Source organism: Barbatula barbatula (assembly GCF_947034865.1).
Source record: "Barbatula barbatula genome assembly, chromosome: 19".
Lineage (NCBI taxonomy): Eukaryota > Metazoa > Chordata > Actinopteri > Cypriniformes > Nemacheilidae > Barbatula > Barbatula barbatula.
Window position 1 is genome coordinate 10,970,100 of NC_136782.1, and position 288,358 is coordinate 11,258,457.

General features: G+C 39.5%; 12 protein-coding genes and 2 pseudogenes across 28 annotated transcripts in view; 5 read left to right on the forward strand and 9 right to left on the reverse strand.

Moving 5' to 3' along the window:
* Positions 1-5,707: 5,707 nt before the first annotated feature.
* On the forward strand, positions 5,708-17,923 carry LOC306908699 (alpha-2-macroglobulin-like protein 1). 2 transcript variants are annotated; one of them, XM_079481824.1, is made up of 36 exons: positions 5,708-5,994; positions 6,912-7,095; positions 7,321-7,477; positions 7,618-7,670; positions 7,883-7,903; positions 8,807-8,975; positions 9,056-9,140; positions 9,217-9,334; positions 9,509-9,614; positions 9,697-9,806; positions 9,964-10,131; positions 10,229-10,459; positions 10,570-10,633; positions 10,720-10,865; positions 10,943-11,092; positions 11,190-11,372; positions 11,453-11,537; positions 11,608-11,731; positions 11,832-12,057; positions 12,329-12,455; positions 12,778-12,899; positions 13,135-13,186; positions 13,529-13,612; positions 13,738-13,914; positions 14,176-14,257; positions 14,366-14,522; positions 14,752-14,826; positions 15,269-15,431; positions 15,544-15,737; positions 15,894-16,109; positions 16,301-16,419; positions 16,747-16,837; positions 16,930-16,998; positions 17,079-17,184; positions 17,511-17,561; positions 17,680-17,923. In XM_079481824.1, the coding sequence occupies exons 1-35, from the start codon at positions 5,924-5,926 to the stop codon at positions 17,552-17,554; spliced, it is 4,329 nt and encodes a 1,442-aa protein (XP_079337950.1). In that variant the 5' UTR covers positions 5,708-5,923; the 3' UTR covers positions 17,555-17,561; positions 17,680-17,923. The 2 variants fall into 2 exon arrangements, with proteins under 2 accessions (XP_079337950.1, XP_079337951.1); XM_079481825.1 differs by having other exon boundaries at positions 5,721-5,994; positions 6,912-7,079.
* A 4,910-nt stretch (positions 17,924-22,833) lies between these two features.
* Positions 22,834-36,649, forward strand: LOC306908832 (alpha-2-macroglobulin-like protein 1; the record flags this gene model as incomplete). Its single annotated transcript, XM_079482047.1, is given in 23 exon segments — positions 22,834-22,857; positions 23,358-23,507; positions 23,605-23,787; positions 23,874-23,955; positions 24,026-24,149; positions 24,249-24,330; positions 24,332-24,475; positions 30,221-30,347; positions 30,931-31,052; positions 31,307-31,358; positions 31,926-32,009; positions 32,136-32,312; positions 32,757-32,838; positions 32,951-33,107; positions 33,411-33,485; positions 34,035-34,169; positions 34,173-34,179; positions 34,276-34,499; positions 34,663-34,878; positions 35,626-35,766; positions 35,861-35,929; positions 36,031-36,136; positions 36,603-36,649. Coding segments are annotated over 23 exon segments (2,610 nt in total).
* A 2,103-nt stretch (positions 36,650-38,752) lies between these two features.
* LOC306908833 lies at positions 38,753-39,747 on the reverse strand (annotated as a pseudogene). The gene is made up of 2 exons: positions 39,631-39,747; positions 38,753-39,549 (listed from the first exon to the last, which is right to left on the reverse strand). The product of its transcript is annotated as an uncharacterized misc_RNA (transcript).
* A 1,030-nt stretch (positions 39,748-40,777) lies between these two features.
* LOC306908834 (alpha-2-macroglobulin-like protein 1) lies at positions 40,778-64,737 on the forward strand (the record flags this gene model as incomplete). Its single annotated transcript, XM_079482048.1, is given in 42 exon segments — positions 40,778-41,073; positions 44,214-44,397; positions 44,630-44,786; positions 44,925-44,977; positions 45,132-45,152; positions 46,023-46,191; positions 46,272-46,356; positions 46,436-46,553; positions 46,729-46,834; positions 46,917-47,026; positions 47,202-47,369; positions 47,474-47,704; positions 47,795-47,858; positions 47,933-48,078; positions 48,161-48,310; positions 48,408-48,596; positions 48,687-48,771; positions 48,843-48,963; positions 49,065-49,236; positions 49,240-49,290; positions 49,556-49,682; positions 50,263-50,384; positions 50,610-50,661; positions 50,981-51,064; positions 51,192-51,368; positions 51,741-51,822; positions 51,929-52,085; positions 52,301-52,375; positions 52,843-53,005; positions 53,127-53,320; positions 53,513-53,728; positions 54,111-54,229; positions 54,455-54,545; positions 54,633-54,701; positions 54,785-54,890; positions 63,475-63,584; positions 63,651-63,671; positions 63,754-63,922; positions 64,001-64,085; positions 64,174-64,291; positions 64,458-64,563; positions 64,619-64,737. Coding segments are annotated over 42 exon segments (5,013 nt in total). The 5' UTR covers positions 40,778-41,002.
* A 4,312-nt stretch (positions 64,738-69,049) lies between these two features.
* On the forward strand, positions 69,050-77,319 carry LOC306908835 (alpha-2-macroglobulin-like protein 1; the record flags this gene model as incomplete). The annotated part of the gene is made up of 13 exons (XM_079482049.1): positions 69,050-69,134; positions 69,331-69,413; positions 69,724-69,775; positions 71,119-71,295; positions 71,568-71,649; positions 71,743-71,869; positions 72,093-72,167; positions 72,892-73,054; positions 73,876-74,069; positions 74,233-74,448; positions 74,891-74,979; positions 76,297-76,387; positions 76,481-77,319. The coding sequence occupies 13 exons, from the start codon at positions 69,050-69,052 to the stop codon at positions 76,535-76,537; spliced, it is 1,491 nt and encodes a 496-aa protein (XP_079338175.1). The 3' UTR covers positions 76,538-77,319.
* Positions 77,320-78,685: 1,366 nt separating this feature from the next.
* phldb1b (pleckstrin homology-like domain, family B, member 1b) lies at positions 78,686-137,857 on the reverse strand. Of its 10 annotated transcripts, XM_079482062.1 has the most exons (23): positions 137,741-137,857; positions 121,507-121,605; positions 120,170-120,293; positions 118,920-119,090; positions 112,283-112,408; positions 107,645-109,110; positions 100,142-100,405; positions 99,920-100,063; positions 99,057-99,194; positions 98,555-98,614; positions 95,250-95,378; positions 93,453-93,608; positions 93,182-93,292; positions 92,964-93,053; positions 92,186-92,308; positions 87,443-87,559; positions 87,184-87,286; positions 86,720-87,005; positions 84,019-84,109; positions 83,758-83,904; positions 82,796-83,015; positions 82,221-82,306; positions 78,715-80,795 (listed from the first exon to the last, which is right to left on the reverse strand). In XM_079482062.1, the coding sequence occupies exons 2-23, from the start codon at positions 121,561-121,563 to the stop codon at positions 80,655-80,657; spliced, it is 4,350 nt and encodes a 1,449-aa protein (XP_079338188.1). In that variant the 5' UTR covers positions 121,564-121,605; positions 137,741-137,857; the 3' UTR covers positions 78,715-80,654. The 10 variants fall into 10 exon arrangements, with proteins under 10 accessions (XP_079338193.1, XP_079338189.1, XP_079338188.1 ...); XM_079482064.1 differs by lacking the exon at positions 98,555-98,614; XM_079482066.1 differs by lacking the exon at positions 95,250-95,378.
* Positions 137,858-141,659: 3,802 nt separating this feature from the next.
* Positions 141,660-148,888, reverse strand: arcn1b (archain 1b). 2 transcript variants are annotated; one of them, XM_079480702.1, is made up of 11 exons: positions 148,600-148,888; positions 148,406-148,528; positions 145,347-145,610; positions 145,090-145,269; positions 144,776-144,978; positions 144,537-144,701; positions 143,692-143,857; positions 143,381-143,528; positions 143,180-143,288; positions 142,897-143,101; positions 141,660-142,776 (listed from the first exon to the last, which is right to left on the reverse strand). In XM_079480702.1, exons 1-11 carry the CDS (start codon positions 148,789-148,791, stop codon positions 142,687-142,689), a joined length of 1,845 nt encoding a protein of 614 aa, XP_079336828.1. In that variant the 5' UTR covers positions 148,792-148,888; the 3' UTR covers positions 141,660-142,686. The 2 variants fall into 2 exon arrangements, with proteins under 2 accessions (XP_079336828.1, XP_079336829.1); XM_079480703.1 differs by lacking the exons at positions 148,406-148,528; positions 148,600-148,888 and adding an exon at positions 146,223-146,696.
* A 1,834-nt stretch (positions 148,889-150,722) lies between these two features.
* On the forward strand, positions 150,723-158,440 carry dixdc1a (DIX domain containing 1a). Of its 2 annotated transcripts, none has more exons than XR_013787970.1 (15): positions 150,723-151,385; positions 152,914-153,032; positions 153,106-153,260; positions 154,100-154,189; positions 154,286-154,339; positions 154,437-154,487; positions 154,688-154,792; positions 154,899-154,952; positions 155,077-155,169; positions 156,716-156,787; positions 156,878-157,026; positions 157,134-157,200; positions 157,291-157,399; positions 157,498-157,606; positions 157,733-158,434. XR_013787970.1 is itself a non-coding variant. In XM_079480704.1 (15 exons), exons 1-15 carry the CDS (start codon positions 151,363-151,365, stop codon positions 157,814-157,816), a joined length of 1,347 nt encoding a protein of 448 aa, XP_079336830.1. In that variant the 5' UTR covers positions 150,738-151,362; the 3' UTR covers positions 157,817-158,440. The 2 variants fall into 2 exon arrangements, 1 of the variants encoding a protein (XP_079336830.1); XM_079480704.1 differs by having other exon boundaries at positions 150,738-151,385; positions 156,878-157,039; positions 157,733-158,440.
* A 3-nt stretch (positions 158,441-158,443) lies between these two features.
* Positions 158,444-161,035, reverse strand: pih1d2 (PIH1 domain containing 2). The gene is made up of 5 exons (XM_079480708.1): positions 160,547-161,035; positions 160,144-160,267; positions 159,707-159,952; positions 159,159-159,430; positions 158,444-158,698 (listed from the first exon to the last, which is right to left on the reverse strand). Exons 1-5 carry the CDS (start codon positions 160,727-160,729, stop codon positions 158,564-158,566), a joined length of 960 nt encoding a protein of 319 aa, XP_079336834.1. The 5' UTR covers positions 160,730-161,035; the 3' UTR covers positions 158,444-158,563.
* Positions 161,036-164,643: 3,608 nt separating this feature from the next.
* tmprss5 (transmembrane serine protease 5) lies at positions 164,644-169,475 on the reverse strand (the record flags this gene model as incomplete). Its single annotated transcript, XM_079482050.1, has 13 exons — positions 169,372-169,475; positions 168,527-168,671; positions 168,211-168,294; positions 167,977-168,093; positions 167,382-167,517; positions 166,436-166,549; positions 166,311-166,354; positions 166,044-166,206; positions 165,450-165,634; positions 165,274-165,372; positions 165,008-165,150; positions 164,762-164,914; positions 164,644-164,652 (listed from the first exon to the last, which is right to left on the reverse strand). The coding sequence occupies exons 1-13, from the start codon at positions 169,372-169,374 to the stop codon at positions 164,644-164,646; spliced, it is 1,395 nt and encodes a 464-aa protein (XP_079338176.1). The 5' UTR covers positions 169,375-169,475.
* Positions 169,476-170,609: 1,134 nt separating this feature from the next.
* LOC306908837 (tripartite motif-containing protein 29-like) lies at positions 170,610-172,658 on the reverse strand (annotated as a pseudogene). The gene is made up of 7 exons: positions 172,589-172,658; positions 171,919-172,472; positions 171,743-171,838; positions 171,412-171,645; positions 171,186-171,327; positions 171,017-171,043; positions 170,610-170,758 (listed from the first exon to the last, which is right to left on the reverse strand). The product of its transcript is annotated as a tripartite motif-containing protein 29-like (transcript).
* Positions 172,659-174,278: 1,620 nt separating this feature from the next.
* On the reverse strand, positions 174,279-175,235 carry LOC306908838 (odorant receptor 131-2-like; the record flags this gene model as incomplete). Its single annotated transcript, XM_079482051.1, has 1 exon — positions 174,279-175,235. One exon carries the CDS (start codon positions 175,233-175,235, stop codon positions 174,279-174,281), a length of 957 nt encoding a protein of 318 aa, XP_079338177.1.
* Positions 175,236-179,165: 3,930 nt separating this feature from the next.
* zbtb16b (zinc finger and BTB domain containing 16b) lies at positions 179,166-222,118 on the reverse strand. Its single transcript, XM_079481699.1, has 7 exons — positions 221,487-222,118; positions 219,031-220,315; positions 208,954-209,051; positions 202,152-202,238; positions 188,158-188,328; positions 183,458-183,625; positions 179,166-182,691 (listed from the first exon to the last, which is right to left on the reverse strand). Exons 2-7 carry the CDS (start codon positions 220,251-220,253, stop codon positions 182,462-182,464), a joined length of 1,977 nt encoding a protein of 658 aa, XP_079337825.1. The 5' UTR covers positions 220,254-220,315; positions 221,487-222,118; the 3' UTR covers positions 179,166-182,461.
* A 1,400-nt stretch (positions 222,119-223,518) lies between these two features.
* The window catches only part of ncam1b (neural cell adhesion molecule 1b), an 80,381-nt gene continuing 15,541 nt past the window's right edge, over positions 223,519-288,358 (reverse strand). The window contains exons 2-21 of one of the 3 annotated variants that reach the window (XM_079482089.1): positions 270,257-270,331; positions 268,601-268,810; positions 268,008-268,151; positions 267,209-267,346; positions 267,015-267,132; positions 266,313-266,473; positions 265,357-265,499; positions 265,146-265,169; positions 257,663-257,692; positions 247,649-247,799; positions 245,797-245,984; positions 243,883-243,979; positions 243,459-243,629; positions 242,609-242,734; positions 235,637-235,761; positions 234,844-235,024; positions 228,461-228,656; positions 228,134-228,250; positions 225,432-226,025; positions 223,519-224,774 (exon numbers count right to left, since the gene is read on the reverse strand). In XM_079482089.1, the coding sequence (XP_079338215.1) occupies positions 224,666-224,774; positions 225,432-226,025; positions 228,134-228,250; positions 228,461-228,656; positions 234,844-235,024; positions 235,637-235,761; positions 242,609-242,734; positions 243,459-243,629; positions 243,883-243,979; positions 245,797-245,984; positions 247,649-247,799; positions 257,663-257,692; positions 265,146-265,169; positions 265,357-265,499; positions 266,313-266,473; positions 267,015-267,132; positions 267,209-267,346; positions 268,008-268,151; positions 268,601-268,810; positions 270,257-270,331 (3,098 nt within the window). In that variant the 3' untranslated portion in view covers positions 223,519-224,665. The remainder of the gene's footprint in view (positions 224,775-225,431; positions 226,026-228,133; positions 228,251-228,460; positions 228,657-234,843; positions 235,025-235,636; positions 235,762-242,608; positions 242,735-243,458; positions 243,630-243,882; positions 243,980-245,796; positions 245,985-247,648; positions 247,800-257,662; positions 257,693-265,145; positions 265,170-265,356; positions 265,500-266,312; positions 266,474-267,014; positions 267,133-267,208; positions 267,347-268,007; positions 268,152-268,600; positions 268,811-270,256; positions 270,332-288,358) is intronic. The other 2 variants (XM_079482090.1, XM_079482091.1) reach the window with 2 other exon arrangements.

Genomic DNA, 288,358 nt, shown 5'->3' on the forward strand with positions numbered 1-288,358 from the left:
GCGTCTAAATACACATGATTGGGTAGTGATGAGAAGCACTTTTTTAAAATGGTTGCTGATAAAACTGAAAGATTGTATAGGTGAAAATCTAGATTTGTCAATTTCATGGAAAGTGAGTTCATATTGAAATCTAATGTTGGCATTTAATTTGCCAAATCTGGAGTTTCAGAGGAGACAAACAATCTCACCAACAATGTAGAAGATTATGAAAGTGAGATTTGTTATAATAAAAATCTTGTGAATCACTTGTTATATAACGTAGAAGGATTTACATTTATCCAACACCTCGCTACTCCACTTTTTAGCCCTGGAGGGTTGGAGAGGGAGTAGGCAGAGGTGTATAAACTGCACAAAATCCGTGCAAGACTGCAAAACCAACAGCTCAAGATGCGGGTGCTGAGAACGTTCCTGAATCTACTGCTGCTGAAATATGATTCAACAAACTGACCGGTAAGAACATTTATCACTATACTTTTCATTTTCGCAGATATGGAGAATACTGCACTGTCAAAAAACAGCTGTCACGATACTTTTTCAAAAAGTACATCTTTGGATCTAAAGGATACATGTATTTGAGACCAATATGTGTCTTCGATGTACTATTGTACCCAAATGGTAACCTTCTTTTTTGAAGGGTACCATCTCAGTGACACCTTTTGTACCTTTTTCTGACATTGTAAAGGCCCAGGATTATATGTCTGCTTTCATCAGGTGTGGATACACCACATGTTGACACCATGAAGCACTACAAGAATGTCTGCTCCAAGCTAACGGTCTCACCTACTGATTATCTTATACTCAGAGGTTCCAGAATAGTCATTCCTAGAGCTCTAGAAATAAGAGTGTTGCAGCTTGCTCATGAAAGCCACCAGGGTATTGCCAAGAAACAAAAGCCTGCTACGGGAGAAAGTATGGTTCCCCCATTTTATCCTCCACCTTTTGCATCTTCGGATCAGCAAAAGGTGAATACTCTGTGCCCAGTGCGTGCCTTGTGGATTTACACAAATAGGACGGCAGGGTTCCGATTAAGTGATCAGCTGTTTGTATCTTTGGCTGAACCACGTATGGCGAAGCCAATCACAAACAGCGATTATCACACTGGATAGTGGAATCAGTTTTCTTGGCTTATTCCAGTAGAGGTCTTGCCACCCCATTAGGTTTACGTGCACACTCGAGGATGTCAACTTTGGGGGCTCTCTGTAAAGTGGACACTATTCAGGACATTTGTGAAGTGGCGAGCTGGTCGTCACCGCACACTTTTACCAGGTTTTAAAAACTGGATGTTACAGCTCAGACATTTGCGCATGTTGTGCTGAGTGTAGGATCTTATGTACACACTCATTCAGCCCCGACTGTATCTTGGTTAGCCGGCAATTCAAAACGGGTTATTTGGCAATTCAGGAGTTAGGATATCCCATAGTGAGACACCGACATGGATGCTTGAAAGACAACTATAGGTTACTTGTGTAACCCCGGTTCTCTGATAGCATTAAGTGAGGTGTCTCACCCGACCACCCTCGCGAAGCAAGGCAGTGATGTGCTTGTTTTGAATGACGAAATGATGCCGTATTACACTATTTATACTATGTGGCTAGCCACTCCTCAGAAACGCGCATCATGTCTGCCAGCCAATAGGGGCGTTGTACACATCACTTAATGCTATCAGAGAACCGGGGTTATGCAAGTACATTTACGTTTATATTTACATTTAGGTATTTGGCAGATGCTCTTATCCAAAGCGACTTACATTGCATTATCCTATACATTTTACAGAGGTATCTGCAATCCCCTGGGATCGAACCCACAACCTTGGGATCGAACCGCCACAAGTAACCTATAGGTTTGTTTTGTTTCGAAAAGTCACAGAGTTTTACTAAACTACTGTTGGGTGAGTATATTTTGTATTGTTTTATTAATGTGGCTGAGTTTTACTTGTCTGACACGAAGGAACTGAAAATAAAATTATGACACACTGTCAACTGCCACGTAGTTTGAGTTTGGCTAAAATAAGCTAGCAGGCTAAAAGGTAACATTAGGCTTTACTCTAAAAGGTTTGTTACCTAAGTTTCTACCCCCGAGTTGTGCTGTGTTATGCTTCTTGCTGGTAAATTGATAGCAAAATCATCAAGTCCCCAAACTGTTAATGTTGGCTGAGTTTTGTGTCACCGTCTAAAAACAGTAACAATTAACATAAAGTTGAGCAATTACATGCAACTACAGGAACAATGTGTAAATAGATCAGGGGTTCCCAACCTATCCCAACTTATGAACATCCGGCCTAATTGTTTGTTATCACAAAATTTGACAGCAAGTGTAACATTCAGTTTAGACGTAGTCCTGGGGCCTGTTTCAATAAGGAAACTTTGAGTTATTGGTTTCAGAACAGCTGATTTGAGTTATTTCTATCAACTCTGGGTGGGTTGCCTAGAGTTAACCGCTTCCGCGACAACTATGACAAGCCATGATCAATGGAGTTCTGATATGATAATGCACCAAGCCTCCGTTCTTGCACCAAGCCTCCGTTCTTGCCCCATACGTTAGCATCCCGGAACGCCAGATGGCCAGTCCGAAAATATATAGCCTATCAGAAAAGGTCAGGTTTGCCTAAGTGTGTTTAATTTAGTCTATTTATTTATTTATTTTTGTCCCTGTGTGCGCCGATCGGAGTTCACTGCTGATATTCTGAGGTAAGATCTTACTAGTCTCTAAAGTCTACATCTTCTATTAAGAGTGTGGATTGTGATAAAGAATCTGTGCGTGTTTGTGTGCATGTTAGTTTGTGTATATTTGTTTCGCTCTCGCTCTCGCTCTCTCTGTCTGTCTGTCTGTGTAATTTTACTGAGGTGAAGTAATCCTGAGTAGTTTATTTTACAGAATCAAATTAAATGACTTAATGGTGAAATTCAGTATGAGGGCTTGTGGTCAACTTGATAAGAAAACAATCTCTTGTTACTTGTCAATTATTTGTGTAATTTTTATTTTTTCTAGTTAGTGGACTCCAGAAATGCCACTTTCACAAAGTTTACAGGTCTTTCTCAAAGGCACAACAGTGGTATTGAAGTCAGAGGGGGCAATGCTGTCTTTTTTTCACTAATCTTACATACAGGTTACATCTCACATTTTTGTCAATCATTTCAGAAAGTGAAACCCATATATTATATAGATTCATTACACATATAGTGAAATATTTCAAGCCTTTATTTTTTTAGATGTACCTGTATATTCTTTGTCACAATCTAGACTCTTAATAGAATATGTAGATTTGCCATAATCCAGAAAACCAGTTTATTGTTGAAGTTCATCTTTCAAAACGAACAGCATTATTTCGACTTTTTTAATATTCATATTCTCTTCTTTCACTCAGATGCTGTGAACAGGTTTTGCCTGCCCAAATGCAACAGATTCAGACTTTGATGCAGCAATGGCGGAACACCTGAAGCACGCTGGGGTAGTGGATATAAAAGATGAACGGTAAACAACTTTCATCGACTCCAAAACATTTAAACATGTGTTAACCATAATCCATGATTTTGTTGTTTACTTGTTTTTATGGCTGTTAGGAAATAATTGGTAGTGCCATAGCTCTGACTTCCATGCTTCAATGGTGGAACACATGAATCATACTCTTGGAAGAGCTGGTGGTCGGGGACCAAGAAGAGAGTAGACATATTCAAGCATAATAATACTGTATTTTTGTTATTTTCATGTTTGATTAATAGCTGCATAACATTAATGTTAAATTAAGTAATGTTTATTTTCTTGTTTGAATTGTAGCTGTTTAACAAATGGAAGACATTCCAAAAAATGGGATGTTCACTATAAAATATCCTGCGCTAAATTAAAACACTTTTTGCCTAAATCCACGAAAAATGTGTTTTTTTGTGATGTAGCCGTGATTAAAACGTTTAACAGACGTTCAGAGGTCAGACCGATTTAGGGATTTGTCAATAATTGCTTGCCTTACATGATATTACACAATGGGTGTGTGATTATATTCAATGTATAGCTTGCTGCTTAATGTAAGCGTAGCCTATATATAAGCCTAACTTATAATAAACGTCCAGATGATGACAAATTTGGACGTCCAGGGACGAGCAGAAAAGACGTGGAAATCACGGCCAGGTGACGTCAAATGTGTCCGTTCAACTTTCATTTTGGAACGAAATTTCAACCGTAACGTGACGTGTAGTTTGAAAAATGCATTAAAAAACATCAACGTCATCAACTTAAGATGAATTGTGTAACACAAAAAATTAAAAAACGATTCAGTATGTTAACAATATTTATACCTTTTAAAGGCGATGTCTATTTCTTTACAGCAAACCGGCATATTAGAGCAATATGACAGATGCAAACAAAAGTCTCTTACCGGGAAATGTGTTATTGATATCTGGTCAGTTTCATACAAACTTGTTGTTTAAAGGGACATTTATTTAAGGGCACCCTTTGTAGTCGCTTTGGATAAAAGTGTCTGCTAAATGACTAAATGGAAACGTAAAATGGAAATCGTTGATAAACTCGGTGTCCAAGTTCAACGCTCCCTCCCACCCAACCACATCACGTGATTGTTACGTAACTGAAACGTAATCCTTTTTGTTTATTGAACAAATATAATATCAAGTACAATGTGACAATTAAGAGCAAAAATAAACAACAGTAATTCAGAAGACAAAAAGCCAGTAAAAGGAAGTAAAATTAAAAACAAATAGATAAAAATAAAAATAAATACAAATAAAATTGAGCCAGGGGTAACAAAAACTTAAAATAAATTCAAGAGATAGAGAAAAGCCTCAAGACCCTTTTGGTTTTCATTACAACAAAGCTGAAATATTATACTTTGTGCACATTGTAACAGACTTTAATGCTTTGGCATTGTTAGAAGAAGAGATGGTACCCAAATAACATTTAAGGTCTTTGCAAAAGATTATAAAAAGAGGTTTGACAGACAAAAACTTACACTTGTGTACAAAAAACTTGGCTAGAAAAATAAATAGATTTATAAGAAAATACTTGTCTTTTAGATTTTTGTCAGAATTATAAAATTCAAGTAAGATATCCTTAAACATCAAAGAAAAGTTGACTAATAAAGAAGCACGTACAAACAGACACAATTTTTCCCCAAAATTAGCTACATGAATACAGTCCCAAAAAAGATGAGGAACAGACTCGTCTTCCACTCCACAGAAGGAGCAAAGGGGATCCAACTCTGGAAACATTTTTTTTGATAAAGACTTTGACTGGGTAAAATCGGTGCAAGAACTTGAATGATACCTCTTTAACCTTTTTAGTGATTAAGTCTTTATTGGATAGAGACCACACTTTCTTCCAAGGAATATCATTAAAACTATTACTCCATTATGAAATTATAGAAGGGACAGTTATAATATCACTCTGAAAAAGTTGTCTAATCTTTCTAATCCTAGAAGAGGGACAGGATAAAAAGCAGATCCTCCCTATTGCAGTTTCGCATGGATGTATCCAAGAGGTAGAAGATAGTTAAGAATCAGCTGAGTTTCTTAAAAGTGCAATAGCTCCACTGGGGATGGCATCCATCACTATGGCAAAGTCTCGTGGGGTGACAGGAATAGAATATAACTGAACTGTAATCTACAAACCCATTAACAAGACTAACGAGTCACCTAATGGACACAGGTGAACCTAATGACTAATCAACAGACCGTGAAAATCTAGATAAAACAAGAGTCAAGACTGTTGTAGTTGATCTTGGGTAACGGTTCAGGTTTACTCCTGAGTCACTCATTTGGGAAACCTTGGAGCAATACTGCAGGTTGAATCGGTTTCAGCCAACTCATCCACCCAGTTGCTCAACTTTCTTTGCTTTGTTGAGGTAGGACAGAGAGTAGGCAGAGGTGTATAAACTGTGCACCAAATCTGTGTGCGACTCCAAAACCAACAGCTCAAGATGCGGGCGCTGGTAACGCTTCTGGCAGTTCTGCTGCTACAATATGATTCAACATGTGGAGCGACTGACCCGTAAGTACATTTATCATTCTTTTCATTTTAGCAGACATGCAGAATACTACGCTGTCGAGAGAAGTCACAAAAGCATCACTGGGGTGGTACCCTTTTTGAAAAAGTACTACTTCGCACCTTAAGGGTTTTTATTCCAACAACAAATTATAGCAGTAAAGTTTACTTCACCTCACAATCACGTACCAAGCCTACTAAAGATAAAAATTTGAAGGAACTAATAGCTAACTTGTCGGCAGTAAATGTTTTTATATAAATGCAGTTGTCCACTTTTTATCTTTTATTTCAGTCTTTGGGAATGTTATCTTCATATCTAGATACTGTATATCAGGACATGTATATTGGTTATCTGCTTCCAATGTTAAAGAATCATCCGTTATCTGCCAAAATGTTCATATCTGTGCATCCCTATACATAATGTATAAATATTTGTTTCTAAATGGTGCAAAGGGCACCATCCCAGTGACCGGTACAGGTTTTCTACCTTTTCTGGACCCTGTAAAGGTCCAGGATTATCTGTTAGCTTTCATCCGTTGCTGTGGAAAAGTTATGAACGTATAACAGCAGTCCGTTAACACATGTACCTAAACATCTTTTGAAATGGTCTAGAGACTGTTATTGATGAAATACAATTATAGCCACTTCATATTATAAACTTGTATGGATTTCACAAGCCTTTAAAAACATCTCTTGTCTTGTTTAGCCTTTTAATTCACTTATTCATTTACTTGAAATGCACCAACAAGTTAACATATGCAACATTTTCCTGAAGTCTTCAACATTACCCAGTGAGTTAGAGATCGCTGCTTCATTCTGCTACAAGCACAACTATAAGCATTGTAATCGATAATAATGCAGTTCCTCAAAGCACTCAAAACCGTTACTGTGAATAAAAGCAGTGTTTCCGTTTTGTCTTCTAGCACATACCTGGTTGCAGTCACTTCTCAGGTGGTGAGCGGCACAAGTGAGACTCTGTGTGCCCATATTCATGAGCCCAATACAACCCTTTCTTTAGTGGTAACCTTAAGCTCGGATAATGGAAATAGGACAATTCTTAAAGAGAACTCAATCGGAAGGAATTTCTACAAGTGCGTGCCTTTCCAGGTCAGTATACTTAACAATTACAGTATATTGTGGTCATTCCCTTTTGTATGTCATTTATTTTTTTGAATATTCTTTATTAATCATTTATTTGTCTTTGACCAACAAATCCATTGATTATATTTGCGTCTTTGATCGACTGGTTGGATCGTTTAGCGAAGTGGTTTTCTAGCAAGAGTTAGTAACACTTTGCTTTAAAGCTCTTGTTCCTTGCTTTGGATCCTGTAGGTCCCTGTAGTGCTTATAGACACTGTGGCAACCGTCTATGTTAAAATTGAAGGAGACAAGACATCACTAAACAAAACTACTCAGATTCTCATAAAGCCTCCAATGAAGCTCATTTTCATCCAAACAGACAAGCCAATCTACAAGCCAGGAGAAACCGGTATTTTTGTATTCGTTAAATTGCCTGTGCTTCTACATATCAATGAATGTGATTTAACGGCATATTTTTTGTTCATACAGCCAAGTTTACTCGCTTTATTTCTTATGTGCTACTGTGCTGTTTACAATTCTCTTCCCTAGTAAAATTTCGCATCGTCTCTTTGGATTCCAATTTCTTGACTCTTAATCAGAAGGTAATACTATCCATTTGTTTACATTTTTTGTCTATGGCATAGTCAGTAATTTTCGGTAATGGCCATCAGTAAGAAATGGCTTTAACATGACATAATCCTTGCTTCATTTATCAAAGTGCAGTCAGGGTTTGAATAGCTATTATGCCAGCTCTTCAAGCATTGTCACTTTAATACCAATGATCAAACTCAATCTTTTTCTGTTTTCTTTTCAGTTTCAAACCATAGAACTCCAGGTACAGTATAAAATCCTTTAAGCATATGTTTGTTACCTTTCTGTCAGTCTCTCGATGTTATGTCGAGACCACCATATGGGTTTAGAACTTGAGAACCAGTGTTCCCTGATCGTAATTTCAAAAGGCCAATGAACTGTTCTGGCCAGTTGCCCTGATTAAGGACCTTTCTAAAGGGAAGGGCATGGCATGGCACCACAGGACAGACCTGTGGAACCTCTCAGTCTTCATGCACTGTCCAACTTGTCCCGAGACCCCTGCCTCCAAACCTAGACTGGTGCACTGGATTGTGGATGCCATCACTACAGCATACTGGTCCCAAGATCTCCCATGCCCTCTTGCAGTGAGAGCTCACTCCACCTGGGGTATAGCCGCCCCTAGGGCACTAGCACAGGGCGTCTCAATGGCAGACATCGCAGAGCTGCGGGTTGGGCTATGCCCAACACTATAGCAAGGTTCTACAGTCTTCGCTATGGTGCTGCTGTACACCTTTATCTTGCATGGTAGCAACAGCTAAGATTGATGGCCGGTTCTGCACACACCTGCTTTCTGCCTTCATTAGGTCATTGTGGAGATTTGGCCATCCTCTGCAGTGACCGGGCGGCACCAGCCAGGTTCCTCAGCACAGAGACCGAATGAATGGGCTGGCCGTCTTTTATACCTGTATGTACAGGGTAGAGACTGGCATGGATTCTTTTCAAAAGTAATTTTTTTTTTTTTTTTTTGAAACTGAGATCGGTTCTCTAGTTCAAAGCCCCATACTGTCATCTCAACATAACGTCTCATTCCCTCCATCCGGGGAACTGTGGTAACAGTTGTAAAAGAAATTCATGAATTATTAGGTTATTTTTTTCTAGCTAGCGGTTTTCAGTTTCATCACACTGGCTTTCTTTGTGCCACTTGTAGGATCCTAACTCGAATCGCATTGGTCAATGGTTGAATCAGACCACCAGTAATGGCATTTTAGATCTCTTCCATCGCATTACACCACAGGCTGCTGAGGGCAACTACGTCATCACTGCTTGGGATGAGAAGAACCAACAAACGACACACAATTTCGAAATTGAAGGATATGGTTGGAACTAGAAATCAGCTCTGACAGTTTCTTGCATAATTTGTCCTGTTTTTTAAAACGTCTCATCTTGTTTGTTGTAGTTCTGCCTAAATTTGAAGTCAACGTGAATCTTCCACCCGTTATAACGCCCACGAATAAAGAGTTCATACTAAACATTTGTGCTCGGTAAACACTTTTGTTAAATTTAGCAGATAAAAGCAACGTAAATGTTATATGTCTCATACTTTTTTCATTTTTGTAGATACACCTATGGGAAGGGTGTGCAGGGGTCTGTTACCGCTGAAGTGTGTGGATCAAACTATATTTTTTACCAGTATCGCCAAAGTGCACCTAAAACATGCAGAACTTACATCATAAAGGTTTGCTACAGCCTATTAAATACTTTGTTTGAAACTGACTACTGTGTCAGGAAAATGATATTTGATGTCACAGTTCGAAGATGCAATAGATATAATAGTTCAATAAACCGCATAGGAAAGCTTCTTACACCATGTGACATTTCGAATTTAAATTCATGTAAATTTTTCATGTAGACTGACAAGACTGGCTGTGCCTCTCAAGTTATAAATGTATCTGAATATGGCATGCGTCCAGGAGGACAATTTCAAATCAACTACAAGGTAGAAGAGGATGGAACCGGTAAGCTTGTCAAGTAAAATTGCTCTTCTCCCAGTTAATTGTCCTAGAAGTACCGATTAACATTTTTATTCGTGTTTTTCAGGGATTACTGTGGAGGGTTCAGCTGGAGTTTCTTATAGCAGTGATGTTATCACAGTTTCCTTTGTGGACTCCGCAGATATATACAAGCCTGGGATTGCCTATGAGGGAAAGGTTGGATGATGTTTTTTTTCCCAGTGTATATAATAAAGATTTAGTCAAGATCTTTCTCTAAAGACCAAGACATTTATGAGACATACCAAAATTACAACATCAATACTCTTAATTGGTAACAAAACTGTCACAAATTCTTGTTTCATGTTTTTAACAGGTTCTAGTCACTGATGTATACAACAAACCACTGAAAGGTCAAACCGTGTATCTCATTGTAAACTACAATTTCAAAAGTGTTACTATGACACTTACGACTGACAACAACGGCACAGCTCGCTTCTCTTTAGACACGACAGTTTGGTCAAGTCAACCTGCTTATTTACAGGTTTGAATGTTTTCAACCATTATATACTTTTATAACTTTGCTGAGCAATTGAATGAATACATATACACAAATGAATGACATCCTCCTTTTACATTAGGCTCGACATATTGAGGATAAATGCCAGAATGGTTTCTGGCCTGCAGAAAGAGATTATAATGGAGGCAGTCTCTCCTTAAGGCCGTTCTACTCCAAAAGCAAAAGTTTTCTAATGTTCATTTCTACTTCAAACCCATTGAGCTGTGCGATTGGTGCAAATGTAGAGGCCAGTTACATCATTCAGGGCAGTGCACTGCTCAAGGGACAGAAAACACTGGATGTCTTCTACATGGTATGTTTAACTATAGATTTAGTCATACTGTACATTGCTTGCAACCATAAATCCATGTTTGTTTGCTTTTCATAAACGCTCACATTGTTTTTCCACTTTGTGGGATCCAGGTCTTTTCCAAAGGCAGTATGGCTCAAAATGGCCTTGTGTCTGTCAACGTGCAGTTTGGAACGGGTAGGAAATGGATATTACGAATAATTATTGTTTTCTGTATGTTCTAAGAGCCTCATTTACTTTGACCGGTTTTCCCTTTGTTACAGAAAACAAAGGCAAATTGTCGTTCACCTTAAAAAAGACCACAGCCCTCTCTCCATTCGCCCAGGTGGTGGTGTACACAGTTCTTCCCAACGGAGAAACCGTTGCGGACAGTTGGAACTTCCCGATTGAGCAATGCTTGCCAAACAAGGTCAACAAATATCACATGAAACATGTATAATGCACATCTTTTATTTTGATTAAATAATCCCTGTATCTGTGCTCCAGGTGTCCTTAAGTTTCTCATCTTCCGTGGCTCTGCCTAAAGACACATCGTCTCTAAACCTGAATGCCCAGCCTGGTTCCCTTTGCTCTGTCAGGTCCATTGATCAGAGCGTACTGCTTTTTAGACCAGAAGCTCAACTCAACGCTGCCTTTGTACGAACTGTTTAACAGAAGAATCTTTAAAAATGTTTTTATTGATCTGTTTGATTAAGTGGCGTAAATTCATCCTGTAAATGAACTTGATCTGTAGGTTTTTGGAATGTTGCCAGTCCAAATGTTGGTGGATTACCCATATCAAGTCTGGGAATATAATGAAGATCCCTGCATACCTGTAGACATGGATCCAATTGACCCCCCAATGCTGGCGAGGGAAAGACGTTCACGATTTGGTTATCCTTATTACAGTAGCAACGATGCATACGGTGCCTTTAAAGTAAGATCTCATGTTGTCCTGTTTCAGTGGTTGTTAGTTATTCATTATCCATTTAATGAGACATGATGCTTGCTTTCTAGGCAATTGGAGTCAAAATGGCTACCAACTCTGATGTGAGAGAACCGGTTTACTGTTATGACTATAAGGTTATGATGACAGCCATGGGTAAGTGACATAATCTTTCTTTCTGATATTCTATACTTTCTGTACATACTGTCTGCTCAAACCGTTGCAGGAGGTGCATTTCAACCGAATGCAAGAGAAAATTTGGCTTTTGGTCCACCTGGGGAAGACACTGTTCAAAACACAATTCGCAAGTTCTTTCCGGAAACTTGGATATGGGATCTTGTGCCTGTGGGGTGTGTATAGCTCCCGCTTATGTTACTATACCTCCATTCCCTTTCTAGCATACAAATAATTAATCCTTATGCAATTGTACTTGGATTGATTATTCATTAGGAGCTCTGGATCCGTGACTCTTACAAAGACTGTTCCTGACACCATCACTAAATGGGCCACAGATGCTTTCTGTACATCTTCTGTTGGTTTTGGAGTTGCACCCAGCACCGCTCTCACTGCCTTCCAGCCGTTCTTCGTCAGCCTCACGCTCCCCTACTCTGTAATCCGTGGAGAAGAGCTCGCACTCAAAGCTACTGTATTTAACTACCTCTCCAAATGTATTATGGTGCGTCACCCTGATAATTCTGAAAATATGCACATGACTAACATTGTATCTGTTTTATACACAAAGCATTTTTTATAGAATATTTTAGTCTGCTTAAGCGACAAAAAAACTAAAATTGTTTCCCCATTTTTCTAAATTTGCAGTTTATTTCTAGTCTCTTCTGTAGCCAAGTTGACTACCTTTCAAAAATGCATAATCTGTGAAAAATTTTAAAATCTCCACATTTCACGTGGATAATCTGTAAATAACATCTGTGTGTTATAATGTACAGGTGAAGGTCACACTGGAAAAGTCAGATCAGTTCTCAGCTCTGCCTTGTAATGGCTGCAATTACACTCAATGTCTTTGTGCAGAAGAGAGCAAAACCTTTGAGTGGACGGTTACAGCATCTGTTCTGGGTAAATCCAATACATTCATATGGTTTGTTGTGCTCAAGATTGCAAGTACACTTTCTATAAATGCAGCTATGCCCCACTTATCATGGCTACACTGGTAATTCTATGTAATATTTTAAATGTATACATATGATTGAATCACATTATTTTAAAATACTTCACTTCGCCCCCATATCAACAATTATTTTCAATGGTAATTTATTCCTATTGAATAAAATGGTAAGTAACTGGGGGCAAATTGATGTGATTAACATTTACAGTTAATAAAATCACATTCAATCACAAGTACACTGTCCTTACATTTTATTTTTACTGTATATTACAGGAGAGGTAACGGTTACGGTGAGAGCTGAGACTGTGAAGACGCTGGAACGTTGTGGGAATGAGATTGTGACCGTGCCAGAAGGAAGGCGTATTGATACTGTGGTGCAGTCGTTTCTAGTCGAGGTGAGCCTTTCTAAAACCATAGAAATTATAACCTTTAGACATCGCCATCCTGGTTCAATAATGCTGAATTTTTTTGTTTTTTAAATGAGAAACTTCTTGCAAAGCCTTTAAATCTGTGTCGTACACTGAAAAGGAAATCTTGCTGAGACCATAAGAAGTCTATTTTATCGATTACTAAAATTATAACAGAGTTTCAAGTTTGTTACAATAACTAATGTAAAGTTGTGTTTGTCAGGCAGAGGGAGTTAAACAGATTATCACTCAGAATGAACTCCTCTGTTTAACAGGTCAGTAATTTGTTCTGTCACTTTAAATTAATAATGTTCTGGCTTCAATACAATTTAGGCTCGGTTTTAACCAACAGTTAACACCAATTCTAACTCGCCTCCAGATGGATACTTTGATTAATATTTGCACTTATGTAATAAAATGCAGCATGATAACCGACAGTTTAGACTATGTAGCTTGTTTTTTAGTTCAGTTATATTGTGACCGTGATACTTAAGTTGTCTACTTAAACTAAATAACATAAAAATATGAAGTTACGTCTGAATGCAATGCTGTGATAATAATTGGTTTTATTTCAAAGCAAGGGAGACGTATCATTGACTTAATTATATTTCTATTAGGCAACACTGTGAACACAACGGTCTCTCTTAAACTCCCTGAAGTTGTTGTGAAGGATTCTGAAAAAAGCTTTGTCACTGTTCTGGGTAAATTCAATTTAAGTGTCTAAACATGCATAATGTATTCATAAAAAAACACTAAACTTATTGCTACTCGTGCTATTAACTGTGTGCTTTTTAGCTGAAATGATCTGCTCCTGTTTGCTCCACAGGTGATCTGATCAGTCATGCGTTAAGAAACATCGCTGATCTGTTACGGATGCCTTACGGCTGTGGAGAGCAGAACATGGTGAACTTTGCCCCCAACATTTACATCCTTCAGTACTTGGAGAGCAGTGGACAGCTCACTCCTGAGATTTTGGCACGAGCTAAAACCTATCTGCAGACTGGTGAGAATTATATTATAATGAATATAAAATTATTACAGTATATTCACACTTCCAATTTTGCAAAACTGACAAGTTTGTTTTGTTTCCTCAGACAAATTTATATACAATATAATGTAAAATAAGCAATATGAAACGTTTTAGAAATTATAAAGTTACACAGTGCAGTAGTCATAGTAATATTCAAAATAAGGCAAAAACGTGATTTAAATGAAGAGCCTTATACTGAAGCTTCAGATATTCATGTTCATTTTCTTTTCACAGGCTACCAAACACAGCTGACATACAAACATTATGATGGGTCTTACAGCGCTTTTGGAAACAGTGATCCTTCTGGGCACACCTGGTCAGTTTAAAAATGGACAATGAAGCATTTGGTTCTATAATATTTTCTGTGTGACTGGGTTGCAAAGTATAAATATTCTAGTTTTTGAAAACGCATTACGCTTCTCAGGTTAACTGCATATGTGATGAAGATTTTCGGAGGGGCAAAGAAGTATGTGTTTGTAGATGACACTAACATCGATCAGGCTAAGATTTGGTTGGGTCAGCAACAGCAGGGGAATGGCTGCTATAAAACAGTGGGTGTCCTCTACCACAATGATATGAAGGTAAGACTAGAAACAGGATTGGTGTTGACAGCTCGGCTGAACTAAACTTTCACATCTGCAGGGTTGTTTATCCCACAATAGGCCCTACAGCAAACAGACAATCACATTATTGAGCATAAAAACAGACACTATGTACTATAGCTATCTATTCTTTACATAATCTACTTATAATTGTAAATTTGTATCAATGTTGCTGTTATAAAGTCTCTCTGCCTTGTTTCTTTCAAAGGGTGGTGTCAGTGACGATGTCACCCTCACCGCATACATCGTAGCAGCTCTGCTGGAACTGGGTGTGAATACCACTGTGAGTGTTAAGACTCCATAACAGTCTCTATAAATCCCAAGTAGAAGGCCTTTGGACACCAAACATTTGCGTTATTGGACAGCTTCTCTATTCATATTGCTAGCATTGATTGCAGCGGGGCAGCTGCAAGTATAGATTCAACCGTACTGTCTAATATCTGTAAATGTTTTTACACAACACCACAGTCTATAAATCATCTGGATTGTCGAATTTACAATACTGTGAAGTTTAGCTATAGCCTACTTTAGGGTTTGGGTTCTGCGTAACGTACACTTCAGAAAACTAACTTTTTTGTTTGATATGAAAATGGCTTTTGAATATGTACATGTTGACAGGTTTCAACATTGTGCTTGGCTATACACATTGTGTGTGGTGTGACAGAAGCCTGATTTTATAAAGTTATTGCAACTAACAGAGATTTGACTTTTGCGTGCTCTTTAAGGATCCCATGGTGAAGCAAGGCCTTGTTTGTCTCAAGGAAGCTTCCAGCAACCTTGACAACACATACTTCACTGCCCTGGCCGCCTACACATTCACTCTTGCTGGAAACCAAGACATGAGACAGAAACTCATCTCCAACTTGGACAGTCGAGTCAAGAGAGAAGGTGCCATTCAGCTCTGAATAAAACATTTTTAAATAGGATAAAATTGTTTTCCTAATCAGAATATTTACCAAGACCCCATGAGACTGAGGACTTGATTTATTGCTGTCTTCAGGGGTTGGGCGATATTGGACCCAGGCAAAGACTGGGCAAATGACAGGCTCTTTAGAGGTAGAGATGAGTTCATACGTGTTGTTGGCGCTTCTTTCTGGACCAACACTGCCATCATTTAAGCTGGAATATTCTGCTACCATTGTACGCTGGCTGGCCAAGAGGCAAAATGCCTTTGGAGGTTTCTCTTCTTCTCAGGTACAGTAATGTTATTTCAAGGCCATTCATGATTTACCTACAGTGGTTCTCCATCCAAGAGTGTAAACTAGTGACCACTTTAAAACCTAGTGTAGTTTCAATATACGGAGGCTGTTTTGACAGCCTGTAATTGGCTTCCTCCCTCTCTGTGAACAGGACACTGTTGTGGCCCTCCAGGCACTCGCTAAATACAGTGCTGCCACCTACAGTCCAACAGGAACCGTTCTTGTCAATGTGACCTCTCCCTCAAACCTGAAATACAACTTCACTGTCGACCAGAGAAACCGACTGCTTTACCAAGAGAGACAGCTGCAGCCAGCTGCAGGAAACTTCACACTCGCTGCACAAGGCCAGGGCTGTGTGTTTGTTCAGGTTAGTAAGATGCCTTCACGTGTTGCTCTTGAGCTTCACATAAAGTGTTTACCCAAAATATGGACTTTCCATCATGCCATATGTTTTCAGCTGAATTCACATTTGCCATTAAAACATAATTTTATTGACATGACAATTCAAAACTCTCTCAAACATCCATTTGGCCTTTACGTCTTCTGTTTTTTCCTCAGTTTGCCTTGCACTACAATGTCCTGCCCTCTAACTCCTTGGCCTTCAGTATTACTACAAATGCAACATCAACGTGTAAAAGGATACAGTACTATACTGTCACATTAGCTTTCACTGTCAGGTGAGCAGCTTTCTTCATGTAGTAGCCCTCGTGAGTTTAGACTATCTTTGGTTTCATAATTTCTTAAACAATTACAGTTGCCGCGTATACTATGTCTTTGTTACTGCACTAAACATTTTATACACAAGTCTTTAAAAACATTCAGTTAATCTCTACAAGGATATGGCCATGCCTTATATTTATATAACCTGGAAAATATATTAGACCATAAAGAACATTTGAAGCCAAACAACAGTTCCTTCAAAGCATTTAACCTTTCACGTGCCAAGACTTGTGTATGTGGCTTGATAAACAGCAAACACTGAACCATATTTGTTATTGTTGCAGGTATAATGGTCCACGAGAAGAGACAAACATGGTCATCATTAATGTGAAGCTGCTGTCTGGATTTGTGCTGGATTCCTTGTCTCTACAAACTGTGAGTAAAAAAACAAGACTGAAGGCCTGAAAGTGTCAATCTCAAACGCAGCAGCATTTGAAGTGTTCTCATTGGTGTCTCTGTGTCCATAGCTTCAGCAGGATTCCAGAATCAAACTTCTGGAGCAGAATGAAGGACATGTCATCTTGTATTTAGATGGGGTAGGTCTAAGTGTAAATTTTGGCATTTTAGATGGATTTTTGGCATGTGTACATGAATGACATCTGTTTTTTTTTCTAAGATGAAAAGGGAGGGGGAGAATTCCTTTACCTTAATGCTGTTACAGAACGTAGTAGTGAAGAACCTGAAACCAGCTGTGGTGACGGTCTACGATTACTACAAGACTAGTATGTGTTTATTACATCACAAGTGTTAAATATTTGTTTAATCCACATTTAAAATGGAAATACTAAACGGAAAACAATGCTTAAAGGAGTATAAATTTAGCCTAGAAAATATTTGGAGCAGGACAATAAATGCATTGAATTTAATCTGCAAAAACAATGTTAAACGCTTTACGCATGTTTTAAATGGGTTTTGTGCCTCAAGACGTGGCCATACTTTGATGCAAAGTTGATTGTGACAGCGTTTACAAAAATATGATTTTTGCTGCAAAATCAAAATTGCACAAAGATGGAATATGCTGTTGGGTTTTAATGCACGTCTGTTTTAGGTGAAGGCGCTGTGAAGCAGTACACCTCCCCATGTGTCAAGTAATGTATCCGTAAGTTATTCCATTTGTCATTTTGAGATGTGCTCTTAAATTTAAATGCTGTAGACAAATGTGTACTTGAGGCTTTTACTAAAAATGTGTAGCAATCACAATACTTTTTCACTTTTAGATGAAAGTGCTGTCACAGTCTGGATTATCGAGGTGTTCACTCCTAAACCATTCATTTCATCACATGCAAGAGATGGAATTAATTCTGACGCTTGATTTGTTGAAATATTCCTCCTGATGGACATCGGCTTACTGATGGCAAGCTACTGTGTATATAAACTCCATGATAATCAAACGCCAGATTTATGACCTCCAATGATTCATATGATGCTATTGAATAAAGAGTTTCCACTTCTAAAACCTGTATCCTGTAGTTTACTTCATTATAGCATGGATTGGCTGGACTTAATCTACAATAAATTCTAAAGGTTGAGTTATTAAAGTACAAACTATAAGACCTCTGACCTTTAGGACTGAATTTAACTAAATGTATTGACATTAATATATAAAAAAAGCCATAATGCATTCATCTAGTTTTCTTTTGGAAAAAAATAAATTGAAAATAGGAAATTATAAATTAAATTTCTCTGTATGATAAGAATTGTCCAAAACCGCAGACTGGGGAATCTTGTGAAGTCTGCTGAACTCACGTTGGAGCATTTACACATTTAACATGGTTTTCCTGACTTTGTAAAGCTATGCCATCTCTCTAGGTTTTAAGCACCAGCTCAAATAATAAAGCCTCTCGGGCTTATCCACATTTTATACTGTACACTAACATTTTTACAAAATTACACGCAAGCACAGACAGTTCTATGCAGCATCTAAATACACATGATTGGGTAGTGATGAGAAGCACTAGAATCTGTTGTTCATGCTTTTATTTCTACGAGGTTGGACTATTGTAATGCCCTATACCTGGGTTTGAATGCATCTCTCATAGCTCGCCTTCAGTATGTTCAAAATGCTGCTGCTAGGCTTCTAACTGGCACTAAGAAGAGGGATCACATAACACGGTTACTTGCTTTACACTGGCTTCCAGTGTTCTATAGGCTGGAATATAAGGTCCTGATCATTGTGTATAAGGCCTTACATCAACAGGGTCCTGATTACATCAAAGCTATGTTGAGCCCATACAAAGCTTCTCGCTCTTTGAAAGCAAATGATCATATGTTGTTGTCTGTTCCACGAACACCGTTGAGGAGGAGTGGAGATCGTGCCTTCTCTGTGGCAGCTCCTTTGCTATGGAACGGGCTACTGTTGTCTGAAATCGGCTCCCTCCTTGGGTAGTTTTAAAGGACAATTAAAGACTTACCTTTTTTCTAAGGCATTTGTTGTATGATTGGTATGTTCTGTACTTCTATTTTTAGCTTGATGTGTTTTATGATTCTACTTTTTATGACTTATACAATGAATTTTATCATGTGAAGCACTTTGGTCCATTGTTATGGTGTTGAAAGTGCTATACAAATACATTTTGATTGATTGATTGACACTATTCAGGACATTTGCTGGAAATTACCGGGAAATGTGTTATTGATATCTGGTCAGATTCATACAAACTAGTTGTTTAAAGGGACATTTATTTAAGGGCACCCTTTGTAGTCGCTTTGGATAAAAGCGTCTGCTAAATGACAATGGAAATGGAAAATGGAAATCGTTGATAAACTCGGTGTCCAAGTTCAACGCTCCCTCCCACCCAACCACATCACGTGATTGTTACGTAACTGAAACGTAATCCTTTTTTTTTTATTGAACAAATATAATATCAAGTACAATGTCACAATTAAGAGCAAAAATAAACAACAGTAATTCAGAAGAAAATAAAATAAAAATAAAAATAATATAAAAAATAAATAGATACAAATAAAAATAAATACAAATAAAATTGAGCCAGGGGTAACAAAAACTTAAAATAAATTCAAGAGATAGAGAAAAGCCTCGAGACCCTTTTGGTTTTCATTACAACAAAGCTGAAATATTATACTTTGTGCACATTGTAACAGACTTTAATGCTTTGGCATTGTTAGAAGAAGAGATGGTACCCAAATAACATTTAAGGTCTTTGCAAAAGATTATAAAAAGAGGTTTGACAGACAAAAACTTACACTTGTGTACAAAAAACTTGGCTAGAAAAATAAATAGATTTATAAGAAAATACTTGTCTTTTAGATTTTTGTCAGAATTATAAGATATCCTTAAACATCAAAGAAAAGTAAGACTAATAAGTAAAGACTAATAAAGAAGCACGTACAAACAGACACAATTTTCCCCAAAAAGTAGCAACATGAATACAGTCCCAAAAAAGATGAGGAACAGACTCGTCTTCCACTCCACAGAAGGAGCAAAGGGGATCCAACTCTGGAATTTTTTTTTTGATAAAGACTTTGACTGGGTAAAATCGATGCAAGAACTTGAATGATACCTCTTTAACCTTTTTAGTGATTAAGTATTTATTGGATAGAGACCACACTTTCTTCCAAGGAATATCATTAAAACTATGACTCCAATATGAAATTATAGAAGGGACAGTTATAATATCACTCTGAAAAAGTTGTCTAATCTTTCTAATCCTAGAAGAGGGACAGGATAAAAAGCAGATCCTCCCTATTGCAGTTTCGCATGGATGTATCCAAGAGGTAGAAGATAGTTAAGAATCAGCTGAGTTTCTTAAAAGTGCAATAGCTCCACTGGGGATGGCATCCATCACTATGGCAAAGTCTCGTGGGGTGACAGGAATAGAATATAACTGAACCGTAATCTACAAACCCATTAACAAGACTAACGAGTCACCTAATGGACACAGGTGAACCTAATGACTAATCAACAGACCGTGAAAATCTAGATAAAACAAGAGTCAAGACTGTTGTAGTTGATCTTGTGTAACGGTTCAGGTTTACTCCTGAGTCACTCATTTGGGAAACCTTGGAGCAATACTGCAGGTTGAATCGGTTTCAGCCAACTCATCCACCCAGTTGCTCAACTTTCTTTGCTTTGTTGAGGTAGGACAGAGAGTAGGCAGAGGTGTATAAACTGTGCACCAAATCTGTGTGCGACTCCAAAACCAACAGCTCAAGATGCGGGCGCTGGTAACGCTTCTGGCAGTTCTGCTGCTACAATATGATTCAACATGTGGAGCGACTGACCCGTAAGTACATTTATCATTCTTTTCATTTTAGCAGACATGCAGAATACTACGCTGTCGAGAGAAGTCACAAAAGCATCACTGGGGTGGTACCCTTTTTGAAAAAGTACAACTTCGCAACTAAAGGGTGCATTTTTTTTTTATTCCAACAACAAATTGTAGCAGTAACGTTTACTTCACCTCACAATCATGTACCAAGCCTACTAAAGATTAAAAATTTGAAGGAACTAATAGCTAACTTGTCGGCAGTAAGTGTTTTCATATAAATGCAGTTGTCCACTTTTTATCTTTTATTTCAGTCTTTGGAAATGTTATCTTCATATCTAGATACTGTATATCAGGACATGTATATTGGTTATCTGCTTCCAATGTTAAAGAATCATCCGTTATCTGCCAAAATGTTCATATCTGTGCATCCCTATACAAAATGTATAAATATTTGTTTCTAAATGGTGCAAAGGGCACCATCCCAGTGACCGGTACAGGTTTTCTACCTTTTCTGGACCCTGTAAAGGTCCAGGATATCTGTTAGCTTTCATCCGTTGCTGTGGAAAAGTTATGAACGTATGACAGCAGTCCGTTAACACATGTACCTAAACATCTTTTGAAATGGTCTAGAGACTGTTATTGATGAAATACAATTATAGCCACTTCATATTATAAACTTATATGGATTTCACAAGCCTTTAAAAACATCTCTTGTCTTGTTTAGCCTTTTAATTCACTTATTCATTTACTTGAAATGCACCAACAAGTTAACATATGCAACATTTTCCTGAAATGCACCAACAAGTTAACATATGCAACATTTTCCTGAAGTCTTCAACATTACCCAGTGAGTTAGAGATCGCTGCTTCATTCTGCTACAAGCACAACTATAAGCATTGTAATCGATAATAATGCAGTTCCTCAAAGCACTCAAAACCGTTACTGTGAATAAAAGCAGTGTTTCCGTTTTGTCTTCTAGCACATACCTGGTTGCAGTCACTTCTCAGGTGGTGAGCGGCACAAGTGAGACTCTGTGTGCCCATATTCATGAGCCCAATACAACCCTTTCTTTAGTGGTAACCTTAAGCTCGGATAATGGAAATAGGACAATTCTTAAAGAGAACTCAATCGGAAGGAATTTCTACAAGTGCGTGCCTTTCCAGGTCAGTATACTTAACAATTACAGTATATTGTGTTGTGGTCATTCCCTTTTGTATGTCATTTATTTTTTTGAATGTTCTTTATTAATCATTTATTTGTCTTTGACCAACAAATCCATTGATTATATTTGCGTCTTTGATCGACTGGTTGGATCATTTAGCGAAGTGGTTTTCTAGCAAGAGTTAGTAACACTTTGCTTTAAAGCTCTTGTTCCTTGCTTTGGATCCTGTAGGTCCCTGTAGTGCTTAGACGGTTGCCACAGTGTCTATATGTTAAAATTGAAGGAGACAAGACATCACTAAACAAAACTACTCAGATTCTCATAAAGCCTCCAATGAAGCTCATTTTCATCCCAATCTACAAGCCAGGAGAAACCGGTATTTTCGTATTCGTTAAATTGCCTGTGCTTCTACATATCAATGAATGTGATTTAACGGCATATTTTTTGTTCATACAGCCAAGTTTACTCGCTTTATTTCTTAGGTGCTACTGTGCTGTTTACAATTCTCTTCCCTAGTAAAATTTCGCATCGTCTCTTTGGATTTCCAATTTCTTGACTCTTAATCAGAAGGTAATACTATCGATTTGTTTGCCATAGACAAAAAAATGTATAGTCAGTAATTTTCGGTAATGGCCATCAGTAAGAAATGGCTTTAACATGACATAATCCTTGCTTCATTTATCAAAGTGCAGTCAGGGTTTGAATAGCTATTATGCCAGCTCTTCAAGCATTGTCACTATAATACCAATGATCAAACTCAATCTTTTTCTGTTTTCTTTTCAGTTTCAAACCATAGAACTCCAGGTACAGTATAAAATTATTTAAGCATATGTTTGTTACCTTTCTGTCAGTCTCTCGACGTTATGTAGAGTCCACCACATGGGTTTAGAACTTGAGAACCAGTGTTCCCTGATCGTAATTTCAAAAGGCCAATGAACTGTTCTGGCCAGTTGCCCTGATTAAGGACCTTTCTGAAGGGCATGGCACTGAATGTCTTCTACATGGTATGTTTAACTATAGATTTAGTCATACTGTACATTGCTTGCAACCTTGAATCCATGTTTGTTTGCTTTTCATAAACTCTCACAATATTTTTCCACTTTGGAAAAGACCTGGATCCCACAAAGGCAGTATGGCTCAAAATGGCCTTGTGTCTGTCAACGTGCAGTTTGGAACGGGTAGGAAATGGATATTACGACAGTACAATAATTATTGTTTTCTGTATGTTCTAAGAGCCTCATTTACTTTGACCGGTTTTCCCTTTGTTACAGAAAACAAAGGCAAATTGTAGTTCACATTAAAAAAGACCACAGCCCTCTCTCCATTCGCCCAGGTGGTGGTGTACACAGTTCTTCCCAACGGAGAAACCGTTGCGGACAGGTGGAACTTCCCGATTGAGCAATGCTTGCCAAACAAGGTCAACAAATATCACATGAAATCCAGAAACTCATTTATAATGCACATCTTTTATTTTGATTAAATAATCCCTGTATCTGTGCTCCAGGTGTCCTTAAGTTTCTCATCTTCCGTGGCTCTGCCTAAAGACACATCGTCTCTAAACCTGAATGCCCAGCCTGGTTCTCTATGCTCCGTCAGGTCCATTGATCAGAGCGTACTGCTTTTTAGACCAGAAGCTCAACTCAATGCTGCCTTTGTACGAACTGTTTAACAGAAGAATCTTTAAAAATGTTTTTATTGGTCTGTTTGATTTAGTGGTGTAAATTCATCCTGTAAATGAACTTGATCTGTAGGTTTTTGGAATGTTGCCAGTCCAAATGCTGGTGGATTACCCATATCAAGTCTGTGAATATAATGAAGATCCCTGCATACCTGTAGACATGGATCCAATTGACCCCCCAATGCTGGCGAGGGAAAGACGTTCACGATTTGGTTATCCTTATTACAGTAGCAACGATGCATACGGTGCCTTTAAAGTAAGATCTCATGTTGTCCTGTTTCCGTGAATAATGATAAACTAACATTCACTATCCATTTAATGAGACATGATGCTTTCTTTTAGGCAATTGGAGTGAAAATCGCTACCAACTCTGATGTGAAAGAACCTGTTTACTGTTATGAATATAAAGTTATGACAGCCATGGGTAAGTTACATAATCTTTCTTGCTGATATTCTATACTTTCTGTACATACTGTCTGCTCAAACCGTTGCAGGAGGTGCATTTCAACCGAATGCAAGAGAAAATTTGGTTTTTGGTCCACCTGGGGAAGACACTGTTCAAAACACAATTCGCAAGTTCTTTCCGGAAACTTGGATATGGGATCTTGTGCCTGTGGGGTTTGTATAGCTCCCGCTTATGTTACTATACCTCCATTCCCTTTCTAGAATCCAGGTATAATTGCATAAGGAGTAATTTGTATTAGTGTTTTTATTTAGGAGCTCTGGATCCGTGACTCTTACAAAGACTGTTCCTGACACCATCACTAAATGGGCCACAGATGCTTTCTGTACATCTTCATGTCGGTTTTGGAGTTGCACCCAGCACTGCTCTCACTGCCTTCCAGCCGTTCTTTGTCAGCCTCGCTCTTCCCTACTCTGTAATCCGTGGAGAAGAGCTCGCACTCAAAGCTACTGTATTTAACTACCTCTCCAAATGTATTATGGTGCGTCACCCTTATAAATCTGAAAATATGCACAGGACTATCATTTTATCTGTTTTATACACAAAGCATTTTTTATAGAATATTTTAGTCTGCTTGAGCGACAAATTTACCATAAAACCGCTAAACTGAACTTTTCTACACTAGAAATAAACTGTAAAATTGTTTCCCCATTTTTCTAAATTTGCGGTCTCTTCTGTAGCCAAGTTGACTACCTTTCAAAAATGCATAATCTGTAAATGACATCTGTGTGTTATAATGTACAGGTGAAGGTCACACTGGAAAAGTCAGATCAGTTCTCAGCTCTGCCTTGTAATGGCTGTAATTGCACTCAATGTCTTCGTCCAGGTTTTGCTCTCTTCTGCACAGTTACAGCATCTGTTCTGGGTAAATCCAATACATTGATATGGTTTGTTGTGCTCAAGATTGCAAGTACACTTTCTATAAATGCAGCTATGCCCCACTTATTATGGCTAATTCTATATTTTATAGGTATATGTTTAGAATATTACAATAAGTGGGGTGAAGTAAAGTACTTTGATTGAATCATAAGTTTTACATAGTCATTTTTAATCCTACTATTGGAAAAAAGGTAAGTCAATTGGGGCAAATTGATGTGAACTACTACTTAAAATATACAAAGTAATGTGATTGTACTTGGAGATTTTATTAACTGTAAATGTTACACCATTCACTGTCCTTACATTTTATTTGCTGTATATTACAGGAGAGGTAAACGTTACGGTGAGAGCTGAGACTGTGAAGACGCTGGAACGTTGTGGGAATGAGATGGTGACTGTGCCAGAAGGACGCTGTATTGACACTGTGGAGCAGTCGTTTCTAGTCGAGTTGAGTATTTCTTAAACCATAGAAGTTATAACCTTTAGAATTCAGCATCCTGGCAAAGGTGTTTTTTAAATGAGAAACTTATTGCAGAGCAAAGCCTTTGAAACTGTGTAGGACAAAGACTTTTCTTAATGGTCTCAACCAGCAAGATTTCTATTTTATCAATTGAAAACTATGTATACAATTATAATTTTAGCGTTTCAAGTTTGTCACAATAACTGAAGTTGTTTTATTTCAGGCAGAGGGAGTTGAACAGATTATCACTCAGAACAATTTACTGACCTGTTAAACAGAGGAGTTCATTCTGTCACTTTAAATTAGTTAACAGGTACGCCAACAGTTAACACAAATATTTGTACTTGTCCAAAGTATCCATCTAGAGCAGAGTTAGAATTTATCAACGTGATATAAATGAACTAAAATACAAGCTGCATCGTCTAAACCGTCTGTAATCATGCTGCATTTTGTGACAGTGATAGTTGTCTACTTAAACTAAATAACATTAAAATATTAATTTATGCTCCGTCCGAAAGACAACCAATCATCATATTGCATTCAAAGCAAGAGACGTACCATTGACTTAATTATATTTCTATTAGGCAACACTGTGAACACAACTGTCTCTCTTAAACTCCCTGAAGTTGTTGTGAAGGATTCTGAAAAAAAGCTTTGTCACTGTTCTGGGTAAGTTCAATTTAAGTGTCTAAACATGCATAATGTATTAGTAAAAAAACACTAAACTTATTGCTACTCGTGCTATTAACTGTGTGCTTTTTAGCTGAAATGATCTGCTCCTGTTTGCTCCACAGGTGATCTGATCAGTCATGCGTTAAGAAACATCGCTGATCTGTTACGGATGCCTTACGGCTGTGGAGAGCAGAACATGGTGACCTTTGCCCCCAACATTTACATCCTTCAGTACTTGGAGAGCAGTGGATAGCTCACTCCTGAGATTTTGGCACGAGCTAAAACCTATCTGCAGACTGGTGAGAATTATATTATAATTAATATAAAATGATTACAGTATATTCACACATCAAACTTCCAATTTTGCAAAACTGAACTTCCTGAAAGACTTAAGAGGGTTTGTTTCTAAAACCTTTTATTTTTGTCATCTTATACATTTTATCATATTCATTGTTACTATACATGACTAACTGCACTATGTAACTTATAAAATACACTGTAAAAAAACCTGTCAAATTTACGGTAAAATACCGGCAGCTGTGGTTGCCAGGAATATACCGTGAAAAAAATGTGGAATCTGTAAAAGACAATACGGTATACTGGTTTTGTAACCCTAAATTTTACAGTAGACAACGTATTGTTTTTACCAAAATCATGGTAGAAAAAACAAATATATTTGTCAATTATACGGTAATTTTATGTAAATGCAACTTTCCATAGCTTTTTACGGATTATTTGCAGTAAAAAAAAGTTCTAATATAATAATATTTACAGTAATTTGTTCTTGAGAATACAGCATGTGTCCATATATATGGCTGGTAATCCATGGAGGAATTAATAAACATGAAACAAAAAATGACCTGCCCCTGACCGATCAACAGTAATTAGTCACTGGGTCCTGCGTTGGTGAAGGAAAGCACTCAGTGGAGTTTCTAATGCGCATGGTGTCGAAGAAACAAGCTCTGCAGGAGTACTTCAATGTCCATCAGGAGTTCACTTTGGACTGGCAGGATCCCCTCTGCAGCAAAAAATGGACAAAGTTTGATCAGTGCTTGAGCAAAATGCACAGAAATGAAACGTGCTGTCAAAAACAGATCTAATGATAAAAAACATTGTTGGAAAACATTGTATTTAAATTTCCTATTGATTTATCATAGAACTTGAAGTTAATGACTGAATGCATGGTGATGAGACTTATCATTCAATCTACATTTTATAGCGTCAGTTTCCTTCATCGTGTGAAACTGCTCACCTGGACATGAACCTGAGCTCGGCTAATTAAGATTAGTGTCTCCTGTCCATCTTTCTTTTGCAAAACTTGAATAATACCACTGCTTACCTCTTATTGAATCTTTGGGTGCAGACTTAATTGAAGAGCCTCGTATAAACAGGGTGTGATGTTTAGGGAAACCAAAGAATACAGGCACCATAATTTCTTCCAGAAGACTCACAGGGGGGCAACGAAGCTTTCATTGTTGACTGGCTAGACCCCTTCTGCATTTAGAAAGAAAACAAAAAGGGCATACACCATAAATAATAATAACTGACAAAAATAATGAGACAAGAAATTTAATTAACAAGAAAATAAGTGCAAAACAAGTTTCCCTGTGTTGCAGTGTAGCTGAATGTTTTTCAACAATTTGATTTACGGTAAAACACATACCAAATATTTCCAGCCAAGGTTTGATTCAATCTTCAGCATGCTTTTCCTGCCATTGTCTTGAAACTGTTTCACCTGTCACTCTCATTTGATGCCGTTTACAAAAACAAAACAAAGGAAAATGAATTTAATGAAGAAGAAAAAAAATATATATATATTATTCTTATATATATATATTATTCTCATTATTCTTGTCTCATTACCTTTTTAATCATAATAAAGACAAAATATGATTTAGAGACAACAGAGAAATGTGCATCCTCTTACTGGACAAGTGACCACGTGTCCTTCCACAATATGGCTCTTCAGATATTAGAGTTTTGACACTGACGTTCACACATCGCCATTGCACATGTAAACCGCCACACCAGTGACATGGGTAACTTTAGGGGCCGAGTGTCTTCGGTAAAAATGAGCCTTAAACGCGCCATACCTGGTGTATGTCTGCTTCAATACACCGAAATAAACAACGTGGCTCATTCCGATGCAGTTTACAATGAAGCACGTAGCCCCTTGATGACTGGACTACCTTACCACAGAAATTACAGGTTAACATATCTACATTTACTTGGGTAATTCCTCCCTAGCAAATTAAGCACGCCAAACAAAGAAGCTAATCAACAGTAATGCTAACTCAACTCACAACCTCACTCATAAAAAAACTAACTCCTAAAATGATCTATAAAAGCTGGGCTGGTGGGTTTTTATAACGGAGATAAATTGAAGTCGCATGTAACGTTACTCACCTCACCTTGAATTAATTGTAAGCTGCCAGGATGTCTACAAATTCCGAAGATGCTGTTGCTGTGAAAGCAGCTAAAAATGGCGCGAATAGCTACGAGTTCAAACTGCGTCCGTTAGCGAAGCCAACAAGTCTCCTGCAAGAAAAAAGAGCGGTCTGCACACAGCTCAGCAGCGCACCGCGCTATTGGTCATTTTCAGGTGATGTCATCCCGCAATTTAATGTCGTTCTTTGTTTCTTTAGGAGAAAAAAAATTAGCTCCAAAAAATGTTTTTTTAGGAGGAGGTTTGATCAGAAGTCACGTCTGCTGCAGCCACGTCTTGCCTTGCTTCCCCTGTTTTTTTGGTGAAATGGTTCGCTCATACTGCACAATGTTACTACCAGAAAAATAAATTCTCTGCAATTCGGTAAAACGTCTGTACACAATTTACCAGCAGTTTAGCTGCCAATCAACAGCGATCACACAAACTCCACCTTAAGTGGTTCCGCCTTAAATTTGGTCTGATAATATGGCGTGAAAATAACAAAGTTGTGTTAAAATAATAATTAAAAAAGATTATTGAAATACATTTTATTCACAACCATGAACTTTATTTTAAACATCTTCGTTTGCTGTTGATTTTTTTTATCAGAAGGTTAACAATGATATAGCCTACTGCAGGCCTAACTTTTAACCCCTTGCCCGTCATAGGATCACTGGTGATGCTGGATTATTGTTGTTCAAAATGCATTGCTCGTCAAAACATCACACTCTTACTTGATCTGGACAGAATCAGCATCACAAGAAAGTTTTAAGACTCCAGCTTCGATATTTGACCACTGTTTATGATTAATAAATCAATGTCACTGCAAACCAGTTTAATGTATGCCAAGAGTGCAAAATATTTAATCTGTAACGTTCGTTATTTTGAATAGAAATCAAAACTCACACAACATTCATTCTCGTCTTCTCCGGTTTATTTGTGCTCAAATACATTTATTAAACAGAATCTGCCAGGGCTCTTAGTTTAATAGAGCGTGTATTTGGAGAAATGATCATTAATTATCTAAAATATATGTTGGTTATGTGTCTATTCAGAATGACTTATGAGCAGCAACCTTTTTATTTTGGGTCATGTATGCAGCACTTGCCAAAATTGGGGGTGAATGGTAAATTAATCTGTATGTCAGTATCTGAATTTTAAAATAAAAAATACTATCAATTTTATTGTCTTTTACTGCTGATATTTGCTTTTTTAATGGTATTTACTGGTTGTATTATTACGGTGGAACCTATTTTTTAACATATTGCTTCTGTAAAAATTAATGTTTTTGTTTGCTTAAAAATCTACAGATTTATACTGTGAATTCCAATGTGCACAACCCCAAAAGACGTAGTTTTACTCTAATACCGTAAAATGTAAGGTTTTCAGACATTTTCAACATTACAATATTTAATTGTAAAATGTATGCATATTTATGTTTTCACAGAAAATATTTATAATTTCAACATTTTATTACAGTAAAAAAGTTTTATCCAGTCTCACAATTAACGGTTATTCAATCTATTTAATACAGTAAAAATAAGTTTTTGGTTTTACGCTCCATTACCGTTGGAATTTGACGGTGTTTTGCTGTATATTTTACTGACTTTTTTTTACAGTTTACCCGAAATAAGGTTTTCCCTGTAAAATGAAATTTGACCCATTTTTCTTCTATGTTTGCAGTCTTAAAAAATACATACAAATATGTAAAAAACAAACAGTAAAATTCCGTTTTTTTAATCATTTTACATGCAAAAAAATAACAGATCCCTGTGTGTTATAATGTACAGGTGAAGGTCACACTGGAAAAGTCAGATCAGTTCTCCGCTCTGCCTTGTAATGGCTGTAATTACACTCAATGTATTTGTGCAGAAGAGACCAAAACCTTTGAGTGGACGTTTACAGCATCTGTTCTGGGTAAGTCCAATACATTCATATGGGCACAACCAACAGATAATGTCATTTTATTTTTGTTATTGGTAAGATTGCCAGTACAAATTTTAGTAACACTAAACTTAAACCACATATGTATAATGAATTATAAAAGTATAGTTTTAATGTATATATTATGCCTTGTAATGCACCTTACAATGCATTTTAATCTCTCATGATAATTGTAACTGCAGTTAATATATTAAAACCAATTAATTGTTACACATTCATTTGGTAACATTTCATGTATTAAAACACACGTTATGAACAATTATAATGCTTCATACCCTTTAATAACCTTTTATAATGCATTATACATAAAGGATTAAAGTAAAGTGAAATATTTAAGTAGAAAAAATATTCTCTATAAATGTCCCTACCAGGCATTTATGATGGGCAAACTGGACATTTCATGTAATGTTCAAACTGTATCACTATGATTGAATCTTATTTTAAAGGCGTAGTTCACTTAAAAATTTGCCCCCATTTACAGTTAATAAAATATTCAGTAAATTCAATATAGGTAAGGACAGTGTGTACTTGTGATTGAATGGTGTGTATACTACAGGAGAGGTAAACGTTACGGTGAGAGCTGAGACCGTGAGGACTCGGGACCGTTGTGGGAATAAGGTGGTGACGGTACCGGAAGGACGCCGCATTGACACTGTGGTGCAGTCGTTTCTGGTCGAGGTGAGCCTTTCTAAAACCATCGAAGTTATAACCTTTAGAATTCAGCATCCTGGTTTATTTAATACAGCTGTTCTTTGTTGGTTGTTTTTTAAAGTTTTAAAGAAACTTAACAAGGAAATCTTGCAGGCTTAGACCGTTAAGAAAGAAGTCTTTATCCTGAAAAATAAATTCATACTATTGATTACTAAAATGACAATTGTATAAAGTAACATGTCTTGTGTTCGTCAATAATAACTGAAGTTTTTATTTGTCAGGCGGAGGGAGTTAAACAGATAAAAACTCAGAACGAACTCATCTGTTTAACAGGTTAGTAAAATGATTATATTACTTTAAATTAAGAATGTTCCAGGGTCAATACAATTTACAATCAGTTAACACATTTCAATCCATGATCCCTAAGCTTGTTTACTTAGAATCAAACTCCCACCTCCAAATGGATAATTTAATTAAAGTACAAATATTAATCAACATAATAACAATAAATGAACAAGAATACAAGCCGTATAGTTTAAACCCTCTGTAATTGTCTTGGTTTTAGTCAACAGTGACAGTGACACTTAAAGTCACAGTGAAATAAAAATGAAAATACAACAAACTCCAGGCCTGGTCCTCTCTCACCCTTCCCTGTTGTCGCTCCTCTCTTATGCTTCTGGAGCTCCTCCGTGAGAGATGTGAGACCTTGCGCCTTTCCCTCACGGGTCTCGCAGAATACGGAAGTAAAAACGATCGCAACTTCCGGTTCACGGGGACTTTATGCTGTTTTGAACATTTAAATATTCCTTTATGCTCAGTCCGAAAGTCCACCGATTCTTATCACTGCATTGAATACAAAGCAAGAGAGACGTATCATTGATTTTATTATATTTCCATTAGGCAACCGAGTGAACACAACTGTCTCTCTTAAACTTCCTGAAGTTGTTGTGAAGGATTCTGAAAAAAGCTTTGTCACAGTTCTGGGTAAGTTTAAAAAGTGAAAATGTCTAAACATGCATAATGTATAAAAGTATTAGTAAATATCCACACTCTATAAACTGTGTGGACCTCAGGATGAGCCGAAATGATCTGCTCTTGTTTGCTCCACAGGTGATCTGATCAGTCATGCGTTAAGAAACATCGCTGATCTGTTACGGATGCCTTACGGCTGTGGAGAGCAGAACATGCTGAACTTTGCACCCAACATTTACATCCTTCAGTACTTGGAGAGCAGTGGACAGCTCACTCCTGAGATTTTGGCACGAGCTAAAACCTACCTGCAGACTGGTGAGAAAAACTATAATACTGTATAAGCCACTTACAGTCACCACAACATTTCGGCAGATGGATTCTTTTTAGTGACGTTGAGTCAATAATGACTTTTCCAGCCTTTGCCTTCTCAGCATAGTTACGCATAAAAAAACTATTACAGTAAATTCAAACATCCAATTTAGCAAAACTGCACTTCCTGGAAGACTAAAGAAGGCTTGTTTCCTCATCATATTTTATATTATTGATACAAATCTGTTATTTTAATTAAAAATTCTAAATCATTTTAGATTCTTAAAATTACCATGGCTTATACTTTTTTATTGGGGTTTGTTTAACCCCATTAACCTTCAGCACTGTGTGTAACTTGTAAAATGCGTTTTAAAAAAGGCTAAAACTTGCTGAATATCTGAGTCTTAGTAGGGGCTCTTTAAGTATGTTATGCTCATTTTCTTTTCACAGGCTACCAAACACAGCTGAAATACAAACATTATGATGGGTCTTACAGCGCCTTTGGGAACAGTGATTCTTCTGGGCACACCTGGTCTGTTTAAAAATAGACTATGAAACATTTATTAATATTTTCTGTGTGATTAGGTTGCAAAGTGTAAATATTATCGTTTTTGAAATAGTTTTTTTATTACTCCGATTCTCAGGTTAACTGCATATGTGATGAAGATTTTCGGAGGGGCAAAGAAGTTTGTGTTTGTAGATGACACTAGCATCGATCAGGCTAAGATTTGGTTAGGTCAGCAACAGCAGGGGAATGGCTGCTATAAAACAGTGGGCGTCCTCTACCACAATGACATGAAGGTAAGAATAGAAACAGGAAAAACCTGAAGCATAATTAAAATTTAATAGAATGGGTGTTGACGGCTCAGATGAACTACACTTTCTTATCTGCAGGGTTGTTGGTCTGTTTGTTGGAGGGCCTATTGTGGGATAATCATTATGGAACACAAAAATACGTGTCTGTTTTTATGTAAAGAATAGCTATATTATATTAAGGACATTTTTAAGAAAAACACATGTCTTATATTCCATTGTACTATACAAACAGCAACATTGAGTGATGTACAATATTAAAGTCTCTCTGCCTTGTTTCTTCTTTCACAGGGTGGTGTTAGTGATGATGTCACTCTCACCGCATACATTGTAGCAGCTCTGCTGGAACTGGGCGTGAATACCACTGTGAGTGTTAAGACTCTATAAGTCTCTATAAATCCAAGTAGAAGTAATTGCATAATTGCCACCGATGTTGACAAGCTTCTCATATTGCTTGCGTTGATAGCGGAGTGCAGAGCCGGTGCAAATATCGATACAACCCTTCTCTGTGTCTATTTTTATTGAGAGTGAACAAAAATGTCATGTCAGTAAACATGTTTGTCAGCAGAATATTATGCAATATAGTCCAATTTAGAGAAAATGAAAATAAACTACACATCCATTACAAGACAATAAACTCTGTTGCATCAAGCAAAACAGATAACACAATAGCAGTTTCTATACTTTAATACCTTAAATTTGAGTGAATCCAGATGATTTAAACAGTTTAGCCATACTTGAAGCTTTGGGTTCTGCGTAACATACACTTCAGAAAACATAACTTTTTAGCTTTTGAATATGTACGTGTTGACAGGTTTCAACATTGGGCTTGGCAATAAACATTGTTTGTGTGTGGCGTCACATAAGCCTGATTTTATAAAGGCAATGCAACTAACAAAGAGATTTTTCTTTAAGGATCCCATGGTGAAGCAAGGCCTTGTTTGTCTCAAGGAAGCTTCCAGCAACCTTAACAACACATACTTCACTGCCCTGGCCTCCTACACATTCACTCTTGCTGGAGACCAAGACATGAGACAGAAACTCCTCTCTTGACTCGACTGTCCAAGTTGGAGATAAGGTGCCATTCAGCTCTGAATAAAACATTTTTAAATTGTTTCAAAAATTCTGATTAGGAAAACAAACCAAAAGACCTCAGTCTCATGGGCTCTTATCACTGTCTTTTCAGGGGTTGGGCGATATTGGACCCAGGCAAATAATGGGCAAATGACAGGCTCTTTAGAGGTAGAGATGAGTTCATATGTGTTGTTGGCGCTTCTTTCTGGACCAACACTGCCATCATTTAAACTGGACTATTCTGCTACCATTGTACGCTGGCTGGCCAATAGGCAAAATGCCTTTGGAGGTTTCTCGTCTTCTCAGGTACAGTAATGTTATTTCAAGGCACTTCATTCATGGTTCAACTACAATGGTTCTCCGTCTAAGAGTGTAATCTTTGTTTTAAAGTTGTCACAAGATTGGTTTCAATATACGGAGGCTATTTTGACAACAGCCTGTAATTGGCTTCCTCCCTCTCTATGAACAGGACACTGTTGTGGCCCTCCAGGCACTCGCTAAATACAGTGCTGCCACCTACAGTCCAACAGGAACCGTTGTTGTCAATGTGACCTCCCCCTCAAACCTGAAATACAACTTCACTGTCGACCAGGGAAACCGACTGCTTTACCAAGAGAGACAGCTGCAGCCAGCTGCAGGAAACTTCACACTCGCTGCACGAGGCCAGGGCTGTGTGTTTGTTCAGGTTAGTAAGATGCCTTCACGTGTTGCTCTTTTGATGAGCTTTACATGAACTTGGAGATATAGTTCACCCCTTTATTGAAATGACAATTCAAATCTCACAAACATCCATGTGGCTCCATTGGGTTAATAAGTGTTCTGAAGCGAAAGAAATGCATATCGCCAAATATAGCAGGAAGGCAATAACTTCAGATGTCCTGTTCCTGCTTGTCCTGCATGTGACTGACTAGATGTTATCAAATTATCTTGTGATGAAATTTTAAATTTTTAGGTGAACAATTCTTTACCAGCTACTGAAGTGAAGTTAAATGTGGCCTTGCGCATTACAGTATTCTTTTTTCCTCAGTTTGCCTTGCACTACAATGTCCTGCCGTCGAACTCCTTGGCCTTCAGCATCATTACAAATGCAACATCAACTTGTAAAAGGATACAGTACTATACTGTCACATTAGCTTTCACGGTCAGGTGAGCAGCTTCATCTTCATTCATTGAGTAGCCCTCGTGAGTTTAGAATGAGTATTCTTTTGTACAGTGTATATATATATACAATTGAACGTTTTTAGGGACCTATTCAGAGCCTTAACCAAGACAATCACTATGCTATTTACATGGATATGGCCATAGCTATTTACATGGATATGGCCATAGCTTATATTTTCCAGGATAAATAAGTATACAATTGGGCCCCCAAAAGTTCCTTCAGCATTTAACATTTCATGAGCCAATAAGACTTTCGTTTGCTGTTTATCAGGCCACATACACAACACTAACACAATACCAACAACAGGTCATTGTTCATAGATACAATGGTCCACGAGAAGAGTCAAACATGGTCATCATTAATGTGAAGCTGCTGTCTGGATTTGTGCTGGATTCCTTGTCTCTACAAACTGTGAGTGACACTTTCAGGCCTTCAGTCTTATTTCCATCTCAAGCTCTGCCCCCAAGCTTTCGATATGTTCTCATTGGTCTCTCTGTGTCCATAGCTTCAGCAGGATTCCAGAATCAAACTTGTGGAGCAGAATGAAGGACATGTCATCTTGTATTTAGATGGGGTAGGTCTAAAGTGTAAAGTGAGGAATTATAAGCATTTTTAGATGGATTTTTGTCATGTGAATATAATTGATATGACATCAGGTGTCATTTTTACTTTAAGATGAAAAAGGAGGAGGAGAAATCCTTCACCTTGATGCTTTGGCAGAATGTAGTAGTGAAGAACCTGAAACCAGCTGTGTTGACGGTCTACGATTACTACAAGACCAGTATGTGTTTATTACATCACGTGTTATTCATATTTTAAATATCGATTACACTTTTATCATACTACGAACTACATAAAATAATGCTTGAAAGGTTGTAAATTTAACCTGAAAATATTTGGAGCTGGGGTTTAATACATTTATGATGTTTTAAACTAACTGTTCTTGACAGATTAATATTATGATGTTTTAAACTAACTGTTCTTGACAGATTAATAAAATTTTACTCAATAGTTTGAAATGGGTTTTACGCCTCATGAAAAAGTAAAATGCTAACTTTGACTGTACTTATGGAATCAGCATCAACTGAAATGACATCAGCGTCAAAATTATGCAAATTAAATTTTTGACTGTAAAGAAATCCTGTTTTTGTAAATATGCCTTCTACAATCTGTAAGGAGAATGTTTTATTAAAACCGTAGAGCTTCCCATAAGCATGTAATGCACACATGCTTTTTTCCTTTTTTAGGTGAAGGTGCTGTGAAGCAGTACACCTCCCCATGTGTCAGTAAGTAATTGTTGACATATTTACATAGAATTCAAGAGAACATTTTCAATGTAACATTTTTATTTCTATAATGCCATAGACAAATGTGGACTTTAGGCTCAATGCTTAGTAGCTGTAGACTGTTAATACGAATCACAAATCTTTTCACTTTTAGATGAAAGTCCCGTCGCTGGAGCATTGAGAGTTGTTATTCAGCGTTGTGACTGTTCATTTCATCAGACATGCAAGATCAAAGATGGAATTAATACTGATTAATACTAAAGCTTGATTTTTTCTTATATCTTCTGACTTTCTATACACTAAAATCTGTATTATATGAATATAAGTAATGAGAGGCGCTACTGTGGAGATGATCTGTAAATGACAATCAAAAGCCAAATTTGTGACCTCAAATGATTCAGATGATTTTAATAATGAAGATACTAAAGATGCTATTAAATAATTAAAGAGTTTCCACATCTGTGTCCTTCAATTTTTTATTTATTATAACAACACATACACTGGCTGGACTTTAACTGTAGTACAAGCCTTGAATGCAATACATGATTCATTACAGGATTACAGGAAACTAGAAAATTCAGTCCTCAAAGTTTTTAAAGTCAGAGGGTTAACTATATGTTTTATTTAAATATATATCAAAGCTCTAATGCACCCTTTGTCTGTATTGTTTTCATGACGCAAATAAATAATGTACCAGTGAGGAAATTGAAAAACAAAAGTAAATTATCTTTCTCTAGCTTGTTTCAGGTGACCTAGCTCTCATTAATGAGGTGTGTGTTTAAGTGAGACATTTCACAACATCAATTGTGCTTCTGTGGCTAAGAGGTTAACCCTTTGAATACCAGATTTTTATGGTGACCCTCTTGTTTTCATGAAAAAAGGAATAGCGCTAAATATTTTCCATATGCTAAATGTGAATCCCTGTTTTTAGTATTATTATTACAGTCTTGGATATGACAACAACACGATTTTTATTGAATTATAATGTCCATGTTAAAAAAAAACTAATAAAATTATATTTTTTTCTTAGCTTTACTAACTTTAATGTTTTAACCAGATCCTTTGCAGATCATACCAAAAAAGCATTCATTTAAAGTTTTTGAGTTTTATCCTTGTTTGTTTACATAATGACATCTATCATGCCTTTATGGTGAAAACTGTACTGAGGGGCTTCTGAACTTCTACATCAAAATCAAGCGCACCTTGTATCTCCGTTAAAAAAATTATTACACATTAATGATGATGCAGACAAAGGAAAATTATTTTTGAATGAAAAATATTTTCAAATCTCAGTAAACTACAGTGACTTGAGTATAATAGTTGGATATTTCAAACTGTATACATACACACACAAAACAATTTCAGTACACACATACAAACTACACTTTGACATCTATACTAACACATTAACACAGTTATAGCTGTATCTTTTGTTCAGTTTGCCCGCTGTGCTGTATAATACAGCAGTGACAGGAAAACTGTTACGAAAATGGAGAAAATAGGATAAGCAAAAAGTACACATTGAAAATGTTGAATGTTCTTGAAATATATACATTTTTCGTAACTTTGAACCCTTCGCCAACATATCCAAAGGATTTGATATGGAGTGTATGATTTATACTTGCATGGCAAACCATCTACCAGGCAATTTTAGAGCACTTCATGCTTCCTTCTGCTGACTTTATTATTTCAGCTTAATGGAGATGCCGATTTCATTTTCCAGCAGGACTTGGCACCTGCCCACACTGCCACACTGTGTTCTCACAAAAAAGGTTAGTCAATAGAGCAGTGAAATAAATGTAAAAGTTTTCGTCCAGATGTTAGTCTAGATCAGGGGTGTCCAAAGTCGGTCCTGGAGGGCCTGCAGAGTTTAGCTCTAACTTGGCTCAACAACCTGTCTTGAAGTTTCTAGTCTGCCTACCGAGACCTTGATTAGCTGGTTCAGGTGTGTTTGATTAGGGTTGAAGCTGAACTTTGCAGGACACCGGCCCTCCAGGACCGACTTTGGACAGCAGTGGTCTAGATGTTTAGTCTTGATGTTGTTGGAAATTAGGTCTCTATGATGGCATGCATCAAGAGGTTGTTGGAGGTCGGGCTCATCATCAAAATGATCATACCTCAACATCTTGCTCACAAGGCTCTAAACAAACATTATGCAGAATGCAGCATGCTGAGACTGCAGAACTGATCTTTGAAATGCATTGCATGTGTAGGCATTGGAGACTCCTAAACGTGGACTTCAGAATGCCAAATGCATGTTCAATGACTACACGGGCAGCATTTGACTTTATGTTAAAGCGTCTTTGCTTAGCATTCAAGTGTCCATTGTCTCTGTAAGGCCTCATAAATTGAGGCAAGAGAGGATAAGCAGAATCTCCAAATATATGCATTCACCGTGGAACAAGGGAATGAGGATCTTGTTCAAGAACTCATCCAACCTCTGTTAGACGAAATGCTCCGGCATCATGCCAACTTCCAGGGTGACCCACACTGATGTGACATAAGCGCCACTGACTGTCACAAAACCCAGTAAAAATTAGAATTGAACTTTGTCCTATTCAGGTAGGCAAGGGGATTCTCACAGTGGGGTCTCCTTATAGGAATGTGACACCCATCCACCGCACATACAGTGTTGGGGAAGCCTTCTGCGTCAAAATTCTAATTTGACATCTGCAGCCATTGGCCTCTGGGCTAGGAGCCATGTGGTGGACCATGTATGTATAAACATAACAACAAAACTCATGGAGATGTTTAGCAAGGGTAGATTTTGAGATGTTGAATCTCTCTGCTACCCCACGGTATGACTCCTGAAGGCCAATGTCCAAAGGCAGGCAAGAACGCTCTGTCTGACTGGCAGTTTGCTTTGCTGGAAATTCATATAAACATGACCAAGGGTAGTAATGACATCATGTACATGTTGAACAAGTTATCAGGACAAAATGCCAACACTTTTAATACTTAAATTAATTTTACATGATGTAGATCGCACCTCCACTTGTTGTTTGTAAAGCCTGAAATGACTGTAAAATTCTGAGGGACCGTATAGAGGGACAACCTCCTCCACAAAGTTCAGTATTTTTGGAACCAATCTATATACCAGAAACATTAATCCTACTTACTATATTATAATTTAATAAATTTGTCATTCCCAGTTTTTTGTTGAACTGGATTTCAAATAAGGTTTATGGGACTGTTGAACTTGGAATACAACTCTATCGTTATTTATTTACGAGTAACTCTCTCTTCAACAGCAATCATAGCTATTTATTTTTTACAGAAGCCAACATTACACCACTTAACACTGTAAAAAATGAAAATTTTGATTAATTAAATTAGGTTTGTAATACAGTATTTGTTCAGATAAGGTAGTATATTTTAGATTATATTTTTTATACAAGCACGTAGGCTATTGTTTTTAAACACAATACTTATTACTTTGAACCTTTACTCACCGTCTATGTTCATCGTGCTGTATTTCATGCAACTATAAAGGCATAGTGTTCAGTTCGTCTGCAATGAAGCCAGCAAACGCCGCGTGATCTGCTATCTTTGAGGAAGCAACGAGAGCCCCGAAGTGTCCGATTTGACGGCTCCAGCTAATCTCGCCGATCGGTCTGCGCAGCGCTGCAGGACAAGTGTCTTTTGCTGTTTTCACTCCCTTTACTGCAGGCGCCTGGCTCTTACTGGCTCAAACAAGCCTATTGTAAGAACAATATGTTCGACTATACACAACGCTGCTCAGATTGATCAGCGCATGACATCACCATACTGCGAGAGCAACAGAGCAGTGTGCTGTGGAATCGCTCTCGCGGTATTTTGATGTCATACACCGATCGAATGCCCAGCGACGCATTAAATTCAAAGCGCCCTGTCATTGCCATAGAAACATAATCAGATATAGCAAAAATTAGAGAGCACAACGGGACATTCAAATCGAAAATGAACAGTTGCTATACACAATGTGGGCAATTAATCATTTAAAGTTGATTTCAATGGTATACAAAAATCCGATTTAAGGTGACAGTCTGAACAAACCCATTAAGACTAATGAGTAACCTAATGGACACAGGTGAACCTAATGACTAATCAACAGACCGTGAAAATCTAAATAAAACAAGACAGGGCAAACAGAACCAATATTGAGTCAATACCGTTGTAATTGATCTTGGGTAACGCAGTTTTACTCCTGAGTATCTCATTTGGGAAACCTAGGAGCAATACTGCAGATTGAATCTGTTTCATCCAATTCATCTTCCCAGTTGCTCAACTTTCTTTGCTTTGGTGAGGTAGGACAGAGAGTAGGCAGAGGTGTATAAACTGTGCACCAAATCTCTGTGCGACTGCAAAACCAACAGCTCAAGATGCGGGCGCTGGTAACGCTTCTGACAGTTCTGCTGCTACAATATGATTCAACATGTGGAGCGACTGACCCGTAAGTACATTTATCATTATCCTTTTCATTTTAGCAGACATGCGGAATACTACGCTGTCAAAAGTCGCAAAAACTATCACTCGGGTAGTACCCTTTTTGAAAAAGTACAAGATGTACCCTAGGTGCGAAGTTGTATCAATATCTGAAAGATTCAAAATTAGAGATGCACGATAAATTATCGGTGTCTGCCAATAAATGGTCACATTTAATGTTATCAGCCAATATATATATATTCTAGCCGATAGTTCATAAGATTTTTCCGGTCAAACTTCTGCTGCTCAGTTAAAATACTGGTCCTGTTTTTCTGTGGTTATTCGATTACTGCTATTAGGAAACCATTCTTGTGGGGACGGTATGTAGAGTAAATTGTGTGAATTCTAGGAACAAAAGCATATTGTTTGAATCGGACTACTGTCTTGAGACCTGGTAGACTTGTAGCTATAAGAACATGTTTCTGGGTTGATCTGGAAGAACGTCTATAATTTGTTTGTTGACTAATAAAAAGATACCAGAGAAGTTATGTAAATTGTTAAATAATCTTTAGTGTATAGGCTTTAAACATAATTTTTAGGGGAAAAAATAACTAATGGCTACCTTTTCTGCAGTGACTGTTTTAATTTAAAGCAGTTACTTTTGCCTTTGTTTCTGTCTTCGGAAATGTTATTTTCATATCTAGATACTGTATAAAGGGCTGTTGTGTTTCTGCCGCTGTATTATCTCTTCCAATGTTAAAGAATAATCTATTGTTGTCATTGGCATATTGGTATATATTAGTGTATCCCTATACAAAATGTATAAATATTTATACCCAAGTGGTACATGGGACCTTTTCAAAGGGCACCATCCCAGTGACCGGTACAGGATTTCTACCTTTGTTGGACACTGTAAGGGTCCAGTATTATCTGTAAGCTTTCATCAGATGCTGAGGAAGCGTTATGAACGTATAACGGCAATTCATTAACACGTGTAACTAAACATCTTTTGAAATGGTCTAGAGACTGTTATTGATGATAAATACAAGTTTATAAATATAGCTGCAAGCAGCGATTCCCGGGTTCGAGCAGTCTAAAGCGTCAAGATTGTTCAGAACGAAGAGAACTAGCGGCCAAAAGGCGCTGCCTTTAGTAGGTGACCTCGGAGCTAGTTCTTGAGTTATGGCCATTTTAATGTAAAAGGCTCCGCATATTAAGAACTTTTGGCGTGCGTCCCTTATCGACCTTGAAAGGAAATTTCAACTTTTTTTCGATAGTTATTGACATTCACACTCTACAGAGGTCGTCTGCATTGGTTTGGTTCCGATCGGTCAAAAAACCAAGGACGAGTTCACGAAAGTAGGTTTTTGACATCATCTGCGATAACTCACAAACCGTTTGTTTGACAGAAGTGGTTCCAGAGGCAAAGTTGTTCAGAATGAGGAGAGCTATCATATTATGTAAATAGTTTGAGTATATGTCAAATGTCACGTGATACACAATTGTTTTTGCAACCAAAACTCGTAAATTTAGCCATTTTTACTGTTATAGCGCCACCTAGTGTCCAAACGCCGCGGCCTTAGGTTTGTGACGTCGGAGTTATGGTCTTCACATATGTTTCAAGCCCCATGATGAGATCTCATAGTTATTGAGTTATGGCCATTTAAATGTAATAGGCCCCGCCCATTTATTTATTTTGGTGCCCCTAAGCGACCTTGAAAGGAAATTTCAACTTTTTCGATAGTTATTGACATTCACACTCCACAGAAGTCATCTGAATCGGTTTGGTTCCGATTAATCGAAAAACCTAGGACGAGTTCGCGAAAGTAGGTTTTTGACATCATCAGCGATAACTCACGAACCGTTTGATCGACAGAAGTGGTTCAAGAGGCAAAGTTGTTCAGAATGAGAAGAGCTATCATTTGTTGTAAATAGTTTGAGTATTTTTCAAATATCACGTGACACACAATTGTTAAAGGACTCCAAAAACGTTATTTCGCCCCCAGTGGCCGAATGAGTTCATATTTCTTACAGACCTTCTTGACCATGAGTCGAACAAGCCCAGCGAGTGTCGTTTTGATCGGCCTCCGTTAAGTCGGTCTAAGGAGTGCTCAAACTTCATTGGCCGATGGCGGCCATGTTTTTTTAGATACGCCAATGTCCTTTTCTAGAATCATGGTACATGACACAAAGACACACCATACCAAGAAATTAGTTGATAGGGCAAACTCTTGGGTAGTTATTGCCCTTTTCGAGAAAATGTATATTATAGCGCCACCTAGAGGCCAAACGCCGACTTTTTTATCCTGTGACCTCAGACTGAGAGTATAAACATATGGTCCAAGCCTCATGAAGATAGCTCAAACGGTTCACGAGTTATAACCATTTTAACCAAATATGCCCCTTCCGGTTCAGACGTTTTGTCGCCCCCCAGCCACCACGGATCGAAATTTCAACTTTTTTTCGATAATTATTTACAATCACACTCCACAGAATTCATCATCGTTGGTTTGGTTCCGATCCGGCAAAAATCCAGAGACTAGTTCACTTTTTTTTTTTGCATAAAATGCAAATTACCGAAAACATTTGCATACCGGAAATGAAATCGGACCTATACGTTTTTTAAGTTTTGAGCCAATGATTACAATGATATGAGACACTTGGGTGTGCGACAAACGGTTTAGGAGTAATGAGCGTAAAGGCGCTTTTTATCACTGTAGCGCCACCTATGGGCCGATTTGGCTGGGTCCATGTGTCTGAGTAGCCATCAAGACTACTACCATCTGACCGAGTCTCAGCTCTGTCGGCCTTACGGTTTGGGCTGCACGATCAGTTTTACGGCAAATACGGCGGAAAAATAATAATAAAACCTACAAATACAATAGGTTTCTAGCCCTACGGGCTCGAACCCTAATAAGACATGACTAATTGTATGCATTTCACAAGACTTGAGAAGGCTAAACAAATAAGGCCAAACATGTTTTATTCATTTAGTTGAAATGCACCAACCCGTTAACATATGCAACGTTTTCCTTAGTCTTTTCTACATTCACCCAGTGAGCCAAAGAGAGCTGCTGTGTACTGCAAGCACAATAATACAGTTCCTCGAAGCACATGCATGTTCAAAACAGTTACTGCAAATAAAAGCAATCTCTTTTTGTCTTCTAGCACATACCTGGTGGCAGTCACTTCTCAGGCAGTGAGCGGCACAAAAGAGACTCTGTGTGCCCATATCAATGAGCCCAGTACAACCCTTTCTTTAGTGGTAACTTTGAGCTCAGATAATGTATATAGGACCATTCTTAAAGAGAACTTAATTGGAAGGAATTTCTACAAGTGCGTGCCTTTCCAGGTCAGTATACTTAACATTTTAAAAGCATAAAAGGCATACAAAAGTGAATGACCACAATACAACAATGTAATGTAATTGTTTATTTAACATTTATTTTTATTGAGACAAACCAATCCATTTATTATATATTTGCATCTTTGATGGACTGGTTGGATCATTTAGCGAAGTGGCTTAGCAAGCGTTAGTAACACTTTGCTTTAAAGCTCTTTGTTCCTTGCTTTGGGTCCTGTAGGTCCCTGTAGTGCTTATAGACACTGTGGCAAACGTCTCTGTTAAAATTGAAGGAGACAAGACATCACTAAACAAAACTACTCAGATTCTCATAAAGCCTCCAATGAAGCTCATTTTCATCCAAACAGACAAGCCAATCTACAAGCCAGGAGAAACCGGTATTTTTGTATTCGTTAAATTGCCTGTGCTTCTACATATCAATGAATGTGATTTAACGGCATACTTTGTTCATACAGCCAAATTTACTCACTTTATTGCTTATGTGCTACTGTGCTGTTTACAATTCTCTTCCCCAGTAAAATTTCGCATCGTCTCTTTGGATTCCAATTTCTTTATTCTTGATCAGAAGGTAATATTACCGTTAGTTACTATGACCACACTTAGATAAATGAAGCAAGGATTATGTTATAACATTTGTTTGAATGGCATTTATGCCAGCTCTTCAAGCATTCACTAGAATACCATTGCTCAAACTAAATCTTGTTCCTTGTTTTTCTTTTCAGTTTCAAACAATAGAACTCCTGGTACAGTATAAAATTCTTTAAGCATATGTTAGTTCCATTTATGTCCGTTTCTCGACGTTATTTCGAGACCACCATATGGGGTTACAACTTGAGAACCAATGATCTCTTCTGGCTAGTTGCCCTGATGAAGGGCACAGCGTGGCACCCCAGGACAGACTTGTGGATCCTCCCAGCCTACATGCACTACGTCCGACTTGTCTCAAGTCCAGGCCATGAGACTCACATGGTCCTGAGACCCCTGCCTCCAAACCGAGACTGGTGCACTGGATCGTGGATGCCATCACTACAGCATACTGGTCCCAAGATCTCCCATGCCCTCTTTCAGTGTGAGCTCACTCTACCTGGGGTATAGTCTCTCCTTGGGTACTGGCATAGGGCCCCTCAATGGCAGACATCGCAGAGCTGCGGGATGGGCTATGCCCAACACTTTAGCAAGGTTCTATGACCTTTCGCATGGAGCTGATGTCCGCCTGTATCTTGCATGTTACCAACCGGTAAGATCGATGGCCGGCTCTGGGCACAACTGCTTTCTGCCTTCATTAGGTGATTGTGTAGATTTGGCCATCCTCTGCAGTGACCTGGCGGCGCCTCCCAGGTTCCTCCGCACAAACACTGAATGAATGCGCTGGCCGTCTTCTATACCTGTATGCACAGAGACTGACATGGATTTTTTTCAAGTTCATTTTTCCTTTTAAAACAGAGATCATGGGTTCTCTAGTTCAAAGCCCCATACTGTCATCTCAACATAACGTCTCATTCCCTCCATCTGGGGAACCGTGGTTACATTTGTCGTCATTGTTTTGCATTAATTATTTGGATTTTTTTTTTTGTTCGCAGTTTCATTACACTGTTTCTTTGTGCCACTTCTAGGATCCTAACTCAAATCGCATTGGTCAGTGGTTGAATCGGACCACCAGTAATGGCATTTTAGATCTCTTCCACCGCATGACACCTCAGGCTGCTGAGGGCAACTACATCATCACTGCTTGGGATGAGAAGAACCAACAAACATCACACAACTTCGAAATTGAAGGATATGGTTGGAACTAGAAATCAGCTTTGACAGTTTCTTGCATAATTTGTCCTGTTTTTTTTAAACTCGTCTCTTGTTTGTTGTAGTTCTGCCTAAATTTGAAGTCAACGCGAATCTTCCTCCTGTTATAACTCCCACGAATAAAGAGTTCATATTAAACATTTGTGCTCGGTAAACACTTTTGCTAAATTTAGCTGATAAATGCAACGTAAACATGATCTGTCTCATAAAAATATATATATTTTTTTAGATACACCTATGGGAAGGGTGTGCAGGGGTCTGTTACCGCTGAAGTGTGTGGAACAAACTATATATTTTACCAGTATCGCCGAAGTGCACCTAAAACTTGCAGAACCTACATCATAAAGGTTTGCTACAGCCTATTAAATACTTCGTATTAACCCACATCAATTATCATTTTCCTGATTCCGTAGTCAGTTCGAAGACGCAATAACAGTCGTTGACTAAACTGCATACGACCGCTTGCACAATGTGACATGTCGAATTAAAATTCTTTTTAATTCATGTACATTTTTCATTTAGACCGACAAGACTGGCTGTGCTTCTCAAGTAATAAATGTCTCTGAATATGGCATGCGTCCAGGAGGACAATTTCAAATCAATTACAAGGTAGAAGAGGATGGAACCGGTAAGCGTGTCAAGGAAAACTGCTCTTCTCCCATTTAATTGTCCTAGATGGACCAATCAAAAATGTTATTCTTGTTTTTCAGGGATTACTGTGGAGGGTTCAGCTGGAGTTTCTTATAGTAGTGATGTTATCACAGTTTCCTTTGTGGACTCAGCAGATATATACAAGCCTGGGATTGCCTATGAGGGAAAGGTTGGATGATAATTTTTTTACCCAGTGTATATAATAAAGATGTAGTCAAGATTAAGATCAAGATCTTACTCATAAATGTCTTTGTTTTTAGAGATGTCTCCTGTACCAAAATCACAACATCACTACTCTTAATTTGTACCAAAATGTTCTTGTTTCTTCATGTGTGTTTTAACAGGTTCTAGTCACTGATGTATACAACAAACCACTGAAAGGTCAAACGGTGTATCTCATTGTAAACTACAATTTCAAAAGTGTTACTATGACACTTACGACTGACAACAACGGCACAGCTCGCTTCTCTTTAGACACGACAGTTTGGTCAAGTCAACCTGCTTATTTACAGGTTGGTGCGTTTTTTTTTTCAACCATTATATACTTCTATAACTTTGCTGTGCAATAGAAGGATGTCATTCATTGTGTATATGTATATTCATTCATTTACATTAGGCTCGCCATATTGAGGATAAATGCCAGACTGGTTTCTGGCCTGCAGAAAGAGATTATAATGGAGGCAGTCTATCGTTAAGGCCGTTCTACTCCAAAAGCAAAAGTTTTCTAAAGTTAATTTCTACTTCAAACCCGTTGAGTTGTGCGGTTGGTGCAAATGTAGAGGCCAGTTACATCATTCAGGGCAGTGCACTGCTCAAGGGACAGAAAACACTGGATGTCTTCTACATGGTATGTTTAACTATAGCTTTTGTCATACTGTACATTGCTTCTTTGCTTTTCATAAACTCGCACAATATTTTTCCACTTTGTGGGTTCCAGGTCTTTTCCAAAGGCAGTATGGCTCAAAATGGCCTTGTGTCTGTCAACGTGCAGTTTGGAATTGGTAGGCAATTGATAAAAAAATAGTTTTCTGTATGTTCTAAGAGCCTTATTTGACCAGTTTTCCCTGTGTTACAGAAAACAAAGGCAAGTTGTCATTCACATTAAAAAAGACCACAGCCCTGTCTCCATTCGCCCAGGTGGTGGTGTACACAGTTCTTCCCAACGGAGAAACGGTTGCGGACAGTTGGAACTTCCCCATTGAACAATGCTTGCCAAACAAGGTCAACAAATATCACATGAAACTCATTTAAAATGCACATCTTTTATATTCTTTTTTAAATGATCCATGTATCTGTGCTCCAGGTGTCCTTAAGTTTCTCATCTTCCATGGCTCTGCCTAAAGACACATCAGCTCTAAACCTGAATGCACAGCCTGGTTCCCTTTGCTCCGTCAGGTCCATTGATCAGAGCGTACTACTCTTTAGACCAGAGGCTCAACTCAATGCTGCGTTTGTAAGAACTGTTTAAGAGAAGAAACTTTTAAAATGTTTTGCTTGTTCTGTTTGATTTGGCAGTGTCAATCCATCCTGTAAATGAACTTGATCTGTAGGTTTTTGGAATGTTGCCAGTCCAAATGTTGGGGGATTACCCATATCAAGTCTGGGAATATAATGAAGATCCCTGCATACCTGTAGATATGGATCCAATTGACCTCCCAATGCTGGCGAGGGAAAGACGTTCACGCTTCGCTTACCCTTACCCTTATTACAGTAGCAACGATGCATATGGTGCCTTTAAAGTAAGATCTCATAGTCTCCTGTTTCAGTGGTTGTTAGTTTATCATTATTCACTATCCACTTAATGAGACATGATGCTTGCTTTCTTCTAGGCAATTGGAGTCAAAATCGCTACCAACTCTGATGTGAAAGAACCAGTTTACTGTTATGAATATAATGTTATGAATACAGCCATGGGTAAGTAACTTCATCTTTCTTTTCTAAATTTCTGTACTTTCTGTACCTACTATCTGCTCAAACCGTTGCAGGAGGTGTTCAACCCGGTGCAAGAGAAAATTTGGCTTTTGCTCCACCTGTGGAAAACACTGTTCAAAATACAATCCGCAAGTTCTTTCCGGAAACTTGGATATGGGATCTTGTGCCTGTGGGGTTTGTATAGCTCCCGCTAATGTTACTGTACCTCCAGTCCTTTCTATAATACAAATAATTCATCTAAGTCATTGCATAAGGAGTAATGTTTTATTCTTTAGGAGCTCTGGATCTGTGACTCTTACAAATACTGTTCCTGACACCATCACTAAATGGGCCACAGATGCTTTCTGTACATCTTCTGTTGGTTTTGGAGTTGCACCCAGCACCGCTCTCACTGCCTTCCAGCCGTTCTTCGTCAGCCTCACTCTCCCCTACTCTGTAATCCGTGGATAAGACCTCACACTCAAAGCTACTGTATTCAACTACCTCTCCAAATGTATTATGGTGAGTCACCCTGATAATTCTGAAAATATGCATAGGACTAACATTACACTGTTTTATACACTGTAGAAAATAAAATCTTGTTTAACAAATAACATTTTCTACCCGAAATAAGGTTTTCCCTGTAAAATGAAATTTGCCCCATTTTCTTCTGTTTGCAGTCTTAAAAAATACATACAAATATGTAAAAAACAAACAGTAAAATTCCGTTTTTTTAAACATTTTACATGCAAAAAAATAACAGATCCCTCTGTGTTATAATGTACAGGTGAAGGTCACACTGGAAAAGTCAGATCAGTTCTCCGCTCTGCCTTGTAATGGCTGTAATTACACTCAATGTATTTGTGCAGAAGAGACCAAAACCTTTGAGTGGACGGTTACAGCATCAGTTCTGGGTAAATCCAATACATTGACATGCAATCTTGTGCACAACAAACCAAGTACACATTTTCTATAAATGCAGCTATGCTACACTGGTTATTCTGTGTAATATTCTAAACGTGTACATATGATTGAATCATGTTTTACATTATTTTAAAGTACTTCACTTCGCCCCTATATCAAAATTCGCGCCACTTATTTTCCATGGTAATTTTTATTCCTACTCATGATTGAATGTGATTTGTATTAACTGTAAACGTTATAGTTCACATCAAACTTTGCCCCATAGACTTGGTAATTCTATTCAATAGGAATAAAAATGACTATGGAAAAGTGGGGTGAATTTTGATGTGAACTATAACGTTTACAGTTAATAAAACCACATTCACAGTAGTTCACATCAATTCGCTTGATGCCCACTTATTTTCCATGGCTATTCAATAGTAGGACTAAAAATTACCATGTAAAATAAGTGGGCGTCAAGCAAATTTTGATGTGCACTAACGTTTACAGTTAATAAAATCATTCAGTCACAAGTACACTGTCCTTACATTTAATTGACTGTCCTTATATTTAATTGACTGGATATTACAGGAGAGGTAAAGGTTACGGTGAGAGCTGAGACCGTGAAGACTCTGGAACGTTGTGGGAATGAGATGGTGACTGTACCAGAAGGACTCCGTATTGACACTGTGGTGCAGTCGTTTCTAGTCGAGGTGAGCCTTTCTAAAACCATAGAAGTTATAAACTTTAGAATTCTGCATGTTGGTTTTAAATGAGAAACTTATTGCAAAGCCTTTAAAGCTGTGTAGTACACTAGGACAAGGACATCTTGTTGAAACCATTAAGCAAAGTCTGAAAATGCATACGATTATAATTTTAGCAATCGATAAAACAGAGTTTCAAGTTTGTTACAATAACTAAAGTTGTTTATTTGTCAGGCAGAGGGAGTTCAACAGATAATCACTCAGAATGAACTCCTCTGTTTAACAGGTCAGTCAATTGTTCTGTCACTAAATTGTATTGAAGCTGGAACATTATTAATTGAAAGCTCTGTTGGTACACCTCCAGATGGATTCTTTGGAGAAAGTGTAAATATTTATCAACGTAATATAAGTGGACTAAAATACAAGCTGTAGTCTAAACCGTCTAATCATGCTGCGTTTTGTGACGTGATACTTAAGCTGTCTACTTAAACTAAATGACATTAAAATAGGAATTTATGCTCAACCAATCATCCTCGCCGTATTGCATTCAGACTGTCTTTTGACGCAAGAGACGTGCCATTGACTTTTAATTATATTTCTATTAGGCAACTATGTGAACACAACTGTCTCTCTTAAACTCCCTGAAGTTATTGTGAAGGATTCTGAAAAAAGCTTTGTCACAGTACTGGGTAAGTTTATGCATGTTTAGACACATTTATACTTTTTAATGTATTGATAAATATCCACACTCTTATTGCTATTAACTGTGTGGACATCAGGATGAGCCGACATGATCTGCTCTTGTTCGCTCCACAGGTGATCTGATCAGTCATGCGTTAAGAAACATCGCTGATCTGTTACGGATGCCTTACGGCTGTGGAGAGCAGAACATGCTGAACTTTGCCCCCAACATTTACATCCTTCAGTACTTGGAGAGCAGTGGACAGCTCACTCCTGAGATTTTGGCACGAGCTAAAACCTACCTGCAGACTGGTGAGAACTAGAAGACTGTTGTGTTTCAAGAATAAGCCTCTTACAGTCGTCACACTTCAGCAGACAGAAAAGGGGTCATGTTGCCAGCCATGGCAGGGTCAGCATATTTATGGATTAAAAAAATGATTACAGCATATTCACACATCAAACTTCCAATTTTGCAAAACTGACAAGTTTGTTTCTTTTCCTCTGAAATAACAAATTTATATACAATATAATTGAAATTTCTAAAACTTTTCATATTGCTCATTTTACAAGTTGCACACAATGCAGTAGTTAGTAATATTCTGAATAAGGCGAAAACATGATTTAAACTATTACTAAGCGCTCTTACTGAAGACTCAGATATTCATGTTAATTTTCTTTTCGCAGGCTACCAAACACAGCTGAAATACAAACATTATGATGGGTCTTACAGCGCCTTTGGAAACAGTGATCCGTCTGGGCACACCTGGTCAGTTTAAAAACAGACAAAGCATTTGATTCTATAATATTTTCTGTGTGACTGGGTTGCAAAGTATAAATATTTCTAGATTTTGAAAACTCATTACTCTTCTCAGGTTAACTGCATATGTGATGAAGATTTTCGGAGGGGCAAAGAAGTTTGTGTTTGTAGATGACACTAGCATCGATCAGGCTAAGATTTGGTTGGGTCAGCAACAGCAGGGGAATGGCTGCTATAAAACAGTGGGCGTCCTCTACCACAATGATATGAAGGTAAGAATAGAACCGGATTAGTGTTGACGGCTAAGATGAACTAAACTTTCACATCTGCAGAGTTGTTGGCCTGTTTGCTGGAAGGCCTGTTGTGGGATAATCACATTATAAAAACGCACATACTTGATGTACTATAAATAATCTACTTAATTTACAAAGAAAAGCTAATCAATGGAATATTCTGTTGCTTCTCTTCCTTGTTTCTTCTTTCACAGGGTGGTGTTAGTGATGATGTCACCCTCACCGCATACATCGTAGCAGCTCTGCTGGAACTGGGCGTGAATACCACTGTGAGTGTTAAGACTCTATAACAGTCTTGATAAATCCAAGTAGAAGGCGTTTGGCACACCAAACGTTTGCGTTATTACTTAACTTTCCACCCATTTGGACAAGCTTCTCTATTCATATTTCTTTATTAATATTGATAGCGCAGTGCGGAGCAGCTGCAAATAGATTCAACCGTTCTTTGTCTAATATCTGTAACTGTTTTTACACAACACCACCGTGTATATGGTATTGTAACTTTTACAATCCAGACGATTTAAAGTTTAGCTATAGCCTACTTTAGGGTTTGGGTTTTGTGTCATGTACACTTCGGCTTTTGAATATGTACATTCATAAGTATAAAGTATAAATGTTGACAGGTTTCAACATTGTGCTTGGCTATACACATTGTGTGTGCTGTGACATAAGCCTGACTTTATAAAGGCAATGCAACTAACAAACAGATTTGACTGTATTTTGCGTGCTCTTTAAGGATCCCATGGTGAAGCAAGGCCTTGTTTGTCTCAAGGAAGCTTCCAGCAACCTTAACAACACATACTTCACTGCCCTGGCCTCCTACACATTCACTCTTGCTGGAAACCAAGACATGAGACAGAAACTCATCTCCAACTTGGACAGTCGAGTCAAGAGAGAAGGTGCCATTCAGCTCTGAATAAAACATTTTTAAATGGGGAAAAAAATGGTCAATAAAATTCTGATTAGGAAAACAAAACAAGAGCCCACGAGACTGAGGACTTTTGTTTTATAACTTTTCAGGGGTTGGGCGATATTGGACCCAGGCAAATAATGGGCAAATGACAGGCTCTTTAGAGGTAGAGATGAGTTCATATGTGTTGTTGGCGCTTCTTTCTGGACCAACACTGCCATCATTTAAACTGGACTATTCTGCTACCATTGTACGCTGGCTGGCCAAGAGGCAAAATGCCTTTGGAGGTTTCTCCTCTTCTCAGGTACAGTTGGAGGTTTCTCCTCTTCTCAGGTACAGTAATGTTATTTCAAGGCACTTCATTCATGGTTCAACTACAATGGTTCTCCGTCCAAGAGTGTAATCTTTGTTTTAAAGTTGTCACAAGATTGGTTTCAATATACGGAGGCTATTTTGACAACAGCCTGTAATTGGCTTCCTCCCTCTCTATGAACAGGACACTGTGGTGGCCCTCCAGGCACTCGCTAAATACAGTGCTGCCACCTACAGTCCAACAGGAACCGTTGTTGTCAATGTGACCTCCCCCTCAAACCTGAAATACAACTTCACTGTCAACCAGGGAAACCGACTGCTTTACCAAGAGAGACGGCTGCAGCCAGCTGCAGGAAACTTCACACTCGCTGCACAAGGCCAGGGCTGTGTGTTTGTTCAGGTTAGTAAGATGCCTTCACGTGTTGCTCTTTTGATGAGCTTTACATTAAGTGTTTACCCAAGATATTGACTTGCCCTCATGCCATATAATGTTTTCAGCTGAATTCAGCCATTTAAACAAATCGTTTTATTGAAATGACAATTTAAAACTCCCAAACATCCATGTGGCTCTGTTGGGTTAATACGTTTTCAGAAGAAACATTCCTATTGCCAAATGTAACCTATACCAGTCAACAACTTCAGATCTCATTAGTTTCTGTGTGTCCTCTGACTTAAATGTAATTTAATCACAAGGATTTATTTTAGGTGATCAATTCTTTATCAGCTACTGAAGTGAAGTTAAATGTGGCCTTGCACATTACGTCATTCTGTTTTTTCCTCAGTTTGCTTTGCACTACAATGTCCTGCCGTCGAACTCCTTGGCCTTCAGCATCATTACAAATGCAACATCAACTTGTAAAAGGATACAGTACTATACTGTCACATTAGCTTTCACTGTCAGGTGAGCAGCTTTACATCATTCATGGAATAGCCCTCGTGAGTTTAGACCGTGTATCTTTGGTTTCATCATTTATTAAATAATTGCCACGTGTGTGTGTGTCTATATTTATATGTATACCATGTCTTAATGCACTAAACGAGTCTAAAAACAGCTGTTGTTTGCTGTTTATCAGGCCACATACACAACACTGAACCATATTTGTGATTGTTGCTGATATTGTTGCAGGTATAATGGTCCACGAGAAGAGACAAACATGGTCATCATTAATGTGAAGCTGCTGTCTGGATTTGTGCTGGATTCCTTGTCTCTACAAACTGTGAGTGACTCTTTCAGGCCTTCAGTATTGTTTTCCTCAAACTCTGCGGCATTTGATATGTTCTCATTGGTTCCTCTGTGTCCATAGCTTCAGCAGGATTCCAGAATCAAACTTCTGGAGCAGAATGAAGGACATGTCATCTTGTATTTAGATGGGGTAGGTCTAAATGTACATTTTGAATGGTTTTGGCATGTGACTATAATTGCTATGAATGACATCAGATCTTTTTTTTCTTTAAGATGAAAAGGGAGGGGGAGAATTCCTTTACCTTAATGCTGTTACAGAACGTAGTAGTGAAGAATCTGAAACCAGCTGTGGTGACTGTCTACGATTACTACAAGACCAGTATGTGTCTATTAAATCCCAAGTGTTAAATATTTTAGTTGTAATCCACATTTAAAATGGAAATACTGGGGGAAAACAATGCTTGAAGGGTTATAATTTTAGCCTGACAATATTTGGGGCAGGAGAATAAATGCATTGTTTTAAACAAATTGTTCTTGCAGATTAAATTCACTTTACGTAACTTTTAAATGGGTTTTACGCCTCAAGAAAAAAATTCAAGTTTACTGTAATTGTGGAATATGCATCAAAGTATGGCCGCGTCTAATGTTAAAGCCGAAAATGCAAAGTTGATTATGTAATTTTACTTTTGCAGTAAAGGAATCCTATTTTTGTAAACCCTGTCACAAAGATGGAGACGTCATAAATATGCCTTTTGTAAGGTCTTTAATGCATGTCTTTTTCTTAGGTGAAGGCGCTGTGATGCAGTACACCTCCCCATGTGTCAAGTAATGTGTCCGTAAGTTATTTAAGGTTTTAAACATAACATGAATTCCAATTGTCATTTGAGATGTGCTCTTAAATGTAAATGCCGTGGACTTGATGCATTTAATAACAATGTGTAGAAATCACAACTTTCACTTTTAGATGAAAGTGCTGTCACTGGATTATCGAGGTGTTCTTCACTCCTAAACTGGCTGTTCATTTCATCACATGCAAGAGATGGAATTAATACTGACACTTGATTTGTTGAAATATTCCTCTTGATTGAAACATCGGCTACTGATGGCACGCTGCTGTGTATATAAACTTCATGATCGTCAAAAGCCAGATTTATGACCTCCAATGATTCATATGATTGCAATGATGCTATTGAATAAAGAGTTTCCACTACTAAAACCTGTTTCCTGTAGTTTAATTTATTATAACATGCATTGGCTGGACTTAATCTGTACTTTAAAAATCTGTTATTTAGAATTTATTGCGTTCAAGGCTGATTCAGGCCTATATGTTAGAGGGATAACGAATATAAATTTATATTAAAGTGCGACTACATAATTTGTCGGTTTTGTTTTCATGTGACAAATTAAATAGAAAATGTCTAACTAGTGAGGAAATCCTACATTTAATGCCTGCAGTATGATGTCACGAATTACCTGCAGACTGTGTAATCGCAATGCAAATGAGAGGTTAGTTTGGAAGATATGTAACTAATAAAAAGTATCTGAAAGCGTTTGAGTGTTAACTTCACTGGATCCTTAAACTGTCAGTAAAACCTTCAATGGGCCTATTTTGAACAACTCTTATATTTAACCCTACGCAAAAAAAATCTTTAAAATCCATCCCACACTTTGTTTTACTTTTCTTCCACTGCCTACAGTATAATTACAAAATGTCCAATAACCTATACACAGCTAGTAGTTTTTCAGAATCTCTCAAATTATATAAACTCACCTAAAGGAATTTTAGGAACACCTGTTCAATTTCTCATTGATGCAATTATCTAATCAACTAATCACATGGTAGTTCAATGCATTTAGGGGTGTGGTCCTGGTCAAGACAATCTCCTGAACTCCAAACTGAATGTCAGAAAGGTGATTTAAGCAATTGAGCGTGGCATGGTTGTTGGTGCCAGACGGGCCGGTCTGAGTATTTCACAATGTGCTCAGTTACTGGGATTTTCACGCACAACCATTTCTAGGGTATACAAAGAATTGTGTGAAAAGAGAAAAACATCCAGTATGCAACAGTCCTGTGGGAGAAAAATGCCTTGTTGATGCTAGAGGTCAGAGGAGAATGGGCAGACTGATTCAAGCTGATAGAAGAGCAACTTTGACTGAAATATCCGCTCGTTACAACAGAGATAAGCAGCAAAGCATTTGTGAAGCCACAACACGCTCAACCTTGAGGTGGATGGGCTACAACAGCAGAAGACCCCACCGGGTACCACTCATCTCCACTACATATAGGAAAAGAGGCTACAATTTGCACAAGCTCACCAAAATTGGACAGTTGAAGACTGGAAAAATGTTGCCTGGTCTGATGAGTCTCGATTTCTGTTGAGACATTCAGATAGTAGAGTCAGAATTTGGCACAAACAGGATGAGAACATGGATCCATCATGCCTTGTTACCACTGTGCAGGCTGGTGGTGGTGGTGTAATGGTGTGGGGGATGTTTTCTTGGCACACTTTAGGCCCCTTAGTGCCAATTGGGCATCGTTTAAATGCCACGGCCTACCTGAGCATTGTTTCTGACCATGTCCATCCCTTTATGACCACCATGTACCCATCCATGCCACGGCCTACCTGAGCATTGTTTCTGACCATGTCCATCCCTATATGACCACCATTTACCCATCCTCTTATGGATACTTCCTGTAGGATAATGAACCATGTCACAAAGCTCGAATCATTTCAAATTGGTTTCTTGAACATGACAATGAGTTCACTGTACTAAAATGGCCCCCACAGTCATCAGATCTCAACCCAATAGAGCATCTTTGGGATGTGGTGGAACGGGAGCTTCCTGCCCTGGATGTGCATCCCACATATCTCCATCAACTGCAAGATGCTATCCTATCAATATGGGCCAACATTTCTAAAGAATGCTTTCAGCACCTTGTTGTGCCACGTAGAATTAAGGCAGTTCTGAAGGCGAAAGGGGGTCAAACACAGTATTAGTATGGTGTTCCTAATAATCCTTTAGTTAAGTGTATATTTATACATTTGGCAGACGCTTTTTTCCCAAAGCGACTTAAGATGTGAAATGCTCTTCTACTTGTGTCAACACACTATAGTTTACTAAACCATGTTGCTAGAAGGATTAAAGCTGAAGAAAGCAAGAAAGAGTATGAATGAATGACGTGAAGGACACAATTGTTTATTAAGGACAAAACGGATAAATGCAGAACAGATGTTCAAGTTTTTTTATGAAATTTGTGATGGATGCAGCAGTTTGGGGGAGGCTGGCAGTTCATTCCACCACAGAGGAACCGAATGAGTAAAGGTTTTTTCAAGCAACTTGGTGCCTCGTTGCAATGGAACCAGACGTTGCTCATTTTTAGCACGAAGATGGCAGAAGGGGATCTACAGCAGTGAGTTAAAATAAAGGGGTGATTTTTTTTTCTGTTAGCGTTCTGAAGTCCAGTGTCAGATTAAACACCAGCCATTTGCAGGGGCTTGAATGTATTGATATGGATGGCTGGCCATTAAAGAATAGCAGTAGTCTAGTCTTGATATGACCAGAGCTTGGACTAGCAGCTGAGAGGCATGCTCTGACAGGAGCGGTCTGATTTTCCTGATATTGTAGAGCACATACCTGCATGTTCAAGTGGTTTCTTCGATATGAGAGATCAATTTGAACTAGTCATTAAACATTAACCCCGGGAGTCCTCGTAGACTTGTTAAAGTTGAGGATCTGAGCAAAGTGATGAAGTGGTGTTGAGTTGATGGGTGGGCTGGCATAACAAGGAGTTCTATCATGGAAATGTTGAGTTAGAGGTGATGTAATCCTCACAGACATGGGCAGTGGCGGTTTTAGGCACTGCAGTCGCCCGGGGCGGCATTTTTTCATGTCACGTGGGGGGCGGCACCGGCACGAGCAGTAAAAGAAACTCTGGGCCGCCGCAAATCGGTTATCTATTATCTATTCATTCATTGTGTGGGGAATTGGCAAATTGGCGCCCCTGTATGCTGAAAAGATAAAGGTAGGCAACTATAATGTTCTCTCTGTGTTATGATTACTGTATCCATGTTGCCATGTTGTGTGAAAAGACACTGCGGTGTTTAGCCTAGTCGTTAGAGCGCCTGACTCTCATTCAGACAGACGCCGGTTCGAGGCCCGCGCAGGGCAGGTAGACCTCATACAACAAATTTGGTTTTAAGTCAACAAACACGAGATCCAATTTCACCATAATATTGTGCTTTGCAACAAAACTGTTACAAGTTCAGTTATTATTATTTATTTCCATCAGTTGGGTTAACGTAAGGTCCCGCAATGAGCAAACAGAATTTTCCAATCTGTAGCTAGTTTCTAAGACGAACATAACCTTTGCTATTTATTTGCTACATCACACATGTCATGAATATGAAGGTTTTATGCATGTTTATGACAACTGTCATTAAGTGTCATTCGCTCAATTATGACATTTTTAATGCAAATATTGTTTGTTTGAGGTCTTTGTTGACAACTTTAAATTAACCAATACATCTTAACCTGTCATAATTGTCATAAAAACATGACATAGCAGATTAATAATTGAATGTAAGACACTACTTAGCTGGTGTTGACATAATTTAGTTTTTTCGAGGGGGGGGGGGGGGGGGGGCGCTCAAAGATGTTGTCGCCCGGGGTGCAATTCAATGTAGAACTGCCACTGGACATGGGGACGGTGTAACCAGTGTAGCGGTTTTAGCTGAGGTGATGAGCTTAGCTCACCAAATATGATTCTGCACCAGATCCATCAATATCACATCCACGAAATTAGTTATTTAAAACATCAGTTTCAGTCAAGGAATTAGTTTAGCTCAAAGTAAAATATGTATTATAATTGTTATTAAATATACATATTTTACATTCTCTGACTAGTAGTATAAAGTATAACAATATTTATATGCATTCGTCCAGCGATGATTAATTGATTAATACACTTTTCGTAATCTCATGGCCATAATTAACGTGACTTTACCAAACAGAATTTAGAGCAAAGGTAGCATAAATCAAACACTGTTTAAGTGACCTCGTATATGAGGATTGAGCACAGAAAACCCATCACAAGTGAATATATGGTTGTTTATTAAACTACTCTACATGGTAAACATAATGACGATCACAGAAACAAACACTACATGAAACACAAACGCACATCCGCTAGGGAGCGCAGAGAGAGAAAGAGAGGGCGAGAGAAAGAGGTAATGAGAAAGCATGGCAGCGATTTCTTAACACCAATAAGAATCATCTTTAACAAAGAGGCACAAACTTAACACAGCAATTCTATAAATAGAAACGGATACTTGCGAGTTCTCTGCTAGATGTGTATCTGCATGCGCTTGGAGAGATGGAAAGGTTCAATTGGTTTCAGAATACGGTCCTGCTGAAAAGTTCCGGGCCTCATGACCGTGTGACTCCTTAAGGTGTGCAGAAGTCCATTGTTCCTTTTCCCCCGGTGGGGGAAGAGACGCCACAAACTGGTTTCTGATGAAGGTTGGTTTATAGGAAAAAGGGCAAAAGAACATCGGAAGAGACGGTGGTCTCTTAAGCTGTGTGGATGTCACATCCTACAGATGTGATAGACCCAATCAGAAGATTGCACCTTTGGAGGGAGAGTTAATTGTCTTTGTCTTCCAGCACTTGTTTTGCATGTGGAAGCTGGTTGGATTTTCAGTAAGTAAACTTCTAAGAGTTGAATTTACATTTACATTTAGTCATTTAGCAGACGCTTTTATCCAAAGCGATTTACAAAGAGTTCGGGGAGCAATAAGCGATATGTCATACAAAGAGCAATAGCACAATAGATGTTAATCTAATATAATAAATGTAATATAAAAAGAATTACCAAAACACAACAAACATTAACATTAAGGTAATCACAAATGCAGCTCATAGACCCCAAACATGATCTACATCATCTTGGTTAAATGAGTTACTGCAAATCTAGTAATTCCAGAAGTTATACACCTTCATTCAAACTACTTAGAGTCAATGTTTAAGACAGACATATTAACAAGAACATCAATACATGGTAAGGTTATAAATGGATATATGTACTGTACATTTCTATATAAATGTATATAGGACTGTACGTCTGTCCCCCAGTGAATAAAGAGAGCACATCTCCCTACATTCCATGACTGAAGAGAACCCAGAATTCCGGTAAGTAATCCACCACTCGGTAAGCAATACAGATCAGGCGCCGAAATCTGGAACAGCATGAATCACTGGAGACACGACAGGCATGAAGCAAACAATTATCTGACAATAACCCACTACGATCGTGAGTCAGATATAGGCCTCTTTAAATGAGGCACAGGTGCCGCTACTAATCAGCACCCAGGTTGCTGGGGCAACGCTAATGAGACAGACATGCAGGAATGAACACACAGACCCGACAACCGTGACAGTACCCCTCTCCCTAGGAGTGCCTCCTAGCACTTCCAGAAGAACTTACCTGTCGATTGTAATCATCCATTAGATGTCCTGAGCAGAAAACCAACTCCTCTTCTCAGGACCGTAACCCTCCCTGTCCACCAGGTAAATTTTAAGTGAGTTCCCCATCTACGAGTCGTGGTTGTGGGGGGAACTGGGGCAGGGGGGTTAATGGTAACAAAAAAGGAATATGGGATGAATTCTCCCTTTCGCTGGAGGAAGTTTGAGGTGGACTGCTACCAGACTAATCTTTTTGATGAAAGTAAGCGGGCCAATGAATTAAGGAACAAGCTTATTACAAAGGGGATTTGTTCTTGGATGAAAGCCACACTTTTTGACCAATGACATTTACGGGAGGCTTAGACCGGTGGCATGACCTCACCAGGAGGATAGATTCTCTAGCCTTGCTCCAGATAAAGTTGCACCTCTGGACAAAGGCGTGGGCTGAGAGGACCGCGACTTCTGATTCCATACTCTGAAAAACAGGTGGCTGGTAAACTAAATTAGCCTCAAATGGAGATAGGCCGGTAGACGAAACTGGTAAGGAATTGTGCGCGTACTCCACAACCGACAGTTGCTGACTCCACAAGGATGCGTTCTGAGACACCAAACACTACAACATGAATTCTAAATCTCTGTCTGCCGTTACTCTGAGGATGAAACCCAGAAGAAAGACTAACCGCAGCCTCCAACAAATTACAAAATTCCTTCTAGAATTTGGAAAATAAACTGAGGCCCCCTGTCAGAAACCACATCCAACGGGAGGCCATGAATACGGAAGAAGTGATCAATGACAGTGACGGCTGTCTCTCTATTTTGGAGGGCAGGAGTCCCATTACAAAATCTAGCAAAATATGGCACCAGGGTCTCGAAGGAACTGACAACAGTTGAAGGAGTCTAGCAGGGGGTCTATTGGAAGTCTTAGAAATGGCACAGATCGAGCAGGCTAAAACAAAATGTTGTATGTCACATGACATAGATTGCCACCAGAACCGTTGTTTAATGAGAAAGATGGTTCAGCTAACCCCTTGGAACAATGACCCCAACGGATGACATCAGACCTTAATTCCTCTGGCAAACAACCAACTGGGTGGGCACCCAGGCAGAGAGGTAACCCCTTTTGAGGCTGCAAGAACCTCCAATTTGATCTCCCAAGTCTTCATAGAGACCATGTTTGTCTGTGGCACGATGGACTCGGGAGACAATGAAGGATTTTTATTGTGATTTTTATTATGGTTTAAACGTGCTTTTACATTTAATATGCTTTATGATTTCATTATTGATCATTAACTGTGCATAATATGTTAAAAATATAACAAGTGTGTGAGTTAACCAAAGGACTTATTTGGAGTGAACTTTCTGTACCAAAATAATATGTGTGTGTGTGTAAAGATCAGATTACGCAGAGCTCGTCGGAATTTGGTGAGGTATGGGGTCTCCACAAATGGTCAGGAAAAGCAGTGTGAGCTGGTTGGCTGAGGCACCACAAAGGAGAGAAAGCGTATTGGACGTGTTCCAAGGCCCCGGCTAAGAAAAGACAACAGGAGAATTATAAATACCATGCAAAAATTGTTCTTCGGGGTGGGTCCTTTGTAAGACGTCGCTTCTTTGTGTGAGAGGTTAAAGTTCACATTATAATGTCTAGAGTTGTGTCAGAACCTGACGACTGAGGAGTCAGTGCAGAGTCTGCTGAACACTAATGCACAGATTGTCTTAAGGTGCAGTCACACTATACTTTTTGCACCATTGACTTGAATGATCCAGTTTAACAGGATCTTAGAAGAGAAACACCTAACACTTATTATACCCTATTATACCGCTGTTGATACACCAAAATTAAGTAATTTCTAGGTGCAGTTATTCTGAAACAAAAGCATTCCCAAGCACCAGCCCTAAATGAGAAAAACACCTATTAGGGGAAGTCACACTTTGTAAGCTAAATTAGATGATTTTGACACAATTACACGTAAAGAGACCATACAAGTGGTAAGCAACATATGATGTGATTGTGAAAGGCTATCAACCATTGATGTACAAAAATAATTAAATAGTAATCTTATTTATCACTTGTTATGTAATGCAGAATACTTTTTATTGCTCTATATTTCACTGCATACTTTACTACTACATTATGTTAATTCTCATGAAGCTCATGCTTTACTATAGCTGCAGTTGCAGTGTTGATGTTCAAAATTGTCAAATTCAACAATTCTCACCCATAATATAATATATTTTCATTTTATTTTATTTACTATTATTATTATTAATAGAGAAGAGTATGATTAAATGTCAAAGCTAGGCTAATTATTTGCATTTATTTATGACTTTATCTCATGAATCACTTGTTGTGTAACATCGAAGGCAGGAATATGTTAAATCTAATTCATGGGACTTCTCTTACCAGTTTCCCCCCTTTTTTGCCTGGATGGGGTTGGACAGGGAGTATTTTAAGTTTGTCTTATCAGTTTATCGTGTTCAATATTGTTATCACGTGTTCTTAGTTGGTAGCCCCCTCGTGGGCTTTGTTTTGGTCCTGATTAAAGTCTTGTTTGTTCACCCCTCACCGCTGCCTGCATCTGGGTTCTTCCCTACCAATCCTATTATTCATAGGGTAATGCTTCAAGCATTATGTGACCCTTACACCTTTAATAAAACTGATTTTTTTTCTTTCTTGCAGTTTCAAGCAATAGAAATCCAGGTACAGTATAGAATCAAAAAATTATTTCTAGTTGTGTTTGCTGATTCATTACACTGGTTTATTATTTGTGTGGCACTTTTAGGATCCCAAGTCAAACCTCATTGGTCAGTGGTTGAATCGGACCACCAGTAATGGCATTTTAGATCTGTTCCACCGCATGACACCTCAGGCTGCTGAAGGCAACTACGTCATCACTGCTTGGGATGAGAACAACCAACAAACAACACACAACTTTGAAATTAACCGATATGGTAAGATCTGGATATCAGCTTTGAATTTTTTTCATAATTTGTCCTGTTGTTAAACTCGTCTCATCTTGTTTGTTGTAGTTCTGCCTAAATTTGAAATCACTGCAAATCTTCCACCCGTTATAACTCCCATGATCGCAGAATTCATACTGAACATTTGTGCTCCGTAAGCATTTTTTAAACAGTAGAACTTTGCAGATAAATAAGGTGCAATATTTTCGGCCTAAAACATCAATCTTTTTTTACATCTGTAGATACCCCTATGGCAAGGGAGTGCAGGGGTCTGGGACTGCTGAAGTGTGTGGAATAAACTATAATTATTACTGGTATCGCCAAACTACACCTAAAACTTGCAGAAACTACGTTATAAAGGTTCGTAGTTTTTTTACATTACCCTAACATTTGAACAGAATACAACCAACAGAACATTTATAATATTTAGGATTGTATTATATAAGTTTTAATAAAACATAAAAGCTTCTTACACCAGTCTAAATAATTGTATGCACTTCATGTCAATGATTTCTGTTTCATTTAGACTGACGCGACTGGTTGTGCCTGTGCAGTGATAGATGTGACTGAATGTGGCATGAGTCCAGGAGGACATTTTCAAGTAAATTATAAAGTAGAAGAGGACAAAACAGGTAAACTGCTCTTATGAATCTTAATTGTCCTAAACATGTTCTTCTGGTTTTCCAGGGATTACTGTGGAGTGTTCAGCTGGAGTTTCTTATGGCAGTGATGTTATCACAGTTTCCTTTGTTGATTCAGCAGAAATATACAAGCCTGGGATTGCCTATGTGGGAAAGGTTGAATGATCATGTTTATTTCCTGCCAGTTTAATAAAAGATCAAGACCTAACTCTGAGACCAGGGGCCTCATTTATAAAGCGTGCATACGCAAAAATCCATGGCAACGTTCATATTTATAAATAATATGAATTAGACATCGTTAAAAGACGGAGATTTGAAACTCTTCAGCTGCGCGCAATTTCAAGAATATTATTGATGTAAAGATTTTACATCTGAAGGAAAGACCTACACACGTCTTCTGTGTGTACGTTCATTCTATTAATCTCATGTACGCACTTTGAGATATTAGCGTACAATCTAATTTAGGATGGTTTCCATGCAACATTTCATAAATTAGGCACTAGGACATGAGCACCTCTCAATACCAAAAATACAACATCAAAAGTCTATGGGACCAAAACTGTCACTTTTTGTTTTTATTTCTTTTTTGACAGTTTCTGGTCAATGATGTTTTCAACAATCTGTTGAAAGATCAAACATTGTGTCTCACTGCAAGTTATGATTCCAAAAGTATGAAAGTGATACTCACAACAGACAGCAACGGCACAGCTCGCTTCTCTTTAGACACGACAGATTGGTCAAGTCAACCTGCTTATTTACAGGTTTGTGCTGTTTATATAGTTGAAAAACTTGATGTGCAGTTGAAGGATGTGTGTCATTCATTTATTGATTCATTCATTAACATTAGGCTCGCCACATTGAGGATCATCTCCAGACTGGTTTCTGGCCTGCAGCAAGATATTATAATGGAGGCAGTCTCTGGTTAAGGCCGTTCTACTCCAAAGCAAACGTTTTCTAAAGTTCATTTTGACTCCAAACTCGTTGAGCTGTGCAGGCGATGCAAATGTGGAGACCAGTTACATCATTCAAGGCAGTGCACTGCTAAAGGGACAGAAAACACTGGATGTCTTCGACATGGTATGTTAAGAAAACTACATTTATGTTTAACACCGTCCTTTGGATGAGATGTTAAACCAAGGTCCTGATTTTCTGTTGTCATTAAAATCTCATGGCACTTCTCGTAAAGAATATCCCCGGTGTCATGGCCACATTCCTTCATCTATCAAGGCCTCCTAATAATCTCCATCCAGTTAATTGGCTCTATCACTCTCTCTCTCCTCTCCACCTATAGCTGGTGTGTGGTGAGCGCACTGGCGCCATTGTACTGTGGCTGCCATCACTACACACAAGTAGATGCTACACACTGTTTAATGCCACTAACAAAGGTTCTGCGGTATTTCATAAATTTCACACAATACTCTTTCACCTTGTGTGTTCCAGGTCTTTTCCAAAGGCAGTATGGTTCAAAATGGCCGTGTCTCTGTCAACGTGCAGTATTTAAAAGGTAGAAAATAGAAATCACAGAAAACACCCGATAATTATAGAACTGTTGTATGATCATCTTAAAAATACAGTATCTCTTGATTGATGTGCCGTTCCAGTTGTTATTGCAGTGTCAATTCATCCTGTGCATTACATTGAAATCTGTAGGTTTTTGGAATGTTACCAGTCCAAATGTTGGTGGATTACTCGCATGAAGTCTGGGAATATAACGATGATCCCTGCATACCCGGAGACATGAATCCAATTGAACCCCCAGTGGTGACGAGGGAAAGACGCTTGTTATGTCATTACCCTTATTACAGTGAAAATGATGCATACAGTGCCTTTAAAGTAAGATATTTTATTTCCATTTTAAACTCCTCCTGTTTCAGTAGTGGTTCGTTTATCATTATTCACTATCGGTTAAAGATAATGCTTGCTTTCTTCTACGCAATCGGAGTCAAAATTGCTACCAACTCTGATGTGAAAGAACATGTTTACTGTAATGATATGATGGTGAGGCCAGGTATAGGTAAGTGGCTTGATCTTTGTTTTTTCAAATTTGATACTTTCTTTCTTACTATATATCTTCTCACTATATAAGTGCTGGAGTGGCAATTAAGGGTCCATCTGTGGAAAAAACTGTTCAGAATACAATCCGCAAGTTCTTTCCAGATACTTGGATATGGGAACTTGGGCCGTTGGGGTGTGTACAGCTATTCCCTTTTATAATACAAATAAATAATGACTTCTTATCCAATTATACTTAAATGAATATGTTTCATTCAAATAGGAAGTCTGGATCTGCTACAATTAAAAAGAGCGTCCCTGACACCATCACCAAATGTGCAACAGATGAAACCCATAAATTGATTCCTACTGGAGCGGTGCGGCAGCCGCTCGTCGTCAGCGTCCCTTACTCTGTAATCCGTGGAGAAGAGCTCAACCTCAAAGCTACTGTATTCAACTTTCTCTCCAAATGCATTATCGTGAGGCACTCTAATATTTCTAAATTTATTTGTCACACAGTTATTTTGCAAGCATAGTTGTTATCTTCGGTCTGCCACTGGACATTTCCCTGTGTCTTGTCATATAGGTGAAGGTCACACTGGGAAGTTCCAATCAGTTCTCAGTTCTGCCTTGTAATGGCTGCAATTATACTCAATGTATTTCTGTGGAAGAGAACAAAACCTTTGAGTGGATTATTAAAGCATCTGTTCTGGGTAAGTCAAATATACTGTGACTTTATGAGCACAACAGAAATGTGATTTTAGGTTCTTTTCTTTAAATTGGTTGCACCATGCATGTTTGTTATTGACAAGATTGCCACTATACATTTTCTACCAGGCTTCTCTCAAAATTGAAAATTATGTCATCAGCCTTTGTTTTTATCAACATTCCTCAAAATATCTTCTTTTGTCATTTCAAACCTATATGACTTTCGTTATAATGCAAAACACAAGGGGATGAGTAAATAATGACAGAATTATAATTTTGGGTGAACTTTAACTAGCTTATTTAACTAGTTAACTTTTTGTTTCATTACAAAGTACATTCTGGTTGAGAAGCAATTGTTGCGACTCAACCAGCTAAACCAACACTAGTTGTGTCGAGGCAGAATAAATTGAGACCCTATCAGCTCTGTTCGTAAATTTCAAAAGGCATGACACAGGTTAGTTTTACCCTACTGATGCCGTGTTGTTGCGACAGTAATCCTGCTCAAGAGGATCCGCAGGTTCAGACATTTGTTTCGTATGCTTTGCTGAGGAGCCACAGGGGCGATCTTCTGCGCTATAATGGAAACTTGAACGGGACTGGGAAGAGGCTCAACACACACCCTCGCTCCTCCAACATGCACTGCAAATTTGTGAGAGACCCTATGCCAAAATGACTCCTAGACGATCTGATTACTCGTCGTTTAGATGAATCCCTACACCTAGCTAGTTACCTATACTTAGTGATTTACCCCTATCGAGGGATCCGTATAAAGTATTTCTCACTCTACGGTTCCCCTGTTGGTGAACATGGGACCTCCGCCCGGTGGACATTTCCACCTCTTGTCTGTGCTTGTACATAAGTTCTCCCCCACTGGTGAGACCATGCAGGTATATCCATATGGATATAAACCCAAATGGCATGCTCCCCCATCAAAGGGAGTGGCACTTCCCAGTGTCCCTAATGGGCGAAACAACTGAATGAATGGACACGCCATCTTCCTGTTCACCCGTATGTACTGGAAGGAGATTGGCATGCTGATGCCATTCGCCAAGTTCATTGGGCTTTTGAAATTTACGATCAGAGCTGATATGTTCTCAAGTTCAAACCTCATTCTGTCTAGATACGTCTCGTTCCCTCCATCAGGGAACAAAGGTTACAGTCGTAACCGAAACCATTTAGACCAACATGGAAATTTATGCTGGTCGACACTGGTCATTTAAAGAGTAATATTCAAATTAGGATTTAAACATCGCTATGATTAAATCATGTGTTTTACCTTTGAATTTAACATTTACAGTTCTGAAAATCAAATATACTGTACACAGGCAAGGATTGTGAAGGCCTTTTGGTTGAATTGTGTATATTAAAGGAAAGGTGAGTGTTGCTGTGAGAGCTGATGGCGTGGAGACTAATTCTTGTAGAAAGGAGGGTGTAAGGGACCAGAACAGTGAGGCAAGGGAACACAGGTTGTCCTTTAAAACAAAGGGTATTTTATTGCCCAAGATGTTGAGGAATTACAGAAAGGACCCGCATCCATAGCTAGGCCCTGAAACCAGCAACACAACAGTGATGGCAAATAGGATTATGTACATTGCCTTGTAACCCAAGACCAACTGAACCAAAAAACTGCCTTTTCACAAAGACACAGAAGGGCGGTTATATAACGGCAAAGCAAAACCAACTAACATAGAAGGGGTAAATAATTAACATTTAACGCCACAAAAATTAACTAAAGGCAAAATCCCCCCTGGCACATGGTGAGACATGGTATGGCCTAATGAGCTGGCTTCCGGATATAGGTCTCCTCAGCCCTTTGCCACTCCTTTCGCCCAACCAGGAAGTGACCGCCCCCAACGATCCAGGTAACTCAAAGAAACATATGATTAATGCACTCCCTGTAAATCAATATAAGGGTAAAGCAAAATATACCAAATCAAAGAAACTGTCTTGGGTTTGTTATTTAAATATCAGTTTTAGATGACTAAATCAGTGCAACAAACTAATAAAACTGTAATCAAATATTTAGAATTGAGGTGATGTTACCCTGTGTGGCCGTAGCCATCACAGAGGGGTTCATAGGGACAGCAATTTTAAAGGAGGTGACAGGGCCAGAAAGACTCCAAATAGAGACTGTGGTGGAGGTAAGCCATACCACAGCCATTAACCCACGATATTATTCACAAGTAAATTAACTTATTTGTTAGTTAGTGATGCAGTTTATTATCACTTAAATTCAAATGACTTGTAAAACCAATTTGATTTAACTTTAATAACTACGTTTTTTAAACGAAACAGGTAGAGCTTTTTACAGAGCAAAACCATTTTGTTGTCCAGAATCTTAGTAAAAAAGTTATCACATTTTTTGCAATCAATCTTTTTCAGAAAAAAAGTATCACATGTCCTTTTTTTGTTTGTCAGAGTAATAACTTTATTTGTTATTTTATTTGTCAGGCGGACGGAGTTCAACAGATTATCACTCAGAATGAGCTATTCTCTTTAACAGGTCAGTGACATTGTTCTGTCACTTTAAAGAATGTTCCATGTCCAATACAACTTAAACACTATTGGCATCATGTGGCATACCATCCATTACCACAGAAATAGTTAAATCCATCCCTCAGTTTGTAAAAATAAACCGAAATTGCACAAGCAGAAGTTTGTCTACTTTGAATCAAACTCCCACCTCCAAATGGATGATCTGAACCCCAAATATTTAAACCTTTAACTCCTTATAACAATATAAATGTACTAAAATACATGCTGCTTATTTCAAACCTTCTGAAAGTGTCTTGAATTGTGTGTAACAGTGATGCTTAAGCTGTTTTGAGCAAGGAAATATTTATTTATATGATTTTGGAAGTCAGCCTGTCATTGTATTGAATACAAAGCAAGAGAGACGTACCGTTGACATATAGTTATATTTCTTTTAGGGAACCAAGTGAACACAACTTTCTCTCTTAAACACCCTGAAGTTGTTGTGAAGGATTCTACCAATATATTTGTCAATGTTCAGGGTGAGTTTGAAGAAATATAATGGTATATAAATATGATCTATGTATTAATTCATATCCAACCTCTTAATGAAAGCATGGCTACTACTCCTATTTACTGTATGTCAGGACGTTGTCGAAATGACCTGGGGCCGGTTGCACCAGCTGTGCGTAAGTTTTGTCTTAAACTGGCACGAAGTTACAACTTGCGCACTACTAAAAATGTAGTTGCACCGTTCAACTTAGTTGAAGCGTAACGTTATGTATAAACTAAATATTTACATATGTCTCCCGTCAGTATTAACTGTAATAAAATGGCAGACTCACTGAACTAACTGAATAACCTCTAATTTCACTTGACATTCTTCAATGATTTACACAAGAGAATGCTGACATTTACAGTCTCTTACCTTTTAAAATCGACAACATTATGATGACATACAATTTTTGACGGCTCTACAAGAACCGTCCTAGCGCGCCTCCGTGTGTGTATACTGTATATTCATGTTGTCCACGTCAAAATTAAATCAACTTTTTATTTCATTGACGGTTGGCAGTCAAAATAATACAAATTTTTACCTTTAATGAGGTTAAATAAGTTTAAATGAAGAAATTCACAACATTTCAACAGACCCTTTTCTCACAAATTTAAAGGCCTCTATTGGTCTATTAAATTGAAACGTCCTATGCGACTACGCATTACTTTACAGAGAGTTTCAAACTACTACTTATGTTCTGCCTTAAGATATGGTGCAACCGAATAAAACCTCTAGTGTGGACTTTGCGTTCACATTTAAGAAAGAACTTACGAATAGCTGGGGCAGCACTACCCTGCTCTTTAATGTTTGCTCCACAGGTGATCTGATCAGTCATGTGTTAAGAAACATCGCTGATCTGTTACGGATGCCTTACGGCTGTGGAGAGCAGAACATGCTGAACTTTGCACCCAACATTTACATCCTTCAGTACTTGGAGAGCAGAGGACAGCTCACTCCTGAGATTTTGGCACGAGCTAAAACCTATCTGCAGACTGGTGAGAACTAGAAGACTGTTGTTCTCTGTTTAAAGTATAATAATGCATCTTTCCATCGCCACACCATTTTGGTGGACAGAAAAGAAAACCATTTCAGGGATGATAAGTTACTGTATATTGTGCTCGGCATTTTCTTATTTAAATGAAATATTACTATTGCTTCTACTATGCTTTGACATTCAAATCCCAAACCGGTACTAAATAAAGTCAATCAGAACACTGAAGGAACTTTAAATTGACTAAACTGACAATGTCATGCTGTTTTGTTGCAGCCTACCAAACACAGCTGAAATACAAACATTATGATGGGTCTTACAGCGCTTTTGGAAACAGTGATCCGTCTGGGCACACCTGGTCCGTTTAAAAACAAACATCTGCTATACACTTATAGTGACATTTCCATATGACTAACTTGCAAATGACGATTTTTTTATTGCACGTTTTCAGGTTAACTGCATATGTGATGAAGATTTTCGGAGAGGCAAAGAAGTATGTGTTTGTAGATGAATCAAACATTGACCAGGCGAAGGATTGGTTAGCTCAGCACCAACAGAAGAATGGGTGCATTAAAACAGTGGGCGTCATCTACCGCAATGATATGAAGGAAAGAACAGGATGAACCTGAAGTATACTGTATGAACTAAACATACCTGCAGGGTGGTTGGTCTGTTTGTTAATTGAATAGCTACTGTATAGTAGCTATTTTAGTTACAACAGGAAGTACAACATTCCATTGTACATCACTCATTGTTGCTGTTTGTAATATACTGTATCTCTGCTTGTCTCTTCTTTTACAGGGTGGTGTCAGAGATGATGTCACTCTCACCGCATACATCGTTGCAGCTCTGCTCGAATTGGGCGTGAAAACATCGGTGAGTATAAAGACATTGCCTGTGTTCCATTCGGAAGGACTCATCTCTATGATCTAAGCCCTTTGAGAAGGGTGTAGGGGACCAAAGAAGAGCCCTGCTGTGTCATCCTCCCTTGTCAGTAATGAGTTGCTGTCGCCATGTAAAGAATCATGGGGACGCAAAGTGTCTATCTGTTGTAGCCTTCGAAATCCTTAATTCCAAAGGGCCCTTTGAAGTAGAGTTTTGATTGTTTTCACTATGAAGTGTCTGAGGGCAAATATCCCATTTGGAACAGGCCTTAAGAGTCTAAGTATGCCTGTGTCATACCAAATGTATGTGTCCATTTTAACAAGTAACCCTATTCATTTTGGTTGCATTTATAGTGGGATGGGGCTTGGCTGCAAATATAGATTCATCCCTCCTTTTTGTGTCTATTTTGTTGGGTGTGAACAAAAAAATGTAAAGAAAGTTTTAACCACAGGAACACAATTTTTTCTATACATTAAATCTGACTGAATCCAGATTATTTAAATAATTTAGGGTTTGGGTTCTGTGTAAGGTGGACTTCGTAAAACATGAAAACTGTTGGTTTTTGAATGTGCATGGTGACATGCTTCAGTCGTGGGCTTGGCAGTACACATTGTTTACATGTCTTTATAAAGTCAGGCCTATGTCACACCACACAACTCGACCAACAAAGGGATCGGATTGCATTCATTCATAAATAGTTTGTTTGCTTTATAAGGATACCATGGTGCAGAATGGACTTGTTTGTCTGAAGGAAGCTTCCAGCAATGTTAACAACATGTACTTCACTGCCCTGGCCTCTTACACGTTCACTCTTGCTGGAGATCAAGACATGAGACAGAAACTCATCTCTATCTTGGACAGTCGAGCCAAAAGAGAAGGTGCCATTCAACTCTGAATTTAAAACAGAGAAGTAAAACATTTCTCGGGTGAAACACTGGTGATAGAATTTTGAGGTTAAATATATGAAGAGTTTGGTTCCAAAATGACAACTCGATTTTTTAACAAATTTAAAAACAATGTGTTTTTTATTGTGCATTCACATGAATATCCATCAAACTGCAGTTGTTTTGTTTTTATTTAAGCCATAAAAACAAAAAAACAGCTAACACAATAAAAACATGATAAGATAATTTATCTCATTTTTGGAACCAAACTGACATTTGCAAATGTTCAAAGTAATTTCTCATCTTAGGAGCAAACAATATTAGAAATACATACTGAAGCAGAAGTGTAAGTGCAAAAAAAACAAAGAGATTTGTTTATAAAGATTTAAAAATTTCCTGACAAAGTATGCATTTATAACATATTTATACACAAATAGATGCTGTGCTTGCTTAGAATGTCCAAAATCATAATGATCTTTTGAAAATATTTTCTCATTGGTTCATAGAAATACTAATATCAAGGACCCATGCAATCTCAAAGCTCTTCACTTTACTGAGTCTTTTACTGTAAGCTTTGACGTTATTTCGTGTTTGTAGGAGCTCCTTGAAAGTAATTGATTCAACCGTGTGGTGTATCATGAAATTTAGTTTTTCTTCCAACATATATATTTTCCACCTAAACTATTTATTCATACTTTGTTAATAATGCATTTACATAGTTTAAGCTGAAAAAAAAACAAAAAGGAATAAGAATAATATTTAGTTTCTTAATAAATACTCCTCAGTCTATTGAACTCTTGTCATTGTCTTTTCAGGGGTTGGGCGATATTGGACCCAGGCAAATAATGGGCAAATGACAGGCTCTTTAGAGGTAGAGATGAGTTCATATGTGTTGTTGGCGCTTCTTTCTGGACCAACACTGCCATCATTTAAACTGGACTATTCTGCTACCATTGTACGCTGGCTGGCCAAGAGGCAAAATGCCTTTGGAGGTTTCTCCTCTTCTCAGGTACAGTAATGTTATTTCAAGGCACTTCATTCATGGTTCAACTACAATGGTTCTCCGTCCAAGAGTGTAAACTTTGTTTTAAAGTTGTCACAAGTTTAGTTTCAATATACGTAGGCTATTTTGACAACAGCCTGTAATTGGCTTCCTCCCTCTCTATGAACAGGACACTGTGGTGGCCCTCCAGGCACTCGCTAAATACAGTGCTGCCACCTACAGTCCAACAGGAACCGTTGTTGTCAATGTGACCTCCCCCTCAAACCTGAAATACAACTTCACTGTCAACCAGGGAAACCGACTGCTTTACCAAGAGAGACGGCTGCAGCCAGCTGCAGGAAACTTCACACTCGCTGCACAAGGCCAGGGCTGTGTGTTTGTTCAGGTTAGTAAGATTTAGCTCTTTTGATGAGGATCATTAGAACTTAGATACAGTTCACTTAAAAATGTGCTCACAATTGACGCATCCTCTGAATTTCTTCAGATGAACTAAAACCAAAAATTTGATTAAAATGGCGATATTTTAATGTGGGATCCAAAATGTCGACGATCCAAAACTCACAAACACCCATGTGCCTCAATTGGCTTAATAAATGTCTTCAGAAGAGAAAAAATGTAGATAAAATCAAATGCATATTATCACTTAATGTAGCAGGAAGTCAACTTCAGATCTCATTGGTTGTTGTTTGTATCATAACTAGTCATCACAAGAACATTTTTTTTTGTTTGAACTATTCCTTTAACAGATGATTGTGGCTAAGCGCATGACATTATCACTGTTTTCTTCCTCAGTTTGCCTTGCTCTACAATGTTCTGGCCTCTGCCAGCTATCCAAAGCCTTCAGCATCATAACAGATGCAACTTCAAATTGTAACAGGAGACAGTACTATAATGTTACATTAGCTTTCACTGTCAGGTGAGCAGCTTTATCTTTTTGTTTAATAAATAATTTTGTTTAATAATTAATAAAACAAATTAATAACAATATTGTCCCAAATAGTACAGACCCAGAAATTTTTTAAAGACTATTGCAAAGAACATTTTCAGTTTTTCTGAATTTACTATATAGATTTGAGTTTAATTTTGCTTTATTCTAAATTAAATTTTGTTTCATTAGATGTTCACTAACAAAATTTTACAATATTTCTCCCAAATTTCATATAAAAATGTTGTTTCTATTTGCAATAAAATTAAATTTGTCAGGCCTCAGATACTGCAAAGAAAACATGTTCATATGCACTTTTAAGCAACACAACAGTATGTTTTGTACTTGTATTATTAAGTTTTATGTGATAACCATATTTAGTACAGTTTTCATGTGTCCTGTCATACTGTCAGTCTTTCACATTGCTGTTGGATGACCGTATTTCACTCCTGAGGTTTGATTTGTTGAATTTCAACAGACGCTGGACTGGAATGACCATAGTACATCTAGAAATGCTGATTTAATGAAAATTTAGAATGATCTCTTATTTTTTTGCGGATGAATATAAATATGTCATATCCAACAGCAGTGCTTTTCTTTGCAGTATTTGAGGTCTGAAAAAATACAGTGCATCTTTTCTGTTACTTTGACCTGTTTCTCAGTTTTCATTTTCTGCAAATAAATGCAAATAGAAACAATATTTATATTTGAAGTTTGTGAAAAATGTTGCTAGCAGATCACTGATTTATTTTCAAAAAGAAATATACACATTTATTTTTAAATATAGAAATATAAATTTCATATTCTCATATGGATCCATGGTTTAATGTTGTTTATGTCAAATTCTGAATGTCTGAAATCAAGACTCATCAGACCAGTCTTCTATTGTTCAATTTTGGTGAGCGTGTTTGAATTGTGGCCTCAGCTTCCTGTTCTTAGCTGACAGGACTGGTACCCGGTGTGGTCTGCATACCTTGGTTGTTTCGAGTGGTTGGGTTACTGTTACCTTATCATCTCAAACCAGTCTGCCCATTCGCCTGACATCAACAAAGCCTTTACGTCCACACAGTTCAATGAATCTTTTCTCTTTTTCTGACCATTCTCTGTAAACTCAAGAGATGGTTGTGTGTGAAAATAACAGTAGATCAGCAGTTTATAAAATACTAGCCAACAACCATGCCACAAAGTCACTGAAATTCCCTTTCTTCCACATTCTGATGCTCGGCTTCCGTAATCTTATGAGACTTTGTCTGCTGTTTATCACATCACAAGCACTGAACCATGATTGTTGCCGATATTGTGTTACAGATACAATGGTCCACGAGAGGAGACAAACATGGTCATCATTAATGTGAAGCTGCTGTCTGGATTTGTGCTGGATTCCTTGTCTCTACAAATTGTGAGTGACACTTTCATGCCTTCAGTCTTGTTTCCATCTCAAGCTCTGTCCCCAGCTTTTGATATGTTCTCATTGGTGTCTCTGTGTCCATAGCTTCAGCAGGATTCCAGAATCAAACTTCTGGAGCAGAATGAAGGACATGTCATCTAGAGTATTTCTTCTTTAAGATGAAAAAGGAGGAGAAAACCTTTACCTTGATGCTTTTGCAGACTGTAGTAGTGAAGAACTTGAAACCAGCTGTGGTGACAGTCTACGATTACTACAAGACCAGTATGTCTTATTACATCACTGTGCCTTTTTTGAAGTTGTTTTAAAAAAATATTTTAAATATTAATTCAATTTTAACAAAAGGCATGAAAACAATGCTCAAACAGGTCGACATTGACCCTGAAAATAAACTATAAACTTTTAATTTCAGGTTACTGTATTTAGGAAATCTAAATTAACAAAGAAAGTAGAGTTAATAACCCAGCCAAATCATGTCAGCGTCCCATAATATTATGGGGGAAAATAATGCAAAGCGGATTATGTTTATCCTGTTTGTAGACAGCATAAATGTGCTTTTGAAACCTATATCTTACCAAAAATGCACAAAAAGTGACTTTTTTTAGGTAACGGTGCTGTGAAGCAGTACACCTCCCCATGTGTCAAGTAATGTGTCAGTAAGTTATTGTTGACAGTTTCAAACATATTTACATACAAAAATTTAGTTGTTAATTTTATGAGCGCTTTTAAATTTCAATGCCACAGACAAATGTGGAATTTAAGCTTTATGCTGTGGATTGTTGATAAAAATGTGTATAAATCACTAACATTGATCACTTTTAGATGACTTAGATGAAAGTGCCGTCGCTGGAGTATCGAGAGGTGTTATCCACCAGTGTGACTGTTCATTTCATCAGACATACAAGATCATTGAAGAAATAAACACTGATACTTGATTTCCTTTATATCTGCTGACTTTCTCACACTAAAATCAGAATATACTGATGAGACATGATCCTGTGTAATGATCTGTAAATAATCATCTAAAGCCAGATCTGTGACCTCAAATGATTCAGATGATGCTCATTTTTTTTCATGTGTCCCGCAGTTTTTTAAATTTCTTATAAATAACCCATAAATTGTCTGGACTTTAAGCTGCACCTTAGTAGAAGCTCAGCCTTGAAGGCAATGATTATAAATCGCAATAAATTTTGTTTTACAAAAAACTACAAAATGGCTCTTAAAGGTCTGTCAACTTAACTGAAGGGTTAACTAAATGTAGTACAATTCTTGTATTTAAAGTGGCTGATGTTTTGTAGCAGAACTGATAAATGATTTGAGTAGTTTAGCAGTGTGAGTTTTAAAAAAGATTCCCTCGCCAACACATTAAAGTTACTTTTAAACTTTATCCTTGCTATGTTGTAACACCCAATATCTGTATACTGCTTTTCCCCTCTGGGTCTTTGAAAGTAGCACAGACAATATCGGCATGAAGCCAAACAGCGTTTAGATGTTTGATACTCCCTTCTTAGCAGCGGAATTTAACTTTTAAAATGCCCGTTGACTTCAGTAATACAATGTTGAAACTCTAATTGAGAATATGCACCTACTGCTGCCCACTGAATAGGTGTCAGTTTCACAGCGTTCCAAGAATTACCAAATAATTTCAGGAAACCATCCCAAAATATTGCATCAGCATGCAACGCTCTTCAGTGAGCCTTAAGTACAGTATATTCCGAACAGTTAAATATGTATTGCCTGCATATTGCTCAAACACTAGCCTAACTTTTTCACTTCTAAAAAAAACATTTGTGAGCCACTTTGATGGCTTTGGTTCAGCTTCGAAATGCCATCATTTGCATATTAAATACAATATCATGTCTCATATTATCATCTGGCACCCAAGACTCACAATAAAGCATCTTCACACACAAATTGTTCACTTTCTCATTACAAACATATGAAAGTTCTGTTGATATTAAACATTTCAATGATTTTAGAGTCACTTCATAAAACAGGATGTCAAAATGTTTATCTACAAGGGTGGCACGGTGTAGCGGTTCACTAGCCACCGCCTACTGACCAGCAGTTTCACATTTAAATGTGAACCGGAATTTGCGATCGTTTTTACTTCAGAATTTTGGGGAATTTCCGAGTGAAATGGAATTTAGATTTTTTTGTTACAGGATGGAAGTGCATTTTCAGATGAACTAAAGATTACGAGGGCACGCGATTTCTAAAAAGAGAATGACCCACACTGATAAACTATTCACAATAAACACTTCAATATTTCATGAAAAAATAGGCATTGAAATAATTAACTTCACTGGGACTTTAAAGTAAGCCTAACAGTTCCCTTTATTAACATTGCTGTATAAATTAATTTTGTATACTTTGAACAGTTTCCACGTGAAAAAAGTCCTAGTGTACTTTAGTATTTACCACAGTAAACTTTACAAAAATTCATAGACACTAGTGTTTTTGAGTCTCACCATAGTAAATATTACAATATATTACAGTATTTGCAACAATTCATCCAATTACTTTGGATAACACTACAAAATATTTTCGTGTACAGTATACTTAAGTTTACTATAGTCAAAACAATTGGACAATTGGATCTGTGTATTAAGGAAATCTGGTTTATTTTGTAAATGTCAAACCTGAACATGGCACAGCAGCGGGATACTTCAGCTGGTATAGTATTGTAAAATATGTTTATAGTACCATGACAACCCTACTACAGACTTTCTTTGGGTACACTTCTATATTTTCGCAGTGGCTATTTAATTTATGGAGCTGCTCTCTCGTCTGGTGTCATGACAACAATAGTATAGTCGTGATGCAAGACCCCCGTCTGTGTTGCAGTGTTAATTAAAGCACTGAGGGCCACTTGCCCTTTTACATCTGAAGTCTGCGTTTGGTTGTGACCTCTGCGCTACACGCTTTGTGTCTGAACACAGTGGTGGCATTTTAACAGCATATTTAGGGAAACAAACACAAAACACTTCAAACAATGAAAACTGTGGCTGTATTTCTGTTCAACATTGTTACAACACTGTTTTCACCAATTGGTGTGATAGACTTCATAGACATATTACACAGAAAACGAAGACTTTTTCATGTTGATGTGTTGTTTGTGGATATTTGTTTCAAACCGCTTGGTTTTGGGAAAAGACAAAGCGTGTTGGTCTTTTCAACATGATATATAAATAAACATTTTAGGTAAGGTAGAACAACTGTTAATACTCAAAAGATCTCTCATTAAATGATGTATTAAAGCAGTATCACCTCAGACACAGATGTGAATAATCCAAATCATCATTTTTAAATAACAGTACACGTCTGATTTTTTTCAGCATTATCATAAGAGTTTATAAAACCGTAACCTCCACTATATATACTGTATATATTGTACCTCACATGAAATAAGACTGTCTCGCAGTTTTTTAACTAGTGTAACAGTTGCAAGAGGGGCAAATCCAGGTCGATATCAAGGCACTGCATGACTTGCATGATTATGACGTTGTTTACTTTTGTGTGGCGATTATTCAGCGCTCTCGTGGGCTGGCAGTGATAAGAGATGGCTGCCTTCCTCAGGACTAAAATCACAAGATCAAGTTATCAGGACTTGGCAAATAGACGTTGCGTGTCTGTGGGTCGTGCATGTGTGGAATATCTAAAATAATTTGCTGGGAACGCAAGGACAGTGGGATACAATTATACAGGAGTTTGAATATCTCTCTACAATAAATATGAACTCCTGAGCTGGTTGGTGAGCTTTGGTGAATGAAATCTTTGTTTCAGTAAAACCAGATTTTCAGCTTGTCTCGTGTTTGTATATGAATGCAATACTACATTTAAAAACATAACCTACGGCAGTAAATTCACGTCCGCTATTTCATGTCAGTCGATTCGACACGATTCCAGAATGGCTTAATGTCATTTGGCATTTTTCCCCATGATGTGTGTGGAAAGACAAATCATTTGGATTTAAAAATAAAAGTCACAATTCTATGTATCCAGACAAGAAAAACTGCAACTCAAAGATATCTCTGACAGCAAAAAGGCATTTTCGTCTATGGCAACCACGCTGCCACCTGCAGACTGGGCTCTCTCCGTCTTTTCATCTTCCGGCTCCCTTTTTGAATCCAGGCAGAAAAAGGAAGTAACAAAATAAAAGTTTTTTTCCTCTATTTGAGAATAACAAGTCTGGGTCGTTTGAAGTCTCCCTGCGGAACAGTCTGGAGTCTGCATCAGCGAGCGCCGATGGTTCTTCATCTCAGTTCATGAACTGTGTGTAGCCCTCGGCTCCCGTAACGATCACGTCCATCCATATTCTCATGGCTTCTGCGGAAGGGGCCACCATGTAGTAAAGCCTGTCGTGGGTCTTTACACAGAACGTCAGGGAGGGGTTGGGGCTCTGGAAAGAGAAAGAATTGCATCAGCGAGGCATCAGACACTACGGATTGGTTACTGTGTCAAATCTATCTGCTATTATTTGTGGTGTCAATTTAAAAAAATATATACAGCCAGAAGGGATAACAAATAATGAGGAATAACATAAATTGTTAAATAAATAATGCAAAGTGCATGTGGAGGAATCTAAATAATATTAAATTACAATTTTTACATTTTGAATTAATAACCACAAAAAATCAATTATTATTTATTCACTAATTATTTTTGACACAATGAGCATGGGCTTCTAATAAGCTTTTTACGTGATAATGTGAAATGTGATCATTCATAACCTTCAGCAAAACACTCAATATTAAAAATATTTCAACAAAGCATTCAGGCTAAAACATGCAACAGGAAAACAAATCTATACAAACATCAAAGGGATTCTGTTGCCATATTACAACCACACAAGTTCCTCTAATATACCAGACTGTGGCATCTGTGGGGCAATTAAGTTATACACACACTAAGTATTCTCAGCACACACCCCAAACATACACAAACACAAGGGTGGAAATAACTCGGAGAAACATTAAAGGGAAATGCACCCAAGTCGTAAATTACATTATATGCTCGTCATCAAAATGAAGCAAAAAAACCAAGAGACCTCAATAGTGTCTCCAGTAAAAGTGCAAATGGTCCAGTTATTCAAAACAATACAATAAAAGATTTGCTAATTAGTCTAAGGGGAACATGAAAGTAAGTGTGTGAAAAATCCACAAATTACGGGCAAAAACGAAATTATTCTCTCTCAGTCTTTAATATTAGTGTGTTTTCCAGTCAAAATATTTAAACAAAATAAATGAAGAAAATTCCATTAGATTATAACTCTCTTGTTTTTTGCCTTATTTGGAAATCGTTTTTTTTCCCATTTAAGTAAGCATTTGTTCATTGTTCTGCATTTTGTTCTTTGTTTTTTTCTTTGTTTAAAGCAAAATCTCTAAACCCCATTTAGTGAGACTTGTTTAATTTAATTTATTTCATATTAAAAAATCATCTGCCTTATTATCCGCTACAATTCTCTTGGTTACAGTAAGTTTAAAAACTGTTTAAGGTCTGAAAAACAAAACAAATAATGAGAGATTTTTTTGCAGGGCATCCATCAAAGCAAAGAAAAGGAAAGCACATGCAGGGTGATGTGCCGAAGCGATACATACGTTTGTCAAATTCAGATTGAAAAATCCTTTCTGTGTCAAAGAATGAGAAACAGTGGGGTGGGGAAAATTGACAGCAGAGTTACAGCATATGAGAGAAAGAAAAACAAAGAAATAAGCAACCACAAAAGATCAAATGAAACAGTGCAGCGGGAGTACAAACAGAAAAACAATGCGAGTCTCAGCTTCTTCCTGTACACAAGGGCTTTTCATTTAATACGGGGTCATACCTTTGTGGCACTACGTAGATGATCATAGTAAACCTCTTCGATGGCCTGGAAGTAGATGACGCCCTTCAATTTGCTCTCGTGTTTATCTGCGAACATGACAAAAGTAACAGAGCTGACGCAGGGTAATGTGACGGCTGAGAAAACAAACAAGTCCTGACTCCCCTCGAGAATAATGATATGGTAAGCACCAGTGTGACCTTGTTACTGTGGTGCAACCCCTTCACTTTCCATGCAGAAATAAAAAGCGAGCGAGCAAGCGCACGCGATGCCGAGCATCGCGGCCGGGTGATGAGCACGATTTCCTCAGCATTGCGGAAGATTTCATCACTATCAGATAGCACGCGGACGGGCTTCTGGTTATTTGTATGCCCCCGGCTCACCCGAGGCTATCGGAAATCACGGGAGCCGCTGCGAGCTTAAGAATTACTAATTATCCATATCCCCCACTGCTGGATTTACCCACAATTCATTCTTTGTTCTACCCTCATTTCTTTCCCCGACCTCAGGCTAAAGCGTAATGTTGCGTTTGCCAGGCTACATTTGCATAGTGCACAGTAAGGAGAAGACGCACATACCGGCGTAGTAGGAGAAAGTCCTTTTGAGGCGATCAAAGACGAACCAGCGCTTCCTCCAGGACTTGATCTTTCCTCCCATCTTGACAAGATAGCCCTTGCACATCTTCTCGGTGAGAATCACGTGGTAGCACGTGTCTACGTTGTGACCCGAGGACTCGATGTGGGATCGGAGATCAAACTCCTCTCTACGTATAGGCAGGTATCGTGTCATGGGGCGCGCCTGGAAAACAGAAAGACGTGCTAATGAAGTCCTGTGTGATTTAGCTAGGTTATGTGGAAAACACTGTGTCTTTAACTACGGTACACATGTCAGTTCCCATCCTCTAATGTAATGGGACGAGCCGTTAATGTACATTGCTGGAATGTTTGTATCACGCTTCTTGTTTGTCTGCTCAAAATGCTACAGAAAGTGACAAAATGTGGTTACGAAAATGTGCAGTTGTTTTCCATTATAGCTATTTATAGCTGATTCTTGACCCTCAAAGTACTCTTAAAATATATAATTAATGTTTTTAATTAAATAGAAACGATAAAACATTGACCATCTAAGCATGAAGCATATTTGTTTACCCAAGTCAACATTTAGTACAGTGTGGTTGCATTATAGTTGACTAAAACTAAAGTTAAAACAATTCAAACATTTCTGTTAATTGTGATCAAATAAAATAGCGGACTAAATATTACTAGGAAAACTAAACAAAGACTATCACAGTTGCCTTTTGTAAACTGTTAACTAATAATAAAGAAAAACAACTAAAACTGAAATAAAACTAAATTAAACTTATACAGCAACATAAAAGATCAAATAAATATGAAAACTGAAAATATAGTTCAAAATATTAAGAAAACTACAATAAAATGTCCTCTTTCTTGTAATAACGCCATTACACAGTGATGTAACAACAAAACCCCTGAGCGGTAGAAAGACCCTAAAGTTTCAGTGGAGAGACCTGACTCCTCACCTGAGAGAAGTTTTTGGACCTCATCTTCACCTCCTTCTCTATCAGCTGCTTCCTGTGTACCGTCTCCTCCTCCAGTCTCTTCTCCGCCTCCTCTCTCCTTCTCCTCTCCTCGTCCAGCATCAGTTTACGGGTCTGTGTCTCACGCTCCTATGAGACAGAGAGGTGTGGTTATTAGACAAGGCGTGGTTCACGACAATAAGGCATCATTCATCTACGTTCTGCATTGATTCTATACTCATATTGTTATGATGTCTGACTTACTCTGGACTCTATGAGTCGAGCTTTCTCCAGTTGTGCCTCTTTCAGCATTTTCTCCATCTCCTCAATCTTCAATGCATCCATACCGCTGGCACTGTGAAATAGATTGAAATCTCTATTAACAAAATGATGTGTATGCGCGCATTTGAAGCTTTCGATTCAGTAAAGAAATTATGCAAATAAGGTAAAGATTCTTGGAGCATTGTATTAACTGGTTATGGGTTCAATTCCCCACAAAAACTGATACAAAATTGTAGAGACTGAATTTTGCTATGAATAATAGTGTCTGATCTCAATGCTCGATTCTGAAGGAGACCTGAAACAATTTACTGGGATTCTGACGCTTTCTACACCAAACTAGAACAGGTTTTTTGAAGTGCACTTGACTGCACCACAGGTCTGGATATATTAAATGAATATCTGCTGCCATGTTCAATAGAAAATGTACTCAAACACCTCCTTAAAATATAATTTACTTTCCACACACAGCAATACTGTAATGTTAAAGTTGGCAGGCAAATAAGGCTGGGCGCCCAATTTACATACAGAAGTGGCTAAAAATACAGCTAAAGATTTAATTTAAATACAGTGAAGTGCGATTAGTGCCTGGTTAAAGTGGATTGCGCGCGGTTAGTGACTCAGTCAAGGGATGAATGACGTTTCAGAGATCAGAGACTGGCGGATTACGAAATATTTCGTCATGTTGAAATACAGCTGGGCTCCAAATAAGAGCGTGAAATTTTTGCAATAAAACATGCAAATGAGGCACATGTGGACTACATAGTAAAAGGAAAATGCATTATGGATGGATCTAGAGACGAGTCGTGGATTAGCTGTAGTTTGAACTGTAACAGGAGAGAAAACAAACTGTTCAAGTAAACAAACTCTCTCCTGAGAGAGAAACAGCTGAAGGCTGTTTACAACGCTGCCGCTGCGCCCGGGTCAAGCTACAGTACTCAAGCAGTGTACTTCACTGTACATTACACGCTTTTGTCTACAACATTTGAACACAAGCCTTCCATGGTAAGATTAAATTTGTAATTTGAGACCGCATGTTATTGTCAGGTGCCGGCATTCGTATCTCATTAATTTCCGGCTTGGGCATCTGCTTGCAATTAAAGCCATATTGAAGCAACAGTGCACCCCAAAATTCGGCAATCATTTATTTTTATGTTGTTTCAGATGCGCACGGTTTCGTTTTTGTATTAAAACAACAAGCGGCTCTTTCCTTACAGAGAGAGTTTGTAGTGATCGTGTGCCTCACAAAATTCGTAAAAGGCTTCATATGACTTTCATGCTACATTACAAATCTTATTTTGCAAAAACGACCAACAATATGGAGCAAATGATTGAGTAGTAGTTCAATTTGTGAAGTAGGTCATTTTTCTTTTACAGACAAGTAACAGACATGTTACTTTGAAATGTCATTGTATGCAAAAGTTCCAAATGAAATTTTTGTTGTTTGTATTTTAAATAGTTATTTTACAACAAATATGACTGTAAAGACATGAGTTTGAATAATGACAGATTTTTCAAATGTAGGCTGAGCTGAGGCTGATGAAATAATGGATGTGGATTACGTTAACTTGGCGCTGGGGTCCTTATCACCCTGAGGCGGTTGATTTCGTGATCATGACCGGCCTACTGTACATTATTCTGCTTAATACATAAATAATCTATTTACTAAATAAATAATCTGACATAAAATATTGATTTAAACTTAAATTATTTTATGAAGTTATTTCTACACACCACGGAAAGGTTGAACCATGATTATTTATAAAACATTGGCTTCCTGGATAAGTGTTAGTTAAACACCATTGATATAAAATAAAAGTGTTAGTTATACACCATTGATATAAAATAATAGTGTTAGTTATACACCATTGATATAAAATAATAGTAAAACTGGGGGCGAACAAGAGCTGTCAACAAAAATAAAAGTTTGGGTTTACATAGTTGATGTCTGTGCATATTCATTTTGTATTTATAAAAACATACACATCCATGCTTATATTTAAGAAAAATATAAAATAAAAAGAATAAACATTTATATATTTTTTATATTGGTACATTTAAATATGTGTAAATATTTCCTAAATATTTATAGATGTATGTGTTTGTGTTTATAAATACAAAATGAATAGGCATAATATACATATATTATGTAAACACATACTTTTATTCTGGATGTGGTTAATCAGGATGAATTGTTTGACAAACGATGAAATATATTTGACCACTGAAGGCTGCAGTTTGGCCAATGAAAATCAAGTATTTCAAAGAGTTATGTATTGTGAACGTGAAGTGCACATATATAAATAAAGAACCGTAGGAGTGAGAGGAAGGGGTGGATACGCAAACAGTCAAACCTCAGGCGTGTGTTTATCAAAGAAGCCTTTTCAGATACTGACATTTTAGCAAGCCTAATTTTCCTTATTTGTGCTCTTAGATTTCTTTCAAACACGGCTTTCACGCAACCAGCATCAACATAAACCGTAGCCTCAAGCCTGCCTGTTGTTTCATTTGTTTCCACGTTTTCAAAGGATGCATGTGCGGTGGTGGGGGGTTGAAACCCACCGCGAGTGTGAATAAGCAGATGGTTGATCATTTAGCTTGAAACAGGCATGCGGAGAAAAGCCACAGAATTCCTGTCACACGGCCATTGCCTAAGCGTTCCCAAAACCATTTGGGAATGTCTAACCTGGACATGTTGTCGGGGGAGCAGGCTGAGTTGTTTCCCGTGGAGATGCTGGTGTCCATGCTGTCCGAGCTCTCCAGGCTGAGGGTGTCATAGGGTTGTTCACCAGCAGAGGGCGAAGTGTGGTGCAGGATGGAGTGGTGTACGATTGGCGAGGGGCTGGAAGCAAAGGGGTTGTTGAGGTGCGTTTGAGAGCCATGGAGCGCCTCCCACTGGCACTGAGCCTCCACTGCAGCCTTCTGCTTCAGCTGGGCCAAACGCCGCCTCTGCTCCTCGATAACTTGCTGGCCTGATGAAGACAACACGTGAAGGTATAAATACGGAGATAACATATGCTTCTAAATAAAACTGTGAGTTAAAAAGGTGAGTAAATAGTCAGAAATATTGTTTTCGGATTAAGTAATCCTCTAAATTTGATTGTGTTTTCTGGCTCAGTTAGTGACCATCAAGCCGCCGTTTCACATTACCTTTCTGCTGAAGGGCCAGCTGCCTCTTGGTCTCGATGTCCTGCAGCGTGGCTGCCAGGTTGCGTGGGAGACTCCCGGTGCTGTTGGCTACCATCAGACCGCTCTGAGTAAACAACACAAGCAATTATTTCCACCAGCATATTTAACAAGGAGGGGACTAAATTACCACATTAAATGATCCTGGAGATTCTGATAACCAGGGACTGAATGCACTTTTTACCCTGGCAGGGGTGTAACAGAGATTGAATGCTATATTTACCCTGGTGGGAGTGTTGCGTCCGAGTGTAGCTGTAGTGAATGTGGGGGACAGACCAGCGCTGACTTTAGGTCTCAGAGACGATTGGCTGGAGTCGCTGTCCAAACGTGAGCGATAAACCTGCAAGACATTGACACATTAAACAGGTTCAACAAGGAATTCTACAGAATAATCTGTCTTTTACAAGTTGAAACTTTAACTTTGTAGGACTCTTTGTACGGTGAAACATTTATTTTACTTTGACATTAAGATTACCTTTGTATTTAGTTGTGTTATTAAATTTAACACAAATTATTTTAAATAATAAGTAACCTTTTCACCTTCGTACATTGCTAGTAAATGATGCTTTGTTTAAAGTAATAGTTCAACCAATAATACATTTTAATCCACATTTTTTACCCTTATAAACGTCTTTATACCCTATGTATGACTTTCTTTAATCCCGATGAGTACATCAGAAGTCAGAGCAGAGTGTGCTGCTTCTTTTTTTACAATGAAACCAAATGGTGACTATGACTGTCCAGTAAGGTTTGCAATGAGTAAAAACATATGTTTCAGTGTTGTCCTAACACAACGCTAATACTGTATGTCTTGAACTGCTTGTGATCCCAGCCAACCCAAAGATTCACCACAACCTTGCTTTTCAACTAGGCTCATCAACTATCACACCATCCAGCACAGCCAGAAACCTGGGGGTGGTAATCGATGATCGGCTTAACCTCACAAGCCATGTTGCCAGCACCACCCGGTCCTGTAGATTCATCCTCTACAACATTAGGAAAATTAGACCTTTCCTATCAGAGCACTCTTCGCAAGTCCTAGTCCAGACTCTTGTCTTGCCCAAACTGGATTATTGCAATGCGCTTCTGGCTGGACTTCCTGCTTGCACAATCAAACCTGTCCAGATGATCCAGAATGCGGCAGCAAGAGTGGTCTTCAATGAACCGAAGAGAGCGCATGTAACTCCGCTCTTCATCAGGTTACACTGGCTCCCTGTTGCCGCCCGCATTAAGTTCAAAGCTATGCTCCTGGCCTACAAGACCACCACCGGGTCCGCACCATCGTATCTCCACTCGCTGATGCAGATCTATGTTCCTGCCAGATCACTGCGGTCTGCAAAGGAACAACGACTAGTGGTACCATCCCAAAATGGAAAAAAGTCACTCTCCCGTACCTTCTCTGGATCTGTTCCACATTGGTGGAATGATCTACCTGCTGCTACAAGATCAGCAGACTCGGTTGCCATCTTTAAAAAACGCCTAAAAACGCATCTCTTCCGGCAACACATCGCTGATTGAATTATCCTAATTATTTTCCCTTTCCTTTCTCATTCGATTTTTTTTTATAAAATTTAAAAAAATGTGTTTACTAACCTCACTATTCTTAGCTTTGTATACTGTGCTAGGCTTTAATGGACTAGTTTTGATGCACTTATGTATTTTGTTGCCTTGTTATAATTGCTTCCAATGTTTCCTCATCTGTAAGTCGCTTTGGATAAAAGCATCTGCTAAATGACTAAATGTAAATGAATGTCTTAAGATAACTTGGAATACAGTGCACACCACTTATATAATGCTTTTATGGTCCTTTTTGAAGCTAGACCGCACGAATCACCACTGCCTTTCATTGTATAGACGGTTTCAAAGCAAAAACATAAACAAACATTTCTCAAAAAAAGCTAAATACATAAAGTACATGACATTAGCTAGCAAGTTAAAAGTAATGTCTAGCCAGTATTATTTAGGGTTACCAGTAGAATAACCATTACTTGGCAAAACTAAGTTACACAACCCAATCAACAAATTGTGTATTCAATAAAATGTATATACAATACAATTTAAAAATATATATTTAATACAATTATTAAACAATAAAATATTAATATACATTTTAATTAATATAAATAAATTGAAATATATATTATATTATTATGGCCAGGCATGTACATCCGATAAAACCGTCTATAAAGAAGAAAGATGCTTTGTTAGTTTTCATTTAGTCAGCAAAATTAATGAAGTGATTCAGGTTTATACAGCAGTAAGATTGTAGTTAGGGGTGTCGCAATATATTAGTGTAGTGAGGTAGGCGGGAAGAGAGCCAGGATTCGAGGCCTGTGAGTCAGCTGTACGCGCACCGGTCTCGTATCACGGAGGAGATTGGGAGCATAAGAGGACGAGCGACCGGGCCGTCAGTGAGAGAAGACCATGCCTGGACTTTATGTTATGGTTTGTGTGTGTCGCCCGTGAGGGGGCTGCCGGCTGTCTATTTACGTTTGATTTGATTAATTAAAAGTCTATTTTATTTTCGCCGGTTCCCGTCTTCTTCCTTCCCTCATATGGATCTTTGTTACAATTAGTATTGACAACAACTATAATATTAATAACTATGATTATTGATTTTGTTTATACTACACATATATTATTGTAAATAATTTAGCATCGGTATCTTGTTGACACGCCAACATAGTAGGTGGTGGTTGAACACTAGGGATGAAGCGAAATGAAAATTCTATGCCGAAGCCGAATACAATTAAAACACTTGTCCTGGGATGAATATACTTCGACAATTTGTTTAGTACAGGGAACTGTGTTCATGTGACCACTTTGTACATATCAGGTTTCAAAGCAATTGTACTGACGGGTACGCCCACCTTACTTGCATTTGAGGTTATCATTTGGATGGTCTTAGACAAATTAAACCACAAACTGAAGTAGATTTGTAGGGGTGTGGTTACAAGGGGCGTTTCAGGCAGGTCTGGGTGAGCATTCGCTTTTAGATCGAATGCATCTCTTGTCCAGACACTTTAATTTTTGCATTTTTATGTGTCTAATACATGCATGGCCAACTTATAACACTCCAAAGACACAGAAAAACACGTATTCGCACCATATGACCCCTTTAAAATGCTCCACAAACTGCCGACACCTTCGCTGCATTAAAAAAGCATGCGCACTGGTTGCTGCTTGATCATATCACACGTCATATGATTTTTGCTATTTTCTGACTAATATTTTCGGTTGCCGAACATTCGGTGCATCCCTATTATAAACCTATTTAACATCTTTCCTTTAGAGCTAACTTACAATGGCTAAAAACGTGTATTTTTACTAAATAAAAAGACGAAACACAAACTGTGCCAAATGAAAGATTAATTTGACTCGGAGCACTTATCACTGCTCATTACTAGATTTCAAAATAATAACATAGGGCGTGAATTCTGTTGGCCAAGTTGTTCATGTAGTGAAAATGTGATATTGTGACAGCCCTGACTGAGTACAGTAAATGACAGTAAAAAACATGAGAATCATTTTTTCTGCTAAAGATGGAAAAACAGCTCAGTGACAAAAGATGGCTGAAAAACGAAACCTTCAAAACATACAACATAAAACCAACGTGTAAACACCCACAAAGCCAAACTCTTAAATGCTTCAAGATAAAAGATATCTGTAAGGATGGAGTGTGAAAATATGAAAGAGCAAGAGGTTGAAGGAGAGCTGAGCTTCTGGCTGTTACCTGCACGGGCTTGCGTGTTGAGAAAGCTTTAGCCAGGAGGGGAGGAGGGCAGAGCTGGTTCGGATCTCCAGCTGCCATCACCTCCTGGTACCAGAGCTCTAAATCTAGAGCGGGCATGTGAGGTCTGCCCCACTCCGACTGACGCTTAACACACGCAGCACAAGCACAGACAAAAGAGAGGTGGAGTAGTGGAATGACGAAACGAAGGAGGATTAGAGAGAAAAGAGAAGAGTGTTAATGAGCAGGTTTGTGTAATGACAGAATAGCAAATAGCTTTGTGTCTATAAGCAAAAGGTGGGAGTGGCTTAATCTCTTTGAAACCCCATGAACCTACACAGGTTTTCCATCTTTGCCCGATGTTTAAAATGTTTAAAATCTGTTCAGATTCTTCTGAAAAGGTGGAGACACATAGGAATTAAAGAGACACACCTCAAAGGAGAGAGAGAGGGAGGAGCCGTGAGGGGAGGGGAGGCTGGAGAAGGCGGAGTCTGTGAGAGAAGACTGAAGGAATTGAGGAGGAGAGGTGGGAGAAGACTCCACCTTCGGCATCCCATACATCTGGTTTAACTGACCCACGGTCACATATTCCTTTCAGCCGGAAGTGACACGCAGAGGGGAAATACGGAGTAGCAGAGCAGGAAAGAGAAGACAAACAGTTAATGAGAGTTTAGCATGAAGCAAGTTAGCTGGGTAATGTGTTAAATTATATTATTAGTTAACACACTTTTTAACTGCAATTGTCTCAACCTGAAATTTTGAATAAATTGCTTATTTACACCAAGAATTATAACTATACAGCTACAGTTTCTTATCGTGTTCACCAAAACTGATAAATGAAATAACAGTGACAGCCAATCAAAATCCACTGGAAAGAGGGGTTACATGTTTAAAATGTAAATATAGACATAACTGTAGTTATTGTTACATTTTAAAGACATTTTTGGGGTAATAATATACTTTGAAGCTTTGTTTTGCATAGCCGTACTGCAAAGTAACAAAATTGTGGCCGGCCATGTAAGACTGACAGAATTAACAAATCACTTAACATGAACATCTGCTCTTACTAAATTATAGATTGATCTGGTACAACTATAATAAATGATAACTCTAATGATAAGATAAACAGCATAAAAATATATTGATGCATCTACAACACAAAAGCAGGCAGCGTTTAAGGAATGACAAGAGCATGAAAGGAGAAAGAAAGGGAAGAGAGGAGGGCAGCTATGATACCTCACGAGGGGCTACTGCCGGGTCAAGGGCAAGCGAGAGGCCGTGCGAGGAAGCGGTGGTGAGCTGGGTGTCATGGAAATCACTCCCATACATCTTATAAACATCCGACAGCTTCAAGTATTCCTAAGTCGACCCATTCATGCAGGACAAAAGTTCAGCAGTCAGTTTACTTGCGTGCAGATAGGGACAGATATGCTGAATGCAACTGCATGTGTGTTTTTTTATAGATGGTACACGCCACAGAAATGATGCCGAGCACAATTTTTATCAACGCCTCTCAAAATACTGTATCAGAGAAAGTGTGACTTGCAGTTGGCAAAACCACATTTTTGAAAATCCTAAAGGTCAATAATATAACCACAAATGTGTTTCATATGGGGATGTTCAATGAGCAGGCTTAAGGCTAGTCTTCAGAAGCACTTTCAGATGCTGCAGGCTGCATGCATCAACAGTAAGTTGGGATACCTCCTGAGGCATGATGGGATATGAGTAGAATGAGGAAGTGTGATAAGGGGAGGAGTGGGAGTGGTCATCATCTAATAAGTCAGTCTCACTGATGTGAAGCACATCCTGGGTGGAGTTTATAAGTCAAACAATATCCTGAGTCTAAAAGATTTCATTTCCTGTTTGGCAAACCCAATTGGTACATGATAAGCAATCAGAAACATCTGGCTAACACCAGCAAACCAGCGAATAAAACACAACATACGCTTGTGACCAGTGATGCTGGATCTTTTCAGAAGTTTATTCTTATAAAATAAGATCAGATTCTGCTCACCTCCTTTAAAGAGCTGGAGCTCTTGGGGAAAGTCTTCCCTCCTGTTAAACTCTGGTATCTTCTCTCCAGATTGGCAAGCCTCTCTTTTTCCTGAAACACAGGGCAAGTCAGATGGAGAAGAGCTTTAATAAAGATCTAGCTAATGATATACACGTACAAAGAGGGAATCAGAGTTGTTCATAAATGAGAAGTATTATGAGTAGTAGAGAAAGATGTACCTTCTGAAGCTGCTGCAAGGTGATGTTTCTGTCTTTGGCCAATCTCTCACACTCCTGAGCCGCTTGCATGCCCAACTGACTTGCTTGGGCTTCCAAAGCAGCAACTTTCTCCTGGAAACAACAGTTCGAAAAATTGGATGACAAATACTGTCTGAAAAAGGAAACAATGGATCGTGCACTGGAAAATGAAAGTAAACAGGACAGATATTGATTTCACATTAGCTTCCCAGTGGTTTATATCGTATGCTGTAAATTGCCCGTGTTTAACCACCTTTCGTTTTGTGATGCTGCTGTGGTACTGAGCTCTGTCCTGAAGCAACTGTTGACTGATGGTCTCGCGTTCCTCCTCTAGACTGCTCTCCTTCTCTAACTGCTGAAACTCCAGGTCCTCAAACTGCTTGGTCGCAACTTCAAGAGTCTCCGCTTCCTACACAAACGCCAAGCACAAGGTCAACAAGAAGCCACATTATCCTATCAGTGATAGAACAGAAATTCGTCTGCCGCAATGACGCGAATCAAGCAAGTCAGCAAGTTGGACAGCAAGTTGAAAAATTTGAACTCGAGCGAGAAATTTGCGCTAAGGCTAAGAGCTCATTGACACCTACTGTTTGACAGATCCGGAGCATGAAGACAGTCCTCGTGGCATGTTTTTCGCGTCACTGACGAAAATAACAAACTTTTACATTTATGAATTTGGCAGACGCTTTTATCCAAAGCGATTTACATTGGATTATCCTATACATCTTACATAGGTATCTGCAATGCCCTGGGATTGAACCCACAACCTTGCATTGTTAACGCAATGCTCTTACCACTGAGCTACAGGAAAGCTTTTCCTGCGAGTAGTTGAGAGCGTGGAAAGTGATTGTTCACGTTTGATGTGAACCCAGCCTTAAATGTAGATACAAGGTAGGTACGCGCAAAAAGGGAGCCGCATCAAGATGGAAATATTTTAACTTTTCGTGCTGGGTTCACATCAAACACAAACAAAATAATTTTGAAATGGTCCCTTATATTTGTACTGAATATTTATATATGCTGATCTGAGATAAATAATAAATAAATAAAACAGTTTGGATAGTAAAATAGAAAAAAATTACATATTTCAGAAAAACCTAAATCTGTTCAGAATGCAGGGATGTCTTGTCATGGGATTTCTGTGTAGATCTCAAGGACCCTATCTTAGCTTTCAGTTAACTCAAGTGTTTGTGACACTGTCGGGATGTTTCTGACTGTAAACAGGGCTAAGCCATAAAAAAATCTCCAGAGCAGTGTCTGTTTACATTGCTTTATCTATGCGAATAAAAGCAAACAAACAAATATACAGGTATATGATGCTTTTGTCTAACTGTATAAAAACAAGGCAACACAGTTGATCCTTATTGCTAGTGTATTGCATCTTTTTCACATGAACCACATAATATAAACAAAAGAAAAAATAAATCTGCAAATTTAGAGAGAAGTGATGGATGTGGAAACGACTCCAGATTGAATAACACTATGTTAGTGTTTGCATTAATAGATTAGTTCTTGTTAAATGTTAGTGTCACTTTGGCATCAGACATAAGCACATCACAGACTTCAACAGTAATCCAAAATATTCAAATCCACGTAAAAAACAAACAAACATGCAAATTCTTCACAGACCACCATTAAGCCCCAAATAAACTTTCATCTGTGGACTAAACTAAGACAAGGGATGAAGAACAAGAGACACTGATCCCAGCAGAAAATATGCAGTATATAATGAGATATATGTTGAACTTCTGGAGACCTTGACAGAGAACTTTTGTTTCACAATAAACACTTTTCTTTGGTTTAAAGTCTACTGAGATCAACACTACGTGCGCAACACAATCTCAGAATGAACTGCAATGAGAGAGGCAAGATACATGTTTGTTTTAAATAAACCTGTTTTATTCATTACTGAAATGCTGCTGTTTCTGCTGGGATCACCATGACTTGCATAAGAGAACTCAAAAGAACTTAGTGGGGAATGTGTGTCTGCAGCAGAACACGGCTGTGGGTGGGAACAGATCATGTGCTGATGTTCCTGGTGGTCACTGACCCTCTTGAGTTGTTCCTGTAACTGTTCTCTCAGAGATTCGGGGCAGTTATGCAGCTGGCTGGTCAACTCATTGTACCCATCCTGAAGCCTCTCCAGGGCTTCCCGCTCCGCGTCAACATTTGCCCTCTCCTAGAAACGAAACACACCGTCCGGGGAGAGGAGAGAAACAGAACACACAGCTCAAAACCAGGCCATGCAGAAGCGTCCGAGGTTAGAGGTCACAACAGAGTGGGTGGAGCAAGAAAGGATGATCATAAGGCCTTGCACAGGGTCCCCACACCTTCATTTCGTTTTCCATGATTTTCCAGTTCAGTTAGTTCACTGAATACGTTTTTTTAAATAGTCTTTAAAGACACTGTATTTGCAAAAAAGCAATCGCTATCACAACCATGTTTCATGTTTTCCATGACCGTGGGAACCCTGTTTAGAAGACACTGTAAACTATATAAAATCGGACTGTGTAACAGGGCCAAACAGACTTCTGTTCTCAGGCATTTCTTGGTCTAAGGCTTCAGCGGTATGATTTTCTGCTGGTTTGAGTTTTTAAAAATGAGATTATGCCACATAAGATGGCAGGAACTCGTTTGTTTTGGCATAGTTGCCTGGTTTGAAGCTGGATATCCGTTCTTTCTTTTATCGTGAAAAGAACGATTTGCAGTGGCTTTACATTGAACGCAGTCTCCTGATGTATCCAAGACAACTTATTGCACATGAAACTGCATTTCATTCATGCATTATGTTCATCATAAGTCAATGTATCCACATTCATCGCACTTCTATGTAAAAGTTGTGCTTCTAAACAAAAAAGGGACTGGATTCTGAAAGATGTATCAAAAATGTATAAAGACATGTTTTGGGCAGACAATGTTTGAGAAAACACTACATGCATGTGTAGTAGAGATCAATCTAGTACAAATTACAGGTGGTAATTTGTACCACCATCCCAGAAAGGGGACTGGCTTCAAGCAAGCAAGATCCTGTCCAAAACCCCCAACCTTTTACACTGGTTTTAGAAGTTTCCTTACACTATGATAAGAAGAGATGCACCGATTGTCTTTCCGATTCCAAGCTGATCGTTTTTTTTGCAAGCGGCGCAGACAATAACGTCACAGCCAAGCACACACTCACAGTCACGTGTAGACGACACAAAGCTTGCAAATGCTAATATCTGTCCAAAACCCGTGGTGGAACCACAAAAAATGAATTTATTTTCAGTTGTATGTTTAACTGTTATTTCTACCTTTTTCGAGTCCCAGAGCACTTTATTTTGTCAAAGTTTGTCAATTTTTGTAATGTAAATAAACATTTTCATTAAAGAAAAGAGTTTTGTTTGTATGTGCTTTCCATTACAATTCTTAAAACTAAATTGGAATCGACAAGTCACACTTACAAAAAAAATCGGAAATCGGCCAAGAAAAAGGCAATCCGTACATCTCTTTTTATAAGATCTTCAGGCCAAACAGTACAATTGTTTCATTACATCCACATCCTCATGCCATCACACACTGCTTTGGTTTCTCCATGTAGCACAAAAGCTAAATTGAGACCCTGAACCACAAAACCAAATTGAGATTAATACATCTGAAAGTTACATAAATAGGTTTTCCATTGATGTATGGTTTGTATGGATAGGACAATATTTGGCTGAGATATAACTATTTAAAAAAACTGGAATCGGAGGGTGCCAAAGAATCTAAATATTGAGAAAATTGCCTTTAAAGTTGTCCTTCAGAGACGCTGTAGCATGCCGTTGCTAAGAAAAACAGTTTTGTTTTAATGTTATCTATTGGCTATCACTTTAATGATGTTGTGGAGAGTAGATGAACTCGAAAGCGAAAATTCTAAACTTTACATAGATACCAAACTTGAGTGGGTAATTCCCAAAGAGCGGGCAGCAGCGAGTGAAGTTTGTAGGGCGTGTTTCCCGACACTTTTTTGGCGATTTTGCTGCATCCACTCACACAAATAAAGTTTGCATAGATTTACGGTAGGAGATTTACAAAATAACTCAATCGAACATGATCTTTACTTAATATCCTAATGATTTTGACCCATAAAATGTATGGTTGGCTATTGCTACAGATATATCGGCGCTACCTTATGACTTTGTGGTCCATGGTCACATTTTGTTTCCATAAATTACACTGAATGGGAACAGGAGATTTCTAGCCCCAGAGAGAAAGCAAAGCACCCAAAATGTGGTTCACATGATTCATGCACTATATTCCAAGTCATAGTTTTGTGTGAGAGGCAGACCAAAAGTTGTTTTTACTTATTATCTACTTCTTTGGTCTGTTGCACATAAACCTATTGTATAGTATTTGAAGACATGAGGATGAGTAAATAATTATAGACATTCCATTGTGGGGCGAACTGTGCCTTTAATGTCTCTTCAATGAGCTAATCTCTGAAGACAAAGTAAACAGAGACCGAAATAAACAGAGAAACCCAGAACCTGGTAACAGAAATGGACTGAAATTCCAAAACAGCATGCAGGAAAAGTCTTTCTAATGGCACTTTTCCACTACATGGTACCGTCAGGCTTAGTACATCTCAGCTTAGTACAGCTCACTTCCCCAGCTCACCGCTTTAAAGTGGGTGGGGATAATACATTTATCGTCATAGTTGGGCCGCCTCTACTGCCGTGACATCATTGTGAACGCAACATAAACACACGCACAACACAGGAGATATATGTAGCATACTGATGGCAGATGGCAGCAAAACAAAATAATGCTAAAAATACCAAAGAGTTTGGGAAGTTTTTGCAAAGAGCAGACAACGCTCATTTGGTTTGATCAACGGTGTACGAGGGTATGCTAATGTGAGCTGTACCGCGCTGTACCGTGCAGCACTATGTAGTGGAAAAGCACCATAAAAGAAAGCCAACTCAAAAGAGACTGAGTTTGGCACCACTGGAGCAATTGTCCCTCAAAGCCAATGAACTAATCCCACAGCCTGAGATAATGCCTAGCTTTTGAAGCTCAAAACTGTTTTGAACCAGAGAGCACAAGTAAGAGAAGTCTGTGAGTGCAGAGAGAAGCAGTGAGGACATTAGAGGTTAATGAAGGCTTGTTAGTGTCGCCAAGCTCTGTAGAGGACCTGAGGAGAACTATCACACCAGGAGGATAAAGAAAAAACACCTCTCACTTCAGATTTTCTGCCCAAACAAAAGGAGTCAGGGTTGCTATAATTTGACTATCATCTTCAGATCCTCTATTATAGAATGTGGAATGACTGGATGTGATGGAAAGCGATTTGTAAGCTAGTTTGGATGAGCGTTGTCGCTCTTTGGTATTGTTTACCTGAGGATGGCAACAGAGACCAGAATGGGCCTTGAATGGCCATCCTGCAGAATGGTTTGCCTTTAAGGAATGTCAGAGACCAGAAAATGCTGTTCAGTCCAGAGAGGCTCAACAATATAAAACACAAAACAGTCCGGGTGGGGATTGGAAGCTCCAATTGGCATTTATGAAAACATTAAACTGGTGAATATTGGAAAATTATTAAGAACAAAGAAATGTATAAAGTATTTTTTACTACTATGGTAGTCAATGGTGGCCAAGAACTGTTTCCTTTAATATACAATGATTATTAATAAATTATAATAACAATATCTTGAGAGGAGGGTGACATGTGTTTGGCCATTTTGAGCATTGCATATCTCATTTGCTAATATTAAATTGTACAACATCATATTATATATATCAGTCAAGCACTATTCTTGTTGTACAGCATTGTACATTTAAATAACCCTGAAAGGCACTATACTTCTATAAAGAAATAAGCAAAAGTGTATGCATTTACCTTGTCTTTCTCTCTCTGGAAGGTGCTCTCCACTTCACTGAGTTTGCGTTGCAGCTGGTTGATAATCTCTGTCTCTGCCTCGATCTGCTCCAGCTCAGCCTGTCTCTCTCCCTGTAGAAGAGCTCTCTCCATCTCCGCCTGTCCGGATCAACACGCAAGATACAGCAATTCTCACACAGACCACTCAAACACACATTTTCTGTTCATATACGCATCACTTCCTGTTCCTAATCCACTGTAATTAGGAAAGCACTTCCTGTGTATCCTTAAGTGTATTTAAGTGGCCTTACAGATACAACATCCCTGCTCCAGCACATTGTGTAAGTATGTGATTGTTTCAAATTCAGTTTGCCACAGTTGTGTAACTTTTCATTATTTCGGTGCAAAAACCTGCAGAAATCCTGTTTAACCATGATCTAAATGCACTAAAAAAGCCCTGTTCAGTGTTTATTTATGATACAGTCACAATCAATTGTATTCATTTGGCAGACGCTTTTATGTAAAGCGACAAACAAATGAAAGAGCATTTAAGAAATTGTCAATGAGCTATCTATAAGTGCAGTCTACAAAGCCATGTTTACAACCCATGTTTGAAGCTAGAGAAAGATGAACAACATGGACATTTTTTATTAAAAAAATATAAACAGTTAGATACATTTTAGATAAGTCGGTATCGAGCTTACCAGCACAAACACACCTCCATTCAGATAAGAAGCTGCTGTGCAAACTGCACTCGCCCCAAATTATTTGAGTGTGTTCGCTCCATTACATTTTCTGCAGAATTCATTTAGTGAATCAAGCACTAAAATTTGATTCAATAGGCATCTTAATTTATTCCCAGAATCCCAGTGAGAGCGGCTCACCTCCTGTTTGGACTCCTGAAGTTGCTGCTCCAGTTCTGTGATTCGAGCTTTCAGCTCATCTACCTTTGCCAGCACTCGAACCCGCTCCTCCTCCAGGTACCCCAGTTCCAGACGGCCGATACTGGCGGATCCTGAGTCCTCTGCCTGAACACACATCATAAACAGTTTATATATGTTCTTAAGGCAACCCACCGACAACTTCATTTAGAAAATATGTCTGACCTGTCCATTCTGTCCGTTCAGCAGACCTGTCGGGTTTCGTCCGTTGAGCTGTGACCCCTCACTGCTGTTGCAGTCTTCCTTCAGGTGTCTCTGTGCCACTCTTGAGGAAACGCTGTTCACGCTTTCCACAGAAGGACGTCTGACGTTAAGCCCCTCCCTCGAGCCGAGTCCGGAGACGCCCATCCTGCCCAGATCGCCCAGCGGGCCGTCGCCCTTATTGTACTCCGCGCAGAGGTTTAAGATCGTCTCCAATCGCTGTCGTTCCTACAAAAGAGCAAAGTCATTAGATGAGTCAGGGGTGGCAAAAGCGGCCCTCGTGTTATCTAATTTCCTCTGCACCAGCCTCTGGCACTGAGCGTCCAGCTGATGCCAATCTGATGAGAGGACAGGAAATAAACAGAACCACCACTGTCTAGAGCGACTCTTATCACGACCCTGTCCTCACATGTGAGGATACAGCTTTCAGTGCACACAGCGCTTGTCAGAAAAGGCCCTCAGAAGTGCAGGCTACTCAAAGATCTCCGAAACGCCCGTGTGACTTGTGTTGATTGGCTGCCTGGGGGGTCTGAATGTGGTAACAGCTGCCCCCTCGAGCAAGTGGGACCCACCTCAGACACATTCTCGGTGTGACCTTTGACCATTTCAGGGTATTTATCACAGACCGAGGCACCGACTCCTGCTGATTGGCAGGATCTTTTTGGGCTTTGGTCTGAAAACTAAAAGAAACCACTTTTGATCTTTTTATGATATGCTAATCTAAAAAATGCCATTACTGTTTAAAATATTGTTTCTAAAACAACAAACAAAGTTTATTACTTTTTTTAATCTGTTTGTGGTTTATTATTAAATTGTGAAGCTGTTCAACAAAGGTAAAAAAGAAGTCAAAAGCACCATATGTAATTTGCAAATAATTGAATATATTCAATGATTGGATAAAGCCACTTGGGAGTATTAGGTGGGCTGGAATAAAATTAGACCATTGCATTTCTCATTTTGTGGTAATTCCAGGAGTCATCAGGAGTGACAAAGTCATCCAACAGCAATGTGAAAGACTTGACAGCATTACAAGATACGTGAAACCTGTGATAAAAATTCACCTTATCACCTAAATTTTTATTTTCAATTTTAGTAAATACGTGAACTAATATTACTGTTGTATTGCTTAAAAGTAAATATGAACTTGTTTTCTTTGCAGTATTTAAGGTCTGAAAAATACAGAGCATCTTTTCTGTTATTTTAACGTGTTTCTAGAGTTTTCATTTTCTGCAAAACAAGACAGTAACAGAAATAAACAAAAATAATTTTAATTAAACACATACCTACATTTTTTCCATGGCTGTATTTACACTAGTATTCAGGTTTTGAAACTCAATAATTATTTATTAATAGCTTTTCCACATTTAAGAATAATAGTAAATTCATCAAAACTATAGAATAACACAGCAATTTCGAGAACATGCAAAAGAAATCACAAACATGTCGTTCTAGCATCTTCAAAGTAGATGCCCTTCACCTAGAATTTGTAGCTAGGTGAAGTAGTTCTTTCACAAGACACTGTAGTTCCACCATAAACCCCGGTTAGAAAAAACCTTACTCCAGGACGTAAAATAATTGCACACGATTAAATCCACACCAGAAAATGAAGATAAACAAAAATATCCACACTGGTATCGAACAAGTTGAGCCTCTCTTTGATGTACTCCAGAGGCAAAACTCCAGTGTGGTTTGTGAAGTACTGGGATGAAAGTTCTCCAAACCCTCAATTAACTGAACCTGTAATCATCATCAGCCTCCCGAATCCAGATCACAGCATTCACATTGACAAAGGGAACTTGCCTGAAGTGGGTCTTCTCAAACTCTTCCCATGAACTTAAAACATCAAATGACCAAAAGCTACTTCCAAAATACCATGGTAATACTCTGGACATTTCAGTACCATGTAAATACCACAAGATGGTATAAGATGGTATACTTCTAAGTACAGCAGTAATGCCATCACTGACTGTACCAATAAACCTACTCAACAAGCTTTTGAATCACCAGGAAAAACTTTGGCTCAAATTTGGTTATTCAAACTTGTGCCATTCCAAAGCTCAGCTCCTTTTACTGGACAATTTTCAAATGACATGAAACACATCAACAAGTCTTCACCTGACATTGAATGAAAACATCTGAATTGCGAAAAAGCCCCTGTGGTTTCGATCCTCTTTCTTTCAAATCGTGACGGGTGATACCACAGAAGGTGTCTCGTCTACGTAATTAATAGCAAATTATATCCACACAGAATCCAAGGGCAACATGATCCAGATAGGGACTTTTGTGTCGAAACCTTTATACACAATAAGGCATGAAATGTTTCACGCTTACTTAACACAACCATGTATTCTTGTAAGTTTAAGCAGACATGTTTTCACATAAAAGCACTCTTTTATTCCTCATTTAGGCCAGACACAATGTGCAAAACTCATTTATGGGATTAAAGGGTCTTCTGTAGCAGTCATTAACAGGTCCCCCCGGGGTAAGGAAACAGTTTAAGATCATAGTGTCACACCCTCAGTTTTAAAAGAGCTCTGCTGCGCATGAAGGCCATATTGAACCGTAGGGGGGAAGTGAAAATCATTTGATCTGGTTCCGTCTAGGCCCCACTGAGCTTCTGATCCAGTTTATAGCCGAGGTGTGTTTCAAATCAAAATAGGGGCTACCTGAACACTTCTAAAGCAATACACAGAGTATTGCACTAGCCTGTCTTTACAACTCAAAGAAATACAATTAGCATTAAGCATTACAAGCACACACAGAATCAACACTAACAGATTGAATGCTTATAGTTATTACGGTTATATTGAGAAATGTGGGAAACTTAACACATATTAAAATTATTCGGTTTCAATAGTTTTCGAATACTACAGTTCTATGGTAAAGCTGTACCACAATCCACTGTTAAATGCATTTCAATAAAAATCACTTACCCTCATTGTGATGTGTTAAATTAATCTATAATGTAACACTGTTGTGTGATAGTCTTAGTTGTTTCCTCATTGAGAACCTTCCCAGAACTCACACATACACACACACATGCTAAGACAGATGAACAAATAGTCACTAGTTCCTCCGCCTCCATCAGACGCTCTCTCTCTCTCTCTCTCTCTCTCTCTCTCTCTCTCTCTCTCTGTGTAAACACATGTAGGTAGGCCTACATCAAGCAATTTCACTACATCTCTTTTTCAATAGGTTACTTCTAAAGGAAACATGACTCTGTTTTACATATGTGAATGGCTGCTTGTTTATCTATCAGGCTTTAAAACTTAGGGGGGCTAGTGAAGTTTAAGCCACATTCAAATTTGTGACCCACTCAAACAGGGGTCACTACTCAACAAACAACACAGCTCGGGTGGATGTGTGGCTACACAACGGTGAGTGCGAAATACAGTGGCAGTCAAAGTTGCAACACGTTGTATATAATAAGCATTCTCCTGAATTTATAATAGCATGTCATCAAAAGTATATTTACACAAATTAAGGATACAGTATATGTAGTAACCAAACAAAATTTAAACAAGAAAAAGTATGAGCTGTTGACTGACAGTCTACCATCCACGAAATGTAATCGGCCGAGATGAAAAACTAGATGGAAAGAAAGTCAAAAGTTTCCACTGATCCACTTGCACTCTGATTGCAAACCTCCCTGCATGCTACGACTGCATTGGGGCGAGTTTGTGGGTGTCCTGACAAGGTAAAGTTCTCGCACTTCATGCAAATGCAAAAGAAACAATTCCACATTGTTTGCCATTTGAATCGTCACACCAATCATATCGAAAACATGTTTGTGCCTCACACAGAGAAACAACCACAATTGAGTTGCAATCCGCAGTGGTATGAAGGCAGCCAAAATAAAAATGCCTCAGGTATGTGTGAGGTTGGAAATAGGCGGTTAACAGCAACACTGGGAGCCCAAGTGTAAACTTCGAGATGTCAACCAATCAGAGCTCGGAGATGCAGCTCCTGCATTCCAGCATGTTGCTTCTGTCTTCTTTCCAAATACTTTCACCTCTGTCTAAAGCTCTTCCGGAGACTCAGACCCCCAGCTATGACGGAGCCTCTCTCATGCCGTCCTCGACCTTATTCCTCGGCCTCTGTATGTGTGGCGGGGTCACAGTGTCCCTCTTTGTGTGGCCTGTGCACAGATAATTTGAATGCCTTAAACCAGAATGAGCTCAGCGCCATTCTGGACCTCAATAATAAATATAAGAAACTTTACAATGTTTTTTTTTTCCAGTGCCGTCATGTGAACATTTGCAATTGAATGGCAACATGGCATTTTTCACTAAATATTGAAAATTTCACGATAACAGATAGACGGCTGCTTCTGTATATGAAGCAGGGATAGCACATAAAAAAATGAGACACTTCACCTTTAAAAACATTACTTTCTATTTTCAAAGCTGGCACAGGGAATTCATTTTCAAGCACAAACTACAGACTAAACCAAGCAACGTAGCATTAAGACCAGAATGTTTTAGTTCTCTTATTTCTAATTATAATAATAACTTGTCAAATCTAGAATCCAAGTAAGTGTCAAAGTATTATAATTACAGATCAATGTTATGTTATATATTGTATATTTGTATAATGTAATGTAATGGGTTATTGCTTTGAGTAAACAGGAAACAAAGCATTCAATATTGAAGACTAGGATAAGAATGTCTGTACTGACCGAAACAACAGAAAATCTGTTAAATGTCTCCTTTACCCAAATACTCCTTATCTCTCTCTTTCTTTTACTCTCTTGTTGCGAGTAGAACCGGAATTAATCCGTCCCAAATCAAACTGACATGCACTGGACTGCAACTACACAGGAAGTCAACACATTAATTGATCAACAAAATGTTCCAGTAGGAATCATTCATGTCGATGCATTCTGCTGTCACTGGCACTGAATAATAAAATATTACATTTGCACTTTACTGTGTCAAACACCAGTCTCCTCTCCCAAAGGACGGTTTTATTGATCAGTGATTGCTCTATAATAGATCGGGAGAGATATGGAGATCTTAGTTATGCTTCATTTAAGAATCAAGTTGTCTCCAAGATTTCTTTCAAATTTATACAATTTCATGTTGATAGCATAGCTCAGATAATTTGATTTTGATAGGCAATTTGGTGTTGATTTAGTGTTAATCCATGAGAACAGTGCTTGTCACTCAGAACACATGTCCCCTCTGTCTGTCTGACCACCCAATAAAGTCAAGGGGCTTCCCCTCTGTCTGTCTTCATTCTGACATGCAAAAAAGCATACTGTTTCACAAATGTGTGAAAGCAACGCATGCAACCTCGTTAAATCTACATCCACAAATGTTCATGTCAATGTATGTAAAATGTTTCTGACATCGAATTAATTTGTTTTGGACTGACTGAAATAAAGCAGTATGAGATCAAACTGCCAAATTTTGTCTAGAAAATGTGGTCATCAACCTATTTGACTGCAAGCCCCCACCACTCCATTTAACAATATTCAAAGACCCCCCTCCCACTCACAAAACCTTAAAATGTAACTAGAATTAACTAGACATTAACTAAAATTTTGTATTAATTATGCAATTAGACAAATAATAATAAATATAATTTTGTCTAATTTTAAAATATTGGTCATCTTGAAGCCCCCTTGAAAGTCAGCAGGGGCACCCTAATGGGCCGTTTCCCCCTGTTGAAAACCACAGGTCTAGAAGGTCATTTTAGACGGTGAAGAATGTTTTTGGTTATTTAACATAGCATGTTTAATAATAAACAACTCTTTTATTAAGAAATTGATTTTTTATATGACACTAAAATATCAGTTTAGTTCTCAGCAAAAATACTTCTTTATAAAATGACCACGTTGTTTTTTCTGCTTTTACTGTACAGCAAATGTCAGTTGTATAGAGTAATGGAAAAGTGATGTCATCGTGGGAGCTCTCGGTTTAAAAAACGAGGTCATCCTTAACAGGCCTGGCATTAGTATGGCACTCCAGCTGACTGACGGTTTTCTAGTGACTGATGCCATATGCCAAGTGTGTGTGCCAAGGCTGTATCTTAGGAAACCATGTGTGCCTCTGGAGTCTGGTGGCAGTTTAGAGATGATAAATTATGTACTGCAGTCCGAACTGGCTTTTCAGTCAACTGTAAGTCGAACAAAAATATAATTCACAGACACAGTCAAAATGTGGTCTCAACTGACAATGGTTGTTAATTGTTTCATTATTCATTTGCTAAAATTATATACAGTAGTTAAATATAGTTTTGATATAGTTTCAGGGTTTACCTTTTGTAAATTGCATGTCACTGAATGTATTGCATATTTTTTATTAAATATGTTTAACTCAATACAGCACAAAATGTAATGCCCTAGTGCTTTTTACTCTGCGAATAAAGGTTTCAGAAGTCAAGGATTCTGTCTAAAATGTGCATAAAGTTTCAGTCAGAAGCGTAATGGCCCCTCTGGGTTGGCAAAAGCACAATGACTATAAGATTTAATGGAAACCCTTGGCAAAGCTAAACTGCCGTCTCACTCAACAGTGGCTCATTACAGTGAGGAGATAAGTCCACAGCTCTATCGTCTCATTCTCTATTACTTTAAGAGACATGTCAATGTTCCATGATCTGCACCACAAACGTGACCCGCTGTCCTGACCTCGCCTACATCTGACAGTCAACTGCCAGGGGAAGATGAACTGCCCCTACGCTTTCCGAAGCAAATTTCTGCTAGTCATGATAGGCTTCATGCTTCAGCTTTCACTCTGCAGGAGCCACAAGGCATTTAAATGAGCAAAACACGGCTGATATGCTCGTCCGATGCATGAAAATCTCATGTATTTGTCATAGTGCTGTATATGAGGGCTGTTTAGTAATGGACCCTGTGGACCATGTCAACAGACCATGTTAAAAGAATTGCAAAATCACATTTACGGATGGATGGAATAAACAGCCCCAAAGGCTAATTACACGGGAAGCAGACTTCAGTTTCAGACTCAAAAACATCAAACTTCACACGGGCCTTTGTGTCAACCACTTAATTTAAACCAAAAAAAAAAAACTGGACCAAGATGTCTACCGTTCCCTGCTACCTCTCATTCGAGACAACAAACAATGGAGTTGCCATGGTAAAATCAAAACCCTTTGCCTCAGCACGACAACGGATTAGTCAGTGTATCAGCATAGTATGTCTGTTCTCACATTCCTTCCAAATGTTCTCCATTTTCACCAGAAGGAAACAAGGACTGCTGAGGTTTGAGGTGCGTTAGCAGATTCAGCCATCAGTTTATATCGGTAGTAGTGAGGAGCTCAAGAGCTTTTATTAACTGTAGAAACTTGAAATGTACATGTCATCAAAAGACATGTAGAGACGGGATCCAGCATGGCATGTACAAACAGACACTGAGCATTTCTTGGAAGAATTCTTTCTACTATGATGTGGCAAACATAATATGAAAGACAGAGAAATATGAGTAATGTATGTGTCTCACTCACCAGCCTTTCCATTTCCTGCTCTCTGAGTCGCTCTTCTCTTTGGCACCGATGATACTCCAGAAGGTCATCCTCGTTGTCGCTGATCTCAGTGATGCTGTTTTTACGCTCTCTCATGCCAGGGTGAGGCATCCGGAGGTCCCTGTGGCCCGCTGACATCTTCCTGTGGCTTCTCGGACTGGAGCGGGGCGATGATCCAGGCAGAGAACCCAAGCTGAAGGCCGAAGACAGCGAGTTCCCAAAACTGGCCTTTCGCCCGCCATTCTCCCCCATCAGTCCCGAGTTGGGCGAGGGGCTACGGGCACGCACTGCACGAGGGCTGAACTGGTCCTCTGTAGGAGACCCTGCTTTCCGCCTCAGTCTGGGGCTCTCTGGGACAATTCTCGGGGATGGGCTCTCCGGAGTGCGCAGGGTTCCTGGCAGTGCTCCCGGGAGCACAGGAACCCCCCTGCGAGCCATGGAGGGGCTGAGAGGGGGAAGCTCCCTAATGCTGCTCCCTTCTAGGTTTCTGCGGGCCAGCCGCGGAGATTCAGGAGGCTGCAGTGTGTGTTGGTGTGGAGGTCCGCCCTGAATGATATGGACAATGGGATCCAAAGGAGGCTGGAAAGATCGGGAGGGTGGGGAGAGCTGATGTGAGGGGCTGGACGTCGAGGAGTGATCTGGTTGAGGCTGCTCCCTGAAGGGACTTAAGGGTCGATCGTGAAGGACAATAGCAGCTTTAGTTCTGGAGGGTGAGGACGATGGAGATGCAGCAGAGAATTTGGGGGTCAGTCTGGGACTTCCTGGAACTTGCAACCGACTGACATATGGGGCATCAGTTGGAGCGGTGAAGATTGAGACTGAGGGCAGATGGGTAGAGTGTAAGGCGCTGTTGGGGGTCTTAGCCCCCGAGTTATCTTGGTTCAAGCCCCTGCGGGCAGGCTTTGGGCTCGGTGGTGCTTCTAATAGAGCCTTTCTCTGAAGTCTTGGACTCTCAGGAACCTTTGGCCCACCACCGCCGCTGGGCAGTATGGTCCGTGGCTGAGGTATGGGTGGCTGGCTGGTATAATTGTAACTGGAGGACCTAACTGGCACAGGAGGAAGCGTGTGTATCTGGTCCTGACAACCACTCGGGGAAAGACTTGTGTAGCTGCCGCTGCTGGCCGCCGATGGGGATGAGAGAGGGGAAAAAGGCGGGGAGGTATTCTCGTAACTGGAGCCTACAGACATAGCACCAGGGCTAGTTGGAGGAGAGAGAAGGAATCGGCCACCTCCATTTAACATGGGGGACAGTGGAGACTGGGAGATAGGCTGGCCAGAAGGTTTCTTAGAGGAAGACGGTTGAGGGTCATCCATGACTAATGAGTCCATAATGTCCTGTAGGTCCTTCTCAATGGAACTGACAATGGCACTGTGTTCTGGACGCACTTTCTTAATGGTAACCAGGTGAGATTCTGACGGGTGATTCCCATTGACCAGGTTCTCAGAATCTGAAAAAGAAGTGAAAAACCATAAGCAATTACTATACATAGATGCCAAAATCCTTTAGAACGGGGAGGTGAGCCAACTTGAATACATAACACAAGAAAAACACAAGAATACATTACACAAGAAAAGCACTTATGAGTAATGCACTTGGCTACCTCACCTAACCAAAATGATTATCTTCAGCATTACACCTGAGCTTTAATGCAAGTACCTACAGCTAAAGAGATGCATTTAATCCATTAGTCTCATTCGATGGTCACATAATTCAAAGCCATATAAAATGAAAGCTCAAGAAGAAAAGTGGTTACCCAATGGAAACTCTGAGAGAAAGTCCACCAGCTTGAAGAAATTAACATAAAATGAAAATATAAATGCTAAATCACAGACAGCCCTGGTAATTCCATCTATCTCTCATGCGACTGACCAGCTTCATTGTTAATGGTTCATCTGATTCAAATGAATGTGAATAAAACAAAGATGGTCATCATTATCCAAACCACCAATATCATATTTACCACAACCTCAATAACATGTGATTTTTCCTTGTCAACGTAGCAGAAAAAAATCAAGTAGTTTTATAAAACTCCTGATGTGAATGCTTTTATAACAAACATAGGATATTATGTATTCAATATAAAGTAAATGACATTAATGTTTTATGGACAGCTATGTGTCACAATGAATCTGAGGCTCTGATTTATCAACATTGAAAACTTAAACATTAATGCTCTGCCGAACCAGTGTTTGCTTTTCTGACTGTCTATTACAAAACGATCTCTTAAAAACAAATAATGCAAAACACAACTCCATTCAGCATTTTTATATTATAAAGTAATCGTGTGTAAATACATTCAGCTGCCGATGCCTCTGGCATGCCCTTTTAATACTGTTGATTTGTTTTAATCGCCGGTAAAAAAAATTAAGAAACGATGTCAAGAAACCACGAACGCATAAAGACGTAGGATGATAAATCACATGGACGTGAAAAATAACACACTTCAACTTGACAATCGCGTACAAAAACACTATAAAAAGAATAAGCTACATACTGTACGTCCACATAGCGATCCGACATACATATACAGTGGCTATAATTACAGTACTTACAGATGAGAACACGCCTGAGGAACGCCAAGCAGCTTTGTATTGCTGTTTAATCCATAACCCACTTCAGGTTCAAATAAACGAGTCCTTCATTCCGGTTGTTATGCTAGGCCAGCTGTACCGGCAACAATGGACCGAGGCAGGAGTGAAAAATGCTGTCGTTCAGATATTACAGCCGGGTTTGGTTCACCCTGCGCCGCTACACCGCCGCCACGTCCCCCGCCCTCCCCTGTCCACGGTGCTGATGTGACTGACTGCTGGCTGCACGGGGGGCGGGGACTGCTGTCTTAAAGCAACAGTGTGCCTTTTCCGGATCTATTCAAACACTGACTGTGCTGACGCCTGCTTTGGGTTTAACCACACGAAGAAACGTTGATAAAATAGTTCTTATATGTTTAGTTCTGGCTAATAAAATAAGCTATATTCTAAAAAAATCTCTGTACATTTAACATTCTAAACAGGACTTCATTTCACTAATGATACTTAGCATGTATGAAAGGTATTTGTTGTTAAACTATGATGATAATATGCCAAAAAACACTTTAACTACAGAACCACAAGTTATATTCATAAGGGGTTTGAAATATTAGTTTGTGGAATAATGCATTTGTGAATAAAAGCTAAATCTGCTATGGGCAATTCTGAAATATCATCAAGAATCTCCAGTGGACCAGCTGTGTGAAAACAAGTCAGCCGGATATTGCGAGAATATGAGGGGAAGAATAGGGAGGGGATTTGACGACTAGAGTGGGTGGGAAGATAAATATAGATATTGTAAAAGATATTCCTCAACTTTAAATAAGCAGAGCGTGGCCAACATAGTGTAGCTGTCTGGACTGGAAATGAGATGGACGAGGAAATAGAGAAAGTGTGGAGCGGAGGGTGAGGGGGTTCTTTTCCCCTATAAATTCTCAGTTTGTGAACAAATAACAGACGGCAAAAGCACACGGAGAGCCTAACTACAGCCAAATGCTGTAATACATTAGTGTTATAAATCTGAACTATAGAGTTCTCTGGTCATACTTTCTTTAAATACAATGTCATTTTGACATTACAATTAAATCCTGGAAGGGAGTGCAAAAGGAATGCCATAAACAAAAAGAAAGTCTTTCAAAGTGTAGCAATATATTACCAATTTAGAAAACGCATTAAACCAGCTTGTGCTTGCATGCTAAATTTGTCAGTTTCTGCCACACAACAGCAAAAGTCAGGAAAACAACTCCATGCATGTTGTAAATACAATGTTAAAACATTGGCTCCAATGGGAACGGAAGCTATAGAGCGCTCAGTCAACAGGAATGAGCTCCTCATAAAAAATGCATGGTGCAACTGAGGCTTGTGTTGCTAACGGTTCGAATGAAAAGGCAGTAATGCCCAGCCGCACCTGTGAAGCACCCTCCTCTGCTACTGAAACAAACCACACCATTCAGCCATGTGACTACACCCTTTATGTCCAAATCTGACTCAATTACTTCTTTTAAAAGAAAGCATGGAAATCCCTTCTAATTATTGTAGATCTGCATTGGTTCTTTCCTGACTTTTTTCCTCAGAACACAAAATAATTTTATTAAGCAAGATGGCAATCGAACAGTTAGCAACATTCTTCAAAATATCTTCTTTTGTGTTCTGTGTCACTCAGAAAGTCATAAGTTTGAAATGACAAGTGAGTAGCCAAAATGATAACAGAATCTTCATTCTTGGGTGAACTATCACTTTAAAGTAGGCCTACTACCCTAAATTTAAATGTATTAATTAAACTCAAATATATTTTATATCTTCAGCTAACCAAACTGTACTATACTGATGGAAAATGGCATACATTGATAATGCTTTAAATGCAAGATATCATCCACAAACAAAACGGTAAGAAACAAGCCAGATATCTCAATATGTGTATCGAGTCACAACATAAAAAATGCACTGAACATTTCCAGGAACATGTCTTCCACACAAATGACGTTCTACACACAACACGGGCTTTGTGGACGCTGCCACTTCCGTGTGCTGAGGTAAGCGTTAGATAATTCTTGCCACATTGGTGGTGTGTTCTCCTGTGGGATATTGCATTACCTGTGAGGGCCTGGTTTTTCACACTGCCTGTATGTCCTCCTTCAGGCATCATGCTTTTCATTCGGAAAGCCTCCTCGGGGTGATTGAAGCGGAAGAAGGCGGACTGGCCGAAACACAGCATACAGCCTGCACACAAACCAAAAAAATAGCATTGTTACTAAAGCTGAAAATGGTGGATAAAATATAAAATGCTTCACATAATATAAATAGTTCCCCAATGCTTGAAAAAAGACGTTCAAATGATCATTTGCAAGAATTTTTCAATGTTGGATAGGATTTTAATACTGCAGTGTGACAGAGGTACAGTGAAGGGGAAAGGAATGTTTGCCCCCGTTTTACATGAACAAGCAGGAACATCTCACACTGTGCTGTCGCCTCAGACTCATGGCTCGCTGAGTGAGGGAAAGAAAAGACAAGCTAGACTCTTGTGTAGCCAATGTAAAATCAAAACAGGTCATTTTTTACTCCTACTACTACTTGCCTATATTTATGTCTAAATACGTATAAATAAATGTTTGTCTTTAAAATCTGCTTTCTTTTTTGACAGAAGTGACACAGTTGGTGCTTTACGTCCAAAGAAAAGTCAAGATTACATTATTTGGAATGACATGATGATGATAATCCCTTTTAAGTTAACACTAAAGCATTTAAATTAAAGGACTCCCACTATGTAAACAGGCCTAAACTAATCTGGTCCCTCACACCGTATTTATTCAAGGTAGGTAAAGGTCTCATGGAAACCTTTCCAGCTCAAGCAGATGTGTGATGAATACAGAGTGCCATATGCCCTTTTGTTCCAGACAGGAGGCAGAACATTTGATTACCCTTCAGGTTATGACAGGACCAGGTACGATTAAAGCACACAAAAGCCTGCACAGTAAACTCTGAACCGCTCAAGTAAACTGTGAACTTCTCAAATATCAAGGCTCAAGCATGTATTCTTTAAATCGGATACTGAATAGAAGGTTTGAACAGAGATAGTTAACTGGTGTTTGTTTTTATAAAACGACTTGTCTGGAGGATCCTCCGAGTCTTAACATGCTCTGCTAGCGCTTTCAAAGTCATCCAAACTATGAATTAAACACAAAGCACATGTGTCAAACAGAAATAGATACTAGTGTTTTTAATTTAAAAACAGAGCTGTTAACATACTCAACAATAAATTGTTTTATTGGAAATAACAGAGCCAGATGTTGTTTTTCCAATTCCTAAATGTGTATTTTTATGAGCGTTCCAGAATTTTAGAGGGAATTAATCATTATTGACAACAGTCTCCCTTTCCAAATTACAAACCCAAAGGCGACACTACTACCTTTCTGCATTGTCTTACAAGCATCATGCTTTTAATCCAAGAAACTTTTAAACAAGAAATTGCTAAATGTTACCAAGCACTAATTGTGCTGTGTGGTTTATCCTTGGTTGTGGGTGCAAATAACCTGCAAAGCTGTACAGGAAAACCCAGACATTATCCCCGAAAAACACAGCTTGGTAAATCATACATTTCTTCAACCTGCATGCTCACAGCGGGGCTTCACAGATCATCCATGAGGAAAACTAGCAAAGCGTGCGGTTCCCATTCCCAGCAGAGCTTAGCAACACATTTCAGTTCGACAGCAGACTGCAGATCAGTCAATACACATGCAGATAACAGCTAACAGGGAAGCACAAATACATATTATCACAATGTTAACTGGTGCCATAACAGTGGCACTGGCATGAAGTTTTTAGCATGTATCTTAGTGGTAAAAATGTGTTCTTTTAGTACTACAGAGTACACCACGACACATGAGTATGATAATTGTTGGTGACAATGATTACTGTATTGTCACAGGAGTATTTGTAAGAAATAACAGTACTGATGTTTTCGATGTGTACTGTATTTTATATCTTTCAGTGGGTCGTTGATGTAATGTGATGTCAACCCTTATACAAATATATAGGCTATCAACAGTCAGTATATCAAATGACGTAACACGTATGTATCTAAAAATGTATTGAATGAATAATACCAGTTGATACTATATTATCTTATTACAATATATTGAATAATACATAAGCAATTGCTGCTTCTCATATACTGAAAAATATTGGTTAGATATATAGAAATATATTGTTTAATATATTGCATTGCATTTTCCAGTATATTTACATATTACTGTTTCGTGAAGGGAAATCTAATATCTGTGTTTCTTTAAAGAAACATCAGTAATGGCTCTGAATAACAGTCCAGGCATAGGAAAATTATCAACTGACTATTAGTACAGTGAAATTAAAAAGTCAGAAATTCCTATAGCATGAAGAATATCTTAAGTTAATGTGATATATATACACAAGTTAAAATACTGCTTTTAATATTTTTTAAACCTACAAAAGGCCATTACGATTCCTCAGTTTGGTCACATCCATAGAGGTTGATGAATTTACCCACAATGCTAAGTGAAGCGTTTGGAAGCAGATTTATGGTGTAAAGTGGAGGGTAATCTAGCACCGCAGACAACACTACGAGACACGAGGGAAAATATACGAGCCAAGAATCACACCAGCTGGGGTGGGCATCTATTTATCCACTCTTTGCTCCTACCGTCATACATTTTGAATCAAGGCGTTTTATGAATGATCGCTGATGTGCGATGAACACAAGAATGTTCTAACAACGTGTGCAGAATTTTTTGTAAAATATTTCCTGCGTTATGCCACTAAATCTTGTACATTAGGAACAAGATCATGAGGATGGTGCTAAAAGATGGAGACAAGTTGGCAAAAGCTGTGATCTTCACTTCATAAAGTGATAAGCTAAACTATAAATAAAATCTTAGCATAACATGGAAGGTGTTTCCCCTGGTGTCTGTTTATAGACAGTCACTTAATGCTAGACATTATGGATACAGTTGACAGATATTTTTGGTGCCAGTAAAGGAGATGTTACAAAACAACATCAGCCTGATCATGCTTTCACTAAATTTTTTACCCCACACCACTTACTATCATGTCTAAAAGATTCACACTCTCAACACAATGTTTCAAAAAGAATAAGCACAATAATCACTATTTTATCTGCTGAAATTAGTCAAACAAATGTATAGAACTGTGTGGCAAAGCCACAAAATAACCTCTCCTTGTCATAGATGACATTCACACTGAACCATGACTAAGAGCCATTGTATGATCAAATTCATGAGGCCATTTTCAAGAAGACAGGCCTCATCGGTAAATGACAAATAATGCAGAGAGACGCGTGAGTCTGGGGAGAGCAGCGGGAAAGTGGCTGTTCCTCATGCAAGGCCCGCCTCACCAACATTAATCAGTAAGATTGATTCCACACCGTTCGCTGATGAACCGTTTCGCTAAACAGCCGTAACCGCACTTTGAGAAGCCAAACTCATTAACGAAAGTGCACGTGTAACAGTGCCAAAGTAATTCACTTGTTAGTTCTCAGGTGATTTCGAACTGAAGGGCATAGCATGACTATTTAAGGAGGCTGAAAAATGAGAGAACATTTAAAGACCTCAAGGGTCTTTAATACCCTAAAGGCCATTTTTTATTTGAAGACCCAATAGATTCATGTATGGCTAGCTTTCCTGAGTTGACAGGAAAGTTACTTTTTTGGGTTATGTAACAGCCATGAATCATTTGTTGCTACATGATAGCGTATTGCTCTCTGGTTGAAACATAGACCAACTGACTGGCAAAAATCTGTATTCGGTTACATCTTTTTTGGACACATTTTTATTTTGCATTACAGCCTCAAAGATAACACACTAAACTTTAATTTGCAATAATATGCATTCAAATGCAATATTTCTAAATCTGCTCACACGTGAACCAAAACCCAGGTGACCTTTCCCAGGAACAAAATACAGTGGTACATCGCAGAAATAATGGCAAAGGTTGAAATTCTTTCCTAAAGAGACACCAATGACTCCGACATAGAGCAAAGGCCTGTCTGTGTACAGTCAGTTTTTAATTTCAACCTTGACGAAAGAACGGATTATGGGCTAATGTTTGGATGTTTTTTTAAGAATGATTCACTTAATTTATCATCCAAACTACACATAAAGAGCACTACAGATCTCATACACGTGTAGTAAGAAGACCAGTGAACTTGTGCCAAACACACTGCAATAAATGATGACATTATTCTTAAGATATCAGTAGTTGGCAGTACACTGAGAATGGTGAGTCATGGGTCCTGAAGGATTCCAATTTAAAAAAAGATGTGAACAGTAGACAGAAGATGTCAGGACAAAGAGATGCCAAAAGGAGTGTGCAACGGTTGCCATGGTATCAAGTTTAACTGCACTTGGAAAGGTCGAGAAACTAAACCAAGACACTCATTAAATCTAACTTGTACCCCGTGGCTCACAGATGCTGCTTGAAGGATTAGTTTAACCAGAAATGAAAATGATGTCATCGTTTGCCGACCATGATCTCTTTTGAAACCTGTCTTTTCTGTTATTTTCTCTATGGGATCAAAAATGACTTGGTGACCTCTTGCATACACATCCACAGAATTAGTCTGTATGCAAAACATTATTACATAAACTGGGTTATATATTGATGTAGTTAATGCCTTACTACAATTACTAATCAACTTAGAATGCAGCTTCCAAAGAAACAGTGTCAAAGTGTCAACTCATGTCTCCACTTTGGGAGTCTTGTGCAGACAGATCTAAATTCAGTTCGGCAGGGACCCTACACACTGTTAAGTGTAGGTTAAGTATAAACATGGTGACAGGCGCACCAAAAAACACCTTATCTCTTTATCAGCAGCGGTCCTCTGCACACATTTTGGACAAATAAAAGCTCTGTGTGGATAGTCAGACTGAGCAAACAGTGTGTGGAGAATGAGGAAGGGCTGCATAGAAACAGGATTAGCAGCACTCTTGGGTCACATTGACCAGAAATAGAAGTGTAACATTATACACCCGACCATAGCCCTGCCAACATGGAGGAAACGTCTGTCTGCAAGAAGCGAAACAGTTTATGATTGGTGATTCTCCCTGTGTATACATATAATGTGGTACATTTAAGTTATTTTGTTTTCTTCATATGCAGTTGTCAATTGGTGCACATGGACCTCTTTCCCTGTATGCATGTATATAATCTCTTTATAACGCGTTCTAATTCATGTTTCAGTCTTAAAATTGTCTCCTGGCATAATTTATTGAAACGAAAGATGTTACTTACTTCCATAATCGGAAAGGACCTCGTCTATATAGCTACATAAGACCCACACGAGACCTGCTGTCAGCAACGATGTTGCCTTTATAGACCTTATTTGAATACAAGCAGCATTACTATGCAAATGATCTGAATGTTAAATTAACATTTGAATAACGCATGGTGTTTCTATACAACGCGCAACGCATTCGCCGATATCTACTTGGAATATATAACAGAAAACAAAAACAAAATACGATGTGATCTGTGTTTAACGTTTAAAAAAGTAGTAAAACGTGTTGACTGCGTACTCGTACACTTACTTTCAAATCCAAATGGTCAACTTCCCCGTCTCATCCGCAGGTAACATTGTATCGGTCCCTTTAAATGGGAGAGCACGTGTTTTTTTATATCGGGAAATTACAGCTGAAGCGAACGCGGATGGATTCGTTTTGTCCCGGTAACGTTAAATCCTTTGTTCTTGACGTATCCGTCAATTATATCCCATACTTCATCTCGTTTTTATACAGTCATAAACGTAAAAAAACGAACAATATGTGTCCACTGCACGTCATGTCCGTGAATTCCGCTACAATCGATCTTCAGTCACAGAAATGTAATCCGGTCCATTGAAAAACTGAAACCCAGAGGAGTTGTATTGTATCCGGACTCACTGTAGTGTTAAGATTGAACCCCTGCACGCGCTCTTGGTGATGGGTGGTAAAGTTGAACAGCTGTCTCTCCCTCAGTGGTGCGACTCATTTCCCTCAGATAAGGGATGGTGAGGAGGAGGAGGAGGTGTAATCGCTCACCCCTGAGTCAGAGCCTCCAATCTCAGCGTGTCAGGGGGGCAAGTAGGGTTTCGGTTTCAACTGTTACGTCTTTCCACAGGTTATTGCACTTTTATGATTGTAATAACGACAGGTAATAAGTAAAACACACCACATTAAACTAGCCACTTTTCCGCATTATTGCAATTCATGTTTTACGAAAATAATTTAACAACGGTGAAGCTCACACAATGAAGATTTCCCCTAAACACACCCCTCCCCCGACCTGTTTAGTCAAATTCTTCACTAGGACAAAGACAACAAAAGAGATGGGTACTTTCTTTTAGTTTGGGTACATTGAGTAGTCTTCATAGAGATAGCAACATGATTATGCGCTTAGAAATAATGCAAATCTATAGTACGCTTTGGATACAAGTGTCTGCCAAATGCACAAATAAATAAGAAAGCGTGTGTGTATTTTTGGTGTGGTTGATGCTGATCATATAGGGAATATTTTAAAACAGCTCGCATCCCATTATAAAAATGTGGAGAAAACATCTGGCTCTGTTTGATTTTAATATGAACCAATCAAAGACAAAAGCAAATAAGGTGGCCTTAATTATTTTACTTATGAGAATAAATAATAGACACAACAAAAACAACAATGAGAACATTACTTTGTTAACAATATCATAAGGGTTCTGTACCTTGAGACAGACGAACAGGTTTGCTGACAGGAAGTCCGTCTATGCTACACTGGTTTCCACAGGGGTGCAGGGTAATGATTCCAGCCTTGTTCTCTATAAAGCAATGTTGAGCTGCAATCCCTGGACCCTGGATGTTGATGTCCATAGCTCCATGACCAAGAGTGGTGTGGCCTAGACAAACAACCCCCACAGGATGTTGAGTTTTTGAGATTATTTGCCAAACACAACGTCCCGATTGAAGTTTCAGGTCGTAAAATTAGTCGGTTTAGGAAAGCAAAGCCATTAAAACCAAAAGAGTGTTGTTACGTTAGGTATACAACAAGGCCTGCACAATGTCCGAAGGGAGAGATTAGTTTCCCCACATACTGTAAAAAACTTTTCAGAACCACCAGCAGGTATTTTCTTAAATTTGTATGTGAGATATTTATAACATTATTAATTTATGTCGACCTGCTTTTTGTCTATAACACTGTGTCTACATCGGAGGTGGTGCGGCATGACAAAAGACAACATAACGCATTAGAACCCATTATAATTTTACATTTTGTCCACACTGGATGTGGAGAGACGCAACATTCCCAATTGAGCAAACTGTGTGTGGCATCGCATCAAACCACACGGCGTCGAGTGTAGACACGGTGTAAAAAGAACCACATTCCCAACCCCCCTTTTTCCATCGCCCCCGTCTACACTTACCTGTTATCAAGCTCAATATAAAACCCAGAGCCCCTGAGAGGAGCTCGAAAAAAAAAAAGATTTAAGATTCAAAAAACTTTATTGACAGAAACATTTAATAAAGCATTCCCATTTTATCTGTGTAAAACATCTGAATTTAAAGGTACAGTTTACCTGAAAATAAAAGTCCTTTTCACAGAAAGGACATTTTTTCAGAAAATTCGATTTGTCTCCGGAGAAGACGTCATTTTTAAAGGAGACACTAGTTTGAACGGCTTGTCAATGTCAGAAAAAGTAAGTATGGGTGATGGCGGGTGGGGTTGGGGCTTCTTTAATTAGGACAGGGTGCTTTAAAAGGTCCCCTGCTGCTATAGGCTTTGGGCCGGGTAATTAACTTCACAATACTGAGATGATGCCGGGGATCTGAGCATGTGTTGACATTATTTGTATTTATAAAAATTGTGTTTCTTCCGCAAACGATTACCTAATAATAAACATTTCTGAGTTTGGGCAATACATTTATTGCAAATATTTAAAGACCATTGCATGCCTTTAGGTCCACTGTAGTGTCTTACCTTCAGGCAAGGTCAACAGTGTGATGGCTGTGCTGAGACGGCCACTTCCCAGACTGACCAAATGGGGGCGCTCTGCCTGGACTTTGAGCCCTTTCCCAGTCTCGATCAAATCCAGTGGATTGCTCTAAGAAACCAAAACATACCCTTTAAATGTTAATGTTGCTTCTTGCCTTAAAACTGCCGTTGAAGTACATAGAAATGCTAAGAGTCATCTCATACAGAATTTAAAACTGGCCACAATTATTTAAAGTGATAATTTGAAGAATGCTGTTAACTGGCCCCCTTTCACTTTCGATGGTTTTGTGTCCACACTAGAAGTGAATGGGGGCCAGTGCTGTTCGTTTACCAACTTTCTTCAAAATATCTTCTTTTGTGTTCTGCAGAAGATAGAAAATCATACAGGTTAGAAATGACAAGAGGGCGAGTAAAATGATGAAAGAAGTTTTATTTTTGGGTGAACTGTCACTATAACATATTATATCAATGTGAAGTTCCAAAATACTACACTACTTTGTAAGTGGTTGAGTCTTGATCTTGCAAATCCATTGCACCCTGGTAAGAGTAGTGTCTTCCCTCATCTTGAGCGTAGACCTCTGTGAAAACTTAAAAGCTCAGCAGGGGAATGTTGTCATGGCAACAGTGCGACTGGTAATGACTGGGAGACTGTACCCTCTTATTCCCCTATCATGCAATGACATCCTCTTTTCAAGCGAAATTAGCTGAATCCATCACTTTATTTTGATTGCGTTTTTTGGCTCAAGGCACATTCATAACAGTAGTGTAAATGTGCACTGGATATCATTTTGTATAGGTCTTATTTTACTATATTTTCAACATACAGCTCTACAGATAATTGCCAACCAGTCCACCTCTCCAAACATCAATTTAAGACAATATTACCTCCTCGGGCTCTAGTATATTGCTGGCTTTAAGATATTCCTGATGGCTTTAACAAGATTAGAAGGATGCAATTAGTCTAATGGGTTAAGGCAACTCTTATAGGATTTGAGTGAGAGAGGATCATTCTGTTTTAAAAACATCAACATGCCCTCTATAGGTTACCCCCATTAGAAGAGGGAGAGAGATGTGGTAGACAGTTTAGATCAGTAGGCAATGATGCTAATGATTCTCTCAGGGCATGTTTCACACTTTGCCTAAGACCTAATTTCACAACCACTTAACATGGTCTGCCAGACGAAAGCTTCCGTACTGAATGTAGAATAACAGCAGATGCTGTGTTGCACAAAATCGTGAATTAACATCTTGCTGCCAAACAAACGGTAAATGAAGTGAATTGAAAAAAGCGTAAATCTTTCTGTTGAACGTTTTTATCTCACCTGGAGCACCTGGTGAGACTTGTTCCCACCGGTAAGATTTCGGTTCAGGTTATCCATGACCAGTGTGTCGTCCCTTACTCGCTCTGGGACATGAGAGTCCTGTGAGAAACAAACACACATTTAAAGAATTATATAAACAGTATAACATGACAAAGATATCAGACATACTGTATTTGTTTAACATGTTTCACAGTTTGATAATGTAAAGTGGTCCTAAGATTTTTTAAATTGAAATGTGAAAATCGTATCAAAAGTAACTTAGTTACATTCTTACACATTTAAGCATTGCATATCTTTCAAATATATTTTGGGGCCACTCTACAGACTTTTACGTAAGTGTGTATATTTGTTGCTGACTGATGTCCTGTTCTGTAGATAACAACTGAGCCAGTCAACAATCTACACATAATGGTGTGAGTGGGAGACATTCAGCCTCTGGCATTCCCCCGTCTGCATCCACAGCCGACTCACTGGCCTGATGAATAGAGTCTGTACTCACAGAAAAGGCATTTGCAAACAGATAACGTGGATTAAACCCGTTGGCCAAATTCCCTAACTCAAGCTAACTTTAGCGTCAGTCCGCTAACACACACATAGACCTTTCTGCCCCAAACATTCCTGTTCTTACTCACCGCCCTGTCTTTAACACGAACTAAATGTTCAATCCAAAATGGCTATATTTGTATTTACCTGTACACTGAAAAAATGTGTTGCTTTAATTTTTAAATACAATGAAATTGGCTGTGAACTTACTATTACTTTCCATTTTAAGTTTTCAACGGTTCACCCAAAAATGACAATTGTGTAATCATTTATTAACCTCGAGTTGTTCCAAATCTGTATACATTTATTTGTTATGATGAAAACAAAGAAAGATATTTTGATGAAATACTCAAGGGTGAGTAAATGATGACAGATATTAAATTTTTTGGTGAACTGTCTGTTTCACTACTGACGATTAGTGGTTTGTTTCTTTAACTTATTTTTTTTTACAGTTTTAGAGTTTATTTATATTTTAGTTTTAGGCAAAGTTTTCATATCATAACTTCTACTACACACTCAACACGGCTCTAGAAACTGGATTGTGTTCAAAATAATTTTATGAAACCCAAACTCATAACTGCATAATCCGAGGAAATAACTGAGACTTGATGATAGCACTTTTGTTGTGAGAAACAAAAACCCATTTTTCTTGAGGATGTGAGAGTTTGAATTGCTCTGTGGTAATAACACATTTAATTAAATGTCACACAAATCTCATCATTGCAAGTCATGCATGTCATGGACCACCAAAAACAAAGTCAAATGACTATAAAATAAGTTGCTTGTACATCCAAATCCTTAAAATATTTACTGCCAGCTGGCAGAGAAAGCAACCATCCATCAAGAATACAAATATGAGACTATTTTTAATGTAGTAGACATGAAAAACTTAAATGACACAAATTTACCTTTTGCCAGTTGTCCAACAAACACAATGCCTCCATTTCTGATCACAAAATAAAGGTGCTATCTACGCATTAGCAAATCAAGGTGCCTTGAAATGTAACCGTGTTATTTTCTGTGTCTTTCCTCGAGCCCCCTCACGTCTTTATTTGGAGCAGAAAGGATACCTGCTCCCATTCACAACAAAGCAGACCTGTCTGTACATGCCGCTCTGAGCTAAACTCTGCATTCCTGCCTGTTGGCTACACCTCTGATTACAGATGTCGGTGCGCTGGTCAAAAAGGATGCAGCTTTATAAGAAGAAAAGAATAGCAGCAGAAAGGAAAGTTGACAAGCGTCTGAGAGGGAGTCTAACAAGCTAAAGCAAACCTAACTCATGCGCTAATAAGTAATAATGGAACTGTATGTAGGACATCTGGGATACACACAAAGAATGACTATCAAATCCAGACAGACAGAAGATCAGACAGATTGAGCTTTGTTTTGATCAGATTCCAAAACTCTGTTATTGCCACATGCCGCTTTACCCATCAAAGCTCATTTCGAGCTCATCTGAGTAGCAATTAATTATTTATCTCTTTTAGTATCTGATTCAGATTTTTGAGTCTGTTTCTGTTTCCAGACCCAACAACGAAGGAAACACCATACTTTCCGACAGAAGCACAAAGGCTGGTATTGTTCGCTCTTTGGCATGCTCAGACTTTCCCTTTCAAATGGTATATGTAACAGATTAAAAGTCTGTTAAATATAAATCAAATTTAGACTTCCGGCCACACCAACACAGCGAGAACGACACAAGAAATATATATATAAATAGTGTTTATTATTTTTATAAGTTAACTTTAAAATGACAATCTTAAAATGACATCTCAAAGACCCAGGGAAACAATAAAATCAGGGTTTGTCCAATGTTCTGTCCCAGGGTGAACAATACCCAAATCCAGTCCCGTCCAGTGGATTTAGCTCAGTGTTTCCTCTGTCAACAGGGCTTTGAATAGATAACGTGTTGTTGCTTCCTTGCACTTCACGTGGGTCCATCAACAATCATGCCGTATCTGCTGCTCCACCGGACCTGGCACCTTCACAAAAATAAGCAACAACTAGAATGGGTCTTCAGCTCAATACTAAAAACAATACACACATCAGTGTGGGAGAAAAGACCACTTCCCTTTAGCCTGAGGTTTTGTGAGCGTTGACACTGTGAGCTCTGTGAGTCAGCTCCACCAAAGCACAGGTTTTCCAGTCAGCCACAACGCTGAGGGAGAATACAATTGCCAAGCCAGTCCACAGCAGCACTCAGCACATCCGTCCGTCCAGAGCGTTTTTCCCCCCCGTGGTAAGAGATCTAGCCTCCTATTTATTTGGAATGGTCTGATCAGCTGGCCAATGAAATCGCTGCATGATCAGGGTTTTCAGGTGTGTCAATCAGTGTTGATCGTTACAGTTTGTGATAGAGGGAAACAGTACTATTAAATGTCCAGCAATCACAGCAAACAATATAATAAACCAATCAACCACAAACATCAAGAAAAACACAGCAAACCAATACAAAAATAAGAGGAAAATCACTATATATATAAATCAGTAAAAATTCCCAAAATAAAGTAAAGTTACCCATCAATCACACTGCTCCACTTGTATATCACATGACACTCCTCCCCCCTTTAACAGTTGTCGTCCCGACAAAGTCAGTGTCCATACCTGTCCGGGGGCCTACCCCTATTTTGTCTCTGGGACCTACGCAGGGGTGATCCATCTCCTGGCTCAGGTCCCACAATAGGCGCTACTGGGTCATCTTCCATTGGAACTGCAGGAGGGGCACATGCTATGGGCACCAGGGTTAATGGCAAAAGAGGCCCAGGACGCCAGGCATTCAAATAATTGGGGTTCACAGTTTCTGTCTCTGGGGCTTGTTGAGGCTCCTCAGGGGGGTTGAAAAGGCAAAGCCTTAAGTGATTACGATGAATTGTCCTGATGGGGCCTTCTTTTCCTTCAGGCTTGATCTGAAAAACGGGCATACCTGGACGCAGTTGGTCAATAACCACGTAGAGTTGGGGCTGCCAGTGTGGTGCCAATTTCCCTTGTTCTCTGCGACGGAAGTTGCGCAAAAGCACACGCTCTCCGGGCAACAAGGGGAGGTTCTTTGTTTTCTGATCATACCTGACCTTGTCCCGCATTCTGCTTTCTCTTGTTTTTGCTGCCACCTGTCTGTAGACTCTCTGTAGAGTCTGGTTATGCTGGCGAACCCAACCTTCCAAGTCCTGTCTTTGGGTCAGTGGTGGCGCACTGACAGCAGTTTCCACGGGCAGGCGGGCGTGTCGGCCAAACATGACAAAGTGTGGGGTCAGTCCAGTGGTCTCGTGAGGGGTGTTGTTATACATCTGCAAAAGAGTCGGCAAGTGATCTGGCCACCTCAGTTGGTCTTCTGGACTCAATGTTCCTAAAAGAGACAGAACAGTCTTGTTAAACCTTTCGCAGGCCCCATTTCCTTGGGGCCTGTAGGGTGTGGTTCGGACTTTGACACACCCATACAGACTGCACAGCTGTGCCACCATGGTTGACTCAAAGGCTGCTCCTTGATCCGAGAGGATTCGTTCTGGACATCCCCATGGCTGGATGAGGTGGCGCCAAAGGGCACGTGTCGTTGTGGCTGCTGTCTGGTCTTTTGTAGGGACAGCCCATCCGTACTTTGAGAAAAGGTCAGTTATTACCAACAGGTAAGGATAAGTGTCTCCATGCCTACCAAGGGACAAGTAGTCAATTGAAACTGTTTCCAAAGGGTATGATACAAAAATAGGCACCAAGGGTGCCCTTACCTCTGGTCCTCTTTTCTGTTGAGTGCAAATTGCACATTTGGATGCCCATTCTCGTAAGTCCGCACCCAGCCCGGGCCAGTAAAAGGTTTTTCTCAACAAGCCCTCAATCTTGGCTGTTCCCATGTGGCCTGAGGCATTGTGATACTTCTCCCACAACTCATGAGTCTTGTCTGAGGGAACCACTATTTGGTTGAGGCTCGACCTGGTATGTCGCTCTTGGGCCCTCCGCTGTAACACACCCTCCTGGATGTGTAGTCGACTCCATTCCCTTAAGAGACGTTTTGTCGCAGGCAGGCACGCTCTCCGCTCCTCAGCTCCTGGAAAATGATTTCCAACCACCCAACCCTTAATTTGGGCCACCGTCGGGTCTTTCTCCTGCAAATCTTTCCAAGTCTTGGCTTCTGTACAGGCTTCTGACTCCACCACGGCCATCTCCACTTGGGCCAGTCGGTCAGATCCTGTTTCCTGCGGTAACCTGGACAAAACATCAGCATTACGATTGGAAGCACCAGGGCGATACTTAAGTTCAAAGTCAAAATTCGCTAGCTGTGCTGCCCACCGCTGTTCTGTTGCCCCCAAGTGTGCAGTGTTCAGGTGGACCAGGGGGTTATTATCTGTAAAGGCCAGAAATTTATTTCCCCACAAATAGTCTTTAAACTTTTCGGTGACAGCCCATTTAAGGGCTAGGAACTCCAGTTTAAAAGAACTGTAGTTTTGGTCGTTCCTCTCGGTGGGGCTAAGGCTCCTGCTAGCATAAGCTACAACCCTCTCTCTGCCATCTTGTAGCTGTGCTAACACAGCCCCCAAACCTCCCAGACTGGCATCAGTGTAAAGATGAAAGGGTTTTGAGAAGTCTGCATATGCCAAGATTGGTGCACTCACCAGAGAAGTCTTCAAAGAATCAAATGCCATCTGGCAGTCTGGGGTCCAGTCAATGGCAGCATTTCCTCTCCGCATACTAGCAGAACCTACTAGGAGAGCATTCAGGGGTGCTGCTATTTTAGAGAAACCTTTCACAAATCTTCTGTAGTACCCCACAAACCCAAGGAATGATCGTACCTGCTTAATAGTGGAGGGGATGGGCCAGTTCTCAACAACTACTGTCTTTTCCGGATCTGTGGATATTCCTTCACCCGAGATAACATGGCCGAGGTAGGTGACCTTCCTCTGGAACAGGCTGCATTTATGGGGCTGCAACTTTAAGCCATGGGCGGCCAGCTTCTTAAAAACCTGCTCCAGGTGATTAATGTGGGTGTCGAAATCTGGGGAGTATACAACAACATCATCTAAGTAGATCAGGAGTGAGTCGTGGACCTGCCCGCCCAGGCACCGCTGCATCAGGCGTTGAAAAGTTGCAGGTGCATTACAGAGACCAAAAGGCATCCTCTGGAACTCATACAAGCCCAGGGGTGTAGTAAATGCAGTCTTCTCTCGGTCCTTCGGGTCCACATCTACTTGCCAATATCCACTGGCCAGGTCAAGGGTAGAATACCAAGCAGCTTGCTTGAGACTGGTGAGGGACTCTTCTATCCTTGGCAAGGGATAGGCATCTTTGTGGGTTAGGGCATTCAGTTTCCTGTAGTCCACGCAAAAGCGCCAGGATCCATCCTTTTTCTTCACAAGGACAATCGGTGCTGCCCAAGGGCTGGAGCTTTCCTTCACGACATCATTATCCAGCATATTTTGCAGGAGTTCCCTCAATTCAGGGTAAAGGCTTGGTGGAACTGGTCTATAGCGCTCCCTGCTGGGAGGTGCAGAACCTGTAGGTATGGAGTGGAGGACTGCGCTGGTCTGGCCAAAGTCATCATCGCCTGCTGCAAAGATGTCTCTCCATCGCTGTAACAGCAAATCCATCTTCCGTTGCTGATCTATTGTTAAGCCATCACCTTTCAGCAGGCTGACTGGGTGCTGGTCTTTGGTACTGATGTGGTTAGTCTGGACATCCACTTCCACCACCCCTGGATCCAAGGTCTTCAACACAAGGACCTTTTCCCCTCGAATCTGCCTTGGATCAACCTGGAAGACATTAGCAAGGGGGCGGCGTTGAGGTATCAATATGGGGTAAGGATTGAGGTTACGTACCCTTATAGGGAGGCGTCCTTTCACCACAGTAGTAACAGTCCTAGCCACCTGCCACTCGTCATCTCTTTCTGTGCCCTCCACCAAAGCACAAATGTCCGACCTGGTTTCTGCACCATAAAGGTGTGTCCACAGTACCACCTCACTGTTAGGAGGCAAATAGACTGGGTCTTGGCGGGTTAACCTGGCCACTCCAATATGTCCATCAGATTCGTCCTGTGAAACCTTTTGACAGAATGCAAAAGCACGCTCCCACTCCCCCTTTGCTTCACACGACATAGTTGTACCAAAGACAGTCAGGCCAGGGTGGACTCCCTGAAACAGCTCTTTCCAGCAATGTGAAATAACATTCATCCCTAGGATACCTCTTTCAGGACTCAGGCACTCATCCTTTACAATGATAACCCCTTTACCCGGCACTGTGACTCCTCCCACTGAGAAATCCAAGATGGCGTAGCCAGTATATGGGATCTGTAGTCCATTAGCTGCTTTAAGAGAAAGCCAGTGCAGATCTTGTGGATTTTGCTTCTGCTCTCCACTCAGCCATTTCTGAAAGAAAGTTTCACTAAACAACGTAACTTGTGAGCCTGTATCAAGCAAGCAGGGCAATTTAACTCCTGCAACAACAACTTCAACCCCTGGACACGTTCCCACCAGGGATGGTTTATTCATTTGGTTTCCCTGGTCCCCCTCCCCAACCACCTGGCTCTCAGTGGTTGGGGCTGTCAGTTTAACTGTCTCCTCCCCTGTTGACAGTACCTCTGGATGTGACCAGCTTTCCCACAGCCTCTGCAGATTGGTCTGCCCCGGTCATCCCACTCCGAAGTCTGGTGACGCCTGGGGGAAGCAGCATAGCGGTCTTCGCGAGCAACCCCTCTAGGGGATAAGGGTGGGTCTCTATGCACCATAGTCTGTGGAGAGAGTTGGCGTTTAATCTCGTCCGTTAAAATTTCTTTAAGAGAAGAAAGTTGGTCTGTAATTTCTTTTCTGACTTCGGCTCTTACAGTCTCCCTCCACTCTTCTAGGCTAGGTGCAACCATGGATGGATTCAGCTGTGACACAGAGATACGGGAGGCACTGACGGGCTCCATCTTCAGCTCAGCTTCCAATGCTCTCACTTCGCTGCACACTTCAGCAAAGGACAATGTAGGTTTTCTACGCACCTGCCTCTGAAGTTCCTGTTGCACCACACCAGGCCTCAAACCCAGGACAAGCTGGTCCCTAATCGTCATCTCATCCTGGGCAGAGCCCATTGGTTCCTGCTCCTTCCATGTGGAGAATAATTCTCGGAGACGGAGAATGAAAGCAGAAACAGTTTCCTCTTCCTGTTGGTGACATTTAAAGAATTGTGCCCGGAGCTGGGCTACTGGTGTTATACGCCCATACAGCCTCTTTAACTCTCTTAACATGTCTATACTTGTTAATTGTCTGGTTGGATTCAGTAGCCTCATCTCTCTTTTTGCCTCACCCTCAAGTGCCCCATATATGAAGTCAATTTTCTGTTCCTCATTTAACCCTTGTGCCCTCAGCATAGCCTGTACCTGCCCGCTCCATTCAGAAAAACAAATTTTGCTTGAGTCACCATTAAACCTTGGGATCCATGGGACCCCCATGAACCAAGGCATCATCATTGCATTTATCACAGGCTGACTACGTGGAACATTTTCCGGCCTGGCCCCAGTACCTTGTGACACACTACACTCTGGGCGTTCAGGCTGTCCTTCATTTTCATCTGCCATTCTACACTGTGTGGTGTGGAAAAGGAAATACCCTGCCGACTACGCCACTTATGTAACAGATTAAAAGTCTGTTAAATATAAATCAAATTTAGACTTCCGGCCACACCAACACAGCGAGAACGACACAAGAAATATATATATAAATAGTGTTTATTATTTTTATAAGTTAACTTTAAAATGACAATCTTAAAATGACATCTCAAAGACCCAGGGAAACAATAAAATCAGGGTTTGTCCAATGTTCTGTCCCAGGGTGAACAATACCCAAATCCAGTCCCGTCCAGTGGATTTAGCTCAGTGTTTCCTCTGTCAACAGGGCTTTGAATAGATAACGTGTTGTTGCTTCCTTGCACTTCACGTGGGTCCATCAACAATCATGCCGTATCTGCTGCTCCACCGGACCTGGCACCTTCACAAAAATAAGCAACAACTAGAATGGGTCTTCAGCTCAATACTAAAAACAATACACACATCAGTGTGGGAGAAAAGACCACTTCCCTTTAGCCTGAGGTTTTGTGAGCGTTGACACTGTGAGCTCTGTGAGTCAGCTCCACCAAAGCACAGGTTTTCCAGTCAGCCACAACGCTGAGGGAGAATACAATTGCCAAGCCAGTCCACAGCAGCACTCAGCACATCCGTCCGTCCAGAGCGTTTTTCCCCCCCGTGGTAAGAGATCTAGCCTCCTATTTATTTGGAATGGTCTGATCAGCTGGCCAATGAAATCGCTGCATGATCAGGGTTTTCAGGTGTGTCAATCAGTGTTGATCGTTACAGTTTGTGATAGAGGGAAACAGTACTATTAAATGTCCAGCAATCACAGCAAACAATATAATAAACCAATCAACCACAAACATCAAGAAAAACACAGCAAACCAATACAAAAATAAGAGGAAAATCACTATATATATAAATCAGTAAAAATTCCCAAAATAAAGTAAAGTTACCCATCAATCACACTGCTCCACTTGTATATCACATGACATAGACACAGTGGATCATCGGTGCACCCTGCTCGAAGAGTGCAGTGGAAAAGGATGGAGAGATGCGGTTGGCTTAAGGCATGGTCGCTCACTCTCTCCAAACCCTAGCCCACATATAACAGTGTAAATTAACAAATCATACGTTCGTACTCATGGAGATCTTGAGCAAAAGTGAGAATTTGGATGGTTTCGAAAGAGATTTCTTAATGTAATTTGGACTAAGGTGAATTTTTTCAAAGCTTAACTACTCATAATGAATTCCTTGAAATATATATATTTTTAAATGTTATCCTCAACAACGTATCCTCCGAATATATGTGCCTCTAAGGAGAGTCCTGTGCTGAAAGGAGATCATGAATTCCTGTCTGATAAACCTCTGAACAGAGCGATGTGATGGCACTTTTGGAATGTAGAGGTTTCACCGCATGTGAAACATTCCCGCTATGATTTACTATCTACTGCTGGAGCTTGTTTAAAGGATTTTCTTCTAAATTGATTTTCTGTGTGCTCGGGAAACGCTGAAGGAGCCGAAAATCATAATTAGTTTATAAGAGAGTAAGGAAATGTGGTGAAGACGCTTTAAGCGAGTCCTTCCTGCTGAAGGCTAATAACAGCTTTCTGGTTCCGGCCTTCAGGCGCTGTGGATTATTCATCAGCGGAATTCCTGTTGGGGGGAAACATACAGGGAGAGAAGGGGGAGATGATGAACGTTTTTTTCCCTTCTAGCTGGTATCTTCTTCTGCCAGCTGCTTGCTCGGAGACTTCCACCTGGTGGTGAGCACCACGCTCTGATGTTTTCTCCATCACACACAGTGCAGTTACCTGCTATCTCTTTGGTGTTCGCCACTCACCACCACCATCATTGGTTGGTTAGAAATGGAGGAAAGCGTGTAAACTAAAGCAATGGAGTCAGGTAGTGTTTCAAAATGTCAGTATGCACTGTATATGCGTTCATGCTGATTCACAACGACATACAAATTGTTGCTTATGTAGCTAAACAGAGCCTATGGTTATACACAGTGGGCCCAAAAAGTTTTACATTTTTCCCTTCAACCATTCTTATTAAAGGGACATTTCACCCAAAATAAAACTCTTCATTTACTCATCCTCGAGTTGTTCCAAATCTGCATACATTTCCTTGTTCTGATGAACACCATTGATTACCATACAGCAGTAGGACAAAATAAAATGGTAGTCAACAAAATGAAATAAAAAAGGACAGAATTATCTTTTTTTGGCTAAACTGTTGCTTTAAATCATGTTAAAGCAGATGATAATTGAAACATTAATGAATTATTTTAAACGTTGAAAAAATGCAGTCATATGCAGCACACACACACACACACACACACACACACACACACACACACACACACACTACAAGCTATATAAATGCTATCCATGTGTTACCAGTTACATAAAGCTTGCAGTACTAAAGAAATGCCAGGCTGAATTCTTATCAGCTGTTTGCCGTCGCTGAACTCATTTTGCACTACATCTGGGATCACATTCCCTTTGTTTTATATCCACAGATGCTCATCTTCGGAGAAAACACAAATGTGCAGGATCAGTCCCCACATGCGTGTCGCAGCATAGACAGAAAATTGAGGGGCAGATAAGGAATCCTGACATGTCTGTGAGTCTATGATTATGGCTACGGTTAGACACTGTGATGGAAGTGGATTTTTCCATTCTAAGAACTTGCCACTAAAATGTTACAAACTAGAGGAACGTGAAAATTGGCTATAGGCTCTAGAATATGACTCAGAACAGAATTGTGTGGCCAGCACTTCTCCCGTGTATTGTAATTAAGACTTGGAAATTACATAACGTTTAGTTCTAAACACACTATTTGAATTGTGAAGGAGCAGACATATTTCTGTAACTTTCTGAAAGTGGTATTTAAAATATAGCAAACCACACATCCTACAAACACTTGTCCATACTATGCCAAATACTGTATGATTTTGCACACAATAATGTAATCTGTGAACCTCTGGTATGCTTATCTCCTCATCACTCATGAAGAAGAAGAGAGATTGGTCACAAGCTAATAACTGGCAGACCACCTGCATGGTGAAGACACTGGGGTCACGAGAACACCATCAAAGGCTTCAGTGTGCATACTCATGTCAATGCCCGTGAACTTTATAACCTTCTGCTACAAGAATGCAAGAGTAAAACAGTGATGTATTGTTGACAACTGGCGATACGGTTGATAATAGGGTTACTAGGGGTACATGAGGCCTGGTTAAAATCCAGCTTATACTGGTATTGCTGTGTTTTGGAACAATATGGTTTGTAGCTTGTCTAAAATGGTCTTGTTTGAAAAAAGATGCTAAAGAACATTAAGTTTAAGATAGTTTATCAGCTTCACCTAATGACCATCTAGAAACCTTTCGAACTGAAACCGAATTACAGTTCGACATCACTGCGCCAAGTTTAAATAACAGAAATGTTATAGTGTAGCCTACAGGCCATCAAAGCACACAGCACCCTGCTCTTGTGATCCTTTACTGTCAATGGAAACGCATGCAGTTTCGATTCAATGACGATTCAAAAACAACAAAGAAACACATATAATGAAATGTGAAATCGAATAAATAAACTAACTACATAGAAAAACACAATGAATTAATAAACACTGATAGCCTACCGGTTCATTTTCCTCTTCATGTTGCTTAAGAAATAGCCTATACTTTGATAGACCTATACTCTTACAAAAGTTTGCATGATTTTTTTTTCTGCTGATGATAGAAACAATACGAGGAATAAATAATATTATTATATCCCTTTCTGTCACATTATTGCAAACGCGCAGGTGTGTGCGTGGTCTGAACTCGTAGTTTATACTCGTGTGTAGGATCATTTTTCGATGCCAGTGATCTTCAGTTTCTATTACAATTATAGCTGTGTGGTGATTGATGATCACAATGTTGTATTAATGTACAAATGTATCATTATTATTTATGTATTGTTATTTATTTATTAATGTAAAAATATCTAGCTTTTAATTGGTCCTTAACAGAAAACTTCCACAAATGCCAATCATAACAACACCAACAATATGAACATCAACATTATAAGTGGCCATTGGGGAGATCACACTTGCAGACTTTCCCTAAACAATGCAGAGGAAACGTGACAACCAAACAGGATGGCATGCGAGGAGGACCACTGGAGATTGTTGAGTCAATAGACTTCCTGTGGCAGTGTTTCCTGTAGGATGAGTCTCAGAATGTCACATCATTTCTACCACAAACAGAAACATGTCTTGGTGCTAACAAACCATTTGGGTCCATCATCTACAAGTGACCTGCATGATGAAACTTTTGTCAGTTTGCAGTAGCAATTTTGTTGAGCAACAATGCTCGCATTGAACAAAGTTCAGGTGAGGTAAACACTCTGTATCTATCTATAACATGTATCTATGAAGGGTTTGCTTCATAACCCACACAACCTTTGTTGCTTTTGGTTAAATAATGAATCAGGGGCGCAAGGAAAGCCTGACTAATATCTTCCTGGCTCGGACGCCGCTATTGAGTCACTCTCTCTCTGGTCTTCCATGTTGAGGGGGCTACACAGGGCAGGGGCTCACGGTGAACACAATATTCCAACAGGCACTTGCTCAAATGTTCCATTGACTTTGGCTGTTTGTTTCCTAAAGACACTGAGCTTGACAGGCATTCCAGTGCCGGCCGGCACAAAGAGTTCTTTTCAACGTGCCTAATCCCAGCAGAGGAGTGCAGAAGGGGCCCGGCTCTCCTCCACTGAGGACCACAGGACCCTCACTACAAATTTATAGACACAGCAGATCATGCCATATACACATTTAACATGTATGGATGTGTAATGTTTAACTAGGTAAACTAAACAAACTGGCCAAATATATTTGTAGATTTGAGCTGTGTGTCAAACCCATTCTCATAAATTGCGTATAAATAACACGCACTGTATCAATGTCATGTAATACATATGCTGAAGTTCAATTGTGTGTGCATACAATGCGCCTATTTTTGTGAGCATTTAATACGCCAATTTCAGCGTGCGTGAATATTAAATAGCTATTTGTCCTATATGCCTGTACACTAAACCTAACAGTTTGATTTCAATTATACCACAAATTAACACAATAAACAACTTAAGTGTTTCCTCTTCGTGTACGTTTCAAAATGGGTGCTCTCCACCGAGGTGTACGCAAACGTTGGCCTATCATATGCATGCACAATTTAACTTTGGCTTATTTATTACACAATATTGCAACGGCGTGTTATTTATATGCAGATTGATGAGAACTGGTACTGTAGGTTTGTCTGTTGGCTCAATGGAGAGTTTTGGAAACAAGGCTGGTTTGTGCTGGTAAGTGGTAGTTTGATGCTGATCTAGCTGGTGGACTCGAAGAATCAAGACAAAACAGATCAGCATGAGTTTTAAAGAAAACCAGATTATTCTAAAGTGGAAGACTGGTTATAACCAAACAGTTCAGGAGCACTATTTATTACCAGAGTATAAGAAAACTACTACGGCATTCACTGGTATCCCAGAATAGTCTGGTTTCCCACAAGTTGATGGGGAACATGATTGACAATTAATTGAGGTTTCATAAATAATTTAATGTATTAAATATACAATATTAATATATTAGGTTCGTTTTTAATTATATTTCTTTACCTCTAGATGTTGATTTTGTCTCATGCAGTGAAGGTAGCACCACATGCAGATAGTCATTGTTTGAGAAGAGCCCCAAGTCCACACACATGCTTGTATCTTATGAAAAGAAGCACCAAAGCCATCTTTTCAAAGACTTCAATGTCTGATGTCACCAAATAAAATCTTATGTATACTTCTACAGTCCATGAGTAGATCAGACAGAAATGTACAGTATGTGACTATATTATTGTCAAATCCTCGGTCGATTGTGCCGGGCATTGCCAATGTCCTCAGCCAGGGCCCTTTGTCAAACCTCTTCAATTTTTAAAATATCCAATACAAACTGAAGCTCAAAGCAAGCTAGAAAGTGATAGAAAGTTGTTCACACATACAGCAAGAACATCCCTTTCAACCGTGCAATTTTGCTACCACAAAAAGTGTCCCAGACTCACCCCTGACTCAAGTTCCTACCCTCCAGACCAGCAGCAGGATTCACAATATGTGCATCTTAATGTCTGTGGGAGCTTTCTAAGGTGTGTATGAGTATAAAGGAGGTAAAGTTCTTCTCAGGGAGAGAATTACAGCATAAAGGAGGGCTCTGAGTTACTAAACAGGAGGAGGTGTACCCAAAGGAAGCAGCTTTGGAAATCTCCTTGCCTAATGGAAACAGTCCTTCCTCCACTACTATTGGCAGCCCATCTCTGTTTTTGTCCCCGTTTCTCAGTCTCAGCCTGAGCCTGAACATTATCTTCATGATGAAAGTCACTATTTTGGTCTTTAACTCGGCAGTGTACAGGAGACGATCCAAGAAGGATGACATCATTGCTTGCTCAATTCAGCCAAACTCCTCCTGCCTTCACCTATTGACCGCTGCTGGAGCCAACGAGACTCAGACATAACGCAGATCTGATAACAATTTAATTTGTCCGGCAGCGAGATGACCTCAGTTCCATTAGCACGAGAGCTTTCAAATCCCAAACCTTTGGACCCGAGTTACATTCCTAGCAGAGCTGATGAGTTCAGGGGTGTTAACAGTGAGTAATGATGCTCAGGAAAATGTGTTAAAGTGTCTGGAGGATCTTTCAGAGAGAGATAGTGGGAAGTGGGAAAAATCAACTGGGAAAGCTTGGAGATGTTGGACGTTGCGCTCTATGAAGAGCAAATGTTGTAATGTTGCAAATAATAGTAACAGACAACATTTTTCGAAACTAAATAGCACTTTTTCCTAAACAAGCTGTTTGAAGAATTATTGAGGTCTGTAAAATGCATCAAAATAAAAAACAATTTCCACAACTATTATAGAAATGCTTACTTTCAAGCAATAAATGTGTCTGTGTCTTTCAAGCTTATTAATTCCAGCAACATATCTTGTGTTCTCAAATGTTCCACACGCACATTGGCAGGGCCTGTGTGATTTCAGTCCAATTCACATTTTTTTGGAACACAGATGACCTGGAAAACAGAGGCTCGATTATCATAACCAAAATCAGTGGAGCATTTTTTACTCACCACTGACCCTCCAAATTTCTCCCAAGTTTGCATGGAAAACCCCTCTCACTCCCCCCTGCATTTCTTTGGGCTCAATGGACCACTCTGTATTGGGGTGGGAGTTATTTTTCGTGGCACCTACAGTTTGCTAAACTGAGCTCGCTCTCTCTATATCCCAGTACCGAACAGTGCACAGACCTGTTAACCTTCTTGTTTTCAAGCTATTTCTGCTTCCCCCAAAGGCATAAGTCTTTTACGATGTTGGGTTTATGTTGTGTCTCCAGCTCTGATAGAAGCAAGGACACAGATCATTTAGACGGGCTGGAAGGCATATAAGTGAGGAATCATATCTGCTTAGCCAAACATCATTCCAGGAGCACTGATAATCTCACATATTTAAACAGTCTGCGAAATGTTTCGCTCTCCAAAAATAACAAGATATGTTTGGGCACCACTGATTCTACTGGAGTGGATTTTGGTATTGGTTCTGGTCATTTTCACTCCAAAATTGAATGAAACTATACTTTCATAAAGCAAATGAAGGATCCCATTGTCATGACACAATCTCAAATCTTTCTAAATTATTGTAATGTGGGAAAATTGATTGCAAGTTAAATTGCATTATTTGTATTATTATTACTGATACATCTTAATATGACGTTAATACCTTTTTCAACGCTGATTGAAATTGGCTAAAAAAGAACTATCAAATAAGCTTTACAAGCCATTTCAATTCATTAATAATAATTTGTATCAACTATTGATTTAAATCATAATATTATTATAATTTTAGTAAAGTTACTTAAACACAGAAATTCTTACAAAGATATTTGTATTATTTTGCTTCATTAGATTGATTGACCCAATTAGAATATATTACAACTACAGTTTTCTCAGATGGACACCCTATATGACAAATCCACAAAACCAATATTACAAAAACTACACCAGTGTTTTCAGCACATGCTGTTATTGTAAAAGTATTGTATTCAATTCAAAAACACACAGGTATCTTCAAGCAATACAGCACACTTACCCGTACGTGCTTCTATGAAACAAGACCCTCTGCAGGTAAACACATGCCTCCTCAAAAACAAAACATTATCAAGTTGGACGGCCTCCAACTTGGGTGGTAGCGAGATGCTGTGCTGTCAGTCCAGTAACTGTGAGGTTGTGTCCTGCACACGTTCAGTCCTAACTAACAGAGCAGATTCGGCTGCCCAGCCCAGGACAAAAACACAGTCTCTCTCCCCCTCAGTATTTTTGCCTTCCCGAGCTGTCAACCACTCCTAGCCTGACACAAGGCATTCATTCTTTCAGTCAAAGAAATGCTGGCTTGTTCGGTAACCTTGCAAAGACCCTACTGCAGAAGTAAGTCCATTTCAAGGAGATTTAGAATTTAGGAAAACACTCTTTTCTGCGGATGCATAGGCATTTGCCACCACAGTGCTCTATTTGAGGATCTCTTGGAAGATGCACATTGGAGACCTCAGGTCAGTCCTGCTATTGTCACTGTTTGTATAGTCTTGTGTCAGTCTTGAATCTTCCTGGCGCTAGACTAGAGAAAAGCAGGCAATTGGGATCAATTGCTTCCCTCCAACAGGACAGAAATATCTGAACTTTTTTTCTCCATTTTCTATTCTGCCAAGTCACTGGTCTGTTTAAGTCGTGCATTTTTGTCTCTGATTTTCTTTTTTCTTCTCTCACTGGTATTGTGTTTTGACTCTCAGAATAATTCATGCCCTCTTTTTCTAGGAGGGGCATGTTGAGTGGTCTTCTGGCTCTAAGCCAGCCAAAATGAGCTTGATGTTTTAAGGTTACGGGGAATGCTTTAAAACAGGGATTTTGATTGTTTCTTTGCAGATTTGAAGTTAAATAATACAAATAATACATAGATTTGACAAGAATGTTATCATTGGCCCTCTTCTCTCCAAAATACCCGATTTCCTCTGTAAACCAATGATGTTGCATCACGTTCACACATGTGAAGCAGAAAGATTTGCAATAAAGAAGATCCACCAAGCCTCAGTTGTTGTTCCCCAGAGCCTAATTAAGATCCAAAAGAAAGTTGGATGTACATTAAACGACCCATTTATGCCTGTTGTACATATCAATTACGTAAATAGACAGACCTGAATATACTGCCATGTATGCAAATGGGAGTCTGTGACGAAATAACTGCATAAAAAGGCCTAAAGGTAGGCCTAATACGGAAAAAATAATTTGATCTACAAAAGATATTTTTACAATTAAAAACAAAAATCAGCACGCGCCCTCTGGTTATGTTTGCAATAAACAACAGAAAAAAACGAAACTTCACAAGAGCTCGATTGCAATGAATTTGCTGTGAGGGATCTGAGCTCTGCTTATGAGTTAACAATAAACAACAGACAAAATGTGCGATTTGGGTTTCATCTGAGACTGTGGATTGTGTTTAGTTAGTCAAGATTGAGTGAAATAAGATACACGTTGCCTCGGGTGAGGGAACTTTTTGAAATATATATTTCCACAAAAATTATGAAAATACATACAAAAGTGTGAAGGATGCTGCAACAGCGCCCTCTAGTGTCTGATTCAACCAAAAAGTCAGAAAACGGTCAACTTCACTAATTTCTTATCATAGAATTGTCTTAATGCAAATTCACTCGAAACAGAAGCTGTATTTTGAAGAAAAGCTGCAAGCAAATATTGCTTCCTCATTCCTAATATAACACATGACTGCAAAAGGTTTTGAACAAAGGCACTGAGCTGCTACAAGTCAGAGTGCTGTTTGTTTTGTTTGATGGGTGCTGCAATAGAAATTCCTCACGTTCACTCAGAATGCATGTCATTTCCTCTTGCAGGTGATGTTAAAGTCCTGTCAGCACTGCTGGGATTCATCGGGGCAGCTGGAGGAGCTATGACAGGTGTGGAAGAAATTAACTCTCGCTTTTACTGCGGGAAAGCTTTCATGTGATCTGTAAGACTGGCATTATGTAGTCAACACCTCAAAGCCCCAAAACCAATAAATCAAATTCTAGTCTTTTCAGTGTTACTGTTGCTCAGACCGTGGAGCATTGTGTTAAAAGTGCAAAGGTCACGAGTTCGAGGGAACCACACTGATAAAAATGTTAAATGCACTGAAAGTGTTTTAAAAGCAACCAAAAATAAATATGACACCACAAATTTCTGAAGAAACTACATAAATCCCAAATCATGCGTGACATTCTTGACATCACTACTAAAACGGTTACTAATGCGGTTCAGTCTCGGAAACAGAAGGAAACTTACCTGAAATCGGACTTTCTTAAGCATCATATCAGAATCCAGGCTGGTGGATGCTTCCCGAGTACAGATGGAATCCAAATCGTTCAGCACATGTCGTATTCCTCTTCAGCCAACCTGAATATGAATGGCCACCTTCATAAACACCAGCACTCACAAATCATTAACTCTTAAAACTTTGTAAATAATTAGAATATTGTTTTCGAGAGTCTTGATATCAAAAGCCCTGGTGACCATGTAGGCTCTCAGCCCATTCTACGCTCTCTGGCCTCTTAAAACTTTTTCATGTGACCCTTAACAAAGCCCGGCTCAGTATTTATCCGTTTGTTCATTCATCCATAAGAAAAACCCGCCCTCTTTTATGACAGGGAAAGGGTCAGTAACACCCCTCCCCTTTTCCCTCAACCCCAAATAGGGCCACCCCACCCCTTTACTCAAGGGAGCCATATGGTCACCTACTGCAACGGCTGATGGTGCGAGAACTACGATCTCTTTCTCATGCCTTGTCTCACTGTGAGCGATCAGATAGGAAATTAGGTCAGTCCCCAACTGGGCAGCCTACACCCTTCAGTCTTTATATAAAGTTTACAAATTAACTGTTATGTTTTGTCAGCCACGCCCCACAATTAGTCTTCGTGGATTAGACAACATCAGAATGTAAGATCTAGATAGACTGCGTTGGGGTTAAATTTATCATTATAATATAATAGTTACTATTTCAGCAGAAACACAACAATCAAGCAACAACAAGACTTACAGTTTGACATTCTTTGAAAATGAGTGTTTTCTTGCTAGCGTAAACTCTAGGTTTTGAGTGGTTTCTGAGGTGTTGCCATGGGGTTGCTTAAGTGTTCTGAGTGGTTTTTACATTTAGCAGACACTTTTATCCAAAGCGACTTACAAATGAGGTAAACAATGGAAGCAATTGGAACAACATTAAAGACAACAAAAGCATAAGAGCAGTAAAAACTGGTCTCATAGCCTACGGCACAATACAAAGTTAAGGATTGTTTTTTATTTTTAGGCATCGAAAGAGTCATAACTAATCGGTCAGGTGTTGATGAAAGAGATGTGTTTTCAGCCGATTCTTAAAGATGGCTACAGAATTTTTTGCATGTTGTTGATGGGTTGCTGATGTCCTGGGTCTTTATTGCATGTTTCTTTGGGGTTGCTAATGTGTTCTGAGGGCCCGAGGTGGCAACTGTGCCCTGTGTGGATAAACTAATTAATACATAAAAAAGAATGTGCAACCTGCGCATACTATTATAATGACAAAGTGTGTGCCACATGCACTGTACGCTCGTATACACAAAAGGATAAGTACATGTAGGCCCAGAGTGGTTTTAACTTGTTGCTATGGGGTTATTAAGGTTTCATGACATGTTTTAGCATTTTAAAATGGGGTTACTAGGGTGCCCCAATATAATTCTGTATAAATCGATGGAATTAGTTTTCATTTGCGTGATGAGAATCTGATCACTTAGGAGAATAACAGCATGACTCTCTCATTATCAGAGGCATCAGTGAATGCTTAGGAAAAGAGGTTTGTTTATCTATTGTTTGTACTATTGTTCATAAGTATGAACAATAGTTACAACAGTGATTCTTGACTTAGCAGGAATCACCATAAGCAGCTGGCCAAATTCCCACAGCTTTTCTGAATCCTATGAAGCCCAGATTCTCCAATTAATAAAACAGGACAGGCTCACAAAACAACTCTTACTTAAACTTATTTTATTCATTTAACGTTTTCTTAAGTATTTTACAGCAGAATGGAATGTTGTATGCTTCCCCTTGGCATTCTGTAGTTGCTAATATAATCATTTTAAAGTGTGCGCTGATAACTGTACTTTACTCATGAAAATACCAAAAATAAATCTGTTCATAATAACATCCGTAAAGCCAGAGAGATTATTTTTTGTCTTTATCCAAATGCTGTGGATGAGGAACAAAAGGGCAATAAAACAAATTATCTGTTACATTACTTTCAAAAACAGAAAAACGATCATTGTTTATATTCTCAAATAAAGGATTACATAAATACAACAAAATGAAAAACACTAAAAGGCAAAAAGCGTTGTTTGTGCTTGTTGATGTAGACAATGATAATATGATAATAAACAGCTGTAGAGCAGAGACTGTTTTAAAGATTTAGTTAAGAATGAAAACGGACTGCATGTTTAATGCAGTGTCAGTTTCGGATAGAGCATTGCACAAGCACAACTGATTTAATGATCACACACACACACATTCATGGTACTACGACATTAGGTGTGTATCTAATATAGAGAACCACCAAAACCTAGAGATAAAAAACAAATGGCCGGTGAGCCAAATTGAATCACGAGGAGTGAAAAGAAATGTATAAATAACATTTTTTATCATGCAACAAGAAGTGTGCAAGAATCCAGTTTTTATTTTATTTTTGTTTCATGGTATGGGACACCTGCTGTAGTATGTGACACTGATCTTACCTTGATGTCTACAGGTGCAAGGCTGTATTTCAATCTCGCTTGTCTTTGCTGGCAGTTGCAAGCTGCACATAGTATTGACGTTTCAGTTGATATAAAACCCAGATTATTTACCTTTCTCAGACAAACAGAAATACAGAAACACTCCAGCATGTTTCCGAGGAAGTTTTGAGAGTTCTATTATTGTACAGCACGGCCTCTTATTTGCTCGGCTGGCTGGCTGAAACAAACCTCTCCCTGAAAACATTTACAGGATCTCATATTTGTCCACAACAAATGATGTCTCGGTGGAGAATTTAACAGGATTGTTTCCTTCCACATATGTAACCTTGGCCACCTGCAGAAACAGAAAAGATAAAAAAAAATCACTATTTACTGTTGATGATTAACAGTCAGGCAAACTATTGAAATGAATATGCAATTGTTTACTCAAATAATGGGGCAACAGGCAACTTACCTGAATGTCACAAAAGTTGCGCTTGGAGACAAAAGAAACATTGATTGGGAAGAAGTCATTGGGTTTGCCTGCTATACTGAACTCCAGGCTGCCGGTCTTGTTCTTCTCATCAATAACGGGCAATGTCCATTCCAGGATGTTCTTCCTACTGTCATGGTTATACTGGCCATCCAGATCACCAATCAAAGGAGCACCTACCCCTGACCTGCAAGATCACATGTTCAAGCAGTCTGTTTATATAATGCCACTGGGAAAAAAAATATATATTTTAAAGTGCACTTACGGAACAGGAATACTAATGATGACATCATTGAGTTCAAGCCCCTGGTCCTGAAGCTCATACTCAATATTGACATCACAGCCAGTTCCACTTTCTGAAGGCCAGCAGTTAACTGAGAAAACATTTACATAGAAGAAGATGTGTTCACATGTAACCTGTTTATGAACTTAAAATATGGAACTGAACCAGAAAATGACAACTCACTGGTTAAAGGAATCAGAGACTCATCTGTGCTTTGTAACCTCCACTTGAGAACTCCCAAATCAGTGTTGAGAGGGAAATACTTCTCCTGGTTTTTTAGACCAATCAAAGACTCTGTGGTGAACAGCTTTTTATCAACATGTGGGTGTGTCTGGAGGACAGAAAAAGAAAACAATATCAGAATTTATGACAGTATTAGTACTGAATGGGCCACCACATAAATCTCACAGCTACTTGCAACTTACTGCTGCAGATTTAAAGCAGCTATTGTACAAAATAGACTATTTTTAAATGCATCGCTATTTCTCACCCACCTGTAGCTGGGCTCCTTTTTTATCATTGTTGCTGATGAGTATTGATATGCGGCCGTTCTTCTCATCCGTGACTTTGAGAGTGATAATGCCTAGAACTTCCATGTTCTGCAGCCCACCATCCCGGCCACATGTGAGAGAAATCTTCTCCTCCACCCTCAGATGTACACTAATCCCAGATGAATGCGAATTACATTATTCAGGTTTTTCATATTCATAAAACAAAAAGTACCTGTGTTTACAACCAAATAATCTGTAATTGGATTGACTGAAAAGTCTTCATATAAACAAAGGGTTTGGGGACAGTGCACCCAAAAATAAAAATTCTTGCATTATTTAAGCATCCTTCAAGTTGTTCGAAATCTGTATACATTTCTTTGTTCTAAATCTGATAAACACAGAGAAAGATATTTGAAAGAATGCTTGTACCCCCATTGACTACCATGGTAAGAAAAATGACAATGGTAGTAGTAAAAAGTGCCCCAGAACTGTTTGCTTTCCTATATTCTTCCAAATATCTTCTTTTGTGCTGAACAGAACAATTTTTTATAAAGCAATTATTTCCTACTATGATAGTCAACAGTGGCTGTTTGGTCTTCCTCGGTGTTCATCAGAACAAAGGAATTTATACAGATTTGGAACTCTGGATATTTATTTTTGGGTGAACTGTTCCTTTAAGAGATACGACTGAAATTGCAAGGTGGAGTATACGATCTAAATGTGGTGTGAGTCAGAGTATTTTCTCAACTGGATTAAAAATAATTTTTCATGTAAAGTGTCACAGCGTAGGCCAAAGTGGAATTTAATATAATGAGTTTGACACATTCTCTGTAAGCAGGAAGCAATACCTCTCCATGTTCACTGGAGGCTGAAGGACTTTAGAAGCATCTGATGATTTCCTTCCAGCACTGCAAGTGACAATATTTTCTCCTTCTGATTTCAATTTGTCCACAAAAAAATCCACTTCTTTTCCTTTGGCACCCAGCTTTAGCGCTTTACTCGGACCACTCGACCTACAGAAAACACATAACAGATTAACCACTGTATGCTCACGTTTTGCTTTGGCATGCACAGTTAAAGAACCTACCTGACCGGAGCAGGAGCCACTTTAGGCCTCTCTGGTTCTATCATGTCTGTGATGATGTTTGCTGACGTGACACTGCTCATGCTTGAACTTCCAAACCCTCCAAATCCTGGGGATTTCTTCCCTGATCGTTCAGCATCTTGTCTTGCTCGCTGCAGCTCTTTGGCCCTGCGTTTCATCTCGGCCCGCGCTTCACCTTCTTTGGTCTTTTGAAGTTTAAGATCGAGAAATATCAGGAGGGTCGGAGTTTGATATAACTCCCAAGTCTTAATCAATTTTGCCTTGGATGTTTCATGAAACTAAAGGGAATACCTTACCTCTCTAACCGCCCGGAAAACCTTCTCCTCATGCGAGTCCATCTCAGTAAAAGTACGAATCTGAGCCAGATTAACGTTCTCCCTGTAGCCCAGGGCTACGATCTCATCAAATGCAAATATGAGATCAAAACAGTGCTCCGAGACCTCCGCCTCCTCCAGCACACGGCAATATTCAGGGATCTGAAACCAGACACAGACCCATCATTTATTCAGGATACTTCAAAGAAGCAAACTTAACACATAAAAAATATTCTTACCACTCGGGAGAAAAGCCTAAGAGTCTCCAAATCCTCCAGAATATTACTGTTTTTAGTAGTGATGAGAACCATATAGAGTTTTTCTAAGGGTTGGTAGACGTAGCGCACACTGTCTGTCTCCACAAAAGTGTGCTGTTTCCCTGTGTTCATGAGTTTGGGAAAAGCAGCCAGCAGGCCCTCGACACGGGTTCGAGTCATCTCCACAAACTGTCGTGACACTACGGCTTTACCAGCCTTTGTGCACACCGCCGCTGCTAAAAGCACCTGTCAAGATTTCATAAATATGGAAAACTAACATGTTATAAAATATTAACATTTAAAATGTTAAATTCGCAGTATAGCAATAACAAAAATGATCAATTTAAAAATATATAATGAAGCTAAACATTTTTGTCAGATTACTTTACACAAACATATATTAAATGTCAAAAAAGCGATCAAGGATTAGCAGTTGCCTGGTCAGCTAGTTGATTTCCTATTTTCCATAGTTTATTTTCTTTCATCAACATTTGTATAATAAAATTATATTTGTAAGTAATTAATTATTATTTGTTGCATAGACCATCAACATCTAAAGATGGGTAAAGTTGCTATAGCTTTGTTATACATAAACTCACAATTAAAATGTTCACGAATCACTTTATTTGTAATGATTCGTATTGACACTTCAGTTCGCTGGCTAACGTTTAGCGGCATAGCACTGTCATTTATTAAAAACTAGCAACCATTTGTGACTCATTATAAACAAAAATGACAAACAAGACAAGTAACACCTGCAACGGAAAAAGTTTAGAAAGTTTAACATCAGAAGACTGATTAACTATAATGCTAGCCGCTAGCTAAACACTGCTAAACACCCAAAACAAACAGTCGTACCATTTCTGCCCCCTTTCACACGATGATCCGTCAATGACCTCAGTTACGGACACCTTTCAGTCGTATCAAAAACTGAAAATGTCTCGATTATGACTTATGGTCTGTTCTGACAGCGGCATACGGCTGCACCCGTAATATTGAAAGAAACACAGCCACGTATCCACAGTCCAACCGGAAAAAGCAGCAGTGTGTCAGACAGAGGCTAGCGAGAGCGCGGATAGATGGCGACATCTAGCGGTAAACACCAACTCCTGCGCAACAGAGACTTGCGGTGCTTTCCAAACGAGACATAGCGCCCTACGAAGGGCAGTGGGAGGGGACACACACCATACAAAACATTTCTCCAGATAAAGAGAATTTTAAACGTTCACATTAGAAAACACAGTTAACAAATAAAGAGCTCTGCTCTTTGAAGAGAGTAGGGCACAGTCTTCGACTTCACGCAGCGCTGCGCAGACTGGCCGGCTTTATGACATCAAAGCACAACGAGAGCTATTCTAAATACGCGCTGTCCAATTGCTCTCGCGATACTTTGATTATGAAAAAAATAATACCACAGTTTAGCACAGAGTATTTTTCTAGTCTACTTTTTATTACAGCATTTTGTCTTTATAGTGTTTTGAATGGTGTCAAACAAAAACGAAATTAACAGTTCTTGAAATTAACAGTTTATATTCCACGTCCAACGTCATTTTATTTCTAATCACATAGCCTACTGTCATATAAGCCAGCCTAATTCTCATGATATAGATTTGTTTGTGTGTGTTGTTAACTGTACCCTGTTACTGTAAATAGAGTGGAAAATATATAAAATAAAGCACATTGTGAATAACAGAGGAGTAAACAAGACAAATTGTGTTATAATGTTCTTTAGTCCAGACTTAAGATGCTACTTTCCAATTACATCGTTTTTAACTGGTTATTGTGGTTTTTGTCATCTTGTTACACCACTGACCGAGGCACATTTGTCTTGCTAAACAGATGTACAGTTTACAATACAGCTTGACTTTGCACAATGACGCGTTGGAGATTTCCTTTACCATCCAATAAGTGCAACAATTATCAGCTAAGCACGTGTAGCTGACTTAGTTCATTGGTTTTTGTCCCCAGTATCAAATAGCCTAATATTGGATAAAGCAGTATTGCTTTCTTATATTGCATACTTCACAATGCACAATTTAAACTAAGAGATATTAGCCATATCACATTTATGTAAATAGGGTTTTATTAACTTTAAATGCAGAGACACACAATCCCATTTTAACTTTTAAATGTAAACTACAGTTTCCTCCTAAAGCCAAAATTACAAGCATCTAGTCATCCAAGTCAAACCACATGATTACATAACCGTTGTAGGCCATAAATATTTCAAACCTGCATTTAAAAGCATAAAGAATGTTTTTTTCGGTGTGTTTATGCATGATATTATTCAATGTAAGCTGGACAAACATATTTCTGTAGCATTTCTGGGTTATTCTGTGTTACATTGATCCATTTAATTTAATGCCTAGTTCACCGGGTGAGGAAGTTGCCGGATGTTGTTTGGCGATGGTGAGAAATGTGCATCTATAGACAGGTTTAATTTTGAACCGGTGGCTTCTCTCCACAGGTGATGGGCATGTTGCGCTCAAGGGCATCCATGTGGCGATCTGCGCAGACGGTCAGCACACCATCAGAGGACAGATAGGAGGTGAGGGCCCCTGGATCTACACCTGCAGGGATCTTATACTTCCTGTAAAACTCCCGTGCAATAATTCCACGCTCATTCTAATAAAGAGAAACAATCAGGTACTGTTTGTTTAAACTGCAGTAAATTAAAGCAACAGTTCACCCAAAAATGAAAATTTTATCCTTCAGTGTCCTTGGAACACTTTTTTTGTAGATCTGATACATTTTCATAAATGTCTTTGTTCTGTTACACAAAATATATTTTAGAGAATGGGAAAACAACTTTTTTTATTTAAATATTTTCCTATTATGGTAGTCAATGGTAGCCAAGAACGGTTTGGTTACAAGCATTCTTCCAAATTTCTTTCTCTGTGTTCATCAGAACAGTGATTTTATCTTAACCTATACATGTATTTCTCATGTGTGTTTATTCGGGTGAAACCATAAACATTTAATTGGATACCTTTTCCGGATTCAAAATGGTTAATAAAGTGAGAAAAGGTTGAGTCTGTTACCTGACGTTCATCATGTTTTCCACGAATCTCAACATAATCATCATTGACCTTCACTGTCAGCTCCTCTGGAGAGAAATGCTTTACGTCCAGATTGACAACAAAGTGATCTCTGTCCATTCTCACCTGAAAATACAATACAAATTGCTTAAAATGTTCTAGTTCCAGTAGTTGCTGAAGTCAGTTGTTTAACTCACCTCTGACATGCTGCTGTCAACCCAGTTTGGAAAGCGCCAGAAATAAGGACGATAGAAAGACATGGAGTAAAGTGGTGATAAAAGCTCACTGTCATGTAGGTGCTCTCCAAAATATTGATCATAAATCCTATAAGGATAGAAGCCAAGGAACCAAGGCCGGCGGTACCAGGGATGCTGTATTGAAACATCCATTCTATCACAACAAAGTGGTTGAAGTTCTCAGTGGATCTGTTGCACGTTCTGCCAATGGCCCTGTATTTATGGCCCAAGCATAAACCTTATGTCAGCTACCAACCCAGCCACCGGCTGATCCTTTTGTAGTTACGAGGTAAAATGTTTTTTGCTGCCCTCTTCCCCTTTGGCTCAATTAAACAAAAACCTGTTTAATCACACCTCCCTGTTTAGAGATCGTACAGTCTCAAACGCTGGGGTGTGAATGGTTTTTAATGCCCCTCTGCTCACAAGCCTGGAAAAATACTTGCCTGGCTGAGTTAGAATGATTTGGAGTGAAGCCTCTATAAGTCAACTGGCAACATCCCCGGCAAGCTCTCGTGCCAAGAGGGATTCTGCCCCGTGTCCTGGACAGGACATATTCAGATAAAATCTGCTCCCGTCAGGCTGGTACTGTATCAGATGATAACTCAGGCAGAAATATAATATTATCATTTTATTAAATGATTATTCACATACAGTCTTTTCAGGCGTGAAAATGAACTCTTTACAGGGGTTTACAGGGGATGGCACCATTATCAGGTCTGTTTCATTCAACATAGTTAGCATTACAGTTCACAAAAAGCGTTTCACACAGGACGTGTACAAAAGAGCGGAATGCCACAGAGCTAAAGGAATGCATCTCGAGACGTGTTTTATTTAGGGTTTTTTTCATCTTTTAACTGCATGTAACAAATCAGCACTGAAAAGGAATGAGATGCATGGCAATGGGCATGGAGGCCAGTTTGGCACACTTGTAGCCTATAGGAATGTTTATAACATTGTAAGAATGACGCAAGAATGTGCCCTGTGTGAACAAGCTTTTCTGTCTGTGCTGGCTACCTTCAATTTGATTTATCCAGCAAGCAGAAGACAAAGGACTCAAATAGCTTTGAGAAAAATATTTACATGACATTTTTGTTTAAGCTTATTGGGTTGCTAGTGTTTAGTTTGGTTCAAAACTGCTGCACAGTTATTTCAACTATGGTAAATCAAGTAACTATAAATAAATGTATTTATTGGTTGTATCTAGTGAACATTTTGTAAAATGATAATTGGTTAAATTAAATTTATAACCCAAGAAAAATTCAAATGTGAACTAGTGGAATATTGATTTGTTCAGACAACATCATTTGACAGTATAAAATGTATTTCACATAGTGACTCAATCACACTAATACCAACATGGCTTTTTTAAAATTTTCACATAGACACAACTAGGGCTGTCAACTTTAGTCGTTTAGTCGACTAATCGGTCGATGCCGTCTTGGTCGACTGACATTCTCATTGGTCGACCAGTTGCCTATTTTTTTTTTTTTTTTTTTTTTTTTTTTTTTTACCAATGAAGACATTTTCATTGATTTACTCCTTGATATTTATTCCTTTTATAAGCAGTTATATACTACTGTATTCTAAATTTAATTAGCCTATGTTTCATCCCCAACTTTAAATACTTTAATTTCGGCTATTTTGTAACAGCGCCACAGTTTAGTGCACCACGTTGAACACTCGGGAACCACGTGTGGCTGCATGGCTGCACTGCTGCTTCGCGCTCAGTAAGGAATATAGGTAGTTTTGCTGTATTCATTCAGTTAGAACGCTAGTTGTTTTGGCTTTAGTGGACAAAATGTCCAAGAAATCTAAATCTTTTGTCTGGCTGCATTTTACAAAACAAGATGACAAGACTGTGGAACATCGCGTCTTTTTTTTTTTTTTTTTTTTTTTTTTTTTTTTTTTTTTTTTTTTTTTTTTTTAGTCGACTGATCGCTGCGCAGGACAGGACTTTGGTCGACTAAGCATTTCTTTGGTTGACTACAGCCCTAGACACAACCCACCACCATGCTTACTGGAAACACCCACTTCTTCAGCCTTCCCACACCCATCCCCCTCCGCCCAGGAGCCCACCGTTTTTCGTGAAAGGGAGGGGTGAAGATGGAGGAGGGGATAGTAAACACAGCAGAGACGGACCACATCAGACTCCTGAAAAAGGAACCGAAGGAGGAGGAAGACGAGAGACGAATAAGGGTAGAGGAAAAATCCCTCACCAACTGCCCTCAGTGAGCAACAGAAAGGAAAAACAGGAGTTACAGAAGGCAGGCTGAGAGAGACCGTGAAGATTCAAGGGGACAGCAGAACATTCACATGCTCCTTTCTTCCGTGTCAGGGCTCAGAACTGAAAACGGGATTATCTCTTGCATCTCATCATAATAACATATGTCGTCCGCCGTCAGGATTTTCATCATCAAATCTGTTGAAATACCCCAAAGGGCGTTTAATCAGGGTTTACAGTGAGGCTGTCCAAAGGAGAGGAAGACATGCCAAACAAACAGGTTGGGCTTACATGAACTGAGACATCTACATGGGCAGGGATCTGTTATTCATCATAAACAGACTACATTAGGGAGCTACGTGGATGTTGGGTTTTGCTGGTCGGTAATGTGCACACCCTTTGGACCGGTGATGTGCCTTGTGTTATGTTGATGACACAATCTTTCCTCAAACCTCAAGGGTTGGGCTGGATCAGCATGGGAGGTTAGAAAGGCAAATAGCATCATGGGAGCCAAGCAAATGAAATGGTACGAATGAAATTCCACAACCCATCGTTGTTCATTTCCTGTGTCCTCGTCATTCCTCAAATTCCATTTCATTGAATGAGACAAAGCTAATGTCTATTGTCTATATCAGCTTCTTAATTTCTCTGGCACACTGTGAGATCATGTGTAACTGTACATTACTATATTACAATCAGTCATTGATATCAAATAGTTGTGCTTAGATATTTAGAACGAAACATCCTGAATTCAGATGTCTGGGTGTTGCTTGCTATTGTGAAAGCGCATGGCAACCAGAAATCAAATTGGTTTTAATGTGGACAGTGCCATCTTCACCCTCTGTTCAGATGTCACCGATTACTGGATTTGTGAGGTCCATATAAACGTCAATATTAATGTGGGCTATTGTTACAGATTAGATTATAAACAGGTCATACAAGTTCAGTAAATAGCTGGGGGGAATATTTATTTGTATGTATTCATTTTGTATCACCTTAACATTATTAATCTGTGATGTGGACCAACTGGACCTCAAAATGTAGAATGTCTCATGAGGGAAAACAGATGTTTTAAAATTCATGACATATGCATATGAATAATTTGCATATTCAGGCAAGACCCTGCTGCATTTTTAAACAAATCCAGCAAATGGGTTAGAGTATAACCATTGCAGCTTTGTAAATAACAAACCTTCTTTCTATAATGCATTAGAATAAATGTATGGTACAGTTGTCATGATCCTAAATGAATTATGTGGAAGAAGAGAAGGATATTTTATGCCAAGAGTGGTTTGCTATTGATCGACACATTCCTCTGTGTAATAATCCGCACATACAGTAAATTAAATGTCTCAGAGGAGATTTTTGTTGTAATTTCATGCTGGTGTAAACGTCGCTTGTAGTGATTCCAATAGTTGAATCAACTAGTTGTAATCCTGGTTGATAGTCTTTATTAAAATGTCTTTTTCGGTTTCTCAGCAAATGAAATTAGATTGATGGCGCTAATAAACTGCATCTCTCCATTATTCCGTGTTCATATTCTGTCTTTATATAGATAGTTTGCACAAACAAATGAAAGTTCTGTCATCATTTATTCACCCTCGTTGTTCAACGCCTGTATGTGTGACTCTTTCCACTGTGAAACACAAAAGAAGATATGTTGAGAAATCCGTAAGTGGAGAAATGTTTTGTCTAAACAATAGAAGTCAATGGGTTGTTTGGTTGGTTACCTGCGTTCCTGAGAATATATTTTTAACTGTCCCTTTAAATCTTTAGCACGGTTCCAATATCACATTCCTAAGAGGAACAGCTTGGGGTGATAAAGATGGCTGAGGAATGCCTTTCTGCATTGTGTTGATTTGGTCTGAAATTGAATCCAAAAGAAATGGTGCCATTATGGAATTTCGCTACCTTTTCAGTTTCATGTTAATAAAGCAAACATATTTTTTCATTGTCATCAAGGCATTAGGAGCACGCACCTCTATGGTAATTCATTTAACTTAATCGTGATATATTGTTATCTTACTTAATATATTTTGGAACCTCTTCTGCAGTCTCAGTTCATCTAGTCCAACACACTCACCCAAGGAGGAGTATATAGGAGTATATGCCAAATCTGAAGAGTCAGGAGAACTAGTGGGGAACCACACAGAGCAACCACAAAGCCTCTCAGGTAGGATTCATGCCTGCTTGACTCTAAACACAACCGTGTTTATTTGTCTATCACATATCTACTTCCACTACAGAGGATGCAGTGAAATCTTCAGCCACTGAGCCGTCACCCTTTCAAGAGCATGCTGGGAAAGATGAGAACAGCACATGGGAGGAACAGCTATGTGCCCAGCAGGAACAGCTGGAGAAGGACATGCAGGAGACCAGGAAAATGGTGACAAGGCTTCAGGTAAGCTAAATAAAGTCTTCCTAAAATTATGGTAACAATAAAATATTTTTTAAAGGGGTCATATGGTCCTTAGGAGTGTAATAAGTTGCCGATGCATGTACAAGACACGTAAAACTGCAAAAATGAAAGTGTCGGAACAAAAGATACATTCTATCGAAAGCGAATGTTCACCCAGACCTGCCTGAAACACCTCGTGTAACCAAACCGCCACAAATCAGTTTGTGTTATGATTTGACTAAGACCACCCAAATGTATACGCAAGTAAGGTGGGCGTACCTGTCTGCACAATTGCTGTGGAACCTGATGTTCCAAATATGGTAAATTACATACTTGCAGTACTCGACCAATCACTACGCAATGGTTTACTGGCCAATCATAGCACACCTCGCTATTCAGAGCGATGAGCTTTGTTTCAGAGAGGCGGGGCAAAGAGGAGATACAAACATGCACGGTATGTGGAAAATACAGCATTTTTAAACCTTAAACGTGTATACACATTGCATTACATCTAAAACAAACCCTTATATTCGTTTTAGCCGTGTCATATGACCCCTTTAATATCTAGGCTTAGAAAGAAAAGAATTACTGCTTGTACCTCCAAACACACAGTACAAACAACAAAATAGAAACACGCATAGTTTCACACAAATTTAATGTATAGCACTATAGCCTGCATCACATATAAGCAGTACTGCTTTATACAATTGATCAGTTATCTTTAGAAAAATAAATCAGGGATAAATAATCCTAAAAAATAAAAGGAGGGATAGTCTTGTCCCATTCACACTGCTTTAGAAACATAATGTTTACTGCAGTGCTTATACTGTACCTTCGTTTAGGCCCTGTTGCTGCATGGCTCACTACCTGAAGATGAACAAACATCTACTTTGAGTTTTGGGGACTGTGGAGCCAATTCAGAGCACCAGCTGGTAATTCATCATTCTGCTTCATGTAAAAAAATCAGTTTTTTAGCCCACAATGTATTATTTGTTACTGTAATAACATATTTTACTGTACGTTTAAAGATTTTAGTCCGCAGTCGCCTGGACCAGAGCATGGAGGAGTCTTTAGATCTGAAGGTAATTTCACATTAGTGAAGTAAAATAGCTTACAGTAACTGCTCTATGAATAAAAGCAGCATGTGATTTAAAACAATGCTTTGTATTTTTTTTCCAGAGAGAACTTTTAAGGTACAAGCAGGAGGCACGAAATATTCAGGCCGTCAAGGTGATACCTCAATTTTAGGACAGCAACCATTGGCATTATATTCTACGTTATTAATGTATATATATACTAAAATGAATTAAATGTATGATTTTTGGTAAATTCATTTGTTTAGTTTCATTCACTCTTTACTGTTAGCCAGACTTGTTGTTAGTTTGTGAAATTACATCTACTGTTTGCTTTGTTTTCATCTGTCTACCCAGGATGCTTTGCAGCAGAGAATGTCTGCGCAGGAGGATACGGTTCTGCAGCTGAAACAGGAACTGCTCAGATCCAGCATGTCCAGAGAGGATCTGGAGGGTCAGAATGTGAGTGTCAATGGCAATATTTGTCATAAGGAAAAAAGACCGTTGCACATGATGTATTAATGTATAAAACCTGTAAAGATTTTAAAAGTTTTATTTTGTTCTTTAGGCGGAACTAGAAAGGAAGTTGTCTGAACGAAACAGATTGCTGAGCGAATACAAAGTAGGCAAACTCATCCTGTTTTTTATTTAGCTTGATTCCTGTTTGTTGTATTTGTGCTTTTTAATGTTTACATTGGTTCGATAAGCTTCTACATGATCTATAATAAATTAACTTATCCTTTTAGAAGGAACATGGGCAGAAAGACAGACTTTTGCAGCAGCAGCAAATTAAACTGGATGATGCTCTGCGCAGGATCAATGATACCAGCTATCACAGGGTGACTGAATGAACTATGTTATTGAATAGTGGGAAAGTTTTTATTTGCCTTTTTGAAGCAATGGTAATATTTATTTTGAAATGTTTTGCGTTTACATATTTCTGCATGAAGGCAGTGTAGCTCAAATGTATTCCACTAGAGGCAGCCATAGAATAACAAATGTGCCAAATAATGCTGGGGCCACACAGAAATATATATTTTTTTAATCTTATTTGGATTTGGATTCAATTTATTGTCATTACACACAATAAGATTTATTATAATAGATTTTATAAGATTATAAGATTTTTAAACAGGGAGAGACAACAAACATATATTTATGTCTTCACATTAATTAAAAAAGAATATTGATACAGTTTTGTCAAAAAACTGCTGACATTATCACCCGAAGGAGTCTACTGGCTCCGCTAGCTCCAATGGACCTATTTTTTCTGTTCCACCTTAAAGCATCCGCACACTCGCACATAGCCTGGTTTTTGTTGAAATAATTCGTAATTACGATTATAGAAAATTGACAGAACAAAGAAAAAGGGTTTGTTGAAGTGATAACTGCGGTTGTTATGCTTCTGTCAGCTGGCTTTCTGATTGGGTATTGTTTTGTTGTGTTCAGTTCAGTTCGACAAAATGTTGCAAAACACCCTGTTGTGATGACGCAAGAGTTGAACTATGGCATCTGAGAAGGCCATTCTTTGTGTTATTTTTGAAGAATTGTAATACAAATACATGTTGAATACTGCAAAATACATCTCTTCTAATATCTTGACTTGTTGCGTATACCGAGCTGCAGCGGACACATTTTAATGATTTGACTTGGACCCTTTGTGCGAGCTGTCTCTTTAATACCGTGTAGGTTATATACACATGTTGCTGCTGATTGGGCTGATATTCTTGACACACCCACCAAACAAAAGAAAACTTATCTCAAACCCTGTTGCACACCGTTTCAATCCATTTCCAGGAAACGTAGCAAAACGTTGTGCACCAATTTGAGCTTGAATACACCCCAGAGTACTTGTGCCTTTGTCCTCGGGGGTATCCCCACATGTCAGGATTTCTGATCGTAAATATTCAACATGTTGTTCATTCACTCTTAACACACGTCACACCACTGGGAAATCTAATAAGATAATGTTTAGAGCCGTTTAAGATCATCGGGACTTTACCTAGGACTGTCGGAAGGGGAGAAATCGGCCCGATCATTATTTGGTGTGGCCCCAGCATTAGATGTCTCTTCCTAAACGTAAAGATGCAAACATCAATAAATTAGCTAATTTAGGCAAAAACTAAATCAAAGATAATTTAATAATAATAATCGTTGATCTAAACTTTTGACTTTTTATGAGAAGTTTTGAAAAATGTTGATGCTACTGTAAATTTCGATTGTGGACTTCTGCCACCAAATGTTTACATACATTTTTTTCTGTTGTATGCAAGAAAGCTAGAGATGTTTGGTTCCAAGTCAAAAATGCCAGAGTTTTTTTTTAAGTAAACAATCCATTTATTGTGATGTGTAGCCTAGGCTTTTATAGCAATCCTCTTGCTCTAGTTGTCAGGTTGTGAAAATAATGGCTACAGTCATATAATGGATACGTCTTCCACACCTTTCCAACACAGAATGGTAAGCTAGCATTATTCATTTTGTCTGAACATTTGCTTCAAGTTTACTATTCTTTGCTTTGGGTTGATAGTGTCTGTATGTATGTGTCAGGCAGATGAGCTCCAGTTAGTGCGAGACGCTCTGCGCAGTCTGAGGGACAGTTTCAGTGGTCATGATCCACAGCACCACACACTGGACACACTGGAACAGGGCGTGGCCAGTATAGTGGACCGCCTCCACACCACAGAGTCCAAAAAAAGGCAGGAGAGAAAGGCACGATGGAGTATCCCTATCAGGACAAATCAATGCCTTACTTAAGTCATGTGATGGAGGGACTATGCATTAACTCTTCATTGTCTCCCTATAGTGGTCAACAAGATCACCTGGACGCAAAGCCAATCACACAGACCGAGAATCATGGCCATCAAGCTCTAGTGTGTCTCACTTCTTCATTACTGAATGCTATTGTTCTGGAAATTCATGGTTAATGTGGTATAATGTTTTTATGGCATCATTTCTTCTAGAGATGGCCCATTCTCACAGTAGTCCTGTTCTCAGTGCAGCAGCCTCAACCAAAGTACTATACTACACCAATCGATCTCTCACTCCCTTCCTAGTCAACATCCCTAAAAGGTGTCTGCAAGAATGACCATGTTGCCTCGCTTTGAAAAGTTTAAGTACTACATATGGTGTAGTGTTATGACTTGTGACAAATTTATCTTCATTGGTAGGCTGGGGGAGGTCACGTTACATGACTTTAAGCTGGCTGTGGACAGGCATGGCAATTTCAGATATCACTTCAAATCTCTGGATCCAGAGTTTGGAACCGTCAAAGAGGAGGTGAGAAAATTTTACGTTGGAGTGTTCTGCCAAAGCTGTGAAAAGTGTTTGACTATAAACACAAAAGAAAGAATTAAGAAATGATAGCTAAACTGTGCAAGTAAAAATATATTTTTGGTCTTTCAGGTGTTTTTGGATGATGCTGTGATACCTGGATGGGAAGGGAAGATTGTTGCATGGGTGGAGGAGGATCATGGAGAGAGCAGATAGACACAATCGCTGCATTCAGAATGTATTCTTGGCCCCACGTATACCTCATTTCAAGCATTTGTTCTTTCCTAACTGTGAAACCCGCAGTACCAGTTCACTACATCTTTACAGCAAGCAAGTGCTTGTATAATAGTGTTTGTGTACTCATATTAAAGAATCAAAGACAATTTAAATATTATACAAAACTGATACATTGCAACAACTAAATATTGTTAAAAATGTTTTCAAGTGTACTGAGGTTATAATATATTTTGTTTTCCAGAAACTAGTGTTTAAATGCCATTGTAAGAAGTGACCAAAACAGAGTATTCATCTTGTGCAGCGACAAAACTTTACATTATTTGCCAAACTGTGACAAACACATCACACGTTGCGTGCGTGTATTGTCTAGCTGAAAGGCCACAGAAATGCTTTTTAACAGAATGTAGTCTTTTGAAAATGAGAGGCTGTAAAAGCAGGGACCAATTTATTTGTATACATTTGTAAAAAAGATACCTTTTCAAGAATGATTGATTGTACTTTCCTATCAAGTCTGCATGTGTGTTCAGTGTTTGGTACCTGTGTTGTAAACACATGCAGCCAATTCGTTCACATTTTATTAAAAGCATTCTGCAAGTCTTCTGGTTTCAGTTTCATACAGCTTTTATTAAGCAACTACACACGAGAAGAAATGTATGTCATTTTTTGACAATCATAACATTGTACTGGCAGGTGTAATATTAGTCTCTGGATAAATGTGACATATTTTTATAACACAATTACTGTAACAGTTAGAGTCTGTTCCTTCTTATTAAATGTTGCGGTGCATGTCTCCTCCTTGACCAATTCAGGTAATGAAAGGTGAAGATAATAAATATCCTCTACCTCTAGTAGAATATCATCCTAAATAAAAATAAAAACATTTACTGAAAAATTATATAACACAAGATATATTACAAAAGCTAAAGAATAAAATATAATTCCAACATCAGAAAAAATCAGAAAAAATATCAATTCTACTCATGCAAAAAACCTGTATGGCTTATTATCTACCTCAGAACACAAAAAGAGGAATTTTGCAAGACCAGCAGCACTTCTGGTTTCATTTTTATTAATCGATTTTCAAATCTCACATATATATCATTCAATTTGATATATATTAATAAAAATTTTGATTTATTTATACATGTTCTTCTGGTTATATTTTGTTCAACGTTTGCGAAACGTTAAAAAAATGAAACGGGAACCAGCATTGTTAACATCATCTGAAGTGGTATAAAAGTCTGCTTGAAGTCTTGTTTGCATGATGCATCTATAAGCGCACAAGTCTTATGAACTCCTTTTACGCACGGGGCAAACTTACCTGAGAGATGTTGAGCTGGCACTGTGAGACCGACCGCACACCAGGAAGCTCTATGTTCAGTTTCAGGCTCCTGCCTGAGCCGTTGCTGTCAGTAAGCACTGTGAGATGATGTCTGGGCTGCTTTGGCTCAGGCTGGACTGCCTCTGTGATGGAGATCACCTCAATAAGACCTGGTCTGGCTGGCTTCTTCTGCTCTATGCTCAACTGGATCGAGGAGTCCTCTTTACTCTCAGCCAATCGCAGTGAGGAGATCTGCTGAAGGAGTGATGAAGCTGTGAAAAGAGAGGTACAGTCAAGAAACAAGAAAAACAAAGAAACAAGTCTAAATGACATCATCAACTGTAATCATTCATTATTTATTGATAATATTTATTGACTGTGGCAACACTGATAGATGTTGGGGTATGATGTCACAAAAAGGTCAATACAAGTTCAACTGTATATTAATATGAACTGCTTATTTGTAGCTGATACACCCCTGAGAAAAATACTGAAATAAAAAGACAACAAGGTCCAACCTCCCCATTACTGCAGCAGGTGCATCTCACCTGGTTCAGACTGTGGCTCATTGGCACTAGATTTGATCTGTTTTGGTGACATGAGCCGCTCCTTCATATCCTGAATGCTGCCTTTAATTTGATCTTTGGTGAGTTTGTAGCTCTGAGGGAGATTCAGATTGTGCTGCTGTCGAATGAAGTTCAGAACAAGCAAGTGGATCTTCTCTCGCTCCTTCTTGTCTTTCTCCATCATCTCCAGGACTTTTGGGTTAAAAGCAACATCCACCACACTGTACTCTGAAACAGACAGGAGACCAGATAATATAGCACAATGCTTCTAAAGAATCATACTTTAGATAAATCAAGAAGATTAGTTAAAACATTGATGAACTGTTTGTGGATTACAATGAAACTAGACACAGGACAAGTTGTTAAATGGCTTTCATTCGTAATGTAGAGAATGAATGTTTTCATGTGAAGAATCAAACCTTTCTGCTTGGTGATGCTTTCCAGTCTTCCCCCAGATAAAGGAATTGGGTCACTGTGAGAAGTTGGGGCTGGCACTCGTTTCCAACCGCAGATGTTAATATATAACACCCCCATCTTAGAACCCTGAAACCACCCAACGATGTCATTCAAAGCTCTACTACACCTCTAAAAGGTGTCTTTGCTTGTTTAGTTAAAGTTTGTATGTATTGTAATTTACGAATGCGGTTTGTTACGTCAACACAAGTTAAATGATATTAAATAACATGTTATCGCTATAGCACCCAATTTCAAATTGTTGCACCCATCAGACACAAGGAAACACATAAATATTATTTAAATAATATAAAACAGAAATAGCAGTTTGATTATGAAATGCATGATGATGTTATAGGGACAAAGTACCAGTAGATCAGTGCGTATGCAGGCGTGAGGCTGCGGTGGTGCACACAGCTCAGCTCCCTCTCGCAGCTGCCGCTCGATGAACTTCCTGTACTCTTCTGGATTTTTCGCAGACATGTCATCTAACATCGACCAAAACTGATTCACCTGCTGCAAAGCTGCTTTATCACAGCCTGGCATTTCCATATTTAAATGCGCTGAACTTCTCGCAACACTCAAAACGCTGGTTTCAATGAAAACCTTGCCAAATATCCTTCCTGCAAAGGTGTATCCTTCCACGCTGTTTTAAACTCTTTCAAACTAATACGGTCAAGAACGTCAACTGCCAAGACGGATTTTTATACTTATCGTTGAAGCATATATGCACATTTATATTCTCAAGCGAGCTCGTGTAAAATCTGACAAATTCAGCACTAGACAGAAATGCGGGCACCTCCTGGCACGCTTCTCGACAACTCAACTCAAACGTTACCATAGTAACTAGTCCAACACGTGTAATGTCTCTTCTCTTCCGCTAGACAGCGCTGTGTAGTCAAAAACTGCATTACTTCTATGTGGTTTCATAAAAACAGTAGTGTTACTAATATAAACAAATAAAACCTGAAGAATCTCTTTACTAAAATACTCTTTAATAGAGAAATCAAGCACTTTCACAGCAATGTAATTGCTTTAGGTTGTTTTAGGTTAAAGAACATAGGCTATGGCTTCTTATAGTTAGACGGCTTCTTTTTTCGTTCAGATTTCCCTTTAAAGGACCAGTGTGTTATTTTTGGGAGGATCTATTAACAGAAATGCAACACAATATACAAAACTATGTGTTCAGAGGCGTATAAAGACATTACATGTTTTTATGATCTTTGAATGAGACATTTGTATCTACATAGGCTACACCGCAGGTCCCCTTTCATGGAATTTGTCATGTTGATTCTACAGCATCCCTAAGCAGACAAACTGCTCTTCAAAGCCCATTTGGTTAAGATTTGAAAACATGATGACATCTAGTCCTCTATCCTCGAGTATTGCCTCAAAAAGGAGGGGGAGAGGTGCGGTGTGCGGCTGGATGCAATTCGCAACCTCACCAATAGATGCCGCTAAAAATTACACAATGGTGCTTCAATTTAAGTATTGATTAGTGTTGTTCACAATTATGAAGTAACCACCGGATATACAATCCAGCTTTTAGTAATCCAAGTTCTTGACTTTATTACAGATCAATGGCGATAATCCAGAAATCTTCTGATGATGACAAAACAAAGAGTGTCTGGTCTCAGGCGATATGAAGGGCATCTTTCGCTGGATTTGGTCATTTTATGGCTAATCTTAAACAACCTAGTTCAAAATAACTCAAATGTGATGCTATATTTTAGGACAAATACTTTAAGTATAAATCTTTTTCAACAATGTTAGAGACGTTATATAAATAAGATATGAATAGATAATGAGGAAGGAGAGGAATACCCACGAAACAATTTATAACAAATATAAGTCACGCACGAAGAATATCTTAAATGATAACAAGATTTGTATTAATATAACACTTTCAATGTTAATCCACCATAAATGAGATTTGTTTGTTTCCTAACTCTTGTGCAGCTCACAGCTCTAGTTTAGTGTGTTTCCCGGCGGTGGTTAGGTTGAGAAAAAGAGTGTACAGGAGGGCTGCAGTTCACCCTAGGGTCTCACTAAGACTGTCATGATTCTCGAGGTGAGACACGGAGAGAGGACCCAGGTGCAGACAGCGGGTAAGGGGTTAACAAATAATTTAATAAATAATAAAACAAAGACCCACGTGGGGGTAACATAACAAAACATGGGACTATAATGACAGAACAGGACTAAAACTAACTACACATAAACAAGACTTGAATAAACTGTTGACAAACTACAAATAACTAAACTAACACAACAGGAACTCACCACACAAACCACAATGAACCAGCACAAGACAGAAGACACAAGGGCATTAAATAAGGGAGCAAATCAAGAGGGAAACAGGTGTAGGCATTAATCAATAACGAGGTAACAAGAGGATGGGAACAATGACGAGACCGGAGAGAGTATGGAAGGCCATAAGAACAATAATTGTCTCTCTCCACATTTAACATGAGGTTATGTCATGATCCTGCTACTAAACCAAGAGAAACATGACATGATGCAGCAGAATCATGACATAAGCCTCTCCTAAAGGAGCAGCAACCTGATGCTCCTCAAGGCACAAACAAGACAAGACAGACTGTGACAATGGCAACATAATACAACATGACAATACAATAAATCAAAACGAGCAAGCACAAGAGTCCAAGGGAAGGGGCACACAAGAGTCCAAAGGGAAGTCCAAACATGGGCAGACACGGACTGGGTAGCTCCGGCAGACATGAAAACACTACCCGGCAGACATGAACAGGATGGCCGGCAGACACGAACACGATAGCCGGCCGACACGAACACGATAGCCGGCCGACACGAACAGGAGAGCCGGCAGACACGAACAGGAGAGCCGGCAGACACGAACAGGATGCACTGGGCTGGAATGGCCGCATGCACCGGGCTGGAATGGCCGCATGCACCGGGCTGGAATGCCCGGCTCCGCCAAGCAGGAAAGCCCGGCTCAACCAGGCGGGAATGCCTGGTTCCGCCGGGCGGGAGTGCCCAGCTCCACCGGGCGGAAATGCCCGGCTGCACCGACCTGGATGCCCGGCTGCACCGACCTGGAATGCCCAGCTGCACCGACCTGGAATGCCCGGCTGGGGATCCTTGGTGGCCACAGGATTCCGGCGGCTTCGACCCTGGAGGGAAGACCGGCGGTCTCAACCCTGTAAGGCAGTCCGGCGGTCTCGGCCCTGAGCAGGAATCCGGCAGTCTCAACCCTGGTAGGGAGTCCGGCGGCCCCGACTCAGGAGGGAGTCCGGCGTTCTCGACCCAGGAAGGGAGTCCGGCAACCTCTAACCCTGGAGGGGAATCCGGCAGCCTCAACTGCTGCCACAACGATCCCTCTGTCTGCTGGGTCCGATTATGGCTGGTTCATTCTGTCATGATTCTCGAGGTGAGACACGGAGAGAGGACCCAGGTGCAGACAGCGGGTAAGGGGTTAACAAATAATTTAATAAATAATAAAACAAAGACCCACGTGGGGGTAACATAACAAAACATGGGACTATAATGACAGAACAGGACTAAAACTAACTACACATAAACAAGACTTGAATAAACTGTTGACAAACTACAAATAACTAAACTAACACAACAGGAACTCACCACACAAACCACAATGAACCAGCACAAGACAGAAGACACAAGGGCATTAAATAAGGGAGCAAATCAAGAGGGAAACAGGTGTAGGCATTAATCAATAACGAGGTAACAAGAGGATGGGAACAATGACGAGACCGGAGAGAGTATGGAAGGCCATAAGAACAATAATTGTCTCTCTCCACATTTAACATGAGGTTATGTCATGATCCTGCTACTAAACCAAGAGAAACATGACATGATGCAGCAGAATCATGACAAAGACTCAGAAGTAGGATCTGCACTATAAGGCCGATGGGTTGGGAAACCGTGTAGATTAGACCCTAGATTATTTAACATCTATTTTTTGTAGCTTTTGTCATTTGTAATTACAAATAAATTAATTACCATTCGATGTTTATCAGATAATAGTTATAGCTACTGTATTAAGATTTAGTATCATTACTATAGAATACTACAATATTCTGTTGTATTAAATTGTAGTACTTTTGCATCTACTATAGTAATGTTTAAAATGCTATAGTATTTTAGCTACAGTTTATTTAACTGTTGTATTTATGCTTAATATTTTCTCATGTGGGAGTGCACATAATTTATCTTTGGTATGTTTTTGGGATGTTACTCCCTGACGTTTGGGAAGCTCTGTAATAACATAAACCATTTTGATGTTATACATTTATTTTTAACAAGATAAAATCAATATATATTCTTTATTTATAACAACATAAACATGCAATACATCTAAACCTTTCTAAATAAAAAATAAAAAACCACAGTCAAGAAATATTCAGGATATTTTAGCAAGAAGTGGTCAGGAGATTTCTTCTCATGTTGTTGGATTACATCAGTCTTTAGTAGCTCTGGAACAGGAAGCAAAACAAGATGTAAACGCAGAACCGTATAGAAAAATGATCAGCTGACATTAGTTTCCAAAGGTTAAGAATGAAATCTACCTCTTCATCTACCAACCTCTATAATATCATAAATCCACTCTAAAAACTCATTCACTTTGGTGTAAACACCTGGATGGTTTGGCTCAGCACAGCCTGTTCCCCAGCTAACAACACCAACCAGCCTCCAGACGTTCTCATCATGGCAAACCAGAGGACCTCCACTGTCCCCCTAAAAACATCAAATCATCCACTTTTTTCCCCTTACACATTTATTGGACGATATCATAAATTTTTAACACATTTGAGTAGTTTGAGTGCTTACCTGGCACGCATCCACTTTCCCTTCGTTGTATCCTGCACAGAGCATCCGAGGGGTGATCTCGCCATTGTACATACAAGAGCTGTTGCATTTCTTTCTGCTGATCAATGGCACGGGTGCTTCTTTGAGGACCTCTGGTATGTGAACTACATAAAATGTTATGAAAAAATGATAAAAACTTCGTTTTGGTTTATCTCTTAACTAGTCATCACTTCTAATTGATATAATGAAATAAAATAAGATGTATTACATTTGGTGAATAACAGTACCATCGTCGGGCTGTGTATATCCCCAACCAGAGATCCAGCATTGGGTCCCTCCAGGGAAATCATGGGCATACTGTGGTAAACACACAGGCCTGATGGTGTCTGAAGAAAGGTAATTCCACAAATGACATACAGTAGTACATACCTAATATATTTGATCAATGGAAAATATCGATCACCTGAGAAATTAAAAGAAGTTTTTAACTTGACCAGAGCAATATCATTGTCATGGGTCCTGTGATTGTAATTCTTGTTGTAGATGATTCTCTCCACAGCATAGCCTTGATATTGAGCCAGTTTAGCTGAATTGCGGGTGACAAGGCCAGCGTAAACCACCCAGCTGGACACCTGAGGTAGCCTGTAACTTCAATAGAAGAGCAAATTGGATGAACATGTGATGGCTGATACAGGACTAAGGGCGTCATGTTTTTGATTATTTGCCGAAAGGTGATACGGTATCTACGAAACGCGCTCTGTAGAGCAGCTTGTCCGTTTAGTGCTACAGAAACAACATAGCAAATTCTATGTAAGGTGATCCTGCGTATGTGGATAGAAATAGCTAATTTGAAGGTAATGAAAACATGACGCTTTTTTATGTAAGGTCTTGTAATACACTTTGTTATGTATATTATATTGCATTTCTGTCAATCGATCCTCCGACAAATTTCACACTGGACCTTTAGGACTTTTGCATTGCGACATATGGCATTGATATGCTATTGACACACAAATATGAATACTGAGTCTTGGCTAGTGTAAATGTAGAATCTTACTTGTGTACACAATGAGCAGCTGTAACTATCCACTGGTTGGTGATGATGGATCCTCCACAGGTGTGACGGTTACTGTAGTAGAAACTCACCTGCCAGGGCCACCTGCCTAATGTGGCTTCCACTCCTCCAATAATCCTGGGTAATTTTGCTCTGGTGCCACATTCTTGAATATAAGCAAAAACCAGAGTTCAGTTTAAGACACACAGTATGGGTAAACAGCGTGCATTATTTATTGGTATAATCACTAATATGTTTTTTATTACTCACCAAAACATTTCAGAGCTATAACCTTTCCTGTACTACAGCTTCCCCTGAAGTAGATATATACAACAGATTCAACTTCTGTCAATTTGATATTGACATGTATTTCTGTAAAGTGCACAAATGAATACCTGAAACGCCATAATCTCTCCAAGTTGCTTTGGTGTTCAGAGGTAATTTGGACAAACCCATCTGTGTAGTTCGGCCCAATATCAGTCAGGTTAACTCCTTTGTGCTTTGATAATCTGTATTGAGAGGATACATCCCCCAAACAAAATTTCCTTTATTATAAGAATAGTTTACCTGAAACTTTCACTTTTGTTTTTATTTAAACCTGACTTACTTACCAGATTTTTTTATTTCTTATGCTAAGAGCTCTATTTACTTTCATTGTATCAAAAAAGTAGGTTGATGTTAATCCGTTTCATGAAATTATAAGCGTTTAAAGTGACAAGAGGCGATTAAAGGTCCAGTATATGAAATGTATCCGTATCTAGTGATGAGGTTGCGAATTTCAACCTCTATAATCACTCAATCCCCCCTCCCTTTCCAGCTATGGTGGCTGACACAGAAGTAAGACATCCTCATGTTTTCGCTTCTTTGCTGAAGGAGAAGGCATATTTGCAAAACGTGCTCTGCAGGAGTTTGTCCGTTTAGGGCTACTTTAGAAACATGGTGAATTCTATGTAAGGGGACCCGCGGTGTAGATAGAAATAGCTCATTCTAAGGTATTAAAAACATAATGCTTCATTATGTATGGCCTTAATAAACCTCTGAAGACATTGTTATGTATAGTATATTGCATTTTTGTCAACAGGTCCTCTATAAAATAGAACATTGAAACCTTAAAACGATGACAGAATTTTCATTTTTGGATTAATCTTTTAATTTATCGAAATGCGTGTGTGCTGCACACGTCATATTTCCAATTATAAGATGTGACTTCAAAGTAACATTTCAACAGTGCAGTCATTCTGTGAATGTTTGACCTACAGAAAACAGCCCCAGCTGGTGCTGAAGTAAAAGGTGCTGAGAGCTGTAAGCGTATGTGTGTGATTCAGCTGTCAGCATGCTCACCTCAGATAGCCCAGCTGTCGACACACGAGCGTTCCCAGAGATGAGTTCCACCTCTCGAAACACACGGGCAGCCACGTCTGTAGCTTCTCCAGCTGGATCTCCAGAAGAGAGTTCTCACCACTGATCCTGTAAAACACTGAGCCCTATTCAGTCAAAATCCCTTTACGTAACCCAATGAAGAGGATTGTTGCTATGGAATATAATGTTTATTTTAATAGGATATGCTTCAAATTTGTTCATGTGTTGTGTTATAGAAAAAATACAAGTGCCCCAGAACTGGTGCTCTCCTACAATCTTCAAAATGGCTTATTTTGTGTTCAACAGAGCAAAAATGATCGAGTATTGTTTTCTATTATGATAGTCAATGGGTGACAATATCTGTTTGGTCATAAGCATTCTTCCAAATATCTTTCTCTGTGTTCATCAGAACAAAGACATTCATACAGATTTGGAACAACTCAAAGGTGTGTAAAAAATGACAGAACTTTTATTTTTGGATGAAGTAAATTTTTCATTTCCTGTTATATAATTACAATTTGAGTTTAGAGTCTGAATTAAAGAGCAACACACAACACTGGACACCAGGAACAGATACCTTTCCTGTGGTCTGTCACAGAGATGTCCTCCGTTGTTAAATTGCAGAAGGAGGTATCTTTGGTGTCTCCTAAGCTTGCAGGGCTCTGATCTGAGTTGGGTCTTAGGAGAACTTTCACTAGACAAAGACATTAAACATTCATTGGAAAATATTTCAAACACAATTGTTTGCCTCATATTTCTTTATGTGTCGACAATGCATAGTTTTTTTAAGATATCAAATTCTGAATATTACCTATGAACCAAACACCAACCACAACTCCTCCCAGCAGACAGAGTACACACAGAGCCGCTAATACTCGCAATAGTTTGCCAGACACTAAATGTAACAACAAATATTAGTTCAAGACATAATGAGGATCTTTTAGGTAGAGCACTGCTAACTGGAAAATTTTGCAGTCTATATTTATTTTTAGCTGGAGATTATTCACAAATGGACACAAAAAGAAAACAAAAAATTATTGCTGTAATTGATTTTTTACATTTGGCCCTCAGATTGTGTTGTCGAAGGATTTGATATCTGATCAAATGTGTGTTAGTTTTAGACTTGCCTGGGTGGAGAAACCGAAGTTCTCTGCTCCAGGTGGGATTATTCTGACCTGCATAATCCACCTGCACCTGCAGCTGCTGTGCATGAGAAGATTGTCTAGCCGCTACTGGATTCTCAATCACTGCCGCTCCATCTGTACTGATATTCTAAAATATAACCAGTCACACCATCAAACCCCAGTCTAAAGTCCATTTAATTATGATCGATGATACTACATCTCATCTGTTTTTCTCTTCTGATGTCACACAGAGCAAATGTAGCCTATATTATTCAGGAAAAAAACACTTGTAACCATATGGCTTTGTGTAAATATAATCTGGCTAACATAGTGTTCTCAACAACACTTTCAACACTGTCAACATTTGAGCTACAAAGAGACTCTAAAGGCTAAAAAAATGACACTAAAAGTGTTAGAAAGTTTGTATGACTTCGCTGCAAAAAGTTAACATACGGTGGTGCTGTATCATACACTACTGTTGATCCTTACTCTTTCTCAAACAGAAGTGCACGTCAAGTATTTTCCTAAAAACTGTGTACAAAGCATTGGTTATGCTGTAAAGCTAAAAACAGATTTTTATTGAAATGTACAAAGAACCGGAGCCAGTAAACAACATGAAGAAAATAGTGTCAATTTCTAATAATGTCAATTTTTTAAAACACAATCTCTATATATATATATCAGTGAATGCCATACATTAAGGGTCTTTAAACCTATCCTCTTCTTTTCACAAATTGAGCGACAATTTGAAGCAGATTGTCTCAGCCCTTCCCAATAAAAACATCTTGTCAAAACACATGCATCATATAGACAGCATCTAATGTTTTAAATGAGTGCACATGACTCACCATGTTTACCTCTCTGGCATCCAGTGATCTCCTGGCAGCAGCTTCTCATTCACTGACCTCCATCACAGAGATGCTACACACCGGCAGCTGTCTACCACCAGACCATTGAACAGAATGCAACTCTGGATTTTCACTCCACAAAGAGACAATGAGGTCAAAAGCAGAGCAAAGAATGAACCCGTTGTTTTATTGAGGGGTCATGGGACCTATCCTGACAGAGTGAATGCTTTGTAGAGCCAAACATCTCTGAAGATACGGTATTCCTGTCACTGATAGGATACATGCTGCTTAGAACCACCCTCACCTGTGCAAGCAGAGCGCCTACTTTACTGTACACTTTATTAGCTGACAATGTACAGCTGCTGAGAAAAGGTCGTAATTACAATATATTGAAAAGTGTCATATCTGGACGTAGAAATTCCTGGAGAGATTTTAAACGAACAGTCGTAGCCTATGTAAAGCAGAACCCTGCTGCTGTCATGTATATTAGTGCTTAGAGAACAATTCCTTTAATGGCCTTTAAGTTAATAATTTAAATGAAACGATAGCACAATGTGAACAACAGTTATACTGCCATTATTGTTTCTATACAATCCTTTTCCCAATACATGAAATAAATGTCATTCAGTTAACATATATTCCTGCTTTTAATTGTAGACCAGTTGGTAACATCCATTCTCCAAACCGACTTGTCCTATGCAGTGTAGTAGGGGGCCGGGGCCAATCCCAGCATCTTTAGCCACATGCATAATATAACCTGGAAAGATAGCCAGTCCATCTCGGGTAAAGTTTGGCCTATACCTGGACTTTAGACTGAAGGTTTGGCTAAAACAAATATTTTATGATGGATATTGGCGTGGCTGCATGCTTACCAACACACTGTTATCATCCACACTTAGTTTATAATGAACTTAATCCTGATTTTAAGTAATTGAATATACAGATAATTATATCCTTACAGAACAACCTACACTGCTTTTTTACATACTGTATGATACCATGGGTTCTTACACGAAGGTTTCAAAACCATGTTTCATGTAATCACATTTTTTAGAGATATGAAATCCACGCAGTTTTTCCGTAAGTATAAAAGGGTGATCACATGTCTCTTTTCATAGGTTTACTGAGGATCAGTGGAGCTAGATTTTTACCATTGTTAGTGCTTAGAGGGTTAAAGTAAGGATATATTTTCTCAGTGAAAGACTGAACAGTGAAGGAGTAAATGTGAGCCCTGGACTCTACATCATAGAGGAAACCAAATCCTCCTCATAATCCACAAACATAATCCACAAAGGGATTAAGTGTGATTCTCTGACCACACCTAAATCCCAATCAGTCTTTTCCTTTACTTGTACCTCAAAATAAAATCTTCCTGAAGAGAATCCCTCTTTTGCCAAAACACCAAAACAAGAGTCAAATCTCTTATGATTGTCCAGGAGTTTTTGATGAATATCTCCACCTCTCACTTATTTTCCACCGTCAGATAAAATGAGATTTGGATGAGCTGTGTCAGGATCCAGGGTCACATCCACTCAGAGAGAGATTTGATTTGTATTATAACATAAAAAAATACTTTAAACTGAATTAATCTTTTATTTAGCTTAGACTATTAATATATAAAGCATGTGCACAATACAGATTGTACCTGCATATTGCTGCTCTTTCTTCAGCACTGTAGAGACAAATGACCATAAAAGAAGACACACTGTGAATGGCATTATAGGTGTATGATAAAATAATATCCCCCAACCCAGGGATAAAACAGTTGATCGATGCAGAGGAAAATGTGTGTGCTGTATTTGTTATTTACTTACCAGTTTCAGTGAGCTTCTCGTCTAGTGTCTTCTGTAGTTCAGTCAGAGTTCTCACCAGAGGTTCCACAGTCAGCTGAGTGTCAGCAACACTTATCTCAGGCCAGATTTTGGTGCTTACAGGGCTACAGAGTGATGGGTATATCTACAGCAGGACAAAGGGGAAGTCTTTTAGCGTGAGGAGTGTTTGTACAGTGATGAGAACAGATAGAGAGAGAGGTGAACTGACCTGCAAAAGGTGCCGATGATCTTCAGTGTGTAAGATATTCTCCAGCGTACTGTCTCTCCATTTCAGCTCGGCGATCTCCTGCTCCAGACCTTTAATGAGATCTTCATCATGTTGTTCTGCTGTTCTCTGCTTCTGTTCCGTCATCTCTATCAGCTCAGACAGACATCTCTCAATAGATCTGAACAGAGCATTGAAGAGCTCAACACTGTCGGATTTCTCTTTCTCTGAGCTTTTCTGGAAAAAAACCCACATGCAGTTGTTTTTTGTACTTCAGTTTTATGATATATGTAACAATATTATTATTTGTTATTTTTTAGATCTCACTATATACTTTTCTAAGATCTGCTGAGTGTTTAATGTCTTGAATTTTCTTTATTCTGTCCTGGAACATCTGCTGCACGTCTGTCTGCATCTTCATCAGGGAAGGCTAGACAGACATTTTATCAGTGACCACAGATCAGAGCTTCTAGCAAAAATTGTTTTGGACTGAAAACATTGAGCTTCTACCTTCTTCTCTCCACTTTCCTCCTCTAAAGCAACAGTGTTGTGAGTCTTGTGGTCTGTCACAGCGCACAGTAAACACACACATGTCTGATCATCTCTTCAGAACATCTCCAGCAGTTTCTCATGTTTCTGGCATATATAGTCCCCAGGATCTTCAACAGGATCAATCAGTTTGTGTTTCTTAAAATTTGGGATTTTGTAATGAGGTTCAAGGTGTGTTTCACAGTAAGAGATTTGACACACCAAGCACAGCTTGAAGGCTTTCAGCTTTTTATCATCACACATGTCACACAGAACCTCAGATTTCTTCTGACCAGACCTCTCCTTATAAAGCTGCACAATCTGTCTAAGCGCTGTGTTGATCTTGAGGTCTGGTCTTTTACTGAATGTTTCTTTACAGAGAGGACAGTTGTGATGTGGACTTGTGTCCCAGACCTCTTCCAAACAGTGTTTACAGAAGTTATGTCCACATGGAGTGCTGACTGGATCAGTAAACACATCCAGACATATTGAGCACCGCAGCTCCTCTGACAGAGCACCACTGGAGGATTTCAGGCCTGAAAAGTACAAACAAATAAAGACAATTTATCAGTTATTCATTGATCATCTATGTATATTGTTATGGGTAATGTATAATGTATAATATATACGTATGTAAGAACAGGTTACTGACTTATTGGAGGCGTATCTTGATTCTTTTTCCTGATCTGTCTCTGTGGTGATGTTGGTGACGATTCTGCCATTGTAAGTCTATTTAGGCACACTGGAAGAAAAAACCTATTTCAAGTTTATTGAAATATCCCACTGGCAGATATTTTGCTTTAAAAATAAAAAAATGTTAATGCTTTATATTTTACTTCAGACAGTAGGATTTCATATCTTAGGTCACAGTGTCAAGTAAATGTATCTTTTTTTTTCAGATATTTGTACTGCAATACAAAACATATATTGAGAAGTTTTTTCTAGCAATCCACTAGAATAGAGCATGTAATGTGACCAGTATGAGCTGTTCCTTAAATGAAACAAAAAGCAATTCATAAATAATATAAAATCTAACATCAGCAGCTTTCTCTTGACTGTTTATCGTGTTGTTTGAGTAGACCTACTCAGATCTTTCTCGCAGATTATGGATAAGTTCTGAGCGTGTATAGAAAACTGACTGTGTTGAAGTGAATTGAAATATCCGGCTTCAATTCTTTGTTGTTTATCAAGCGAATGTCTTAAGCTACTCATTTAATTGCATGTTAAACTTTTAGCTTTATGTTGTGTGCAGTAGGCTACTTCCTGTTTCTTATGTCGTTCAGCCATAAGTATTGTATTTTAAATGTCTGTAAAATCTTCCTAACCTATTTTTAAACTGGTTGTTGCTGTGAATTAAATGAAAAACAGATGATGCGTAGCAGGGTCCTTATCGTTAGATGGGAGACAGTGACCTCTGGTGGGAACAAGCTACAGTACTGCATTCATTGGTCAATGTATTATTTAACACGAACTATACAGCTTTAATTAATCTGATGTGAATTTAAATATTTTTAAATATTTTTTTCTGTTAGCATGATGGCATTTTGCATTTTAGGGTTAATGATGTTCTTACGTATCAGTGATATATCACAGTTGTTTGATGAAATTACACTTTACACTTGATTTCATGAAGCTGTATTGGTATAGATAAATCTTTAACACAAAAGGTTACACAAATACACAGCTACTGTATATAAGTACTTAAATAATATTGATAGATATAAAACACTCAAATGACAAGATAAAATACCGTATCCACAGCAAGTTAAGATACAGTTACTTCAAGTACAAAGCTCTACAAAGTACAGTTAATCATGTAATATGGCTTTAGCCGTAAACATTAATGTTACAAATTTTAACTCATAATCTTCATTTCAGTGGAGATGACAATACAACACAACAGCACAACAAATATCTGCTGCGTCACACCCCTCGTCTCTGCCAGCCAGTTTACCCGAAACATCACATCCACCCCACACACGACAAAAAAAGGTAAAAGAGCATTTTCAACAAGAGGTGGAATCAAACCTCAGCCGCCAGTGCCAAAGCTATACAGACTTCACACCTTACGTCACTGGAGTCGCTGTTTGAAATGGCTATGGCTTTGTTCTTACACTTTCTCTACTTGAATCACGTATTGGTGGGCAGAGCTTGTACATTTATATTTTAAAGGAAGAGCACAGATACACATCACACATTTGTTATGTAAAGCATAATGTTCACTGTAAATGTACAACATGTAAGCGTTTTGCAATGAAGTACAACAAACGCTTATAATATGACATGATGTGTTAAACACAAATACAGTAACAATATGTCAACTCTTTCTTTTTTGCAGAAATCTACACCTCTAGAGGGATTGTCTTAACGTGTCTGATTTTATACTTTTTATCATCCAAAGAAACACCACAAAATGCATAATGTTTCAGAGCCTGGCAGAACTTTTTGTCTCTTAATCCATAAATTAATGGACTCAGACATCGAGGTGAGATCATAAACAGAACGAAATTTGAGTATTTTACATTCTGAAACAGCACAAGATCTACTTTCCATAAAGGCATTTCTATATAAGGCATTAAAAGCTGCAGCATACACAAAAAAAGCTGAATGCCGTGGAGAATTACGGTTTTGAGACTCTTATTAGTTGACTTCTTGTTATCGGAGGCTGATCGAGCTGCAAGCATAATCTTAATGTATGTGGAAACAACAAGACAAAATGAAATGATGAATAATATCTGTAGACACGCCGCCCTCGTGTCTGCCAGCCATTTTACCTGTAACATCACCTCCAGACTGCACACAACATATGAGCCCAGACCAATAGGGGAGGTATAAACAAGAAAAACAATTAGAACAAACAGCGGTATTACAAAACTAACAGTCCATATGACAAGAACACCAATAGATGTGTTCTTGGGGGTAGAAATGCTGGGGTGTCTCAGAGGCATACAAATAGCCACATAACGCTCCAAACACATCGCTGCAAGAGTCACAGGAGTACAAATACTGAGTAAAGACATAAGTGTACAGAAGATACAACAAGGAATTATGTGTACAGGATATCGATGAAAACCCCCCACCATGGTTAAATCAGTTAACAGCATATTAGTAGAGTCAACAAAAAGGGTCTGAGCAAACAGAATGTAACGCGTCTCAAGCCAGAAGACTTTTTTCTTCAGGAAAGTGAAGATCATCACACCATTTACATACAGAAGAATTCCAACCAGAACCTGTACAATCAATAGTTTGACATTATACATCACAGTGTTGCTAAAATTGTTTTCGGTTAAGTTTGGCATGACGGTTAAATTAGGCCATGAACGATGTGCACAAAACCTCCAAGCTCTCAGCTGTGTGCGCTGTGTTTTATAGAGCTTTCACAGGGTGGACCTTATTTTATTCCCAGTCAGCTCTTTAAGAATCATTATTATAATCCCAAAGCTGATTTCATCATCGTGATGTACACATTTCAGCTCTCCACAAGATTTAAAGTGATATTTCACCCCAAAATGAAAATTCTGTCATCACTTTCTTGTAGTGTCACACCTCTGTGACTTTCTTCTGCAGAACACAAAATATATTTTGAAGAATGTTGGTAACCTGACAATGCCGGTACCCATTCACAGAGATTGTTTGGTTAACAACATTCTTCTAAATATCTTCTTTTGTGTTCAGCAGAAGAAAGTCAGGTTTAAAATGACAAAAGGGTGAGGGAATGATGACAGAATGTTCATTTTTGGGTGAACTATCCCTTTAAAGATTTTGGGGTGAATATCACATTAACTTTAATCAGCAGAAAAGTATGTTTTATAATTATTTAGAAATACTAAAATAGTAATAAAAATCTGTTTTAAAGCACATCCAGGTGTTCAGTATTCAAATCTGTCTTATTACCCTACGCTGGTTCACAATGGTATGATTTGTCAGAATGCTGGGCTGTTGGGTTAGATGTCAGTTTGCCTTTGCAGTGGCAAGTCCTAAACTTGTTAGAAAGGCCCAAACACTCACTATTTTGTTTTAAAACCTATTTTTATAGCTTGGCGTTTAACTCTGTGTGAGGGCTGCTATTTGTTATTCTATTTTACTCTTATCTTATCTTACTTATGAACTTTTTAATAGTTTATCTTTTTCGTTTTCTTATATTGTATTGTTTATGCTTGTACAGCACTTTGACACTTGTTGTTCTAAAAAAGGCTTTTTAAATAAAGCTTTACTTGACTTGAAGTATGTAAATAACCTGCAACGTTATGTTTCAAAGGAAGATAAACAATAGAGAGGCAAAAATAACAGATTGTTGCTTTAACAAAACAATATAGCTGCATCTTTATAGCCATGTAATGAGTGTAGTCTGTTTGATAAGTCTGACATCGCGAACCACCGCTTTCGGTGCCAACCGCTCTTTTAGATGCCATATAACAAATAACAAAAAATGCTAATATATACAGTCGGTGTGATGTAAAACTACAGAAAACCTCCAATCCTAACCTTGATCTCCATAGCAAAATTACCAACGGCCATCAAAGTGCCGCATTTGGCTCTTGTCCAAGAGATTTCTTTCACAGAAAATCTTTTTTGCGGTTGTTTGTTTTCTTTATTGTTTTTTTTTTGTTCCTTGTGTAACTTTAAACGTCGGTACTGCATTGATTCAACAATTTTCACATAAAAAGATCTATTCACATTGTTTCAAGTTTTTCCCCCTCAAGTATCTAGCGGGTCCAACCGCTCTATTAGATGCCATATATCAAAAAATAACAAAAACAATTCTAATATCCTCTAATGGCGCGTATGTACCAGAAACCTCCAATCCTAACTTTTATCTCCATGATGAAATTACAGACGGCCAGGCATTGATTTATTTTTTATGAATTATTACAATATTATTCAGTTCAATTAAATTGTATTACATTTATTTAGCGCTTTATACAATGTTGCATTGTTTTTACTATGTAGTCATCATTGAAGAATAATTCAGATTTGGCCTTTTATCAAAGATCAAGCAAACTCTTCTGTAACAAAACAAAAAACAGGTCATATCATCACACTCTACTGTCTTTTGCGGTTCATCATCAACGTTTTCAGACTGTTTTCATGGTATACATTAATATACATAGGCCTCATTAGAGCAGGCCATTAAAACATAATATGTTCATTCTTCATTCTTTTAACAGACTGACAGCTACATAATGCTCCAGTCAGACTGATTGTGTTTTCTAAACAAGCACACTTATTACAAATTAAAAAGCTAAATAGAGAGTCTGCTTTAATAATTAATGACAACATTACTTACATCATCCAACATAACAAGCCACCAAGGCCATTCTACATGTAAACAACTTCATCCCATGTGATTCACATAAACGTGGGTAAGATTTAATTGACATGCTACTGCAAAGAGAATGGAAAATGCTGTGTTCATGTTCTCAATTCTTATAGTAATACTTCAACAAGCAATGTTATATTATCTTTTAATCTGCTAATTTGATATAAATCATCAGTCATTTCTGGAGGTTTGTTATGTACCACGAGGGTTTACTTTTCTGCACTGCTATGTGTTATGCGCTGCTTGGACAACACATAAATATTTTGTTGCACCGCTTTTGGTTTTCCTTGCTGTGTGCATTTGTCATGGTATTGTTCCACAACCTTATGCAACATCACTACATTTATTTCACTACATTTTCTCCGGCATTTCCCTATGACTTTCAGTTTGGTTAAGAACAGACAGTTGACACTGTGCATGATGAGTGGATCACTTCTTGTGCTCTTCTGACCCTGCACACATCCATCACTTTAGAAAAGGGTAAATCTGGGATCATCAGACCATGTGTGACCTTTTCCATTGCCCCACAGCCCAATCTTGTTCTCTTAAAGGGGTCATATGACACGGCCAAAACGAATACTATCATTTGTTTGAGATGTAATGCAGTGTGTATACACGATTTAATTACGCTGTATTTTCCACATACCGTGCATGTTTGAATCTCCTCTTTGCCCCGTCTCTCTGAAATGCGCAGGGTTTTTACTAAGGTCATCGCAATAAATGCGAGGTTTGCTATGATTGGCCAGTTAACCAGTGCGTAGTGATTGGTCGAGTACTGCAAACGTGTGACGGAAATGTAACGCCTCTTACCATATTTGGAACATCAGGTTCCACAGCAATTGTACTGACAGGTACGCCCACCTTACTTGCGAATACATTTGGGCGGTCTTAGTCAAATCATACTACAAACTGACGTAGATTTGTGGGGGTGTGGTTACACAAGGCGTTTCAGGCAGGTCTGGGTGAGAATTCTTTTAGATAGAATGCATCTTTTATTCCAACACTTTCATTTTTGCAATTTTACGTGTCTAATTCATGCATGGGCAATTTATAACACACCAAAGACACAGAAAACAGGTAGGCTATTCGCGCCATATGACCCCTTTAAGACATTTTCAGATTAGACACAAGTGGTTGTCTTGTGGCCACACAGGTTTAATTCCCAAAACCCTTAAGTTTTTGTATATTTGTCAGTATGGAAGTGCGCTCACTATTAATATTTAACACGACTGCGAGTTCTTTAGTTAATAGTTTATAATGTGACCTCAGGGCAGTTCCATGCAAATGTCAATCTTAGGATGAAAAAGTTTTTACCAGAGGTTTTCACCATCCTGATAGGTCAATATTTGGTTTAAATACCCAATTATATGTCAACTCACTCTTGAACATTTTCAAGCTTTTTATGTGTTTTTAAATCATTGGTTTCGGTAGAAGTGAGTCACATCCATAACGGTTCATATTCCTAAAGAATGGACACATGAAAATTTTAATAAAGTAATTATTTTATGTTCTAAAAAGACTGAGCCGTCCCTTCTCATTTTTTTTTTTTTTTGCTATTTGTGCACATTTCTAACCTACAAAGTATGTTGTCTCTCAAACACGTGTCCTTTTTTATCATATCCACATCGCATGAAAATAGAATCTATGCATTTTCACGGATTGCTGTATTCGAGAAAGGAAAGGCAATGATGGGAGTTCTTCTTTTACTAATCCAGATTTAACAAATCCAGTAGATGAGTAACATTTGTAAATGTTTCAGTAACCTCAGCTGCCACTAGAGGGCCCAGTCACCAAATGTATGAAAAAATCTGTATCTTTACTTCTACTTTATATTCCAGATATCAAGGTAAACCTGTACATTTCTTACACATAAAATGATCGATGATGAAAAAATACCAGCTGCATCTTTACGTTTCTTCTGCAAGTTTTATTTAGAACACCGACATATACAGAGATGTGTCTGAACCCACAGAGAAGAGAAAGAAATCTACACCTCTATTCGCAGCATCAAAATCACCAAACAGTGCTTCAAACATCATCTCTATGCTGAAATAAAGTACAGAAAACCCTACAAGGCTATAATACAAAATCTATACACAAAACAAAGTAACAATAATCAGGCACCTTTGAAAAGTTACACAAAGAACTGGTGCTGAGGTAGACAATACAAAAAAGTAAAATACAATGAATGCAAAACCATTTCGACACCCAGAATGAGGCCTTGTTACAGGAACAAGGCAGACAGGGCGAAAATGGCCGTTTGGTCCCGCGTGGATCCTCAGTCCATGTGTTAGCTTGTGTAACAATGGCACAGATATGAGAGCGGCATGGCTACATCCTGTTTAAAAGCTAAATAAAACAGTGATATATATGGCAGGGATGCCACAATTGTACTTAATGCAACGTTATAGTGTACCTGTTGATTTATTGCTTGTGACAGACAGAAAAACATGATGCTGTTTATCATGTCTGCAGCATTTAAAAATGAATCAAGGGGTTTAAACGAAGCACAATATTTCTGTAATGAGCATAAAGTATGCATTGTTACTCTTTACGTAATATTTACGCTGTTATGTACAGTAAGTAGAGTTGCAGGCATCCCTGACTGCAATGCTCATATCAAGGTGACTTGCATAAAGACACAAATACAAACAGAAGATGTAGTAATTCATTTACACGACGTGTGTAAGACCACCTATTAGTTTCGCTGCTGACAGGTGCGTTTATTTAACACTGAATAAGTCGACCACATTGACTCACATTGCACACACACGAGAACCAGCATACAGATCTCACAGGTGACTCTAATCTTACAGTGAATAGTGCACACGATACAAAGACACATATACATCTTTTGCTGTTGTACGAGTTTGCTGTGCTCCGAGTTGCTGAACTGTCGCAGGCCTACAGCTGTTGGCATTAGTTCACTCAATAAACACTCAAAAACATGGATTTATCATCATTTTCATCATCAATTATGACACCGAGCAGCAATGACTACAATATGTTCTTACAAACATCTACTACTTGTATATGTTTAACATCGTAAAATAAGCACAAGAGAAACGATTTTTCACTCAAATCAAAGAACAAGCACAATGCAAAAGAAACCGTAAAAATATCTGCTCACTCGAACAAACAACGTAACAGGGGTAACACACAACCCCATACAAAAATACAACATATTCCCTTATCAAAGTGCCGCATTTGGCTCTTGTCCGAGAGATTTATTTTCACAGAAAATCACTTTCTTTTGTTTTGTTTTCTTTCTCGCCAATCTTCCCTGGGTAACTGCACGCGTCGGTACTGCATTGATTCAACAATTTTCACATAAAAAGATCTGTTCACATTGTTTCAAGTTTATCCCCCTCAAGTGTCTAATAACTAAGCATTTTCTCAATACTATTCTAAACTCGTCCAGAATTTCACTGCGTTTGGTGTGTTAGGAGTGTAAATATAATGAAGGACAAACCGAGATTTCTGCGAAAATGAGAGTGGGTAGAAATGTAAATGCTAGTTACAAGCAAAACAAAAGTGTGCTTTTGTTTTAGTGCAAAACCGAGAGCAGTGTAGAAGAGGTAGCCATGAAACAAACAGCCGAGAAGGCAGACGTGCACACTAGTGCAAGAGTTTCAGACCAATACTAAGATTCAATAACACCACCAGATATTCCTATTCTGATGAAATCCTTTGGGAATAATTCCCGCTCTCAAAGGAACAGTTCACCCAAAAAAGTACAATTCTGTCCCTCGAGTTGTTCCAAATCTGTATGAATTTCTTTGTTCTGGTAAACAAAAAGAACCACCGTTGACTACCATAGTAGGAAAAGTTGCTTTTTACATTTATTAAGTTGAACGTACAAGAAAATATTTGGAAGCAAGTAGTGCAGCAAATCAGATCTGGGGCACTTTTGACTCCCATTGTCATTTTCCTACTATGGTAGTCAAATATCTTGCTCTGTGTTCATCAGAGAAATAGACATTTATACAGATTCGGAACAACTCGAGGGTGAGTAACTGAAGACAGAATTTTCATTCTTGTGTGAACTGTTCTTTTAAACACAGCTCAGCAGGAAACAAAGGAAAATGAGACGAAAATTACAAGGAAAAAGTACAAAAATAATCTAGCATTTGTAGTGCCAAATACAGGCAATTCAAGTAAAACGTTTAAACACAGAGATGACAAATATAACGAAAATTGCAAGCTGACTGCAGAAGCATATACTGCATTTGAATTTCAAATCGAAAAGAAATCATCTCTCTTTAATTCATAAACTGCTTTCAGAGAATAAGAAATGAATATCACATTAACAGTTCATTAGATGCAAATCATATTTCTTATATTCTTTGACTACGAATGTCTGTAATATTGCAACTGTGATTTGGTAATATGAGCATTTAAATGAAATCCAATGACAACTGGATTTTGTGGTGTGACTGAAATCTCAATCGCCACACAAAGTTTGTCTACATGATCCGGTACTTAAACAACAACAAAAAGGGCTTCCAAAAATCAGAAAGTGCACAGTGTTATTTAAGGTTGAATGCATGTCCCTGAACATACACTACAGTTGCTTGGCATCGCAATTTGGATGTGAGGAAAGCTGTTTAGTTAAGCACGTGCTTTTAAGAAAATTACTAATGGGTCAAACTTTTGTTCGCTCTGATGCCAGTATTTACATAGAACGTCATGAAAATTGTGCAGCAGAATGCCGAAAAATGAATTTAAGAGAGCGTTTAACAAAAAAAGGCCAACATTTCGGTCACTAATGTGCTCATCTCTTCAATTTGAGCTTTGGTCCACGTACATATTTGACTCCGTGTGATTCTTTAAAATCGATGGCCGACAGCTTTTTTAATAAAGCAGAAGTGCCCTATTGTGGGAATCATAAAGGGAATAAAACACAGTAGTACTATGAATTCAACAGGCTGGAATTGGATCTCATTTTAGTGGGACTCTTCCTAAGAAATTCACATCTCTTTATAACGCCAACAAACGTATCACAGTTCCATTCATAAACATTTGTGAGTGCAGTTACATCCTTAAAAATGTGCATTGAAATGCAAACACGGACGAAATATCTGAAAATCCACATAATATTTTCATCACTCCGACCACGCCCCCTCTTCGGCCTGGCCCAAACCTTCAAATGAATTGTCCCTGGGCACGTCATGACACATCCCGCCTATTTTTCTACATCACCCCTCACACGTAGCACAGGTAGAGATAGGTCTTCTCTATCCTCCAGTCAGGCGGGACATCCTCTGGCTTGTGACCCTTCATGTGCTTCTGCATGGATGAGAGGCTGGGGCAGTACTGCTGGCAGATGGTGCACTGGTAGGGAGACGCGCCGTTGTGGGTGCGCAGGTGCTTGATCATAGCCGAATAGTCTCGGGAGCGCTGGTGGCACAGCTTGCACTCGAACGGCTTTTCACCTGTGAGGAAAAAAAGATGTCTCAAATCACCAAAAATGGGACGGATACAACTGTGGTGATAAAAGTCACTGCAACACATTTTATTTTAGGCGAAACGGGACATTAAATTGAAATGTAGGTTGGACTTTCTCATTCGAGCATTAAAACTTCAACGGCTCTGCCTCCCGGCTGTGGACGGTAGACAGTAGAGTTAAGACGCCTCCTGCTGTTCAACTTTGGAACAACAGATGTGCAAAGCTGAGGGCGGGCAGACTGCCACTGAGGAGAGCAAACTAAGTATTGATCTCTCATTGACAGCGAGTTTAAATGTCAGTGATTCTCCGGCTGCTCGTGTGAAGGAGCAGTGGCCTTTCAGTTGTGAGTTTCTGCTCTTGTTATCTTCACCTGTCTGCTCTGGTGGCCGCAGCCCTGCTTGACACAAAGACAAGCAATTATTCGACGGACTCTGATAGGTTTGGCTTTAACAGCTGTCTTATTGAGGGCCAGAAAGCAGCGATCAGGCAGTAATTCCAGTTCAGCTGAAAGATTTAATATGCCACCGAGACAAGACCTAACCAGGAACTGAATGTAGCATGTGCCTGAAAATGTTACATTTCCAACATGACATTTGTAAAAAAGTTGTTTATACAAAGCAGCATTTTTGCTTAACTTGGAGGTTTATGTAATCCTGATGTGACTTGCTTTACCTATAAAAATTGAGTCTCCACCTTGAATGAACCAACTGGCTCACAAGGTTTTGAACTTCTCGAAGGATGATGTGACTGACCTGTGTGGACGCGGTAGTGCGTCTCCAGCTGGTGCTTGAGGCTGAACTTCTTGCCGCAGCCGTTACATTCATAAGGCTTCTCTCCGGTGTGGATGCGCTTGTGGCCCTTCAGCGTGCTGTCGTCACGGAAACAGCATCCGCAGAACTCACACTCAAACGGGTGGTCACCTGTCATACAGAGGTCATGCTTAATACACAAATATTAAAATCTGTTTTTGGTAATATATGAAGAGTTTGGTTCCAAAATGAGACAAAATTGTTTTTGTTATTATGTAAACATGTTTGGATTGTGTTTTATTGTGTTAGTATTTCTTGAGTTATTATGGCTCAAGTCAAAACAAACCAACTGCAGTTTGATTGATATTAATTGGAATGCACAATAAAAAATACATGTTTTTTGAATTTTTTAAACAAACTCGTCATATTCAACTACTGTTTTTTTTCTTTTTATAAATATGTAAAATAAACCAGCAGTGATTGGAGGAATGAGGAGAGTGGAAAATATATATTTTTTAGATGTTTTAACCTGGTTTAAGTCGTGACATGACCACTGGTTATGGTAAGTAGACCACTCTGGTCAAACACTTTCAAAACGCTGCGTAGTTTCTCAGAGAAAAATGTGATCGCTCAGATGGGGCTCAGGAGATTTAATGGAATTCTCAGTTGTGTATAATTTACAAGAATCAATTAGATTTCAGATGTTTCTTCTAATATTGCTTGAAAGAAGTAAGAATAGAAACGAATGAGACGTTGTTAGATTACATTAAGAGTAGGGAGCTCTAAAATGAATGTAGATTGGAGAGATGCACCGATATATCGGCCAATAATCGGTATCGAAAAAAGCAAGATAAAAAAAGCAGGAAAAAAGTTTCTCTTTGCTCTCCGTTTGATCTCATTGACGTCTAAGAGAAATAATAGAGATATTTAAAAGATCTCATCTTTGATTTTACTCTGTTACGGAACGACCTGACCTGGATTATCCCGCACGCAAAGGCGGTGATCCATATTAAGACCGCCAACAACAAGACTAACATTTGCTTAGATATCACCAGTACTGTTTGTTTTCTCTCACATGTATCGATGCAGCACGTAAATAAAGACAGACAGAGAGTTACGCACAGATGAAAGAGAGTTATTAATATTGAGTAAACATCACATGGCGCTGAAAGGGAATGATCTGGCGCGTTTCTGTTTGTTGGCTTTTCTAATATCAATGTTTAGGGAGAGCGTGATCCGTGGTGATTTCAGACGGCGGCCGGCTGCTAATTGCTTTCCTGCTCCGCCTAACAGCCTCTCATATCATTTCCCCCGACGGCAGCGCCATATAACGCTGGCGATATTTAATGCATTTCAATGCCGGTGCCGGGGCTTTAAAGTCATCGGTGGTGACCTATGCTCTTCATTATCTCCCCGTCTAAGTGCTGGCCGTGCCCGGGAATAAATTGCGTCTCTTGTTATGTTCTGTCATGCTCCGACTTAAACCCTCCTCTTAAGACAATGCGGAAATTCCCTGAGCACGTTCTGTGAGCCAATCGCAGGCCGCCGTTCACATTCAAATACACTTCTGGCTGAGATGAATGGCTTTCTATCTGAGCCCAGAGAAAAAAGCAGGGAGGGAGGGACGCGATCCCTCGTGTGCAGATATGAGATGATAGATAGAGTAGCAGTCTTTATGCATCTGTATCAACTTATCCGATGCACCTTCTGAAAAGCCCTCCAGCCTGTCTGTCATTAAAGTTAATTGCCCAGAGGCGGGCAGCAGGCAGGCCAGACGCGCGACACCACAGGCATGCTAATGCGCCTGAGCCGTCTGCTCCGAACGCATTCCGAACACGTCACTAGCATCAGGTACGCGCCGCACGCGTTGGAGAAAACATCCACAGGTATCGGCTTTCCGTAAAACTCAGTTTTGAATGTGTATTGTTCAACGATGAAGAAGAGCTTGAAAAAATAGAGATTTACTTTGGTTTGATCACTTTAAAATAAAATATATTCACCCCATCAAACACAAAAGAAGATATTTAAAAAAACACAACAAAAGTCAATCTACCTTGCATGTATAAGGCACGAGATGCTGAGCTATGAATGTAGTCAGGGCTTTAGGCTGTTGTCAGGCTCATATGAAAGTGCATATTAATGTCATCACGTTTTGCGTTGCATCGATTCCGACCCTCCATAATAAATAAAAAGGGTTGAATTTTACATACACAAGATTAAATATTAAAAAAGCTTCACCCTGTCTGACAAAATCGCTTCAAAGCCAAGGCCAAAAACCTGAAGAGAACTGTCTGTGCCATAAGCAATGCTGTCTCTGTACTATCAAACACAGCTGTGAACATAGACAGCCGCCACTGTCTGCAAATGGCCTGGCAGTGAAATGGAGAGGGAACAAGAATGGCATATTAATGAGAAGCGGCTACATGTGCAGAATAAAGAGAGGAGCAAATGGAGACTCAACACCCCGTTGTTGAATTGCACCTCGCATTGTTTATCCGATGCAGGTCGTGTGAAATATCTAAGCACGGGTGTTATAGTCAGATTTCGCCGGGTTGACAAGCGAGTCGTTGATGAAGTGAAATAACATTTAAAGACATTTTTTATTCATTCGATTCATTTTATTTCTTGTGATTTTTTTAATGAATCCGAATTTTTCTTGGAAAATAAATGTTGGGCGGGGCTTGATTTCAATCAGTATGATTCGGAAAGGTGGGCTTTTCATACCAGAATTGAAAAAACTGTAACTAAACAGGTATTTAGCTACTGGATAACATGAAATATTAATCTAAATAAAAATAAATTTTTAGAAAAGTAATCTGCTTTCATCTTAATCTGCTGAAAACTCCTCTGTTCCTTTGTTGTTAAAACATTAAACACAAAACAGTGGCTAGTGCAATTCAAGTAAAGAATGGACAGATTTTGCATGAGATTTTGTTGACATTTACTCAGACGGTTTGAAACATCAGGATGTCCTTTCAGAAGTTGCGTTGGAGAAACTCGTGTACCCGGCGGTATGCGGTGAGATGGGGCGCATACCTAATGCCTTCAAGCTCGAAAAAAAATAAACCAGCCTTCCTTCATTTTTGGCCCCTCTTATCAAAAATGTACATGTTGAGTCTAGACTTCAACTGTCTCTGACAATCTTTTTAGTATTTCAGGTCAGAGTGAACGAGCTAGCAGCCGAGAGAGAGAAAGTGAGAGAGACAGGATCAAGTCCGTGTTTTGCTCACTGAATGGTTTTCAACATTTTCTTTTCTTGTGGAAGCCAAAAAATAGATAAATATATTTGTAACGAGCAAGAGCGAGCTGTGAGGGAACGGTGAGAGGCTGGTGACGCAAGTGATACTGAGTGTCAGATGCGCGTTGCACCGGTCTCGCATCGCTCACGGAGGAGCTCCGGGAGTATAAAAGGACGAGCGACAGGAGTGTACGACGAGAGAGGACCAGGCCTGGACTTTAAGTTATGTTTCATTTTGTTTGTGTGGCCGGCAGTCGACCGTGAGTGATGCGAGACATCGCGCCGTTCCCTCGCGGCCCTCGTCCCGCCTTGCGTGCTACAGTGTTAAACACAACACAATGTCACACAACACATACACGTCTGACCTACACAATGACCTCATTATAGTTCAATAATATTTACTGATACTGGCTACTAACAAATGATTGCTAAGGCATGTTTATGTAGTCCTGTTGCAAACATATGGATGTAAAATCCTCCTTAATTCTTCTAATCCTCTCTTCCATCTAAAATTCCTCTTTTTGTCAATGAAATGGAGAAAATTCCTACTGTTAGAAAGTTACACTTAAAGAAACTTTGAGGTTATCTTATCATAATATATTTTTTACTTTTCCTAAATACAAATACAAATATTGTATTTCTTAAAAGTTAATATTGTTTTTCTTGCCATATTTTTCTCCAGTTTTCAATTTAATAAAAATAAATTCAAACAGAAACAATATTTTTATTTAAAACTTGGGAGAAATTTTGTTTTTTGGTAGTTCTCAGAATTAAAGTTTACCTAAACAAAAACATGTGAAGTCTGATAAAACTGAAAATAATTTTGCAATGGTCTCTTAATTTTTTCAGTGGCTGTATATTAATATGACCTTAAGATAAGTTCAAATTCTTTAGATTTTTACTAATAAAAATACATTTTACCAAAACTTTTGAGATTATTATCTCTTGTCTACAGTATGTCATGTCTAACTAAAAATACTTGCTGCAGCTTTAATCCTCCTAGTAGCATGGCCTTGTAAACCAACGGTTTAGCGTGTTGACAAAATGATACATGCTCTCCTACTTGTTAGTCGGTTTGGATAAAAGCGTCTGCCAAATGAATAAATGTAAATGTAGATAATTGATACTGAAATAAACTTAAACTTGCTTCTCCTGAGCAATGAAAGAGTAACTTCCGAGCAATACAACTTTCAACAAGTGAAGAGAAGATCGCAAAATTTTCAAAACAATACCGTGTTGCCATCATAAGCGCTACTGAAGAACATTCGCTCTTTAAATTGAACAAATCGTGACAAAAAATCGTTGGAATATTCTAAAGAAATGTGAGAGATCTCTTTTAGATACGTTAAGTGGTACGTCCTTTGTTCTCTGAGTCTCTAATGTCTGCATTAAATGAAAATGTAAAGTTGATAATGTACTTTAAGATGATATGAAAGGTGTGATCAAGTTTCCGGGTAAAGCTCACCTGTGTGCGAGCGCAGATGGCGTTTGAGCGCCGTGTGGCTCGGGAAGGTCCGGTCACACTCGCTGCAGATGTAGCTCCGCATGCCGGCGTGAATCTCCATGTGCTGCTGCAAAGCCTTCTGGGTCTGGAACCGCTTCCCGCACAGGAGACAGAAGACGGCCATGTCTGAACCTGATGAAGACCAAAAAGAGGTTTAGTTTCGTGCAATGCATGCATTTGGCATCCATTCAACAAATGGATGAAGATGGTGAATGAAAATTAAAATTGTTGTTCTTTCTCTACTTTGCTTAGTCCAGCTTTAACGGTACTGTTTAGCATGTTGACAGAATGTTACATCCTCTCCTACTTCTAAGTCGCTTTGGATAAAAGCGTCTGCCGAATGAATAAATGAAATGTCTATTTTGCAAACAGACTCAGACATATTGGTTTACTTTGACTCTTTTCTCTGGTCTCCACAACAGAAGGCAGCACGTTTTAGTATCTATAGCCAATCAATAATGTATCTTTCAAGTAAAACAGCCTCTAATTTAAAATCTTTGTGAAAGCCCAGCGGTGAGCTCATGAACAGCAGACTGAGATTGACTTCTGACTCGATCAATCAGCATTTACAACCGAACTCAGAGCTCAAAGAAAAAAACATTAAGTGACTGAGACATAAATATATACCAACCTCTCGATTTCATCATTGACAGTCCGTGTGTAATGTGAGTTTTGTGCAAATGTACTCGAAAAGGTTTTTGATCATTTCTCCCGCTTTTATTCTCTTCCAGTTTAAGGGCAGACATTGATCGCAGGCCGTCATTATGAAAGGCCATTTAGGGCCCAAGAGATTGACAGAATCACAACACTTTCTCTGACGGATAGTTTGGATAACAAAGAAAAGTTAAAACATTTTACATTTCTATGTCACTATGCAAAGATAAGAGAAGTGTTTCCCTGCTTCTATCATGCTCCTCTGAACGTTCTTAAATAATGCAGAGAAAACTGGATCATCACACTTTGCACAAACGTCCTTCAAGTGAATGTCGTAATTTAAGCAAAAGGATTTTAAAACTCGTGTACATTCATTTTTATGCTGATAATGCAATTTGCAATGCAAGTGTTATTATTAAATTAGAAAAGTTGACATGGCTTTGTAAAAGAAGCAGTATGATACTGTAAGTGAGGAGGTTTCCGCTTCGCCACTGCTTTATGTCTTTCGAAACATTGCACGTGTCGAAGTCTAACTATTTATACCATCACTCTGTACTCTGAGAGAAACCCCCACTTCTATCTTTTCTTACTCTCTCTCTCGCTCCCAGCAGAGCTTTAATGGTTCTGAAGTGGCTGACAGAGTAGCTTAAGTCAGGTGAACAGGGCTGTTAATGGAGAAAGCTCCTCTCTCTCTCACAGAGACTCGGCTCTCCTCAGCAGCTGCTCTCTGCTCGGTTTCCCACGGGCACTGGAGATGCCCATTACCCACAATGCACATCTCAGACACAGAACAGGGGACATAGACGTGTCACCTGTTGTTCTTGAATGAGAGGGTGGATTGTAAACACAAACACTGCTATGTAAGGGACATTGTGCGGTCGGCAGGGTATATTATATTTGGAGCCGGTTTCGTGCTATGGTGTGAAATAGCAACATTTTGAAAACAAACTGTTGATATTGTTTTATCTTATGAATATTTATCATATAAAATAGCATAAGAGAGATTTGTCTTCATTGTTAGTTTTGTTCTACATGTTTGCATTCACACCATTGGACAAATTAGCATATTAGCCTGTCAACTACCCACATACGGGTTTTCTGCTGTGAATCATGAAGGAATGGAGAGAAAGGGTGGACTTGGATGAATTGGCTCTTGTGTAGGTCGTGTGAGTGGGGTCACAGGTCAGGAGCGCAGGACGCAGATGTAAAGACTGAAAAGAACCACCTGTCCCAGAATGCAATATCACTTTGAAAATGGGATTGAAAAAATGTTTCGAGGATAGCTTTCTAACACTATTACTGTCGGAAGTTGGATATAAATCTTATTCTTATATTGCAGATAACACATTTATAATTTAGAAGTAACCTTTCCTGTAGAAAATAAGGGGTGACAGTTCGCACAAAACTCACGGCCGAGTTGCTACAGGTTGCCAGGTCATTCCTCTGTGGTTTTGACCATTTTTGGATTGTTGTTAGCTGGTTTTCTACACTTCTTCTCTCTATTGTGTCGAGGAATTTCTAGCCCCACTTGCCATTTACAATTAATGAAGATATAATTTCTCGAACATAACACATAAGTCATAAGGTGCGCTTTAGTAATTCAAGCTCAAGCTCTTATTTCTATCCGGGCAAGCGGATCTTCTAGCGTCACACTGGATCTTTAAAGCCAAAACGCCGGATTAAACCAGCGACAAACATCGCAGCCTGCTAAACGAAAACAAAAAAGAAGCCAGACCGCCTGTTCTGGCCTAAGATCATTTACAATGGAGAAAGCGACTGCGTGCATCTCACAGATTCCTACAAATCCCCTTTAATCAGATATGAGTGGAACAGAGGCGAGGAGCGCGCGTGTGAGGGGAGCATTAGTAAACACAGGGCTGCGCCGTGTCTTCATTGGCATTCAAGTGGGGTTAGAGTACTGCATTTAAAATGCTGCCTGATGAGGACTACAAAATCAAACCATTTGTTACCACTATTGAAAAGCCTGCAGGCAACAGGCAATTAAATTGGAATTAGTGCTGAGAATCAGATACAGATGATTCGCCCGGCGAGGGGGAGAGCTGTCAAAGCCAAGGTTTCATTTCGTTTGGAGGGGGACAAATACTTCAAGAGTAAACACATTTATCCCGCTGGCTTGCTAGGTCGCTGGCCATAGTGAATAATTTTGCCATGATCCTGAACTGGTTTTAGATTTACTAACATGGACTGTAAATACAACAAACAGAATAAATCTTTTGAACGTAATGGTAATCGCTTTAAAAATAAAAAGATGGAGAGTTTCGGTTTTGAACCACTTGTGTATGCAACTGCTAAAATGGAGATGCTCAATAAAGGATTTTTATCTATTTCTAGCTAGACTATTACAGATGGCAGCTTTTATAATTCACATGGTTGACAACAACAAAATTACACATTTTAAATATTTATTCACCCCCATGTACTTCCAAACGTGTACGACTTTCTTTCTTCGGCAGAACACAAAAGAAGATATTATGAAGAAAGTTCTCAAATTATCTTCTTTTGAGTTCTACAAAAGAAAGTCGAATGATGAAATCTTTTATTTTGGGTGATACTATCCCTCAAAGTTACATCAGCTCCAAGTTGAACAAAAAACTATGACACCACTGGATATTCTACTTCTCTTGCAGTTTTGCGTCATACATTCACACGACCTCATGCTCGTCTTGACCGCTGAGCCCCTCTCGCCTTCTCTGGGATTTCATTTACAGACCACAAACCGCTGAGCGCTCGCACTTGTTAATAATCGTTAGGACAGAAAAAAAGCCCCGTGTGACTCCACAAACAGCAAAGCTAAAGCCCCAGCGCCGGAATGCATTGTACCTATCTGTGTAATTTATTCCATGGGCCATCTGGACAGTGAGAAGACAATCGGGCTCCGAGTATGAATGACCCTCTCTATTGTTTACATGTCCACTGGTCCACCTCTTACTCGGCTAATCTGTGTGACTGCTGAGGTGGCTTTTCCCCAGCACAAAAGACTCTCAGCGGTCTCTCATTAAGACGTGACCGGGGGACCATGCCTTGCCTTATTCTGCTGTCTGAGGTGTCCGGTTAATCATTAAAGACTCGGAATCACATATAATTACCGGACAATTAATAAATAGCCAGTGGATGAAGATCCAAATGGGGAAGAGAGAGAATTACAAAGTTTAAGATTTACAAACCCAATTTCACGCATTATGAAACTATTTCACGAGGTTACTCATTCGTATGAATTTGTGGGATTTGCTACAATCTTCTTTCATGCCAGGGTTGTGTTTAGAGGTGGGCGCTTCATTATTACTTTTTTGAATAATTGTTATTACATAAATCATATTGTATTAAATTTATATACATTTCCCAACCTCTTAAAAAAGTTACTTTTCCAGTGAGATTATATTGGATTTACAAAGGTTTTGTGCATACTGTATTATGTGGTTATATAGACGAATCAGCAACATCCACATAAACTAAGGTTATGTGGTCCAAACTTAACTTCCGGTAGACCTCTGCAAAGAATCAATAACAGCAAAGTAGTTTTAATTTAACTTAATACACTTAACATATAATAAAATATTAATATAAAGTGATATTAACATAAATTAAATACAAAATAAATGGTCATATTACAGTAGCGAACCATGACGTTTTTAGCCTTGGCCCTATGCGCATGCGCACCCCCCCAACATTCACACTTACAAAACTACAGTAAGATATTATACGTTACTGTGCTTTCATATAGAAGTGAGAATACATCATTATACCATCACACTTACCACGTGATACATTTACAATGCTACTCCAGACTTAAAATGCAACAAGCCGAACACAGCAAGACAGTAAATCGCCAAAATAACAAGCTGTACAAATACAAAATTTCAAAAATCTAAACGGCATGATTTTGAAAGACATTTTGCAGTATTTTTGGTGGTCTGCGAACCAAATTCTTGTGCTTCTTCTGCTTTACGAGACTGTTGCTGAACAACCCCTCAGATGGCGGAAAGTTAGCAAAAAACAAAGCGGCCATTTATAAAAAATGATATGACTGGTTTTACTGTCACTCAAAATTAGTCTCGCCCATTGCCAGCGATATTCTACTGAAAGGCGTCCCAAGCCCGTGTTAGCACACGTTCGACTTCTTGCAGCATGTGTAGGCTGCGCAGACAGCGTATGACACCGCATAACTGCGACTGCTCCGTGACCGCGAACTACTCTCCTGAGACTTGGAAATCTCACGTGGATGGAGTTCGCATCTTCGTCAAAAATATATATCTAATAGGGAAAACCGTCCGATTTTTATTGAAAATAGTATTTGAATGTTTTTAAATATTATCGTTTACGATAGTTTAGGTCATCACAGAGGGCCCTGACAGTTCGCTATTTTTTATAACCAAACACAGACCTGAAGTTTACTTCGGGCCAGGCGCATGCATCCAATGAATCTGTCTATATACGTGTTACTGTAAAAAATGTTTCAATACACATACACATATAGTGTACAAACACATTATATATTCTTTTATTGTATAAACTATATATTATATTGTTATTCTGAACCACATTCTGCACTACACAATGCCTTTTATGCTAGGCCATGTGTACCATATTGCAATTTCTATTTCTGGTTAGACGCTAACTTTTTTTCAGCGACTCTGTACTTGTACTTGAACGAAATAAATCTAACCTAACATTATTGTCAATGGAGCTAAACAAAATCAATTCTAGAGAAATAGGAGCATGAATATTATGAGTCACATTAAACTGAGAAATAATCAATCAGAAAGGTGAAGGACTCCTCTGAAATCCATTACAGAGGTGAAAGGTCTCTGGGTAGAAAAAGAGACAGGGGGGTTTAAAAAGATAGAGTGAGAATGAGAAAAGTGTAGAGATCAGTAGGGTGTCAGCATTCATTCAGAACAAGCCTCTCCTTTCACAACACTTAATGAGAGCCAGGTGCTGGCGGGATGTTCGGACCTGAAGAAGCGAGGTGGGAGATCAATGATGATGTTAGATCAATAAGATCTTATGAAAGTGGCAAAAATCAAAACAGATCTAAAAGCTGTGTTTTATTTTAATAGAACTGTGAATGTCTAGTGAACAAAAGCTTCTCTTTGTTTCCTATGAGAGGTGACATTTGCTCAGTGTCATACACATACACCAGCAGGGGGCGCTCTCTGTAACAACATCCAGCAATCCAGGTCGTCTCCTCACATGACCCCGTCACATAACACGCTTTCACGTACATAAACTGGCTGTTGTGAGTCATGCTGTCTGAACAATCCTAATGAGCAACATTTGTATATTTTTGTATCTGACCTCATTACCGTTCCCAGCCAATCAACATGGAGAACGCTCGATACCGCTCTCTGGATGAGGATAAGGAGTTAAATAACATTACAGGATGATTCAAATGCAGAACATCCAACATAAATCTACTGGAATGGATAATGAAGTCTATTAAACCAAGCAAAATAGGCCATATGTATTTGTCTTTGATAAGTCTATAAGTCAATTCCTCTCAAAGGCTTTTTATTGACAGGGCAGACTGTTTCTCACCCTCATTTGATCATCCTGCCAGTCAAGGCTTTTATAAAGTTGTCTGGGACTAATTCAAAGGGGTTGAAAATTAATTCCTAATTGACATTCTGCCTCCCCCATTTTTCCCAGGCTGAAGACGGACGTTATGAAGGAAACACTTTGGCCCGGCCCCTCACTGTACAAAAGCCACTGGATTTGCCTTTCACGCTGGTCAGTTGACCCATTGACATCCGACGACTACAAAGTTGTGAATTGGAAGAAAGGCCGGAGACTTAATCCAATTCCCACAGTGCGAGAAAGGCAAACTTTTTGCGGAATCTGAAGCAGGTTTGCATAACATTTAAGGAAGAGGAAGACATTTTAAACTGAGCAACTCGAACAATTCAGAACTCGAAACAACGTGCATGACATGACTTTAATGAAACAAAGTCTTTGAATTCTTGGCCACGTTACAGGTACAAGAAACCCAAAAATGAATGAATCTCACAAAACCTGCCTGTGTCATATTTTCCTCCGAAATCAAAAGAAGAGAGTAAGAAACTATTTTTTGCAAAAAGAAAACAAAACCTGTCTTAGGCCTATTCAAATGTTTGGATTGTCATGAAAATCACACACATTTGACCTATATATATATATATATATATATATATATATATATATGAATAACTTTTGTGTTCAATACGTTGCTTTAAGTCAATTATTGCATTACAGTAAAATGAATTACTGAATGGATGTCTTTATTCTGTTAAACACAAAGAAAGATATTTTGATACTTAATTATTTTACAAAAATACTTAAAAATGGTAGTCAAAACTGCACCAGAACAAAGCAGAATATAAATGATACACTATATGATTTTTTCTAAATACCTTCCTCTGTGTTCAACCAAACAAAGAAATGTATAAAGAAACTTGAGGGTAATTCAAGACAGAATTTTTATTTTTGGATGAACTGTCCCTTCAAACATCATCACAATGCAAACAAACTGGTTTGATCTTAACACTAGACTGCATTTGATTTATGAAAAATATCTTGCTTTTTTATTGTTTTTAAGAAATGATGTGTACCTGTATATGATTCATTTAACCAGTCAGTCAAGTGATAAGAAACTATCTTCTCTCCACAGTTTGTTAATAAAGAACACGTCGAGGAGGGGATGTAAACATGGAAGTTATGCAAACAGGCTCAACAAATACATCTAATCTCTTTATCTCTGGCCAAACTGGGGAAATTCACCTGTTGTGGATGAAGAGGAGGTTGTTTCTGATAAATACAATATTGGGTAATTCTGTTCTTTCGTTGTGGCCCTTGGAGAGGAAAGGGCAAGACCGATAAGCAAGATCTTATCTTAGAAAAAATATGAATCTTGCTTCGATGTAGATACCCGAGATGGATCAGTGACAAAAATTAATTTGAATAACTCTTAAAGAAATGACACCAAGTCTGAAGAGGATTTAATTCACCAAAACCAAATATCCATGTCTCTGAACAACCAGAGGAGACCATGAGTATTTTATTTAATAAAGATTTCCTCAAAGGTCTCCACAAACATCTATAGAATCTAATTTACTTACTACCTGCTTCAGTCTTTTGTGAATAAACCCACAGAAATCTAAACAGAAGACCTGCTGCTGACACTCAAGCACGTATAAGCTCAGGGACACAATAATCAAAGTCTCTCAGAGATGCACGTGAATATGTGCTTTTCAAAAAAGCGATCTTCTCTGAAAAAAAACTGTGGACACCCTGTGATGCAAGTTGCAAGAGGACTTCATCTCTTTGCATTGAAACTATAGCACAATAGGAATTAGTCACTGTGTGATGAAGAGGCATGCTGGGAAATCAGCTGCACCACTGAGACAATGAATCTTTAGCTGAGCCGGTGGGGTGAAGCTGTGGGGGAGTACAAGCTTATTTATCCCTATACAGCCTGTTAGATACAGTATAGATGGACCATGACAGAACAGAAGATCTGACTGAATGTAATGATATACTGCATCAATACATACAAAATGATCAATACTGGCACAATATCAAAAGGACTTAAAAATGTCGAATACATCATGGTTTAAACTTATTTCAGCCTACTAAAACTGAAAATATAAACTACAGGTAAAAAATGTAAAGTCAAATCATAGGGGTTGCAAGGTTACAACGTTGTTAACATAAAGTAATTTTAGCCATAAACCTTTTCCGGTGTTCTGTGGATGCAAACAGGTGTTTTATTTGTTAGTTAAAGAAAGTGGTTTCAATCAAGGTCATTATATTTTATTAAAAGTAAAACTATTAAAACACTTATATTATATTGTCCTAAATATGAATTGAATAACCTAAACTTAACCAAACTTTGAAATCAAAACAATTTATTAAACATATTAGTTAATTAATTAATTATTAACGAATTAAAACCAAACTAAACTGAAATAGAAACAATTTCCATGTGTATATATATAAACATAAATAAAAAAAGACAAAAAGACAAAAGCACTTCAAAATTGCTACATAATTACTCAAAATATAAAATAAAAGCTCATTTTAAATATCAATAAAACCACACAATAAAACCTTCACTAAGTAAGGGATAATGTACAGGCAGCCGGTTGTTATCGCAGAAATAAGCCAAGACAGGACCCGACGTGAAATGGAGAGAAATTGTATCACACTGAAGGGCATTATTTCGCGATAACAGCTGGCTGCCTGTACATTATCCCGCTTATTACACGGCTACTTACCAGATGAGAAAAAAACTGGACATAAAATGTGAATTTGAAATATTTTATCCGCTCATTTTTACGGAATGCAGACCTTCCGCGAGGAAAAGCCATTTAGTTTCGGATTTAAAGTAAGAAGCGACGTTCAAACGTCACGAACAGGCAAATTGGTTTAATCATTTGTAAATATAATGTCATATGTTTTTAAAAGACAAATTTATAATTCATCCATCCATTTTCTTCCGCTTATCCGGGGCCGGGTCGCGGGGGCAGCAGTCTAAGCAGAGATGCCCAGACATCCCTCACCCTAGCCACTTCCTCCAGCTCTTCCGGGGGGAGACCGAGGCGTTCCCAGGCCAGCCGGGAGACATAGTCCCACCAGCGTGTCCTAGGTCTTCCCCGGGGTCTCCTCCCGGTCGGACGGGCCCGGAACACCTTCCGGGGAAGGCGTCCAGTAGGCATCCGGAACAGATGCCCAAGCCACCTTATAAGCTTATAATTCATTTTTGTTTAATATTAAACTGCCCCCACAAAATGATTTGCAGAAACCGGGTTACAAGGTGTTATTAGTTTTGAGGAGTTGGAATGCCGCGAACGGCCAATCAGAATCAAGCATTCAAATCAGCCATGTAATAATAGTGCATAACAGTTCATTTTGCTTATAACACGGCTCGTTGTAATGCTCGATTCTGATTGGCCAGTCGCAACATTTGCAGGTTTGTTATTCCCAGATAACAACCTCACAAAAAAAAGACACGGTAACCCGGATGCAGCAAATCATTTTGACCATTTTTTTTTTGACAAATTAAATATAAATATGTCTTTAATAACACATATGACATTACATTTACGAATGATTCAACCAAATTGCCTGTTCGTGACATTTCAACATCATTTCATACCTTAAAACCAAAACTAAACGGCTTTTCCTCACAGAACGTCTGCATTCGTTTAAAATGAGCTAACAAAATATTTTCTTCTCATGTGCCAAGTAGTCGTGCAATAAGCGGGACAATACAAGCAGCCGGCTGTTTTCGCAAAATGTACATTATACCTTAACAAATGCAATGAAACTAGGAACACAAATATCAAGTCCAAAATACCCAAAACTTTCCATTTAAGTTAAGCTCTTCACTTTTTTATATACATAATCTTCCTTAAGTAAACAATACCATTAAAGCATATCAGATCCACATGAACTCAATGTATGTGCTAAATATAGCTCCTTGCTTTCAGACTGATTTGTGTGGTTATGTCTCTGACACATGAGCTATACCTCAGATGACCCCCTGTGATTCACTCAACAGTGAAGTGTGAAGAAGACGGGTCAATCTACCAAAGTAAGGAGGCGTGCATTAATAATTAACGCAACAACAGATACATTGCTCTTGTTTAACCGCTGTTATTCTGCGGGCCAGATCGGTGTGTTCCCGGTGAGTAAATTCAACTGTGCCATCACCGCCACTGTAAACAGAAGACACTTCCTATGCATGTACACAAACGGCCAGACGACAAGTGTTTCGAGAAATCTAACGTCATAAGCTGACATGCACACGAGACAGATGGACAAACGGTAGCGCCTCAGGCAGAAATTATTTAAAGACAAATTGCTTCTATTTTAGTCCCAAAATAAACCCTTTAATAACATTCTCTTTCCGTTCTGTGAAGGATGCAATAATGCCATTTTCGCCGTGGAGGGGGCAAAGGCAAAAGCTGTTGTGATGTTGTGGCCTGCTTTTCAGCCTGCCCGCCAGGACACGGGTCCTGAGATTTTATTTTAGGAGGGCCTCTAAGTAGGTCAAGCTCTCTTGTAGTTCTCATCTATGACAGCACAGCGGCCGAGGGTAAACAACAGCACATGATGTTGTTTGTTCCTCTCTGTCCTGGCACCAAACGCCACCAGTGCCCTCCTCCTCCATCCATGCACCCACCCACCCTGTCCTACGGGTCCCTCGCAATCCTTTTTCAACCAGAAAACCTCAAAGCACGAAGTTGTCCACCTGTGACATTCTCACACACACTGACATTTGAGGACGATCTTCTTGCTTACAGTCCGAACGCAGTGCTATGAAAACAAGGCCCAAGATCAACAGACCATGACTAAGCTTGTTTCTTGAACTTTTTTTTTTTAAAACTTGGTTTGTTCTTGGCTCAAAAGAATGACTCTTATTAAATGAATCAGGAAAATGTACAAATGAGTCAGAGGGGTTACTGACTGGACGTACTGTGCAAAATGAATCAAATATTGTTACTGTGTTATCTTGTACTTAAATTGACCAAAAATGGCAATTCTTACCCTTCTCTGTGAACACAAAAGAAGATATTTTGAAGGATGTTGGTCCTAAACAACATTGGTCCCTATTGACTTCCATTTTAAGGACACAAAACCACGGAGACATTTCTTGAAATATCGTCTTTTTTGTTTCACAAAAGAAACAGTCATATACTGGTTTTGACTGACTTGAAGGTAAAATAAATGATGACAGATTTTTTTGACTGTCCCTTTAAGACTCCAGTTAGTCCTTGACTGGTTGGAAGTTGTTCAATGAGTTATGTTGGTGGTATTAACAAAAATGAATGAATAAAATATATTCAAATAATTTTGCTGAATATTTTGTGCCATGAATCTGCTGCATCATGTCATGTTTCTCTTGGTTTAGTGGCAGGATCATGACAGAACCTCATGTTTAATGTGGAGAGAGGCATTTATGGCCCTTATGGCTTGCCATACACGCCCTCCGGTTTCTTATTTTGTATTTTGTATACTACAATTTTGTATTTAAAATGAAGTTTGGGTGAATAAATGGATTGCATTTGTCACCTTTGTGCCGCATTGAACAGCCTGTGTAAACATGCCTTTTGCAAGAATTTGTTACATAACTTATTTTATCTGGTTTTTAGATCAGAAATGATCTCATGGACTGCTGAGGGCAGTAAACAAGAAGCGCGTTTCTTATTTTAATACTCCTGTTCCTTTTCAGGAACACAAGAAAAATGTGGAAACAAAAAGAAAAATCTACAATGTAACCAATATCATAACATTCCTCACGATTCCCATCCACAACCACATTCCTTCACTGTTTAAATCCCCACTCTCTTGGCTTCAGAGCGTTTCTACCACAATATGAAAATCTTGCCGGGATAAAGACCTGATCAATTCTAAAAGCAGTGACAGTATCTGACTGCACTCTGGGTGAGGGATGGCCGAGGCCCAGCGGCACGCCGGTTTCTAAAAAAAATGGGCGAGTGACGTCCTCCCCCCAAACTGAAATGGAGAACGGGATGTTTACAAGTTTGGGAGAGAAGGTATAAAATTCTGGGCATCGTTAACACCAGCCCTATGTCGACATGCATTAAGTATTTATACAGTGTGTGCCACAGAGAGTTACAGTTACATGGCAGCGTTTTGGAGAAGGTTATCGTCTTTCTCCCCATGGAACACAGCCGACAGTTATTGCTCCCACGCTGTAGTAATATCGTACTGTACTGTACAAATATGACAAACATTCGAGAGGTTTTTGACTCTGAGCCTAAGGAAATGAAATGAGTTTATGAGCCTGCTGCTATGGAGATGTTTAGCACCTAAATTCTATGAAGATGACAAAAGTATGACACCTTGTTTTAATTAGGACTCAACCTTTATATAGACTCAACATGTGGATCATTAGCCCCATGAAACGCTTTCATACCCAGAGAGAGAATTAATTAGTGCAGTCTGGAATACCTGCGACAGACTTGATCCTCTCACGGCATTCTCCTTAGACACAATGACAGTCCAATAAACCAATTACAGGTAGAAATCGTGGTATATAGGACACAGCGGACGTAAAGGGTTTTGCTGATGGACTACATTGGTTCAGATATTTGGGTTGATAATGGTAGGAATGATCTGGGAATAAAACAAGCTAGACTTTTTTTACCTCCTCAAGCATTGTGGCTCAGTGTGTTGGGCATGTGTGCGGAGCGCTGGACCATGTGTATGAAAAATGTTGTTAGGTAAATAACTGTGTGACATTCGGTATCACTTTACAATAAGGTTGTATTTGTTAACATTAGTTAATGCATTAGGTAACATGAACCAACAATGAACAACACATTAAAAGCATTTACTAATCTTAGTTTATGTTCAGAATTTACTAAAAATGTTTTTAAATCACTGTTAACATTAGTTAACGTACATTGAACTAAAAATGAATAAATGCTGAAAACTATAGTTATCATTGTTAGTTCATATTAACAAATGCATTTTCTAATGTTAACAAATTCAACATTGATTGTAAAGTTTTAGCAATTCGTTTAATTTATATAAAATTGTATTAAATGTATTAATTCCATATTAATACTTGCCCTTAATTGAAACTATACTTTAAGCTTGGCAAAATCTTTATTACAGAACTAAAAGTTCTATGATAGACTGTGTTATTCTTTCGAACACATTTTTTACAATATCATCTCACTAAATGAAATGTCTGTTTGTCCTGACAAACTACCCTTATAAACACAAACAAAAACAAGTTTACACACTTCCACACATTATCCCCGCCCCATGGCAACCCGTATGCCAGCTGTTCACCCAAGCTCAAATATGATTTTTAAAAAGTCTAAAATCGAAAAGCCACAGTCATCAGGTGTCAGTAAATATGAATATGTGACAGCAGGGTAGCAGCTGAGAGCCGTCGGCGTTAATGAGCGTGCCAGAACGCTGATGGCTCACAGGTCTGGGTAACTCTGTACTGTCGCTCGAACAATTGTAGCACAATACCGTGCCATGTTTAGACAAAGTGATGAAGATAGTTGAAACGTGGCACGGCTGCTTTGCCACAGCGGTTTGTTGCCCTGCCCTGTAAAAGCACATATTACGAACTGAAATTTTAGAGGGTAGTGAACCCTGCCTTCTTAATAATGGAAGAGCATCAGAATGGAGTTTTGACGCGGTTATAAACATGATTGCTATGCTGATAGATCGTGAAGGATGCTTTTCCAGTTTAGTGGAGTTTTTAACCAGGGGACGTTAAAGGTGTTTATAGAGGTGAATAAAGGTGAGGTTCCTACCTGTGTGTGTTTGCCGATGGGCTTCCAGGGCATCTTCTGTGGTAAACTGAGCTCCACACTGATCACATACTAGGGCTTTTGGTCCAGCTGGAAAACAGAAAAGCACAATTTATTACAATTTGGTCACACATTATAAAATTCTTCATAAATGTATCATGTGTTACAGTACTTCCATTTTACAGTTTTACCGTTTTTGGCAGATTCCTTAAATATTTGTGTTTTCTCTTTATTATGACAGGTGGTCTAATAAATTTGTGAAACAATATCACTAACTGTGCGATTATACCTCGGGCATAAAGTCCATGGTACGATATTTATAGCAATATTTAAACAAATTATGACTTGGAAACATGCCATAAGCATCCTCTTTTCTTTATCCTCTAATCATAACTGTTGCTTAGAGGTATGAGTTAAAGTATGAGATGGGTGAAATGACCTAAAAACCCTTTTATTATTATTAAATTATTATTATTTTACATAACATCTATTATTTTTTCTAACTTTCTCTAAACTAGGCCCTGAAGACAAATCGTTTCATACAGTCATGTGACCACGATAATATTGAGACAATTTTGCTATTGCAATAATACGATATCGACAATATCGTAACATCGCTAACTGTCACTGTATATTAGAAAATAAAACCAGTGTAACCAAAACAGGTTTTGCAGCCTAACTTGCAAGACCTCCACAAATTGGAGCAAAACCTGGATGCTCATCGCAGAATGTTTCAAACAGCATCCTGTTTGCTTTTACACAAAATAAATCTTAAATTTTTTTCTTTCTTTCTACATTTTACTTCATGTTTCTGTGTTATACATTGTTCAGAATCCCAAACTTTCTCTTTGCTTGAAGGGTCAAAAAAGGTTTTGAATCCCAGGAATCCAAGGCTTTAAATCTACACCCCTTCAGCACAGTACACTCTGAGCCGAATAAACTGTAATGTAGCAAAAAAAATTGCATGATTTTTACAATCTTTCAAAAACTCTTTTTACCAGGCAAAAAGTAGCTTTACTAAAGGTGCTTTAAATAACTATTTAGGCAAGAAAGAACAATGCCAAGCAATGCCAAATAAATGTAGTTATTTCAAAGTGTAAATATATGGCATTCATTTCCCCAAAATGTTCCCCCAAAAAAAAAAACATACAGTCCTTAACAGAATCAAAGAGCTGTTCTTATCTACAAGAGCTGCCAGATTTCTCTTGTCTTGTCTTGATAAAAGGCCGTAAACCATAAGCCGAGGCAGAACCTGTCTAAAGGATATTAAAGAGCCTTGTATCTTCGGTCTGATTTATGAGATATGCGAAGTCTCCTCTAACAAAAAGAACACACAACCTACTTATGATGTGTTTCTATAGATAACAGTATTAAATAATAATAATACCATGATAAAATAATGATGAGGGTCATATCAGATTGAAGGACCCTCAGGCTAGTGCATGTTCCCTTGGTAAAGTGCATGTTTCAGATCTGCCGTAATTCATTATACACTGAGGATGTGAATCTCTTGATTCGTGTCAAGCCTGTTGTATTTCACCCCAAAATCAAAAGGAAAATATAATTTATACTTTTCATTAGAAAGAAAAATGCCTGCTTATAGGATCATTAAGATTTCAATTGAGACATTACTTTAATGGCAGAAAAGCACATTTCCTACCCATTTCTTATTACTGTAATGGCTCTGGATGCTTTACTGTATAGTTTGTATGTAAATTATAATTCTCCATAGATTATCATTATTGTAATACAAAAAAATCATCATAGACAATTTAAGTGATTCATAAATTGAAAAGAACACACAAAGTAACATGAAATGATGTATAACTTCATTAATTCAAATAAATTTTTTAATGATTTTTTGTATTATGAGATTTTTTATGATAATAATGAAGTTGTGGTATAAAAGAAATCTCATAATACAAAAGATTCTTAAACATATATTTTTTAATGCGAATTTTTCAGTTTTTTATGTGTTAAATGAACCTTGACAGTTCTTGACCAGGTTTTTTCAGACTGAAATATAAATCACTTAAATGAAGAAAAAAGTACAGAAGGGCTTTTTCAGAAAGCTACAGAGGAAAAAAGAGCTCAAGGTGAAATTTGTGTAACGTCTTGTCTCCTTGATACCCGTCAAGATGCCTTTGGTGCTATTGATACCCTACAATTCCAGAATAGCACAAATGTATTTATAAAGGTTCAATATTTCTCTTTATTTAACCTATTATTAAACATTACGAAATAACCATTCTAGTAACTAAATATTTGTTTGTATATGACTTATTTCACAATTTGTTTTAGTTAATAAGACACGATGCCCTGGTGCGCACACACGCATGCACACAAAAACTGTGGATTTCATTTAACCCAGTTGCAATCACCAATTTTAATAACTGGACTAAATAACTTATTCTGATAGCCATTACTTGAAAAGCCACCTGAGGGAATCCGTCTATTAATAGTGTTAGATCCACCTGTGGAGCTGCTGGCCCATTATCAAGTAGGCCAGGATGTTTTTAAGAAACATTTCGATCGAGCACTCTCAAACAACCACGTACACTGACCAGGAAGAAAAAACTGCCGGCTGACGCTGCTTTTCCTGAACATTTCACGAGGGACGAGACCTACTCAAGACAGAAAAATGAACAACACACTTCACCACACACGGTGTGCAGTCAGGGACACACAAAGTCTCTCTTCAACTTGGTTTTACCATTTCCGACACTAGCCTCACCTCAGACTCGCAGACGCTTGAAAAAAGAATCAATACAATTTGAATCTGTAATGAACGTCGGCTCGTCAAATATCTATTTTCGCTCGGTTGGCCCTAAATGGCTTTATTATGACTCATTACAGCACCCACAAGCTCCATGAAGTCAGCCAGCAAGCGGCTAAATTTAGTGTCTTTCCCACATACGCTCTCGTCTTGTTCCTTCTGGACGACGACCCAAGCCCTTTAAAGTTTTAAAATGCCCTCGTTTTCACAATCCTTACAAATCACACGCAAAAATACTTTGATGGTGTGACTCATCAGTCTCGCGTAAATTATGCCTGAGAGAACATTTGGGACGGATGAAAATGCTCTGTGTTGTTGGTTTATTTAATATTGGCTTATTATAGTAAAATAGCATAGAGTGTTCTCGCTGTACTTGTAAATGTATGCACACAGAGATTGAATGCACAGAAACTGTATTCTGATATAATCTAATGATATAATTAGGTTTTTTGACATAGTTGGTTTTGCATCAGAGCCTAGTTTTTTTAAAGCAACCCAACAAAGAAGTAAATAATGTCCCTTTTAGGAATATAACAATAAACTATACTTGACACTTAATTTTGATCACTCCTGTAACAAGACAAGATTCAGTAACCATTTGCCGGCTTCCACGACACAATTTTTGGGTTGTGATCCAACAGTATGTTTAGTCAAATCCTACTAAGTTGCCTTCAAAGACAGCCACTTTAGGCATGATGGATAAATTCAAAAGCCTATGTGTCATTCCGGCACATTTGATTTGCTCTGTTGTGACACTGCCAGGTTCTCTCATATGTCTCTTCTCAGGAATTTCCTCTCTCCTCCAGAAGCTCGCCACACATTTAGAAAGCTCCATATTCAATAGGCTTGTGTTCTGTTTCAGAAGGCACATTGTGTACTGTACAACCCATGAAAAACAGCGCAACAGTCTACAGACTGGGCTCCAATCACCCTCCATCAAAACACTTTGTCTGGCATACAAAAATAAGATCCAATCTCGTGCTGAATACCAAATTAGACCATTAAAAAACAAGGGCTTCTGCTACTTGGCAACCGTAGGGATTTAAAGCTGCAAAAACCAATGACGGGCCAGAAGATCTAGGGCTTTTCTGTGCAATAAAGACCGAATTAGATTTTTGCTTTTATTTTTTTCCCTGTTGCAAATTAAAGACTTTATTTTCCATTCATAAATTGTAAGTGTTTGGACGTGGAAATGAAAACAACGTTGTTTACCTAGCAATTGAAAAAGAGGCGAATAATAGGACAATGTAGAAAACAGCCATTAAATAATGGAGACAAAGGTCAGAATATTAAACAACCCCTATATATAAACCAGCAGGTGGTTTAATGCCTTTACTGTCAATCTCTCTGACAATGAGAGTTAATTTATTATCATGCTGACATCTGCAGGCCTCTGAGGTATGTGTGATTTAATGAAGTTGTTCTCAACCTGTGGGTCATGACCCAAAAAATGGCGTATAGACAGACAGGGCAAAAAAACACATGCAGACAAATTAACAGTTAACAAAAAATCTATTTGTCAACTATAGAAAGGAATGCAAAATGCTTCTGTATATCTTGCTGACGTCAAAGACGACACAGACAGGTTCTGTGACATACCCGTGTCCTCGAAAGCAACAATCACAAGCTACACAATGTTAAAAATCTAAAAAAACTACATCTCATATGGGTTACAGGTTCAAGCATTGTGTTAACTCCACTTGCTGTCCAACAAAGAAATCTGGGTCATGAAGCAAACCCGCTGGTTTAATCCACCTGATTAAATTGAAAGAGAAACGGGCGTGGCGGCATACGCAGGCACACCACCTCTTAACACCCCACAGACCGCAACACCATCCTCCGGCAACCAGTAGTTTACATTTTTGTTTTCACTCTGCATTTTTGTTTTATTTAGGACTCGAGCACCCTCCCTCCATGCTATTTTGGAGAGCAGTGGCTTGGAGAGCAGTCAAGTTTGATTAATTTTGGGATTTGAGTACAGTATGTTCCTGGACACACATCTGCGAGCGATCATAAATGCTCCAGAATGCTGGCAGAACATCCAGACCTGCAGGCAGCTGATGATGTCATCAGCGCGAAGAGCTGGAGTGCCGCCAGTCTCGGAGAGCAGGGCTTCTCTCGGACAGAGAGAGAACGACAGAAAGAGATATTACGAGAAAACATCTTGAAGGGGCTTTTCGACTTCGGTGCAGCACATGATGATGATTTGGTGTCTCTTTTGGGCTGTCGTGCGGCACATGAACAGGTGCCACGGTGGATTACGAACAGATTATGTGTGGGAGTAACTGAATATTCTTGCCAGAGTTTATGATATTGATTTATGACTGATAAGGTGGAAAATGAGCCAAACAGTTGACAACACACGGTCTGTTATATAACCTAGTATGCTCCCTTGCTAGACACCGTTCTAACCATCGTGAAAACTCTGAAGTGAATAATTTAGACGAAGGTAGCAACATAAGCGCTGCTCCAAATGGGAGATTATATTTGATTATTTTACTTGTTGGTGACTTTATTGAAGACCAAACATATACATACTCAGCTGCTTTAAAACGATCGGACAATAGCTGATGGTGTGAAAATTGCTTTTATCAACGGATACGGGTTATTCGCCAATATATCAGTGCATTTCTACATTTTATTTACATTTTTAGGTTTGAAATAAAATTGAATTAAATTTCATCGAAATGCATTCTGGGATTAGATTTTTTGTCAAGAACACCTTAGTAGGCAGCACAAAAGGTTTTAAAACTGAGCACGAGAATAAAACATAAAGAGAAGGACATTTAAATTCATTTGAAAAAGGGTGCTGTCAAAATCTTGACCAAAACCGGAGCTGATAGAGTCAAGTGAGGTGTGCTTCACAAATCCTTCCAGAGAGATGACTACAGACTTAATCAGACAGGTGGACACACTCGCACACACTCACCGCTGCCAGTTTGAGTGTATTTTCCCTTCACTTGGAACAGGACATTCCCCTTTGAAGCACAATTTAGTCAGGCCGAGTACTGAATTCAATCAGCATCAATAACACGTTGGTTCCTGATACTGATGTTGAAGCCGTGGGTTTTGTCCCAAATGATGTCCTGTTCAGTCTCAATTACGGGTGTCAATAAATTGCCCGAATAAAATCTCCTAAATACCAAGGTCTTTAAATATGCTCTCTTCACACTGGCATGGTTAACTAAAAAGTCATACTGGTCGACCACTAACTGGCAAAAAGCAACAGTAAAAACAACAGCTGCACAACAGACGCAAACACTGCTAAACTTCATTTCAGGCCTGTGTCTAATTTCTCTACGATTATGCAACTGACCCTTCCATAACCAAACTTTAATGGAGCGTATTATACAAAACAATACCGAACACTTACATAAGACGCAATGCAAAACATTTCAGCACGATTATTTAATTATGGGTCTGGATGTGAATTAACAACTGGAGCAGTCCTCTCCCTTGTTTCTCTTGTGTACCTCCTCATTACAATACAAAAAAACAGAGCTGGCAAGGATTCACTGTACATACTGTACTAATAATGTGGCAAACTGCCCAGACTGGATCCCGGCCAGGCCTGAAATGTAACAGTTGAGACGCAGTTGAGAGCGGAATGGGAAACCGGGGATAACCAAACACTGCGTCATGAATACACAGAAGTGCAATATGTTCCATGGTACAGTGGTTTACACCGTGGACGATCACAGGACAATAGTTAGTGATAGTAAGGCCTAGACGTGAGATTTTTAATGGAATTGTATGGTCAAATGTGTTAAATGCAGCCTAGAGAATTATAAGCCAATATAAACAAACAAGCAAGGGATGTGAAGAACTTTGCAAATGACATGGATGTGACCTCTGTGTAAATTCATTCCACATTACATAACATGTATGCTTCTAGGAAATACCTTTAAACAAAGTGAATTACACTGCATTCCTGGTGTGTGTTACCTCATAATTGAACCTGTGACTTTTGTGATTCTAACACAACGCTACAGAAACAGTATATCTTTGCAGTGCCTGAGTGGGATTTACCTGAATGAGACAGCATATGCATCCTCAGTCGCAAACTGTCCAGAAACTGCTTTCCGCAGAACTCGCAACCAAAGGTCTTGACTCCGCCGTGCAACTTCCTGTAGATGCAACACAATGTCAGATTAAGCTCGTGTTTAATATGTCCGTGCTATCAAAGTAACAGTCTGTGTTTTGCTCTCATAATAATCCAGATCATCAGAGCTATTGGGGTCAGTATAAACTCAGTATGACCTCAAAATAAACATAAATTACATAAAATACAGAAGTGAAAAATAACCAAGAGGCAAATGAAGCATAATTCTTTTCTTTTTATGCTTATATTAAACAGACAGTTCACCCAATTCTGTCATCGGTAACACACCCTCAGGTTGTTTCAAATCTGTATACATTTCCTTGTTCTGATGAACACAGAGAAAGATGTTTGATGGAATGCTTGTAACCAAAAAGTTATTTGCCACCATTGACTATCATACTAGAAAAAAATGCCCTTTGTTCTGTTGAACACAAAATATATCTTGAAGAATTTAGAAAAGCATGTTCTGGGGCACTTTTCACTACTATTGTCATTTTTTTTCTACTATGGTAGTCAATAGTGGCCAAGAACTGTTTGGTTATAAGTATTCTTCCAAATATCTTTCTCTGTGTTCATCAGCGCAAAAACATATATACAGATTTAGAGGGTGAATAAATTAAGACCGTAATTTCATTTTTGGATGAACTGTCCCTTTAAGTGGAAATAACTTTAAGAAACACTACACCCCAAAATGATTATTTTTAATGTCACGTGAACCAATGTTAAAGAACCAAAGATGTTTGGCATCAATGAGGATCACTGAATGAAATTTGAGCACTATGATTGTAATTTTAGGTGACCTCTTCCTTGAATATTGATTTAAACATAAAATTTTACTTATAAGTAATATATTTTTGTTTTCTATTAGATTTGATAAACCATTAGTGATATTCTAAGCATGACTGAGTCTCAGCCTCACAGTATTTTTTGATAGTTGAATATTCCCCACAACAGTCTGTGGAAGATACTGGGCGCACATTTTCTTCAGGCACTTGAGATATTCCTCAAGCAGGTCTGAATCAATGAAGAGCAAAAAGCAGTTAACACATTAAACATCATGGCCTGGCACCTAAATATATACTAAAAACAAGGTCTGTGTACAAAAAGCTACACGAGCTGTCCACACACGAACCCTCATGTCTGAGCACAGCAATAAAATATTTACCTTCCAGGCACGATGACCCGGTGGCTTCACAGAAAACATTTATGGCTTTGGTTTTATCAAAAATTAAACACACACGTGTCAGAGAGAGGGTACACAATGAGCCTAGACAAATATATACCCTCCATTTCAATGAAGTAGTCACTGAGATTGGGCCAAAAACCACATATCAAAGTCAAACATGCCTATCGTCCTCTGTCCTCTTGACCTGTTTTCAGGCTCAAAATATTTGTTTTCATTAAAACGCATTAAACGCTTCTGATATACGCCAGCAGGTCGGTATGTTTAACTGAGTCACACGATACATATCAACTACTTGTCTCCCGCCCACTCCTGCTCGCTTTACTCGCCTCGGTCCTTTCATGTGAATTCCAGCCACACACGCAGACACAGTCGGCACGTGCGCAGCATCGGCTAGCAGCCAGCCGAGCCCATCGCAGGCGTAACCTTTATTCCTGCTATAGAGCCCTTAATTATCACAGCTCCACAACTGGGGTGCCTGCAGACACACAGACTCATTACAAAAGGGGGCATATTATTTCACCTGGAAAAAAGCTGTAGTGAACTCAAAATTTTTCTCCAAAATATCCATTCTGAGATGCTATGTTTGAAAATCAGTAATTTCAATTGAAACACCCCCGTTCAGGCGTTTTTTTTACATCCGATATTTGCTCAGGGTCATGTGTCCTTCGGTTGAGGTCGCCGAGACACCAAATGTGTGTGGCGTTACACAATACGAAGCTTCGAAATGTCTGTCGTGCCGTCGCCCTTCGCAGCCACAACATAGGGTCTGAAATAGAGCGCCTGACAGAGCCCAGCCTCCCGTAAACAATATCCACTCAAGCGCGCTGGACATGCTGAGCGCTGCTGCAGGCAGCCAGCTAAAATTATTTACAGATTCATGTGTTTGGAACAAAAAATCTGGTGTTATCTTAACTGTATGCAGCGGTTGGGATAAAAATGACACGTTGCAGTGGAGACAAGCTTTGGAAAATTTGTGTAATGACACAACCGCTAAGATTTTTTAAACGTATTGCATACAAACACAGACCAATGAATTAGAAACGGATCATGCTACTCAAATAACTGAATAGCCAAATACCTTCAGTAATGTCTGCCAATGCAGATTCTGAAGATTCAATTAATATTTCTAATAATGTTATTGTTAATTCATAAAATGACTATAAATACGGAACATCAAACTAATAATGTTTCTTAAAATGTTCTACATACAGAGCAAAAATGCATTTTCTTGTCTTCTCGAGCATCGGCTGTTTTTAAACTGTCAGCTGATAGTGGGAAAATGTGCTTATATCGATCAATAACCGATTATTGGCCGATATATCTCAGCATCCCTAAAAAAGTTTTTTTGCTTAACTCTCTACTGCATTTGAATATTGCAAACACGTTTTAACTTTTACATTTCACCTAAGCCACGTTAACATTTGTGAGTTGCTAATATTAATCGACTAAACCCCGACCAGCAATTTAACTGCTCAGTAACAGAGCACCTTTCACAAATCCCCCCGTTAATCCCGGCCTCTCTGTCCAGTTGAAAGACACGAAAGGTGGAACAACACTGATCTAAGACGTGTAGAAATTCCTGGTAAATGGAACAATGAGTGTAAAATCAATACAGCTCGTCTCTATCCCAGCCGAAACAGACAGCCTATGTCAGGAAATCCAAATGAACACGACCATTATACATCATGACAACTCGCTGCATTATTCAAATAGTTTCAGCTCCGGACATTGAGATGCGCATTAGAAGCTGTAACAAAAGAACATTAAATAACACATAGGTTGGATAAATGATTCGATTTAAAACATACAAATGCGAAACTGGTAAAAGTGAATCCTCTGATTGATGATCTTAAGTGAAAAAAACACCTCAGCCGGGGTTAGAGGAGAGGAGCGAATCTGTAAAGATGATGGTTAATTTGTCTCTACAGGCTGCTGTTATACATTGCTAATAAAATGCAGGCATTAAAATGTCGACTTTCTCTAAAGAGACAAATTGTTGAGCTGTCTGTTTGAGACAGGGCGAGCGCTTGTGTTGCTGGAGTGGGCCACTGGAAGTGGCTTTGATTAATGGCAGGCCAGAGCTGTGCTGCTAGAGAACCTTTCCCACTGAGAGAGCAATTCAAGGGCTGATGTGTGCAATCGGATACTAGAGCACTGCCAAATTACCAATGAGACTGCTACTTTAAAGGAAGTCTTCGCCAAATCCGTGTGAGAAAACCGTATGAGCCGTGAATGAGGAAAGAGAAACACTTTTCACAAACCTACAAACAAATGTCCTTCTAATCTAACATGGTGAGTGAGTAAAAAATGAGTAGTGTGGTGGTACCATGTTATTTTTATATACAGTATGGTTGAGGATTTTAATACTTGGCCAAGTATGTGGGGTTTTATTCCGCAGGGTAAAGGTAAAGGATTTTGTTAATAAGCAGTCAGGAATAGTTCACTTCAAAATGGTCCATTGACTTGACCATAGTCATATTCCTCCTATGGAATGTCAATGGGGACCAATTATCTAGATGAACTATTCCTCTAAGATAAAATGGCAATCAGCACATGGATAATGTAAACAACACAAATTTGAAGCGGATCAACAGTTATGCTAAAAATAAACGGTGTTTATGCACAGTGAAAAATTGTGTAAAATGCATAACACTGACAGTAAAATATGTTTGGTATAAGAGTGGCAAATTTTAGGTTGAGTTAATTGAAATAGTCTTGACTCTTGATCGGCCATTGGGTTGGTTTTGTTACACAGACCTGGCAACCCTGGTAGTCGGAGGAAAATAATTGTTGGTACTTTTTCAAAACCAATTACAATACATAAGCATTGGGCTGAATAAAAAAACAGGCCGGAACTCAAAATCTTGTGGTGATAATTTAGTGGCAATTGATTTTTTTTATTTAAGTCACTACAAAATTTTGAGGTCTGATTATTTTCTTACAGTGAAAAAAGGTTTGTGTGTAAATACTGTAAGGCAGAGGTTTATAAACAAGTAAATATTTCAATAATTTAACAGGAATTTTTTTATCTGTTTTGTAGTTTTTATCAGCAGTATTTAACTATTGTTGGTAAATTTCCTTGATATTTAACTTTTTCAAAATAATGAGAATAACTTGTTTGGGAAACCCTGCTGTAAAGTTATGATCCCTTTATAAAAGTGTGTGAGATATTTTCTTCCATTTTTACCTGCCTGACCGCTTACAGTAGGAATGTTAAAGTTTTCAACAAGCCACAAGACTCACGATTGGAGGTATCATTCATGTCTCAAGCGCAAACTGTGCTCATTTTACCTGGAATTCATCCTTACAGTGCAAAACACAAAAAAACAGGACAGACTGTTTTCAAATTGAGAAGTGTTCAATTTATCCGTGCGGTGGTGACTCAATGGCCCGCTGGGTTTGTGTGAGTGACACCGTTGTCATTTTGACACCCTCCAATGCTCACAACTGACTTGTGCTTACCTAAAGCTCAATTGAAAGAACTCAACTGGTAATTTCACAGTTCTCTGTACAAAAACCGCGATGGTTATACTGTGCAGGTTGGAAAAGCTGCCAAATGTTGACTGAGATCATGTTGCAACAGAAAGATTCTTACAATAGATGTTACACATGTTCCATGGTATGTACTAAGAATTGTGGAGTTACTGTTAAATACAGATTCAGAGTTACAAGAGGTTTTATTACTCACCTAAAGCAGTTTCCAGGTAAGGTTATGTATCTTACTCAAGGTCAAAATGACTACACGGTAAACAAACAAATACCACGGCAGGCCTTTGATAACTATTTTTTTTCTATTGAAAGGTCTACGTTGGATTTGACTCACTGGCTCTGATAGTGAGCCAAATCACTGACCTTTAAGCCTCTCTGTGTGTTTTTCTAATCTTTAAACATCAAACCTTTAATTTAAGTTCATTCAGAGTACTGGAGTATCTATAGTATCGGTTAAATGGGTGAATTATTAAAAGAATTTGAGACTGCCAAATCCACCAATTTGCTGTAAATACTTAAAGCCATTAAAATATGGCTACATTACGGTCTACAATACAGCCCAACTTTACTACAAATATTGGATTTCTTCTAATTCAAATTATTTGTACAGTGCTATTTACAACGAAATGATCAGATGTAACTTAAACAACAGTGCTTTAAAAACATCCAGGGAGGAAAAACTCCCCCAGGTGTTTAGGAGGATAAACTATGACTTCACCTCTTAGGGCTGGACCAAGTGTAAAGAAAATACGATACATACCTTACGATCATATAACAGACCTCATCCAGCCTGAGTATTACTGATAATATTGACTCATTTTTGTTTAATTATGTTTGTAATGACCTACAAGATGATCCACGAGACGATCCAATGAACCCATGACTGAGCCAACAAGTATAAACACACTTTCCAGGGAAAAGGGCCGGAATGCAGAGATTTTTGTCTCTTTCCCCCTGGTACCCGGTTCCAGCGAGAGCCCTGGCACACATGGGCGGCATTACGCTAAATGAATGGAATCAGTGTGGAAATCGGTCTACTGGCCTTTAACCAAATATTACACTATAACCTTTACTTTGATCAGTACTTTGGGTTACAAGCGCATGGACAGCAAAACACGCAGCAGAGCCAACGAGATCAAAGGTTTGAGGAGCCTTGTTTGTATTTTCACATATTACATTAGACTTTAGGAACTGTGACCGAAGTCACCGCATTTCAGCCGAATCCCACAGTCACCGATCAATAAGTCACCCAACCCCCCAATGCTACGAAAAACAGGCGGTCACACACTCAAGCACACAAAGGAGGGTTTGAAAACAAGAACAATGCGAGAGGGAGAAGAAAAAACACCCTCGGGCGCCAAAGGTCAGAAGTTTGACCCGACCCTAAAGAGGTGACCTGCATAACCACGATAAGAGCTGAAAGAGTTCTGTCTTCGCCTGATAGCAGGCTTTGGGGTGAAAAGATACAAGAGGGCTTAAAGTCTTGACCAACAGGATTCCAGAGGTCTGTTGAGATGACAGAGGTTTAAAGATCACTGGGTGGCCATAGTCTTGCAGGACAGGAAGGGCTTAAAGCGCTAATGAAGCTTGACCGAGGCAATGCTCTCTGGTAACATATCTTCACACGGGCTGGGTTATCCATTAATACACTGAATGAGTTTTCTTTGGCCTCTTCTACATCCTGTGCATTCTCGTGTCAATGTTAATCTTTCAATTTGGCTATCTTTATCTACTACAAAATATTTACAGTTACAGTCTTAAAGGGATTTAAAGTGACCCAAAAATGAAAACTCTGTAATCATTTACCCACCCTTTTGTCATTTCAAACCTGCATGTCAAAATGCAGCCATTCACTTGCATTGGTTTTGTGAATGGGTGCGGACGCTGTTCGGTTGCCAACTTTCATCAAAATATCTTCTATTGTGTTCTGTGCAAAAAATCAGGTCACTTTAAAAATTTGAGTTCTTTTGTTAAGTCATGAACTGAATCAATCTGAATACACCACCTCAATGCAATGTTCATTAATATATATATACACGGTAACAGAGATTGGAGTTTGGAAGTTTAGATGGCAACAAAGATAAGATAAACAGCAGTATATGATAACCTGTGGTTATCTCAATTAGGTAAAACAATTCTTCCGTTAAAAGAGGCATATATAATGTTGCTTGTGAAGACTAGTGGTATGTAGTTAGGGCCGCTGTTGTGGTTAACCAGAAGATAAAGGGTTAGGCTGAGTAAACAAAGGGTCTCTTGAAGCAACATGTGAGAAGACAATAATGAGGTCTGAAACCGGGGGTGTAAGAGACACGTTATCTGTGCTTTTAGTCTCACATATCTGCTGTTAAAGGAACAGGTCACCCAAAAAATGAGAATTCTGTCAGAATTTACTCAACCTTAACCTATATGCTATTTTCTTGGTGATGTTTTTGAAAATATATCCATGTCTGTCAAGGCCTCTTAAAATGAAAAAACTTAAGTACAGTAAAAAAGTACTGCTGATTCAAAACACTTTCAAGGCCATTTTATGTTTTGTGCCCATTTTGGAACGAGTCGGTCCCTGGTCACTATGACCTACACTGTGCAAAGTCATTTCTCCCTAAATAAAATCTAACATATGAAACATTTTAAATGATAGCATACAGAATACAGAATAAGGAAAATGTTGAGCTTTATACACCAACAATCAAATGACCTCTATATTGCAAACTGTCAATATATATGTCTCAACACTCAACAATACAATAATCCTGTACAGCGCAATATTCTGTAACTGATCCCCTTTTCTGATCTTACAATTGGGTTTTATGGCAATCCTTTCTATTTCCATCTTCCCCTTTCTTTCTGGCTTGACCTCTCTCTGTCTCTCAATCTCTCTCCATTTGCTCTATAACAAAAGATCTAATTAGAGGTTGTGTGCACCAGGGCCAGTGCGAGCGCTCTAGGATCTTCCACTTCCAGGGAATTCTAAGTAGCGGAGCTGATCTGTGTCCCTAGAGCCCCTGCACGCATCATTCGTAGGCTCGCCGCCTGTGGTGGATTGTGAGTACACATCAGCAACAGATTAAATCCATTGAGTGGAAAGCAGCACATTCCCTGGCTCGTCCACAGGGAAGAAATGACATGCATGAAAGGGCTGAGACCGGGCGCAGTGGCTTTCAGAGGTCTTAATCCAAAATAAAGTTATGTCTGTTGCGCTGTAATTGCAATGTTGAACGCTATTGCATTTACTTTAAATTGATTTTTGAATAAACATCGTTGACAGGAAAAGTTGACAGGCACTTTTGTTGTTTAGAGACCCAGTGACAAACATAAATGGCGACTAACAATAGAGATTTTTGAAATCATGAAATATGGAGATACAAGGTTTCAAAGGGACACCAGCGATATTATCGTTAAAATTAGAGACTGTCTATTTGATTAAGTATCACTCCGGAGGACTGACAATGTGTTGGTTACTCAGGTTAAGATTTGTGACATTAAGAGCCTCTTTGTGAATAGGGCAAAAGTTTAACTGGTATTGGTATAGGATCCGCTCGCCCTGACCACAATGACCCCACAGGGCCTCCGGGCTTTCATAATGTCCAGTGTGTCAGTCACATGCCGGGTGATTTTAACATCTGTCACCGTTCACACACCAGAAAGGGCAAGTCGAGTTTATGAACAAATATTAGTGACCGCCTGACCCAGTGACCCAGTGTAGGTGTTGATGCATTTATTGTATCGACATCACCATTGAAGAAAAAATATATATTTGTTAAGTATTATCCTTATCTGTGATGTACAGCTTTGTGTCAACACTGAATGTACACCTCATTAACCTTTTTTGGCAATAGATGAAATTTCTTCGTAGACATCTATTTCTATTTAATAAAATGTATTACATTAATAAAAGCAATTATATTGCATTATTGGAGGACCTTAAAGTTACAAGCCCCAGCACAGTTTTGAAAGCAAAGCGAAACAATGGAAAGGAGAGAATCTGTTAGTAGTGAGATCAGTCAGGAAACCTGCGCTGGTGTCACTGGGTTCAGCATTTGTGGGAATGAATGAAAGAGTATCAGGTGCGCTGCAATACACACAACGTGTGGCCACTTTATCTGTGTCTGACAGAAGGGTAAAGTCACTATCAGACCATCTTCACCACAGAGACTAAGGAGAGCAGTGCGAGGTTATCTTCCGCTCTGATGAATAGAGATAAGGCACTACCTACTGTTTGAGAGTCCATGCTTAAACCGTGCAAGCCCTGATCCAATATAACTGGAATTACTATGTGCTTTGAATTCGGATCGGTCAATTGCAGGTTGCTATCTGGAAACAAACTTGTCAGACCTATAATAAAATATTTTGACATATAGCATGAAATGAGTGAAGGCTTAAAGCTCTATAATGATCCATGTTATTAAAAAGGACAAACACACCTATATAGATAATGCCCGATTTGACTTAGAAAATAGTGCTTATTGTTCTCTAACCCATTTGCCTGAGCAAAGCTCCTCCCGGCTGATCATTTTGACAGAGTTAAGCCAAAGGTTATGGTGGGACGGCTAGGGTCAAGCCACACTAAGCAGCCCTCATTTTCTACACAAGAAAACCTCCTTTCACAAATCAAATAAAAGCTTGGCGCGTCGAACCGGCCGACATTTCTAACCTGTTTGGCATCATTGTCATCAAGACTGAGAAAGCGATCGCTTAAAGAAACAGTTCACACCGAAATAAAAATTATATTTATTTACTCATATTGTTCCAGACCTGTATTCTTCTGGAGTACAAAATGCCATTTAAACGGATAGTTCACCAAAAAAATCATAATGTATTCACCCTCTAGTCATTTCAAACATGTCATCACATGTATGACTTTCTTCTGCAGAATACAATGGAAGATATTTATATTTCGAAGAATATTTGTAACCGAACAGCCGCGTTACCCATTTACTATTGTATGGACACAAAACCAATGGGGTCAATGGGTCGGCTGATGTTCGGTTACGAATATGGGTTTGAAATTAAAAGAGGATGAGTAAATGATGACATCATTTTCATTTTGGGTAAACTATTCCTTTTAAACTCCTGTCCAAAATCCTTTAGACCTTTCATAGTATTCCTAATGGTGTTGAAGTTTGACAGCAACTTGTTGGTCATTATTAACAAGAGTGGCCAGAACTCATAACAAAGTCATAAGGGTTTAGACTGAAATGAAGGTAAAGAAATAAAAATACATATTGCTTATAGTGCTTGACATATTCCAGGAAACTGTGATAGAAATGAGCACACAATCATGTCTTTTTATTTTTTGAACTAATGAGAAAGATTAAAAAAACCTTCTCACCTGTGTTGTTCGGCAGTTTCATTATCAGGCAGCTCCATGCCGCACACCTCACATCGTTCTTTCTGGGTTTGGACCTCGTGCTTCACGTTCGCTGTAAAATCCCCGAGCTTGCTCAAGAACTCTCTCTGAATCAAACTCTGATGGAAGAGCCCCCCATAGGCACTGAAATCCATCGACATGGCCAGGGAGGATGGCACATGTAATGACGATGCCATGGATACGGGCAAGGGCAGCATACCATCGCTTTTATGGTTGGACGGTATAGAGCACAGAGATGCGAAATGTCTGTCGGCCAGACTAGCCACGTTCACCAGGGCTGCTTGCCCGTTGTCTACTTGGGAATCTGCGGAACCATCTGCGGAGTGGAGTTCACGGGCACTGGTGATGACACTGCCTCTAGTAGGGGTTCCAGGAGTGTCCCGGTGCTGCCGAGAGTCAGCGCCGCCTTCCCCGTTCCTAGTGAATCCTCCTTCATGTTGGAACTCCTCATCCACCTGCATCATCTCGGTTTTAATCTTATCTAGTAAGGGAGATCCGTTACCTTGTGAAAAGCTCTGAGGTGCGTTGGCCTGAACAAGCATGGACTGACCCATGCTCATCAGGCCCTCCAAAGCGGCCTTAGTCGGGCTGGCGGCCGGTAGACCCATTTGGGCTGATTCTGAAGATCTTTTGTCGACCATGCTGACCAAAGCCAGGCGGTGGCGGCTGGCGGAGCCATAGCCGCCGTCCTGTACGGAATGCTTTTTGGAGATAAACGTGCTCTTGAGATACTTATTGCCATGGTCATCAACATCATCACCACCGTTCTCGTTCATATTCACATCTGTGTCGTTCTCTTCAGACATCTGGATGGTTTCCAAGATCTTCAGACATTGCTCCTCTAAGTACTCTATCTCTAGAATCTCTGCTGCGTAGAGAAGGTCATCTAAGTCCTCCAGCTTGGCTTGGAGAGTGGCGGTGTAAGCGTACTCCAGAATCTGCTGGAAGGTCTTTGGAGAGAGGAAGTCCAGAGTGTAATGTTGGCTGTTGCGGTGGAACAGGATCTCAAACATCTTACTTGCACATGCAAGCACGGTTCTATGGGCGCGGAACTCCTGGCTGTCGACCATGATAACCACATCACACAACGTCCCAGAGAGCCTCATCTGGTTGGCCTTCTGCAGGAGCGAGGTGGGGTGGCTGGGGTTTTGGAGGTGAATCATACCCATTTTTGCTAAATCCATCACAGTAACATTTATTGTACCATCTCACAGGTTTGCGTTTTCCTCTTGCTCCTTGGGTGTTCCTGCAAAGTCATTCAGCAATTTAAACACTGAAAACACACACCTTCACCTGTTGCAATGCACAAATCAGTTCATTCATCTGGGTTGCACAGTTCATGTTAATCATCAATCAAACAGGTTGACTCAATGTGTTGAAAAAAGGCAAAGGGCCGTTGTTGTTGTTGAACCTCCATACAGAGGCAGTAGCCAATCACAACAACACTTTCAAAATGTTATGCCATGGCAGTGATAATAATGGAAAGCTGCCATGGGTGAAACTGAACTAACAGCTTTCAAGACACTTGTTAGGAACTTAACTTTTCATACTGTTCTTAAGGGTAAAGGCTACTTTGTTTTAATTACACCTTTCATTTCTACCTTAGGACGAACATTCCAATGAACGCATCTCTCTCTATCTACATGTCAGTACTGAAACTTGAGATAACGTTGTACAACACAATTAAAAAAGACGTTTAAATATGACTTGAATGTAGTTATTTAAAATAACCTCGATAAAACGAGTAAAGTAAATATCAAAAACGAATGTTGTTAATCGAATGTTTACTGTAATACTAAATACGATGTATCGATATATTGTGTGCGCATCTAATATAGTTTTCACATAAATAAACATAAACAAAACATTTAACATCAGCGATCTAAAGAAACAACACCTTGCCCTTCACGACACCTGGAAAGGTTGCCTTCTTGCTTAAAACCCATCGGTCTTCATATCAAATACATATTTAAAATACATTTGATAACAGCCACTGATATATATATACAACTATATACAAGGCGTGCTGACTAAAACAGAAAAAGCTAAAGATCCGAAATAACCCGTTCATCTGATCCGCGCAACAGTCTGTATCAACAAGCTGTTCGTACTGCGCAAGCAAGCGCGATCCCACCTGATTGACAAGTTGCGTTAAGCAACACTCACGTCAGTTTGCTCTTTAAATGTTATCATTTTAATAACACCGTAAACTCTACGTGTCGCGAAAGCACAAGCATGCCAGAAGACAGCCTAAACATCACGCGCGCGGTGTATTTGAAGACAACAAGTTAAGCATCCTTAACACAAAATGAACTAAATGTTGCACCGCTGTAAACAAGCGAATGAGCGTGTACGCGGTCGAACTCAACAGCTGGATACGCGATGCGGGTTTCCCCGGTGAAGTTATGTGGACTTACCTGGAATTGGCGCGTAAACCGAACACTTGTTATACGGCATCAACACACTGATGTTCACAGAAGCCGCTTCACGCGCACTAGAGTCGCCGTTCGGATTCCGATCATCATCATCATCATCATCGTCGTGACGTCAATGTTTCTCTGATGCGCGCCGAGACGCCGGGAAACGGAGACGCGCAGGAATCCTGTGATTTTCAGGGTTACAGCGTTACTGAACCGGCGAAGAAAACGGACGCTGAACGCTCAATGTTCCTCAAATTGAGACGAACTCCAAATATTAATTTACACATGACTGATTTAAAGCAACAGCACTCGCGCTTCCCTCGGGGAGTTTAAACTTTAAAGAGCGTGACTGCGTTAAAGGGAGCTTAGCTCGTCCGCGAATGAAGGGTAAAAAGAATGAATGAAAATAAAACACACGCACTCACAAAGCACCCTGCCAATGAATGAAGGGATGTCTTTGGTAATCTCCCATTGCCTTCTTATTTAGAGACGTGCTGTTCGCGAAAAAGCAGATATCTTTAATCTTTAAATCTTTAAACGGACAATAGTGAAGGAATGCCCACAAAATGCCTCAAGTTTGGGAGCAGCGTTGTTGTCTTGTGTTGTTTGGTGAAGGTCATATACTCCTCGAAACCACAGTTAACACAGAGTACTTACGTCCTCGAGCCTTGTGAACAAAACAACAAAAAAGCTAAACTCATTGCATGGCTTTAAATTACACTCAGGATGGACTATTGGGTTATTTACACAAATGAAACAGAAGCATGTTTAACTAACGACAGATGTCATGGACTCCATGCAATCCTCGTTATAAAACTGTACACGCGTTTATGTGAAGTATGTTTATATGTGCACGTGCAGTCACGTAGTTCAGAGAACCTCGTACACAGAAATCTGAGGCTCATGTTGTAAAACAGCGCCACCTGCTGACGGGAGTGAAATCGAGAGGATTTATTTACTTTAAAGCCCCCCGTTGTCCACACTCACAACATTTAAAGGCCAGCCCATTCACATCTTCTATCCAATATTTTGAGGTTTGCAAACCTAGTATATTTGTTAGGAAAATAAGCAGACTTATTTTAAATAACTATGGGGAGGTTTCCCGGACAGGAAATAGCTTAAGCCAGGACTAGAAATTTAAGCAGTTTTTTACAAAAATGCTTTGCTGGTGTGCACTTCAAGCTATTTTATGTTTTGACAGCTCTAACATTTAATTTAGTATAGGATTAGTTTTAAGCACTGTCCGGGAAACCCCCCTATACATTATATTGAGGCATATTAAAGAAACAGTTCACCCACAAATGAAATATCTGTTCAAAGTTGTTCCAAATCTGTATAATGTCTTTGTTCTGATGAACACAGAGAAATATATTTGGAAGAATGCTTATAACCAAACAGTTTTGGCCACCGTTGACTTGTCATTTTCATACCTCGGTAGTCAATGGTGACCAAAACCAAGTTTGGTTGCAAGCATTCTTTACAAATATCTTTCTCTGTGTTCATCAAAACAAATAAATGTATACAGATTTGACATAACTCGAGGGTAAAGATCTCAGGAAATAATGACATTATTTTATTTTGAGGCGTAAACTGTCCCTTTAAGGTTTGTTAAATACTGTGGTAGAGGAAGGGAATATCAACTTAAGAGAATTTGGATATTTCGGAACGAAAAATTCCTTTTCAATCATACCAGCTTCAGTTATTACTGTCAAACGTAATATAAATATGGAAATAACACAAAATAATAAAAATCTTGCATTTTTCTTATTTTTATAATACAGGTATTGTGTAATGTTTAATCGTAGTGTGAATATGAATTACAAAAGCAAATAAATGTCAAGGCTCACATTCAGATGGATAATTTTAAATGTCAAATACTGTATGTTCATTACATAACTAAATGTAAGAAGATTTATTTTCAACATTTTTATATAAGACTTGTAAAGTCTTTTTATAAAATACTATGCTTTGATCACAGAGGAATGACAGTATATCCACTATATTAAAAACATTTGAGATATATGCTTTTAAACTTTCATGTTTCATTGAGTTTATTTAAAATGTGTCAGAACAACACAATTTACAACATTTTCTTATATTTAAAGCATACCCATCATACTGTTATTTCATTGGTCAAATCCCCATATACAAGAAACAATTTACCGTTCTGGGGTAACATGGCAGTGCTCAACAGAAAAATCTGTGTACAATGGGCAAAGATAATATCCTCTTGGATAATCCAAAACGTCGATTTTATAGAAAGCGTAGAAATCATAAAACACCCAGAACCATCATTTCAACCATTTCTGCACGCTGACCTACAGTGAGACACAGAACACTTCACTCTTGTTTAACATCAGACGTGCAAGCAGATGGTCATGCAATGAGTTATGCCACAAGGACTGTGTCCTATTTCTCCGGTTTTACACAGTACTGTTAACAATTTACAGGTCATGTTATATAAAAGCACAATCAGCGTTAACTACAAAGCTATGTGGATATGTTTGAAAAAACAGACAACAATCACAGTGCACAAGCTTCCAGTCGACAGTGTGAGACATACCTTCTTCCAGAGGTATACAGTATAAAAATGAGCTGATATTTTTGAGGGTTTGCTTCTGGAGCATGTGTTGATGTATAAACCGCAAACATTAGAAATGCATGGTAATTGTAAAAGCTGAACTTCTGTTACAAAACAAAATGGACCATTTTAAATAGTTACTGGACCTTAACGAAAAACAGTGTGTGAAAATATCCTGCGATATTTTATCGACCTGTGATTGGCTGTCTATACAGCCAAAACAGTTATGTGTAAATAAAATACTATATGACAGAATGAAATATAAAACCAACAATGAATCAAGCCCTCAAACACATGGAATAAAAAAATAGGAAAAATCATTTACATTTTAACAATGTACAAAACAATTCTCCTAAATATGCACTGTTAAAATAATCCTGACAAAACGATTTACAATGAAATACATCCTGATCTTTTAATAATATGAATGATATCATGTCCATTCAACTCCTGAAAGCGAAACATCTGGAAGTTTACCCCGAAACTAAGTAGAAAAGGCATCCATACATTATTGAAGTGATAGAATATACACCTTTTAGTTGAGAAAATGTATTAAGGGCACTGTTAAATGTTCACCGTGATGCTCCGCCTGTCCTCATGCTTTACTTTCGGTGGCGTTTGTTTGGGAGACAGCGTTGGGTTCTGCTCCTGCCTTCTTTAGCTCTGCGATTCCTGTCGCACTGCTCTCCTCATCCACAACGTTCCTGTGATGGAGATCATTGGAAAAAGATTTCACTCAAAATGAACTCTTGATCGTCATTAAAGGAATAGTTCACCTTCAAAAAGAAAATTCTGTCAACATTTCCTCACCCTGTTGTCATTGGAAACCTGTGTGATTTCTTTCATCCACAGAACACAAAAGATAATAAAATTTGTTTTTATTACCAAAAAACGTTGGTCCCCATTGACAAAACCGATGCAAGTCAATGGGGACCAACTATGTTTTGACATTCTTCAAAATTTTCTTTGGTGTTTTGCAGTAGAAAGAAAGCCATACAGGTTTAAACTGACAAGAGGATGTGAAAATAATGACAGAATTTTCATTTTGAAGGTGAATGATTCCTTTACAGTATCCCAAACTTGTATCACTTTTTCCTACAAAGTACAATGTGCAGTTTTTTCTTGCAATTAAAGTAAATGGGGACTGGAGTGTTCTTATTTTGGGTCTTACAAAGAAAGTCAAACAGAATTTGGAACATAAAAGTTTGCATTTTTGGGTGCACTATCCCTTTAAATGAAACTGTAAAATTAAGAACATTCACAGTCACCGATCACCATGTGAATGGAGATCAGAATAAACATCTAATGGTTACAACACATACACAAACTAAGAGAACATCAAGACATCTAGAAATCCATACTCGCTCTGTGCCGGAGCAGATGGCCCACTGAATCCAGCTGTCCCCAGAGCATTTGAGCCATCCTGGGGGACGTCTGTGTCTGGACCCAATGGGAGTTCTCCATCAATCTGATGATCGTGATTTAGTGAGGGGATAGGGGTGCAACCCTGTGGGCTGAAGGGATTTGAACTGGCATGAGAGGTGCTCTGAACAGACGGCAATGGCTCTGATTCAGATTTTTCTGTGGAGTTTGTCTCCCCAGGTGGGACAAGGGGCTGGCTAGGGGGCAAGGGACTTGGCTCCTCTGAAGCAGGAACCTCAGCCTGTGCTTCTGAGGCAGCACCCAGGTCTACCAGAAGACTGACATCGGTTGTAGGGTCGGAAGATGGAGATGGCATGGAAGGTTTGTTGTGAGATTTGGGTGTACTACTGTCGGATGGCGACACATGGGCAGGGATAGGGTCAGGGGGAGGGGCTGTGATGCTGGAAGTAAGAGTGGTGCTCTCGCTAGCAGGGCTGCTCTGGCTGAGGTCAAAGGTGTCAGTGATTGTGTCTGAGTTAGTGGGCACAGACAGAGGCAAGTCTACCATCGCGGCGGCGGTTTCCGTCACTTGCCTGTATGAAGAGGGAGAAAACAGAGACATAGACGAGTGATCGAGACAGGGGAGACAATCATTACAGACACATGGTTACAACATGTATTCAATACTGATTTGAAATACAGTATTGCATGTATGCTTAGATTGGTGTGCGGCGGACGGTCACTAGAGGGAGCACTTGATCTAGATGTAAAACATGAACACGGCGTGTAGGAAAACATCAATATAAAAGTGCAACATAAAACAAAAACTGAGCTTAATTCAAGTGGACAAAAAGTATTTTCTTTTTTGCTGATGTAATGAATGCAGCGTGGGACGTTAATAATATCACAGCCTGCATTTCATGATCCAATCATATCCAGAGAGAAAAACGATTGTTTCCCAGCTTAATGTAAAAGAGAAGCCACACGAGTTTTTTACCCTGAAAAGGGTTTGTGGAGGGACGAGGCGTTGACATTTGTTTAAGACATTTGTTAATTTAATAAATTTTAGGCGTATTTGTGAATTACATAGACGTAGAATGTGAAAAATGACAGACAACAGTGATAAAAATAGAATGAATAAATGCTCATTCTAAACTTATTCATCACACTGCAGTATTGTGATTACTATTATACAGCACTGACTGACACCGTGTGGCGAAATAATCACGTACACTCACCTTAAGGATTATTAGGAACACCATACTAATACTGTGTTTGACCCCCTTTCGCCTCCAGAACTGCCTTAATTCTACGTGGCATTGATTCAACAAGGTGCTGAAAGCATTCTTTAGAAATGTTGGCACATATTGATAGGATAGCATCTTGCAGTTGATGGAGATTTGTGGGATGCACATCCAGGGCAGGAAGCTCCCGTTCCACCACATCCCAAAGATGCTCTATTGGGTTGAGATCTGGTGACTGTGGGGGCCATTTTAGTACAGTGAACTCATTGTCATGTTCAAGAAACCAATTTGAAATGATTCAAGTTTTGTGACCTGGTGCATTATCCTGCTGGAAGTTGGTGCCAGACGGGCCGGTGACCAGCATGGGTACATGATGGTCATATAGGGATGGACATGGTCAGAAACAATGCTCAGGTAGGCCGTGGCGTGGATGGGTACATGGTGGTCATAAAGGGATGGACATGGTCAGAAACAATGCTCAGGCAGGCCCTGGCATTTAATCGATGCCCAATTGGCACTAAGGGGCCTAAAGTGTGCCAAGAAAACATCCCCCACACCATTACACCACCACCACCAGCCTGCACAGTGGTAACAAAGCATGATGGATCCCTATTCTCTTTCTGTTAACGCCCAATTCTGACTCTACCATCTGAATGTCTCAACAGAAATCGAGACTCATCAGACAAGGCAACATTTTTCCAGTCTTCAACTGTCCAATTTTGGTGAGCTTGTGCAAATTGTAGCCTCTTTTTCCTATTTGTAGTGGAGATGAGTGGTACCCGGTGGGGTCTTCTGCTGTTGTAGCCCATCCACCTCAAGGTTGAGCGTGTTGTGGCTTCACAAATGCTTAGCTGCAAACCTAGGTTGTGGATATTTCAGTCAAAGTTGCTCTTTTATCAGCTTGAATCAGTCGGCCCATTCTCCTCTGACCTCTGGCATCAACAAGGCATTTTCGCCCACAGGACTGCCGCATACTGGATGTTTTTCTCTTTTTACACCATTCTTTGTAAACCCTAGAAATGGTTGTGCGTGAAAATCCCAGTAACTGAGCAGATTGTGAAATTCTCAGACCGGCCCGTCTGGCACCAACAACCATGCCACGCTCAAAATTGCTTAAATCACCTTTCTGACATTCAGTTTGGAGTTCAGGAGATTGTCTTGACCAGGACCACACCCCTAAATGCATTGAAGCAACTGCCATGCGATTGGTTGATTAGATAATTGCATTAATGAGAAATTGAACAGGTGTTCCTAATAATAAATTATTTTTGTTATGATGTTTTAAATGGTGTTTCATGTTGGTCCTAAAGTAATAAAGTGAAATACATGCAGTAGGCGATGATCAGGTACATTTAGGGTGTAGGGAACACTGATTTTATTGCACTGCAGGTGCTTCACGATGATGCCATTCTGTTGAATGGCAGTTAACAGCATTGTTAACGTAAGGTGGAGCTTACTCTGGTTCAGTCAGGGGAGTTGTCTCATTGGGCTCTGGATGTCCTTCTGCGTTGTGATTGGCCGTTGCTTCCTCTTCAGTCCTCACTTCCACAATGGGCTCTTTAGACATATCTTGACTGCATGTAGAGAGAATGAATACACATCTGGTCATTATACAGCAATGAGTGGAACCTGATGAGGTCACTCAGACATTACAATTCTTTTGAGGTTATGACAGAACAACACACAGTAAGCGAGCCTGTCTGTGTGTGATATGAGCTTAAAAGAGACATCAGGATCTACGTATGTCATACAGTATTGAATGGAAGTGTATTGTGGGTACTCACACAAAGGCAGCGTTGCCGGCCTCAATGTCCTTGCCTTTGGTACCAGGCCCGGGTTTACCGCAGATGCACATGAGGACGCCGCACTTGTTGAGGACGCAGCAGGTGGCGTCCACAAACAGCAGGAACGCCACACACACCAGTATGAAAATACCAACAATTGATCCAGTGTTCAGCCCCGTCCCATCATCCATGGCATCTTGAGAAGAGAAAACAAACAGAGACGCACAAATCACGTAAATGTAAGAGTTACGTGCGAGTTATTTTAAGATCGCCATTTAACAATCTGAAAATGCATGTTGCAATGGGGATTTCATAGTATTTGGACTTTTAAAAACTTACTTACAAAACGACATTACTTATTTAAAAAAACATTACTTATTTACAAAAGTTACTTACTGGTTTTAGTTCACTTCAAGTCCACCGTGTGGTGTGCTTATAGATGCAATGTGAACCCAAAGCCTGTCTGGTTTATTTTCAACCAATCGGCCACGAGATGTTAGGTTATGAAAAAGTGTTCAAATCTAAAACAAACTGGATGGAGGACACATCGCTGCACTCTGATATTAAGACTCTGCAGTTCAATAAAACAAGCAGAAAAATAAGAAACATGCACGATGATAACCTTGAGGTCAAAACATAGCAGATATCCAATACAGTTTTGGAGCCAGTGTGTGTATATTTACTATTTTGAACATTACAGTTCAGTATGTATGACACACAACATTATAAAGGGAAATAGGTATGACAAAATGAAGTGCATTTAATAAAATGTTATACAAAAATATATTTGGAAAGAAATGCGGCCTGTCAAACGATGAATCGCATCCAGAATAATAGTTTGTTTTATGTCTGTGTACTGTGCATATTAATTCTGTATATATATATATATATATATATATATATATATATATATATATATATATAAAACACACGTAAATGTATGCATATTTTGGAAATATTTACATGAGCTTTCCTGTGGCTCAGTGGTTAGAGCGCTAGCAACGCCAAGCTCATGAGACATATAATGTAGTCAGAAACAAATGTATAGTCCAATGCAATGTAAATCCCTTTGGATTAAAATGTCTGCCAATTGCAGGTTACTCTCTTTTAGGATTCAAATGTACAGTATAGTACATAAGTGTATTTAACATTACATACAACAAAAAGAAAAGACACTTGCTTTATGTAAAACAAAAAGATTTTAATAACGCCACACGTGTGAAGAATAGCTGTGACTATTATACGTTTCCGATCATTACAATAAGTGATTCATGTTTAAGCCTCAAAAAAGTATTTCAAGTAATAAAATAACATCTGAAAAGTCTGTTACAAAGCTGCTTCCCAAAGGTCTTCATTTGTACAGTTTTAGTTACAAATTAGCAAAAAAAACAAATATCTACTTTTAGACGAGACATTCCATGTGCTTTAACTTAATGTTTTTCATTATTTCATTTCAGTAAATACAGCAACTGAGCGGTTCACAGTATAAAGTGTTACTTTTAAAAATGTCATGAAATAAAAAGCATTTGGTCATCGGAAACTTAAGTGTTTTGTTTACTTCGCCGTATTCTGCGTTCTGCGAGGCTCTGTGTTTCCAGCACATGGATTATTAAATACAGAAACATCATGCAGGAGATCCTCAACATGAGGAGAAAACATTCCTCTACTCTATCAAAGCAAAAGCAGCAATAATGGAGAGAGCAGGAGAGACAGCAGTGTGTACGACACTGAGGAACCACTCAGAGTGACTGCAAACACAGACACAAGATCACAGGCACAAATACAAACATTTACATATCATAAAAACATAAACGAAGGGAAGGAGGAAAAGTATTGGCACCAGAGCGTTATGCGTGCATGCGATGATCCGTCCATGTCCAAGCCCGGGAACAACGACGGGACAAGGGGGAAATGGAAAGAGAGAGAGAAAAAAAACAGGCAGAAAAATACGTCAAACACGGGAAAACAAAGATTCCAAATGAAAAGATAAATGTGAGATTTAAAAAGAAATGAAATATGAATGAGAGGACAGGCTAAGGGCGAGACAGATGTGTGCCGGTATTAGGTTCATTCTCAGGAACCGTGCCATGTGATGCTTTTTATTAACATTATTAAATAAGAGCTCGTTAGACAAAAAGTGTCGCTCCAAATCCGACGATGGGATAAAGTTTATGTACAGATCTTCAACCATGTAACCCACAGAGAGTAGGCCTACACCAATTGGCTATATAGTAATTCATTAGGCAAATTAGGAATGAATTGACTTCACTGTATGACTTGTCAACTAGAGATGTTTTGAAAAGCATCTTCAGTGACGCCAAGATGCATTTATTAACCTACAGACACAAACCTCGAGCAGTAAATCAAGATATCAGAACTCAACAGGACTGTTGAAATTCTGCTTCAATTGAGTTTAGTAAACTACATCAAAACATGTGTTCGTTCATCTGTGACTAAAGCACGTGACTTCTGATCAGAAATAAAATGACCAAAGGTTCTCTGTGTGCAGGAGCCAGCGGAGAATTGATTGTTTTAGATGAATAAAGCTTACAGACATTGCTTGTGTTAAAGATAAAGCTGTTATTAAATAGAAAAACACAAAATGAGTTTAAGGTGCAATATGTGAGATTGAGAAGTATCTATAGACAGAAATGCTATGTCTTCAGATGTGTATAAAGGCCTTACATAATAAATTATGTTTTAATAACCTTAAAATGAGCTATTTCTATCTACACCCTCTGCGGGTCACCTTGCATGGAATTCGCCATGTTGTTTCTACAGTAACCCTAAACGGACAAATGGCTCTACAGAGAGCATAACGCCTCGCGACTGGAGGGGAGCAAGTGATTTTCCTCCACAGGAATTCAAACTCAAAGTAGCCATGTTTACAACTCGAACAACCACAAGGTTAGACCAAATTTCTGTCAAACCTTACTTGAAATAAACACTAGCTTCCGTTAAAAGAACAAGCCCTTATTAAATGGAGAAAGTGAAAAACAATAACCACGGAAAACCTAAATAAATACATTTATGTGACCCCTGTAATGTGCAAGAAGCTTAACGTGAGACTTTTCTTATTCCTGGAATAAGTGCTTGTTCATTTAACAGTAGCAAGTTTTAATTTTAAAATTAAGGTTTCATAGAATTTTGTTTTAAGCTGTTAAGCTGTTTCATTATATGGACTTATATGGGCGAGCTTTATCACTTTATCCGTTGAATCAGGACGCATCTTTGCAGCGCCATGACAAGGTTCTTGAGCAGTACATTTGAGCTCACCTGGTCATTGTTTAGGTGTGTTAAACCTCATTAAGAGTTTTAGAAAGTCATCCGGCTCGGCTCATCCCAACCGCAGATTCAGGTTAACCAGTTATCTCTGTTTCTCAATCCTCGCATTTTCCCCTGCATGAACATCAACTTTTGCTACACAATAAAAAAAAAAAAAACAACAAAGGTATTTTGAGCTTTTTATAGTGAATTCCTTTGGAGAAAATCACTCCCTGCCCTTCATCTGCACTTGGAGCAGTGCCGTGACCTCATGTGCAAACAATCTATAGAATACAAATTTTAATCGTGATTTATCATATCAAGTGCTGTCAATCAATAAAAAAGGAACTAACTAACTAATAACTTTTATGTTTTAAAGAATAATTTTACATTTGAATAATTTCACATTTATCTCCAAATGAATGTAGAAACAACACATTTCTTTAACAGCATCATTTTATAAATGAAAGCCAATATTCGAACATTGCAACTGATAAATATATATATTTTTTCTGTCACATGTTAGACAGGTAGGAAATATACAGAAAATAAAGTTCTCAAATACTGTTTTTACTACTAAAGTCTTTACTCCTAAATACATGAAATACAGAAGATTCCTCAATAAAGCTACAAAATCGCATTGATTTCTTCTTTTCTTTAATTCTTTGATTAACATTAGTGACAGTTCCTTTTTTCACTACTCTTTGCATTCATTTAAGACTTTATTTAACTCGTTGAAGACTGTGCTTGCGAAAATACTAGACGAAAGGTGCTTTCAGGTATAAACTTGCGTGTTTTTGTTGAATCAAGCACGGAAGTGAACGTAATGCTGGTGCACTGTTTGACAGATTCTGACACAGCCTTAAGCCCATGTGTACACCAGACGGGACCGCTGTCCCATTGCACCGTGTTCCACAGCCAGAAGCTGTCAATCTATACTGGACTTGTCAATACAACCATTTCAGCCTAAATAATTTAAAGGCCTTTATATGAATAAGAGTGGGATTATATAATGTTACGCTTGACAATGATGACAAACGGATGATGTGTTAATGGCGTTAAATATTTTTAACCCGTTAATCGAAAAAGAATAATTGCATTCGTTATCATGTTAACGTTGACAGCCCTATTTTAAACATAATATCAGATAATCTGCATTGTTTAAATTTGCTATAAATCGTTATTATTAGTTCCCTTTCGGTCGGTGTCTTGACGTTGTGTCTAGACTGACAAAATGGGGTTTGACTTGAAAACCTATCATCTCCGACTATACTCTGCCATTCATTCACCTTTTTGGGCTGAGGAACTTGAGAGGCACTCTTGTTCACTGCATCGGGCCGGCGGAACCCCCCCATGTCATGATGGACACAACATCGCATTCCCTCCATCAGGGAACCACATTACATCCGTAACCAAAGTTCCCCTTTCTGTCTGTCTCTGCTGTAGTCTTGGGTGCGATCCGTCGGACTGGGTCTTGAGTGAGACCGGCGGTGGCTGACCTTCTGCCCTCTTCAGGCGACGAAGCGTGCTACTCCAGTACGGCCGGTAGAAAGAACCTCTCGTAGTGGTCACACAAATTGATGCCCTACTACACCACTGGATGGTTACATTTACATTAATGCGTTTGGCAGACACTTTTATCCAAAGCAACTTACATTGCATTATCCTATAAATTTGTTTCTTAGTATGTGCAATCCCATGGGATCAAGTGCTCTTACCACTGCGCTACAGGAAAGCTGTATGTCTTTACGATTTGTGAGGAGGCTCACTTGTGACTCGCCCAGGCCGCTCAGTGTCGTTCTGATAGAAATCATAACGCGACGTAGCTCTGTGGCGTTTTCAACAGGAACCCCATTCTGTCAGTCTCGACACAACTTCGATAGACCGACAGAAAGGGGAACTTTGGTTACGGATGTAACCTCGGTTCCCTGATGGAGGGAACGAGATGTTCTGTCCATCATGGCATGGGGGGTTCCGCCGGCCCGATGCAGTGAACGAGAGTGCCTCTCAAGTTCCTCAGCCCAAAAAGGTGAATGAATGGCTTGCCGTCCATTTCGCCAAGTTAACTTTTCAAAGTATAATTGGAGATGATAGGTTCTCAAGTCAAACCCCATTCTGTCAGTCTCGACACAACGTCTCGTTCCCTCCATCAGGGAACTGAGGATACATCCGTGACCAAGACGTTTCCCTTCATGTTGGTCACTGGGTTTTGCAAATATCTAACCAATTAAGAGTACTTAAAACAACAGTATTTTATCATTTACAAAGTAAACTTAAAAACTGTGAATTTGAACTTCTGAGGTGAATTTGAACATCCGAATGACAGCGATGATAAGCTGTTCTCAGCTTTATAGCATTACCGTTATCACTGCAAGAAATCAAAGGACTGAAAGCATGTAAATACAGTCTTCAGTAAAGTTTTACTCTAGGGTCTCATTGGCATGCTGTGAGGAGCGTGCCTCTGTACACCGAGGTGTGACTGAGACAAACAGCCTTTGGATGCGGGCCATTCACAGCCTACTGTGCCAAACAGCGATTCAGCCCTCCTACGTCCTCAGGGCCGCCTCGCCATGTTAATGAGTGGGAAAGCCAGACAGGGCTAGAGAAAATAATCTCTCTGCATTAAAAAGCTCCAGATGCTTGTTACATTGCAAGTGAAGCAGTAAAGCTAAGCTGCGGCCTTTGGCACTGCTGACCAGACCACAAACTCACTTCTTAGCTACCGCCACATGCTAGGTGGGCTTCATGAACAAATGGGGTTTTTTGGTAAGAAAGAAAAGGGATGGCTGATGTCGAGGTCTGGTCACGTGTGCAATGAGGACCAATGGATTGATATGTGAATTACCTCTTATGCAGCTCAATGCACGTTTTTTGGCATTTTATGAAATATATCAATCCTATCTTAAAGGAACAGCATCAATGAGCCAAATGTTTGTCCACGTATTTCATGATCTGACAATGTAGCATGACTCACCGTTTATCATGCAGCGTAAGTGATGGCCCACACTGCATTCGCATGTTTGGTGTCATTGCAGCTCTGAGTCAGCTGTTAAAATCGGTGTGCTTGAGTCGTGTGAGAGCGAGCGACTGAGCAAGGGAGAGAGAGAGCGAGTGGTCACCTGTGGTAGCTGCAGGCTCTGTCGGGGTTATGATGGTCAGCTTGCCGGGCTTGGACTTGCCCTGCTGGTTCTCTGCCACCACGACCACATCATATTTCGTGTTCCACTTCAGCCTATTCAACATCACATACTCGCTCACGTAAGGCACACGGATCTCGGGCTCCCATTCTGAGTCTTCGCTCTGTGGACAGAACATAAAAAAGTCACAATCACCCACGTAATGTCTTTTAACGTTCGGCCAAATGCTTATGTGTGTTTATTCAACGATGGGCTTTTTATGCCCTGTGAACTTGTTTAAAACACTTAACACTCTTTAACATAATAATTACTGAATTTATTTTATTTCATTCTTTATTTAAGTTCTTAGTTTTGAATCAAATATAACAATAAAATATTTAGTTTTTGTTCTTCATACAACCTCAAAACTCTATAAATCTATAAAAATACATTTTAAAAGTGCACAGATAGTCTTTCAGAAAAAGTTTCATTTAAGAATTACGTTGAAACATTGTTAACCTCCTGAGGCCAAACGAAAAGGGATTTAGTTGTTAAATTAAGGGCTGTGATTAAAGGAAACATGTTACAATGAATATTAAAAAATATTAACAGTAAATATTTTGTTTATTAGTTTTTTGTTATCCTTCGTAATGGTATATGTGTTCCAATGCCCATTGTAGAGAATATCAACACTTGCATTTTCATGTTAAAAAATGAAAATTAAATAGCTGGGTATCTGTTAAAAAAAGAATTAGTTGAGATGTAAAAGTTGTAAAATTTGTATTTGGACACTTACAGCTTTGTATCTAACCAAGTAATAAGCTATTGGTGAGCCTCCGTCATCTTGCTTGATCAAGTTCACCTTCACAGAATTGCCTTTGGGCTGCAGGGTGCTCTCTAGTTTAGGAGGACTGGGTTCTCCTGAAACAACAATGCACATACAAAAACGTGAGAAAATCCACTATGCCTTAAAAGGACAATTCTGTCATTAATAACACACCCTAAAGTTGTCCCATACTGTATTTCTTGGCCACCACTGACTACCATAGTAGGAAAAATTACAATGGAAGTGAATAGTGAGCCAGAACTGTTTGCTTTCCTTCATTAGATGTGTTCTTTTATGCTCAACAGAACAAAGACATTTATAAGGGCAATTTCTCCCACTACGGTAGTCAATGGTGGCCAAGAACTGTTTGGTTACAAGCATTCTTCCAAACATCTTTCTCTGTGTTGATCGGAACAAAGAAATTGATACAGATTTAAACAACCTGAGGGTGAGCAAATGATGCCAGAGGTTACATTTTGGGTTGAACTGTTTAAATGTGTGCACTGAGGAAAAGCAAAGCAAGAAAAGAAAACCGGCATAGATTACTGGTATCATTTTGTGTTCATATTTCCCCAAAACTCCCATCTATCTTTTTTGTGTATATATTGGAATAAAGCCGGCCATTGGCCACCCTGGTCTGTACATACAAGGTATCTGTTATGGAAAAACCCAAACTTGAGTGTATAAAGATGTTTATTTTCTAAATCCCATCCTCATCTATGATTCCATTTAGACAAGTAATAGAAAAATGAGTCACATTTAATTCAGTTGGGCCTTTTTAGATGAGGAGGGCTGATACAGTATCTGGAGGTCACGCTGTACTGCAGACGTCCCTACAGAGCACTTACGTACATCACCGCAGTGTGAATTGGGAATATTCCTCTGGTGCTGTGCGCCAAGGCCTCTCCTTCACGGGCCATCACGAGCCATTTCATTTTAATGACCAATGAACGCTAGTTTGATTCGCTACATTAGGTTTATGTTGCAAGTGACATGTAACAACATTGCCGGGAGATGCTACACGTGAACGAGGCGGATTGAGAAATTAAGGCATTTTACTCTCATTAACACAGTAATTAGCGACGCTTTCATTTACCTAACTCGCGTTATCTCGCTGTCCAGGCTTACAAGAAGCAAATGTGTTTTGTTCTTACTGTACTTTGAAATGGCTTCCCCTTTTAGCTTCGTATCAGTCATTCGCAACACTCTTCGAATTAGCGCAATGATCGATAATATCAATACATCAGTAGCTTTACATCTAGGTATACATTAAGGTATACAATGAAACGTTTTCTGAAACAACACACCGAGACTGAAAGAATTAAGGAGATGTCTTAAAACGCTAATAAATCTTAACGTCTTATGATGACATGAAAGTGAAACCAACAGCCTTGCCAAAGAATCAGTAGAGATACTGATGGAGTGACAGTTTCAAGTGTCGTCAATAAACATTTATCTCTTCAACGATAAAAGTTAAAAAGTGCAGCACAGCACCGAGTCATTCCACCCTGGACCATCTGTCCCTACAAGATACCGTGAATGTAAAGATGCATGAGGGAGAAAACATACAATTCAATTTTCAGGTGTTTACAAATTGACTTGAAGCATTTTTATTAGCTTAATTTTAATGAGATTAAAACATTTTTACATGCTCAATAGTTTTGTGCTGATGGAAATTTTCACTAAGCAAGTCTTGTGAAATGCCACAATGCTAAAGTGAATATGCAAGTCCTGAAGCCTTTGGGATGATGTTTCAACCAGGACTGTCACGATAACAGATTTTCACTACACGGTCAATGTCCTGATAGCACACTATATCTAACGGACATCTATTGGACGTCTGCATTTACATCTGGAAGATATCTTACATTAATGGTTTGCTCATCTGCAATACGTCTCTAAGATGTCTTGCTGTCAGATTTCATATCTCGACATCGAGAAGACATTTGTAAGATGTTTATGAATTAGAATGTATGTAAAACGGCTCTTTTTGATGGCTGGAATACACACACTTCAAGTGTTTTCTACAAGTGTTCACTTTTCAAATCTCAAATCTGAATTTTAAACTAGACATCATACACTTGCAGACTTTTTGAAAGTTTCAGATAGAAACACCGTAACTGATCAAATCTGCAGACTGGCATAGACTTTCTGCAACAAGTCCAGACTCTGAGCAAAAGTCTTGTAGTGTATTTTAGTCTTAAGATGTTTACCCGATGTTTTTACACAGCAGATGTTCTCCAGATCTTTATCAGACGTAGCTGTAATAGGCTAACTGGGTGTGGCTAAAGTATTTAGCCAAACACTTTATCATCAGAATATCTAATGGAAATAAATAAATATTGTTATGTATCTAATTCATCTTTAATTTAGTGTGTTTTGAGTTTTTCGGCCAATAAATCACTCTCAAAATATAATATTATATCATTTTAAACTAAATGTATTTTTACAATTTTACTATAGACGGTTTCAGCAGCAATTACATAAATAATTGATATGTGGCTCAAACTTAGCTTCCGGTGGACCTCCGCAAAGAATCAATAACTGTTGGGTAGTTTTAATTGAATACAATTAATATACAATATAATATTATTATAAATAAATGTGAAAATATAAAATTAATGGTTATATTTGAACCAAACACAGACCGAAAGTTAACTTCAGGTGAAATGTCTATAGGCTATGTGCAATAATAACACAACATTGATACTAGTATATTGCGTCACCCCTAGTTTCAACATGCTTCATCATGAAAACATCTGAAAATCTACAGTCACTCAATGTATGCAAATAGTAAGCATTTATGAAATGAATGACATTCTGAATATTTCCAAACTTTCTAAATAGAAATTCATATATTCATAAATGTACATGCACAAAAAACACAACAGGAACATCAAAGTTCGGTTCTGTGAAGTGGAGGAGCCCCTCTTAGAGTTCAAAGTTAATATGGACAATGTGAAAAGTTAACATGCTCATAATCAAAGAACGAACACCACTGAGATCAACCACTCGCAGCATATACTGTAACGCTTTTTCAGGTCTCCTCATTTAAATATAATTGCGCACCGGTGGCAGCATATCCAGCGCAGGAGGAAAGAAACATCTGTAATTTAGAACGTCTGTAAAACCGCTGCTTGTCAAAATGTTTAGACTGAATATAAAAGAGCGAGACTGTTGTACGCAGCGATCGCTCTGGGGAAATGTTTGATGTCATTACCATGGTTGGCAGGACACTGCATCAACTGTTTTCTGATTCCACAATCGCCACAGAAGATAATGGGCGCAGCCGAAGCGCAGTGGTCGCTCAAGGGTGATGTTCTCCGTTACAAAATAGGAATAGATACATGTACATGACCAGTCTGAAGGTATTCAATGCTAGAAATGTGACAAGGAATTAGATGTATTGGGTGGTTAGGGAGGGATCCCTGATCCCGAGAGGAGGGTTAATCCTAAACATGAGAGGGGGTCTGAGTGTTTACCTTCTGCTCATCAGTGTGGATGACATCACCAGCACCATGCAAGCCACATGACACAGTCACATCATATGCACGCACATGATTGGTTGAAAGGAAATTGGAAGAGGTTGCATGAAAGATACAAAACAAAATACAGACACAATGTAACTATGAGAAAAATAAGTCAAAGGTTAGAACAAACTGTGCAGAGTAACGAAAAACCGAGCAAATTAAAATGGTTTTAATCACAACACAATCACAACATTGAATGTGAAAGTATATAGACGGTTTAAAAAGCACAATAAAAGTCAACAAACATGTAAGATGTAAGTGCAACCATGATGCTCTGGGTGGTTGCCAAGGTGCCCTGAGCGGTTGTTAGCATGTTGCTATGATGTTGCTAAGGTGACCTGGGTGCTAACTGGAACAGTCAACCGAATCTCATCTACAGTATTTGACTTTTCACCTATTCTAACATCTGCAAGGTTAACTTAAAAAAGCAATAGCACAATTTGATGAATCACTCATGTCTGAGGCGCAAACAAATTTGTTCTAACCTCCAAGGTATGAGCAATAGAAATAAGATGTCAATCATTTTTCACAAGGAAAAGCAGAGAAAACTTTGCAGTTTTTATGTAATAGTTCATGTTTAGTCATGCATTAGTTCTGGACAGACACAGCATGTGATGTTGTGAGCACATCTCATGGGGATTTCAAATCCTGGGGAACTATTCAGCCGAGATACTTTAAATACTTCATGTGTATTAAAAATTTGTTTTAACTATGAGTGTCCTGAAAAGAAAACCACATGGAAGTATTTTTTTCGCAGCCACTTGGCAGAAGAAAACTGATATTTATATAATGAAGGCTTTGGGAGGCTGCTGTAATATATTGCAATAATAACTCTAAAGATTGTTATAAGGCTGTAAAATAAAACCTGTATCCTAAGTGTACAAATGGAAGTTAAAATCCCATCTAGGGAGCATATGCAACACTTAAATTATTAAATAAAATACCAGCTATTCTTTAGTTTTTTAACATAGAAGACTAATTTAGTTCACCCAAAAATGATTCATCTTTAAATTCAATCCTGTATGACTTCATTTCCAGTGCAAAACACAAAAGATATTTTAAAGAACGCTGGTAACCAAACAACACTGCCTGCCCCCCATTGACTTTTACAAAATATCTACCTCAATAGTCAAATAAATGAGGCTGAATAAATGATGACAGAATTTCTATATCATATTTATCTTCTAATATTGTTAGAACAAATTAAATTATAATGAACCAATTATGAATTGAAAATGAATTAAATGTGTGAAACATCTAAAACTATGAACAATTACATATTTGATAACGATAACACAATGATCATTGGTGTATAAGAGACAACTCCTCATTGAAGTATAACCTACACATTTCGGTTGAAATGTGAACCGAAATCACAGTGTGAAACATAAATCACATAATGCAAATAAAACATCTAAAGTCAAAAAGTAAAAGCCAGTACCAAGATCTCACATCACTCATACTTTAAACTCTAGACTACATCCTGGATATTAGCACTCTAAATGGCTTTGTTCTGTGTACTGACAGGAAATTAATCTCAATGCACAATGCTTGAATGGATTATAGTGGGACTGACATCTCTTGAAATCTAAACGCATTCCGCTGATCACAAAAACAACCACCAGGGGGAGCAAGAGGGTAACTGTGTGTGGTGTCTATACGTGGTGAGAATATCAACCAAACCACAGGAATATTCCCATAGTGTGCAGGGTTGGGGTTTGTTTTTATTGATGTTATGAAGCATGAGACGTATGAGAACAGCTTGTTCTAACATGCTGGAAAAAATAAATTCTTCATACGTATGTAAATCAATTACTCAAATAAATCGTTGTCATATATTATGTGTACGGTGCTTAGCAGCAGTCAATGTAATCATACAGTATATAGTGATATGCAACAAGACCATTTTACTGAATTAAAATTGAACATTGAGATTTTTGACGTGAAACCACTTGAAATCAAAGCATGAAATCAATTTTTGTGGGAGAAATATTTGTAGAAAAATTTAACTCCGCTTACATCCATAGGTTAACATATACATGATTTAAATAACCAGCAGATTTCTATTGACAATGCATTATACATGCCCTGCATAAGGGGAGAAAGAGATAAAACACTGAAGTGTTTGGATTTTGAACTGGGCAATGTCGGGTGAGCTGTCAAATGAGGTGACCACACAAAACCCAGACATTGTCTTAAAATGGGTTTCATCAAAACTCTGCATGACAAGGAGGCTTAAGAGAGAAAAGGTACACTAGGCATCCTTATAAAAAGTCCTGCATTCCACTGACTCGTGTTGAGTGCCAGGAAAGCAGAAACCACTGCGCCAAACCAAACATGTAATGACATGTCTGGAGTTTGCATAAGTGACCCAGTTGCATTGTGGGAAGGTTCTGTGGTCAATTGGGACTAAAATCGAGTTTTCTTAAATATTTTATGCGATATGTGTGGCACAAATCTAACACTGTCCAAACATACTGAAAAACAAGACAAAGACAGAAAGAAATACATTTCTTAGTATTTTATCTTGGTTTCCAGTACAAATATCAGAAAGTTTTAAATCAAGATATGGTCGTCCTTCCAAAACCTTAGATGTCCAAATTCGTTGCTGTTCAGGAAAAAACACTACTTTTCAAATGATTAAATACGGTGTCCTCAACAGTTGAAAATCTTATGGGTTCCATATTTGCAGAACTCAATGACAAGCATAAAGGACGACTAATAATAGTGATTTATAGCAAAAAATACAAAAATTACGAAATATGGAGATACAAGGTTTCAGAAGGACCGCAGCGATATATTTACTTGAGACTTAAAAAACATATCTTGTTTTATCGAATAAAAAAGACTAAATCACATCTAAATTAAATTAATTTATGCTAATGAGGTAAGAAAATTAAAGGTTTTAGGCATAAATTTGTAATAAACCATGGTACTTTTATCAGACAACAATACTTTTCATTTACAGTAAGAAAATGTTTTCAAACATATACAAAAATATAATTTATTGGTAGGATAAATAGATAACCAGTGTCATGAATTTGAGCCTGGACTCTTGTAATGTTAAATCAGGCTTTAGCATAAAAAATAACAACCCTTTCTTTAATACAGTTTCATGTTGTGGCGATGTATGCACAAATTTCTAATTCAGTAAAATGAGAGAACTGGTCAGAAATTTGTTTGCACATTAGACTGACTGGCAAAGAAAGCTGCTAATGTAAAAACCGTGACTATAATGTGACACGTCAGACTACTTAAATCATCAAGACCTGCTTCTTAACACCATCAGCACAGTCTGTATCTCTCAGCATCTGTGCCAGCCCAAGATTTCACACTAGTTGTCGATGCGTGTGGGCCGTCACGCCGCGCCACAGGAACAATGCGTCTTGAGAGAGGAGAATGTGGTACTCACGGACGTGCTCGGTTGTGAAGACCACCGGCAGGCTGTTCTCGCCTTCGCCTTTCCCGTTGATGGCAGACATCTTGACTTCGTAATCGGTTTCGGGTTTAAGGCCTGTGACTGTGACCGAACTCAGTCCTGCCGGGAAACGGCGAGAGGCAGATTTAATAAAAACCCCATTTATTAATTCATAAACAACAGCGTGTGTGCGCGTCACAGGCTGTTAAACCGGCAACATGAAATCTTACAGCTGAACGTTGAGGAAGTACATCAACTCTGTGAGCCATACAGTGATGTTGAAATGCCTTATTGACAAAAACAACACAGCAACGCGATTGCAGTCGCCATGTTACACCTGTCAGGCTTCAGTCATTAAAAGTACATCTTTGTTTGTAAAACCCTTTTAAAGGAACTGCTGAATAAGACGATTACATACAAATGAACATAGTTCATTACTGCTTTACAAAATAATGCCATTTTTGAATATTAAAAACTATTTTACAGCAAGGGAACACACATAATTTGTATCTAATGAAATATTTTAAAGTTACACAGAAATAATGTGGCATTTAATGTACGTATTTACCATAGTATTATTATAGTTTGTCGATATATATATAAACACGAACATAACCTGTTTGAATGTAAAACAAATAACTGCAGGTTTACAAATAGTGAACAATTGTTAAAATGATCACAGTCTGTCAATACCATAATGTCAATACTAAATTATATCAAGCTTGTTTCCATAAACAGCAAGGATACAGACTATGGAGAAAGCTCCACAGTCCAAACACAGTGATTTTGACATTGCACATCACACGCCTGCTTTCCTTCTCTGCTTGCCGTGCGACAAACTCACCGTCTTTGACTTCATACACACGCTGAACCCAGCTCCCTCGGCCCACGGCTCTCCACTCGGCTCGGTACTTAAGCACAGGAACTCCTCCGGTGGACTCGGGCGCATCGAAAAACACCCGAGCCGTGCTGGAGTACGGCTGGACTTGAGTGATGGCCGGCGCCGAGGGCACATCTGCACCACAGGGAAAACACTTTACAATGCACAGCGGGAAAACAGCATATGGCCGATTACACCGACTTTACTCAATTCCATTCTGTTCTGGTCAGTTTTTTACCGCACCTTATCGAGCAACGGCTAGACTTTCAAGTACTTTCAAATCACAGGCTACCAAAACGCACCCAAACGCTCAATGTGAAATGTCATTTATATCTTCTATAACCGACTGTGCATGTGTAAGTTTAGGGAGATCGATAAGAAAACATACCGGCAGGGATAAGAATGAACTCTTTGGATTCAGTCCCGATCGCATTAGAAGCAGAGCAGTTGTAGTTGCCGAAGTCGCTCTGAGACTCTGGATTGACCTGTGGCAGATCAAGTGAATACGTTAACCTCTGGTGTTCTATCTGGGCAGTAATCCTTCACTCACATGTTTAACTGTTGTCATTCCATTAGGAGGATGTGTATTTACTCCTGACCGCGCGCTCACGTACTACAATATTGATGAGACACGGGCTGCAGTAGTGCTCTACAGCAACACTATCTCATCCTGTGTGAATCTCACCAAACATGTCCAGCTCCCATTTCACCTCAAAATCAGAAGACGCTAAATTTTTTTCAAACTCTCAAATGTACATCCGGTGTTTTCGTGTAATTGATTTTATTTCCAGTTGTCATTATCAATACTAGAGATGCACCGATATACAGGCCAATATTGAGTATCGGTCAATAAAAGCTATCTTTGACACACATTGTGGTCACACTTTATTTTAAGGTCCAATTCTCACTATTTATATACCCCAAATTTGGTGCTTATTAATAGTTAGAAGGATAGTTGTAAGGTGTAGGTATTGGGTAGGATTAGGGATGTAGAATAAAGTAATGCAGAATATGTGCTTTATGTTAGCTTTAAACACCCAATAGAAACACAACAGAAACCATTGCAGAAATTCTAATGGTTTCCATTAAAATACCATTAAGAACCATTAGGGCAATTCCGTGAAAACGTCAACCTTACCATGAAGAAATTACGTTTTTACCAATGGTTTTCACTATGCTACCAGCACAGATATCAACATTTGGTGTTCAAATAACCTTCAAGTTTTTAAAGCATTTGTTTTCTTTTGTCATGTGTTCATAGACTAACATTTTCCTGATTTTTAGACTCTATCAACAAGGGTTTAGTAAAACATAAAAAGATGGTTCAATATATTTGTAACAAATAGATTCTCTGAGCATTTTTATGTCACATCCATAATGCAAAATGTCACATCCAGAACGCTGGAATTGCCCATTAGCTTTTCCAATAAAACCATAACAAAATTATTAGTAGTGTGTTTTGGGCATTAATCCAATGGGATTTAACATCCCACCAATAGAATGCATCACATACCAGTAGATCCATTACAGTTTCCATTTAAACCCATGCAAATCCCTTTGAAACCATTATAACTTATTTAAGGGTTTCTATTGTTTCTTTCAGCAGGTTTTTTTTTCAATAGGGCCCAGCTGAAACAAACAATAGAAACCATTAAAGAAGTTATAATGGTTTAAAGGGATTAGATTTCTGTGATGGTTCTTATTGGGTTTCTATTTCAGCATGGGATGATTGTAGCTTTATACCTAGCAAATGGGAAGCAATGGAACACCAGTATGAATAAGACCAAAACATAAAAAGGAATTTAGTATGTAATGGTTTTAATGGAAAACAATAATGGTTCATAATGGTATTTGTTTAATTGTAAAATTCTTTACTTTAACATAATACACATATTCTAATAAGATGTAGATTTTTTTAGAAAAAGTTCAAAATGATCACAGAAATAACATTTCACATTTAATCTTCTTGGTCCTAAAAATCAGCTTCCAATCTTTTTAAGCAAGATATAAATATATTACAATAAGGTTGCATTTATTAAGGTTACTTAATTCATTAACTAACAATAATCAATGCAAAATTAATAAACACTGAAAATCTTAATTGTTTATTGTTGGTTAATGTTAGCTAATGCATTTATTAATGTTAACAAATACAGCCTTATTATAAAGTGTTAACATTTCACTTGTTTTTGTTGACTTTATTTTATTTATGTTTTTCAAGACATGATACGATTTACTATCCCGAGGTTCGTGTCTACATCAAATGCTTATGTTGTCAGTAAGGCGGCTGAGTGGGCGGTACCTCCAGGTAGCTGGCAGAAGGTGTGTTGTAGATCTTGACATTGGTGGTGTTAGAATTAGGCAGCTGGGTCCCATCTCGCAACCAAAAAATAAAGACATCGCTGGGATGAGCCAGGACTTCACAGCTGATGTTGGCCGGGTTGCCCTCCCACGTGTACACAGTTACTGAGCCCTGGATTTTCGGGGCATCTGTGATGAAAGGCAAAGCGAATACAAATGAAAACAAACAAACTCGCTGGTTGAGCTGACCCTTAATCTACCTATCGGCCGTCTATCTCCTCTGTGGGCGAACAAACCGCCTCTTCCATCAACTTTGATGTTTTTATTCTGAAGATTAGGTGGTAAAAGAGCCAAATGCACATGGCTTAAGCAAAGCCCGGCGTTGAATTTAAAAACGCCATGGAGGGCCACGCGTGACAGTGTCTATTTAAAAGCATAAGTAAAAGCCTCTCCTCTCCTCTCTTAGCAGTCTCCCTGAACAATTGATGCACGATGCTTCCGTGACGGACACGACTGGGCCCACGTTCCCTCCCAGACTGTGTGTGAAAAGCTCCCAGCCCTCTGAGATGCTTCTGTTGTTCTCACATTCACCAGAGCTTCAGATGTCATTAGTTCCATCTCGAAAATGCTGGTACCAACACAAGAAAAACATGCGACGAGGGAGGCTGGTATTTTCACAGCATAAGCCGCAATTAATATTAAAACAAATACAAACACGCGCAGTGGGGGAAGCATGATGGGACGGAATGGGGCCGTAGTGCTTTGCCTGCCATGCATTAATATTAAAACATTGGGGTAGGAGGGGGCATTGTTTTTCAAATTAAAGCAATATAAAACTCCAATCAATCTGAATGTTCGTTTCCAAATGTTGTTTTAATTTGTGGCTGTGAGGAGTGTATTTTCCACTAAAAATGGTCGTAAAATGTTTCAGTGTTTTGTGGCTAAGCGATTAAAAGCCAGATACAGATAGAACAGGCTGCATTTTGATCCTTAACAGCCTCATTTTCATTCCGATTGAACTGAATGTGATTTTTACTTATACACAGCGTCCTAACCCGGTGTGACACTAGAAAACCAGCAATTTGTTTTCATCCAGCCACTATAAGACAAACTACTTTGTTGCTTGCTTGGTTTCGATCTTTGATCCATGCTGGGTAAGCCTGCCCATGGTGAAATCTCTTGGTCCACAATCCTGCTCCAAATATAAAACATAATTTCTTTAGGCCTGTCAAATGATTAATCGCATCCATACGTTTTGTTTACATAATATATGACCGTGTACTGTGCATATTAACTTCATACTTATAAAACATACACATACTGTACATGCATACATTTAAGAAAAATATAAAAATGAATAAATATTTATATACAAGTAAAAAATCTGGTAAATATAAAAATATATATATATATAAATAATAAATGTGTATGTATATGTGTTTATAAATGCAAATTAATATGCACAGTACACAGACATATATTATGTAAACACAAACTTTTATTCTGGAGGAGATGAATCACGATGAATCATTTATCAGCCCTCATTACTTTTATTACTGGCAGTTAATTTAGTTTTTGCACATTGCTAGAATCTTCAAGTTAAATAGAAAGGCCTTTTTCTTACAATAAACTGACTGCCATCTTGTATTTAGAGACAAAAATCTCAAGGAGGCGGCTGGAATATTGATACATTTAACAGTAACATTGTAAAGAGTTGCCATATGCTGCATATGGACTGCAGCCGAGCTCTGTACCTTGACATGGCAAACCCAACGCTGCTGTGAATTAAACATTTGCCTTTGAGGGATATCAAACAGTAGAGCTGATAGAAGCTAATGAGGCTCCAGACTCACAGAGCACTTCCAGATTCACGGGCTGTGCGGTCTCTCCGATGGCGTTGCGGGCGGTGCAGTGGTACTCGCCGGCGTCTGTGTACTGGATGTACTTGAGGGTGAGGGAAGACACACGGGCGTCACTGCGGACCAACACGTCTCCATCGGGACCCTGAGCACAGAGACAAAAGAACCTTCAAGAATCAATGAAACGCTTTAGGCCATCCTCAACTTTTAGATAAATGCATGGCATTCTCAAGTAGGGTGAACTGCGGAGCTGAGAATGATTGTATATGCCTTATAGGCTCAAACATCATGTGTGACAAGAGCTGCTCTGTTGTCTAACATAACATTTTTAAATATTGAACGCATTCTAATATTTATTTTTAATAATTAGTCATTGTATAGCCTACTACACTACACAAAAAGGTTCCTTGCAGTGGATTTAGATTTGACAGACAATAAAAAGTTAAGAAAGAAATGCTTGTGTTAAGAACCTTTGACTGAAAACTTATTATGGAGACCAAAAATGTTTTTTCTACGGTTTGTTCTTTGGCACCTTTATTCTGGGAGTGTATATTTAACACTTTATTGCTTTATATATTACTTTAAGTATAGAGGGTGTGCATTGACGTCACTTTCCCACGTGAAAATGTCGGGACACGCCCTGGGACACGCTCCCCTGGGTGGCAAAACACCCAGCAAAATGGATGAGGAGAATAGGAGAAAAAGAAACCGGTACTAAAACACGCATTTATTTGCTGAAATTACAAGCAGCTGGACTTGACGGTGATCCTTACGACTTCGCACTCCGGCGTACTCACGTGGTGTTCACATGGTACGGTGAAGAAACCTCCATACCCTCTATGTCTTCTATACTTTCAGCCACCACCACCCGCGGGTTTAATAAATAAATATAGACCATAATTTAGCCCAAACAAAATAGCACTGAGTTATATCATAAAGAAGGTTAGATATGCAAACTTAAGTTATTTAGAGCGCTTAAGGAACTAAGTTTTCAATTTGTCTCCTAAAGCCGCTGCTGGCATGCCAGTAACTTCGCTTCAAGTCAGATAAACCCTATAAAAACAGTGCTGCTTTCTGAAAAACGCTGATTTGACAGAACAATTCTTCACTTTAGTATGCAAGGCATTCAGCTACCCTAAAATGAGCAACAAGGAAGAAACAAAACGGGTGAAGCGAGGTTTTGTGTGCAGAGTCTTTGGAGTGAAGATGTAAGGGGAATATCAATAATGCAAAGGGTGAGGCAGGGAAAGCCATTTCCACACTTTTGTTACTTAATCAAACTACATCACATGAACTCCACAGACTCAGACCATATCACAACGTCCCAGTGCTCATTTTAAATACGTGCTCCAAGTTAACAGTGGAGCTTAACATGCCACGCTTGCATTTTTCCTTCAGCTTCCAGTTCCACTCAACCTTGTGGGTCTTATGATGATGATTTCTTTAAAGTGACCATATATTTTAAAAGGAGTGTCTAACATAATCCGAAGGGTGATTTAAGGGCAGATTTTTACATGGTATTTTATTTCTTTGTGTTTCTTTGAATTTGTGGTTGAAAGCTTTGTTTACTCATATTTCAGTGCAACATTTAAGAACAACTGAAGTGAGCCATTATAACGAGAGTAAGGAAGAATGAAAGACAGAATGACAAAAGCACGAAAGAAATAAAGCAAAAACGAAAGAAAGATAGAGAGAAAGGACAGACAGAGAGAGAGAGAGAGAGAGACGAGACACAGAGACAGAAAACAAAAGAATGAAAAAATAAAGATACACAGAAAGACTGTCACGAACCACAGAGGAAGAACCCAATTGCAGGCAGCGACAATGAAGGGGTTAACGGAAGCTTTATTATAAAGCACAAAACAAACATCCACGATGGGGAAAAACTTTAACCAAACTTGATACAAAAATTGAAACCAAATACTTCCCACAAGGGGGGCAAAAATAAACAACTAGAAAAACAAACAAGGACCTTGACACGATACATACATGACCTTGGCAGACTAATACAGGGCAGGAAACATGTACAACAAACATGCACAAGATAATAGACAAGAGGACATTATATAGGGAGACTAACAAAGGAGATAACGATGGGCAGGTGTGGGTAATGAGACACAGGAGGAAAGCTATACTAGGAACGAGAGGGGCGGGGCCACTGATAAGACTGGAGAGAACGCATATTATGTCCTGATTGACAATAATATGTTTCTCTCCACATAAAACACGTGGGTCTGTCATGATTCTGCCCCTTCATGACAAAGACAGACAAGAGAGACATATAGAGAGTACAATAAAGGAAAGAAAGGACAAACAAAGAGAGAGAGAAAAAAAGAGTGAACGGAAGAATAACAGAAAAATACATTGTTAATAGAGGGTTAAATCCTAACAACATAAACAAACATCATTGCGCATGCACACTTTTGTGACCCCCAACTTTGTTTAAATGCGTCAAAACTACAGGACTCATTTTTTTATAAAATGAACATACAACAAAATTCAACAAGTAATTTAATACAATTATTATACAGTAGCCTAAGATAATAATACAAAATAATATTAACATAAATTAAATTAACATTTATTATTACACACACAAACCGGAAGTTAACTGGGGTCAGACACGATCGCGTCCGATGAAATGGTCTATAGAGAAAGAGTACAAGGAAGGAACGAAAAAGGAAGGAACGAAATAAAGGAAAAAAGCAACAGACAGCAAAAATAAAAGAACGAAAGAAAGAAAGAAAGATAGACAGACAGAAAGCAAACGAATGAACAGAAATATATATGCTGGATATTTTTCTTGTTGTCATACTGTATGACTTACAGTTGTGTTGTTCTACGGAGAACGTACTCGGTTACTTACGTAACCTCGGTTCCCTGAGATACGGGAACGAGTACTGCGTAGCAGGACGCTATGGGGAAAACTCCTTTTTCTCCGATGACTGAAGCAATTCAAAAGCGCAGTGAAACTGCACGGTGATTGGTTGGAAAAAAGCAGAGCTTTAAACCAATCGTAGCGGAGCTGCCGGACCAATGGCGATGGCACCTGCCAAAATGGGCGGGGCTTATGGCTATATAAGCAGACACATCGCCGTAGGGTCTTCAGGTTACTTCGACTGAAGCGACGACACAGCAGCTCGTAGCACGGCAAGGAACGCAGTACTCGTTCCCGTATCTCAGGGAACCGAGGTTACGTAAGTAACCGAGTACGTTCCCTATCGATACTTCACTCGTACTGCGTAGCAGGACGCTATGGGGAACCAGTATAATCACGCCGTGCTACAGATGGAACGAAAAACATAAATAGTCTCGGAGCCTTGGCTCGGAGACGGGGTAAAGCAGGGAAACCCTGAAAGCGGCGAAGGCCAAGCTAGAAGGTGGCCTAGACCGGTTATCGTCCCAAAGTAATTAAGTGCTGGCGTGGCTATAGCCATGGCTCAGCGACCTAATTCAAGCAGAAAGGACCCGGGCCTGAAGGGCCGAAACGTCCAGATTGTAAAATCTTGTAAAAGTGGACGGCGAAGCCCAGCAGGCCGCCGCACAGATATCTTTTATAGAGACACCGCTATACCATGCCCAGGAAGAGGCAACGCCTCTAGTGGAATGGGCTCTAACTCTCGTGGGACATTGAAGGCCCAAGGAAGAGTAAGCCAGCGATATAGCCTCAACTATCCACTTCGATAGTCTATGTTTCTAAACCGAGGACCCTTTGGTGCGGTCGACGAAGCACACAAAGAGCTGTTCCGACCGTCTGAATAGGGCGGAGCGCTCAATGTATATTTTTAATGCTCTGACTGGGCAGAGCAGACTAAGCTCTGGGTCCCGCTCGGAGGAGGGGAGAGCAGAGAGCGAAATGACCTGTGCTCTGAACGGAGTAGAGAGCACCTTAGGTACATAGCCATGCCTTGGTTTGAGGACGACTCTGGCGTCGTTCGGCCCAAATTCCAGACAGGGTGGGCTCACAGAGAGAGCCTGTAGGTCCCCCACACGCTTCACCGATGCTAAAGCGAGAAGCAGAGCGGTCTTGAGCGTTAATGAACGGAGGTCCGTAGATAGCAGAGGCTCAAAAGGAGGACCCTAGAGCCCTCAGGACCGTGGGCAGATCCCAAGTGGGAACTGTAAGAGGGCGAGGGGGGTGTAGCCGCCTGGAGCCCTTCAGGAAACGAACGATAAGATCGTTCTTGCCCACTCCTTGTCCTCCGATAAGGGTATGTGAGGCTGAAATAGCCGCCACATAGACTTTGAGTGTGGAAGGGGCACGGCCGTTATCCAACAACTCTTGTAAGAATGACAGTATCAGCGATATGTCACAGGACACTGGGTCAGCGCCACGTGTTGCACACCAGGAGGCGAAGACAGACCATTTGAGGGCGTAGAGACGTCTAGTGGACGGGGCTCTAGCCTGTGATATGGTGTTCAGTACGCTCTCTGGGAGGTCCGTAGGCTCCCGTCGAGAGGCCAAAGGTGCAGAGCCCACAGCTCTGGCTGGGGGTGCCATATCGTGTTCCCTGCCTGAGAGAGGAGGTCCCGCCTCAGGGGAATGGGCCACGGGGCTGCTACTAGCAGCTGGGAGAGATCCGCGACCCAAGGCTGGTTCGTCCACAGAGGGGCTACCAATAGCACTCGGTGCGCTTGATCCCTGATTCTCTTGATTGTCTGCTGCAAGAGCGCGATCGGGGGAAAAGCATAGAGGAGCCGGTTGGGCCAAGCGTGGGCCAAGGCGTCCTTGCCCTTCGAGAAGTACGTCGGGCAATGAGTATTGTCTTCTGAGGCGAAAAGGTCGACTTCCGCCTTGCCGAAGATTTGCCAGATTCGCTGAACCGACATGGGGTGGAGCGTCCATTCGTCCGAAGGAACATTGCTCCGAGATAGCATATCTGCTCCCCGGTTCAGTTTGCCTGGAAGAGGAGTTGCCCTCAGTGAGCACAGATTGGACTGGGCCCATTCCAAGAGGTGAGATACTAGGGAAAAAAGGCGTCTTGAGGAGAGGCCTCCCTGATGATTTATGTAAGATACCACCGTCATGCTGTCTGATCGGACTAAGACGTGACGATCTTTTAGCACCGGTAGGAAGTAGCGGAGAGCCAACCATACTGCCTGCATTTCCAGGTAGTTGATATGGAGGCTTCTTTCCTGGTTCGACCAGAGGCCGAAGGCCGGTTCGCCATCGCACAGAGCCCCCCAACCCGTGTTGGAGGCGTCTGTCGTGACCATTTTCCGGCTGGATGTGGAGCCCATGGGCATACCCTGCTCTAGCCAAAGGGGATCTTTCCACGAGGCTAGGGCGGTTACGCAGGCTTGATTCACCAGAACACGCAGTCGTCCAAGACGCCAAGCGTGTGGAGGAACTCTGGGCTTCAGCCAGTACTGGAGGGGGCGCATCCGGAGGATGCCCAGGCTCAGTACCTGAGATGCAGAGGCCATAAGGCCTAGCATTTTCTGAAAAACCCTGAGGGGGCGTGAAACCCCGGGTGTGAATGAGGCTGCAAGCCGTCGAATGACCAGAGCTCGTTCTGGCGATATTCTGGCGGTCATGCGTTTTGAGTCGAAGACTGTTCCCAGGAACAAAATACGTTGGCTGGGTGACAGTGCGCTCTTTACAAGATTGATCCTGAGTCCCAGGCACTCCAGGTGGCTGAGGAGGAGGGATCTGTGGGACCTTAGCTCGTCCTCCGACTGGGCTAGAACAAGCCAGTCGTCGAGGTAATTCAGAATGCGGATTCCCTTCTGTCTGAGAGGGGAAAGAGCCGCATCCATGCACTTCGTGAAAGTGCGGGGAGCTAGAGAGAGTCCGAATGGAAGGACCGTGTATTGATAAGCAATTCCCTCGTAGGCGAATCTCAAGAATCGCCTGTGACGAGGGGCTATCTGAATGTGGAAGTAAGCATCTTCCAGGTCCAGAGAGAAGAACCAGTCCTCTGGGCGAATTTGCGAGAGGATCTGCTTCATCGTGAGCATTCTGAAGCGCCGTTTCATAAGGGCGCGATTCAGATGTCTGAGATCGAGGATGGGGCGGAAGCCGCCGTCCTTCTTTGGTACGAGAAAGTACCGGCTGTAGAAGCCTGACTCGATTTGATCTGGGGGAACCATTTCTATGGCTCTTTTTCCCAGTAAATTCCTCAACTCCGTGCGCAGAACGTGAGAATTTGAGTCCTGCACTCGGGTGGGGACGACCCCGCGGAAGCGCGGGGGTCGACGAGCAAACTGGAGTGAATATCCACGGGATATTATTTCCAGAACCCAATCTGACACCCCGGGGATGGCCCTCCAGGCCTTGGCCCGGGCGGCAAGGGTTTGGGTGCAAAGAGGAGGTACGCCGCCTTTTGGGGGCTTGACTCCCAAGGATAATGGAAGAGGAAGCTTGCTCTTTTTTTGACAATGTTTGTGTTTAATAAAACATTTTGCAGAATGTGGTGTGGGCGTTAGAAAAGGCCCCGCACTTACAACATTGCACATTATCAACACATTTTTGCCGGCACCCGGAACTGAACGGGGTGACCTGGCAGACATGAGAGCAGTCTTTGAAGGAGGGCCGGCTGGAGCGGGCCCTGTAGCCTTCCTCTTCCTTGCATCGGGCTCAGGACGGGGCAGAAAGTGCCTCATGGCCTGCGAAGACTTCTGCGCTGCCGTGAAGCGTTCTGCTAAACCCTCCACCGCCGGTCCGAAGAGGCCGGTCGTGGAAATAGGAGCATCCAGGAAGGGGACCTTATCCGCATCCTTGATCTCAGTCAGCGTCAGCCATAGATGACGCTCGAGCACCACTAAACTGGCCATGGATCTGCCTATCGCCTGGGCCGTGGCCTTGGTGGCGTGTAGAGCAAGATCCATCGCGCTCCGTAGCTCTCTGAAGAGCGCAGGGTCAGGGTTGGACTCATCCATGCCTTGGAGGAGCTTCGCCTGGTAGACCTGGAGCACTGCCATGGAGTGAAGCGCTGAAGCCGCCTGGCCTGTGGACGAGTATGCGCGTCCAGCGAGGGCCGAGGTGGTTCTGCACGGCTTTGAAGGATGAGACGCTTTAGCCCTCCATCCGATGGCGGCGGGCGGACACAGATGTGCGGCCACAGACTCATCGAGGGGGGTAGCTTCTCATACCCTTTTTCCTCTGCGCCGTCCACGGAGGTGAGCACAGAGGAGGAAGAAGGTCGAAGACGGGCCGAATAGGGGGCGCGCCACGACTTCGTGAGTTCGCCGTGAACTTCCGGGAAGAACGGTGCGTTTCTTTGACGAGGAGCCTGACGGCGCCCCGGCAAGAACCACTCGTCCAGGCGGCTGCGAGTGGGTTCCTCTGGGGGACACCACTCTAAACCCAGCTCGTTAACCACCATCGTGAGGACCCGGAAGAGCTCGGAGTCCGCACTGGGGGCGTGTCTGCCGGGTTCTGGAGACGGCGAGGGGGCGGGGTCATCCAACGAACCCGCTAACTCCTCCCCGTCTGAAGCCGCTAACGACATGGCGTCGTCATCCTCCGGTTCGTTTCCACCGAACGAGATCATGTCACAGGCGGCCGCCAGTGGACGCTGATCTGTTCGGGTTAAACAGACCGGGGAAACATCTCTCTGAGGGGAAGGCGAGGCACGGCGAGCCGGCGTGAGCTCGCGCTTCCCCGAGCGCTTTGCTCCTCTACCCCGCTGCTTCGCTCGCACAGTGTCCTGTGCGCGCAGAGGCGGGGGGGGAGGGGCGGAGTCGCTCTCTGAAAAGAAAGCTATCCGCGAGCGCAGAGAGGAGAGACTCATACTCTCGCAGTGAGAGCATTCCGTCTCTTTGAGCGCGTCCTCTGCGTGGGAGAGACCCAGACATGAGACGCACTCCTCGTGCCCGTCAGCGGCGTGTAGGAAAACCCCACACGAGCGACAGGTACGGCGCGGCATTGTAGCGCAGTGAAAACTGCACGTGAATGCCGCAGGAAATTTGCTCTAACACTCTCTGAAAAGAAAGTGTGAGTGAAAATATGCTCTTTCAGCGTCGCCGGATAGCGGCAGGGAAAAGACCGTGCTGATAGCGAGAACCGTTCGCTCGCGAAGCCGCCGACAGAATCCGCCGGAGCGAAGCCGCTGACGAAGCCGCTGAAGCGAAGGCGCTGAGCAGGAGGTCGAATCCGCTGCAGGTGCTCTCTCGACGGCGAAGCAGTCAGTCTCGGGAAGCGAAGACGAGTCGTCGCTGAAGGAGAAGAGATCTGAAGACCCTACGGCGATGTGTCTGCTTATATAGCCATAAGCCCCGCCCATTTTGGCGGGTGCCATCGCCATTGGTCCGGCAGCTCCGCTACGATTGGTTTAAAGCTCTGCTTTTTTCCAACCAATCACCGTGCAGTTTCACTGCGCTTTTGAATTGCTTCAGTCATCGGAGAAAAAGGAGTTTTCCCCATAGCGTCCTGCTACGCAGTACGAGTGAAGTATCGATAGGGAACTATGAATGCATGACATAACCACAAGTGTTGAGGATTGGAGCAATACAAAACAGCTAAAAGAAAGATGCACAAGCGATTTGTTTCGCCAATTTAAATATTGTTCATTAGGAAAACGAAGCACTGGGCCAAGAGGACTATTTTCAGCACATTAAACTGCTTCCTTTGGTAGAATAGATATTAGAATGGATGGAATGAACTCACTTTCACACACACACAACCTCAGACAGGACGGTAATGAGGATAGGAAATGCATTGGCGTTCTGAGGACTTCATCAAGCAAAACATTAGTATTCAACACTCCACCAGCAACTGAAAACTCCTTTAGATTTTTGTCCACACAGAAAAAAATATTTTTCATAATTTTCCCCAGTCTTCTAGTCAAATAAATGTCTTCAAACAAACTCCATTTATCTGAGATTTTAAATTGTGAGAAAATAAGTCTTAAAATAATATATTGTAAGAAAATATTCTTACCTCATTAACAAAATACAAAAATATATGCATTTATTTAAAGTGTTATATGACAGTTTCCTAGCAGAAAGTCTCCAGTAAATATTCTAACAAATAAGACTGAATTAAGAAAAAGCCCAAAATAAAAAAACGATACAGCCAGAAACCCTTCACACAACCATTTCTATGAATAAATTGGTAGGAGGTGTCGCATCTGAGACAATAATTATGCCGGTGTCGTCGCGAGCCTGTGTCACTCTTACATAACGCAGAGGCTTTTCATCCAAAAAACACCCAACAGCCGCCCCGCCATGTTGACTGGGCTAATTGAATAACCCCCTAATGTAATCACTGAGCCACGTCCAGCCAGCTTCCGGCTCTCTTTCCCACAGTTCTCCCCATCTTATCTGGTCAAATGGCCAGACCGTGACCCCCTGCTCCACGGGACATGCACTTGTCACTGGACTACATGGTATTGGGGTCAGACCCGAAGCGGTATCATTGAATCACTGCCCACTAGCTGGACAAACAGCTATAGATTTCAGTCGGCACATTCAGCTGACTTTATCTTCCATTGTTCTCAGAGATAAAGCTCTATTTATTCATTTGCAATGCGAGAACACTGAATCATTAAAGATTGATAGGCGTAGTTTTCGACAGAGGTCTAATGCACACCAGCCAACTGCAAAGGTTGGATGGAGGTGGTTTCCTCAAATGTCTGTTCTTGTCAGGATGGGAAAAGAGAACTACTGACGTAAACAACAAGAAAAACATTTTCATAGCATGATTACGGCGAAAGATCCCTCACGTCGCAATAAAATCCACGGTAAGGTTTGAAATGTTTGTGGAAGAAACACACAGCAGTGATATCAATGAAATAAAATGATGTCGACGGAACGAAACGCACTAGACACAGAAATGTTGGTTTGTAGAGTATGAATGTGAAAAAGAGGACATGCACTAGACAAGAAAGTCAAAACTACAGTACAACTACATTTCCTCTCAGATGAAAGCCAGCATCATGCTGTAATCGGGTTTGACGGATCTGATGAGATTTCAAGAGATTTGATCTGGTGTGAAAGAGGTTTATGTAGTTGATGGCTATCTTCATAATTTAGTTTATGCAGTCATGGATACGGATTCTCTACCTTGTGCTGTTCGGGTCGAGTCCAAGAGGCCTGCGGAAAACAGACAAAACAACACAAAGAGGCACAAAGCCGTCCTTTAGAAGAAATCCTGTGTTAGTCAGAACAAGAGCACTGCACAATAAACACATTCTCATACTGATGATGCATATCTTACAATGCCTTACAATGTGCAATATTACTAAATTATGCATATAGAAAACAAACCCACCATATTAAAAAGCAGATTTCATTTTGTTGCTCTTTTTTGGAGTAAAATTCTTTCAGTGTTGAATAGGCTAGTCGTCAAGTTAAATCATAAAATCATCTAACACATTCATCAGTTTATGAAATCCTTTTGCAGTATTATACTTGCTCTAAAATATATCCAGTGCTTAGGATATTAGGACAACTAACCATCCTTTTTTGGCAGATTTGACTACAAACTATAGACCATTTTTTAACACTGGTCTAAAAGCACTTCTTATTTCACACACTGCGCTGTCCTTCTGAAACCTTTCATGACCAGATTTGCAGATTCTCAAGAAAAGCGCTGTACATTTTAAATGATTAAATACTGTGATTTCAAAGTTGACAAATTCTTTTTTATTGGTAAGATACTTGCAAAACTCTGTGACAAACATAAAGGGTTACATAATAGTGATTTATTGCAAAAGATACAAATGACAAAATATGGAGATACAAGGCTTCAAAAGGACAACAGCGTTACATGAGGAAGTCAATGTTTGATAAACATTTTTATTTAGTTCTTTGTTGTTGTATTTTGCTCTAATGAGTCTCAGGACCAGCCTTGTCTTGCAAAATAGTCTATAGAACAAAAAAGTGTTGTTCGAAGAATAGTTTGCCCAAAAATGAACATTTTGACTAATGTTCTTTCAAAGGAGTATTTTTAAAGGGATACTCCACAGAAAAATTTAATTCTGTCATGACCTACTCAACCGCAAGTAGTTCGTAACCTGAATACATTTCTTTGTTCTGTTAAACACAAATAAAGATATTAAGAATGTTAGCAACTGAGATTTCTGGGGTATTCAAAAAATGGTAGTCAAAGGTGCTACCATGTTTCTCTTAACTCTTCTTTTGTGTTTAACAAAAGCAAAAATATACAATATTGTTCTTCTATGCAAGTCAATGGGGCCCCAGAAATCTTAACTGCTAACATTCATCCAAATATCTTTTTGTCTTGTTCAACAGAACAAATACATTTATACCGGTTTGGAACAACTTGTAGCTCCTGTAGCTCAGTGGTAAGTGCATGGCATTAACAACACCAAGGAGGTGGGTTTGATCCCAGGGGATTGCACAGACTTAGAAACAAATGTATAGGAAAATGTGATGTAAGTCGCTTTGGATAAAAGCATCTGGCAAATGCATAAATGTAAACTTGTGACAGAATTCTTATTTTTGTGTGCACTATCGCTTTAAGACTCTTTAACCAGCTTTTGCCATGTCATGGACTGTCTAACTAAAAAAAGGATAAAAAAAGCACTTTAAAAAGTACAATCCATGTAATATTCCCAGTTTTTCATAATTCCTTAACTCATTTATTCAAATCATGCAGCTCTCAAATAGTGATGTCATGAAGCTTTCACAACTGCATTCACTGACTTGTATGCTGCATGTTTTATCATCTTCGGAGACTGACAACCCAAGATCGAACAGTTGCTTTCTAGAAAAAAGTATTTGTAACGACTTTACAATCCTGCTTTTGAGTTTCACACAAAATTTCACACAGATTGGAGTTATTAAAACAAATGTTCATTTCTGGGTATAAGCTACACCACTCAAAAGGAGTTTGCTTTTTTCCATCTGCACAAAGCAATATCGCTTTCTGATTTTCAGGGACACAGCAGATACTTGTACACAACAGACTTCACACGCATCAAGCTTTCCCATGAAAGGATCTGCAGTTCTCCATCAACCCACATCACGATTCACACGATCATGCACATGCTTGCAGCAGTAACACAATGCAACGGCCACTGAATCTTTTCACGCATGCTACAACACAGACCACAGACACAACACATGTAGAAAATCACATTACTTGAGCACTCGGGTCAAACAATGTGTTCTTACAACAAAGAAAATCTCAGCACTAGACATATTACAAGAGCATCAGGAAAAAGCGGAACCCTTGCAGGCTTGATGTGAAGGCGAGTCTGCTACACCGGCAGCTTTCATTCCGCTAACTACCTCCCAGGAGACCCGAGCAGGATAAACAGTTATGATCAATGCATTTCATTCTGCAGCGCCGTCTAATTGCAACTAATTAAAGTTAATATCTTAATATAAACTGGAGCCCTGAGCTAATGATGAACGCTTGAATGATGCTGATAAAATACCCACAGCAAAATGAACAAGCTGCTCATGTTAGCAATCACCTGAACCCTTCATTAACATTATTACATGATCACATCAGGTGCCCACAGCGTCACACCCGCTCTGATCTCCCAAATTCACATGATAAATCTGTGATAACATCAAAAGGAAAACAAATGTTTATCAGGATCTGCACAATGCACAAATCTGAGCTAATTTGTGTATCACGCAGGGTTTCGAGGAGGACACTTTCAAGCAGTGTGAAGTGTTCATTATTAAAGCAAGATGTTGTGTCAGGAGCCTGCTGCATACATGGAATTAACACATTACAGTTAAACCGACAACGTTTACTCAATTTACTTAAAGGGGTCTTATACAGTATAATTTTACACTTACATCCTACATGCTACATTCCTCCTGAAGAGTGATGAAATTAAAAGCTATTGTAGCATATATAATTGCATGACTTTGCAAGCTATGGAAAGAGATGAATTGTTGCTTATTCTACAAAGATACTCTGAAATGGCCTGGCCACATTTGTTGGTACCCCTTAGAAAGATAATACATCATTGGATTATAGTGATATTTTAAACGAATGGGTTTCTTTTAATAGTATCGCACTTGTATCCAATCTTGTAATCCGTCATTCAGCCGATTTAAACAGAAGAGTAGTCAATGTGCTGTTTGGTATCATAGTGTGCCCCACACTGAACAAGGATCAGAGAAAGCAATGGCTAGAGTTGTCTGAGGAGCTCAGAAAGAATATAATAGACAAGCATGGTAAAGATAAAGGCTACAAGAACATCTCCAAGCAGCTTGATGGAAATATTATAAAGAAGTTTGAGGTCCATGGAATTGTAGCCACGCTCCCTGTGTGCGGCCGCAAGAGGAAAATCCAGCCCAGATTAAACAGAACGATGGTGCGAATGGTAGAAAAAGAACCAAGGATAACTGCAAAACTGATACAAGCAAAAATCCAAGGTGAAGGTACTTCAATTTCTGAATCGCACCACCCGTCGCTTTTTGAGTGAGGACTCCACTTTTGAGTGAAAAACATAAGGCCAGACTGGAATGTGCTTAAATTTATATTGAAAAGTCACAATCCTTCTGGAAGAAATGTCCTTTGGACAGATGAGTCCAAATTTGAGCTTTTTGGCAAGTCACATCAGCTCTATGTTCACAGAAGTGAACACCATACCTACAGTGAAACATGGAGGAGGCTTGGTTATGTTTTGGGGCTGCTTTGCTGCATCTGGCACAGGGCTGTCATGATTCTGCCTGCTCTTGTCTTGATTTTCTGGTCTAGGGGCAGAATCATGACAGACCCACATGTTTTATGTGGAGAGAAACATATTATTGTCAATCAGGACATAATATGTGTTCTCTCCAGTCTCGTCACTGGCCCCGCCCCTCTCGTTCCTAGTATTGCTTTCCTCCTGTGTCTCATTACCCACACCTGCCCATCGTTATCTCTTTTGTTAGTCTCCCTATATAATGTCCTCTTGTCTATTGTCTTGTGCATGTTTGTTTTGCATTTGTGTTTGTATCTCGTGCCTGTGTTTCATCATATCTTTGAGACATTCCAAGAGTCTGAGTCGAAGTGAGTTTTAGTTATTGGTTAGTGTTGTTTAAATCCTTGTTAGTTTAGTTAAGTCCTCCTCCTCCAGTTCTTGTATGTTCTTTTACCCCATTGCAGGCTTTTGTTTTGTTCATTAAATCCCTGTGTCTGCCTGCATATGGGTTCTCGCCTGAGATCTCTCCCCGAGATCCTGACACAGGGCACAATGAAATCTCAAGATTATCTTCTATAAATGTTATATAATATACATATTTGGTTAGATGTCCCATCATTTTTGTCCTTGACATTTCATTTGTCTTATTATTGACAATATCATGTTATATACAAAATCAATCAGATTTCTATTTAATATGGAAGTTATTTCAGGGATAATTGTGCATTATTTGTTTTTTGTGGAGGGGTACCACAGATTGGAGCATGCATGACGCTTTTAACCAAAGAAACCGTGCACTCACACAGTACAGTTTCTTTTTTTTATCAGCATGTGTATTGCTTGAGAATCTATCCCACAAATTTTGATGTAATGCTTTCCTTGCTACTACAAGAAGACATAACGTTCTCTGTTTTTGAAGTGATCTTGCTAACTTAACTCCCCTTTAACAGTCCAAATGAATATATTTAAATCTCAAATATGCCTTATTTCACGCCATATTCAATTATTTCACGATTCATCACAACCTCTGTTTCAATAGTGCAAAAAGTAAAATAAAAACTCTGTCATTTACATTCATGTCAATTCAAACCTGTATGACTTTCTCTCTTACAATATTTGAAAAAATGTTGGTAACCAAACAGCGGCGACCAAATTCACTTCTATAGAATGGACACAAAACCAAATTTAAGTCAATGGGTGCCGTCGCTGTCCGGCTACTTGCATTGCAAGCTGTGTCTTGCATCGGTTTTGTGACCATACAATAGAAATGAATGGGTGTCGCCCTTGTTTGGTTACCAACATTCTTCAAAATATCTTCTTTTGTGTTCTATGGAAGAAAGTATACAGGTTTGAAATGACAAGAGGGTGAGTAAATGATGACAGAAGTTTCATTTGGAAGGTGAACTATATATTTAACCATCCCTATAACATCTTTTCAGTAAGGTAGTCAAAAGAGGAGAGACACTGGGTTTCTTCAGGGAAGATATGCTGCTGTTTTTCCCACTGTTGACGTCACTGGCAGGAATGGACAAAGCCATAAATGATGGAACCAGAGGCACCACTGATCTGAATGAGCATTGTGCCATTTGAAAACAAGAGCCACTCCACACATAGCTAACCCTCTCTGTAGGAAGCGTTCTCCTTAAACTACAGCAATCTCAAGTTCTGACAGAAAGAGTGATCTTATCACACTTCATGTCCAATTTATACAGCTGTCTTCCTTTATGTATTAATGTGCTTTACAAATGGCTCAGGGAAAGCTGAAAAAGGGTGACGGGGGGAATGACAAGAAACTGGCTGATGTATTGGCTCTTGTTCAGAGGTTGAACTGTTCTCTTGTTTTTCAGTAGGACTGTGATAAGCTGTGGTCCGCGGCCCATTCTTTATCGCCAGAGGTCCTCCTGCTCTGCCATTTTTATGACCTGCTCATCCGTCTGCTACATTAGTAAGTGGCCCAGTGTTGGCAATATATGACAGTCATGAGCTCATTTTTTATTTACCCAACTATTAAAATCAGACGATAAGATAGAAGTTAGATACTTCTGAAGAAGAAAACATTTATCTTAAAAAGATGGGAAACTCAAAGCGCTGAGCCAAGATTCTTACTCTTCTTGAATTGAAATAATACAGAAATAAGGATTTAAGATCTATTTTTATTTCACCTCTCATATTCTCTGGAAAAGAAACAATAAGCATGACATGGAGTTTTTAAAAAGGTATTTCAGATAAGAAAAAACTAATCAGTGAAATGTTTTAAAAAAAAACAACCTCAAATGATTAATCCGGTGTGATGTTGCTTTTAGCACTGGCGGATGGTTAGGAAACCTTTCATAATACATGAAAATAATTAGCAGTGTTGTGGCAAATTGCTTTTCACATGTGAATATCAGAAACACAGACAGTTTATTTAACTAAACTGCTAAGTTAAAGACAAAATGAAATGGCATTCTCTGAAAAAAATGCTTAGTTATGAGTCAGACAGGATATTAAAAAAGAAAAAAAGGTGCAGGGTGGGATGTAATCGATTGTGAAAAGTGGGCGTCCCACTTCCAAATAGTTAAAGGTGTAGTTCAAACAAAAATTCTGTCATAATTTATTTACTCTCGCGACATTTTAAACCCTTCGTTCCTCTAAAAAAACACGAAACAAGATATTTTGAAGAATGTTGGCAACCAAAAACCGTTGGTCCCCATTGACTTCTATTGTATGGACACAAAACCAATGCAAAGTCAATGGGAACCAACAGTGTTCTGTTACAAACATTTTCAAAATATCTTATCGTCTGTTCTGCAGAAGAAAGAAAGTCATACAGGTTTAAAATGAGAGGGTGAGTAAATGATGACATAATTTTCATATTTGGATGAGATTAAGTGTCAATTGTGGCAGAAATTGACCAAACAGATAGTCCCACCCTAAACTCATGTTATTGGTTAAAACCATTACGTATTAACTTTTTTAACCTGCAATAATCTGCATGGCTTAAGTCAGCAAAATGTAGTCAGTTCAGAGGCAGAGCGTGTTATTACATTTCGATGCAAAATGAAAGAAAATCAGAAATGAGGATTCAAGTGACTTCAAGCTCAACTAAATACAGTACAAATAAAATGATATATATCCATCCTATCCTGCTAATCATTTATTGTAACCATGATGCTCAACATGGTGCTCAACAGTGAAGTGAAGTTGGCATTCATGACAACCCGACACCCACATGAAGAGATGAGCAAGACGGTGGGAGACAGACAGCAAGACAAGCTAGAAACAGCAAAGCGGTCCAACAAAGAGCTGACACGAAACATGCTCCTTCAGAAACACTGTGATGATGACTCAGGACGAACAACATCAACTTTTTTTATTTACCTCTTAACACAGTTGGTTAAGAAAACAGTTCTGTGCCAAGTGAGCTGCTTAACTGCCTACACAGACAGCATCTTAACTCACAGGTGATATGAAATGTGACTCACAAATAGCGCTCTGCATTGATTTAACTATTTCACTAGGAGTTTGATGTTTTTTCACCTCATCCACCATCTAGGATTTATTTGTTGCAATGCATTGTGGATAATATACCTAAGATTTTATTTATTAGCCACTACATGAAGTGTTAGTGTTTGTAGACAGCTCACCAGGTTTAAGAACAGAGCATGTAAGTCAAGCATGTAAATGTTTTTTTGTTACAGCTTGTGCCCATCATCACTCTTTCATTCAGGAGCTTTTGCAATAGCATTGCAATTTCACCACCATGCAAGTCTCATTTTCACATATCAACACAGTATCACGACTTTGAGAACTTCAGGGAATCGAAACACCAGATGGTCAATTAGCAAACGCTCCAAGAATGCCGTTTTTGGAAAATCTGTGATTGAGAAACAGATCTGAGCAGGTTCATTTTCTGGAGGTTTGTTACTATACCTGACTTTCTGATCTCATACCTGATAAATCCTCTTTTGGTGCTCCTGCAGACAAAAAGATATTGTATGCATGAAACAGCCAGAGGCAGGTCCACCGCCACGACTCCTCCGTTAAGCTAGCAGCTCCCTGTCTCTGTGCTATGACCATGATGAATATACTGCAACTCCCCTAGCCCCAATTCTAACTCAACAGAGTGAAACGGAGACCCTGTGCCCGTGCGTTTGGAGTTACCTGTTCTCCCTCGGTGAAGACGTGGGTACCGAAGCTCCAGGTAATGGTCGGTGTGGGGTCTCCGGTGGCCTCGCATGTTAACGTCACCTTTTCGTCCATTTCTATGGCAGACTGGCTCTCCAAAAATGTGATTTTGGGTTGCACTAAGAACATGTAATTTGACAGGTTAGAGTTTTTACTCTTCAATGACATTTCAGTCATGATTTAGTCGTTTCAGATTTGATCCTTATCCAATTACAGTTCTTACATCTTGCCTACACAGGGCGCGACATGACAACCTACTTGTTCTAATGGGTCTGTCGCCGGATCCAGTGTGGACAAAATGTAACATTATAATGGGTTCTAATGCATTTTAATGTCTTTTGTCGTGTCGCACCGGTCGTGTACGGTGTAGACACGATGTCATGTCTTATAACTGATAACACAAGTTGTATTAAAGGGACAGTTTAGGTCAAAAATAAGACATTTATCTGTCATCATTTATTCACCTTCAAAACTTGTGAAGAAGAAGATATTTTGAGAAATGTTTCAGTGGTTTCGTGTCCATAGAACGAAAGTCAATGGGGGCCAATTTTGTTTGGTTACCAACACATATATGAAAAGATCTTATTTTGTGTTCTGGTTAAAAAAGAAAGTCATTCAGGTTTACAATGACATGAGGTGAGTAAATGATTTTCTTTTTTTGGTAAACTATTCCTATAAGTAAAATTGTGCTGTTTTTGAAACCATTTTTTGCATTTGTTTACATCTAATTTTCTTGTATGTAAAGTAACTCATTTCTAATTTTGGATGAGCTGTACCTTTAAGGTAAAAAAGATCACGCATATGTCACGACACTTTGATGTGTGCAGAATGAAACAGAATTCTTTATGTTTCAGTGTTGACGATTCACAACTCTCTTTCAAGACGGCTCTAGGTTGAACTCATTTCCTCTGAGATCTCTCATTAGTTCTTACCAAAGACTTTAAGGCTGAGCTCTTGTTCGCTTTCCCCAGCTTTGTTTCTTGCAATGCATGTGAAATCTCCCTCGTCCAGCTTTGTCACACCCAGCACAGTCATCTCTGAACCATCTTCATTAAAGCTGTATTTATTCCCACTTTCAAGCAAAATGTTGTTACTGAGAGAAAAAAAAGACACTGTGTTGTAACTGAACAGCAATGGGAGAGACAAATACAGTTTCTCATCGAAGGGCCGTTTCAATATTCGTCTAGAGATTTAAAGGATACAAAAGTGTATTAGGAAACATAATGTACTGCTTGCCAATCCCTCTGAGATAAGGTTTTTTTCATTTGGCTTCCATTTGCCCCTCTATTTGTGGTCTTTTTGCAGACGCTCCTTAAATCATTGGATTCCTGACCATGGGTGAGACCTCTTGATTTAAGGTCAAACAGGTAATAAATATACCACAACTCTTGTCAGAGGAGAGGACCTGAGCTATTATGAGACAAATAAACACCTTCTTCACCCCGTGCACCCACTCCACGTCCAGCCAAAAGCTCCCTGAGACGCCGTGTCGTACTAAGGGATTTGTGTTTATAGGCTCTCCTCAGAGAGGAGGAGAACATGTGCTCTTGTCGAGCTTATGAGAGAAACATATCTTGTACCCCATGTAAGATCTTCATTTATTCAAAGGATTTTTGACATATCGGTGGGTTTACCGTTTCCAGGTCACCATCGGCTCGGGAAATCCATCTGCGTCACAGGCCAGCACCGTCGAATAGCCCATGTCTGCGGTTGCGTTTGTTTCTGCCTGACGGATTCTTATCGTAGGAAGGACTGATGAGAAATATTACAGGTTAGACGCCAGGACCAAACCTCTGAATCTCAAATGTTCAAAAAGGCGAGAGCTTACCGTTAACAATGACTTGAATGTTGCGGAAGTCGATCTCTCCCCGCGCTTTAATGCGACCCTCGCAGGTGTACATGCCCTCGTCGCTCTTCCTTATCCCTCGGATTTGGAGGTGGTTGTTAGTCAGTGTCCTAAAACGTACTGGAGAGAACAAGAGGGAATTCATTTTTTTCGCTGGTCTGCACAGATGTGTGGAATAAATCGAGCACAAAAATGACAAAGTCAGTGCAGCTGTTTCAGTTTCATCCCTTTTTTCCACCGGTAATCACAATGATTAATGCAACATTTGTTGATGACTTAAACAACCTCCATAGTTTTAAACATACAGTATGAAAAAGATGTGATTTCCCGATTTACAGGTGCTAGTTTCGTGATTTTGTTTTTTTCACCAAAGGGTTGCTATTTGACACTTGCAGCCAGGAAATAATCATTTATGTATTTTTCACAATAAGATGTTCGAGAAGTAAGAACTGAATGTATTATGGCCGTATAAACACTACAAAGTGGCAACTGTGAGACATCGATGTCACTATATTATGTGATGTAAATTTGCTATATTATCATCTCCATATGCAATATGTAGAAGTCAAAATAGTTTGTGTCATTGCTTGAATAAAAAATAATGTCAATAACTCCGTCGTCCATGTAGATGAACCGCATAATTTATTTAAATGACCTTTATCAGCTATGTAATATCGGGGTTTTTTTCACTTTAGAAAAAATTGCCTTCCAACAAAATTATGAGAAATCATGCAATGTGTAAAGAGAGGATAAAAAGTTAGAGTAAGTCCATCTATCTTACCATCCTTATCGAACTGGATTTTTGCACCTTTGTATTTCCAGAGGACAGCTGGTGGAGGTGAGCTTGTGACATCACACACAATAATGGCGTCATCCCCTTCTGAGAACTCTTGTGGTGACGGTACATTTGTAAAAGTGATTTTTTCTGGGAAAATAAATGGGTGATTCTGCTTCAGTTCAGTTTTGTATTTTAATTGTATAGCCTAAACCAGGAGGTTCTCAAATCCAAGGCCCCCACTGTATTCAACATAATTTAAAGCCTCCCACTCACAATAATTCTGAATTACAGTGCAATACAATGAGATCCCCCTTGCAAGTCAGCTGGGGACCCCCTGTTGAGAACCACTGGAAATCCAAAATATAATCTAAACACACAAGTTTCGTACTGTAGCTAAAATTGTATGTATCCTAAAACACATTAAAGAATTTTACTTAGCTTGGAAATGATGAACAATATTGTGTTGATGGTTAATTCTAGATTTTTCTTTACTGATTTGTCTTTGTAAAGAATACAAAGCCTTCTAAGCACATATTGATGTTCGTATAGATGTCAATCTTCCTTGGGCACAGATTGACTGTAAACATGCATCTTACGGTAGATTTTAAGATTGACGGTGGATTCGGCCTCCTGATCGGCGCTGCTGGCCACACATTTGTATGTTCCAGCGTGATCGACTTTTGCATTGTAGATAGTGAGAGTGGATGACGTCTCGTCGGTACGGACCACGCTGACATCCGTTCTGCCGGGCTCAAGCTTCTCTCCACTCGGAGAGAACCAGTCGATTTCCTTCGCCCCACCGATTACTGCAACCAATAGCACAGTATCGGTCAGCATCACCATTCAAAGAACCATTCTCATAAAAAATAAGCACAGCAGAAAGGCAACAAAAGCAAATCATGTCTCTTATGCGATTGAATCGTTTGCTTAAATCAATCGGCGTTAGGTGTCACCGGAGAAACAGCTGTCAGATAGTACCACCTAAAACATTGACCCATTCTCTGGTTACCGGTCTATTAACCAAATCACCAGACCATAGAAAAGAGTGCTTGTGAAGACCCGACGTTGAGAGCAATTATCAGACCTGCTGTTCCACGTCTTTGAGTTTTCAAACGAAGCCCGGGGGAGTGTAACCAGGAAAAACGCTTTCCAGAGTGAGACGCGGCGACACAAAAGGTTTAACGTATTTCTCCCGGAAGCTCTATTCACATGGGTCTCATTTACTGGGTCCTCAGTGGTATTTACTGACATTGGAAACCATCAACGACATTGAAGATGAATGGTTTAACTTTTCATTAACTAGTTTAAATATAGCGAAAAACCGCGTTTGGAAGTCTCAAAATCAACCAGCAACAAATGATCAGTACTCTGAACTAAATCTGCCTGTCCTGAATTAAACACATTCGATTGCAAGGCAGAGAAAGAACAGTGTTAAAGAAATAGGTTACCTATGAAAATTGTAAGCATTTACTCGCTCCATTTGATTGAAAACCCAGAAATATTTTCTCTCTTCTTTGAAATACTAAAGGAGATCTTAGAAAGAACACCCGAGCTTCTGTTTTCCAAATGAAAGTGGGCATTGATTTATACGGTCGAGTTTTTAAACAAATCCACTTTAAATCCACCTTGACTGTGTATAAAACAGCAGTTTAGATTTTCTCTCCAATATCTACTTTTGTGCTTTACAGTATGGAATATAATGAAAATAGTGTGAGAAAATGATGCAATTGATCATAATTCCTTGTTTAGAAAAACTGATTGATAGTTGACCCAAAAATATATATTTTTTTGTCTTTATTTAACTCATCCTCGTGTGATTTTGAACCTGTGTTACTTTTTTCCTTCCACAAAACACAAAAGAAGATATGTTGTAAACAGCCCCCCATTCACTTGCATATACAATAGAAGTGAAGTTCAGTAACCAACTTTCTTCAAAATATCCTCTTTTGTGGATAGGGAGAGTAAATGATGAATGGTGTAACGTTTCATTAACTAGTTTAAATATAGAGAAAAAACGCTTTTGGAACCGCATTTCATTTTTGGGAGAACTGTCCTTATTTATCCCAAAATAAATCAATACAAAGATCAGTTGAAAATGAATCTGGATTCAGCATGCAAATATTACAATGACAAGAGTTGAACAAACCACATAAAAGTGTTCAAGATGAAAACATTACAGAGATGCCAAACAATCATTTCTTGCAATAACAGTAATGAAGTCTAAATGTGTCTGGTCAAAAATAAAGACTTACCTTCACACAGAAAGAATCGAGACTCCCCCACACTGATCTCACCCTGAGGAGGTGTGATATCTACTTGCAGAGAAACTAAAGAGAAAAAATGAAAGAACCAGTATTAAAACACATTAAAAGCACGTCAGAATAACAACAGATCTCACGATCGAGAAACTTTTCAAACTACATTTTGTCACATACATAATTCAACAGCACACAGTGACGCTGAGCGCTTTTCATTAACTCCACACGAGCAGCTGATGTCTTCGCATTTACAGGCGCACGTGTAACTATGGAAACCTGCGGGACACAGGCTCCTCTGATAAACAACGGTGCATCATTTTGATCCGTTTAAATGAGAGGCGACAACAAACAGTGAAGATAACAAGCTCATTGTCAGCGCGGCCATTTCACCTTTCAGATTCATTTACGCATTATTGTGCCCGAGTGTGATGGCCGCTCGACCGCGCATTCAGCAATATGCTAGAAACGCAACCCAGAGCGCTGAGATTTATTCCTATTTCTAATTTCTAAGGCTGATTTAAAAGTAATACATTCAACACTTTTTTCTTTACAAACATAGAAAGGCGAGAGCAAAACAGATCGATAGGTTTCAATTGAGGGAAAATAAAACCCAGTTGGGCTGGCCGATGATTCAACTGAGGTCATTGCTCATCCGTATGTCCGAGCACAGGAGATGTTAGGGAAATTAGTACAGACAAAGACAGCAGAGCAAAGACAGAAGCAGCGCACAGATGGTGGCCTTTTGTCTTCCAGGTAATTTAATAAATGGTCAAACCCGAGCAAATGTAAACCTCAATTAAATCAGCATATTCAATCGATACTATTGGATGTGTGTTGGTGTTAGAAGATGGACCATTCATTCCGTGTCCACTTACGTTTACGGTCCCTTGAAACATTACTGGACAAAAGAAGAACTTTAATCTGTCAATTTGGCAATTCTGGTAGCGTTTTAAAGGCGCTGTGAGGCCAGTTCGTTCTTTTAATAAATTAGCCGCTTATTAGCAGGGCATGCTGGGAGATGCATGATAATACTGCAAGTGTTATGGCCACTTTGGTCTCTGCTCTATATTATTTATAAAATAATAATAATGAGAACAACACTGCTTAAAGCATTTACATTTTCTGTTAAAGAAAGTGAAGCACTGGCACAAAAATGCCCAGGAACACTTAACTGAAGCAAAAAGAGGTCATACACAGTTTGTGGCAAATCCAGAGTACATGATTTCCACTCACAAAGGGATTGTTCACTCAAAAATTGTGCCATCATTTATTCATCCTCATTCAACCTCATCACTCTTTCTTCTGTGGAACACAACATTTGTTGGAAAAATGTCTCAAGTGGTTTTATGTCCACATAATGGAAGTCAATGGGGGCCAGGGTTTTGTTTGGTTATCAACGTTCTTCAAAATATCTTTGTTTGTGTTTTGCAAAAGAAAGAAAGTCACATAGTAGTAAATGATAAAATATTTGTAGTGTTTGGTTGAACTGTCCCGTTATCTATAACAACCAGAGTTTCTAGTAATATAATGCTTTTTCGCATTATTGCTGACCCCATTTCTGGAGTTTGTTTCCTGGGTTACACTTTCTTCTTGTGACGGTCCTGAAAAGTGTGAATATTGTGTTGGATACAATATTTCTTGCAAGTTGGTGTATGTGCATGTGACTACAGCTGGATGTTTCTGCGTCTCATCCACCCAGTCACACAACGTGCATCTCACCCCATCTGTTTATCACATCCAGAATGACGCAAATGTATAACATTTTAACAATGCTGGCAGGATCTTTAATAAAATATCAGAATGCCTTTTAAAATGTTGCCATTTGAACTGCATGTCATACTGCTCAAAATCAGAGCGTGTTTGTTTTTTTGGTGAACGCATCTGCAGCTTTTCTCCGGAGAAACAAATGGCCCTGCACAACTGTCACATCACATCTTATAAGCGAATCATTGAGGAGATTTGCAGGCATTTTTATTTGTCAGTATCTCTGCTGGAGATTGAGAACACCACCTGAAAAGCGAGAATTCGTCCCATTTTTACAAAACATCTGAACAGAACTTTTACAAACACATCTAGGTTAGCTCTGGATCCAAATGTGTCACTGTGAAATGTTGTCAGCTGCACAATGGCTGTTTTTGATTTAAATGAGCGATAATTTTGTAGACAAGTTTAAATCAATTGACATATTTTATGTTAAACTTCATTTGTTATTGTTGTACCCAAATTGTAGGTCAGTTGATATAGTCATCAATGACATCAATGACATCAATTATGTGGTATGAGATGTTAGTCTATCAGTCAGGTTTTCGCTGCTCCAAATGTTGCCAAGTTCAAATGTTGCTACATTAACTCTATAAGTGTTGCCAACTATTAACTATTAACTACTAACAAGTAGCTAAAGCCTTCTTGAAGTCACTAAATGTTGTCAGATGATGTCATACGGCAAATTGCATGTTTGTGACACTAATGCGTTGTGCTGTATTTGCATTACATGGATACCAACTACTGAAAGGAGTCACCAGACTTGTCACCAGCCACTTTTTTAAAGTAACTAAATGGGTCTGAAAAGTCCCTAAATCCAGCGAGAATCACTAAGATGGCAACAATGGTTCTTTTCTAATATAGGTCATAAACTCTTCATTTTAATAAACCAAAATTGTATCTGCACATCAGTGGATAAATACGGAACCCATTACTCTGCATATTGTTTTGCGATTCCTTTGATCCTAACACCCAGCTGAGGATAAAAAACCCTGTTAAACTGTGTGGTGAGGAAACTTTCCATCACTGGTGACAACCGCAACAACCGCTCAGCAAAACATAAAAAATAGCATCGCAGCTCATTATAAAACTCAGGAAGGAAATTACAAGCCCGGCTCGACAACTGGAGCTGCTTCCTCTATATTAGGTCCATTTCTGCCGCAAGCTATTCGATAAGGTGCTGGGAACGAAATCTGCCTTTGCGATGACGGCCATGACTAGATCTGGATTTCAAATGCACTGCCTGCGGTCTGACAGTGGTACCGTGGGTAGGTTACCACCCCACGGGGAAGAGATTCTTCAAACGGCTTGACAATAAAGAAAAACAAAAAGACTGTATGAGTAAGGGGGTAAAGCACCTGTGCAATCATACGTTTACCAGCGCTGTGCAGGAAAACAGACACAAATGAAATGAAATGGCAATCTGGACCTCAGCTATGGGAGTATAATGTGAAATGCTTAGTTCCGTGAAGAGACAGTTTGACATGATTTCCGCATTAGATTGTGTTTTCCCTGGAATTAAAGTTGACAGTTTAATAAAGGTAAATGAGGTGTACACTAAAATTCGATTAACACTTGTTATAAATATTTTAATATTTACCTTGAATTGACTCCAAAATGGTTTTATCAATTGTCAAAGCTGCTGGTATTGAGAACTATAACAAGTGGGAGGTAATACTTGTGGTTTTAAAGCCACAATATGTACATTTGGACCGCAAGATGGTGCACTTTGGAAACAACAAAAGGCAAAGCTAAATGACGTTATGTAGGAGAGTGGAATTATGGGACATGTTGTTTTCACCATCCAGAGGCGTATGGAGGTCACCCATCATGTTCACGGATGAGGTAATGAATTTATTTAATTTATTATATAGTAATGAATTACAGCCTTAAAGGGATATCGTGCCAACCGCTAGGACCTCTGACCAGCTCATGGCCAGATTGGCTTGTTTTTCCAACACCCCTCAACGACCTCTGTTCATCTTTGGAACACAAATTAAGATAGTTTGATGACTTTCATCGTCAGTCTCCAACATGTGTTCGGAAGACCATGGACACATGCGTTAAAAACTAGCCCTGTGTTAAAAACTAGTGGAACAACTCGCAATGCAATAGAAAACCAAAGCATTATTTTATACGTTTAATTTTGAAGACACCACATTTTACAATGCAATATCAAACACAGCACTACTGCTAAAATATCAACACTAACTAGTCTAAAAATTGGTCAATCTAGTCATCCATAGTGATCCAAAATCTCTTTTGGTTAAAACCTCGATTCCTCTAGTCGTTTTGGTTATTATAGCTAAAGAAGAAAAACACGACTAAAGCTGATATTAAAACTTTACCTAGGCTAGCTATTGTATTAAACAGCGGCAGATTATCGAGGGCTTATTTTTTTCTCAAAATAAAAACTTGCTTTTGTATAAAATTGTTCAATCTAGACAAATTTCTGATCTCACCTTTACACGTTACAATACAGCTTGAACACAAATGTTTTTTCGCCTTTAATAACTTGGCTTTATGGGCTGAGGTCTCAGTTCCAATGTAACCTAGATTCACCACAATAACGGTCTTATTTCTTGCCATGCCTGTCATGTTCAGTGATAAATGTTTCCCACAGAAAATGATAACCGCCCGAACGAGCTCTAAAATGTATTCAGAACCCTTTGAATCTAGGGGCTGTGATAAAAGTGATAATGGAGAGAGAGGGAACCCAATTACGAGGCTTTTTATTTGAGTGCAGTGAATTCAGCGCTCATCTGCTGTTATTCACACACTTCTGCACTTAGTTCCTTTACGGTGCGTTTGCTTTAAGTAAACAAACATAATTTAGAACGAGTTCACAAGACGTGTTATTTGCTCATCTTTTTTTCTCCCAGAACTAGATGTTTATCACGTGTTGTTGCTGTACCTTTTCCTGGGAGTAAGATCCTCAAAAAGCTCACAACATTCTGTACGTGATGTGGAGCCGTTGCTTGGCAACGTGACATCCCGTGTTGTGAAGCCTGAGCGTGTGCAGAGTATGTTAATGTTCTGAGTGGCAGGGGTGTCCGGCGATCCACCAGAGCGATGCTGCGGGCTACGCAACATATGTAATGAGACAATGGCATTTCTGTTCACAAAACCGCAAAGAATTCACAGAATAGTGTAGCCTTTTATTTTCCAAAGCTGTAGGGATGTTGTTTAACATAGTGGCATTTTTAGACACAGTCAGATTCTTGGGACCCATGGGTACTACATGGTTGTTTACAACCTGCGGTGCCATTCTCCTAGGTTGACTTAATCTTACAAACACCACAAACAACTTAAAGATGTTGACTGAAAAGGTTAGAGAATTACTAAATTAGGCTGTTGAGGGGTGTTGGAAAAACAAGCCAATCTGGCCGTATGCTGGTCAAGTATTTATCAACAAAAGGATCTTGTTTACTAAATATCTTTGTACACTTTTGTAACCGAGTAAAGCATCTGTCATTGATTTTTTTCTAAATACGACAAAGTATTAACAAAAATAACTATCTGACAGTTGGTACAGGTTTCCTGATATGTACATTATACCGTTAAAACATTTAATATATTTTGTGATCTTGTGAGTAATTTAATCTAAAGGCATTTGAAATCGCTTTAATACAAAAACATAATTGTGACAAAATATCTTTTTTTTATTGAAAGGGATATTTCACCCAAAGATTATTAGTTCTGTCATAATTGACTCACCCTCAGGTTGAAATCCGTATAACTTTGTTTTATTTTTCTTCAGTCACGGCATAATTCTCATCATCACATTATTGTTCTACAATCAACGATCTACAATCTAGAAAAAATATTATTAAGGAATGAATGTTAGCGTATAACACCTTCGTCTGTCACAATTCTAGATATTTAAGGTACATTTGGGAGACTGCAGTTTGCCCATTGCACACACTTGGGACGGGACTCCCATTTCTCCAAACAATGGAAGACAATGGAAAGGTTTTAAGAAGGATTTTAATCATTTTAATCTTTATTTGGAACATAATTGTTTCAATTGTATTCAGTGCCACTAGCGACACCAAAATCGCTTACAGCTGCTTCAGCGTCAATTATAAAATCAATATTTATCCGTTTTACTTTCTTAATACACATTCTTGTTATTATTGCGCACAATTCATCAGTTCACATCATTCGAACGAAATCGGAAAAGTATAAAAAATTATAATCCGTTTCATCAAAATGATGTCTGCGTGAACAGGGTGCGCAGTTGGATGCAAAATAGGCTGACTCACAATGTACACCACGTATCATTGCCCTCGGACCGAGGGCAGGAATTGGTCCACACTATTTTTGACCCTATGCTAAGAGTTAAGAGACTTCCAACCAGCATGAGAAAAAACGTTTCTGGACAGGATTGCAGACACTGCCTTTAAGGTTGTTTCTAAAGGGAAATAGTCCACCTGAAAAGAAAGAATTCAATCGATTCCCATTTTGCGTTGACATGCAACTTACACATGGCTGAAATACTTCTTAAACAATTCGGCTTTTCTCTTATCTCTCACATTCCATCACTTAACTAACTGGTCTGTCAATTTGCGACTCGTGCTGGGTGAGGTACAGTAGAAGCAGACAATGAAGTGTTACTTTCCACACGTATGGGCTTCCGCTGCGTGCATGCAGCTCTCCCTGCAATTAAACCGATTTCTGCCATGTTATCATTCAGTTCAAAGTCTTGACGTGACCAGGTAATACAAAAAGCCTTGCAGTTTGCAGATTCAATTGTCGAGCCGTTGCTATTTTTGCCGTAGCTACTGTACAGTACGTGTAAGACACCTGTCACGCTGCATCGGCTCATGGGCCAGCTTAAGCAGATTACCGCTGTGTGTTTACAGTCGGCGCTGGATCCAGAGAGATGTGACTGTGTGGAGAATATGATGAGCTACTTATCTGAAGCCCTGGGGTGGGTGTAACCCTTTTCCAAATGAGGAAGCTACTGACAATCTGCTGAGCTGTTGTTGTTCACGACTCACGACTATACCTTAGTGCTGTAAAATAATACATGAAGCAAGACTTCTGCTTTGGCTGTGCGCAACGGCGCGCAATAAATCCTGGGAGTGATGTTACATAACGCTTTCAGTCGCTCGCATATGGGGGACGATCTTTGGTGAACCGTTGCTAAGACAGGCCTGCATTTGCTTGCTGATCATGCCATGACCACAGTAATCGTCCCCGGTACTCGTTGCCATGGAAACCCCCCCAAACCCCGACTTCTTTTGGCTCGTAAAATCTGTGAATGGGATGCAAGGGCCCACCCCTGGAAAGGCTTACCATGGGAGGAGCGCGAGCAGCAGCGTCTTAAAACTACAGGAAAGGCTATTCAATATTTACAGTCAAATACTGATTTTTTATAGCTATTGGTTAAATTATTAATGGCTTAACTGTATAATTTAAAAAACTACAGAAATAAAGAATTTTCATATACTATCATTAATGCCTGGTTTAAAAATGACATCCAGTGAGTGTATTTTATGTCTAATGCTTAATTAAGCTCCACCCACTTGTGAAGGCGAATGCCTTGGCATTACATAATTCACATGTGCACAGTGTATGGTCTACAATGTGGCATTATTGCAAAAAAGCCATCAAGACCTAAAGAAATATCTTTATATTTTTGTATTATCAGTATGTGTTTGTCGTCAAATACAATCTAAAGTAAAGGCATCATTTTTATGAAACCTATAAGCAACAAGGTATAATCATTAAAAATATAAGTTTAAAAAAATCACTTTACACACGTCATTTTAATTATACACTCTTCAAAGACATATTTTGTAGGTTTTATGTAAACATCATTTTCTGCAAGTGGTAAAAAGTGGTGCTTGCCTGTGCACAACTAGCTGCCACGATGCTGTGGGTGGTTGCCAGGGCGTTCAGAGTGGTTTTGAAAGCATCGCTATGTGGTTTCTGAGGTGTTCGGGATGGATGCTTAGTGGATAACTCACGTGACCGCCCCCTTAAGTCTCTATGATACTCAGATCACTAGATATAGCTCAGATCCTTAAATGCTAGTGTTTGGGATCCTGTTATATCATTGCCAAAAATTAACAAACCCCTCCACTTCAAAAGAATCATGCATGCACCGCAAAAACAGTTTATAGGCAGCTTAGCAAGAAGTAATTAACCTAACGTGGCATTTGCAAATACAAATAATGGCAAACATCATCGAAGGCATAACATGTTTCAGTCACAACAGTACACTTGAAAGGGTTTGGAGTGCCGTCTTCCCCCCGCCTGTTGATGAAAGACTCAGCGAGCCGAGGCAGAGCGCATCCAGGATCGACGTGAGTCGGCTCAGACCTGACCGTGTTCAGGCAATTTGTGCTGAGTGCCCATCAACATCTGTACATAACTTCACAGAAGCTCTCCGGTGCAGCGGAGGCCAGGGGATAATTCACTCTCTCTACCCGTAATGAGAGTTTATTTAAGTGGCAGACGAGAGAGAGGAGAAGGCAGAGAGTTTGCCCCTCCTCCACACTCTTCAAATGCAGCTGCGTCCTGTGGAGGCAGAACTGTTTGTGCTCAACTCAAGAGGCTCATGTTGCATTCTGGTAACAAGAGGCAAACCTCAGCCGCTGAAAGTCTAGGCGCAGCCTCAATAATTTGATCAGGCCGCTGATGCGGGAGGCTATTATGATATTAAGAATACGTGACTGTAAATGATGAGGGCAGTTCATGACCTGACCCCCAGAACCTTTCCCCATAATCCTGGTTTTGAGAAGGGTGGAAAGCTTAAAGATTGACTTCATTCTATTCTGCCAGAGTATCATTTGTTGGATCTCATAAAGCCCAGCGAGATAAAATATTATGAATGCACTTTTTTCATTCAAGACTCAATTGTATTTAAAAAATGTTTATCTTAAATGACCTATTTTATATTGTGAAAGTGGTAATGTGGAACTGTCACCTTTACTTTGATCTAACCCTAAAATTGACTTGCGTATGCAACGGTATGTATCCTAGGTAGGCAAGTGAATAATTGGAGGTAAAAAAAGACAGAAGATACATTTTATTGCTTTTAGCTTTGTAGCTGGTTAGAACCATAGACTGTATGAAACATGGATGTAGTTACCTAATGACGTCACCCATAGATTTCTGAGGAGCCTTTTTGAAGCCTAAAGTGGGAAATGCCGGCCGTCACCATCTTAGCTGCGTGTCACTGCGCGTCACTCCCAGATAATCGAAAATGGGCAGAGAGGCAAGACATGGTTGGAGCTGAGGTGCATAGTTGCTGAAACTACTTGTCACTTGAGAATTTTAAGGCTTGATGTAAGTGAAACGAATGAGTTATATAAACAATTACCCCCTTGACAGTTGTCATGAAGGGCAAAATTTGCTAACAAAATAATATTTTGAAAAATAATATTTTGCACCTTAGAATGCCATATGGTATCTTCCTGCATCGAGTAATCTTAAGACAGTGGTGCTCCTTTGAAACTGGAGCAGTAAGATAGATGCGTTTCCCCACCCTGTGTTACAGTATGAACCCCCCACTGTCCCATTATACACCAAACCAGAAATATGTTCCTTCTGTCTCTCTTCACACTGAATAACATATTGCATGAATATGCAATATTATTAAGGATATTTTAAGGTGTTGTATGTAATTTTTTGTAGGATCTACGCACAGAAATGCAATATAATATAGCTATGTCTTCAGAGGTGTATAAAGACCTTACATAATGAAGCGTTATGCTTTTATTATACTATAATGAGCTATTTCTTTCTACATACACTGCGGGTTCCCTTGCATGGAATTCGCCGTGTTGTCTCTATAGTAGCCCTAAACGGACAAACTACAGAGCGCCTTTCGTAAATACTTTTATCTCCTTAAGCAAAGAACAAAAAAAAGACATGACGACATCTTTGTCCTGTGTCAGCCACCATAGTGCTTCGACAGGTAGTTGTAATTCACTACCTCATCGCTAGATGTCGCTAAATTTCAAAACTGGACCTTTAAATAGATAAATATTAGCTAAATAGATCGATTTTAGATAAAGATATTTACTTTAAAATAAAAAAGAATTAATATTGGCTGAAAAATAAGGTAGGGAGATGAATACTAGCAAATCTGACATTATTATTAGTAAGACTTATTTGTGACCCTGGATCCCAAAACCGGTCTTAAGTAGCGCAGGAATATTTTTGGCAATATTTGTGGGTCAAAATGATAGATTTTTACTTTATGCCAAAAATCATTAGAATATTAACTAAAGATCCTGTTCCGTGAAGATATTTTGTACATTTCCTACCTAAGTATATGCAAACTATATTTTTGTGAGTAATATGCTGCTAAGGACTTAATTTGGACAACTTTAAGGTTGTTTTCTTAGTATTTTTTGCACCCTCAGATTCCAGAGTTTTAAATAGTTAAATCTCGGTCAAATTTTATCCTATCGAACAATACATCACTCACTGTCTAGGACTGTTGAAGTTAACTTTAACACAAGGAACCAGGCCTGTAGGCGCTCACTCAATGGATCCAGGGAAGAACTGACAGGATTACCTCCAGTTAAGTGGCCGTAGCAGACAGAGAAACCAAGCGTGTACAGTAAAGATAAACTGAGAGCGTATACATCTATACAAACTCTGCACACACACATCTATAAAACACTCGCACATACATACAAACTCCGCACACACACATCTATAAAACACTCGCACATACATACAAACTCTGCACACACACATCTATAAAACACTCGCACATACATACAAACTCCGCACACACACATCTATAAAACACTCGCACATACATACAAACTCCGCACACACACATCTATAAAACACTCGCACATACATACAAACTCCGCACACACACATCTATAAAACACTCGCACATACATACAAACTCCGCACACACACATCTATAAAACACTCGCACATACATATAAACTCCGCACACACACATCTATAAAACACTCGCACATACATACAAACTCCGCACACACACATCTATAAAACACTCGCACATACATACAAACTCCGCACACACACACATCTATAAAACACTCGCACATACATACAAACTCTGCACACACACATCTATAAAACACTCGCACATACATACAAACTCCGCACACACACACATCTATAAAACACTCGCACATACATACAAACTCCGCACACACACATCTATAAAACACTCGCACATACATACAAACTCCGCACACACACATCTATAAAACACTCGCACATACATACAAACTCCGCACACACACATCTATAAAACACTCGCACATACATACAAACTCCGCACACACACATCTATAAAACACTCGCACATACATACAAACTCCGCACACACACACACATCTATAAAACACTCGCACATACATACAAACTCTGCACACACACACATCTATAAAACACTCGCACATACATACAAACTCCGCACACACACATCTATAAAACACTCGCACATACATACAAACTCCGCACACACACATCTATAAAACACTCGCACATACATACAAACTCCGCACACACACATCTATAAAACAATCGCACATACATACAAACTCCGCACACACACATCTATAAAACACTCGCACATACATACAAACTCCGCACACACACACACATCTATAAAACACTCGCACATACATACAAACTCCGCACACACACATCTATAAAACACTCGCACATACATACAAACTCCGCACACACACATCTATAAAACAATCGCACATACATACAAACTCCGCACACACACATCTATAAAACACTCGCACATACATACAAACTCCGCACACACACATCTATAAAACACTTGCACATACATACAAACTCCGCACACACACACACATCTATAAAACACTCGCACATACATACAAACTCCGCACACACACACACATCTATAAAACACTCGCACATACATACAAACTCCGCACACACACATCTATAAAACACTTGCACATACATACAAACTCCGCACACACACACATCTATAAAACACTCGCACATACATACAAACTCCGCACACACACACACATCTATAAAACACTCGCACATACATACAAACTCTGCACACACACACATCTATAAAACACTCGCACATACATACAAACTCCGCACACACACATCTATAAAACACTCGCACATACATACAAACTCCGCACACACACACATCTATAAAACACTCGCACATACATACAAACTCCGCACACACACACACATCTATAAAACACTCGCACATACATACAAACTCTGCACACACACACATCTATAAAACACTAGCACATACATACAAACTCCGCACACACACATCTATAAAACACTCGCACATACATACAAACTCCGCACACACACATCTATAAAACACTCGCACATACATACAAACTCCGCACACACACACATCTATAAAACACTCGCACATACATACAAACACTGCACACACACATCTATAAAACACTCGCACATACATACAAACTCCGCACACACACATCTATAAAACACTCGCACATACATACAAACTCTGCACACACACATCTATAAAACACTCGCACATACATACAAACTCCGCACACACACATCTATAAAACACTCGCACATACATACAAACTCCGCACACACACATCTATAAAACACTCGCACATACATACAAACTCCGCACACACACATCTATAAACCACTAGCACATACATACAAACTCCGCACACACACATCTATAAAACACTTGCACATACATACAAACTCTGCACACACACACATCTATAAAACACTCTACGTCAAAAATAACCTTGTAGTTGTTACTCAGTTTCTGATTTGGGCATACATACCCACATCATAATCTACACCAACAAAAGACAGTACCTCTTTAATCTTGTGTCATGAAGTGAAATGCGAGCTTTTCTGATGAGCATTTCTGTTCCGTCCGCTCGTTTTATTGTGTTTAACTACAGCTGTCGTCAGTGTTTTTGTTTGGCAATGGCAGCAGGTATGTGTCAAAATATCAAATTGGAGACTGTATTCTGTCGATTGTGGCACTAAACAACACAACAAGATGATATTCTAAACTGCTTGTATTGACTGCCTCCAGTTCCCTATCGATACTTCACTCGTACTGCGTAGCAGGACGCTATGGGGAAAACTCCTTTTTCTCCGATGACTGAAGCAATTCAAAAGCGCAGTGAAAACTGCACGGTGATTGGTTGGAAAAAAGCAGAGCTTTAAACCAATCGTAGCGGAGCTGCCGGACCAATGGCGATGGCACCCGCCAAAATGGGCGGGGCTTATGGCTATATAAGCAGACACATCGCCGTAGGGTCTTCAGATCTCTTCTCCTTCAGCGACGACTCGTCTTCGCTTCCCGAGACTGACTGCTTCGCCGTCGAGAGAGCACCTGCAGCGGATTCGACCACGGCTCAGCGCCTTCGCTCCAGCGGATTCGTCAGCGGTTTCGCTCCGGCGGTTTCAGTTGGCGCCTTCGCTTGAGAGCGGCTTCGCTTGCAGCCGGTCTTTTCCCTGCCGCTATCCGGCGACGCTAAAAGAGCAAAACTTTCCACACTTTCTTTTCAGAGAGTGTTAGAGCAAATTTCCTGCGGCATTCACGTGCAGTTTTCACTGCGCTACAATGCCGCGTCGTCCCTGTCGCTCGTGTGGGGTTTTCCTGCACGCCGTCGACGGTCACGACGAGTGCGTTTCATGTCTGGGTCTCTCCCACGCAGAGAACGCGCTAAAAGAGACGGAATGCTCTCACTGCGAGAGTATGAGTCTCTCCTCTCTGCGCTCGCGGATAGCTTTCTTTTCAGAGAGTGACTCCGCCCCTCGATCCCCCCCGCCTCTGCTCTCACATGACTCTGTGAGACCGAAGCAGCGGGGTAGAGGTGCAAAGCGCTCGGGGAAACGCGAGCTCACGCCGGCTCGCCGTGCCTCGCCTTCCCCGCAGAGAGATGTTTCCCCGGTCTGTTTCACCCGAACAGATCAGCGTCCACTGGCGGCCGCCTGTGACATGATCTCGTTCGGTGGAAATGAACCGGAGGATGACGACGCCATGTCGTTAGCGGCTTCAGACGGGGAGGAGTTAGCGGGCTCGTTGGATGACCCCGCCCCCTCGCCGTCTCCAGAACCCAGCGGACACGGCCCCGGCGCGGACTCCGAGCTCTTCCGGGTCCTCACGAAGGCCGTCAACGAGCTGGGTTTAGAGTGGTCTCCCCCAGAGGAACCCACTCGCAGCCGCCTGGACGAGTGGTTTTTGCCGGGGCGCCGTCAGGCTCCTCGTCAATGTAACTCACCGTTCTTTCCGGAAGTTCACGGCGAACTCACGAAGTCATGGCGCGCCCCCTATTCGGCCCGTCTTCGACCTTCTTCCTCCTCTGCGCTCACCTCCGTGGACGGCGCTGAGGAAAAAGGGTACGAGAAGCTACCCCCCCTCGATGAGTCTGTGGCCGCACATCTGTGTCCGCCCGCCGCCATCGGATGGAGGGCTAAAGCTTCTCATCCTTCTAAGCCGTGCAGGACCACCTCGGCCCTCGCTGGACGCGCATACTCGTCCTCAGGCCAGGCGGCTTCAGCGCTTCACTCCATGGCAGTGCTCCAGGTCTACCAGGCGAAGCTCCTCCAAGGCATGGATGAGTCCGACCCCGACCCTGCGCTCTTCAGAGAGCTGCGGAGCGCGACGGATCTTGCTCTACGCGCCACCAAGGCCACGGCCCAGGCGATAGGCAGATCCATGGCCAGCTTGGTGGTGCTTGAACGTCATCTATGGCTGACGCTCACGGAGATCAAGGATGCGGATAAGGTCCCCTTCCTGGATGCTCCTATTTCCACGACCGGCCTCTTCGGACCGGCGGTGGAGGGTTTCGCAGAGCGTTTCACGGCAGCGCAGAAGTCTTCGCAAGCCATGAGACATTTTCTGCCTAAAAGACCCGGATCTCGGCCAGCGGCGACCCATCCTAAACCCGCCTCGACGCAACAGCCGGTGAGAACCCCTGCTGCTCAGAAGGCCTCGGGAGCTGACAGCCGTCAGCGCTCCCGTTCTGGACGGCGCTTCCCGCACCCTCAGCGACAGGGTCCCCGGCCTAAGATCACGCTGGACCCCGCGCCTCAGGCCCCGTCCTGAGCCCGCTGTCAGGAAGAGGAAGGCTACAGGGCCCGCTCCAGCCGGCCCTCCTTCAAAAACCGCTCTCATGTCTGCCTGGTCACCCCGTTCAGTTCCGGGTGCCGGCAAAAAGTGTTTAATAAAATGCAATGTTGTAAGTGCGGGGCCTTTTCTAACGCCCACACCACAGTCTGCAAAATGTTTAATAAAACACAAACTTGGTCAAAAAGAGAGCAAGCTTCCTCTTCCATTGTTCCTGGGAGTCAAGCCCCCAAAAGACGGCGCATCTCCCCTTTACACACAAACCCTTGCCACCCGGGCCGAGGCCTGGAGAGCCATCCCCGGAGTGTCAGACTGGGTTCTGGAAATAATATCCCAAGGGTATTCTCTCCAGTTTGCTCGTCGACCCCCGCGCTTCCGCGGGGTCGTCCCCACCCGAGTGCAGGACTCGAATTCTCACGTTCTGCGCACGGAGTTGAGGAATTTACTGGGAAAAAGAGCCATAGAAATGGTTCCCCCAGACCAAACCGAGTCAGGCTTCTACAGCCGGTACTTCCTAGTACCAAAGAGGGACGGCGGCTTCCGCCCCATCCTCGATCTCAGGCATCTGAATCACGTCCTTATGAAACGGCGCTTCAGAATGCTCACGATGAAGCAGATCCTCTCGCAAATACGCCCAGAGGACTGGTTCTTCTCTCTGGACCTGGAAGATGCTTACTTCCACATTCAGATAGCCCCTCGTCACAGACGATTTTTGAGATTCGCCTACGAGGGAATTGCTTATCAATACACGGTCCTTCCATTCGGACTCTCTCTAGCTCCTCGCACTTTCACGAAGTGCATGGATGCGGCTCTCTCCCCTCTCAGACAGAAGGGAATCCGCATTCTGAATTACCTCGACGACTGGCTTGTTTTAGCCCAGTCGGAGGACGAGCTAAGGTCTCACAGATCCCTCCTCCTCAGCCACCTGGAGTGCCTGGGACTCAGGATCAATCTGGCCAAGAGCGCGCTGTCACCCAGCCAAAACATTTTGTTCCTGGGAACAGTCTTCGACTCGAAACGCATGACCGCCAGAATTTCGCCAGAACGAGCTTTGGTCATTCGACGGCTTGCGGCCTCATTCACACCCGGGGTTTCACGCCCCCTCAGGGTTTTTCAGAAAATGCTAGGTCTTATGGCCTCTGCATCTCAGGTACTGAGTCTGGGCATCCTCCGGATGCGCCCCCTACAGTACTGGCTGAAGCCCAGAGTTCCTCCACACGCTTGGCGTCTTGGACGTCTACGGGTTCGGGTGGACCAAACTTGCGTGACCGCCCTAGCCCCGTGGATAGATCCCCTTTGGCTAGAGCAGGGTGTGCCTCTGGGCTCCACGTCCAGCCGGAAAGTAGTCACGACAGACGCCTCCAACACGGGTTGGGGGGCTCTGTGCGATGGCGAACCGGCCTTCGGCCTCTGGTCGAACCAGGAAAGAAGCCTCCATATCAACTACCTGGAAATGCAGGCAGTATGGTTGGCTCTCCGCTACTTCCTACCGGTGCTAAAAGATCGTCACGTCTTAGTCCGATCAGACAGCATGACGGTGGTATCTTACATAAATCACCAGGGAGGCCTCTCCTCAAGACGCCTTTTTTCCCTAGTTTCTCATACTCTTGGAATGGGCCCAGTCTAATCTGTGCTCACTGAGGGCAACTCATCTTCCAGGCAAACTGAACCGGGGAGCAGATATGCTATCTCGGAGCAACGTTCCTTCAGACGAATGGACGCTCCACCCCATGTCGGTTCAGCAATCTGGCAAATCTTCGGCAAGGCGGAAGTCGACCTTTTCGCCTCAGAAGACAATACTCATTGCCCGACGTACTTCTCGAAGGGCAAGGACGCCTTGGCCCACGCTTGGCCCAACCGGCTCCTCTATGCTTTCCCCCCGATCGCGCTCTTACAGCAGACGATCAGGAGAATCAGGGATCAAGCTCACCGAGTGCTTCTGGTAGCCCCTCTGTGGACGAACCAGCCTTGGGTCGCAGATCTCTCCCAGCTGCTAATAGCAGCCCCGTGGCCCATTCCCCTGAGGCGGGACCTCCTCTCTCAGGCAGGGAACACGATATGGCACCCCCAGCCAGAGCTGTGGGCTCTGCACCTTTGGCCTCTCGACGGGAGCCTACGGACCTCCCAGAGAGCGTACTGAACACCATATCACAAGCTAGAGCTCCGTCTACTAGACGCCTCTACGCCCTCAAATGGTCTGTCTTCGCCTCCTGGTTTACAACACGCGGCGCTGACCCAGTGTCCTGTGACATATCACTGATACTGTCATTCTTACAAGAGTTGTTGGATAACGGCCGTGCCCCTTCCACACTCAAAGTCTATGTGGCGGCTATTTCAGCCTCACATACCCACGTCGGAGGACAAGGAGTGGGCCAGAACGATCTTATCGTTCGTTTCCTGAAGGGCTCTAGGCGGCTACACCCCCCTCGCCCTCTTACAGTTCCCTGTTGGGATCTGCCCACGGTCCTGAGGGCTCTAAGGGGTCCTCCCTTTGAGCCGCTGCTATCTGCAGACCTCCGTCCGTTAACGCTCAAGACCGCTCTGCTTCTCGCTTTAGCATCGGTGAAGCGTGTGAGTGACTTGCAGGCTCTCTCTGTAAGCTCATCCTGTCTGGAATTTGGGCCTAACGACGCCAGAGTCGTTCTCAAACCAAGACATGGCTATGTACCTAAGGTGCTCTCGACTCCGTTCAGAGCGCAGGTCATTTCGCTCTCTGCGCTCCCCTCCTCAGAGCGGGATCCAGAGCTCAGTCTGCTCTGCCCAGTCAGAGCGTTAAGAATATACATCGAGCGCTCCGCCCTATTCAGACGGTCGGAACAGCTCTTTGTGTGCTTCGGCGACCGCACCAAGGGGTCTTCGGTCTCGAAACATAGACTATCGAAGTGGATAGTTGAGGCTATATCACTAGCTTACTCTTCCTTGGGCCTTCAATGCCCCACGGGAGTTAGAGCTACCGTTTTCAGGGTTTCTCTGCTTTTCTCCGTCTCCGAGCCAGCCTCTGAGACTATTTACGTTTTTCGTTCCATCCGTAGCACGGCGTGATTATACTGGTTCCCCATAGCGTCCTGCTACGCAGTACGAGTGAAGTATCGATAGGGAACGTACTCGGTTACTTACGTAACCTCGGTTCCCTGAGATACGGGAACGAGTACTGCGTTCCTTGCCGTGCTACGAGCTGCTGTGTCGTCGCTTCAGTCGAAGTAACCTGAAGACCCTACGGC

What these genes read in the sequence shown, in the direction of transcription:
- LOC306908699 (XM_079481824.1), top strand. Translation starts at nt 5,924, where the DNA reads ATGCGGGCGCTGGTAACGCTTCTGGCAGTTCTGCTGCTACAATATGAT. An exon ending in GGTAGAAGAGGATGGAACCG is followed by an intron (nt 9,615 to 9,696) that starts GTAAGCTTGTCA and finishes CGTGTTTTTCAG; the next exon opens with GGATTACTGTGGAGGGTTCA. An exon ending in TCATCTTGTATTTAGATGGG is followed by an intron (nt 16,999 to 17,078) that starts GTAGGTCTAAGT and finishes TTTTTTTCTAAG; the next exon opens with ATGAAAAGGGAGGGGGAGAA.
- phldb1b (XM_079482062.1), bottom strand. Translation starts at nt 121,563, where the DNA reads ATGGATAACCTGAACCGAAATCTTACCGGTGGGAACAAGTCTCACCAG. An exon ending in AGTCTCACCAGGTGCTCCAG is followed by an intron (nt 120,294 to 121,506) that starts GTGAGATAAAAA and finishes TTGGTTTCTTAG; the next exon opens with AGCAATCCACTGGATTTGAT. An exon ending in GTCTCTGTTGCCATCCTCAG is followed by an intron (nt 95,379 to 98,554) that starts GTAAACAATACC and finishes TTTCGTTTCTAG; the next exon opens with GAGAGGGCAAATGTTGACGC.
- arcn1b (XM_079480702.1), bottom strand. Translation starts at nt 148,791, where the DNA reads ATGGATGTTTCAATACAGCATCCCTGGTACCGCCGGCCTTGGTTCCTT. An exon ending in GAAAACATGATGAACGTCAG is followed by an intron (nt 145,611 to 148,405) that starts GTAACAGACTCA and finishes AAATCTTGACAG; the next exon opens with GTGCTTTTAGCAGCGGCGGT. An exon ending in ATCATTAGTATTCCTGTTCC is followed by an intron (nt 143,102 to 143,179) that starts GTAAGTGCACTT and finishes GTGATCTTGCAG; the next exon opens with GTCAGGGGTAGGTGCTCCTT.
- dixdc1a (XM_079480704.1), top strand. Translation starts at nt 151,363, where the DNA reads ATGGGAGCCAAGCAAATGAAATG. An exon ending in GATTGCTGAGCGAATACAAA is followed by an intron (nt 154,953 to 155,076) that starts GTAGGCAAACTC and finishes TTATCCTTTTAG; the next exon opens with AAGGAACATGGGCAGAAAGA. An exon ending in ATCATGGCCATCAAGCTCTA is followed by an intron (nt 157,201 to 157,290) that starts GTGTGTCTCACT and finishes CATTTCTTCTAG; the next exon opens with AGATGGCCCATTCTCACAGT.
- pih1d2 (XM_079480708.1), bottom strand. Translation starts at nt 160,729, where the DNA reads ATGGAAATGCCAGGCTGTGATAAAGCAGCTTTGCAGCAGGTGAATCAG. An exon ending in TGAGCCACAGTCTGAACCAG is followed by an intron (nt 159,431 to 159,706) that starts GTGAGATGCACC and finishes CTCTTTTCACAG; the next exon opens with CTTCATCACTCCTTCAGCAG. An exon ending in GCCAGCTCAACATCTCTCAG is followed by an intron (nt 158,699 to 159,158) that starts GTAAGTTTGCCC and finishes ATTTTTATTTAG; the next exon opens with GATGATATTCTACTAGAGGT.
- zbtb16b (XM_079481699.1), bottom strand. Translation starts at nt 220,253, where the DNA reads ATGGATTTAGCAAAAATGGGTATGATTCACCTCCAAAACCCCAGCCAC. An exon ending in GCATATGCTGTCTCATTCAG is followed by an intron (nt 202,239 to 208,953) that starts GTAAATCCCACT and finishes TCTGTTTTCCAG; the next exon opens with CTGGACCAAAAGCCCTAGTA. An exon ending in GCACTACCGCGTCCACACAG is followed by an intron (nt 182,692 to 183,457) that starts GTCAGTCACATC and finishes TTTTCCTCACAG; the next exon opens with GTGAAAAGCCGTTCGAGTGC.